The sequence below is a fragment of the Pagrus pagrus genome, assembly GCF_965226575.1.
Source record: "Pagrus pagrus genome assembly, chromosome: 7".
Classification (NCBI taxonomy): Eukaryota; Metazoa; Chordata; class Actinopteri; order Spariformes; family Sparidae; genus Pagrus; species Pagrus pagrus.
In genome coordinates, this window is record NC_140191.1 from 13,067,577 (window position 1) to 13,354,501 (window position 286,925).

At 43.2% G+C, this 286,925-nt stretch overlaps 14 protein-coding genes across 35 annotated transcripts in view; 2 read left to right on the forward strand and 12 right to left on the reverse strand.

Annotated features, from left to right (window-relative positions):
- Positions 1-875: 875 nt before the first annotated feature.
- On the reverse strand, positions 876-25,257 carry cacng8b (calcium channel, voltage-dependent, gamma subunit 8b). Of its 4 annotated transcripts, none has more exons than XM_084356266.1 (6): positions 24,701-25,257; positions 12,987-13,283; positions 12,188-12,412; positions 6,349-6,432; positions 3,770-3,910; positions 876-3,485 (listed from the first exon to the last, which is right to left on the reverse strand). In XM_084356266.1, the coding sequence occupies exons 3-6, from the start codon at positions 12,408-12,410 to the stop codon at positions 2,689-2,691; spliced, it is 1,245 nt and encodes a 414-aa protein (XP_084212392.1). In that variant the 5' UTR covers positions 12,411-12,412; positions 12,987-13,283; positions 24,701-25,257; the 3' UTR covers positions 876-2,688. The 4 variants fall into 4 exon arrangements, with proteins under 4 accessions (XP_084212392.1, XP_084212391.1, XP_084212394.1 ...); XM_084356265.1 differs by having other exon boundaries at positions 12,188-12,415; XM_084356268.1 differs by lacking the exon at positions 24,701-25,257 and adding an exon at positions 23,897-24,004 and having other exon boundaries at positions 12,188-12,415.
- Positions 25,258-27,313: 2,056 nt separating this feature from the next.
- cacng7b (calcium channel, voltage-dependent, gamma subunit 7b) lies at positions 27,314-43,347 on the reverse strand. Its single transcript, XM_084357679.1, has 6 exons — positions 43,071-43,347; positions 37,855-38,050; positions 37,374-37,460; positions 35,120-35,260; positions 31,860-32,005; positions 27,314-31,118 (listed from the first exon to the last, which is right to left on the reverse strand). Exons 2-6 carry the CDS (start codon positions 38,048-38,050, stop codon positions 30,681-30,683), a joined length of 1,008 nt encoding a protein of 335 aa, XP_084213805.1. The 5' UTR covers positions 43,071-43,347; the 3' UTR covers positions 27,314-30,680.
- A 3,211-nt stretch (positions 43,348-46,558) lies between these two features.
- Positions 46,559-82,430, reverse strand: prkcg (protein kinase C, gamma). Of its 2 annotated transcripts, none has more exons than XM_084357677.1 (18): positions 82,350-82,430; positions 65,566-65,655; positions 64,290-64,536; positions 60,641-60,672; positions 60,443-60,525; positions 59,437-59,548; positions 57,822-57,950; positions 57,554-57,710; positions 57,069-57,270; positions 56,452-56,649; positions 54,043-54,216; positions 53,658-53,749; positions 53,136-53,198; positions 52,829-52,967; positions 50,781-50,861; positions 50,480-50,587; positions 49,785-49,925; positions 46,559-48,917 (listed from the first exon to the last, which is right to left on the reverse strand). In XM_084357677.1, the coding sequence occupies exons 3-18, from the start codon at positions 64,529-64,531 to the stop codon at positions 48,756-48,758; spliced, it is 2,115 nt and encodes a 704-aa protein (XP_084213803.1). In that variant the 5' UTR covers positions 64,532-64,536; positions 65,566-65,655; positions 82,350-82,430; the 3' UTR covers positions 46,559-48,755. The 2 variants fall into 2 exon arrangements, with proteins under 2 accessions (XP_084213803.1, XP_084213804.1); XM_084357678.1 differs by lacking the exon at positions 82,350-82,430 and adding an exon at positions 66,137-67,348.
- grin2db (glutamate receptor, ionotropic, N-methyl D-aspartate 2D, b) lies at positions 76,256-129,530 on the reverse strand. Of its 2 annotated transcripts, none has more exons than XM_084357671.1 (16): positions 129,420-129,530; positions 112,841-113,085; positions 112,344-112,550; positions 111,032-111,298; positions 107,504-107,832; positions 106,221-106,335; positions 98,908-99,113; positions 98,142-98,310; positions 96,652-96,805; positions 95,397-95,522; positions 94,308-94,537; positions 93,791-93,951; positions 91,429-91,498; positions 91,205-91,322; positions 86,904-87,139; positions 76,256-85,983 (listed from the first exon to the last, which is right to left on the reverse strand). In XM_084357671.1, the coding sequence occupies exons 2-16, from the start codon at positions 113,009-113,011 to the stop codon at positions 82,786-82,788; spliced, it is 5,757 nt and encodes a 1,918-aa protein (XP_084213797.1). In that variant the 5' UTR covers positions 113,012-113,085; positions 129,420-129,530; the 3' UTR covers positions 76,256-82,785. The 2 variants fall into 2 exon arrangements, with proteins under 2 accessions (XP_084213797.1, XP_084213796.1); XM_084357670.1 differs by having other exon boundaries at positions 112,841-113,180.
- On the forward strand, positions 106,286-161,932 carry pitpnc1b (phosphatidylinositol transfer protein cytoplasmic 1b). 5 transcript variants are annotated; one of them, XM_084357681.1, is made up of 15 exons: positions 106,286-106,375; positions 111,883-112,044; positions 114,248-114,389; positions 114,875-114,960; positions 139,168-139,307; positions 139,429-139,586; positions 148,177-148,325; positions 152,136-152,224; positions 152,893-152,900; positions 153,054-153,125; positions 155,171-155,263; positions 156,823-156,978; positions 158,500-158,563; positions 159,040-159,126; positions 160,703-161,932. In XM_084357681.1, the coding sequence occupies exons 7-15, from the start codon at positions 148,198-148,200 to the stop codon at positions 160,858-160,860; spliced, it is 855 nt and encodes a 284-aa protein (XP_084213807.1). In that variant the 5' UTR covers positions 106,286-106,375; positions 111,883-112,044; positions 114,248-114,389; positions 114,875-114,960; positions 139,168-139,307; positions 139,429-139,586; positions 148,177-148,197; the 3' UTR covers positions 160,861-161,932. The 5 variants fall into 5 exon arrangements, with proteins under 5 accessions (XP_084213807.1, XP_084213808.1, XP_084213809.1 ...); XM_084357682.1 differs by lacking the exon at positions 114,875-114,960 and having other exon boundaries at positions 114,279-114,389; XM_084357683.1 differs by lacking the exons at positions 114,248-114,389; positions 114,875-114,960.
- Positions 161,933-184,651: 22,719 nt separating this feature from the next.
- LOC311260642 (uncharacterized protein) lies at positions 184,652-199,366 on the reverse strand. 4 transcript variants are annotated; one of them, XM_084358721.1, is made up of 16 exons: positions 199,042-199,366; positions 197,950-198,102; positions 194,829-194,882; positions 193,564-193,619; positions 193,031-193,097; positions 192,179-192,304; positions 191,215-191,411; positions 190,922-191,062; positions 190,181-190,346; positions 189,884-190,064; positions 189,657-189,801; positions 188,941-189,546; positions 188,747-188,845; positions 188,464-188,601; positions 187,871-187,925; positions 184,652-187,777 (listed from the first exon to the last, which is right to left on the reverse strand). In XM_084358721.1, the coding sequence occupies exons 2-16, from the start codon at positions 198,002-198,004 to the stop codon at positions 187,338-187,340; spliced, it is 2,526 nt and encodes an 841-aa protein (XP_084214847.1). In that variant the 5' UTR covers positions 198,005-198,102; positions 199,042-199,366; the 3' UTR covers positions 184,652-187,337. The 4 variants fall into 4 exon arrangements, with proteins under 4 accessions (XP_084214847.1, XP_084214848.1, XP_084214845.1 ...); XM_084358722.1 differs by having other exon boundaries at positions 188,762-188,845; positions 197,950-198,130; XM_084358719.1 differs by having other exon boundaries at positions 197,950-198,130.
- Positions 199,367-205,470: 6,104 nt separating this feature from the next.
- On the reverse strand, positions 205,471-211,554 carry LOC311259878 (uncharacterized protein). Its single transcript, XM_084357257.1, has 3 exons — positions 211,436-211,554; positions 208,079-210,457; positions 205,471-206,536 (listed from the first exon to the last, which is right to left on the reverse strand). Exons 2-3 carry the CDS (start codon positions 210,431-210,433, stop codon positions 206,180-206,182), a joined length of 2,712 nt encoding a protein of 903 aa, XP_084213383.1. The 5' UTR covers positions 210,434-210,457; positions 211,436-211,554; the 3' UTR covers positions 205,471-206,179.
- Positions 211,538-221,679, reverse strand: ntd5 (ntl-dependent gene 5). The gene is made up of 8 exons (XM_084357258.1): positions 221,586-221,679; positions 219,787-219,921; positions 219,237-219,428; positions 214,597-214,720; positions 214,029-214,105; positions 213,347-213,529; positions 212,358-212,555; positions 211,538-212,250 (listed from the first exon to the last, which is right to left on the reverse strand). Exons 1-8 carry the CDS (start codon positions 221,650-221,652, stop codon positions 212,168-212,170), a joined length of 1,059 nt encoding a protein of 352 aa, XP_084213384.1. The 5' UTR covers positions 221,653-221,679; the 3' UTR covers positions 211,538-212,167.
- Positions 221,680-222,495: 816 nt separating this feature from the next.
- Positions 222,496-232,503, reverse strand: dbpb (D site albumin promoter binding protein b). The gene is made up of 5 exons (XM_084358699.1): positions 231,815-232,503; positions 231,351-231,632; positions 230,216-230,659; positions 225,796-226,052; positions 222,496-224,922 (listed from the first exon to the last, which is right to left on the reverse strand). The coding sequence occupies exons 2-5, from the start codon at positions 231,538-231,540 to the stop codon at positions 224,707-224,709; spliced, it is 1,107 nt and encodes a 368-aa protein (XP_084214825.1). The 5' UTR covers positions 231,541-231,632; positions 231,815-232,503; the 3' UTR covers positions 222,496-224,706.
- A 1,775-nt stretch (positions 232,504-234,278) lies between these two features.
- Positions 234,279-244,156, reverse strand: LOC311259938 (uncharacterized protein). Of its 5 annotated transcripts, none has more exons than XM_084357373.1 (4): positions 243,748-244,156; positions 243,225-243,337; positions 238,218-240,699; positions 234,279-237,926 (listed from the first exon to the last, which is right to left on the reverse strand). In XM_084357373.1, exons 3-4 carry the CDS (start codon positions 240,244-240,246, stop codon positions 235,552-235,554), a joined length of 4,404 nt encoding a protein of 1,467 aa, XP_084213499.1. In that variant the 5' UTR covers positions 240,247-240,699; positions 243,225-243,337; positions 243,748-244,156; the 3' UTR covers positions 234,279-235,551. The 5 variants fall into 5 exon arrangements, with proteins under 5 accessions (XP_084213499.1, XP_084213500.1, XP_084213498.1 ...); XM_084357374.1 differs by having other exon boundaries at positions 240,030-240,699; positions 243,748-244,152; XM_084357372.1 differs by having other exon boundaries at positions 234,279-240,699; positions 243,907-244,156.
- Positions 244,157-251,889: 7,733 nt separating this feature from the next.
- On the reverse strand, positions 251,890-261,379 carry shisa7a (shisa family member 7a). 3 transcript variants are annotated; one of them, XM_084357871.1, is made up of 6 exons: positions 261,185-261,379; positions 255,267-257,563; positions 254,388-254,542; positions 253,865-253,930; positions 253,396-253,581; positions 251,890-253,186 (listed from the first exon to the last, which is right to left on the reverse strand). In XM_084357871.1, the coding sequence occupies exons 2-6, from the start codon at positions 256,031-256,033 to the stop codon at positions 252,273-252,275; spliced, it is 2,088 nt and encodes a 695-aa protein (XP_084213997.1). In that variant the 5' UTR covers positions 256,034-257,563; positions 261,185-261,379; the 3' UTR covers positions 251,890-252,272. The 3 variants fall into 3 exon arrangements, with proteins under 3 accessions (XP_084213997.1, XP_084213995.1, XP_084213996.1); XM_084357869.1 differs by lacking the exon at positions 261,185-261,379 and adding an exon at positions 259,590-260,264; XM_084357870.1 differs by lacking the exon at positions 261,185-261,379 and adding an exon at positions 258,785-259,243.
- Positions 261,380-262,286: 907 nt separating this feature from the next.
- ube2s (ubiquitin-conjugating enzyme E2S) lies at positions 262,287-266,209 on the reverse strand. Its single transcript, XM_084357872.1, has 4 exons — positions 266,006-266,209; positions 264,890-265,037; positions 263,263-263,453; positions 262,287-263,175 (listed from the first exon to the last, which is right to left on the reverse strand). Exons 1-4 carry the CDS (start codon positions 266,006-266,008, stop codon positions 262,816-262,818), a joined length of 702 nt encoding a protein of 233 aa, XP_084213998.1. The 5' UTR covers positions 266,009-266,209; the 3' UTR covers positions 262,287-262,815.
- A 2,222-nt stretch (positions 266,210-268,431) lies between these two features.
- josd2 (Josephin domain containing 2) lies at positions 268,432-273,925 on the forward strand. Of its 2 annotated transcripts, none has more exons than XM_084358610.1 (5): positions 268,432-268,689; positions 268,980-269,108; positions 270,905-271,030; positions 271,604-271,798; positions 272,124-273,925. In XM_084358610.1, the coding sequence occupies exons 2-5, from the start codon at positions 268,987-268,989 to the stop codon at positions 272,233-272,235; spliced, it is 555 nt and encodes a 184-aa protein (XP_084214736.1). In that variant the 5' UTR covers positions 268,432-268,689; positions 268,980-268,986; the 3' UTR covers positions 272,236-273,925. The 2 variants fall into 2 exon arrangements, with proteins under 2 accessions (XP_084214736.1, XP_084214737.1); XM_084358611.1 differs by lacking the exon at positions 268,432-268,689 and adding an exon at positions 268,708-268,801.
- A 60-nt stretch (positions 273,926-273,985) lies between these two features.
- ttyh1 (tweety family member 1) overlaps positions 273,986-286,925 on the reverse strand; it is a 24,973-nt gene continuing 12,033 nt past the window's right edge. Inside the window, exons 6-15 of one of the 3 annotated variants that reach the window (XM_084358602.1) lie at positions 282,214-282,309; positions 282,018-282,090; positions 280,394-280,469; positions 280,136-280,191; positions 279,784-279,876; positions 279,605-279,697; positions 279,376-279,515; positions 277,648-277,815; positions 276,069-276,147; positions 273,986-275,078 (exon numbers count right to left, since the gene is read on the reverse strand). In XM_084358602.1, the coding sequence (XP_084214728.1) occupies positions 274,995-275,078; positions 276,069-276,147; positions 277,648-277,815; positions 279,376-279,515; positions 279,605-279,697; positions 279,784-279,876; positions 280,136-280,191; positions 280,394-280,469; positions 282,018-282,090; positions 282,214-282,309 (958 nt within the window). In that variant the 3' untranslated portion in view covers positions 273,986-274,994. The remainder of the gene's footprint in view (positions 275,079-276,068; positions 276,148-277,647; positions 277,816-279,375; positions 279,516-279,604; positions 279,698-279,783; positions 279,877-280,135; positions 280,192-280,393; positions 280,470-282,017; positions 282,091-282,213; positions 282,310-286,925) is intronic. The other 2 variants (XM_084358604.1, XM_084358603.1) reach the window with 2 other exon arrangements.

A 286,925-nucleotide genomic window follows, 5' to 3' on the forward strand; every position in this document is an offset into this window, starting at 1 on the left:
TCTGCAGTTTGGTGCTGAGCAGATAGAGTACAGTTGGTTTTTCAGAGCTTCTTCACTGAAGACAGGCACCTGCTGAGGCTGACAGCGTCGCCATGAGTGGGCCGGACAGCTAAACAATAAGCTGAAGGGAGCAGAAGATTCAAGTGATAATGTTCATTTTTATGAGTGCCACCTTCTCACGTTGTCATTAGATATATATAGAAAAACATAGATTATAGCTGCTTAAAGTAAAAGATCTGAATACTTACACACTGTTCTGAAAGGGGAACTCCTGTATTTTTAAACCTGGGCCCTATATTTATATATTTTGGTGTGTAAATGATTCAAACTTACCAAAAATGTTGGAATCGGTCCTGTAGATCGCCTCAGCTGGCGGCTGCAACATGGCTGCAATGTAATCCTTTGGGGCAACTCCAACCGTCAAAGTTACGTCCACTAAAAGTGCTGGTTTTGCTCCTGACAGGCTGAGGTTGTTATTCGAAGTGTCACGATTCCAGTGACTTTGAAGATAAATTCTCGCTGGCAGGTCCTCGAGGTAAACTCCAAACTCCGATCTGACTCACATGTCCACCGTCGTCTCCCTGCAACAACTAACCTTTCACGAGATTTCAGAAGGAGACTTCCTGAGCGAGACTCGACAGTCATAGTTGCCCCAAAGGATTACATTGCAGCTGCCGGCTAAGGCGATCTATAATCTGTAATTATGAATCATTTACAGACCAAACATGTCAATATCGGGCCCAGGTTTAAAACCCCACAGTTTAAAAAAATTTCCTTTTCAGAGATACTCAAACACAGATGCATGCTCACTTCGTGTTTCAGAAGAGACGCCGCTCTCCTCGGCAAAAAAGAAACAAAAGACAGCAGTCTGTGAATATGTTTGTTATTGTTTTTTTTATAAACTTCGTGCAATACAGTGTTTAAGTTTATCACACATTTAGATAAACCATAATCATTTGTCTAGATATATCTATTCTCAACTACATACTATTCATATTGCCCACATAAATGCTATCTGTGTGCAGTTTTTATCACATTATTCTTTTTCTGAAATGAAATCAAAGAAATGAAAAAACGTAGAGAATCTGGAAGCGTCTGGTTGTTTTGTTTTTAGTTTCTTCATTTTATCACGTAGCGGTGTGTCCATGGTCTCGACCCGCATCTGCAGTCACTCGGGACAGTTTTAATAGAGAGGGTGGGATGGGCGGGGCGGGCGGGCTGTTGGGTTTTTACATGTGTTTACATTCTCATCAACATAAACAGGTCAGAGTTCAGGATCCCGAGTCGGCCGGTCACGGGGGAAGCACAGTGAAAGAATCTTTGGGGAGGTTAAGATGTCGTCTCTGTGGTGAAACTGTTACTGGCGTGATAAAATAAGGGGACGCTGATCCTGTGACCAAATGTGGGAGCGGGGGGGACGGGGACGAATTCAGCGGATGAAACTACCCAACAAGAGTCCAGGGAAGAAAACACTTCAGCCAAACCTGCCCAAAATGCATACTCAGTTTGAACAGTGGTCCCGAAAAAACATATCTATAGACTTTACAAAGAGATGTATGCGTAATTACAATGTACACGTATCTTCTCAAAAGATTTTTCTCCGTAGTGTTTTTTAAACCCTCTCAACCCACATATACATATTGTATTTTTTTGCCACTGAAAATGATGAGTTGCATGTCTCACTTTGGGACTCTTCATAGAAAAAAATGATTAGGTTTTTTGTTTTTCTGCTCAGGTAAGTAACCTTTACCTGAATCTGTACAAATGTATTTATTCTATGTCTTCTTTTTTCTGCTTCCTCCGGTCAGAGGTTTCTGTTAATGCCCAAGAACAAACATCTTCAACACGACTATTAGCTACAAGTACTACTGTTAACACTGATTAGAATGGAAATAAGACTAACAGAGGCCCATAGAAAACTCAGACTCATAATAACAATGAAGTTGGACGGTTGTCGCAGTCACTCACATTATTGTTGCATTTCTTTCAGTATCAATATTGGAAGACAATTTACAGTATTCAAATCTGACTTCATGTTATAAATGAAAATTATATAATATGGGGGTTACAAAAATAATACAGGCCCTCACTCTTCCACATATTGTGCACACTCATGCTTGACACTTTGACACAATTACGCACAGCTCACTGACAGTCCCAGCGGCTCTGCATGGAAGAAATTCACAGTAAAAGTCATCGAGATCTAAAATTAGAGTGAAAACAACATTGAAATCAAAACTCTTCATTCCAAAAACGATAGTGTTCTGCAAACGCGGCTAGCCTGTAATAACGCTAAGAATAATCACAACAACAATTTTACATTAATGATGATCTGGTTAAATTAGCAGTAATATTGCACAAAAAAATATGTGAAACATTTTTCATAATAGCCCAAGGTTAATTGCGTTTGATCATTAACAAAATAAATCATTTCTAGCACATTAAAATATCAAAATAGTTTTATTGTGAAAGTTCATTGTTGTTGTTATTATCGCTCTGTTATTACTCTTCTTCTTTTTGCTCTCAGTGAGATTGAGTAGACTAAATAACAGTGAACATGGAGGGAGAGATTTAACATTTCACCTGTCTGTCTTTCTATTGAGCCAAACAAACACAGAGCTCTTCTCTATCTTCCCTCCTTTATCACTACCTATCCTCCCCTCCCTTCCCTCTCGCCTCCCCTCCTCCCTACACAGGCGTTGTCTTCCTATTCAGGGTGTTAGAGTTGCTCTCCCTGTCTCCCTTCAGCCTGTCCAGAGTCCCCATCCCTCGCTCCCTGTCTACTGTGGACGAGGTGAAGGGTGGAGGGCCGGAGCCCACCGAGTTGGGCATCGGCGCGTTGGAGTTGGAAGAATTGGAAGGGTTGTGTGACTTAAGCGAGGGAAGTGTGCCGCTCATCATCACCCCTCCACCTCCCCCTCCATCCTTTGGGAAGCAGTTGTGGAGCTGGTAAAGCGTGGCCCTGTCCACCGTTCCATACATGGGCGGCAAACCCCCCAGTTTGGGGTCACGGGACAACGTGTAGAGGGAGATGTCGCCTCCAGCCAGGGCCGTGTGGGAGCGAGAGTGGGGGTTCGGTAAAGTGGACACCGAGATGGGGCCCTGGGAGAGCAGCGCAGAGGGGGGCAGGCCGAAGTTCTTGCCCCCACCTCCTACAGGTGAGGGGTCTCGGGAGCGCGAGGGGTCGGTGGAGCGCGACGAGGAGCGGGAGCGGCGGCGGAAGCGGTAGCTGGGCAGGCGGAGCATGGCGTGCGTGGTGCTCTTGAAGATGTCGGTGCGCGAGCGGCAGCGCAGCTCCTTGTTCTTCTCGATGTAGATGTTGACAGCCAGCACCCCCACCATCTCGGCCATGATGAAGGACAGGCCTCCGAAGTAAAAGGACCAACCGTAGGAGTACTGCCACTTCTTATCCTCGTCCTTCTTAGGAGAGATGTCCCCCAGTGCAGCCGAGATGTACACGATCACGCCAATGATGTTACTCAGACCTGAGAGAGCACAGAAGTACGGTATTTACAAAAGAGCTAAATAAACCCAGACAGAGCAACTCACAGTACTAATAAACACATTTGTTTGACATGATGATTTGTGACATTCCCAATAAAGACAACTGACAAGACGAAGGTTGGATATAAAGACTTCTATTAAGCTGACAGAGGAGTCTACACACAGCTGCACACTCCCAAACAAAGCATCAAAACTGTTAGAGCAAGTAATATTCTCCAGACTGTCTCTCACACACACACATGCACATACAATAATCTCGGGTTACCTGCAGCCACAAAGAGGATCCCCGCCCCCAGGATGATGTTCCTTTTGCTCTTATAGAAACGACTAGCAGCGATGCAAACCCCTCCCATCAGCAGCAGGATGGCACTGAGGATCGGGAAGATGTTGGAAGCCCTGACTACCCCTGAGCAGAGGAGAGAATAACAGTCAGCGGCAAAAAACGAGAAAACGAGGAGTATAAATACTGAATGTGTGAAATGACGCCGGACTTCTGAGACAGTATCTTCAGACACAAAAGCACTTTTAGCAGCAGAGCAGGCGTTGGCCAACACGCACTTTAAAAGTAGGAAGATAGCAGAACAAAGCAACTATCGCCTGATACGAATACAGCAACACTCTGCACTTTATGACTTTGCATATTATGTACGTATGAATGAATAACTGCATCGTCGCTTTTAGTTCCTATATTTTATCGACTTGTGTTTATGTTCTCGTCTGTTTTTAAGAGCTGCACTGGGGAGCGTTCCTATCAGCTGAGTTGACATGCCGATAAAGAACAGAAACTGAAATTGTCTTAAAGTTACGATCCTTAAGATTTGTATAATATCAAGCCCCGTCTTTGATACTATTAATGTTTTTTGTCTCTTTAGCAACAGCCTTTCAATGTATTTACATTCTGTAATTACTTCTCTAACTCTAATTAACTACCTAAACCTGAGGGATTCACAGGAAATGATGTATGCATGTAATCTAGTGTTACTGTTTCGAATGTTCTCATTGATACTAGTCTCACTGTCCTGCAGTCAGAACTGAGCCATATACAAACAGAAGTTTTCACATTGAAGGATTCAGCTGGTAAAACATGGTCAAACATTACCGCTGCGCAATTAATCGAAATGTTATTGAAATTGCAATATGGCCGAGTGCAACATCACTCAACGCCATGCGATGTTACGCCTTGTGCATTTATCCCTGTATCCAAAAGTTAATAAGGTTTATTCTGGGCAGCAGTTAATGTAAACTGAAGAAGTGAGTGTATGTTACCCTGTCACGCAGTTGTTACTATGGTTACAGCTTTGCCCTGATTACAGACATGTTCAGTGCAGATGACCATGAAAAGGCATTGTTCTAGGCACATAGATGTTAAATTTAAAAATAATAATATACGCCCACATATATTATATATCTATTAGTGCTGTCACGATACTAACATTTCTAACTTTGATATAACAAAATGAAAAATATGGATAATCGATGCTATGTTTTATCAAACACAACTTTGAGGGCGTAACATTTTTTATTTTTATTGGAAGATAAATATGACAAGGCTTGATTACTGTGTGATTAGCACAACAGGATTTAAGATAACTGTATGTGAGGAGGCGAGCCTACAGTATACAGATACTGCAATAGTTCGTCTCACAACTTGCTGTCAGAGAGGAGAGAGCGAGACAGTACAGCTGGTACAACACTAATATCATCTATCTATACGCACAAACTCATACAGAAAAGAAATTACGTCCAGGCAGAGAACTTGAAAACACTGATGTCACCGAACCCAAACCCGGATGTGAATTCTTAATTTCTGTTGGGTTCTGGTCAGGTATCCATGCTCTATCTAAAAAAATCACATCGACATTTTCACATATTTTTTTTTTTTTGTGAAAATGAAATGAAATGAAATCGTGATTCACAACACATAAAAAATAATCGCCCTACTTTTATTTTGAAGAACTCATGAGAATCAAAATATACCGTCTTTTTTGGCAAAAGCTCATTTCGCTGTGCTCTGCCGTTGTGTGAAAAGTGCCACTGCCGTGCACAGCGTGAACCCAGAATGTGTTTTCATTGTGTGGCTCAACGACTGTCAACTTAAGCATTAAAATGTGCTCGTTCACCACAGGCGTCACCAAATCAACCAAGAATGAAATCTTAAAGGTTACAACTTCAAGAAAACTGGTGGTTTACTCCGAGTCAGTATAGACAGCTACTGAATGACTGAACCCAGGTTTGAACAATGCAAGGACGCAGAATAACGTCGACAAAGAAAATAAAGATGTGAAAGCTGCTCCGTTATAAATATGAACATAAGACTTGAGAGTGAGATAATTAATTACTCAGCTCTAGACACACAATCGAATCAAACTTCCCATGTGGCCTTCGGTGCTTTCAGCAGGTCTGCCAACCATGCACACACACACACACACACACACACACACACACACACACAAGCACACACACATTAGCACTCCTCTCTCATCTAGGACAACTAGGCCACGGGAGAGAAAATGCCACCTAAATGCCAGCAAAATGCCTCTGCAACATTGTAAACAGAACACAAGCTTTTCTTTATGTATGCACAGGCACACATGTAGCATATCACAGAGCGGAGAGATATCACTGCAGGGCACTGGGTACGAACTAGGGCGCCCCATCTTCCCTGATTTTCTGCACACGCTGTCACATGTTCATTTCTCGCAGAGAGAATCTTCTGAGGACGAGCAACAAAAACACAGAGCTCAAAAAGTCACGGGGGGTAATTTTACACTTTCTTTCTCTTATTCATAACCAGGCTCCTCTGTCATTCATCACCCATGCCTAGTAATGTTGTTATTGACTTACGTAGGACGTACTCTGCCCCGTCATGGTCAAAGTCTGCATCCTCTGGGAAGTGGTTGATCTGAGAACACACTCCTCTCTTTACTCCTGGGAGATGAGAGAAGAAACGGGGGGTGACCAGACACAACAAAAGACAGCAGCTCATAACTGACGCTGTAAGAAAAAGAGAGCAGCAAATATCCTCCTGAGAGACAAACTGACTGACACTCGAGCACAGTCATACATTTGTAAGAAAATCTCTCTTTTGTATTCGAGCATATGTGCCGGATGTCAGACCTCAACATACTGATAAGAACACCACAGAGGTTAAATGCAAGTTAGTAACATCACACACATACAGTACACACTAGTGTTCATTTTGACGGCTAGTTGTTATGCCCTTGTTAGTTTTTATCATGTTTAGTCAACCTATTCGTTGGGCGATATGTCATTAATATATCGTGATATGAGACTTTATATCGTCTTGGTTTTGAATATCGTTATAAAATGATATGGCGTGTGTTGTGTCTAGTCTAGCCTCATCCAAAAACTGTGCTTAAAGGGGCTCTGCGGAGCTAGCTACTGTTGCTCTCCGTTAGCGGGGGCCGAGGCGAGGAACCTGAGAACGTGCATGAAGTCACATCGGGAAGTCCAACCCGAGTCCTTCACAGTGAAATCCACAGTCCAGCAGCTTTAAACGACTTCGTTCACAAGCTTGTAAAGGCGGCCGAGAAAGTCTCATTTTTCACGTCACGTTACAATCCGCTCACGTGTGGCCACTAAAAAAAGATTAATACATTTGAATGAATACAAATTTTTAAATGGCGCCCCTTTAAGGATGCAGCTTTGCAGAAAGTGCCTCATTTCGTGGTCCGATGGTATCGATGGACCATGTTCTGATTTGCATATTCATTGTGAACCAGTACTAAGGCCCAACGCTCTCTCTCACACTAATATACGACAATATGAGCTGTACAGACAATAAAACAATTTGACCAAAGAACGTGACAAACTAGCGTTTTGAACAATGGAAACAAGACTCCGAGTCCTGATTCTGCTCATTTTGTGCTGATGGTATCGTCCTGATGTGATGCACGCAGCACAGGAAACAGAACCGCTGCGCTGAAAGAAAAAAGCCTCTCTAACGTTTCATCTTCTCTTTTTTTTTTTTGTTTGAGATTTTGGCGGAGTTTTTATCTTTTGAGCTCGGCGGCCTCGTCTTCTTCGTCAACAAAACTGCATGTTGATATAGTCACAGTTAATGTTTGAAGACGTCTGTTCCTTGTCGGCATCGTCTCGTCTTAGTCACGGAAAATGAGTCATAGTTGAGTTTTTTAGTTGTATTTAGTCATAATTTCCATTAACAAAATTAACACTAGTGCACACACACACACACACACACACACACACACACACACACACACACGAAAAATACATACAAGTATGCAGACACACGGGCAGACAGATAACTACCCGCCGGGGTCCTGCATGTAGACAGACAGACGAACGGAGGGATGCACGCACGATGATGACAGCACACCACTGTTGCTGATGGGTGGATTGTGAGAGAGATGGATGGAGGTGATGGAATGAAGAGACACAGACGGAGGGAGACATGGACAGATGTGGGGTGAGCTGGTCTCTTTTCTCACAGCTCTTTTATTTCCACAGGTTGGTCTGAAAAGAAACAGATGGAGGTACAAAGGGACGGGACGTCAGTTGAGCCACACGGATCAGTGCTGTTATCATCCTCAGACACAGACTCAACAGACTGTTTCAGGTGGCGCTCACACTGTCAGAGCTTTTAGACGTTAGTGTAAGTGTTCCCCTCCAGTTTCTGAAATCACATGTTCGCTGGAGGACTGATCGCTGAATGACTTACTGCTAAAACATCAGCAGCTCGACCAGCGTCTCATTACAGGACACACGGATGTACTTGGTGCCCGTAGTATCTGGCTTTTTCTGCGTTATCGTCACAACTTCATTTGCCGTATCAGTGAGGGGGTACTTCTGCAGTTGCCAGGGGGTGTGTGAATGGTTTTGAGAGGCTCAACTAATAAATAAATAAACAAATAAATAACTAAACAAACAGGCCACAGTAAGCTTTAAATCAGACCTACTCAACTAGCGGCCGCTGGGCCCTTTATCAACCTCATTCTGGCCGTTTGTCTGCTTCTAAGCACAAAAATACTCTTATTTTATCAAAACATTTTAGCCAAAGCTGTTAAGCAGAGGTATTTTTTTCCTACCCTGCTCTTTGACTTCAAATCTGGCCCTTCGAAAATAGTAATTGAATAGGCCTGCTTCAAATCATGAACACCACAGCTTGAGGTTGAGAGTGTGAAAAATGGCTAGCAAGCGAGCACAGAAGTAAATAGTTAAATATGTACGAATTTCAGTTCAAAACAACACAACTAAAATCATCAACAGAATGCGAAGAGATACGAGTTTTGATGTCATGATGTCCATGTGTTGTTACAAATGCTAACCAGCTAGCCCCGGCCCCTCAGAGTCTGAAGCTACCGAGCTAGCGGTGTAAAAAATAAACATTCCCCTCCCAGTCCAACCACATTAACTACACGGCTAACATGGCTACTCCGGTGATATGCTGCCTCCACTCGGTTTGGAGTAGGAATTTAATATGCGGCCAATTCTTACATATTGCACCTTTAAAAGCAACAGTTAAAGGGAAAGTTCACCTCCAAATCAACAAATCTTACATGTGGTGCTAAGTTGCTGAGCTCTGGAGATATCGACTGTAGAGATGTCCGCCTTTTCTAAAATATAATGGAACTGTTGGCTCGACTACTCAAGATCATCATTGGACTTTTGTGTCATTATTTCTGTCTACTGAACTACACCCGCCAAAAGTGTCACCACGCAGAAGGAAGCGTGCATCTGCTCATGGATACAAGGCTAGCTAATTAACCGGTGCATGAGCAGATACATGCTTATTCTGCACAGGTGTAGTTTGGCACATAGAAAATAGTTCCTACATGAAACTGCTCACAACAAGGTCTGTTGATTATCTTGAGTAAATGCTCATGATTTCTGGAAAGAAACGTTGCTGTTGAGTTTTTCAAATGTATTTTTTTGGGAGCTTTGAGCACCACAAGCTAAGTGCCATCTGGTTCCTTTATTTTCAAGCGAAGGCAGACATCTCTGCGGCTGATATCTCCAAAACTGGGCAACTCACACCGAAACAATCTGGAGGGAAAATGTGTATTTTTGATTCGGCGATGGAGAGTCCCTTAAAACAATTCAAACAGTTGGAAACTAGTTGAATAAGCGGCTAAAACTAATTGAAAAGAAGCTAAAAGCGACAGATAAATGGGTGAACTTCTCAAACGAACATCAACATTAAGAGATCAGTTGCATGAAAATGTGTCACAGCAATATCCACTTATATATATCAGTTTAGTGGACATATTGATAACATGCTACCTTGTGTTGATGAAGGTAAAAGGTTGGTAACTTCTTGACTACTTGACAGGTAATTCAGTACATCCTCACCTTCAGTAAACCTGCAGACGAGCTTGAGAGGAGGACAGGACACATCTCTATCCACAGCATAATGTGCCACCCACCCACGGGCATAAATCTTTTAGAGCTAGCATGTCCTGCATTTCGGCTCCAGCTACACCTCACTGCATCACTGCACGGCTACAGAGCATCTATCTTGGCTGAATACTCCACAGACATCAAGGATACTTGACCTCTAAGCCATGCCAAGACACTGTCAGCTTTACTGCACCGCAATGTGAGAGGAAAGGACTGAAGGAGAGGAAGCTACGAGGATGTGAAGAAGAGGAGAAACCAGTGAAAGATTCAATGCAATGTTTGGGGGAGTGAGACGGAGGGATAGCAAGTGGAGAAACTGAAAGAGTGAGGCAATGGAGGGAGTGGGTGGGGGTGCACTGCAGCAGTGCTGCAAGGGCTGGAGCTTATCTCTAATTGGCTGCTTTGCTATCAGGAAGCTTAGAGATGAGGACAAATTAGCTTTGTACAATGACCAAGCCCAGGATGGGCCGGGGATGCTTTATAAGGAGAGCCAAGAGGTTTTCCTGGAGACAGAAGTCTGTATGTGAGCAAAGGCACAGATCGCTAACTCACACCACCCCTTTGGCTGTAGCTGCTTCACTGTTAACTCCATCGCAGCCTTTCCTGTTGAGTGTCAGCCAGGCAGTGTAATGTATAATGGATTAGCAGCTTGTGTTGCAGTGACGAACCGATGATCGAGAGATGGCCACTGCCAGATTCTGTAGCTTCAACCACTTGGAGTGAGAAGTCGTCGTGCGTCAGGGTGACCGAGGGCCTTTTGTTTCATCCCTCGAATTAAATTACTGAGTCAAACGCAATGATTAATGGATTATTTTGAGTGAGGGATACGCTTCAGTGTCGTGTAATTATACTGCAATTATGCAAAATTGTTTTTTTGTCACTACAGCACGGTCTAACAAATACAAATGAAACGTGTATATGCTGATGCTAATAATGATCACAGCGATGCAGAAGAGTCCTACAATCAGTCGAAAGTCTGACACTGCCGAACCATAGTAATAAAAAAACACATGGTGACTGACAGACAATAAAAGCTTCCACACAGCCGAGAGAGACGATGTTAATGAGTTCAGTTCAGTTGCAGCTGATAAGTTAAGTTGGATTCATCACTACCTCCAGTGTTCAGAGCCTTTGGTGTGTATTAAACTGTCAAATCACAGCGGAGGCAAAAAGAATTTGTGATTGCGACAGTCGAAACATTAATGTGTGCTCGGTCTGAATTATTCTGCAGGGAAGAAAAGGAAAATATGACCCATTCCCTGTTACATGACAGGGAAATTAAGACGGGAAAGAACACTTGCAGAAATATTTTGACGTTTTGAGAAACATGCTTATTCATTTTCTTGACAGTAAGAAAAGAGGATTGATAGCACTTTTAGTCTAATACTGTAAATATCAAGCTATAGCTAGCAGCCAGTTAGCTTAGCATAGCAGCCCAAAAACTCCTGCAGCAGTTTTTGACCTTTTCATTCTGCGTCCGTGAAGCTTGGCAGTAGTGTTGTCATCTTTTGTCATGTTATAGCCTTGTATCAATATTTTAACACAAATCTATGTCACAAATGTTATGTCAGTTGATTTTACCCCTGTGAGTTCACACATTTTTCATTTTTACACTTCAGCTTTTGTACTGATTAAAACAAGATATAATGAGAAGTGAGCTTTAAGGCCTTGACACAAAAAACTGACATCAAATAACTAGTATGACTGTCGCCTTGCGTTTTCAGCGTCTCGGCCAGAAACCTGCACTTGAACGCACCGCAAAGACTACAGCCGGCGGCCAACAAGAGTGATTTCACTCACCAACAAGCCGCCACCAATTCTATTTCGGCAAAAGATCCTTCAACAACTAACGCCAAGGATGCTCACAGACCGTCCCGACAATGCACAACAACCGACCACCGGGACCTTTAGAGGTGCGAGCAGGACAGAGCCAGGCTAGCTGTTTCTTCCTGTTATGAGTCTTTATGCTAAGCTAAGCTAACTGGCTGCTGGATTTATGTTCATATTCATGGTAACAATGTTCTTCTCTCACCCTCATCTAGAGAAAATAAGCACATTTCCCAAATTATTGAAGTACTCTTTCAGTCTTCAGTTGACTCTGCTTTTATTTTAAATCCTGAAGGCGAGAAGATCTCATCCGATCAGATTTGGATCTACATTAGATGCTAAAGGGCTAGAAAGTAACCTGAGCTGTGTTGCCACATATCATCTTTCCCTGAACCCTCCTCACTAAAATGAAAAGCCTCGACCAAAGCAAACTTTTCCCAGTGATCCAAATCCCTCCCAAAAACTTCTCCTTTACCTTCCAGGCAGCATATCCTCCACAGTCCAGAGTGGGTGAGCGCCCCAGGATCCTTCTTGTCCTTGTTATGGGGATCATCCTGGGTGACGTTGGCTGTGCTGTTGCAGATGAGGGCACGGGAGTACAGCCAGTAGTCCGTCCCTATTGCCACCGTCATCAGGCCGAAGGCAGCGAATGCCCCCACGGTGGTGAGGAGGATCTGGATCCCCTTCTCACACACCATGCCTGCTGAGAAAAAAAGATAGGAGGTCGACGAAGGGAGGCAGAAGAGGAACAGGACGGACATCAGGAGTACAAACGGGAGGGCGAGCAAACAATTATTCAAGAACAAGAAAGAATGATGTGTTTACAATCACGCACAAAGTGCAGTTTATTGAAGAAGACGGCGAACATTCAGGTGAGATGATGAGGGGCAAGAAGAGGTGAGGGGCGGAGGGGGAGGCAATGAGAGAAGACAAGAGCGAGGACGAGGCTGATGTGGGAGGTGCGTAAGTGGCTGTGTGATGTGTCCTTGGAGGAGAGTTGGATGACTCTGCTGACTCTGCTTAACAAGAAAGGAATTGATGTGAAACACAACAGATCACACCCTCCCCAATCTCTCTGTGCTCCATATTCATGACCCTGACACCGTTCTCCAACTCAGAATCAGCAGGGCTGGAGATGAATACACAAACACACACACGAACAAACACACGACACACATCTAGCGGTGGTCTGTAATGAGTTTCCCTTTCGCACTGATAACACTGACACCGACACAAAGTGTAGAAAAGTCAAAAAGTTCTGAAAAAGTTCTTACCTGACGGCGAGTTTCTATCCTTCGACTCAATTTTGAAATCTTTCTTTTCCTCGTCAGTGAGAAACGTGCTGTCCCCTCAATCCGGACAGCATCCATCGACTGTTTTCACCCGCTCCCCTCGCTCCTTCTTACACTCGTCCTCTCTCTGTTGCCTCTTTCTCTTGCGCTCTCTCTCTTTCTGTCTGTCTTTCTCAGTGGACAGCTGCTGCTGCTGGTGGAGGTTGTGGCTCGGACGGTCGTCCCGCTCTCCGTCCGTCCTCTGTTAGCAGAAAACTTGCATCATGGTCCGTGCTGTCGCTGCGTTTGCACATGAAATAAAGAAAAACAAAGGGGAGTTTTATACTTTTTACCTTATTTATTATGGGTTAGGATTAGATTATTAGACAATGAATTTACAGATGAAAACAAACGGGAATAAAAGAAAAGAGTTTAAATAGTATATGACTTAAAGTACAATCATTTGTAACTAATGATTGTATCATTATCGATTCATTTTGATGATTATTTAGTTTTTTCTTGAGTTTTAGAGCTGAATCAATCAATCAATCAATCAATCAATCAATTAGCTGTTGACAGTAGACAAAACGGCAACTACTTGATAATTGATTAACTGTCCGAGTCATTTTTCAAGCAAAAATACCAACATGATCTTCTTCCAACATTTTGTTTCCTTGTGTAAAAAAACAGGCAATTTAAAGACATTGCTTCTCTCTTTAAGAAATTGTAACTGGCGTTTTTCACCACACTGTGGCATTTTATCAACCTAATGATTAATTGATTGAAGCAATTGTGAGCTGCAGCCCCAGTTAGTCTTGTTTGTTTGCATGTCGGGTTTTTGCATTTGCTTGTTTTGTCTTCTCTACGCAAAAGAAACTGTTCTCATTGGACCACTAGGGACAAAAAGGGCGGGAAATAGTGAATACTGCCACCTTCCACTGCCTTGATGGCCAAGATATTAAAATGTCTTGTTTCACCCAATCTGCAGTCAAAAACCTCAAGATGTTCAATTGAGGAATCAAAACTGGTGGAGTTTTATCTAAAGCAGCAGGCTCATTATCAATTACATTGTCACTTACAATTAAAATTACAATGTTAGCATTGTAATTGTGAGCACGTTAGCATGCTGATGCTAGCATTTAACTCAAAGTGCATCTGTATCTACCAACAGTGTAACAGAGCTGCTTGCATGATCGCTCTGTCTTGTTGGTAGAAAAACAACTTAAAGGATAAGTTCACCCGAAAATGAAAATTCAGTGTTTTCTTCTTTCCCCAATGCAGATGAAAGTCAGGTCAAGTTTCGTAGTTGACAAAACATTTCTGTTGCTTCACAGCAAAACAAGGCTACAGCCATCTCCTAAACAACTAAAGTAGATGATGACTGTTGTAACATTTTAAAATGTAAAAAAAACAACTGAAAGAAAATATAAAATTGCTCCATACAACTCATCCAAGTCTCTGTGAGCCGCACATCGATTTGAAAAGATGTTTGCTGTAGCTGCTAAGCTAATAGCGTTAACTCTCACGCTGTCTGAAGCAGCTGCACGAGCCTTAACCTCGTCTTTTCGTATCAATTAGGGATCTTGGGGCATTCAGCATTTTCCGTTTCCTGTTTTCTACATTTTAAAACAAGTCCCCATCTTCTTCTATAGCTGATGAGGAGAAGGCTGCAGCCTCGTTCTGCTGCGTGCAGAAATGTTTAGTTGACTACGAAACTTCAACCCGACTTTCCGTTGGCACGAGGGTGATTAGACGATGACTGACTTTTCCATTTTTAGATGAACTTTACCTTTAAATTACTGATTCATGCTCGAAAGCACCTGCAGATTAATTTTAGCGTCACTTACAATGAACGAAATAACATTTAAATCCTCCTACGGATGCCGTATTTAAATGTCGCGGCTCTGCACCGATGTTAAAACAGATCAGGAGTAATTATAGAAGTGACAGCGTTACAGGCTAAAAGACTGAATGACTCCAGAGCGGGTTGTGCTGCATCTAGCCTGAATAAGAGGAGCAAGAGGGGGAGGCAGCGAGGACCAACCCGACATTGTTACCATAGCAACATTGAATTCCAAAGTCTGGATCAGCATAGAGCGAGGAGGAGGAGGAGGGGGGCAAGAGATAGAGGGAGGAAGAGGCAGAGAGAGCGAAGCAGAGAGAGGACAGAGATGGGAAAGAAAGAGGCAGAAACGAGGGGGAATATTTCAAATCACTAGCAGGAGTGTTTAGTCTGAAACCAGACACACAGACAGACAGACACACAGACCAGTGCGCTAATGCTCTATCAATAGATTTATGTGTCCACGGCACAGATGCCCCCAGACACACACACACACACACATGCACGTGCGCCTCACAAACACACACACGAGTAAAGACAACAAGGCCATCAGTTACTGAGGAGAGAACGACACAGAGTAAAACCCTCCGTCAGTGTCTTTTGTTGCTGAATTAAGGCAAAAAAAAAAAAAAGAAACGCGAGGATACGATGAAGCAGCACACGTTATTCAACAAACATTATTTAGCAGACATAATGCAGTGCAGTCAAGTCTGTTAATATTTGATGATGCAATATGGCACCGTGATCAAAATAGGTTACATCCTGTTTGCATTGTGAGACCCAAAACAGAGCTGCCTCAGAGACAGAAGGAGAGATGGAAGGAGACGGTGTGTTGTGTTGTGTGTGTGTGCGTGTGTGTGTGTTTTATGTGTGTGCGTGCACGTTTCCTCTCCAGTGCATCTGAGGATGGGTCTAGTCCAATCTTATTGAATCCCAGTAATGTTCCCCTCAGCTCCCCTCAGTTAGACAGTTAGCTTCGTATCTCTGCGTTCAGGCTCCTTATTATGTAAACTGTCAAATGACACCACCACTGTGTGGTTTATTTATACATTGTGGGTTCATATGTGCAAGCAAACAAGTGAATGTGTGTAAGTGTGTGTGTGTGTGTGTGTGTGTGTGTGTGTGTGTGTGTGTGTGTGTGACTGTGTGTGTGTGTGTGTGTGTGTGTATCTGTGTGTACGATGACCTTCCAACCCTATCAACATACTGCCTTTCCCTGAGGAAAATACATGTCCAGAAGGGATTACACTATCTCCAAGGCCTAAAAAACGCAGTATCTAATGCGTGCGTAGATGTGTGTGTACGTGTGTGTGTGTGTGCGGTCTTTGACTCCAGTATTTAATGAATGACCTTAACAATAACCTACTAAGTTATTCCCCGCAGCAAAAACTCCCCTGTGTAGGAGATCATAATTGTCATTTAATTATCTGTAATTTCTATTCTCCGCCAATAATTAAGAAAGAGGGGAACGAGGGGAGTGAGAGCAGGAGAGCGTGAACGAACAAGAGGGCAAGAAAAATGAACAAAAGTGTGTGAGTTTAACTAAATGGGTTAGACTGTAAAGGGACTGTTCATTACTATTATTAATTATTTCTGCCTCCCTTTGCAACATAGTTCATGGTTACATCAAAGAGCCATAATTTGAAAGTAGCTCCAAAAACATAGGGGGCAGCATACCTCTGTATCGCTGTAGCTAGCGTTTTTACATTACATTACCATTAGCGAGTCACTACGTGTGACACCAGACTGGGACTGAGCACAGCCTCCTGAACTGCCAGAGGTCAATTTCAAAACAGGGGATACAGTATGGAGGTGATTTACAGCGGCACTGACCAAAACTAAGGACTTAAAGCAGCGACGATTCAGATGGCGGGCTGAGTGATCCTACCTCGACACTCGACAAGTAACTTAACGTTGTGCTCAAAGTCACAAAATTCAAGCTGTTGCTAATATGGAATAACGTCATCCTCCAATAGGGGTTATAAATGCAGCATGGCTAGTGTTAGCGATCGGAGCAGAGAGGAACGTTTAGCAGAGAAGTTGTCCAGTGGCAGTAAATGTACAGTACAGGTCACAGCTTGACCATGAAAAAGGAAGAAGAACTTCTGTTGGAGTGACAGCTCATACTCGTGCTATTCATATCCCGGCTAATATCAATGCTTTAGCTACTGTTATCCATGCCAGTGATGTTGATCTTGCCAGAAAGGCAGTCTGGTTGCGATGGTAATAGCTACGTATGACTACCAACCGCGCCCCCGTTCTCTGTTTGACCGTTTGACAGGAAGAGATGTTGACTGGAGGGGGGCTTAGTAAGGAGGGTTTTCGTGACATTTTGTAAGTTTATTTTCTTCCCACAAAAAGCTAAGAGAGCTTGTAAAATGTATCGAACATGCCACTCGCAAATAACTCCCAGCTGAAAATACAGAGGCTATCAGCTGGTAAGTATATAGTCAGCATTGGCTGGGACTGAATACAAAAAACTAAATAATCTGGGGGTGTCTAGTTTAAGTTACCAGACCTTTGGAGCCCGCTCCTCATCTCTGCTTGATGCTACATTAGCCGCTACAAGCACAACACCAGTTATTTGGTTCCAGTAGAACTGAATCCACGATGTCAAGAATCGAGTAATATTACTTCTGCTGATCAGCTCATGAATGTGTTGCTTTTTTAGTTGCAAACAAAGGCTACATACCGCCGAGGATGTGGCTCTCTGCCAGCACCCGTCTACGTCAGGCATCAACATAACACCGTGTCAGTACGTCTAGATACGAGCATGCGTCGCAAACATGTCAACACAGTGTGAGAGACGGACTGCCATAAACGCTCAGAAGCGTGGTCGCAAGACAACGTCAAGGCAAAATGCAACGCATGTGGGAAGTTAAATAGCTGTACGTCAGGTTGCACATCAAACATTTAAGGTAGCATGGCGTCAATCCAAACCAATGTTCAGCATTTGATGTGCGGTGGTCTCCTGACCCGAGAGTGTCAACAACTTTTAAACAAGTTCGAAAGCATTTTTTTTGAAAACGTAACGGTCGATTTGGAAACTGTGCTGACTTTAAGAAGGATGATATCTGTGGTTCTGCTGCATTAATACTTTACATCGATTTCTGAATATAACTGTATTTGAATGTTATGAGTGCGATGCTAAATCAGTGCAGTGGGCCTTTCTTTTTTCACAAACAACAGAAGGTTCAGTCCCTCAATAATTTTCATACGGTCCCTAATGGCAACAGATTTGGCAGGAGTGGTGATAACTGTTTGCTTTACATTAGGGTGAATTTTAAAGTAAATGTTTCCTTTTCCCCTGTTCGGAGCTTCCTCCCCCCCTTTACAGTGGTGCTTTAATAGTTTGTTTGCAACACTCGGGACTCTGGGCCGGCCAGAGGCCAATTAGCCGCAGCAGGATGTGCTGCAGCAACAAAGGCCGAGAGCTTAGCTTTGGGAGCTAGCTGCCACAGGGACCATTACGGGACCAGGCCCTCACTTGTCAGAAAACTTCAGATGTAATCAGATCTACCTGCGTGACTCATTCCCAGCATGACAAAACGCCTCGTATAAAATGTAATGAATAAATACAGTGAGCTGTGGCTCCAATAATGCAGCCATAAATCACACGGGAGATTTGAATTCAGTAGCAGCTGCTCCATTAGCTATTCATTGCATAAATCAACTACCAAACTGCTTGTTGAATAAATGATGACATCTGTAATAAGTTTTTCCACACATGTGAAAGGCAGTGGTCCTGTGTGGGCATGTGGGAATATCTTCAGTGTGGATGCAGCGAGTCGCTCCACATGGACTGTTGCATGTCCGGGAGAGGAAATGCAGTTAGTGAGAATGACATAAGCTAATGCTGATTGCTTGACCAGAAGAAGAAGGAAAAAAAAATGCACTAGGCCTACTTATGATGACAGCTCTAAAAATACAAGCAGCGTATTCTATTCTGAGTGCTTGATGGCAGCAGCGAACAGCAAGAAAACATGCCTAAATACTGAGAGCAGTCACTCTGAGCCGAGATGATTTCTCTCCTTAATCGTGAGAAAAAAAATACACACCTGAGCTTATTTCTGAGATCACACAGCTGGCACACACACACACACACGCGCAGGTGCACAGAAAAAAGAGCAACACGCAAACAAACCCTTGGCATGGAAGCACATATGCAGCCTCAAACCCCTCACAACTGTCAAAATGATGACAGTAAAATCATAAAATAGGTCATCTTTAAAAGGCACTTCAAAGCGTAGCTGAATTGCCATTAAGCTCATGTGAGGAGTCCACCAAGATCCTCAGTCTGCATGTGACCAAGACTCTGCCTGTGTGAGCAGAACAGCCTGAGGAGGCAGTGACAGTAACACCTTGGTCTAAGAGGCTCCCAAAATAAAGTGTCTCTGGATGACCTGACGCTCATGAACCCATGAACATATGCTTAAACACATGCGCACGTGCAACCATGCACATGCATAAAGACAACACGATTCACTGAGTAAAGTAATCCCTCTCTCTCTCTCTGGAAGCAGATTTAACCCACGGAGGCCCCTTAAATTTACGCTTTTTCATACAGGAAGAAGTGTCTCATTAGTTTATTATCCTGCCATGAAAGTGCAGCACAGGATAGAGAAATGAACTGGGGAAAGAAGTTATATTTGTAGATATCAAAGCTACTCAGAAAAAGACAGTATCCCTTCATATATAAGAGGTCTTAAATAATAATAAAAAATAAAACCTACATATATTCAATTTACAATGAAACAACAGCAGAAGCTGTAACTGAGAAGCTGGAAGCAACACATGTTTAGCAGCTTTGCTTGACAAATTAATAATACAAACAAATGATTTGTTTTGTGAATTTAATAAATGAATAATATGAATATTTTGACATTTTGGCTCATGCTTGTTGAGAAAACATTAGAATTTCACTGTCACTCTCAGTCTCTCAGTTTCAGCCCGCCAAGCTAAGCTAGCTGCCATCTGGCTCCAGTTTCATATTTCTTGGCCGGACGCGGTGACTTCCTGGAGTCTTGTCTCGTCAAAAAAATATTCCCAGCGTACAGCTCCTTTTAAAAAACGACAATTTGTGGTTCTAACATTTCAGTTCTTGTGTTTTGACCGGTACAGTTCCAGGCAAATGGATTTTATTACCTTCAGGCGATGCTTTAAGCAGTCTTTAAGCTAGGCTAAGCTAATTGTCTCCAGGATTTAGCTCAATGTTTAGCATACTAACACACAACACTAACACGGTGTTGATGATCTCATCTAAAGCTCAGCAAGAAAGCTTGTTTTCAATTTTAGTGTCACGATTTGATTCTTGATTTTTGATGCTGCTGTCAAACCGAGACCAATGTTTTTTTGTTTGTTTTGGTAAAGATCAACAGATCATTGTTTTTATGCCGTGACAACTGTCTTTTCCATTTTCACACTCCTCTTTAAAAAGACAGGCTACACAGCATCAAGTGTGATGCAACCACCATGTTGTTTTGGGACTATACCACGACCATATGGCCAATTTAAATAATTTATTTTAAACTTAACGACAATATTTCACCAGTCAATTGGGAACAAATTGTTGAACACAACAACAAAAATAAGAGTCACTAGATGGCAGACGGATACTTTACAACAGCTTGAGTTTCCTCGCCTGCACTGTGTGTGTGTGTGTGTGTGTGTGTGTGTGTGTGTGTGTGTGTGGCAGCACACAAGTTGCTGCTAGTGTTTTTGTTTTTCCTCGGACACGTGCGAGTATGTGTGCAAGTAGGTGAGGTTGGAGAGAAAAATAATACTGAGAGAATCCCTCTTATGATTTCAATAACTGAAACCAGGTTTTGGATGCAGGATTTAAACGTGACACCGTCTCGTGGTCTCATTTAGTTAACAGGTGAGTCGTTCATGCTGTCCACCAACAGGTCATGTCTTCACCTGAGTCTGATTGTTGGTTGGTTTGTCAGCAGTATTACACAAAAACTATCGAACAGATTTCCGTGAATCTTTCAGGAATCTTTCTTCACCATTGCATCTCGACATTTTCATACATTTTTCCAGGAGTGATGCATTAATCTTGACGAGAAAAATCAGCCGTATTTAAGTGGCTGGTGCCGATTTGATGCTGAGCCACATAAATACAATTCAGATGTAGCTGATTTAAATATGTTCTATGTGATACTATACTCGACTTTTCCTTAGTTTCCAGTCTTTATGCTAGGCTAAGCTACTCGTCTCCAGGCTTTAGCTTGATATTTAGCATACTAACATGAGAGTGGTGTTGGTGTTCTCCTCTAAAGCTCAGCAGGAAAGCTTATTTCCTAAAATGATCAACTATTTCTTAAACTCAAGGTCCACTTAAGAGCTTTTTCTCTGGCTTTCGACTCGAGGTGTCACGATTCTCCAAATCCACGATTCAATTTTTCAACATTTCTATAAATTTTTCCTATTATTAATTTGTTTCCTTATATTTAGGTGGCTGGTATCTATGAGTGAGTGTGATCTGATGCAGATACAAATAAAAAATGCAGATGTAGCAGATTTAAATATGACCTATTTGATACTGGATTTGGCTTGATTGAATTAAAGGGGACTGTTGGGCCTAGGCGGAGGTATGCGCTCTACTGAGAGCCATTCTAGTTAATTTATTTGGCTGATGAACTACATTTTTTTGACACGACTGAGACTCACACACACCTACAGACTGTATGGATGATGTAATGAGAGGTTAGGTCACAGGTCCCATATTGTGTACCTCCAGTCCATTGAGCACGCTCGCCTGTCAGACATGCTAACGCTGTGTCTGCTGTATGTTTACGCTGCGTGCCTCTGCACAGACGGGTCGCCTACAATATATCACTGACACGATATGGTTCAATCACCGGCTCTTACAGACCGCGCTCTCGGCTGCGCTTGCTTGAGCGAAAGCACTTAAAAACACCAAAGCTGGAGGTTAATTGATGCATGGGTCACAGCCATTGAGACAGGAGTCAATTAGAAAAGCTTTGGATAAAAGCTACGCTCACTGGGATTATAAGCAACGTTGTGTACTGAATCAGCAAATACAGGAAGTCTGCGTTTGATTTTCTCTCCTTTAGATGCGATTATAGGTTCAGATTGACTTCACCGACGATAAATACGCAGGAGTCGTTGGAGCACAGATCAGAAGTTACACAGCTATGAGACTGAATGATGGTGTCTTGATAATTAGTCCAGTTATGGGACCTTGATATCATATTTAAATTAAGACATCTGTGCCTGTTCCTCTCACAGAATGGTGTGTTTCCTCCCGAGGCCCCGTCTGAAGAGAGGAGGGAACACTGTGAAGCCTTGCTGGAGACCATCAGCAAAATTGCAGCAAAGGCATTGATCCTCTGAACAATAGCTACATGACAGATGTGATGATCATTGCAGAACTGCTTCTCCTCGGAGAGAGGAGCACAGAGCGAGAGGCAGATGAATGGACCTGACCAGCCTACCAGCCATGAAACAAGAGTGAAACAGCGAAGCGAAACGAGCAGAAACGCTCAGAAGTTACAGACTTTCTTTCCGATTGCTCTCGACTGCCAGCGTATTAGACGATTATGATTTGGCCGGCATTAAAAACACAACCCCTGCCTGTGTGGGCTACGCACCAGTATTGACTGCAATGAGTCACCTTACAGCGTAAACAGCAGATCTCAGAGCCAGCTGAGGAGTTTTGAAAGTAATCCAATATCCACAGAGACGACCATCAAGGCCACGCACACATCACACACACAGTGCAAACGGCGTTCGGCACGTGGGAGGCGGAGGGGCTGAGTGGGCGTGACCAACAGACGGCGGGGTCAGCCACACCTCGCTGACAGATTCGCTGATCGCTGATGGAGAGTTGAGCTTTATGATGCAAAGACGAGGCGCTTTCTCGCCACAGGTTTGACACAACGCTGCACATTTCTCAGCTGTCCGTGTCCTTTAAAGGGAAAGTTCACCATAAGTGAAAATTCAGTCGTTATCTACTCACCCTCACGCCGAATGGAAAGTGCGGTGAAGTTTCGTACTAACTGAAGCTACTGGAGAAAAAACATAAAATGGCTCCTTGTATGGTGTAATCCAAGTCTCCGGAAGCTGCAGGACGGTGTCCGCGCTAACGCTTTTAGCTTAGCAGCTACAATGAAGGTTTCGGCTCAATCAATTTCAGATCTCGGGGCGTCCTGAGATTTGGATCACGACGGACGAGCTGTACGGAGCCATTTTATGTGTCTTTTGAGGTCGTTTCTCCTCGTCCCCGTCTACTACAGTTGTTTAGGAGAATGCTGCGACGCTGTTTTGCTGTGAAGCTCCAGAAATGTTTTGCGGGCTACGAAAACTTCACCTGCCTTCCCATCGATGTGGTGAGCAGGTAATGAGTGAAGTTTCATTTTTGGGTGAACGTATCCTTTAAGGTGCAACAATGTGTAAGCTTTAAACATAAACTAGCCATGATCCTGCAGTTACATTGCAAACTGACTCACGTGGACTCAACATGTTGTTGGATGCGTCTCTGGCAGGTCACTCATCAACAAACAGGCCGATCTGCTCACTAATCACCTTTAATTCTAACGAGATAAACGAAAAAACACTGTTTAACACCCCATAAACAACCAAATGTAAACGAAGTTCAACTTCAGAAGCAAGTCCCCGTGAAACTGCCGACATCAAGCGAGAGCAAAACATTTTGGATCTGCATCAGAGGAGCAGGTGCTGATGGACACTTCCTCCTCCTGAGGAGACGCAGCACCTTGAATCAAAAGCTCAGCTCAGAGGGGAAAAGCTTGTGCTTCAAAGTCATCAGCAGCAAGTGACCACACTTGGTTATTCTACATCAGACGATGATCATCTCTCACAGTTGCACCTGTCACGGGCTGCAGCCCCAGGAGAGACAGGTATAACTCACTACCTTGCTCTCTGGCAGCGCAGGGTAACTCCTGAATGCTGCAGTGCACGCTCGTCTCCAATTCAAGACGTCTCCCCTCCACCTTTCAGCCCAGATGTGATCCGAGCTGTGATGAAGAAGAAAAAAAAAAAAATGAATGATTGATGGGCTGCCAGATGTTTGGTGCCCTTTTACCTTTCGGGATGTGTCAGAAGGAGCACACGGAGCACACGGAGCACAGGTCGGCCACTGAGACAGTGTGCATAAGAAAACGAATCTCACGAGGCGTCAGATAACATGATGTGGCCCGGGTCCAGCGTGAAGACGTTGGCCCTGCACCGCGAGGAGTCCAGCTGCAGGAGCTCACCGAGAGCGTGCACAGCTCAAGTATAGTGATGCGGACTGCGGTGCATTCATTAATAGAGTAAGCTACACACATCACCCCGCTGCCTGCATAGGCTGCACGGTGGAAAATGGACGCCTAGCGAGCATCAAGCGGCCGGTGGAGAGAAAACTCAGTGGACTGGGACACAAATCACACGCTAATTCACAGAAATCACCCCCGATTGTGGGATCAGCGGCCGATCAGTCGTGCACATACGACAGATATTTTAGTCCCAACACCTGCGGTGCGGACGCAGGGAGAGCTTCAAACGGGCTATTATAAGGCTTTCATTTGCATAATAGACGTTGCAGTCGCTAATTATAGGCCCGCGGAAATAGGTGGGAAAAATGATCATTCAAGCATTTAATCGCAGAAGGAGGCAGAGGTGTGAGGATTATTATCGTCATTATTTTGTGTAAATCCCGCGGTCTGCACTGTCAGGAGTGGGCTAAGTTGCAGGCAACGTGAAACAAATCAATGTGGCGGGTAAATGACACCGGATGAGCGCTGATCCATCTGGAAACAAACAGTGACACAGTGTGATTACAATGATTTCTGTTTTCTTTTTTTCTTTTTTTCTTTTTTAGAGAAAGAAAGGCTCGGAGAGGTCTTACCTGCAGGCTTTCTGATTTCAGAGAATCGCAGCGCGTCGCACTCCCAGAGAGGAGGAGATGGAGGGGGGAGAAAAAAAAAAAGAGGAAGACAGGGGGGTGGACGGTGGATGGGCTGAATAACGGGTCGACCGAGGCGCAAAATAAATAAATAGACAGAAAAAAGGAGGATGATTAGAGTTGATGATGAAGAAGAAGAAGGAGGAGGAGGAGATGATGAAGAAGAAGAGCGAGGCTTAAATCCTGGTTATTTAAAAAAAAAAAATGAAATCAGCCAGTGATGGGAGCATGCATAGAAAGAAAAGGCTAATACAAAACACGTCACTGAACACGGATTTGTCTACAGAGGATGTGGCCGCTGCTTGTGTGTACTCGGGGAGAATGCGTCTCCCCCTCCCCTCCGGTTTGGACGAGCGCTCCTGCCCGCCTGCCTGCTCGCCTGCCTGCTCGCCTGCCTGCCTGCCTGTCTGCTCCGCCTGCTCCGCCTGCTCCTCTATCCTCCTCTATTTCTCCCACACTGAGCCAGACGCAAGCAACTTGTCGCATCCCACCAAAAAAAAAAAACTCCTCAATGATGGGAATGACGACGGATAATGTCAGAATCGACACCAGATGAGATCTACCACAGCTCCGACTTCATCCCCCCTCCTCTTCCTCCCTCCCTCCCTCCCTCTCTTTCATATTGAGGGAATTGGTCTGGATGTGCTTATTGGAGCGTGTGCTGCGCGCGGGGATGTGCGTTTGTAAGTAGCTTATTAGCCATGACCAGGTTATGTATATATATGTGTGTGTGTGTGTGTGTGTGTGAGAGAGAGAGAGAGATAAGTGTGTTACTGATGTCGATATATACATTTTTTTTTTTTTTTTTTTGCGAGTGACTCGATGGAGCGCCAGCGGGACACTTTTCCTCTGTGGTGGTGATGATGATGATGATGATGATGAGGGCCGCGCTGGTAGTTCTGGGAAATGCAGCCCTGCAGAGAGAGAGAGAGAGAGAGAGAGTCAAATATCTACAGGTCAATATTTATGTGTTCATATAGACAGAAACCCAGCACAGGCTGTGTAATAACTGTGATAATTGACCATCATTGCCATAATTATTTAGTCCAATGACTGAATGAGATGAGGGATGGCTGCTGGTTGTGATATAGACTAAATTATGTCACACGGATCTATAAAAATGGAGCCAATGGCCGAGCGGCTGGTCGCTGGATGCACAAAACTGAGCGGACAATGACCTTCAATAGCTTTAAAATGGCCTTGCTGCCCAGTTCACCCCTTTCTCTCTCTCTCTTTCCCTCCCTCTCTCTCTCTCTCTCTCTCTCTCTCTCTCTCTGTCACACAGGCATGCAAACACACACACACACACACACACACACACACACACACACACACACACACACACAGAAAGGGGTGAGGGAGAGCCGGAGAGAGCTAATACAGAGTGACAGGTCTTTCATGCAGTAATGGTGATGGTGAAAAGAGAGATCCACTCAACCCCACGCACGCACACACACAGACACACACAAACAAAACAAAGGGAACAGACAGCAGCGAACACACGCACGCACGCACATGCACGCACACACACACACACACACACACATACACAGTGAAAAGCACATTATTGCAGGAAAAAGTGGCCGCACAACAAGCACAAGTCACAATTTAATCTCGATTGTTTACACCAGCAGTCGGGCTTCATTCATCAGGAGGGATGCTCACTCACACACCTACACACACACACACACAAAATTCATTCCTGGAAGTCAGACAGCAGAGTGCTCACGCTTTTTCGTTTTATTGACCTGTGGATGTTTGATGTTTGACTGTCTAATGTAACACCTCTCACTCCACCTCCCCCCACACACACACACACAAGCACACACACACACACACACACACACACACACACACACACAACTATGAATTTACTATTTGCAGCTTTGGCATCAAAATCCATTTAGTTCTGGATTCAAAAATAAAACACATAAAAGACAGGAATCATAGTTTTGTGAGAAGTGTTTGTGTGTGTTTTTTTTCCCCTCGTCGCTCCAAATGTTTTCTCAGTTCACCCACATTCACTGTACTTTCTTTCTGACCTTGACTAAAAACAGCCTCTTCTGTCAAACCAACACCTGAAGATATTTATGTAACACAGACCGGATTTTAAAGAGTTTAATTTATGCGTGATTTTACAAATTTAACGCAGTTCATCACTAAGGCTGGTTATGATAAACAATCACTAACCTTCACACAGATGCAAACACATACGCCAGCACAGGCAGTCACGCAGCAACGCATACACATATACAACACTCTGATCAATTGTTGCCCTCAGGCTGTGGTGGCTTGCCGTGACTGAGGAGGGAGCCTGGTTAACACCCAGTGGTTCACCGCAGTGCAGTGTGCATTCACTTACAACTGTTCTCTCCATCACAGACGCCAGCCAGAACAACTCTCGTCATGGATCGTGTTATTAAAAGTGCAAATTAATGTCAAAATGGAGGCTTGTTTTTCACTTCTAACCTTAAAATGCAGACTCCTTTCTAGCAGAAATAGGAAAAAAAGATCAACATACAACATAAATCCAGATGACAAGAGAGGTCAAACAGGTTGAAATTAAACCACGTTGAAAGTTTTATTCATGTTTTAAGAGGAGAGTGAGTGACACACGTCAAACACTCTCAAGAACAGTGATCTTATCACGACTGCTATTGAATTATATAACTCAAGATTATACAGCATCAGTTCCGTTGAAGCGTTTAAAAGCGTTTGTTTTTGTTTTTTTTACCCATTTTGTCTTTTACAAAGATGGTCATGTGCAAGAAGTCTAGGCTTTATGCAGAAGCGAGCGCAGCTACACCCTTTTTATGTAATCATGTAGAGGCAAAGAAAAGAAGAAGCTGGGGGTAGAGAGGGAAAAACAAAGAGGTACGGAGATGAAAAAGGGGAAAGCAATTCTGCCGCAGTTTAAGAGGCAACGGATGATCATCGAACGGTCCTACAGATGAGGGATGGAAACATAATTGTTGGTCGGGAAATGAAGGGGGAAAAACTTTGATCTTCTTCGACAGCTACTGCTGAGGTGCCCTTGAGCAAGGCACTTACACTGGGCTTCACCTCAATATGAACAACTGCATAAACACAAAGCGGGGCGGTGTCGACAACAAAACCCCGCATGAAGGCGAAAGTATACGATGATATCACCCTCTCTCTATATATTCTATATGTTTTCACCATCCAACACATCTCCTGCAGGACGTCAGTGTGTTTCCCTCTCTCCAGCATCACAGTGATAATGAAAACCAGCCATTATTACACAATGACACGGTGGTTTGATTCTCATTACAGAGAGATATCGTACTGACATATATCTCTGCATGACGTGCCTTCAAACAAACAAACAGAAGTAACTATTCTAGATTAAATACGACTGTTTCTGATGTGCAGGTCCTGCTCGTCTCCAGAAGAATTCAAAATCAGGATTATTATTATGTATCTTGGAGACACTGTCCAGTGTTTCTGGAGCATCTGACAATAAATACTACAAAAAAACCACAATATAACCTTTTTGGGTGAAAAGTGCATGGCAAAGTGTAGGTTAAACACCCTAAATGTGCTACAATGTTAGAGGAAGTGCTACTCTGACCCGTCTGATATCTGCTGTAACATGCAACATTTTTATCATTAGGACTAACTTTGTGTCCTTGACACACTTTACAGTATCCGACATGTGTTTAAACAATGTTAACCCGTACAGGATAGAGCTGCAATGATTAGGTCCTTCAACAAAACATTATTTTGAGTATAGATTCATCGTTTTAGTCATTTTCCAAGCAATTTGCTAAACGCGTGCAGGTTCCAGCTTCTCGACCCGTTACCATTCCTGGAAATGTATGTACAGTTATCTTTAAACGACTATCTACAGTAAGTCTTGCCCAAAGTAAAGTCAATTCAAATTCAATTCTGTTGTCGCACCATTTGAAGGACAGACATGGTTGAAAGGTTAAGCGCTTTTTTTTTCTTCCAGCTGTCAGAAGCTCTGTGAGCCTGCAGATGACCTGTAACTGCCCCTATTGGCTGGAAAACACAAAGGGTCCACATCATATGGTCCTACATGGTCCATTTTAAATTAGATAACAATATCACTGAAAAGGAGCACTTACCACATGTTTTTCTAAGGAAATATTGAGGCGCCTGGCAAAAAAAAAATGCCACTTTGTGACCTCAAAATACCTCTGTTAGAGAGTAACAGGGGCAGAAACTCAATATAGTCCCTTATTTCTTTATTAACACTAACTTAATGCATATAAAATAGTCAAAAACAAGTGCTTAGGTGGAACTGAATCACAAGAATGACTTAAATTTGCTTAGCTGTGTTTGTACTGTACTTTTGAGCTTGTTTTTTTAATATATATCTTTGAGTTTTGAATTGTCGGTAGACCAAAACAAGCAGTTTGAATACATCACCTTCAGCTGCGGGACATTTAGCAGTATTTTGTGACATTTCAACGATAAATCGATAAATCAGCTGTAGCCCTAAACACAAGAAAGATATTTCTTCAGATGCTGGGATTAAAGCTGCGCTCTCTACTTTGTCTGTGTATCGTCAAAAACAGAGGACCTGCATCTCACAAACAGTTGTATTGTCCCTTGAGCAGTACGTGAAAATGTAATCAATACTTTCATCATGTGATTTTTTTTTCCAGATATATAAACAGCATTGAGGCTTAAAAATACTTATAACCAGTCTTTAAAGCATTTAAGCATTAACTCGATGCATGAAAAGTCCTAAATGTCTCCTGACATTCATCCTGACTCCACCTCTGGACTGACAACAGCTCCACCTCATCTGTGCTGCACCGTCGACTGACACACAGTGAGGAGAGAAGGAAGAGCGCATGAAGAAGGAGTGAACTGAGCCCAGGTGGCTGGTCGGGGGTCAGTGCTGAACGGTGGCCAGTAGAGGGCATCAGACCGCCGTATCAGCCTCGGCTGGTTCCTCCTTCACGCCAGCGCGCGCTGCATCCAGAGGGTGTGTTGTCAGTTGTAGTACGCCTGTTGCAGGATCTTCATCCAAAGCAGAATGAGTCAGACATTTTCTTGATGTGACTTGTGCCAAAGCTTCATTCATAATTTACAACAGCTATAGAGAAGTCCTCGTGTGCAGTTTTATGTACAAGAAGTTAAAAATCTGTATCTTAAACAAATATGTAAAACATAAAGTTGATTTCTCCTCATGATATTTCAGCACATCATCCAATTCTGTCTGAATTTTTTTTTTTTTTACAACATTCACATAGTGTTCTCATTTCAGAATAGCTATTGTTAACTAATAATCTTTAATTAATAATATTAATAACACTCCTTTGACATTGTGAGTTATGAAACTGGGTTGATGATGTAAGAAATTCAGAGAAGACCAGAATATATTTTACTACATTTACCTTTTGGTAAAAAGGGACATAGTCCATGTGTAGGCATGAATTATGCATGTATAAAACTATGTGCATCCTCAGTCTCTGTGATCAGTGTTTTGCATTGTACATTTCCAAGTGCATACAAATTTCCTGCAGCACTGCAGTATCTTCGTATTATACCGCAGCCCCTCGCTCCTCCTGCCTCACTCTCCCTCCCCTATATCTGCTCTGCCACTCAACCTAACCTCTAAAGTCTTTCTAGGAAACACTTTTTCCCTCTTTTCATCATAACAAACTGAATTCCTTCTTCTCATTTTCCATTCTTCTCCTGTCTATATTTTTCAGTTTCTGCAAAATCTTCACAACCCTGTCTCCAAAACCTTCTTTGTCCTTGGTCCATATTGTTCCAAACGCTACATTTTTTTATGTTTGATCACCTCTCCCTCACACGATCTGTGCTCTACGCTCGGCATTCACTCTCATCCGTCATCTAAATGTCCTGTATTCATGATTATGAGGAGTCACAGTGTCTCTCCTTCCCTCCCGGATGCTCCCTCTTCCTAACAGGGGGAGGCGCTCATGTGCATGTGTGTGTGATAGTGAGGTGGAGGTACTGGTGATGGAGGCATGGCCATGGGAAGAGCCTGCCCTTGGGGATGTGAGGACCTGGTCAGGGTGTGTGTGGGGTATCCAGCAGACTGCGGGGGCATCTGGTAGCTCCCTGCGGACGATGACCCAGAAGGCGGGCTGCCCACTTGGAGCTTGCTCTTGGGTGGAGCCGGGGGCGCCTGGTTGAGCTGGATGGAGATGTCGCTGGAGGCTTCGGAGGTGCTGCGGCCTCTCTTTGGCGGGGGCCAGGAGGATTCTGGGTGGAGGAACTGGCCGCTGTAGTCGCTGCTCTCGGACAGGCGGGGGCGGTAGAGCGCCGGGTGGGGGCGGTACATCTCTTCCTCGGCGTAGCGCTTCATAAACAGATAGACTGACATCACCCCGGCCCCCTGAGAGCAGTGAGTGAGAGGAGATGAGGGGGAGATAAGATGCGACAGGGAGAGAGGGATTTGGTTACATAAATAAATGGAGTTGAGAGACAAATACATTTTCAAAGAGAGAGTAACAAGTGATGGTTGGGGGAATGAGATTAAAAGTGACTGATAGGCAAGAAGTGTTTAAAGGAATGTACAAAGTGAAGAGGTGTAAGTAGGTGCTTTTGATTGGGAGGGATTCAGAAAGACGAGGGTGTCCTTTAAGTTCCTTTAATCTCGTATGAAACAGATTGAAAGGGAAACAGAGAAGGAGACGAGAGCGCGGAGAGAAGATGAGGAGAAGGAGGAGGAGGAGGGGAGGAGGAGGAGGAGGAGGTTAGTTCACGCTGAAGTGTCCACTGCAGCACATTAAGAGCAGTGCTGCTGATGATGGGAAGAAGAGGCAGAAGGAGCAGAGGGGGGAGGGGAGGTGGGAAGATGAGCGGAGGACTCACATGGAATTGCACCACGCATGGCTGCACGCATGAACACACGCACACACACACACACACACACACACACACACACCCTGCATTCCTGCGTCATACCCATTGATGCCTCAAACAGAATACTCATCATCTTACCTGCTCGCACACAATGCAACAGACACACATGCACTCACTCCCTGTCTCTCTCATCCATATTTATTTCATCTCTAACACACACACACACACACACACACACACACACACACACACACACACAGCTCATACTGACCTCTTTGAGTAAGAAGGAAGAGGCAGCGAAGGCGAAGGACCAGCCGTAGTGGTAGTTGAAGAACTGCTCGGGCTCCCTCGGTCGGTTCATCACCTCGTCATTAATACTGGAGATGTAGAGCACCAGGCCCACCACCAGACTGAGGCCTGCACACGGCACATTAACAATGACAGTGAGTCAGAGAGAGGAGGAAAGTTCGATACGGAGGTCATTATATAGCGATCCAGACGGCTGCAGCAGTGTGTGGAGGCTTTCAGAGCCAGAGAGAGAGAGAGCGACGGGATGTGGAGTGACCACGCAGGGCAATTAGCCTTAAAAATGCTAACATTATTAAAGAGATGGGAGACCAGAGAGTGTGTATGTATCATAGTGACAGATAAAGATTGATAAACTCCAGACTGGTAACACTACATTACCCACAATGCAACTTAGCCACTGAATGACATCACTGGGGGCAATTAATCCGACTCCATGTGGCTTCCTCTTGTCGAGATGACCTGCTGATTGTCATGCTCGGCTGCCTCTTGTATCCCTCTATGTCCTTTCTGTATGTGTGTTTATCAGGAAGGACTTTGTATAAGTGTCTTTGCTTCTTCTCTGTATATTAATTCATTTTGCTGAAATACATTTGAAAGGAAACACCTGCTCTGCTTAGATTATGTTCAGCTGCAATTTTTTCAAGTGGTGCTTTTTTTTTATACAGCACGCAAACCATAAAGAGGTGTAGGTGACATTTGTGTTGAAAAGGGCTCAGATAAAACATTTATTCCTTTATATTCTTTTTTTGGTTTTTCTTTGTTGTTTGTTCACTTTTTCTACCCTGTTTTGGGGAGAGGGGTGGGAACAAAGGGATGACATTTCTGTTTAGTAATTGTCTAAATGTTTTGTCTTTTTCTACACCTGGAAAATAAATAAATAAAATGTTTAAAAAAGAAAAGAAAAGGGCTTTCACATTTCTTAACTGGTCTTCAACATGCGATTTAAGGTAATGTAATCGGTGATCGTATGAGGTCATTTGCATAACATTCCTCAAATTCTGTCTGACTTTATGAATATCTAACCAGGACCACCATCTTTCCCTAAACTGAAGTACGTAAACATAACCATAAAAAGTTAAACAAGGCTTCAGCTGCCTCGTGCGGATGTCCTAACGCAGGATACTGCAGAGGAAACCAAATTAGATTTGGACTCTTCTGTAGAATCTGGCAGAATCGTTCTGAGCGAACATTTTGTGACTTGGCCGGTTCGTTCTGAACACTGACTCCAAACCACAAATCCATTAATTTAAGCAGAAATCATTTCGGTCCCAGTCACATCCTCAACCGGTCGAAACACATTCAGTGAAACATTTTCTCATTATGGTGATTAGCTGTTTCACATTAGCAGTATAAAAATGTAGTTTCTAGGAGACAGGACTGCCCGCAGATATTCATTTCATCTAAACTAATCTTTACTTTTCCCGAGAGAAAAGTGCCCTTAATTTAATTGTCTTATTGTAAAGTCATATTTTGATTACTTGACTGAGCACGCACGTTCATAAAAGACGTGGTAAGATTGAAAGGAAGTACAATGTGAAGGTTTTTAAGACTATCTAGGAAGAGCTCTAGCTGCAGCATGCCTGTCAACATCAGCGTGTTAAAGTCACAATATAATTATTACATGAAGAAGCAGAACTGAAGTACTGAAAGAATAACCTCTTTCACCCCGAGGCAACACCCACCTCTCCTCCAAGAACACTGACATGCTCTCCGCCCTGCCTTCTACATGTTAAATGCATGAGATGCAACATATGGCCGACATCGAAGAATCAATATTCAGAGAAAGCTGCATGCTGTAAGCAGCAAGAAAATGAGTATTTTTAGCTTTCACTGCAACATTCAGATGTACCACTGGGTTGTGAAGTGGTCACGTCCTTTACATAAATGCCAGCTAAGAGGTTGTGTGTTGTCGATTTAAAATTGAAAAGCGTGGAAAATGCAGAAACCATGCTGCTGTCAGTCATGCAGCAGAGGTACATCTTCGTCTGAATAAGTAACAGCAGGAAAGGGAGGGAAACACGCATGCATGTGCTCGCTGAGAGCAGATGGAGGAGAAGAAAGTGAGTCGAAAGGAGGAAGAAATGGAGGTGCCTTCAAGTACACGTGTATATTGAAGATAGATAAAAGAGAGAGAAAAAAGTCTAACAGAAAGAGACAGAGAGGGTAAAACATCGACCTCTGACTGTGCTCCAGCAGCTGTGGCTCCATGCTGTGTTTCTTGCTGCTGCTGCTGTACTGAATTCTGCCACATTAACCAGAACATGACCGACCCAAACTGCAATATTCACCAGGCCTTCGAGTCAGTGGTGCCAGCAGAATGGGCTCATATCAAACACCACCACATCTACAGTGAACACTGAGGGAATACACTCTCAACGAAGCAGGAAATGAGAGGAAGGAGAGCGACTGAGAGGGGGGAGAAATGAAAAAAATCAAAGAGAACTGAGGAGCTGAGGGTGAGGAGGAGGGAGGAGGGGAGGGCAGGAGGAAGGCAGCGTTTAAAGAGAGAGAGAGAGGCTTAGTGCAGCAGAATATCTAACCGCTGCAAAGCAATTTGATACACTTGCCCCTTGTTATCACCCTATTATCAAAATACCTCATAAAGGAAAACACTGCGACACTTCCAACGCAGCCTATAAACATTATATAACCCCCCTGTTATATAACACTTATTATCCCGCAACCCCGTTTATCAGCGAGTCCCTGCCACTGCAAGTCGGGGCTGTCGCCGCAGCCTCGGCTTGATGCTCCTCTGAGCCCTGCGCTGCTGCTTCCTCCTCAAACACGTCAAGTGAAACAGCCTGCAGAGAACATGAGCTCCAATTTGGCTCCTGACAGTCTTTACTATTAACACACTGAGGGCGAGAAACGGGAGCGTTACAGCCACCTGCTGTTCAAGAAGGTTAACTACACTGATGCAGCTGCAAGGGCTGCTCGTGATGCTGTGGGAATGTTGCAGTGTATTTTCACAGTTTTTGCAATCCCAAGTTCATCATTTCAGCTCTGTGCGTCACGCGGATGCAAAGAAACACTCGCATGAAGCTAAATAATTGCAAGACAGGCAACTCTCACTAATCGAGTCACCTTTCCTGATGCCACACCTGCATCATACACTAAAAATAGAGCCGTGATGGAGCGTCTTCATGTGTGACACATAGGACACGCCAGTGCTGCCGTCATCAATCACACACATGACAGCGGGACATGAGTAATGGGTCCCACCTGAGAGGATGAAGAAGATGCCGGACACAAAGGCCAGGATGGTGCGCTGAGGCCGGATGTGTCCGATGTTACTGATGACGAAGGCCGTGAAGACGAAGAGCAGCGACACCATCGGGAAGGGCGTGGCTGTCCGCACCATCTCTGTAGGGAGGAGAGGTCACGGTGTTATACTGAGCTGATGGGATGTGTCCTAAAACTGCTTGGAGGGGTGAATGACATCATCTCTGCACCCTAAATAGTGTAAGTTAAAGAAATCAGAGGCAGTAAAATGTGAATCTATTTTGTTTTTGTGGTGGTTTAAGTGTTTTAAAGGCTGCATTCGCTGAACTTACCGGACTCTTCTACATGTTCTAATACTTATCTTCACCGGCTTAGTCCTTACATCGACATTACTGATGATTATTTATCAAAAATGTATTGTGTTAAGGGAGATCTATCATGCTTTTTCATGTTATTCCTTTACCTTCAGTGTGTTGCATAGATTATTGTGCATGTTAAAGGTCTTAAAGTTAAAAAGGCCAAAGTCTGCACCAACAGAAGCTCCTCTCTCCCACAGAAAACACTGCTCCTGAAATGCCCTGTCAGTAGTCCCGCCTCTACTTCTGTGACTTTGTGACATCACATACATCACCATGTCACACATTTGCATAATGTATGCCTATAGTGGCTAATTTGGCGCATAAGACTTGCTTTAGCACAGCTGCTGTTGTTGTTAGTGGTCCTGGCTCAGGCGTGTGTGAGCTGACCAAACAGAGGAGACTGGGGATTCAGGAGGGAGGGGCCTTAAAGAGACAGGAGCTAAAACAGAGCATTTCAGACAGTATGAGAAAACTGATGTGCTTTTTGTGCATTAAAGCATGTAAACCTGTTCTAGTAGTAACCCAAAAATAAAATTGGGAACCTGAAAATGAGCAGATTATGTCTCCTTTAATGTTTTTTCAAAGTAGTAGTCATGCCTAATATTGTCCTGACACTGATATTGAGGTATTTGGTGAAAAATATATTTGATTCTGTCGCCCAGTTGTAGCATTTATTAAGTGCTTTGGAGGAGATTTCAAAATATTAAGCTACATATCGTTTATTGTGATAAAGCCTAAAAGTATTGCAACATCACTTTAAGTCCATATCGGCCAGCCCTAACTTAGGGTACGCTAGGTTATGTGGAGATTGGCCTGTGATGGGGAAACAGTAAACAGTATTACAACAGTAGTAACTGTATAAGTTATGGACAGATTTCAACAAGATTTATTGTATATGCTGAAGCATCTACTTGCTTTATAACAATAAGAAACAGAGTGATGAGAGAGCACAGCTACCTGTGAGATTACAGAGAAACATCAGTGAGTTTCGTAGTCTTATATTGTATGTAGAGTCACGCTTATTCAAAAAAGCAATAATAAAATGATTGTGAATGATAAACTAATGACAACTCCTCATGTGAGTTTGAATTTTAACTTTTTTGATATTTTTAAATGGAATTAAATCCATGACAGATCCTTTAGAAAATGATTCTCCGGATTGAAGAACACATTTTCAATTTACGGTTGCTTTTGCCTCGTAAACCTCTCCAACAAACACATCTCTGTTTACGAGGATGATGTCCTCATATCTCTAATTTGCTCTGCTTTTACTGCTACCCATGTCTTTGTCCTGCTTTTACTGTCATTGACGTGCCTTACATGATGATTGTGGCTTTAAACTTGTCACTTGTTTCTTGATATTAGGTTGCTAACTTTACACCAGACCAGGAACGACAGATGAAAACTAGCCTCTTGGCTAATTCTGCCATATTTACAGTAATGTCGATTAATATGCACTGTCCCCGAGAAATAAAGAATTCAATAAATAAGTTACTTCAATGCAGTTTATCTGATTAGTGTAATGTTAGACAGCAAGTTATTTGTTTTCCTTGATAATAGTGTAGTCTATAAAACATCAGAAATCAGTGTTATTTTTGTGAACTAAAAAGCCTCTTTAGGATCCACGGTTCTGAGCAGAGTGACACTTTGTGGTGAGTCGGTAAGGAAACATTGGAGCGTAGCACCATTTTGCATCTTAACAATACAACACAAAAGGTGTTTACTTTTGGCCCAACTGTAAGTTTTAGCTCTCACCACCCTCCTGATTTTCCTTGAGTTGCCTGGCACTTGCAGCCCTGATGCTACGTTCATATTTCAGTACCCACAACCAACCAGCAGGGGAAGTCTGCAGCCTCTCACACAGAAGATAATGTGCTGTCACATGTTTTACTCACTGAGGATGTTTGCAGTGTTTTCAGTGGTGATCTCTACTTCGGGCTCACTGAAGTACTCCGACGCAACACATCTCCCGTTTTCTGATCCTGACAGGAAACACACACACACACACACACAGGAGAGAAATGAAGGAAAATGTTGGGGTTCGCTTTCAGGATCACAGTCAGTGATGCGTTAAGAAACAAAACAAAACCAACAAAAAGAAAGAAAAACAGCATGTGTGGCTTCTGTAGTCCCACTCACAGGTAACACTCATGTTTTGTGACAGCTATGATTCTAGAGGCCAGGAGCTCGCTTTCTCTCTTTTCTCCCCTCGCTGCTCTCTCACTCGGCTGCTTTTGTGTGCTTGTCGCTGTGATGTTGTGGACATATGCACACACACGCAGGAGCATTGTTTGTATGTGTGTGTGTTTGTGCACGTGTCTTCTACAGTCATCCTTTCATTTTTGAGTGAGAATATTTAAACATGTATCGTCCTACCAGCCACGAAGCAAACTCTCCACAGGCCTGAATGCAGCGCCATCTTCACCTCCATGCTCTGGTTCTGCTGCAGGATGATGCCCTCCACCATGATCAGCCAGTAGTCTGTGGACACGGCCACCCCCACCAGCAGCAGCCCGCAGGCTCCAAACACTGTGGACAGGATGGTCAACGCACGGCTGCTGCATGAACTCATCTGGAGGGCAGAACGAAGGGAGGGAAGGGTGTGAGAAGAGAAGAGGAGTTGCACGTCAAAGCAGCAGAGACAAAAATGAAGGTAAATTTGGAAGGGGGTCACGTAGAGGGAGGTCGTTAGGAACGGTGGGGGAAATAACTGAGACAGACATGTGATGTGCACACATGCAAACAGCTGAAGGCCATCTTCCTGTCTCGCCTCGTTATTGGTAAAGATGCGTTTGTGACACATCCGGTGGCGACCAATCATGGGAAAGGTCAGAGAGGAGCAACAGATGATGCTAACCGCTGAAGTTAGGCAAGGACTTAAAAAACTGAGAGATAGATAACAGAAACACACACACACACACACACACACACACACACAGATCAAGATCGGGAGGAGGGGTCCTGTGTGACTCACACATGGTCTTTCTGTGACTTAGTTCTGGTTGACTGGGAAAAACTTCAGTGCAAATCCTTTGAGCATGCTGTCTGTATGCATTTGTGAGCTTCTCTTTGTGTGTGTGTGTGTGTGTGTGTGTGTGTGTGTGTGTGTGTGTGTGTGTGCGTGTGCGTGTGCGTGTGCGTGCGCGTGTGCGTGTGTTGTTCAACCACTAGCATCTGCTCATTTGGACCCTTGGTATCATCAGCTCGACCGATACTTGATTTTTGGGCCCAATGCCGATACTGATATTAGGGAGTAAAATAATATCAATATTTCGGCCGATACACATTTTTTTAACTTGATTTTAACAAAGATTTGTAACAGATGCAGGATATTTTACAGTTTAACGATAAAATGTGCTCACTGGGAATTTAATAACTCTAAATCACCCCAAGAATCTTTTTTCTGCATTATTATCACTAAAAACCAAAAGTTACATATTGGTGCATATTGGATAATACAGATATATCTGTGATAGGCCGCTTTCTAGTTTATGAACCACATATATGAATGTAAAACACAGAGTGGGGTCAGTGTTTACAGTAATCAGCCTCAGTGAGTTGAGTTATGCAGCGTTTTAACACGTTACACTGGGAGGATCATTGCTGTCATGCAGCTGACCTGTTATTTGACCTCATATCTTCCTTTGTAGTTTCACTTTTGCGTTGATTATTTTCAGCTGTTATGTTTTGTGCTAATTTGGCTAGTTAGATGCTGGCTAACTAGCTGATTGAGGGGCAGGTGCTCACAGACGACAGACAGGCAGGCAGACATGTTTTCAAAGGAAGCCTTCCTTCAAAGGTCTTATGGATAACATTTTTATGGAGACAAATCATTGTTAAGGTTAGGGTTAGTGAATTTATCAATAAAGTTTTATTTAAATCTATAACTTTACATTCCTTATTATTTGTTGATTATATTTTGTATTATTAAACAAAACTAAGTAACCAGTAAAAGAAGTTGTTCAATAAAATACATGTGGTTTGTACGTTGCAATACTTGCCTTAGAAATGGAATAAAGTAGCTAACCATGAATATACTGTAGCAGAAAATGGAAATACTCAAGTTAAGTATAATGTACCTCAAAATTATCCTCAGAAGAAAGTAATTGATTGTTGAGTCGGTATTTGACCATCTGGGAATGAGACTCAACAATCGATCATCTTTCTTCATACAGTTACATTCTGGCTCTTTAATTAAGAAAAGTACTTGAGAAAACTGTATTTTTGCAATATGTTCTAATTTGAACCGCTGAATACCCAAATGTATCAAGAGTCACGTGGTAATTAACTTCCCGAGGTCTCATACACATCTTTTCTTGACAATGTGACAATGACTGAAAACAAGTGAACAGCTGAACGGTTCAAACTGAGGTTTTTAATGAGCTATTTACAGCTTATCCACCTCATTTAATTAGACACTACCAGCTCGAACAATAGGATCACCTTTAAGTCTGTCGGCGGGATCTGGCCCATGATGACGGCATCTCTCAGCGGCCTGCTGTGAATAGCACCTCACAGACTGTGCAGGCCATTTAAGTACACTACAGTCACTTTAAATGAAATGTGACACTGTAATAACTGACTGGAAGAGCCCAATTATGCCCATGAAGGAACGCGCTCGCTCTGGAACAAGGTGTAAATACACAATGACATTCGAGCCTCAGACATTCAAATCGAGAACAGCAGCCCGGCGAGTCCTGAGAAAGGTTTTTCACTCTCATCACGCTGAACTGTGGACAGGACGGAGCTTTTACACCAAAGTCTGACCCCTGCTGTCACGTTATAATTGATATTTGTCGTAGCAGGAAATGTTTTTTCACTCCTCACTTGTCCAGTTTGAGCGATCAATCATCCAACTACTCAAGCTTCACCGTCTTGTTCCTGCAGCAGCTGACAGGAGTGAAATCAGGCATGTTCTTCTGCTGATGTAACGCAGCTGCTTCAAGGTCTGAGAAGACGCATGTTTGAGCTTTTCCTCTGCAGATCACCATTGTGCTGAGCTGTTATTTGCATACTTGTGGCCGGGCCTGTTTGACCGCCATTAATGAAATGTTTGCAGTGCTGCAGTGCTAAGCTCCGTCTTTGTGGGTTCTCGTATGTTTTTCTGTAAATCACATTCAAAACCACATTATTGACACGTCCCATCGCTGCAGAAGTGAACTTCTGGACCTCGTCACTGTCTTGTGGAGGGAGCTGTTTGCATAAAAACGTAGTAAAAATACAGCATGCTTATGCTCCCAAATAACGAAACATTGACTATTTATCAGGCACACTGACAACAGAAGATAGACACCGAATTAAAGGTGCACTACGTAGTTTTGGGGAAGACATTTTAATCAGAAAGATCTTCATCGACTGATTTTTGCCTAAACAAACTAAATAAACAAACTCTTTGTTTTCATGTCTGACCTTAAAGGACAACACAATTTCACACTGTTTTACTTTGTTTACGTTTGGCGGACCCTGCCACCTTTCTAGCTTCTAACAGTGTTCTGGGGACCGTATGTTCCTCTGAGAACAGCTTGTTTATTCACTTATGGAGAAACAAAATATGTCTGAGTTTGTATTATTACCTACAATTCTGAATTTGAATTTATTCTCCAACACGACATAGTGTCCCTTTAATGTCCAAATCACGAGAAGCACTTCACTCTTCTTCAGGTTTTTCTTTGAGCAGAGTTTCTTTTGAACAGTCATAATCTTCATTCTGGTGAAGAAGTATTTAGGATTAAGCTCGGCCTCGTCTTATCTGGACAGTCACCGTGTGAGACGTGACCACCACAGAAGTTGCCTCACTTTCTGTGCTCCTCTCGTGAGCGAGGCACGACTGCATCACAGAAATCCTTTGAGAAATGACAAGTTTGGGCTTGTTGAAGCACAGAGAGAGGCAGACAGATGTGAGAGAAGGAATACGACTGACAACAATCAAAAGACAGAGCTACAAGATTCACAAGTGGCAGGTTACAAACCGTCACCCCCATCTGAGACACAACTGAAGATTTGTATGAATTCCTGAGTTTCGGACCAGGTCGTCGCTGCCCTGTTGTCAATTTCCCTTCTTTTCTCTTCTCTAATCAAAAGCTGTCGCCCAAAAGTGGCTGCTGCTGACACTTGGGACCAGACAAGAGTCTGAGCCGGTGTGATTGAGAGAGTTTGAAGTAGTCTCCGTGAAATCAAAAACAACTCTCTGACTGAAGCGACTGAAAGCACGGAGGGATGAGGGGTACGAGGAAGACCAGGGGTGTAGAGAGGGCTGGTGAATGAACAATCACACCTTCCAGCAGCTGGAGGACGAGCCAGAGTGGAAGGAGAGGGAGTGCGAAGAAATGAGTGGATGTGGCCGAGTGGCTCGTCCAAAGCACAATCCTGCTGGTTTTTTAACCGATTTGGAGGCGTGTTCGGTGGAGACACATCCATTGTAGACTTTAGATTGAGATTGAGCGAAAAAAATCAGTTTGCCCGTTAAAGATTTGTGATAACAATCCCATTTTAGCGCTCGGAGACAGGCCCCTCAGCTCCCTCACCCAGAAAGTAATGAGCCAATTGAATTGGTTAGATAGGAGCCACAAGGGGGACAAAAGGTTTAATTCGCTCTAATCTGTCACAATCTACAGACTGACATCAGCTCTCAGCCTCACAGGGAAGACAGGCACCAGAGGAAAGAGGGTGCTGAGAGAGAGAGGGAGGGAGAGGGAGAGGTATATGCAGGAGATATAGGTTAACACAGGGAAAGACCTTGGCCCAAAAAATGGAAGGAGTACCCAACGTGGACGCGCACGGCGGGGACGCGCCTACACCTGTGCTAAAACTCCCCCAACCTTGACTGCGCGTGAAAACGAGCCGGTGAGAGGCAATAAATGACTTCATATGAACGTAGATATCGTGACTCAATGGGTGGGTTTGATTTGTCAGAGCATTTCAGCTGCGCAGCCACACTCCGGCACAACTCGCACCATTTTTTTTTCTCTCTCTCTCTCTCTCTTCTCCTTTCTCACGGAGAAAGCCGAGCAGCCGGACAGTTCAGCATCCACAGCGCACTCCCTGCAAACTGCGTGCATGTACAAGAAACCTCCCCAAAACCAGCATCTGTGTGTAACAGTACATGTGTGAGTGAGGGAGGTGATGTGCGCATAGGATTGTCCAGAAACCCTCCTCCTCCTCCTCCTCCTCTTCCTCTCCGCTGTCACACACACTCACACGCGGAGTTTTGGAGATGATAAACAGAGCAGAGAAACATGTGAGCGGCGAAACGGTGGCAATAATAATACTAATGATAATTTTTAAAAAAAGCAAACGAAGAGCAGCTGGCAGGTAACATGTGAGTGAGCTCGTCCCGTGCGCCTTCCTCACATGGAGACGAGCGTCTGTCTTTTACGCTGAACACGACTTGAGGACGCGTTATGAATGCTGCTCTTTTCGCAGCTGTCATCACACACACTCTTGTCTCTCTCTCTCTCACACACACACACACACACACACGCACACACACATTTTTAAACGACTGAGTCAGGTCGGAAAAGGCGTCATCGCCACAATTACTGCCAAGATAAACACACAACTGTAGTTATCCGAGAGGAGAAAAAGATACTCACCCTGCCACGAGAGTCGTGCGCACACGTCAGTAGCCAAGAAACCTCACAGCGGGGAGGCTTGGTGGATTTTTTGGTCTCCCTCCCTCTCTCGCCCTCTCTCACCCTCTCTCTCTCTCTCTCTCTCTCTGCCTCTCTCTCTCTATATATACTGTGTGTTTTCCCTTAAGCCCCCTTACCCATCCTCTAAATCCCTCACTCTCTCTTTCACTCAATCTGTCCCAGGCACTGCGGTGGATTGGTTCAGCGAGCTACTTTGGCTACAAGAGAGACATAGAGGGAGAGAGAGGGAGAGAGGGAGGGAGAGAGAGAGGGAGAGAGAGAGAGAGGGAGAGAGAGAGTCAGAGAGAGGGAGGGAGAGAGAGAGTCAGAGGGAGGGAGGGAGGGAGGGGGCATATTAAACGACTACTTCTCCTCTTATCGTATATATCCTTTTTTTAAAAATGATGTTTTCCACATTTGTCTCTGGTCACAGTGATACTGTGCAGTGTCGCAGTGGTGTACTGTGGTGCGGTGCGTGTTTCAGAGCACACACAGTGTTGTTCAGTGTGGAGACAGTAGTGCAGCAGTGTGCAAACATGTTTCAAACCCATTTTCTATCGTTTTAATCGTTATGCTGTCATCGTATTCATCATTCCTCACGTCTGTGAGTGTCAGGTTTACTCACATTTACATTATTACTATCTTATCAACAGTTTATCAGTCATCTGTTAAACACCCACTAGCAGGAAATGTGCTGTAAGTGAACATCTGACTGACTGAAAGCATTACTTTTTTATCTACGTTACCTTTTTTATTCATTTTATTTTACATTTCTCATAAGAGTCTCAAATTGTTTCACATTTACGTTTGTGTGCCTCATTATCAGTGTGCCGATCATCTGTAAAACACAAAATTGCCATAACTAATGGGAAATGTGATGTAAAGTCGACGTTTGGCTGATGAAACCATCACTTGTCAGTTTTCTAGGTTTTTTTGTACTTTTTCATAAAGTCTCCATGACAGATAATCAATAATCTGTTAAACACAAAGCTGCAAAAACTTGTAGGAAATGTGCTTTAAAGTGAACATTTGACTGATTAAAACTGTTACTTGTCTCTTCTTCATATTCAAGCCCATTTTTTAAATCAATTTCATCCTACATTTTCATCGGTTCTCATGTCCACGTCTCTCAAATTATTCCACATTTACATTTTCACTGTCTTATCAGCTTGTCGATCATCTGTAAAACACAAAACTGCACAAACTTACAGTAACTGTGATATAAAGGGGATGTTTGGCTGATTGAAACCTTTACTTGTCTGTTTTCTTACATCTTTAAAGCCCTTTTATTCATAATTTTCATAATATTTCATGTCCAACAGTCTCAAATTCTTTGACAGTTACTCTTTTACTGTCTCACTATCAGCTTGTCAATTATCTGTAAAACACAAAAAATGCAAAAACGTGTAGGAAATGTAATATTAAGTGGATGTTTGACCGATTGAAACAATTACTCATCTGTTTGCTTAGATTTTTTTCTGCACTTTCATCATTTCCCGTGTGCTTGAGTCGCACATTATTCCACATTTACTCACGTACTCTCTTATAATCAGCTTGTCGATCATCTGTAAAACACAAAATAGCACAAACTTATAGGAAATGTGCTTCCAAGTCAACGCCTGAACATTTCCTGTCTGTTTTCTTACATTTTTTGATAATTTTACTCATATCCCAGAGCTTATAGACTTACAAAATGCTTGGCCGATACTAATAATCATGCCAGTGAAGCAAAACTCAGTTTGAAACAATCAAGAGAATAGAGAAAAAAGGGATGAAGGTAACAAACTTACAGATTTACAGTATCAAGTATCAAATATGAAGCATAAAACACAGCTGATCCACTGTCATCTCCCTCATTCAACACTTTCATGTAACCCCACATTATGAGTGCAGATGCACTAAGAGTAAAAAATGGCACAGCTGGTAACCTCCTTCTCTTTCTTCCTTCCTCTCTTCATCCCTCTCCTCCTCTTCCTCTTGCCCCCCTCCTCCTTTTGTCTCCTGTGGTCCATGTCCCTTGGTCTATTTTTAGCCAGCTGGTGGAGGAATCCTATATTTTTAGTAACGATATCAATAGTCTACAGCACACTCTGACCTCAGGGCATGAGCGAGAGGGAGAGGGAGGAGAGGGACGAGGGAGGGGGTGAGGAAGAGAGATTTAAGCGAGATAGAGAGAGAGGAGCGAGGGAGGTAGAGGAAGAGGAGGCAGCGGTGATGAAGAGGGATGATATCATGTCACAGTGACAGTGAGTGATGGACTGCACACACAACTCCGACCGGAGAGCGCTGGAGGTTGGGTTACACGAAGACAGGCGGATGAAGGTTGGAGTAAAGGTTGTGGTGAGGAGTTTAACACCAGGCAGTCGACATCAGGTGGACATCATGACGAAAAAAACAAACCGAGTGGGATTTATGTGCTCAGAAAAGTGGCTTTATTGTCTTAAAGATATCATTCAGGTGTTGGATTCATCTGATTGCTGCTGTATCACGGATTAGAAACACATTAGACTATTAAAAAGGTGTCGTCGGCCATAATATAGTTAATTTTATCATCACAGGGATCTATATGAATCATAAAAAAACCATTTCTTGACATGATTTGTTTGATTTTGTGGCGTTAAAGCAACACAGAGAACATCAGGCCATGTTCTACCTTCAAAATAAAAGTCTATGGCATCTGAAATCTGTAAAATTTAAATTTAAACTTAAAATTTAAACTACAATCTGAACTCTGTCTGCCCGAACACCATCAGAAGAGAATAAACTGGGTGTAAAACAGCTCATGGTATTGATGCAGAGGCCAGGACGAGACAAAAAAACATGGTACTCGTATCAAGAGACAACAGCCGGAGTGTATATCAGAGAGATAAAGGCAACAACAGTAAATTCTGACAGTGATTTATAGAGAATGACATAAAACAACGCAGTAAAGCATTTACAGAGCAGCGCTGAGAGAAAACAGAAGGAGAGAGACAAAGAGGAAGACAGGGAGGCAGAGAGGGAGATGGGAAGTTGATGAGATTTTAATGTGAAGGTCAACTTGTTATAACTGAGATCTCTATGGGGATATTAGTCCCATCATGATGCTGGAGGGGGGCTGGGTGAAGGAGGAGAGAGTGTGAGGCCGCTTCAGGAGAGGAGGAGGAGGAGGGAGTGAAAGTGAGATGCCTGAGAGGTGGTTTTGCTGGTTCGACAACTACAGTACCACAGTAAATAAGAGGGGTCAGCATCTTCTCTGTGTGTGTGTGTGTGTAACAGTGTATGCGTGTGTGCACATGCTTGAGATTGCACTTTTGAGCGTGAGTATGTGTGAAAGTGAGGGAGAGGGAGCGAGCGTGACAGAGAGAGAGGGAGAGACAGAGGCGTGTGGAGAAGACAAAGCGGGAGGCTGTGCGTGTTTGTTTCTCGCCGGCTTCGCACCAAATCAACAGAATGAAACACTTCACTGCTCTCGTTTCATCATTTTTACACTAAGTTTATTTCCATGTTCGTCTTTTTTTTTCTTTTCCAGCACATGAAAACAGAAGACAACTCAACTAACAGATACAGAAGTGCATAAATCATCTATTGTATTATCTATTATTGATTGTATTCTCTATTGTGCTGAAGTGTTGTGTGTTGTGACGTTTGACCTCCACACAAACTGAGCTGTAATCTGATTAATGGCTCTGAACTTTTACCGCACAGATAAGCACTTAAAGGGTTAGTCCGCCAATTTTACATATTGAAGTGTGTTTACAGGTCTTGTGGAGTACGTCTGCATATGTGAAAAAGTAAAATAAAGCCTTTTGAAGCTTGAGACGAAGCTGCGTTTAATCTGATAAACTGTCTCCAGTGATGTCACTCAGTGGCAAAGTTGCATTGTGGGTAATGTAGGCGCCAGGTTTTAAAAAGGGAGAGGAATACGTGGAATAAAAGAGGTGAAATACATCTGGCTCTGCTGGATTGATTTTGATCATTTGTGTTTAAACTGTCTGTAATGAGTCCAACAGGGTTTTAGACCAGTGGACTACATTACCCACAATGCAACATAGCTACAGAGTGACATCACTGGTGATGATGTCACTCAGTGGCTACATTGCATTGTGGGTATTAATCAGATTAAATGCAGTTTCCTCTGGAGCCACAGAAAGCTTTATACTACTTTTAAAGAAAAAAAGAAATACAAAAAAAACAAAACAAATGCAGTAATACTCCCCAAGACCTGTAAACACACTTTAATGTGTTACCCTAAAGGCTTTTTCTCCTCTGGATCAGTCATCATTATAAAGAAAAATCATCTTTCCCTTCAATCATGAAGACGCTTGAAAGGAAATCACACAGACTTCTATGTGACATGAGCAGCTGGTTTGTGAGATAAGAGCGCTAAAAAAAAGGGGGACTATTAAACCGTACGTCTGCAGCCACCTGCCCTGCTCAGATAATGTTTAATGACAGTGCTGCTAATATTTTTCCACGTATTGAACAGTCCCATTGAGCCTCACTTTTAATTATGCCTAATCAATGCCGTGAGTACGTCATTACACAGCAAAAAGCTTTATGGAATACACCACAAAAGTCATAAAGCACCTGTGCAAGCTTCTAGTTTCGGCTGGAGAAAACATTATTAAGAGGCATATTTTCTAGACTGCAAACACATATTTCAGTGCAGTGGTCGGACGTCGTAAAGGAGCACAGATGCTGTATTTTACGATGTGGTGAGGCCCAATTCCACAGCTCGCTCAAGAATAACAGAGAAAGAAACTCACATGTGAATAAAAGGACTGTGTCGACTCTCTCTGTGATAACAGAGTGAGGCAGCACTATAGCCTACATTAACAGTCACATAAACTGTCCCCGCTGCGTTGTTTCAGCATCACATTGGGTCGTCTGGGGTCACTGGTGTGACGTTAAACTGGTAGGTCGGGCCAGGCCAGAGGATCCTGTCTGAGCTCTTCTGAGGGAGGCCAGTTTAAAAGGCTATGGCTCAGTTTACGTCATGGTAAAACACTCACACACACACAAATCGAGTGAGATAGATGCTTAGAAAGACACGTTATAGTGCTTCTGATGCTGAATTACTGTACTGTGTGTAAACACACTGCAAAGAAACATTTTTATTTCTGTGTATGAACTGCAAAATTATTAAAAAGTGACTTGTTTTGCTTACTATGTGGCCTGGATAGCTGTATGAGAAAAACTCGGGAATGTAATCGTATTCTTCTCACAACACAAGATGACTCTAATCAGAAGTTTAAAATGGTCGGTTGCAAAGTTATACAGGTATATTTTCTTGGGTAATCTATGCTATAAAACTAGTGAGTCACACAATCCATTTCTAAAAACATTGCATGCAAAAGAGAGTCATTTATCAGGTTCATACTACAGTACTCTTATATCAAGTTAAGGGATTCTTACAAAAAACTCTAAGATGGAAATCTACTGGCTTTGTTTGCATCGCTGCAACATATTCTGTGACTATCAAGATATAACACATCAAAGAGAGTGCGTGAATATAAAGGTGTCTTGGCATTTCCATGTAAACGTCAGAATTCGGTTATGAGAGGTGTCTTTAATGCTGCTAGTTCTCATGTTCAAATCCTGTTATAAAACTGCTATTAGTGGGGTAACAGGGGAGTTTGGGGACACATGTTGTTGGAGCCGTTTTCAAACAGCGGTGAGAGGCGATGGGGCAAAGTCTGGGTTTAGGAAGGAGAAGCCCTCGAAGTCCTCCTGGTTCATAGCCGCTAGTATATCCGGGTCAGAGGGCGTGAGCGCTGACGGAGCCGCCGTGAAGAACTTGTCGAAATTCTCACCTTTTTTCCCACCCTGATGGAGAAGAAGAGCAGATTAAACGTGCATGATCACATATTTGTGGCTCAGGCTGATTGAATCATTCTCCTGAAAAAAGAAACAACACAAGAAAAGTCAGATTATAAAAAGACACCACCTCCGTTTTCTCTCTTTTTCTCGCCCACACCCTCCTTTTCTCTCTGAGGAGCTCTCCACCACACCTACTGTTGGAGGAAATCTGCTCACGTCTTCTATTCCAGCTCCTTAACAGCATACGACGGCCTTACTGCTGGATGATATGAATCTCATTTGGCTAATGGGCCTGGCCTCTAACCCCTGAGCACACTCAGCTCACTCAAGGCACACCTCACCATTGGCCATCAGGGCCGCAAACTGGAGTGTGGCAGGCTAATGATGACATACATTTGCATATGGGCGGAGTAGGCAGGACCCCAAGGTCAGAGGGTCCCGTCTATTATGACTGGACTGTCTGTTCGTGAGCGCTCAGAGCCCATCTCTGGGAACCAGTGGAGGTGATGAAAGAGAGAAAAGAGAGAAAAGAGAGGGGAACGGGGGAGAGTGATGGAGGGAAGAAGAGGGGATGAAATGTCCAACACAATATGGACAGCTTAGACAGGAGGCATGCAGGGAAATGAGGGAGAGAGCGTGGGAGTTTAAGAGAGAGGAGACAGATGGAAGAAAGTGACAGCTTCAATTCCCTAAAAGTGTCCTCCGAGAGACAGAGACGAAAAGACAGGGAAGAGAGGGGGAGGAGGGACGAGACTGGCAAGGAAGGACAGAAAGGAAGACAGAAAGAAAGAAAGAAAGAAAGAAAGAAAGAAAGAAAGAAAGAAAGAAAGAAAATAAAGTTTATAGAGTGTGTAGTCCATCTGTTCAACTGACAGTTCTGGGTTTGAAGGGCGGCTGGATCTCCAGTCTCTCCAGACGGTCCCAGTCAATCCAGCGGAAGAACGGATGTTCCCTGATATCCCTCTCTGCCTCTTCTCCGGCGCCTAGGCGCTTGGCCGGGTGCTTTGTCAGGAGCTGGTTAAGAGTGAAGAGAAGAAGTAGAAAATACGATGGTTACCATGGGATACAGGTGAATGTTTTTCTGTTTGTTTTGCTTTTGTTGCAGTTGTCAAAAACGTACGTGGTAAACTTTGCTATATTTGAAAAATAGTATTCCAAAGTAATTTTATTGACTGCGTGTTCATTTGGAAGAAACAGGTTGATTTTCTTGGAAATACACTTCTTCACTTTCTCGCTGAGAGTTAAATGAGAAGCTAGATACAACTGTCATGTCTGTGTGAAAATCTATGTCAGAGTGAGCAATACAAACAAAGGTAAGTGTGTTTAGCTAGCTATGACATGATGTAAACACAACTTAACAAAATATATAACATAGGTCTAGTAGTTTTTAGACTTTTAATAATGCAGAAATGTTACGTAATATGCTCTCAAGTTTTGCTAACCTTTTTTTTTATATATTTCAGAAATGTAATATGATGTAATTTCCTTTAATGTTTCGGATTTGCATTTATCTTAATTTTCTGTGTGTAAAAGTTTTATGAGTAAGAACGAAATGAAGGGCGACTTACTCCCTTGCAGATAGCGACAGCTTCACGGGTGAGACTCTTCGGGTAGACGATACTCTGCTCCATGATGGACTGAAACAGCTCCTCCTCGTCAATACCATCGAATGGCGGCTGCAAGGAAAAGATAGAAAGAGAGAGAGAAGAAGAAACAAAGAAGTCATGAGGCCCTGCGAGCAAAGTGAAAGAAAATACATTGAAATTAACGTTCTTTTGAAAGTCTTTTGAAGTGATTACAAAGGACAAGTACTGGAGGCTTAAGTGTGTGTGCACACAGGTCTATTGTTGGGATTAAGCTGAGTGTTACCTGTCCTGCCAGCATTTCATACATCAGTACTCCATAGGACCACCAGTCTACCGCTTTATCATAAGGCTGATATGCCACAATCTGAAAAGGATGGAGAGAACAGGAGAGGAGATAAAGAGGAAGAATGGCAGCGTGGAGATTAGGAAGTAGAAAGAAGACAGGAAGCGCGAGAGAAAGCGCAGTTGTAGCAGTCGGCTGCTCGGATGATACGCAGCTATCGGAGACAAAAAAGCAGAGGTGGGGGGGAAAGGGAAAGCATGGCATTAGGGAGGGTAAATGTATGAATGGGCTCAGTAATAATCAGCACATGACTTTGGCTTTGTGTGTTTGTTTGTTTCCCCGGTGTGTGTATGTGTGTTTGTGTGTGTGTTTGTGTGTGTGTGCAGGGCAGAGAGAGGGATGGAGGGAGGGAGAGTGCACAAGGGAACAATTCCCAGCCCCTGGGGAAATATATTGTATCTCTTCCAAAATGGCAGATGCAGGAGAATCAATGGGTGTTTACATAAGAGAGTCAATACCCAGGGGTTCCATAGCAAGGTTTACAATATCAAAGACATGCACAACAGTCACATCTTCTCTTTCTCTTTCTCTCTCTGTCTGTTTACTACAAGTCCACCAACCAAACAGGCAGGATGTCGCCTTCACTCTTTCTCGGAATTTAATTCGTTTAGGATGACTTGAGAGAAAAACTGCGTACACATACATTTTTCAAACAATTTGTAAGGTAAATATATACAGCTTACAGTTTTTGCATTTCAAAAGAGTGCCAACCAAAACCACCTCCATCGTTTTCCGGCTGAAATGTGCATCGTCACAATATCCTATTATTCTTCAGTTAGTTTTCAGTGGTTTGTGCGACTCTCGGGGGAGTTAATAACCTTGAAGAGCCGCTACACAAATTTTACACATTAAAGTGTGTTTACAGGTCTCATGGAGTGCAACTGCATTGTGGAAAAAAGTAGTATAAAGCCTTTTGTGGCTCCAGAGGAAGCTGCGTGTAATCTGGTGAATTGTCTCGAATGATGTCACTCAGTGGCTTCGTTGCATTGTGGGTAATGCAGGTGACGGGTTTTTAAAAAACAGTTCACGGGTCTTACACTGTTGGACTTCTTATGGACCGTTTAAAAACAAGTGATCAACATCGATACAGCAGAACCAGAGATATCGCATGTTTTATAACACACATTATTTTTTTATCTAGCGCCTACATTACCCACAATGCAACTCAGCCTAGTGCATTTAGGTCTTTGAGAAAAAGTAGTTTGTAGCCTTTTGTGGCTCAAGCATGGATGTATTATAGATCCATGGGCTCAAGACGAAGCTGCATGTAATGTGACAAAATTGCCTCTAGTGATGTCACTTTGTGGCTAAGTTGCATTGTGGGTAATGTAGGCACCAGGTTTTGAAAAGGAAGAAGAATGTGCAGAATAAAAAAGGTGGTATCTCTTGTATCGCTGTATCGGTTTTGATTTGTTTTTAAACTGTTCAGAATGAGTCCAACAGCATTTTGGACCAGTGGACTACATAACCCACAATACAACATCGCCACTGAGCGACATCACTGGAGGAAAGTTGACAGCCCACATGCAGCTTTCCTCTGGAGCCACAAAGGGCTTTATGGCACTTTTTTCACATATGCAGTAGTACTAAGCAAAACCTGTAAAGACCCTTTAACGTATAAAATTGGTGGAGTGACCCTTTAAACGTCAATCGCAGTAGGAGAAAGGCAATACTGGTAATACAAGGTCTCTGAAGGGCAATAGCGATTTCTGTGCAACGTTCTTATAGCACAAGCACACAGCACCGCTAATTGAATCATGTGGAGTTAATTATTCAAAAATGCTGACAAGGTCAGAGAGGACGGGGGAGATGTGGGGAGCTGCAGTGAAGCAAGTCGCCGTCTCACAGCGCTGCAAAACAGGTCAAGAAAACGAAGAGGGGAAGACAGGGGTGAAGAGAGGGGTGAGACGAGGGGGAAATGAGGGAACTGAGGAACAAATGAGGGAAGTTCAGGCGTTAGTCTGGACCGTGACGTTGGCGTACAGTACCTCAGGGGCGATGTAGTCAGGGGTGCCGCAGAAGGTGCGCGTGGTGTCGCCCTCGAACATGCCCTCCCTGCACATCCCGAAGTCAGCTATCTTTATGTGGCCCTCGCTGTCAAGCAGCACATTATCCAGCTTTAGATCCCTGAGAACGGAGGAGATTGATCACAGGGGCATGAATCATTTTGATAGATAACATCTTTATAACAGTCATTAGCTACAAAAGACATGATAAATCTGTGTCACGTCTGCGTGCTGCACTGCAGAGCAGCGACAAACCAGGCCGTGTCAGACGAGCAGCCCACTTCTCTACCTGTAGATGATGCCTTTGCTGTGGAGGAAGAAGAGGCCGACCGCGATCTCTGCTGCATAAAACCTGGAGGAAGAGAGAAGGAGGGTTGGTAGGGGCTGGGACTCACTACTGGTCGCTTTATCTTTCAGAAAATTGGTGAAGGTTTTCAGCGAGGAATGGAGCTCAAGAGGGTGATGAAAGGGAGGGTAACCAAATAGATGAAAGGCTGGAAGAGGAAGCTGGAAATGAGCAACAGGGTAAAAATTTGTTTTAGATGATTGATCAAAGATTATTGATTAAACGAACGGCCGGGGGGAGGGAAATGTAGATGAAAAGATGAGATTAGTGGGAGGAGAAAGTCGGAGGGAAGAGAAGAGGGCCGGTACTTGAGTTGATGACTTTTTATGAGTCACCAGGTGTAATGAACAAATCTAAGAGATGAGTGTGTATGTAAAGGAACAGAGAATAAAGGGAAGGCAGGAAATGAGATGATGTAGATGAGGATTGTGATTAAAGGAAGAAAGGAGCTTTTTGACTACATACGCTGCGTGAGGCTCTTTGAACTTGCCGACAATCTGAATGTGAAACATCAGGTCTCCTCCGTTGACGTATTCCATCACATAATACAGACGGTCCTGCAGAAACACACACATTTACACACACTCTCCATGCATAATCACCTCTTGTTCAAATTAAAAAGCAATCTGTTAAAACCTCTCCTCCAGGACCAGGGACCTTGTTAAAGAAAGCAAGCTAATTATTTAATATATTAATCGTAATTCTCAGCCAACCTGGACTGAAACAACTCCTCGGAGGACCACGCAGCCAAAATGTCAGGCAGCTTTATGGACAATTTAATGAAAGTTATGTGGTTCATTTAGGATCCAGCGCACCTTCTATACACACACAGACCTACACGCACACACACCTCAGTCTGGAAGGCGCAGTAGAGCGATGTGAGGAAGTGAGGGCGAGAGGAAAGTGCCAGAACTCTCCTCTCCACCAGTGCGCTCTCCGTGTCCTCGTCCTGGAAGAGAACGTCTTTCTTCAACACTTTGACTGCGAACAGACGCTCGCTGCCTCGCTCCTCTGCCAGCAGCACCTGAACAGGCACACAGAGAGAGGAGGGAAAGTTACTGTAACTGTGAAAATCCCAACACTTTTAAGGGAGCTACTGCACGCTGAAGCCCATAAATAAACACAATGTTTATTCAAAGACAACACTGCACCAACTGACTGGTATGAAGGGAAGAAGAGGATGACGAGTACAACTGTGTAAAAAAAAAGAAGCATTTTTTTAAATTACAAAATTGACTTTTTTATAGCTTTTTCATTGCTTTGTGTTCTCTCACTCAAGCTTATTTTCCAACTCTCAACAGGATTATGCGTGTACAGTACTGTCACGCTGCCTGTACTGAACGTTTTTTAGGTCATTGTGTTATGAGTGACAAGGTGCTCCAGTTGAGAGGAAACTAGTTCTGCTGTTTTAACAAAATGATGTGCTTTTGAGGCATGTTTGTAATATTTTGGTGATTATGTGCAACGCATGTGTCGTACGCAAGTGCCCCAGCATCGAAAGCTGCACATAGAGAATAGAGTTATGCCAGACAAGCTGTACAGAGCCATTAATACCATTTTTACACCAAAATTAGCACGTATAAGCGTTTTTTTTAAACATAAGTGAAACCACTAAAAAAGGTGTTTGACTCCTTTAACACTGCATGAAGAGAAATTTCTTCTTTCTGTTTTTCCGTGTGTGTCACATGTCTGCTCATCACAAACTCACTCGATAAACAGGGAACAGCAGAAAGTAGTGGATCATATACGTCATCAGACTACATCCAGAAGACGGTAAAGAGTGAAAGAGAGACGGATGGAAAGATAGTAACAAGTCAGTGTCCTCAACTTCAACACACGTCATGGCATCACACCTGAAAAGGGCCGATCAGAGCTGGAGCTGATGAGCATCGTTTGACGTGGAAGGAAGTAAAAGCTAAAGTAAAAGTGTAATAAATTGCATGTAACAGACATCCATCCATCCATGGCGGGGTACACCTTGGACAAGTCGCCAGTTCATCACAGGGCTGACATATAGAGACAAACAACCAATCACATTCACACCTACTCGCAATTTAGAGTCCAGGTTAATGTCGCAAATGCAAAGGGGAAGCGGCTCTGTTGTTTCTATCAGACATTAAAAATACATTTTGCACCCCTGTGAAAACGGCTGCTAGCTGGTCGCTCTAATGATGCATCATTTTCTTCAATGAGGACCGCGTGACCCGAGGTTTACTGCGGTCCACGGCAAAGATACGGTCAAGAGCGGCAGGAAAGTGCTGACAACAACAGAGCAATTTTCAAATTGTGCGGCCAACCTGCAGCGCTGCGCTGTAATGGTCACTGAAGGATCTCATTTTACTTTCAAATAGTGGTGAATGGTACAGAAAATTACACGGTTTCATTTTTTCAGGAATCAATATGTGACTGCACAAAGGTGCTTGAGAAGAGGGTTGTGTATGTGTGAGTGTGTGTGTGTGGTATTGATGAACTGCCAGTCACTGAGAGAAATCCTGCCGTCCTCTGTGATCGTGTCTCCTGCTCTCTCAAACTAACACATAAAAATGGGACTCTTCAGAATATTAAAAATCTACACGTAGTTTTCCCTCTTTTTCCGCTCTTGTTATCCCATTTCCTCTTAGTCATTTTGTCACTTCTTGCAGCGCACTAAGCCTTCCTTCCTTCCCTCTATCTGTCTGTCTCTTTCTCACTTCCCCTCACTCAGCAGCCCCAGGGTCTGTCTCTCCTTTCTTGGGTCGTGTTTTTTTTCCTTCTCACTTCTTACGTAAGTCGAGTCTATTTCTCCTGCCCTCTGTAGACTCTCCTCTGACAGTTATGAAACAACGCAGGGGGATTTCAGAGGAGGAAGAAGGACTCAAAACTCTCTTCTCTTCATTATGCCTCATCTACTGGGGAATTAAAGAGAAAATGGAGAGCAGAGGCTCCCTTGAAACGAACACCTCCAGGAGGATTGTCTGCCTGCCTGTGTGGCATGTAGGAAGCCAGCCAGCCTGAGCTCACGACTGCTGACGACACTAAAGAAGAAGCTAAGGGTTAAATGAATCATTTGGCGGCGGCAGGAGAGGCGATGAGCATGTTAGTAAGAAAGAGGAGCTGCTGAATGAAATGCCACTTGAAGGTCAAGTCCACCAGTAGTAGAAATCATTTAAAGCCAAGCGTATTCTCTGTTGCTTTAAGCATGAAGGACCTCTTTGATATCACTAACAGATGATTGTGTGTAAAAGAGATGGCATTTGGTCTCAGTGGCGGCTGTGTTTACCTTGCCAAAGCTGCCTTTGCCCAGCACCATGAGGAAGTTGAAGTCGTGGATGCTCACTCTGACTTTGGCAGGACCCGGGGCGTGGACAGGAGGACATGATGGTACAGGGGTAGGGGACAGGGCCACGGGGAACGCCTCGGAGAGCGGGACAGGTGTTGCTGGAGGCAGAGAGGGCGTTGTGACGTCTGGCTGAGGCTCCTGGAGAGTCGTAGTGGGAGGATGGAGAGATGAATGGCTGGATGCAGTCCAGCACACACACAGAAAACCTGAACAAACCTTCCCACCCCTGGTTTTGGATTAGTCAGGCAGAACAATCCTGCACCCTGGTGGAGACGGAGTGTAACAGGGAAGGGAGGGGACTCGGTGTAATTTATTATGTAATTATTTAGCTACAACACCAGGCATAAATCTTACTCTCTTTTTCCTCAGACAGAACTGTAAGTCGAGGGACAGTTCAAGATCCTGACCCAGTGTGAGCGGTGGCAGCTGTTGTTTATTAGATGAAGGTAATCATAAACTGTTAAAGGGTATGCCAAGGCCTCAGGATAAATGGTATCGCTTGGTGTATATATCTCCACTGTTGCTTTTTGTTCACCTTGACGAGCAGCGTATCCTACCTGCAGGTCTGGGTCTGGCACGGGGATGTTGTAGTACTCCCCCTCGTCCTGGGCGAGCAGTTTGAACCAGCCGCTGATCGGGCGCCTGAAGATCTCGCTCACTCCGAAAGACAGCGCTCCCATGAAGTCGTTCCTGGACGTGCGGTCCCAGTCCCACACCTCCACAGACAGCCGTCTGTCCCACTGGTGACCGCGCACTGAGCTGGAGAGACAAACACAAAAACTCAAAGTCACTGGGGAGAGTTAGCTCGCTGTGTAGGCAGCACAACAATGCTCAAAGACGTAGAAATTAATTATTGTTTTTCTTGGGGGTTTTTTTCAGCTTCATGACATTTTCTGAGGCATTGCTTCTGAGGCATTTTCCTTATATCTCAAGTCTACTGAATGTCATAGATAGTCATTCTGCCCTTAATTATTTTGTAGTTCAGGCTCCTTTTTATGGCTCATCTTGTCCCAGTACAAATTTTAAGTTCACAAGGACTCACAAGGTGAAACTCTCATTCCAGACGGGATTGAGTGTCGAGCGGATGGTCTTGGTCTTCTGTTTGCTGTGGCTCTTGGGGTCTGGAATCAATTTCAGTTTAACATACGGGTCCGACAGGCCGTTTGGATCCATGGGCATCAGGTTACGAGCCTCCCGCACTGCAGAGAAAGAAGAATAATAGAAAGTTCAGAGGCAGAAATCCTTCATTACCCGTGTAATCCTACTTCTCGTTAAAACAACACTTCCCATCGTCCAGCGGGGACTCGCACCTGTGACAAAGACATCCTCCGACTCTCCTCTGATGGTCAGGTGGATCCTCCCTCTCTTCTCTGTATGGTCCTGGCCACAGAGACTGGGAACACTGGTCTCACACCGTCGATGGACGTTCATGTCACAACCTCACAGCAGTGAGATACACATAAACATAAACGTGCACTGTTCAAGACGTTGTAAAAACTCAGACACCCAGGTCAACAGGGTAAAATCACCATGAAACATCCCCAGTTGATTGCTCCAATTATTTTTGAAATGTTACGTTTAAATATGCAAATGAGCTATTTTCTAATTAAATATGCTCTCATTTGCATACACTCCCAGAACAGAAGTCTGAACTTTGGATAAAGCCGGTTCAACATTGTTGCTCCGTTTTGTAGACACATTAGAGTCAAAGGTTTTTACAGAGGGAATTCTGGATATCTCGTTTCATCAGAAAATACTCTCAGCAGCCATAATAAAAACATTTTTGCAGTGTTTTTCAGAATATAATTATATATAAATCATGGCTATGAATGATATATGAGCAAAACTGTGCCAGAGTATGAGAAAAACAAAATCGTTTGGAAGAAACCACCTTTAAAGATATGTATCGTTTAAATCATTTTATCTTTTTGATCTTTTTTATTTTAATGAAGGTTACTTTATTTTTTGAGTTGAAATATGAAAGGCGGTCTAATTAAATGCTAACATACATTTCCAAAACAAAAACCTGAACTAAAATAAAATAAAAAGTTATGTGAGCAAAACAGCCCAAAATCTCAAAACTGACAATCAAAAAACTATTATTTCATCTGTAGTGTCGCTCTTTAAAGGAACCCTGTGGAGTTTTTGACCACTAGTAGCGCTCTAGGGCAATGTCTTTACAACTGGGCCGGCGCCGGCGGCATGACCACAGTTGGTCTGATGCTGTTCCACTGATCAACAATCAGTTGCAGTAACGTGTAAAAACTGAGCAAGGAGCCAACAAGGGAAGCGAAAAAGACTACAAGCAAGCAACCGTGGATGTAAACAACAGACTATTGATTTTCAGGTGTTTTATGATGCAGGAAATGCACTCAACATATTTGTATGACCCCAGGGGTTCACACAATGCGTTTTGTTGAGTAGACACAACTTTTGTGCGTTTACAAAAAAACTCCACAGGGCACCTTGAAAGGAACAGCTTGACATTTTGGGAAATACAGGAAGATGCATCTGTCATGTCTCACCTTTAATTACACTGTAAGTCCACAGAGATCAGCCAGTTAGCTTAGCTTAGCATGAAAACTGAAAACCTGTGGAAACAGCGAGCCTGCCTTTGTTGTCTGAAGACAACAAAATTCACCTATCAGCGACTCTAAGGCTTACTAATTAACACATCATATCTCTTCTTTAGTTGTTAAAAAAAGGGTAAAAACGATTTGTTTCTTCGTCAGGCACATTAGTAACTTCCTGGAGCGTATTTCCCAAAATACCCTAATATAACTGTAACCGCTTCATTTTCAGCTAATTTTTGGAGGCTAATTTTGTCTGGGAGCCGAGTTACAATGTGCCTGTGAGGACTGATTTTTATCCCCACAACATGATTAATACAAGAACACCGATTTATAACAAAGCGGTGCAACTCACTGGAACATTTCATGCCCTGGTGTATGAGGCCGTACAGCAACGAGCCACAGTGGTCGCAGAAGGTCGGACTGGAGTAAGTCTGGACCTTAAACATGTGTCGACTCTTCAGGTCCTGAAATCCAACAGAAGCAATCTGCATTGAGTATTCACACATATACACGCACACGTGGTGTGACCAATGTATAAACTGTGAACACACACACACACATTTACACACACATATATGCAGAGTATGATTAGTGGCAAGATGTTGAGTGGGGTATTCATGGACAAGCCAATTAGATTTCTCCACTGGGAGAGGACATATAAATGAGAGTGCATCTAGGCAAGGCTGTGTGTGAGAGCGTGTGTGTGCGTGTGTGTAGTGAGCAGAGAGGGATGAATCATTTTTATCTCTCTTCTGCTCATCAGACCCCACCACCACCACCGCCGCCGCTCTCCACATACCACATTCTCCCAAACTGTTTTCCTTCCCTCGTCCCTCTGAGTCTCTATTTAAAAACACCTCTTCTCTCCCTCTGCGTGTGCGTTCGCTCACTCTCTCATCCATTTTCACTCAAACACACACCGACACACGCACCAATACACGCATGTTCCCCTTGACCTCATTTCTGAAGCAGTTTATTTGGCTGGAAGAAGGAAAATGAAGACAAATCTCCCTGAAATCCTCAAAATGCCACAGAGAGGAAGACGGAGCAGTCTGTTGCTCTCTCGCCGCCACTAATTCTCCCTCTTATCAGTCCCTCCCACCCTCCACCTGTGTCTCCCCCACTCTCTATCTCCAACTCCCCTGCATCTCCGAGGCCTTGTAGGATGACATGACATGAGTGCAGACGTCACAGATAGGAAGAGGCTGCGAAAGGATGTATGGATTGACAGATGAGTCATGCACACATGTTACCGGCAACAAGCAGGATGGCTAAATATGATGACGACGGGAAACATAACATAAGAGGGAAGTAAATGTGACAGAGCTGTCGTGGAAGCACAGACGCATTCTACTCACATCTGGTTTGGGGCCCGCCACAGAGCCGGGACAAGTGAAGGTCACAAACTCGTGACATCTTTTGTGGACCACAAAACTGCAAACTGGAGGAAACACAGAGCAAAAGTATCCTCAAAAAATGAATCAGTCACGCTGAGAAAATCATCTGAGAAGATTAAATACTGCGGAAAAAGGCAATAACACCGGGTTTATCTTTACCTTGACATTGGAATCCCTGCTTGCCGATGCCCCTGAGTGAAAAAGGCACATGGATTAAGAGACAAATACAATCTCCTCGACTCCTCTTTAAGGTGAAATACTGTATTTATTGAGACTGTTTCTCAGACAGAAGAGTAAAGATAATGCTGCCAAGACGGAGAAAGGACTGTTTCATTATTCCATCCTGTATTAAAGGTGCAATATGTAAAAACTGGCCACCTTGAATCCATCCCAAAAAATAGGAGCAGCTGTCACCAGACTACCTGCTAACTGCTGCTAACTGTATTATTTTTTTAGTGTCCATAACTTTAGCTACCGTTAGCTTGTTAGATCAGTTAGCTGTGCATCTAGCCAGACTACCAGGAGAGTGTTGGTGTTTACACTGCTTGGATAAGAGCTTTGGACTGCTAGGAGAAAGAGGCTTTTAGGCACGGGTATGGCTGGTTAGCATGCTAACTTCAGTACATAGGCGTCTTTGACACGACATGTGTTGTTTCTTCACATTTTAGTGAATATTGGAATGTTTTAAAATAAAATTCATACTAATTTCACCTTTAAGACCAACCCACAAGCAGGAGTTGAGAACAAACTCCGTCTCATCAGCTGTGCAAGGGGCTACCAACCTGACAAACAAAGGGATTACGTGTGAAGTTTCCTTTCTAAGCCACGCTGCTGACCAGGTCAAGCGCAGCACTGTCCATTATTGTCACACACACACACACACATAAACACAATCCTCCTGTTTCCAGAACTGCGGTGTTGGCGAGTTTCCAGCATCTCCTCAGAGCTTTAATTGAATAATTAAAGCCATTGATTGACTAAAGAGTCCACTCAGCGGCCTGCCTGCTGTGAATCAAGTTTTGATTAGGAGGTTTAGAAAGGCGGAGACGAACCAGACACCGCCGAGAGCCTCCTTCACAATCATACTGGAGAGGCCCAGGGGTTCATAGGAAACTGACCATAATCACTGATCTAAAATCAGTTCACCATCTGGCTGAGTAATAATTAAAGATGGGGTTGGGGAGGGTAATCTGATCCTTGATCAGCATTCAACATTAGCCTCTGTCTGCAGCACTGAGCGAGTGAGGCCAGTTCTGCTTTTTGACCAGTAGAGAGCAATAGAGAACCAGGTATGTATTCAGAGAGAAGCAACAGTGTTGCTTGCTGGCTGGATATCACAGGGAATTCACTGCATTTTAAATTTAATGATGCGTTCAAACGCTTCTCCAACACATGCTAATGAGTCAAAAGGGGCGCATCAAAAAAAACAGCATAAAACTGACCAGAATACTCAGAAACAGTCCGGACCGTATTGATTACAAATTAACTGGTATTAAGATGAATGGTGGCTAAATTCCATTTCGCTGCATCAATTTCAGGGTCCTGGTGCTGCGCATGCACGCTCACTGTCACACTGTCACAGCTTACTAGGACACTTGCACAGGAAAGAGCGATCACTAATGTTATTTGTAACACTATGACAAGTCGAAATGTCTGCTGTGAAAAAGGCCTGTTGGAGCTGTCCTTGGATCTGTTTGAGTTAAACCGCTGTGCAGTCTTATTCAGTGAGCAGGTTACTGACTCCAGCCACACATGAGACAAAGCTGTGACACCAATGTCACTCTGTCCTTTAAGGACAATGTCACTTGCTTGATAATCAAAGGAGCCTAATTTACAACCCATTGCCTTTAAGAGGCTGACTTAATAAACAAGATATTTACATTTCAAAATTAGGCCTATCTTTTCTTAGTCTTTAATTAACAGACCAATTCCCCCTGGGGGCTTCAACACCCAGGTTGACATCCTGCGTGAAGGAAAAGAGTTTTCACCCTGAGCTAAGTGCTGCCACAGCGGCCAAGACAGCAGCCAGTTGGAGAAATGTCCTGAAAGCTACCCAGAGGCTGCTGGCACATGCACCGCCCTGCATCCGACATACACCCGCGCCATATGTCCAAACACACAACCGCACAGTCGCACAACCACTTACACGCACACGCTGCCACGGCTTCAGCGAGCGGAACGAGCTCACTGCATGGTTGTTTTTACATGAATGTCCATGCGTTATACATTAACAAAATACAGGGTAACTCTACCAATTATCACATTAAAGTGTGTTTACAGGTCTTGGGGAGTATTACTGCATATGTGAAAAAAGCAGTATAAAGTCTTTTGTGTCTCCAGTGGGAAGTACATGTAATTTGATTAACTGCCTCTAGGGATGTCAGTTGCATTGTGGGTAATGTAGATGCCAGGTTTTGAAAAGCAGTCCACTAGTCTAGTATTGCACTCCTATTACACTGCTTGACTCAAGATGGACTGTTTAAAAAACAAATGATCAAAATCACCTTTTTTATCCCATTCATTCTTCCTCCTTTTCAAAACCTGTTGCCTACATTACCCACAATGCAACGTAGCCACTGAGTTACCCTTCTTTAAGTCCTGTACTGTACCTGTCAACATTTTGCAGATTATTTTTTTTGCAGAAAACAGATTATCCCTGTCCTGTGAAAATTATGTATCTCCAAAACATCAACTTTTTCATGAGCAAGACAAACAGCTTTGTGACGATGCACTTTTACAACTACTTGTTTTCCATCTGTCTTATGATTTATTACATTATTATCAAAGGGAGAAAGTAGGAGAATTTTCTAAACCCATAAAGGAACAATACATCCTTTAGTTGAAAAATTCAAACCCTCAGATTTGGGGATATGTGGTTTTCAGGGGACAGCAATGAGTGTAAACTCTGGCACCACCTGGAGCAACCACAACAATTAAATAAGGTACAAGTTGCACAATGTGTTTAACATTATAAATCTAACAGCACAAATCAGATTACTTTTAGAATTAGCAGTTTAAGAGCCCACGTTCATTTCACTGCTTATACTTGAAGTTAAATCTGCACTTTGAAACGTTTTTGAATGCAGGACTTTCTAATGAAGCCTTTTCTGTGTTTCTGGTTTTATGCATGAAGTGAAGTTTCATAAAACCAGTTCCATGTGTTTTTCTGGCTTTTCTAAAGTCTGAAAAATAACCCCCTGATGGTGAGATAGTGGGACCTAATTAAAGTCGCTACTGAGTTGCATTATGGGAATTGCAGGAAACAGCATTTTTGGAGATTAGCCCACACCATAGTCAAAAATATGGGATATCTCAGCCAATTTTGACCATTGTCATTTTAATCTGTCCTCTGTGATTCCCTCAGCCTTCTGGAAGTGAAATGCTGAATGGATAGAGTTTCCCTTTAAAATCTTAAAAATTCCTCCTACACTGCTGCCTGTGTGTGTTTGTGCATGTTTGCATGTATTCTAACTTTGTGGGCAGGCTAAAAAAAAACTCTGTCCTAATTGTGCGTATACTGTATGTGTGTGAAGTTCCTAAAGTAACTGCAGCATTGTGTGGGCTGCATTGTGGAGGTGAGGTTATGTGATCACATAAGGTCAGTGTGGTGGCTGCACAGTGTAGGCTGTTCCTCCAGCAGGCAGCTGGATCGGGTGTAAGACAGAAAAAGTGCAAAGAAAGTCAGAATCAGATGGAGTAGTGGGCTGCCTGAGGAGGCGGCTTATGAACTGCCAGGTTGGTGTCTGTGTGAATGTGCAGCTGTGTGTATGTGTGTGTGTGTGTGTGTTCATGTATGTATGTGTGTTACCAGATGAAGTCGGTGCAGTGGCTGCAGAAGGTGGGCTGCTTGAAGAAGCGGGCTGTGAACTGATGGTCTTTCACCTCAACGATCCTCTTGTGTTTGAGCGCGCCCTTCCTCTGGAAGACGGGAACCCTGGGTGGAGGGGCGAGGGGCGAGGGCAGAGGGGAAGCACCGGGGGAGGCTGCCGATGTCGGGGAGGCCAATGTCAACGGGGAGAGTGAGGGGGAAGGGGAGACTGGGGTGGACATGATGCCTGGAGGATACAGAGGGAAGAGCAGAGAGGGAGGGGATGGATGATGAGTGTCAGCGAGGAGGGTATAGAGTTGTGCAGGCGAAAGACCTTGAACATGCGAGAGGGAGGAGGGGAGGAGGCAAGGACATGGAGGAGGAGGAAGAGGAGGGGGAGGAGGAGGAGGAGGAGGGATGGAAAGTGTAATGGGTCATGGTTGAGACAGGAGTTGTATTAATGGCACATGGGATGTAGGGTAGGGAGCGGTGAAGGAGTGACGTGGTGGAGAGAAAGATCGAGAAAGGATGAATGGACCGGAAGTGCAGAGGAAGACGGAGGGGGCACAGGGGGAGCGACAGGTATGAGAGTGAAAAAGAAAAGAGAGGTGTAATGAGGGCGACAGGGAGGTTAATTCACATACGGAGACAGAACTCTCTTAAGAGACTCTGAGACGCTAAACGATTAGCGCAGCTCACTGTGTGTCCCACATACTGCCCGTCCATTCTACCTACATCTCCCTCTCTCTGTACCCCTTATGTCTCCATCTCCCCACCCCCTGGTCGTCATGTCAACTGTACCTCCTGTTGCCATGTCAACAACACCCCCACCACCTGCTCCAATATTAGAGCCTGTATCCTCTCTTGACTTCCTGCCTGCCCTTATTAGCAATTAGTCCCATTTCTGAAGTAAAGTTTGGACCAGAATAATATGTGTACGTCTACAGGGAATGAGATGTGCTGGAAAAAGTGCAAAACGGCAAATATTAGCTGGAGAGATTGTGGTGCAAGAGTTGCACGCTGCTAAATGATAAATGAAACACCAACAGAGATTTAATGAATAAATAAATAAGCCCATAGCGAAAACCGATGTTGAGGAAAAAACCGTGATGAAATGATGGTGTCTCAGCAAAGAAGCAGGAGCAAATCAATCAAAAGGGCGAAAGGGGATGGTGGGAAAAATGGCAGGGTGCTCCGAAATTAGTAAAGTAAGAAGAAAAATGTTTTCTAAAAATGTGTGCAGATGAATACCCTGAAGATAAGACGGAAACAATACCTGAATTCGTGGTGATTTTTGTGGAAAGGCTCAGCTATAGGACGGCTTTCTTCTCTTCCTCTCCCCCTTTTCTTGTCTTCGTGTGGCTCACTTTAAAAGAAAGGCTAAGGTGTCACACCTGTAGCTGGTCACTTCAAAAAGAAAAGAAAAGACAGAAAACAGGAAGGGAAGCAGTGCTGTGGCTGTGGAAGAACAGGATCAACCCGGGAAAAAAAAAAGGAAAAAAAAAGGAGAAAAACCTATTACAACAAAAAGAGAAAGCAACAAGCGTTTTGAGAGACTCGAGCTTTCTAGGAACCAAAGATAGAAGAGTGAAGTGGTATGTATCCGTTAACCCAGAGGCAGGGTGAGGAGGAGGACGAGATAGAGAGGTGGTATTCTCTTTCCAAGATTGATTCTCTTTTTACTAAGAAGAGGACGAGAGATGGAGAGAGAGAAAGAGAGAGAGAGGAAGAGGTAGAGAGGTAGAGAGAGAGAGAGAGAGAGAGAGAGAGAGAGAGAGAGAGAGAAGAGAGAGAGAGGAGAGAGATTGAGGGGGATAGGCAGAGATTCATTTCGAAATCTGGGTTACTTCTCTCAGGAGAGGGTGAGGGAGGTAGAGGAAGGAGGACGGCTGAGACAGAAGCTGCCATTTTGCCACCACCAGCATAGTATGGACATGCAAACACCAACTGTCCCTCACTTCCTCTCGTGCCAGATGGAGAGGAGGAAAGGGAGAGGAGAGAGAGAGTATCCAGTCTGGAAGAAAAGAGCAGAGAGCTTCAGACAAAAGGCTAGTTAAACCGAGCTAAAACTGGGAATAAACTGTTGGAAAGTCTTGCAGCACATCCAGATGACTGAGGGATCAACAGGCCTGTGAAATAAACAACAGTGTTAATCTTTTCTGCAACAGTGCAGTTAACAGCGTGTTCACTTCATTTGCAGTTTGTTTCCGAGATCAGAGCAAGTGGTGGCATGATAACACTGCTCCACTGTGCACGGAAACCAGGTCAGCTGAGCCTGATGGGAAGAGTAGTTTTAAAGAGCGAGAGGGGCTGTTTGTCCATCGATTGCCTGCATAGCTTCAAGGGCACACGCACACACACGCACAAACTTGTTTTCTCAGGAGGACAATGTATTGACTTACATGCAGTCAGGAGACACAAACCAAGTCTTAAAGGAATAGTTCGACATGTATTACACTTATTTGCCTTGCCTTTGCAGAGAGTCGGGTAAGGAAATTGGTAGTCTCACGTCTGTAGCTGGTATATGCGGTTGCAGCGCTATTATGGATCCCACCGCTTGGAAGACCAGCCTCTGATCGGTTGCCTTCATTGGTTGAGCATGAGTTAAAAGTTTGAGTCAAGCATAGAGGCTCTGGTAAACACACCAACATCTTCAATAGTCGCATCCCTCCTGCAGGCCCGCTGCTGCTCCTCTTAGGGTCACTCCTCCTCTCTTCACTGCCGGAGTGTCTCTGGGCCAGGAGAGTGGGCAGGCTAGCTGTTGGCCCCCTGTAACGTTAGTCCTGGTTGCATCGTTTTTCCAAACTCGGTGTGTGTGAGGGCAGCCAACCTGTCTGCCATTTCTAGCCCAAAGACACAGCTGCAACAGCTGAAGAGGTCAGTCTTTTTACCTGGGAAACTACAGCTCAGAGGCAGATGAGCTGAAGGGTGGGTCTTAGCAGAAAAGCAGTGGGATCCATAATATAGCATAGCAGGAGCTGGTTAGCTTAGCTTAGCATAAAAGCTGGAAACAGATGGGAACAGCTAACATGGCTCTGTCCAAAGATAACAAAAAATGCCTACCAGCACCTCTTCATTTGTTTAGTCACTACAAAAATCAAAGTGTAAAAACAACACTTTTCTGTTTTTTGGGGGGGGATATGTGCCAGACTTTTTGGCCAGGACCAGTTGCCAGGCAACCAGCAGAAATTTGGGCTTTTATATTTAAGTGTTAATTAGTGGACTTTGGGGGCTGCCAGTAGGCAGAATTTCTTACTTTACATGCAGAAAGAGGGAGACAAACAGGGGAAAAACAGCAGCAGTCTTTATGCTACGCTAAGCTAACCTGCTGCTCCAGCCTCATATTTACTGTAGAGATCAGAGGATGAATCGGTCTTCCAATCTTTCTCTCTGCAAAAAAGCAAGTAAGCGTATTTCACAAAATGTCAAACTGTCCTTTTAACCCAAAACTCACTGGTGTCCCTCGGGGGAACCAGCTTTTTGTCCCCAAATGGGAGTTGAGTTGGCAAAAAGTGACTGTGAACAAATGCTAGTCCCCGCAAGGTGAGTAATACAAGCACACACACACACACACACACACACACACACATACACACACACAATTAATCACACTCCATGTGTGCACATGGTCTATGGACAATCATGGGAGAGAGGAGCAGCAGGCGGGAGCAGGGATGCAGGCAGGCAGGGGACGAAGGGGTGGATTGGAGTGGGACGGAGAGACTGAGAGAGGGAGCGAAGGGTTGAAGGTCTAATTAATGGAAATGTAGGTTATTAGTCTCCTGATGAGGACACTGGCAGAGAATTAATTAACAATTATAATTAGCAAGATTGTTAGAGAGCAAAATGGTGTCAGCCGGCAAGATAAGAGTGAGCTAGCGTGTACAATTGTGTGTGTGTGTGTTGGAGGCTGTCATTATTATGCGGGTGTGCTTTAAAAAAAAAAACATCTGTGCGAACATGCCCTATCTGACAATGATATATGTCGTTTCAGCATTAGTCATGCAGAACTACCAGCTGATTGGAAATGATAGCGGGCTTCTCCTTCACACGAGCCGCCACCAGACCTTTCTCTATAGAACTGCCATTACTGTCTTCATTTTCTGGCCCATAAGACGCACGCTCTTCATCAGTCTTATCTTGGATGAGTCATGTTCTTGTCCTATTGTCACAAATAAATGAGGAAGATGTCCACAAAAATATGAGCTGTAGACCATGCACTCCTCGGTAATCAGGACATTGAAAAACAAAGCACATAAACGCCTCACAATGCCTGCCCTCCATGCGGCGTGATGAGTAAGCACTTGTGGCTCTAAAGTGTCTGTATCAGTGTGCGTTTGCATGCCTATCTGAGCATGCTTTACAGCGTTTGATCCTGGGCCATAAAAGCCAGTTGGTGTGCAGCCAGTGATACATTAAGGCTGTAAACCTAGAAGACGCACACACACACACGGCAGGATGGAAAACACATAGATTCAGCCCGCGTGATTAAAAGCAGAGGGGAAATTATATAAACACAGCTGAAAGTGAGGAAATATATGGATGACATTTGATAAAAAAAAGGAAAGAAAAATGAGAATGGATGAATAATGAAGAAGACAACCCTCAAAAACTACAATCCGTCTCTTAGTTATTACCATCATTGTAATAATCACTATTATATGAGAGTACTGGAAGTCACTGCTACCATTTCTGATGATGAGCACTTTCCATACCCCCCTCCCCCCCTTCTCCTCTCTCAGTCTACAGATGGCTATCTTATTATTTCTGACCATGGCTTAATGAAACAGAAAATTCTCCTCCGATGGAATCTTTTTTGGGGGAGCAATCAGCACTTCACCAATTACACGCATCCATTATCATCTAACGAGCGCTCACTCGCATCAAGCACCGGCTTCAACCTGGCTGGCTGGCTGGCTGGCTGGCTTTCTCCTCCAATGAAATTAAGGTAAATTGACTTGCCTAACTGTTGTTTGTGGAATCGGGGGAGAAGTGGTGTCGGAGGTAATCATATCTGCCTGTTAAATCTGTCTCTTCAGAACCAATTGGCTCTGTTTGCTTGTATTGGTTTTCTGTTGGGGTGTGCTTCTATTTGCTTTTTTAAATGAAGAGTGGTCCGCTGTGTTTTTGGAAGAGAGCAGCAAACCTCTACACCAGTCAGATGAGACATTTGGCAGGCGACTAGGGCCCATCAACATGGCCTACAAACTCTCAGTGCTGAAGCAAATAAGCCTGCTCTCCATATTTATTTTACTGCTGACCTGCCTCTCATTGCAGCAACAAATACTGCGAAAATGAAAAAGCATACAGACAAATGAGCAACTGTCTCTCAAATCTTATCTATCATGATGATGGATTATGATTTGTGGATTGCTCGGGGGGGACAACAGAACTTCTAAGGGAGTGATCTGAGGAAGATGTGTCAGATATTAATCTAATCTTTCTTTTGTACTAGGTATGGGAATTGAGAACTGGTTCTAGTTGAGAATTGTTCCCAAATCGTCTGATCTATCGTAATCTTTCGCCTCAGAGCTTATCAATTCCGTTAACTGCTGGCATGTTTATCTTAAAGTTGTGCATTGCAAAGCAATGATGTCAAACTGACACAAGGAGTCAAGGCTGAGAGGAAGAAACAGTCTAAAGCTTCATTGCATAAGATGACAATGAAACACCAGCAAAAAGCTGAAACAGCTTTCAACGCAACATGGGCTTAAATTCAGGAAATGTGATTTAATTGAGTGCCACTGCTTCCCAACCAAGCAAGACAACAATTATAATATATAATAATTATAATTTTGTTATGAGCGAGGATGGGAAAAGACAACCAGTTCCAAGTTAAAGAGCAGTTCAACAGTCCACCTTTTGCACACCTGAGTCACATGCGTGCCTTTTAGTCACCTCCTCACCTTTGTTTGTGGGTCGGATGCTTTGTCAGCAGGATTAAAAAAAAAACTGCTGAATGGATTTCCATTAAACTTGGATGGAGGTCTCAGCTCAGAATAGACCCCATTAACTTTTGGTGCAGATCCGGATAAAGGGAGAGGACCAGATTTTTCAGGGAATAATGCCTTGATGTTGGTGAAGAAAATCTGTTGTATTTAGGAGGCCGGTATCAATGAGTGAGTATAATTTGATGCAGAGCCAAATAAAAATCCGGATCTAGACGATTTCAATATGTTTTATATGATATTGGATTAGGCTTGATTGAATTAAGGGTGAATGTGGGGGTATGCAATCTACTGAGTGCCATTGTAGTCTACTCTGTTTCTACACTGTGTCCATGGTCAGAGATAATAAAACTTGTGTAGACCTACTTCTATTTATACAGAAAATTGATTGGGAAGAATCAGACCGATGAGCACAATCGAAAATGGCATTGGTATGAATAAAATTATTATCTTCTACTCGGTTGCTCTGGCAGACTGCCTGCCTCTCACTGTAGTTTCAAATGTTTTTGGTCAGTTTCAAGGGGACATTTTTAAACTTTTCAGCAGCTTTCATGCAGCGGTCACATCCAACAGTAACAGAGGAACGTAATCTCAATGCCCCGATGGGCAATTTCAGCATCCCAATGTGCAACAGTGTTTTTGGTTCTTATTTATATTGTTCACATTGTTTTTACAGCTTTTTCTCTTATTATTACTGGTTTAATTGATGATGATGATCTCCATTTTTGCTATCCCCTTTGCTACTGTAATAGTGTAAATTTCCCATAAGACTATTATCTTCACGTAGAGTCGTGTTCCTGTCCATCTGATGAATGTTAGTGTGATATTCACTTCACTTTGAACTGGTTTCGCTTTCACTAACCTCTGGTGGAAAATTTGGCTCTCTAGTTGCCAAATGCTCGACGGGGTTCACCAGCTAGTTGCTAACTATGTCCGCCTGAGCAGGTAGCTTACAGTGTATAGGTTAGGCTCTTTTTAACTGAAACAAAAGCTACAGGGCAATGAGCCAAAAAGAAAATGCTCCATTGAGCTGAGGGGACCTGCAGAATCAATCCTTCTCTGTGGGTCATCTCTACCAGTGACCTGTTCACATACAAGCAGTCATGTGATCCATTAGTAATATTAAAATATTGATTGTTGCTGCTTTAAGCAACACAAGTACTTTATTAATATTCGATTATGTTTTTAGTATATCTTTATCTATTTAAATAACAGCGGCATTTGGTGTCTGTCCATTTTTTTTTTTTTTATTAGTGTTTTATAGTGTTTCCACTTTCTACTGACGTTGAGTCTTACGGAGGAGTATACCAACATGATCATATACCAACATGAGGAAAACTGCGTCCGCTGAAACATATTACTATTCACGGTATGTGCAATAAAACTAACAAGAACTCAAAACCTCAACTGCAGGCTGCAAAAAGCTTTCTCACTGCTGCAGGGAGGAAGAGACGGTTGTGAACAAAATGTGCTCAAGGGGAAGGATGAAAGCAGGAGGGCAAGGGATTCAGGGTAAGAGGGGCTATTGGATAATGAGGTGAGGGGAGAGCAAGGTAAAGTCTGAGGATATCTTAATCTCATCCCAGTTTTCTAGGATGAATTCCCTTTGGGCAGGTGGCATTAGACACACACACACACATGCGCTCACATGCACGCATACACAGAGGCAAACAAGGAAGTATTATGAATAATTATTGTGTCCTAGATGTGGTGCTAATGTTGCTTCAGACAAATTGGCCACAGCATACAACAAGCTCCCGTTCCCACTGATGTTAACGCTCTGTCTTCAGGACTGTTTGCACACAAAGCTTCTCGTTCTTTTCACTTTAAATCATGACAATGGGACAATAGAGACAAACAAATCCTTATGAATCACAACTACAAACAAATCAAGAACACACCAGATACCAACATAAGAGCTGATTAGTCCATTCATTGTTCAGTTAATTTGCGGAAAAATAATCAGCAACATGTGATAAAAGATCATTTAATTAATTTTTCAAGCAAAACAACAATTATTTTCTGGCTCCAGCTACTTAAATGTGTTTTGCTTGCTACTTCTGTTTTATATCTGGGAGATTTGGACCGTCAGTCGGACTATCAAAGCGCTTTTAAGACGTAACCTGAGGCTCTGACGAAGCTTTTTTATTTTTTCACCATTTTCTATTTATACACTGTAAAAAACAAAATCATAATCAGGAGGTGCCAAAAATACTTTAAAATAACCATGTTGTAAAAACACAGTCATTTTCTGTCATGACAACTTTTTTAGCTTTAACTTTACATGGGGTCTTGTTTATTTTTTGGCCTTTTAATGTTTAAAAGATATTTACACATACAAAAACAATGAAATTACCTTTAAATATGGTCGAACACTGTTATCATACAAATAATCAGGCTTTAAATTGCAGAAAAGTGCTGTTTTTTAGATGGATTTTATCATGTAATTTCATTTGAAAAAGCTAATTGACATGGAATATAACAAAATTACATATCTGGTCATCTTAACCCACTCAACTACTTTCAGCTTACCATCAATACGTCATTATCTTCATCTGTTACCCGGCAGAACGCACAACTGTTGTATGTAGCATCAAGTGCCTCTAGAGTACATACTGGTGTTACCAAAAATCAGATTTACAGCTGGAGTAAAGAAATGTGACATCAATATAAGTCACAATATAAGCCACGATGTTCTGAGAAACACTAACAAAAACTTGTGTGTGCATTTTGTAACACAAAAAAGCAGACTTAACAAACGGTTCAGCACAATGCATGATGGGAAAAGTGGGCTAACTAGTTTGTGAAAAACATTGCAAGAAAGTTGTTAAAAACACATTTATTCAAAGTTTGGTTGTGAAAACTTCCACAATTATACAAGATATCTGTCAACTAATAAACAAATCAATGTAACTGCAAAATAAATGTAAATGCAACTACAGAACCAAAACTCCTTTTGCTGTTAATTGTCACCAATTGTATCTAATTTTATAAATGTAATTACAGTAATAACCTTGAACATAACATTCAATTAAAAAATCTTTGCAAAACTATTTTTATGGAAAAAATACATTTTCTGTGAGAAAATGGAAATTCTACGCTTCTTCACAGTTATAGATCTTTTTTGTTATTTTACATTAGACATGTACATTTACAGTTTATATTTGTAATTTTATTTATATTTTGTTTATCTCAAAAATACAGGAAAAATATGTAAAATAAACAGAAAAAAAATCATAAAATGACATTTGTTTTTACAGTGTACATGAAAGACGTGAATGAAATTAATTGATAATGTCAATAATTGTTTCTCAACGTCTTTTTTAGATAAACTACAAAGTATCAGATGACATGCACTCCTTTGCCGGCTGATGTGTAACGGACCAGTTTACAGAAGATACAAGCCGCTGCTACAGTGTGTTTGACAGCTTAAACATCCACAGAGATCCTGGCGAACTAAATGAAGGGAAGGAATTTGCATTAAAAGTGGTGTCTGCATTAATGTGTAAATATACTCCGTGTTCATCACCATTACAATTAATCAAAAAGCCACTGATTAACACTGGTGCGGCTTGGAATGATTAAAAAAACATGCAATCGTGCTAATACAAACAGAGAGAAAAGACACACATTCTGTACGCACACAGTGTGGGATAAACTGTGGGTCAGTTAGCTCATTTGTCCCTGGTCGTGGCCCATTGATGCTCATGTGAAAATGGAGGATGCGAGAGATTGGCTGTGTATCTGGGAAAAAAGAGCATGAGATGAAAGGGTACTTGGCTGTTTTTTCAACTTCAGAGATCAAGCCGATGAGTTGTAGAACCCTGCGGCGCTGCACACATGATGAAAGAGAAACAGCGCTCTCCTTCCACATGTACTGTGCGTGTGAGTACAGTGTGTGTAGATGCACATGGATACAAAAAAATTAGCTGCTCAGTACATATCGATATATAGATATTTCTATAAACATGTTGGAAAGACAACAGCATCTGCAAAAGAGTAGTGACAGAAACAATAGAGAAATTATCAATAAAAATGCAGTAGAAAGGGAAATCCACAGGGAGAGCTGAGTGATTTTAAGGACGGGATAACCAGAGATAGAGCAGAGCAGAGTAAATGAAATGACAGAATCAGTCAGAGGAAACCGAATTGAAAGAAAATCAAAACAGAAAGACGAAGGGAACCCGTTATTGGCAGAATACTGAGAGAGATGGAGGGCGAGCGGTGCGGGAGCGTGAGGGCCACTGCACTGCATAGCAAAAGACGACGCTCGTGTTGCTGGACAGAGACAGAATGAGAGAGAGAGAGCCAAAGACAGAGAGAGAGCGAGAGAAAGTGTTAAGCCCTGCACCGCAGACATGCGTTACAAATCCCCAGGGACCCGGTGGCAGATCAGTACAGGATCAATCTGCTGCACCTCAGCAGGGACGCAGCACACTCCTTCCATTCCCGCACACCGCTCATGAGTGTGTGCGTGTCACTGTAGTGTATATGTGTGTGTGTGTGTGTGTGACCGTGGAGTTGGAAGAGAAGTGAGTGAGGGCTGGGAGGTGCTGCAGCAGCAGAGGAGAGGGGAGATGGAGGGGGAAAGAATGAAGCAGGTGGAAGAAGAGGTACACAGATAAATAGCTGTGTTGAGGGCAGACATTCATCAAGTGACCAATCCAGACCATGCATATTTTACGACTTCAAGATAAAAGCATCGTTGATCAACATTCATTCAATATGATGTATTTTTAATCAAATAAAAACTGTATTCCTGTATTTGCTATCCGTAAAGATGAACTACATCACTGCTGGCATCGGCTCTGACATAAATGACCGAACACAAAGTGAGTGATCGAAATCCCACGTGGGAGATCAAGGATCGGTTTATAGCCTCCACTCTCCCATCATAGCCATTAGAGAGAAAAGCATAACACTGACCTCAGATCAGTGTTTGGGGACACCATGATCCAACTGCCTGTAACTCAATCTTATTAGAGCGTTAAGTCATTACCGCATGTACACACAGAGGCCTCACAATGCAATTAGCCATTAGCCCATCACACTGACAAAGCATGGCTAATTAGCAGATCGCAGGCGCACGGGGAGCAGAACAAAACATATTTAATATCCCCATCAACACTCTTGCAGAATATCATGTGTCAGGTACTGTTTAGATGTTTTGTCATGCTTGGCTGAGCAGCGTTTGAAAGAAACAAGTTTGGGAATAAATCTCACCTCGAGGACCAGATGAGAGAGTTTCCACAAAGGAGGATGAAAGTTAAAACTATCTCAAACTCACTTTCATACACCTCTCTGTGTTTGCAACCCTCTTACGTATTCTGGATATAATTAATTCTGTTCAAGGAGGTTGGGGAAAGAAAAAAACACAAACCAAGCACAACAAAACAAAACAAAAACAAAAAACGAAGGCTATCAGTGCAAATATCAGTTTACGGATGACTTCCCAGAGAGCTGCATGAGGGTCAGGTCTGTTTAAAATTCTGATCTGATCAGCAGAACACAGCTGTTTGTTGTAGTGGAAACAGAGCCGGTCAGGTGGCTCCGACTTGGCCGCTGTTGGCCGAGGTTGAGAGTTGAGGCGGAGTGTTAGGTGTGTTGCTCTCTTTGAGGGCGAAGGAAGTGGATTATGTTAGGTCAGCTCTGGCCAGATCAAAGCAAAAAGTCTGACAAGAGCCGAGAAACCTCTGAGAAATATATGCAAGCAAGCATGCGCGCGCACACACAGGGAAACGCACAAAAAATACGCACGCACACACTTTGGCAGAGGACTGCCTGTCAGAATGCCAAAGAAACTACTCTTTGAGCTCTCCATAAATTTACTTTGAAGGAGTTCTGACTGGGTAATGGCTTGTATGAAAAATACTGTCACAAGATAAGATACACACTCACACACACACACACACACACACACACAGGTGCACACACACTGCACAAACACAATCTCAAAGCCTCTTATTTATAATAGCATTCGTGACAAAAGAATTGGAAGGAAACACAGCACCACTGGCGTTAATTAAAGAGAATCATATTTTATGAAGCAATTCTCAGGAAGTAAGTGCAGCACTGACCCTCCAGCCCCACCCCAGACAGACAATGTCAAATAAACTAACACATTTAAATTAGGGCATAGACCAGACCAGTCTGGGCTAGGAGCAACATCACCCTACTAGCAACCCGCTTTAGCAACCCGTAAGTAGGCCTATAGTGTTGGCGAGGTTACTAGAGCAGAGCTGGGCCTTGTACAATGCTGAAAACACACACACACACACACACACACACTGGTTTCTGTGGGTATATGCGCCCTGTCACTGTGGTCGGATAAGCTTTTCGTGGTGCAACATGCAGACCTGAGACCTGGTTAGTACAACGTGTGGCACTCCTGTTTTTCCTTGATATAATTCATGGCCGATTCAGCCAATGAAGACCCTGTTTGTATTCTGGAGCACCACACGTATTGCTTCCCAGGTAACGGGCCGGTAGAGAGAGGAGAGGGTGCGCCAGGGTCTCTTACAAACTCAGGCACTAGACTAGCCTGGAGGGCGCTGCACTAGGCTGGACTGGAGCGTTCAATGCATACAATTTGACCAGACAGTAAAACGGATAAATCAAAGTGGATTAGAACAACAAGGTAAATCAAAGGAGGAGCAAGTCAGCAAAGTAAAACAAATTGAACCCGACGACTCTGAACAAGAATTGATGGATCAGAACAGGCAGGGCAATGCAAGGCGGAGTGCAGGACTATACAGCAAACTCAAGAGACGGATAGCTCAAAACAATCAGAGCCGTCATTGTGAATGTACTTAACTTCCTCTGCTAAACTAAATTTTACACAAAAGATTCTGCATTTCCCAGAAATTAGAGTAGCCGGAGTGTGTGTCTGGCGTGCACTGTGTGTGAGTGTTTGTGAGGCCACACATGTGCCTGTGTGGGATGATAAGAGTACTTGAGGCGATGCTTAAGATTGCAGCTTAGTGAGGGCTAGAGGAAGATGAGGATCATTGGCTGAGTGATGTACGCATTGTATGTTAAATATGCATGCACAGCAAAGTGTGTGTGTGTGTATGTGATTTTCAGAAATAGCGAGAGAGTTAAAACAGAGGGAGAGCAAAGGAGAGCACTACAGAATCATGCTGCAGTGAGCCTTTACACATGATTAGTGCACATGCAACAGTCAGGCATGGCATGTACCCTCTCAACATAAAACACACACATTCGATACAAGAAATACACGAGCAGAGACACAGAAATACACTTATCTCCTGACTGGTTTGAGGCTATCTGTGATACGAAGCTTTTGGGAAAACATGCAGCAAAAACCGATGATTTAAAGATTAGGTGATCGACCGGATATCAACACATTACCATAGCCACTTCAAGCCAAACCAGACCAGTCTAGATCAGCATAGACAGCGGACATGTCACCACCATGTTCCCCCTCAGCACTCTCCCAAAGTGAGCTTTTAAAGCAACATTATGTTAATATTTTACCTTTAAAAGCTTCAAAAACTTTTTGTTTATATACCAACTTGTGAGAAGGAGAATGGGGCCTCTCTCGTTTGTGCCCTAAACGGCTGTTCTGGGTGAGTGGCTATGATCTCCCATGAGAAGTGTGTAAGGCTTTACAGCTACTTCACAAACCACCACCAACGTCGGTGTAACAGAAATTGTTGAAAATGTTTTTTGGTTTCTCTCCGATCTCCTCCAGCTGCTCTGCTTCAACTCTGATTCACGATGGACAAAAAACTTTACTTAGCCGCTAACTGCTGCTAGCTGTAGCTGCTGTTAGCTAGTTAGGTCAATTAGCTCTGCAGCTGACTGACTGTTCTCGGACCAGACTGAGAGTTTGGAGCACCTCCTGGGAAGTGCTGGAGTTTACACCACTAGCACAGGAGCTTTGGACTGCTGGGAGGAGGAGGTTCCAGGCTCAGAGCAGGGAATGTCAGAAGCAGCACCAGAATGGGCGACTGAAGTGGAGCCAGGCAAGCAGGTGATGGAACCAGGCTCAACTGGCTCTACGGACATTAAAAACCGAAAAAGACATCAACAGACGAAGCTTAGAGGAGAGTGACCAAGCAAGAGGCCAGAGAAGAGAAAATCTCAAACTGGCTTTTAGTCGTTGGCGAGAGCTTCACGAAATTAAAGGCTGCACAGACAGACGCCAAGGTGGCCTTCTTACTGACATAAGTGAGTGATATTTGCTGGATTACTCTGTCATGTGTTGGTAAATTTGCTGGATGTTCGGCTTTGATAGCAAAGTTCTCATAATATGCACAGCAATCACAAAATGTTGCATATTTAGAACAGTGATGTCTCAGTGAAACGGAAACTCAAACTGTCGGGGTGCCAAATCAAAGTCTTACTTAATGTTGCTTTAAATATTTCACCTCCCACTGATCAAGTTCAGGACCGAGCAGAGGGGAGCATAGCAGATCTTGGACCATTTTTGGGGGGGAAAGTGAAGGACATTAAACTACATTACCCAGCAGGCACCAGGTGGTGGCGGTGCAGAGGACACCATGGCAACGCCATGAAAATGCCATGGCAACACCATAGCAACTGTGGCCTCATTTGCTCGCTGGTGGTGTGGTACAGCCCAGACTTGCTACAGTGGCATGGTCGTCAGATACACACTTCAGTCACATCAGTAATAGTAACATTGTTCATTAATTATTTCATCAATCAATTAATTGATCATCATCATCAACAATCAGTCAAAAGGAGCAAGAACACAGTATCTACTGGTCTCTGTTTTTTGCTAAGTGAGAGACAGACAGAGGAATGAGCTGATTTAAAGAGGAGGTGATCAAAGGAACAAAGCAAAGGTCAATGGATGGGTTAATTAACAAAGAGATGTGATCACCATATGATCAAATTTTAAAAAGAGGAGAGGCGGAGAATGTTTGTAGCTCGTTAATGAAAACCAGGAGAAGGAACTGCAGAGCTGAGCAGGAGAAAGCAAAAGAGACAGCAGACTGTGTGAGAGAAACATACTAATGTGTGAAAGCAGCGAGTTTCAAAAAGTAATGTTAGGTAGTACGAGAGGAGTGACAGACTGATAGCTATTGTAGATACAGATGAATAGAGAGTTTAGACTTTTACTTGTCTTTTTTGTCACAGGCACTAATGTCTTCACAGTCATATAGGAGGAATCGAAATTCAAAAATGATTTCAGTGTCTAGAATCGCTACAAAGCTAAAACATTTAAAACTATTTCATCTAACACTTCCTCCAAATATACCAAACTTAACTAATATATATATATACCTGTATGTATATATATGTATATATTTATTTGTACATATATATTTCTTTATAGATAAATGATAGAATTCAAATGATAATTGAATACAATAAAATATCTCAGTTAAATCACAGTATAACATGGTACATTCTCAAAAACATAGTATATTTTAATATATTCTTTTTTCTCAGCATAAAATAAAATAAATAAAACAAAATAAGCCAGAGGGTTTTTAAGAGTCACTTCTGTTCATGCAGTCACAGACTTAAGTATTAGCGCCTCAAGAAATCAATAATGCTCAATGACATACCAGGTTTAAGCCCTGTTGATTGGTTGAAAATGACTGTGTTCAACTACACAGGAAGCCGTGGTTTCCACTGTCGGGGTGCAGAGTCAACGAGCTTACTACCTCACTGAAAGGTGGCTGCCCTGGGTCCTAAGCATTTGCTAAAATTGAACTACACAACCACTCCCACCACAAATCTTTGAGATTTCATTCAGCTAAACATGCAATGATTCTGGGGCTTTCCAAAAGGATGGGAAAAGGCAAAAGCATTTCTCTAAAAACAAAGACAGATTGTTTTAAAAATTGCCCCACGCAGACCTAGAAAAAAAGCCATCCATGTGCAGATAAAAGGTACAGTCTGCCCTCATTGAAAGGCAAAAAAGTTAAAAGGGGAATTGAGAAGGTCGACTAACCCTTCGATCTGTGACGACATGCACAAACACAACGCACAGTCCCTTACATAGCAGGTCAACCCCCTCCCCCTCCTTCTATCCATTATCAACAGCATCCAAAAAGCTACAAAGTCTAAAAGTAGGTGTTCTTTTGCTACATCATGTCAAAGCTACATTCAACTACAATAGAAGAAGAGCTGGGCTGTGGCTGGTCTTAGTGTGAGAAATGAGGTGGATGTGTTGACCTTATGAAAATGGAGCGTATGCATTGCAATGTTGGCAACATTGGCACAGTTTACACAGTAGATGGCTTTTGGCACAGCTCACAGAGGGTACAATGCTGGAGTTCACTACTCGCTCTTGAACACATAGCATTTCATATTCATATTGGTCAGCCAGAGCCAGGTGCTGTGGACTTTAACTAATTTATTACAATCGCAATCTGACCAAATTAGATGAAACCTATCCCACCGAAGAGAAAATCATTTGAAGATGTGGAACACCTGACTCTGGCTGAAACAAATGATCTCATTTTAAACTAGAGGAAAAACAATTACAATGTCTTGGATGCAAACAGATGTACCTTTGCATCCCTGTCACATTGAAGGTGGGAATATTGCTCAAAGTCAAACAGTCATCTGATAATCTTGATAACAGGAGTTATTACTGACTGCATTAAGTGAAGTCTCAGCTATCATATATGCACCTTAAATTTGGAACTCAAAGCATTCACAGTATATTGTTCAGTCTTATTTGCCGAAAGGAAATAGTCAAAGTAAAAGACCATTTCCTTAGCACAAGTATCTGTGATACTTTGTTATTTGAACCTTGGTTACAGTGAGTTTTATTGTCCATAATAGCAACATGAGTCAACATCAAGTGATTAGCTTTCCACATACCAGCAAAATATGTTAACCTGTAGATTGTGCAGTTGCAGCTATGGCACACATGTCCGAAAAAATACAATGAAGAATTGTGCTTCATATAATCCATCATCTACAAACTCTACCAAGGTACAGTGTGGTGGTGAAATACAATAATATCCTAAGAGAAGTTTTATAATACACTGCACTTGGTTTTAATCCCCCTTACTTCCTCTGAATAAATCCTGACTGGCCACTTTCATAAAAATAATAAAGTTCATAGCAGCATGCTCATTGCTCTGCATCATGTAGCTACAATTATTAAACTCACCAGACGCTTTTGCTCAATCGTCTCCAAAGCTTATTTGAATATTATGCAGCCATCTAGTGCCAATTACAGATATTGCACCAATCATCCCCTTGATCCACTTACATGATGGTGAATTATGTGTTGTTCACATGTGGAAAGAAAAGAAAGGGCTTTATCTATGAAAACAAATTACTTGAAAACCAATCTTGCTTAAAAGCTCTTGAGTGGAAATTTGGCACTGCTATTGAATCATTCCCACTTCCAATACTAGCCACATCCAGCCTCCTCTTTATTAAAACACTAACACAGTGAGAGAAATATATTGATAGAATAAAAAAGAGGGCATGGGGAGAAAAAGTCTGAGTAAGAAAGAAAAGAAAAGACAGACGTAAAAGAAAATCTGCTACATGTCTTTTTTGTTCTTATTGTTATTTCTCTTTTAAAGTTCAGTTTGTTGTTCAAATACTTTGATACTCAACTGTGTTCGAGCTCTGGTTGGACCAGAGGTGACATGACAAGCTCCAACAGGGAGGAGGAGAAGTGGTTCCTGTTCTGATTGGTTAAAAGGGTTTCTAGTAAAACATGACATCACGTAGATGGTCCTGGGGTAGAGCTAGATGGGTCTGATGGTGTCATGAGGTCACTGTGGGCAAATAAACAGCACTGTCCTCACTGTCCAGTGAAAGGTGATCAGGCAGACAGAGTGCATGAGAGAGCTGACTGCATTGCTTTTCATATCAACTGATTTACAAAAGGGAGGAGGGGGCAGTCTCTCCAACACCAAGAAGCAGTCCACCAATCCAGTTCAAAAGCCAACAGCCAATGAGGACAGGGAGCCAGAGTCTATTGACCATCACTGGTCTCTTTTGGGAGAGGGTGGGTCTCTCCACATCCCACCGAGGTGTGTTCTCAAAGCCAGAGGGAGGGAGACGTTTTGAGCATATATCTGTGCGTGTGTGTGTGCCCGTGCATGTGTGTGTTTGTGTGTACAAATATGACATCATTACTCACAGGTTGGAGACTACTCTTATCCATAGTTGTGACTCGGGGAGGGGAGGAGAACCGAAGATGACATCACAAAGCTCAATTCTGAGCGGAGAAGAAGTTCAGGAGCTGCAGTCCCCGGTGATGCAGTCTCGCCTTCACTCACGTTGTCATAGGAACCATCCAAACGGATGTAGCTCACCCTGGTGTGGCGTCTCACTGTCGCCTTCACTAGAACGCGTACAATGGAGCGGGTGGCGGTGGTGTTGCTCTCACACAGAGTAGTGTTGGCAGTAGAACTACTGTCCATATTAGTTCCCGCAGTGATGTTTGCTAATTGATTACCTATGGCCACCGAGGCAGCCATATCTCTGGTGTCATCCCTGGCCCCAGCTGCCATGGCACCACGGTTCTCAATAGCAGTGGTGCTCGCTCCCACGTCTCCCTCTCTCCTCTCCCCCTGTCATACCTCGCTCTCCAGGCTGGAGAAGTGGGCTGACCCTCGGCGTGAGCACAGGCTCTTGGCTTTGAGTGGCAGATGGGGGGAGTAGAACCTCCGTGGCTGTGGCACCGAGCGCAGTCTCTGATACTGGAGTTTGGCGCTGGCCGAAGCCTGTGCCTGGCCCTGGCCTGCCATCCCTACCCCTGCTGGTGGTGAGACGGAGGATGAAGAGGGCGGAGGCGGGATGGGCATCGGGAGAGAGGTGGGAGACATGGACGGCTGCTGGGGTGGCGACGGTGAGGGCTGCGTTGGATGGTCTGTGGGCTGTGTGCTGAGGCTGAGGTTAGATTGGCTGCCTGATTTGGCCTGACTGTCTGGTTTGGGGGGCAGAGGCTTGGGGCGAGAACCCCCGCTGAAGCTGTGGCAGTGGGGGAGAAGCTCTTCCTGGCTATGGGAAAGCGCCGTGGCTCCTCTCTTGGAGTGGGAGGTGTGCGAGCGGCTGTGGGGATGTGGGTAAGGATGGGGTTGGGGATAAAGGCTACAGGAGCACATGGTGGCACGTCCTGCTTCTTCCCCTCTGTCCCTAGCTCGCCCCTTGCTCTTCCCTCCTCCACTCTTCCATTTTTTCTCTCCCTTCACAGGAATCTTGTCCATTGACCAGTATCTTCTAGGAGGAGGGAAGGCTGCAGGGGGTGGTGGCCACTGTGAGCCGAGCCCTCCGCTCCCTCCACCTGAACCCCAACCTACTCCTGGCCCTGAACCCCAGAAATCAGCACCAATCCAACCCTCTGCCCGAGTTCCTAGTAGGGAATCATCCCGACTGTTGATACTGCCCCCTTTCTCTCTGGAGGGGTAGGTGCCAAAGAACCACCCTCCTCCGCCTATGCCCCCTATTCCAGCGCTGCTTCCCCCTGCACCTCCCTCCCAGTATCTCTCAAAACGGCCAAACTCCCCTGATGAGCCCTCATCTGAATAACTGTCCTCTGCCCTGGCCCTGTCCCTCTCTGACTCAGACACTGCCCCCCTACCTGCTCTCCTTCCCCTCTCCTCCACCCGCTCCCTCACTCTATCTCTGTCTTCCTCTTCGTCATCATCATCATCCTCGTCATCCTCAGAGTCCCACTCATGGAAGGACAGCCCTTCTCTTGTCTGTGCTTTCTCTTTTTCATAATGCATTAACAAAGGACGCCGCTCTCCGAGTCTACCACTGTCATCCCTGTCCATTCCTCCACTTCTTCTCCTCTTGGAGGATGGAAGGAGTGGGTGCAGGGATGTTGGAGGAGTATTAGAATCATCTCCTCTTCCATTCACCCAAAATTTGACTGATGCAGGGAGTTTGTTGAGGTTAGGGTAGCGCTTACTGGGGGTATGATGTCTGGAATGAGGGCGTGAGGATTTGGGACGCCTCTCCCTGATCCTGCTGCTGTCTTCCTGTTCCCTATCATTTCCCTCGTCTCCTACTTCTCTCCTAGCCCTCTCCCGCTCTCCGTCCCATGAATCCCGCCCCTTGTCCCCAAATGTGCCCCGGTACTGGGCAGAGAAGGATGAGTAGTCTTGTATTCCTCCTTCCCTCTCTCCTTCTGCCTCCCCTTCCCTCTCTGGCTCTACATCACCCTCCTCTGGCTCAGAGCGTCTCCCGCCAATTGATTTCTTCCTTTTCTTTGTCTTAAGTGCCTTCTTCTTCTTCTTTTTCACCTTTCTCCGCTTCCTCTCTCTCTCTCGCTCTCTTTCTCTTTCTTCCCTCTTTTTCCTCTTTTTGTTCTTTTTCTTTTTCTTCTTCTCTTTCTCCTTCTCTTTTCTCCTCTTCTTTTCCCTTTTTTGCCTCTCAGCATCTCCTCCACTCCTCTCTCTCTCACTCCAGCTTGCCCACCACTCTTGGAGCTGAGACAATTGGCTTCCTCCTCTCTCCCTCTCTCGTTCCCTTTCTCTGTCACCCCAGGATGTGCGTGGTTTCCTGGGGGGTATGGGTGGTGGCAGGCGCCCGTGGCTGAGGGAACGAGGCCGGATGATTGAGCGTTCCCTTTCCCTCCCCCTGCCAAGAAGGAGGCTAGACTCTTCCGTCAGCTCCTCATCGTCATCATCATCCTCTCCATCTATTCCTCCAGTTCTGTCTCGTGTGCTCCTGGAGGAGCTGTAAGAGTAGGTGGGAGAGGTGGAGCGAGACGATGAGGCAGATGAGGACGTGGATGTAGATGAGGTTGTCGACGACGAGGACGAGGACGTATAGTGCAAGGACGCAGAGGGTGAAGGAGGGGTGTAAGAGGGGCTGAGGGGTACTGGCACAGGAAGTGAGAGCGGGGGAGAGAGGGGGCGTGCCCTCCTCCCTCCGCCCTCCCTCACTCCATCTCGTGCTCCTCCCCTCCGCCCCAGGGGCAGAATGTTCTCGTATAGTGGCCCTCCAGGCTCTTTGGGCTTCTTGGGCCTGCGCTTCCTCCAGAAGGATGAGGGGAGAGGGGGAGAGGGGTGTGGCAGCGGGGGTGTAGGAGGCAGAGGGGCCTGACTCTTAGGAGGCAGTCTGGGAGTTCCCAGAGGTTTAACGGCCCCTTTCCCCTGACCTCCGCTGCCACTTCCCACCACCCTCTTCCCCACCCCGTGGTCCATGCCCTTCTCTGAGTAGAAGGCCACACTGGCTGGAGGGGGCTGGGGGTGGCCCCTGGGCATAGTCTTGGGGGTCTGGGACCCTGCCTGCTGCTCCATGCAGGGCCCCAGTCCCTCAGGGTCAATGGGACCATAGTATCTCTTATAACCATCAAGTCCCCCACCCCCTCCAGCAGTAGAAACCCAGTTTGGTGGGACTTTCTGAGCAAAGGGTCCCATGTCAGTGATGGCCCCCCTTACAGCCATTGGGTTGGTGGCTGTAGCAGATTTGGGCAGCCTCCAGCGATCCACCACAGCCAGTCTGCGGTCTGGCCGGGGCAGGAAGGTGGAGCAAGGGAGGGGTGCACCAGCAATGGGGGTGGTGGAGGGACCCAGTGCTGTCCCAGAAAGCACCACGGTGGGAGGAGAGCCCGGTAGAGGTGTTTTGTAGACGGGCTGCGGTTGCTGCTGTTGCGGTGGCTGCTGCTGTTGCGCCATAGCAATAGCTGGATTCGTCATAGACGTTGAGACAACATGTGGCTGGGATGGGACTGTAACCATTGCAGTATGATGATGAGTAGGCAAAGATTTAGCTCCACCTGGTGCTGTTTCATCCTCAAAGCTACAGCAGCTATACATGCCCTGAGGAAAAGAGAGCATAAATCAGAAACACAGAGTTTATTCACAGCATCCTATGAAATGAAATTGAATAAACAGTATTTCCTGAAATGAAAAATGAAATCAATAGATGTTGCTTTAGAGATAAAGGTGCAGAAATATATTGGCAAAAAATGTAACAACATAGATGTGCACAGATGCAGCATACTGCAGCTGTCATGCAGAAACATGCACAAAACACATTGTATTACTGTATGTTCATGAGAGACTGAAAGAGGGACAGAGAGAGAGGAGTGGACGAGAATGGGAATCATGAAATAGCAATCTAAATAAGTTGCAGTTTCCAAAAGAAATGCAAGATTGCTATTTTTCAGATAAACATCTATTTCTATTTATAGTACAGTTGTGTTTTGTTTGGTTAATGAAATCGCATACATAAATGCATAAATTACAACTGCACTGGCAAGAAGGATAAATTATTATCAGTGAGGCCACAATAATCCCATGCATATGGTGTGGGCCCGCTCTGTCAAGGTCACTGTCAAAGGAACAGGATATCCAGGGTGTGAGCAGAATTGAATTTCAATTAATCTCCCGAATTGACTGAGTGGAATTGAATTGACCCCGGACCTCACACTTTCTAACGATCACACTCGGTAACAGATACAGGCACACAAAGGCAGGAGCACACATGTTTACACATGTATGAAGATATGGCTACATGCACAGCATTTTGGTTCCAATTGTGTTGCCCTGTTATAGTGTAGCCTAGTTTTAGTGCACTAAATTGAAGGTAAGAGAAATGTGGATGGAAAATGTTGAGGCGCCAAAATACATTTACATGTACATACATTGTATTTACAATACAATTTCTGCAATACAGTAAGACATTTAGTTTGCTAGTGCAAAAAAAGCCAAGCAAAAAAACACACAAAAACACTTACCCTGCTGATTGCAAGGAGAAAGTCCAATTTTCCCGAGCTGGTGGCCATGCAGTGGCGCAGCTTCCAGTAGACCAAGTGCTCCCAGGCAAACACCAGCAGACTGAGGCCCATGGCCACCAGCAGCATGTAGAAGACCCCAGCCATGTTGTCAATATCCAGTTTACTGCTCATCACCTCAATTTTGTCATTATGACAGATACCGGACAGCCAAAGGCGCTCCAGCATCTCAATCTCATCTGGAAAGGGGATGGATGAGGGGGGGCAAGGATGAGTAAGAGAAGCAGGAGAGAGAAAATGGATAAAGGTTAAAAGGGGGTAAAAGTAGAGAGGAGGAGAGAAACGAGGAGGATGGATGGATGGATGGATGGATGGATGGATGGATAGATAGATAGATAGATAGATAGATAGATAGATAGATAGATAGATAGATAGATAGATAGATAGATACAAGAAGGACAATAGATTGTGACAAGGGACACAGGGAGACAGAAAGGCTAATAAGCACTAAAGTACAGGTCTACAGTATTGCTTGCTGTTTGCCCATTATCCAAGGTGACTTGTCAAGGTCAAAGGTCAGTAATACAAAAAGCAGCACAGTGTCTGAAGTAACAAAGAAAAAGGAGACTGAGACAGAGAGAGAGTCCAAAACAATGAAGTAGCCCGGAGAAGTAAAATGGCACCGACAACCTAATCTCAACATTGTAACCCAGAGTAAATGAGGAGAAGAGGAGAAAGGGAGACCAGGAGCCACAGTGAGATAGTTGGATAGGTTGAACAAGCATGGAAGAGAGACGGAGAGAGGTAATGAGAGAGTTGGGAAGAATATTTTTGCAAAGAGAGAGAGTGAGCGGCATTCTTTCTCCGTCCACGAACGCGTCAGGGGAAATGAGACCGACACGGAGACAGAGAGAGTTAGAGGGAGCTGGAACAAGGGGAGCAGAGATGGAGGACGAGAGGCTGAGATTGTGTCATTATGACAAACAGCGGGAACACTCCTCAGCTTGAAGAGGATGAGAGGAGAGAAAAAAGAAGGAAAAAATGTGATGAGAGAGAGAACCGATAGGAAGGGACAGAGACAGAGGCAGAAGGAGAAGATCATAATCATTTAATTGTGCTGGAGGGATGGTCAGAATCTCCATCAAGGTGGGAAGCTCTGGGGGATTCATGATTCCCATCTGTTAGGAATGCCAGAAACCAGGCAAGGCCAGTTCACCCACTAACTATTCTGCCTGCTCATTGATGATCTCACTGGCCTAATGAATCTGGGCTGCCCTGCTAAACCTGTGATTGGCTGCGGGGGTTGCTGGTGTAACCATAGTGATGGACAGCCAGAAGATGCAGGGTATGATTCATGATGGAATTAAAGAGGTGTACTCTCCAACAGGACTGACTTGTAAAGAGAGCTTTCTGTCACACTAATAGCAATGGCAGGGTGGGCAGCACTGCAGTGAGCAGGTCTGAAGGTTGCATTTTTACTGCATGTTACAGTCTCTGGCAAGTCACACATCCACCCGCAAAACTACACACTGCTCTCCAAAAACTCAAGCTTTTCATTTGTGCCTTCATTAGCTGTGCTTGCATAGCTTAGATGAAGCCGACTCAGTCATCTGTGTGATCTGGCTAATGTGTCTCCTGTAGAACATCATTAGCCAATCAGCCGTGGCCTCCAGCTACAGCAACAGATGGACATAGCGCTACTGCAGCCCACTGGCAGACTCAGGTAACAACTCCCTGTCTCGGATTCACTCATACACACATACTGTACATATAAAGACACAAAGGTCTGTGTTTTAACCCCATTCAAGAGGATTTATCGGTGTCATTGACCCTCAGCAGCAGCTGTGTGTCCAAAGAGGTGCCTGATGTGAAAACAGCGAGTGTCTCAGTGAGAGGTGCAGATAAACAGGTAGTCTCATGTCTGTCCTCCACTTCACAAGCCCCACTCGAATCCTTTTTCTAAGCTCTAAGTCTCATCTCCTGGCTTTCCTGCCATTTGACTTCCAGTGATTCATCTTGTGCTTCATCGTCTCCCTCTCTCACAATCCGACTCTTTCTCACAGCGCCTGCTTCTTCCCTCCCTCAGACCTTTGTGATGGCAGTTGTCTCTGCCTCTCAGTCGCAGCCAGCTCAGGCCTGCCAAATCTGACAGGTGTGTCAAATCCACACTCCACCTCTGTCGTTGCTGGCAGGTCAGGTCAGGTAGAGCTGGCACAGTGCGAACACAGTGCTGGCACGGACCACAAAGACGTTATTTAATAAAGGAAACTGTGTGTCTTCATGTGTGCGCATATATGTAAATGTGTCTGCGTGCATGTTTTGGATTCTGCAGTATGCCAGATGTGGCATGATGCCAGACATGTCCAGAGACGCTGAGCTCCACAGTTGTTGAGCAGTAAACCGTGACCCGTACCATCCTGTGCTTTTATCACAACATGACAAACCTCTCGGCATTCATTGCAAGATTTCTGAGAAAAAAACACCCGGCCAGCCAAGAGCTTCAAACCCAGCTCCTCACATTTTTTTAATATCTGCTCACTGAATAATATATTCTTGGAATCAAAATCCTGATACTATGCAAAAAATAGAAGTGGATCTGATAAGAGGGGAGAAGGAAATCTTGCTACTCAGCACTTTTGCCTTTATCAGAAAACAAGTTGTAGTGAGATCAATGGAGCATCTCTTAGAGCTGTGGTATGAATCACCAGAGGCAGCAACAACGAGAAAAATACACTCACAGGGTTGACAAAGCCATGGCGGACTTCTCTAGTACCCTAGTATATCCTCTAATGCAGTTGTAAAATGATATGACTCAACACGGCAGGGTACAATAATGATGTAACACTGTGACATGATTTAGCCCAGCTGAAGGTGTGTTGCTGAGTCCTTGAGCCGCAGGGCGATTGTTGAGATGTAGCCTTTGAGGGCATGCTGAATGTGAGCCCCCCCACCTCCTCCTCCCACCACATCCAAACAAACTAATCCTCTTCCTTAGTAATCCACTCCAATAATGCCTGCCTACAACTAGAACCCTCAGCATTCAACACCACCCTGTAACTACATCCATCCCGCATACACAGCTGATGTTAAGGGCTTTTGCTACACAAGCAAGGACAAGGTCACATACCAAGAATTAAACGAAATAACAGACAAGGCTGTCTGGGCTCTCTGTTTTTCATGCACACACACGCACGCACAGTGCACACACACACGCGCACACACACACACACACACACACACACACTCACACACATTCTTTCCCAGGTCCGACTATTCAGCTCCAGACGCCAGTCTTATTTAATAGATCTTGGCACCAAATTGGCATTATCAGTGTGTAAGCAGCTAAACTGTCTGCGTGCCAAAAACAGCTAAAGGGCTTTGTCCGCCACGCCATAAGCAAAGCTGATTTAAAACATGAGGAAAAGCCAAACAAGCAGCATCCGATTGAGACAATAAATGCGTGTGGTGGACTGTGTAAAATGACAATCAAGCATTAGTGTACTGACAACTATTGCTAAAAACAGATTCTCTCGGACAAACAAGAAACATCCTCTCATGGATTAAGCCTAGACAAGTGTTCAGCAGACAGACAGCATACTAATAATGCCCCCATAGCTATCAATTATTCAATTATCTGATCCGTTTTCTTTTTCTCTTTTTTGCTTCACCCTCTCCACGTCTCCAGTTCAGGGTATTTTCAGGTGTTTCTCTTTGGGTTTCTTTTCCTCACACTTCCTCACTCTCTGTGTCAGTCTCAGCTAATCTGTAATGAGTGTAAATCTGTCACCGCACAAGTTGTGATGATCCTTTTTTACAACACTGACTCACACAAGTAAATCCTTTTTTTCTTTTTTACCCACCCAAGCAGGAAAAAGGGAAGAAGAGCGAAGATTGAGAGGAGCGAAGACAGGGGGAGGGGCATGAGCACTTTCACCAACAGAATCAAGTCTCCGATTCTTGAAACGGACAAATCATACTCCTCTTGCTCCCACCTCCTCTCTTGTTGCCAATAAAGAGACGTACAAACCTCTTTACCATCGCCATCAGCCCTCTCCTACACACCATTATTCCCTCTGTCACAATCAAAACACCTCACAGCCATTGCTCTCTCTCACTTTATATCCCTCCCCATCCACTACTCAACATCCTCTCATTCATCTACCCCCTGTGTCCTCCATCCACCCCCCACTTGTGCTACTCTGTCGCTCATTCCTCCATCCTGTCATTTTACCCCTAACCTTCTCTTTGCCCCTCCATTGTCCTAATTATTTTCCTCTCCACCCTCCCCTCCCCACGGTTCTTACCATCTCCCACCAGCTGCAGCAGGGCCAGGTCAAGAGGACGTTTCCAGCGTGAGTTTTTGTGCAGGGCGATACCGTAGCCTGTGGTGGCAAAAACCTTCCCCGAGCCTATGGTCATCACCTTGGAAAGAGGACAATGTCCAGATATTAGAAAAAAAACTCATCAGGAGGCAAACTCATATTGAATCTTTGTGTGAGCAAAAGTGCCCGTGTGAGTTCGTCCTCACCTTACAACCTTCGTCCTTCCTGGCCATATAGTTCAATACTGCAGCATCATAAATAAAAGCATCCAGTTTCCTGTAAAGGGATCAAGGGAGAATTCATTCATCATTGAATGAGAGAGAGGGAACAGAGGGATGGAGAGACAGGCTGAGGAAGGGGAGGGGTGGAGGCATGAAGGTGGATCTCTGCAATGTACCTGGGAAGAGAGTTGTGGTGCAAAAATATACGGCAGACAGGCGCAGAATGATGGAGAGGGCATGAAAAGTTAAATCATAACAAGAAAAGGGAGGAAGGGTGGAATAGTAAAGCAGGCTTGGCGGAAAGAGTGAAAACACAAGGAGAATAAAATAAGGCGGAGATCAGGGAAAGATGTGTGAGTAAGAGGAAGCGGGAAGGTGGTGGAGGAGGAGGGGAGGAGGGGGATGGGGATTTATACGGTGCGAAGAGCGCAGTGACAGGGAGTGAGAGAGAGGGGGGAAAGATTTACACACTTCAGGGGGAAAAGACATGGGATAGAGCCAGAGAGTGATGAGGATTATAAAGTTTAAATACAGACACACCGAGAAGGCACACTGGGAAGGGGTGAAAGAATGGACTGAAAAAGAGAAGGAGAAAATAAGAGAAATGGTTCAGATAAGAGGGCAGATGAGGAGGGACAGGAAGGAAAAGATAAGCAGCACTGAGCGACAAAAAAAAAAAAGGCAGCAGGAGAAAAGCAGAAGTTTCTCATTTTTGCGCATGTTAAATTATAATTGTGGTGTCAAGGCAATGGGGAGGGAGAAGCGATGACAGAGGCTTAGGATAAAGTAAACTGGGATTATCCAACACATGACGGGTGATAGAGATTCTACTAGAGAGTGAAGAGGGAAATGCTGCTTGCACTGTGTGGGTGGGTGGAGATAGCAGCGAAGGTGGAGAGAGAGTAAAGGTGAGAGAATCTGTGCAGGAAAGCAGGAAGTGTGATAAAAGATGTGAAATGTTAGTCGGAGTTGAAAAGAGTGTCACCATGCATGATGGACAGCGGGCGCAAGCGTGAGAATATTCAACAAAAGCACGGCAGCAGGTTTGACTCCACCAAAAAACAAAATAATATAATAACCAGACATATCAAGTGAACTATCATTAGATGGGTTGATGGAAATACAGTAAACAGGTGTCGTATAGCAGACCTCCAGATGACATTGTATTGCTGTTTCCAAGTTTAAGAAAGAACATTCAATCTCAACTTTTAACTAAACCTATTGTAGACAAGAAATCCTTGGATTGTTAAGAGGCAATCTGAACATCTCAAACTCGATGACAACCTGGCAACATTATCTTCTTGAGGGAGATTGTGTGATACAGTCGCTCCAAAACAGCTGCCCAATGGGCTTTTGGTGAGACTGTATTGCCAACCAGTGTGGAGATCTGATTGTAAATGGGCCAGCAGTAGAGTTTTTAGTGTCAATAGAGGACAACAGCAAAAATTCTGCTGTTGACCATTTAGTGGCACCACATTTACTTGCACCTCATCTGAATGGCAGTAAATGGGGATTTTCTAGGAGAAATCAATCAAAATTCATCAATTAATCAAAACTGATTGAAAGAAAATTAGTTGTCAACTATTTTGATAAGAGTCTTTGGAGTTTGTACTGTTGGTTGGCTCTGGGAAATAGTGAGGAGCATTTTTCACAATGTTTTTGGCATTTTATAGACTAAATCGTTAAGTCTAATCATGACAAGCCTATATGATTATTTATCTAACAAATGTAATTTCATGACCAATTTTAATCACCTTGTTCAATAACCTAAGGAGTAAAAAAATTATAATTTAGAGAATCCTGATTTGTTGTTAAAAGGCAATACATTGAGTTGACTTAATCTAAAGCAGATTTTTGTTTGCATGGTCATTAAGACTCTTACATCCTTCACAGTAGAGCAACTCTGTCATGTAAATTGGTTCTTTTGAAATGTTTTCTTCTTAAACTTCTGTACTTAATCATTTGCCACATAAGCATCTAGGTTGTTCGTGTAAGCCTACATAGGCAAAAATATTTTATGTCTCGAGCAAACAACGACTAGTTTTAGATTTAGCCTTGACAGAGAAGTTTGAACAACTTTAACAACTTCTTTAATACATGATCATTTTTAGGGCCGCCCCAGTAGCTCAGGTGGTAGAGCATGTGCTCCATGGACAGAGGCTGTGTCCTCGCTGCAGCGGCCCAGGGTAGGAAACCGACCTGTGGCCCTTTGCTGCATGTCATCCGCTCTCTCTCTCACCCAATTTCCTATGAATCTTCAGCTATACTATACATAAAGCTTGAAAATAACATGCAAGATGTGTAGAAAGACAAAGACGTGGCAGACTCATAGTAGTAGTAGACATACCCGGTCTTGAGGTTCAGAATGGCGTCCTCCACTCCTCTCTGGTTGTATTTGCCCATGTACTGGTGCATGTCTGGGTAGTTGGAGCGGATGTTCTTTTCTGTGCTCCCATTGGGCACCGTGCCAAACTTCAGAGGTGGGTACTGCTCCTCGGGATGCTGAAACTAGCGGAGCAAAGGGAGGCAAGGGAGGGAGACGGAGGGGGCATGAGACACACCAGGCTGTGCACCAATCTGTCTGACCTATTTCTGTCCACTTCCCAGACTAACTTACAACACTCTGTGCACAAATCAAATGTTTGAAAAGAGAGCAGGGAGTGGACTTAAAGTAGTATTTAGAAGTGTCTTTTTAAGTATTCGAGAACTGTGGTAATTGAGTTAGGTTAAATGAGATTTTATTCATTTCTAAATTCCTGTGCTTTAATCAATTTAACATTCAAATGCATGGGATTTGGCTCACTCTAAGACTTTAATTCTCCTTCTGCTTTCCCTACTTAATCAGTATTCAAGCAGCGAGGTACCTTCTTGTCCGAGAGGCCTGACACTGTGTCAATGTACTCCTCCTGGATCATGAAGGCAGCCAGGTTAGCAGTGTAGGAGGCAAGAAAGATGACAGCAAAGAAGGCCCAGATCAGCACCATGATCTTGCTGGTGGTTCCTCTGGGGTTCTCTACTGGCACAGAGTTGTTGAAGACAATGGCCCACAAAAGCCATACAGACTTTCCTATAGTGAAAGTAGAACCTCCAGCCTCTGGCCAAAACGATGACGAGGTATAAAGAGGGAGAGAAAAAGAGAAGGATTTATGAGAGTGGTTGTAACTTTTCTAGACAGTAATCCAGCCAGTGCACGACAGACACAATGGTGAATTCAGCAGCGTCTGACTGCGAATGAAGCAGCCGATTCTAAATTAAAGTTCCCTAAATGATCTGTAAAATGAGTTTACTATATATGAAAATACCTGGCAGGCTTTTTGACACCGAAGCTCACAAGGCAGCACCTATACGTTTTCGAGGATGGCAGCTTTCAATTCGGCTGCTACGTGATCTTACAAATAATTAAACCGCATGGTGCAAATCACCATTCAAAAGGGCTCAAACACTCCTGCCTTTATACGATAGGAGTAAAGGAGGAAGGATGGAGAGAGATGGGAGTGAAAGAGAGGGATATATGGGAGGATGACAGAAAGGTAAAATTATGTAGAGCACAGCAATCATGCAGTAAAAGAGGCGAGTCGGGTTGGGTATTGGACCGAGGCATCAGGCATACTGAATATCACAGGGGTACAAACTATGCTGTTGAATAATAAATGGCTGCTTCAATATCGAGAATACTTGGATGCAGTTCAACCTACTGTAGGTATAATTTCCTCTTCACCACACTCACAGTTAAGGATTCAGGGCAGCACATTTAAAATATCCAACAGTACATTTTTAATGTGACAGAATAGAAATAAAAAAGTTCATTATCATACTAAAAAATAAATCATTTGGACTTGGAATTTTTTAAATTACATTCCAGGAGTCTGTTCAATGTTTGTCCATTTGACCCGTGCTGCAACAGCTCTGTCTATCAGACTGGGAAAGACAGACACCTTAGACCAGTCACTTACTCTTGCCAGTCTGGAGACTTCGGTTGTAGCCCACAGGGCTGAAGAACTCAAAAATGAAGACAGTCACAGCTACCACGGTCAGGCACATGACGAACATCATCACCCACACCGCTGGACTGTAGGGCTCTACGCAGGAAAACAGAAGAAGATTTAAAACATTATGTAACCTTTTAATCTTAAAATAACTGCACCATCAACATCATTTTGATGGTGCAGTGTCTTGTAATAGGGTGAATGGTGTCTCTATCTCAGCCACTCCGCCCCCCCATCACTTGTTTCTGCACTATGTAACTTCAGTGAGAGGGTAGGATCACAGCGTTACATACATGTTTACTTCAAGATACAAGTTTTCAACACATACCATTGTGACCTACATTACATCAGACAAATTGTTACAGACCTGGGATTTGTATGTACGGCATTGGTGTTGCACTCAGAAACTGTGGGGGTTGCCAAATCGCACAAAATGTCCATTTATTCCAGAATACATGATTACTCAAAAATTTCCATTTGACAGGTTTGACTGCTGGACACAAGATGTCTCCTTCTCGTCTTTCCACGTCACACTTGTATCCTGAATGTTGGACTCGGATTGGCTTCCAAACTATTTGTGATGTCACAATTCATGATCTTAGGCGTGCCTCTTAAAATCTGATTTTCATTGAGACCAGAGAAAATTTCCACTTTCAGCAAAGAATGTGAAAACAGCCTTTTAGTATCAAACTCTACGCATACATCATTCTACACACTGAAGCTTAAATATTCAACTGTAGGGACAAGAAGAATACAACTTTGAATAAACAAGCAAACCATTTTGTACTGCATTGTCAAATAATTATTTTTGGTTGTAATATTATTATCATCAATAGAAAGGACGAGAGAGTTTAATACAACTGGCACATTCTGTACTACATATATCTAGAGATGAGCCTTGCATGCAGTGAAAATAGAAACCACTGGAGCATATTCTCCCCAAGTCCATAAACACTGTTTCTCTCTCTTTTTTTTTTTTTTTACAATCATCTCAATGCAGTCTAAAGGCCAATAACACTGTTTTCCCGCTGGAGCCCCAACACTGCTGACAGAGTGAAACTATAAGTTTGGAAGACAAGAGCAGCTAAGAAAAAGTAACGGCTAATCTAGACGTTAAGGACCGGCAGCCAAAGACTGAGGCTTTTTATGCAAACTCAACACTTTACAATTAGATTAGATTCTGTACATCTGCTCCCCGCCGCACATAAACACAGCCTCTTACCTAAGAAAGCGGATGGTGAGACAGTTCCGTTGCTACGGGAGACCATTACACTGATTCCTGTCTCCACAAAAGGGACAGAGAAATCCACGACCTCTGACCTCTCCTCATTGATAGTCAGCGAGCCAATGGCCATGTCCGCTCGCTTGTACACCACCTGAAGGGGACAAGAATCCGTGGTAAGAGAGAAGTCTAATTAATAATTACTGTAGCAGATGTAGTTAGACAAAGCCAATCTTTAACAGTCCGCAAAGGTTCCTTTCCAGGTGAGATAGTGACATTTCTTCACCCTGACCCTCTCAAATGTGCCTGCATGGGAAAGGCCAAGAATTCAATTTGCTACAAATACTGAACACGTGTCTCCGGTGCATCTCTTTAGCATATAAAATGAGCTGAGGCCTGTCTCCTCCCTGCCACCATCTAGAAAAACCTGAAAACCGCTGTGTCTGCTGATTGTACAAGTGAAATGTTAATCTACATTAGACATGGCACATCCGCTCTTCAGAGCAAATCAGCAGAAAAATGAAGCGAAGCGGAAAGCAAAGCACCCTCCCCTCAACTCTGCCAAGTCTCTGGATTACCTGATCAAAGAATGGCAGGCTTTGGAACATCTGATCAAAAGACAGACATTAGTTTGAGAAAACAAAAATTGCTTGGCCTTTTGCATGTGAAAATAGATTCGACAGACAGCTCTGGCCCGGGCTCAAGTTATAAATGATAGAGCAGGGGAGCGCGGTGGAACTGTCTCGGAGCGTGTGACAACTGGCGTTTGGCAAGTTCCCTCTGGGACAAAGATAGAAACAGCGGGATGCTTCAATGAAACAGCAGCATCCGTATCGATCTCAGTATGAGTGTGAGAGCATGTGTGCATGCTTGTCTGTTTGTGTGTGCCTTTTTTTTTTTTTTTTTTGCCAGCATCTTTGTGTCCTTCTTGATGGGGGATCATGAACCTCAGAGAGTAGTGCCCAGAAAACATCAAGGACTAATCGCAACTAGCCATGGGGAGTCTGACAATGCGCGTGTTAGTGCTTCTATGGGAAAGTATTTGCTGGAAAGTGTGTTCACCGCATATTTTGTCCAGCCTATTTGTGTAAGTGTGCATTTTTTGTCCTCTATTGCAGTGCATTTCTCTGCACACTTATGTGTGTGTGTGTGTGTGTGTGTGTGTGTGTATAATAAATGACAGCTGTCTGATTGTTCGTGGTGGTTAAGTGGCCCTAACTCTCACAGCGATTGATGTGTCACATAGCGTTTAACTGGTCACCCAGGAAACAGGAGCACAGGCGGAGGCATGCTACTATGCGGCTTGTCGACTGAAAATGCAACAGAAAATATGCAGAGCCATAAATATACACTCACACACACACACACACACCTTTCACACATGCGCAAGTGACACAGCACCGACAATGAGAACACATTGCTCACAAAGGCAGACAAGCAGAACCACAGGCACCCCCACCACACACACACACACATAAACAAAGACTTGCCTCTCCAATCATGCCGTTCCAAACCCCATCAATTTTCTTTCCATGTTTCCCATTGGTCACTAAGTAAAGGTCATAGGTGAAGCCGACAATCTTGGCCAGTCTCTTGAGGATGTCAATGCAGAAGCCCTTGCAGCACTGTTTCATGGGGGCCACACCCTCGTGGATGGCACTGTGAAAACGTTACAGAGAAGATAAAATAAGTAAGAAATAACAGTAAAAGCGTCAAATAAAAAGCCTTAGTAAATGCATTGTGGTTGGTATGTAATGGTGCGTTTGATTGGATGATTTACGAGAGGAAAGTTAGAAAGGAAAGGAAAGGAAAGGAAAGGAAAATGGTCACAGAGAAGGAATACTGTGGCCAAGTCTTTGGTGACAGGTTTGATCGACCAGTGTAGGATAGGTGCTGTCATCCCTTCAGAAGCTGATGAACCATAAAGCCCCACTGTGGTCATATCTGATTCCAGACTCCTGAGTCATTCCACTGATCCTCTGGAGAGCAGTCTGTTATTGATTATGGTCAGGCAGTGAGGAGACCACAGTTTTGATAGGTGATTGATGTCTCCTCTATTGGATGGCCTCATGAGAGCTTAGGAACTCCATTCATAGCAGAGAGAGAGCTACGATTTTTTTACCAATCGATTTTTCTGATTATCATTTCCTTTCATCGCCACTTGTGTTTTGGGTGAAACATTATCATATGGAATAAGTCGATAACATCAAATCCCACACACAACAATGTGTTGTCTTAAATCCAAAGGATTCGAACCTGGCATTGAGGGGTCGTCTGCAGGGCACTGAGTCACGGATGCAGGTCCCGGATGCGGGATCTGCCAGCTCCACGATGACAAATGGCCTTTCCTCCAGTGTGACAACACGCAGGTGCTGGGCATCATCAGGTGGTTTAAGGAATGGCCCGTAGCGGGACCAGGCTGGGTATCGAAGCCTTAGTACGCCATTCTCCCACCAGCCTACCTGAGGGAACAGATACGAGAAACGTTAGAGAGAGGTGCAGTACACAGACACACCCTTTTCCACCACAATCAATATTTCTTTTCTTTTAATGGATACCATGTAAAAAAAACAAAACTGATGATGGCAACAACCCTACTGCTCAAAGCAAGAATCAAGAAGACACTTGACATCCCACGTTGGCCTTGTCTCAAGATATTTCAGTGAAAATAATTTATTAATGATGAGTAATACTTGAAATAATTATATCTGCATGTCCTAACTTCCCCTTATGTCTGTAATGCAGCAGAGGGATGAAACCCCTTTTATCTAACATGATTTGACAGTCAGGACCACTATGAAAATAAGCTACTGTGATCTTCTAGTGTTTTTATCCTGTCATGCTTCAAAGTTTGTTTACATGCTGTAGTTTTTGTCAGATTACATCGAGGTGTCCAAGATTTTCCCATGTGCACATCTCAAGATGTTGGTTGAGTTATTCAAATGTAGCCTCTAACAGACATCAATCAAAACTAAGCATGTCACATGTTTGGAAATGGGGTAAATGTGCCATCATCAAAGCTGTTTGTTATATTTGAGGGAAGAGACAAAGTCCATCTAACATGACCAAGTCTCTGTGGTTAAGTATATTTCTATTCGGTTTTAGACCGTAACATTAAAACTGCTGTGAGCATTGTCATCATTTTAGCTAACTTCCTGTCCATTTTGCAGTTAGAAATCTCCGCCCCCATGCTGCGTGTTCGCCAGACAGAGAGCTGAAGTCACGCCTCTTCCTGTTTAAACATTGTAGAGCTGGTCCTGTATGTTAACAGCTCACAAAACTGGCGAACTACCCTTTCACATAACTGCAGATCTCAATATGACCAGATTTACTGTGATTCACCTTTTCTGTACCAAGTTAGCCGCCATGTTGGTGTTGGTAACGTGTGTTGAGCCAGACGATGTGGTACGACAAACTGAGACTTCTTTCTTGACTTGGAAAATTATCTTTTAAATTGACAAACATCATATGTGTGATTCATGCCATGATTCATAGGATCAAAATATTATTTGTCTCTCGCCATTCACTACCATACAAAGTTTTTCTAAAATAAGGTCCCATGGGGTCCACCAGAAGGGGACAACACAAGAGTGGAAGGAGACAAACAGTTGGTGAGATAAAGTTTTTTGATGGGGGCAGAAATGTGAGAAGAGTCAGTAGGACCGACAGGATGACAGACAGGATGACGGAGGCTTTTCCACTTGACTGCGGTATTGTTTTCCTCATGTAAGTTGCCAAACACACTACCAGTTACCACATTACTGTTGTTTGGTCCTGTAATTTCTCTTTTATTTGATGAGTGAAGGATCTGTTTAGTTGTCAGACTGTGAACACCATCAGACTGACACACCCCTGATCTGCGCCTCCAGTTTATCCATTCACTCAAAGAGTTTAACCTGGATTTTGCCATGTCGCAGTAGATACTGATATTGCAGTGTGCAAAATAAGAGCGTCTGGTGACTAAACGTTATTAATTCATAAAGCTCACTCAGTCCTTTTTTCCCATAAATGTTCGCTGTCTTACAATAAAGTTAGAAGAAAGCGAAGAACAGCCAGTAGAAAGATATGTCCAAAATACTCTATGTTAGCTTGGTAAAGCAGAAGAAGGTGTGAAGAGGAAATGTAAGATTTAAAAGTCGAAAAGTTATGTCATACCTGTCTTCCAGCACTATGTTGTATGCTAGCTAAACTGGCTAACTAATTGTTTCCACCTGCGCAACGACCTTGCACTAGCGCACGTTTCAGCGAACAAACAGAGCGGATGTGAAGGGGCACAGTCCCGGGATATACTGGACCCAAGCAAAATAATCCATCAGAGAGAAATTGCCAGTCAAATATCACTAGGATTAATTTAAAGTGGCTGATAACAGGTAAGGACATTCTGCTTTGACTGCCCCTCTACGGTTTAAGTAGTGACCGTTGTGTGACCGAATCACGGACCAACGTAGTACGAAGTGCTAGCAAGGGGCTAGGACGCGGCTAACGTTAGCCCCTATAAGAAGAGGAGAAACTTTGACTCGATAATTAAAATGTATGTCATTTACTTCTGTCATTAACTAGTCCGGGTCACCTTGTTTTGTTCGAGCTGGAGGGTGAATCCTGAAGCTTTACTTGAGCCGAGCACGGGACTCCCGGGAGTGCTGTGTGTAGTGACACCGGAGCTAAAGTTAAGCTAGCTGCAGATGGTACGTGAAATAAATGTGTTCTGCATCCAGAAGGCACAGATACAGATGGTATTAATAAAAAGAGCTGAAACTGAAGAACAGAAAAATTACATGTTTTACAGACAGGCTTTAATTGGAATTGGTTCGATATTATGGCAAATTAATTTATTTTTGATAATTAGTATAATTTCCCCTAACCACTTTAATTTTGCATGCTCAAACACTGTATCAATCACATATTTTGGAATGAAAAAGATGCAGACTAAGCCATGATATCAGCCATAAAAATCTGTGTTTCACTCTTAAGGAGCCGCTTTTAATTTTTCATTAATTAAACTAAAAAAACTACTTTGTGTTAGAATGATAACAATATCAGAACTTTAAACATTTAGTTTGCCACATACACAGAGGGTAACGCACCAACATCAAGACCTATACAAGATAATACAGTCATGATAAATTGTACAATGCTGTATCACAAACTAGGGCCACAGAGTGACTACACAGATGAATGAACTTCTCCCTTACAGTCTCAATAAAAGCTAAGTATAATAAGCAGCGTAAAGGTTGTATTTATTGCAGGGATATGGTGCCGTTTTGCATTTTAGTGTCCAGGTATTATAAAGGTTATCATGCCCACTCGCTCTTTTTAGAACACCAGGCCTTGAATATTCATTGTTATGTGGGTTGGGAGCAATTACCTGACACACTTGCGTGTATACAAAGGCCACACTGATTGACGGGGTTACAGCTGTTATTTAGATGTATTTGTGCTAGTCATTTGCTCTAGTGTCAAGGCAGTTATTAAACAAAATACTAATAATTTGGATATAATGGCTTTGAGTAGGGTGGCAGCAAGTGACAGACAGATTCATGCTCACACAATGAGCTTCACTAAGGGAACTGTGGTCACAGAAGTGTTTCTTTGGCAAGCAGAAATCCACAATTGTAAACTTTAGACTATTGAATAGTTTTAATTTGTTAGTGTAATTTGACTTGGTTTGATTGAAGATTTTTTTTGATGTGACAAGCTCAGCTGGAAACGCATGTTTAGAGGCGTTTACAGTGAAAAATCACACGTGCCGCAGGCAGACACATGGTTACAGATGCCATTTCAGTATGATTTTTAAAATCTGTTTGCGAATGATGCTGCGAGACCACATTGTTCTGTGTCCACTGCTGACCTGAAAATGTCTGTCAAGCATCCCGTTGGCTGTGTCATTGATCCCCCCCTTCTCTTTGCATTTGTTTTTATGCACTCTGGATGTTTTGGACGCTGGTGCCTGGCACATTCAGACTTTTAAAAGCAGCACAAGACCGAACCACACCCTAGAAGCTTCAGTGCAGAGTCTTTTTTTGTGTGTGAACCTTCCTCTTGCAGCATCACTTGACACATCTTGGCATGATCACCTGATAAAAGTCTCATCTCAGCGTCGTGACAAGTAACTGAGGCGACATGCACGAAAAAGTGTGCGTACATACTGTACACTCGGGCACACACACAGAGAAATACATGAAGACATACAGTCAACACACACATACACATAAGAATGTGGGTGCTTAAGCAGGCCAGTAGAGTGAAGTAAAGTTTGGCAGCTTTGTGCAGCCTGCCTGTCTGTGTAATGCAAGCTCTGGCAGAGAGAAGAGGAGGAGGTGGCAACGATGACAGTATTTTGCCTGCACTTCGACCGCAGCTCCGCAAAAGACATTCAATCAAAACACACTCAGGGAACACAGACTGGATACAGATAGAGCTTATAGGTGAACACACTACTCTCTATCAGACAAATACCCAGAAAAACCCACTCAAAGACTTCAGAAAAAGAACAGCGATGACAGATATTTCAGGCAGAAAAAATATTCTGGTTTGGAAGCGAAAGTTTGAAGACTGGGAGCCACTTTAATCTAAAACGTCCGTTAGCATCTGAGTTAATAAATGTTCATTAAATTCTGGTAATATCCTGGAACCTCTAGCTCTGTGTGCTGTATCCGTATCTGAAACAAGCCATGCTAATACTGGACAACCTTCAGTACTAGTCTGCAGTGTTTCAGTAAGCTAAGCTGGGTGCTCCCGGGCTCTAGGTAATGGTGCAGTCATTGTAAAGAGAACATTAAATATTCAGGGAGAGCCAACAGCGTGGATGTGCATAATAGGCAGATACAGGCGTCTTATCCTCATTGTGGGTGTGTGTATGCAAGAGGGTTTATGCAAGAAGAGTGTAAGCATATGTGTGTAAGCATACAGTATGTGCTCTCATTTGTGTGCACACGCATGTGGATGTCTGTGTTTAAGTTCTAAGCATGTGTGTGTGTGTGTGTGTGTGTGTGTGTGTGTGTGTGTGTGTGTGTGTGTGTGTGTGTGTGTGTGTGTGTGTGTGTGTGTGTGTGTACGTGGGCTGGTTTCGTACCCCGGGTTTGAGGCGAAGGACCAGCGCAGGAGCTTCTAATTGAAAGGGATTTGAGGGATATGGCAGGAGTCAGCATGTTACGACACGCTGAGACTGGACTCTGGTGGGCTGTTAAAACCAGCAGGAGGCTGAGAACCACCAATGTGTGTATATGTGCATGTGTGTGTGCGTAACTTGTGTGGGTACATCGGTATTTGTATTTGTGCGGTGTTTGTGATTATGTTCGGTCGCAGAGTGTACGTTCTGAGAGTGCTGGGTGTCTTTATGCATGTGCAGTGAGGTGCTGGTGTGCGGTTGAGAAAATGAGCACAGCTCTCTCTCTTCTGACGCTGACAAGGGTAAAATCCCGGCGCATTAAAGGGAAAACATCTCCAACAGGTGACAAGGCTTCGCATTAAGGATTTCTGAACAAACCACAGCTTTATAGAATATGCATGACATGCCAGGGGTACTGGTGCTTGGGAGACGTGCATGCAGTTATGTAGACAAGACACTCAAACACAGAAAACAATGGGGAGTCTACAACCAGATGGTAATGACGCCCAGAAATCTTCAGCACTATTTAAATCTGCATTTCATTTCACAGTAAAAGACGGAAAACACAGGCAGCGAGTAAGAACAAATCAGCAATTATTGATCGGAGCCACATCAGAACACTGCTTTCAGCAAAATGACAAAGACTGAAATATATGAGTAAATGTGTTTGACTGCAGGGCTGCTGCAGCTATTGATTATTTTCATTATCGACTCAAGAATAGCCTCACATTTTTAAGTCTGTCTAAATGCGATTCTGGCTGACCCATTTGTACATTTTAGAAACAAAAGAATTCCTCCTTTCTGTACTGACTGTGATGTATCTCTTCCAAGTGCCAAGAAATCCAGTGATGTAAGACATGGAGGACAAAATCAACAGTCCTCATTGTGTATAAAATGCATCCCAAAATTCAGCCAAAGCTACAGTATGTGAAGCTCCAACGGCCTCATTTAGTTTAACCAGTTGGGCGTCTTCCAAAGTTACAGTCTCATTGTTCAAAGTTCCCTTGTTGTGTTACCATCGCTCTGCTGCATCTGAACAACTAAACACTGCTCAGGGAGTCACAGAGAGGGAATTTGGTGCTAAAGAGATTGTAACTGTTAAGGAAAACCTTTTAATTTGGGCAACTCAAGACAGCTGAAGCTTCAGATTAGCCTCACCTTTTAAAATGCATTTTTGCACAAAACCAGGACTGTTGATTTTGTCAAGCAAATCCTAAGGTTTAAGAAGCAAGAACTTTGAAAATGACTATAATTATCATCAGAATAGTTCACAATTCATTTTCTTTTGATCAACTAATGCAGCTCCAGGCTATTGCTTCACAACCAGTAAGAAAAAGAGGGAAAGTGACAGAACCCAATTTGTCTTAAAGACACATATGGGCATGCATATATACTTTAAGACAGACTTGAAAACATGTGACTATATCCTTTAATTTTTTTTAATGATTAATTGATCCATCACAATTTCAAAGAGCTGATGTCATTGTCCTCATATTGCTTGTTTTTAGACCAATAGTCCAAAACCCCAACATATTGAATTTAGATTGATGTAAAATCCAAAAAAGCAAATTTTCACATTTTTGAAGCTTGAAACTTGCTTAACAAGCGACTAATCGATTGATAAAGTAGCAAAATGTTGATGATTATATTTCTGTCAATCAGCCAGGGATGTGTAATTTTCCTGACGTTTAAATGAGAGTTTAAATTTAGGACTAGTCAAGTTGTCTAAAAGTAAGAAAACACTGACAAAACAGTAAAAATTAAGCAAAATGTAATCTATAATGTCAAACATTGTCTGAAAAACTGTCAATTATTATATCACATTTTACAAACAGTTAACTGATGTTAGAAACAGATTGACTAGGAAGACATGACAAATGGCAACATCCCTTCAATTGACTATCATATTGTGTGTGTGTGTGTGTGTGTGTGTGTGTGTGTGTGTGTGTGTGTGTGTGTGTGTGTGTGTGTGTTAACCAGAAAATGGAGCGACAGCAGAAACTGAACAGTTGGAGGACATAAAGCATGGTCAAATGTTCAGCAGCCAGCTTCTGTCCTCTGCCTCAGGCGCTTATAGCCGTTGTGAACTTAACATGAAAATTAACCCATGTGACCCAACTATTCTCACTGTCAGGTTTATATTCTTATTTCAGATGCCAACGCAGCACAGATCTGCTCCTCTAACTCATACTGAGAGATTAAGACTCAAGAACGTTGCTCCAATCAGCACAAAAACCTGCTCTGGGTTCAATTTCTTGACACTTCTGTCCTTGTGGTTCTTTAGAGAGGCCAAAATCACAGTTTCTCAACAATCCCAAGATTCAAGCAGTTTTTGGAGACAACAAAATGATATACAATCAACTGTATCCTGTGATTCAACAGAAAGCATGCCCTTTTCTCTTTTTAGAGTGACACTCAGAGCACATGATTGGACATAAAAGAACTGATGTCATGTCCTTACATCTTCCCATCCACGTCCAGGTGTCCAGGAAATTACATCCAGGAAGGGGTTGGACAGGTAACCATCACTATTGAAGGAGTAGTCTCGACCACCAAGCGTGATGTTGCTGAAATACCTGCATGGTGATGGATACATACACAAGGAGAAGGCAGGTGGTAAGTAAACGACAGAAGAAAGCCTATTATTAGTAAATTAACTAATTGTTTTCATGGAGGAGATGAGGAGAAAATAGAAATCACAAGACTGCTTTTGATGCAACAGTGAGCCTGCCCTATTCTCTTCCTGTTTGAAACTAAGTCAAAGCACCTCTGTGGTGACACAAGAGGGCTTGTCTGTTAATCAAATCTACAGACAAATGATCAGAGGCACAGAATTGTCAGGACCTTTGAAGTCAAACAACTGCTGCTCTCTGCATCGGCTGCAAGCTCTATATTTGTCTGATAATCACACAGGACGGTGCCCTAATTGTCTCCTCATGTCATCTTGCTGCCTTCAAAACAGAAAAACCTGAAAGCTTTTTTTTCCCCATGACAGAAACTCTCATGGAACAACAGCTTGCAGTTACAGACAGTGAACAGCAGGTAGCACTGCAAAAATATGAAAATGAAAACATCTTCCTACTCTGTTTTTGGACATAGTTTATAAACCAAGAAGGAGGAATCTATTAATCATCCCCCCTTTAATTGCCAAACTGTTTGTGCTGTGATTCATTTACGAAATTGACTGCAAATAAACTAATTCATTACATGTTTGGCTCATCTTCAGACTGAACAAACTTCTCTATTCAGTATCGTGTGTATGGTCTATATGTGGCTCGAGAACGACGGGCATTAAAAATGAAACAAGATGATAACCAGAACCACTTGGGCTACCTGTTAGAGTGTGCCGCTGCCTGTTTGCACAGCCTACGAGGAATATATTAAAGCCGGCTCATTAATATACATGAGACATGGTCCGCTTGCTACAGATGCTGGGGTAATTTTGCCAACTCACAACTACACGCACCAACAACATCTATTTTGCATGGATGATAGCCAGCTCCAAATTCAGATATCCCCTCTGTGCCTGCTCTCTGACACTATCTACCAACTCCACCCATATACCTTCCAGCCCATTCTGGCACAGAATCAACTCATTTCAGTGTAATACACCTTATTGTGTCTCCAATTCGATTTCTTCATTCTTCACATTTTTTTTCTGGAGAACTGCCTTACACTTACCCCCAACAACATTTATCCTCTCTTCCATCCCCCTTCACATTCCCTCCTCTCATTCTCTCTCACCTCATCCTGCCCCGCAGTCTCTGGGTTTGATTGGCATCCGTCATGCAGTTGGTGACAAAGTTCGGCCCGCCTGTGGTCCCGTAATCCTTGCGTGTCGCCACTGCCCCGTGAGTCAGCACTGACACACCCCGAGCAATCCTCCGGCGAGGCTCGTCCCTCCAGCCCTGGGGCCGCACGGCAAACAGAGCCCGTGGCAGGTTCTCCATGCCCAAACCTGAGAGAGCTGGGCCCACAGCGAACCACATGTGTGAGGCTCCGGCCTGACCAGCGGCCCAGGCGGCTCGGAAAACCAGCTCAGCCTCCTCCTGGGAGCAGTACAGCAAACGTACCTGGAGGACAGCAGGAAGTGCAGGGAGGGAACAGGGACGAGGGGAGACACACACACACATACACGCTAGTGAGATAAGGAGGGGACAGGGGCAGACGTGGAGAGAGACAGAGGGTGGGAGAAGTAAGGGGGGAAAGATAGAGCTGGAGCAGAGGTGCACCTGAACGGCAGGGGAGGAGGTTGGATAGAAAAGGCCATATTAAGAAAAGACAAGGATGCTAGGGGAGTTAAGAGGAGAGATAGCTGCAAGCTGATGTGATAAGGTTCATGGGAGTCGACGTATGATTCAGAAGAAGAAGCAGAAGAAGAAAAAAAAAGAGGGAAGACTGCACGGCTGAATGTGATGTGTGCTAACCAGGAGGTGCAGGAGGCAATGGGGGTCAGTGCTTAATGAGCTGGGGCCTGATGAAACAAGTTACAGTTATGAATAATGAAAACAGGAGTAAAACAAGAAGGAGAACATGAAATAACTGTAAGCGGTTGAGTCGAGAAATAGAGAGGTGGAGGCGGGGAGGAAGCAGGAAGGGGAGGGCAGTTGAAGACCAAACACACCTGAGGGAAAACGAGGGGGAAGAGGTTAAACTCTGACATATGTTATTAAAAGCAGGGCGAAGAGAAGACCCGGAGACAACAGGAGATGGAGGTGGGCAAAATGAGCGGATGGAGGGAAGTAATCAGAGGTTTGAAAACAGAAAAGTCACTCCTTGGAGAATGGAAAACGAGGAGCGGGGATGGTGGAGAAAAGCAAAGGATGACATATTTTGGTGAAATCAGGGCCTGGAGAGATAAGAGATATTTGCGAAAGAAGGGGTGGGATGATGGAGCGTGGCTGGGGAGAAGGAGAGAAGAAAACATTAAAGAGAGAGAAATTCAACATAGAAAGACAGAGCAGTGACACTGGATGAGCTCTCTGCTGCAAGTGCTGAGGTAAGGAGGAGGAGGGCGATAGGGGTAGAAATTGACCAAAGAGGGTTTTATGGGGTTAGAGGGGAAATGGAGAGAGAAGGAGTGGATCGACAAGAGGAAGATAGAGCTGAGCTGAGCTGAGCTGAGCGGAAAGGGGTGGGTGGGGGTTAAATGCTGACAAATACATAAGAAGAAAGAGAGAGTAAGAGCAAATTAAAGAAGTACATAATAAACCACAGAGTGAAGAAAATAGACAAAGGGGAATCGAAGGACAAAAAAAAAAGGGAGACAACTCTTTCGTGGAGGGGCGGGGGGAGTCAGGGAAACAGACTGAAAGCACATTTTGAGAATTGCGCCTTCATTGAATTTTGAACTGTAATGGCTTGGCAAAACAATCCTGCCTGTATGCCAATAAACCTCCAGTGAATTAGGCAGGGAATGAGAGTGACAGAGGGGGGGGAGGACGGAGGGAGAAAGAGGGCGACGGACAGAGAGGGAGACTGAATTAAGGAGGGAAGGAGAGAATCAGAGTTATAAACAGACACACACGATATCTAAAGACGGGAAATGGAGAAAGAGAGGAACATACAACAGAGAGAAAGAGAGCAGAAGAAATACTGACAAGGCAGAAGCTGGAAGAGGAATGGAACAAAAGATAGACAGTGAGAGATTTGAGTAGAAATTGACCCAGAGACCTGCATGAGGCCATCTATAATGTAGAGGACATTACTAGAAATGTGGCAGAGAGGGAGAAAAAAGAGAGAGAGCATGTAATGCAAAGATACACAGCATCACTAAGCGATCACAAGCATTTATTAGCCCTGCAGTAGAGAAAAGCTAAAAAAGGGGGGGTGGGGGGTGGTTGTGAAAAGCAAGAGGGTTAAAAAGCAAGCACTGCGTATAGGCAACCCGTTGCTGGCAGTATGTTATATTAACAATGACAGAAGCAGAGTGGAGTCTAAGGAATCCACTACACAAGCACACACACACACAGACCCAAACACACACACAGTCACGCACACACACACACACACGCAGAGCTGCAGTGACCATGCTGGGACATTAGCGATGACATTGAGACCCAGACTAAACCGAGCCAACGGAGAGCAGAGCCCGTGGCCGGGGAAGACATGCAGCAAAAGGGGATGGACGGGTGGACTGAGGGAGTCAAAGATAGCCATACAGAGATGGAGGTGAGCAGGAAGGCAGCAGAGGAGAGTGAGCTTGTCTCCAGGCAAAGAAAACGCAGGAGGGGAGGCAGAGGGGGAAGGAGGGAGCGGAGGAAGCATGAGAACACGGAGATGAAAAATTTAACAGGTGGATCATGGGGTCAAAGAGGTGGTTTAAGGAGATACAAAATGATAAAGGAAGTGTTGAGGGAAAGAAAACAAGTTAAGAGGAGCAAGGGAAGTGAGACTGGAAGTTTGAAGGAAGTAAGGAAAGGAAGGGAAGATCGAGCAAGGCAGTGTGATAGGAGAGGGAGCAGGCATACAATATGAAGGGATAAAACACACCAGAGGTACAAGCCAAAACCACAAGTCATTCTGCTCAATAATGAATCAATGTGAATTTTAAATGTAGGGCGAGTTTTGTCAAAATATCAGGTAACAACTCTATAAAGATATATAGAGAGACGGTAACTAGAGTGAAGTTAAAACAAGGTAGAGAGTGAAGAAAAACTACTGACATTAGGATATGTCTGGATCAAAAGGGAATCATGAATTAGAGAAGGTGATATTCACGTTGACAGTCTCTCATTGCTGACTCACGTTGTGCAGCCAAACATAGTTCAAACTCACCGACCTATTACTTTAAATCTAGTGGACATCACAGAGTTTCCAAAGAACTAAGTTTAGTTACATTTTGGGGAAATGTGTGTAAAAGCCATGAATATTTGACTCAGTGATCATTTACATTATCTTCAGTGAAGAACTGGAACAAGCTGATATACGTGATACTGTTGGACAGTGTGGAAGGGGAAAACTGTAAGGTTGTTAACTTCTTTTTTCATTTTGCACATTATCTTCGACGACAACCCGCCGGCAAATCAGATTGACTCGTGTTTTTTTGTTGTACCGTTGAACTCTTTATGCCTTTGCAGATGGGAGGGGGGAGAGAAGAACAGAGGGATAGAGGAGAGAGGGGAGAGAGAGATGTGGAGGGACAGAGGGAGAGACGAAGAAGGAAGGAAAAAGCTGGGAAGCCACCTGTCAGAAAGGGGGCCCCCCAATGATACTCGCAGCACTTCCTCCCCTTTCCTCCCCCCTTTCCCCCCTCCCTCCCCCCTGTCTCACCTGCGCCTCGTTCTCCTTCAGCAGCCTGCGCGTGCGTGCCCCCCCAGGGTCGTCGGTCACGTTCAGGATCACCACGCTCTTCTTCTCCCAGCCGATGAACGAACCGTCCGTCAGGCCCTCCACCACAGACAGGAAGTCCTGGTAGCCATGGTGACGCGTGGACACCACGGAAAAGGCTGTCCAGTCATACTCCTCGAGCACCTCAAAGATGACCTCTAATTGGAGGGCAGTAGAGGAGCTGAACTGGAGAAAGATGGAACCTGATTCCTGATTTGGGAAAAAGAGCAGCCGATTTGGTTTAAAATCTCACTGTAAAAGTACATCCTCTGTAGTTGTACTGTGTCTAAAATGCAGCAACAATACAGTGAGAAAGTAACAGACAGCATTTTGACTACAAAGAACTACAACTCTCCAGACTGCTCCATCTTTATGCACAACAACATCGTGGCATCACGGGGCTTGAAGTTTTTATGGAGCAACACCACTCGTGCAGCCGCAGGGCTGAAACAACTAGGATTGTTGCATGAATTCTCCTATGACGTCCAGAAGGGAGTGTTTCTAAAAAGTCTGTTCAGGGGATGGGAGGGGGTGAGGACTAGGCGAGGGTACATCTTCAAAGGAAGTTCATCAAAGTGCTACAATTTAATTCCTCAAGTGTAAATGGTTAAAACAAGTTATTTGTAAGCTCAAACGCAATGTTTTTTGATTCTTTTCTCCCCCTCTTTGGTGGTGAAAAGCATGTGACACTAGTTTCTCTGGTGCATACACACTTGCACACAAATGTACAGTACACAAACACTCTCTTATTCATTCATGCACACACACACGTCTGCTCATTGCCTCCCTTCCAGGAACATCAGAGGCAGAGCGACAGCCCCAGTTGGTGCCATTTACAGATCAAACACTGCAGAGTTTCAGCAGATCAGCGACCCTGACCTTCAGCTTCCCCTCCGTCCCACCGGCACTTCCCCAAACCTTTTCTTCACAGAGAGGATGCGCAACATTGTGACATTGTAAGTTGTTATGGCAATCTAAGCAGCTCTCCCTTTATACTTCATTCATAGTGCTGTCAATCCATACTGCTTCAGTATACAGCACACACCTAATTATATGTATCATACATCTGGGACATCTGCCCCCTTGTATTTCTCTGATTCTCTCCTCTCTCTGTCTTACACACATTCACACACACCATCTCACACACACCCTCACACACTCTCTCATACACCCTCTCACACACCCACTCACACACACAAGCTGCAATCACTTCCCCCTCACTCTCCCACCCCAACCCCAACCCCCCTCCTCCTACCTGTGGCATCCTCCCCAGCCCCGCTCCCCCTCCTACAGCCACTATGGGCAGTCCTGTTTGCGCAGAGACAAACTCCAGCATGGGGGCCAAAGGACCCCAGGCCGTGCGAGGTGGCCTCTCCTCTTCATAAACCAGACCCTGCAGGGGCCGCGCCGCCAGCAGCTCACACAGCTGGGACAGCACCGTCTTAGGACTACTGTCATTCACCTGGGAAATAAAGATAGACAGGGATAAATACAGAGGGAATTGACCAACTAGTGGAGTGTGTCTTGGCTTAGTGTTATTGATATGGAAAATGTCTGTAGTATGCATGAGATGTCTGGCTAACACTACAAGCTGCCAGACGCCCGCTCATTCAGCAGGGCCCACACAACAGCAGCAGTTGCTGCCCATTCAGCTCAAATATTGGAAGTGAGTATGAATAATGGATGGTCATTGTTATTCCCTTCCTTCAAGTAAGGCTGAATGAGCAGTAGGTAGAGGAGACAGTGTCCAACCTGTAGCCAGATGACGTTAGCAGAGCCCCACTGGGTGACTACGCTCTCCCCCAGGGAGCCGTATACCCGGCCAAAGCCGGGGTAGAGCACCCTTCCCCCAGGCCCCGCCACCGCCGCCTCTGCCTGCACAGTAGCACCGGCGTGGATCACGGCGATGTTGAAGTTCATCATGGCCCCTGCATCACGCTCCCGCGGGCTGGGCCGGAGCAGGAGGTGGGGGGAGGCGTCCACCAGACCTGCCCACTCTGCCAGGACCAATAGGAGAGAGAGAGTAGGTATGGCGACCATGGCAACCTGCCGAGGGGGGGAGGCAGATATATATCGCACTAAGAGAGGGTGCCTGAAAGAAAGAGAGAGAGGAGTAGAAGAAGAAGAAGAAGGTGAAGAAGAAGAAGAAGAAGAAGAAGCAAGAGAAGAGAGAAGCGATTAAGTTAGACTCAGGTGTTTTATTTTTTCAGTCATGTCCAGTACAGAGGACATCAAATCAAGAGAGAAGAGGACAGAAGACGGAGGTGTAGACAGAGAGAGTGTGAAGGAGAGAGAGAGAGAAAGACAGAAACTGATCAGAGATTGCATACAGGCTAGACGGGGTAATGAATTCTGAATCCAATCATTGGGTAATAAAAGTTAGCTTTGGCTGGAGAAAAATACTGGACAAGGAGTACGGAATGCAGAGGGAAAACAATAGAGGGAAGAAAAGCAAGACACAGAGAAGATGAAATGGGCGCTATTTAGGCTGCAGGCTGAGAAGGAACAATATGAGGAAAAATAGAAACTGGCCGTTGGAGGGAAGCAGGTTGAGAGGGAGAGAGAGTTAATAGCAGACTGAGACAAAGATGGGGGCGGAGGTGGTTATTGTGCTGCATGAATGATAACAACAATTAAGATCACTGTAAACACACTCGGCCTCACACAGCTGCATCCAAGCACAGACACATGCATCCAGTGTTTGAATGCGCACACACACTCGCAAGATAAATGCATTGCTACACTATGCCCGTAGAGCAGCTTAATGATAGAGAGATATGAGGGTTAATGCAGCACGCACAAACATACACACACACTCACACAAACAACCATACGGAGAGATAATGACTACCTGGGAGATAGCAGGGTTAATATGTGAGCCGCACAGACACACAAAAACACAGCACATCATTTTCAATTTACTTCTGGTGCCAACTGCCCTCCCTCCCTTTCTCCATTTCCGTCTCACTTTCTCCCCGCTCCGTCTCGTGCTCTGTCTTTTCATATTCCCCATCTCTTCTCCCAATTTTCATGGCTTCAGGAACCAAACACAATTGCATTGATTAACAGAGGCCTGTTGACATAATATTCCCTCTAAAGTCACTCTCCCCTTCTGCGCCTCTATTTCCCCCTTTCCTCCTCTCTATGTTTCTCGCTCAGTCTTCATCCGACTCTCCTCTCTTTGTCACAGTCTGCCGATTCTTTGACCCTGATCAGTCTTTTGGATGGAAAAAGAAAGTGGCAGAGAAAAGAAGAGAGAGGGTGAAGAAAGAAAGCTGTGTGAGATGAATAGAAAAGAAAGGTACTGTAAATACAGGGCATGTGACTTATGGTCGACTGGTGGATTGAAGGACGGATGCCGGGTGGAAAAGTAGGAGACAAGGAGAAAGGGAGAGGACGAAGCAGGGTGGGATGGTGGGAGGTGGCGTAAAATATGTGACAAGAGTAGCAGGAAAGGAAATATTGATTACTGGGATGTGTATACGTGTTCGGCCTAAACAAATACACTGCCAAACCTCCTGTTTTGAGTGACAGGGCTGTGGACATGCGTGTGTATGTGTGGTGCGGAGCTACAGAAAAAGAAAAGCAGAGAAAGACGGTGGAATGAGATGGAATGAGAGGGCGAATGAGGGAGGTAGATAGATAGGGGTTAGAAAAAGAGATGGGGGTATGGAGAGATAGGGAGAGACAGACCTGTTAGTAGGAGAGAGGGAAAAGGAGAATGTAATAATGAATGGGGAGAGGGAGAAAAACCAGGCTTTGTTGTTGTTTTTTGTTTTCTTCAAGGCGAGGAAGATGTGGCAGGAAAGAATGGGAAGGACACGGCGACAGAGAGAAAATGAGAGAGTCTGAGACGAAGCTGCAGGAATACGGTACATCATATCATTTGGTGGAGCTGTATTCTACGGTGCTGAGCCATTAACTGTTAGGCCTGTCACTGTACTGCACTGCTCAACCAGCGTGTGCCATTCCATCACATTGAGCCTCGTTGGGAGTGCGAACACGGTGTATTACTATATACAGTAGCCACTTTCCCTGCAGAGTGAATCGAACGTGCGTCCGCAACATCTCGCCGAGGCGCGCGACAATAACGCAAATTATAATCAATTCCTCATCTAAATATATCTTACTATATAGTTCATTATGTGCTCCAGTTCTGCAAACTGAATCATGAAAAGCGAGCAGTAAGGGGGCTCGCAGCGAGCAAACACACACTGAAACACACACACATGCACAGAGAAGAGAAAGGAGAGCGAGAAAGAGATGAAGATTATCGTTTCATTTGATTTGCTACCGTAAATGAATCTTTTGTTAAATGCAAATGTTCTCCTTTTAGTATATTTTCCTCCCCTTCTACCTTTTAAAACGACCTCTTTCCGGTCTTCAGAGCTGCTTCTAATTCAGTAGAGTGTATAATGCATGTATATTTGGAAAGGCGCTGCCTACAACACAGGAAATGTTACAATTGGGACCATTTAGTCAAAAAAGCGTAACAAGGTTACCAATCACCTTCTTACTGAGATGTGATCAGTCATTTATTATACTTGTGCTTTATTAGACAACGCTGGCGAGACAGCCTACCTATGAACAGTTTCTTATGTTTTATTCCTCTTTCTTTTCATTGCTACGGACCCCCTTGTGAGTCTGAAATTAAGTTTGAATTAAAAGATAGGAGCCTTGCCAGGATCTGACCATTGCATGATACTGTATCATTTGAAAGACAATATGTAAATTTGTTTGTTATTTGGGACGTATCAGGATTGTGTTCCTCACCAGGATGATAAATATTATAATATATTCTTTTCTTGAATGTGACTGCACTGACTACAAAAGAAAGAAGGATGGAATTGAAAACCTTTCAAATTTCATAAGACTACTTTCTTTGATGATTCTTTTAGACTTTAAAACTTTGAATTCGCCTAAGTACACGCACCTTCAATCATCATTTACCGGCTAAATCATTATATTATATCAGCGCTTGCACTGAAGTATTTGTATTGTATATTGTTGATCTCTCAATTTGTCAATCACTGTAATAAGCAGCTTACTGTATCTACAGTATAATTATTCTTTCCCGCTGAGCCAGTTTAGTTTGTCTTTCTAAACAAAGAAAGTGACATTTACAGCACCACAGAAGCTGGCGTACATGCCTGCGACTGTTAGAGGCAAACTAAAAACACCTTCAGGAATATTTACAGGGTACTTAAGAGCAGGAATATTCTCAGGCTGACAGAGACAGCTAATCAAGATGATGAGAGAGAAAACATTCACACGGCCAAGCCAGTCTCCTCTTTCTCTTCCAAAATTGCCAGTACTCTGCAATCAAAATACATCTCATCATATCTCTGCTTAAACATTTCTTCTACACAGCATCATGTGCCCACTCCAATTGATTTCCTATAGGAATTGATGGTGACTCGGGTGCAGCTTTTTTTTTTTTGCAACAACTTCTTCAAAAATATCAAAACAGGTTTGCAGTTTTGTGTCGCTGAAGGCAAATCAACTACTTTGACGGTATATCCTTCTATAGAGGATTAAAGTGAAGCCTGTGTTATTCCCCGCAAACACCAAAGAGACAAAAAACTTGTATAGCCTCTAAACACAAAATGAAAAATTGATTCTCGGTGTCAGTGTGATGGTAGGAAAACAATCACAATGTTTTCAAGTATCAGATCCCCTCCTTCTCCTTAACTGTGCATTCTACAGCTGCAGCGAGCGCCCGCGGTGAGTCTGGAAGAGCGAGTCGCAAGAGAGGAGGGGAGGGAGCCGCTCGGGGTGGAAGTCGGCTTCTGGCGTGCATGCCTCCCTGAGCCCCTCTCCCACTGAACTCCAGTGGAGGCAGCGTGCCAGGCCTGGTGCTGCATCCGATCTGCTGGGGAAATGTGAATGGGGAAGGAGTCTTTGGAGTCTGGAGTGTGTGGAGTTGTGGAAGTGCAGTGTTCAGCGTTGTGTTTTGCCCACATCGGGGCTCTGCTGCTTCATTCCAGTCTGTCATGCAGAGTAATGGACCTGCTCCCTGCTGCCTATGGCACAGGCTGCACTGAATCAGCTCAGGCAGTTCTCCACAGCCAATAACAAAACATCTGAAATATGCAGGCTAATATATAATCTACTGTACACCATTAGAAGAAATTGCAGCATCTCTGTGAGTCACTGTAAGTGCCTAGAATAAAAAAAAAACCCTCCCCTGAAGATGAAGACTCCATTTTTCCTTCTTTCTTTTTTTTTCCACTTGTCCACATTTAAGACTGCAGTGGGCTCAAGAACACTGCTGCATGTAGTCTCTATAATTTCCTCGGGTCCATAGCTGTACTATAGTAAAAGATAAGATAAAGTGCCAACACAGTGTGATGCCCACAGTGTGCATATATGTGAGTGTATCAATGTCTCTCTGTGTGTGAGTGTGTCGTGTGGGGGAGCGGAGGAATGAAGAGAAGAGTGCAGCTGGAGCTCAATGCTCCTCGTGTTAATTGGCCCATACTTCAATCACAGCCACTGGAGTGTGTCCTCTCTGACGGAACATATCCTCTCTCCCTCTCTTTTTGCCTCCCCCAATTTCTCTCTCTCTCTCTCTCTCTGTCCTGCTGCACTTGGTCACCCACTCATCCACTCGCTCACACACTCTGACTTGACACACTCCCTCACTCAGTCTGTCTCCCTCACTCAGTCACTCGATTTGGTCACTCGTTCATTCACGCTTTCATTCATTGAGTCACTCCGTTGCCTCACTTTCACCAACTCCTCGTCAACTCCTCGCCTGTTTCTCCCTCCTCAGCCCTCTCCCTATTCTTTCCTTCCACACACGTCTTTGTCCTGTACTTCTTTCACTCTCTACTTCCTCCCCTCCCTCACTTCCTCTCTCCTCTCATCTCTCTTTCTCTCTCTTTGATCCCTGTCGAGCAGAAGAGCCACCAGGCAGGCGAGCGGCTCTTGTTCCCATTGTGCATAGTGTGCAGAGTGATCGGCGAGCAGCGCAGCGTGCAGCAGCAGGGCGTATAGTACTGTGTGTTTTTACTGCATGGCCGTAAACAGCAGTAGTAAAGCCTGCTGCTGCTGCTGCCTCCCTTGGACTTGATAGCCGTGGCTATCATAAGCCATTCTGGTGACAGAGTCGGAGCCATCTATCAAACCATCGTGACACCAGAGCCTCAGAGGGAAAAGCAACACACAGTATTTGTAAATTACACATGCCACAGGCCGATAACCAGATCAGAGCTGGTTGCTTTCAACCATTTTTTAAAGCGGAACAGTTAAAGTCGAGGGGCTAGCTGATACGGAATATGAAAAATGAATTGTGGCAAACCGAAGACATGCAGAGCGCACAACTATCCAAAGGCTCTTCTTTCTGTTAACAAATAAATAACCTGCAAATGCAAAAAAAACTATTCCATATGAACTGTACTGTTACAGGAGAGAGGATGTGAAATCTACACCGGCTCTGCATGACACTCGCTTATAGCTGATAGTCTCCATTTGTCCTTTCTGTATTTTGTAACCTTTTACAAGAGCTAAATGAAACAGTCACCTTGACATCTCGCTTTGATGTTTCTCCACAGCAGAAAGGCATTTCATTTCTGACATTTCAAGTCCCCATAATTTCCATGTGGTCGTACAAAACGCGCCTGACTGGGGTTCAGAGTATCCTGCCTTTAATTCAAATATTTCTTCACGGGCTCGGATTAAACGCTTCTGCCAAGAGACAGTGTCAATTAATTGGACTTCACTTCCGTACATTCAGGAGATAAATTTCATTACTTGAATGGGAGGACACTCCTTGTTTCTCTTCCCTCTATGGATTGATGGAAATGAGATGAAGCTGACCCCGGACCCCGCCACAGTGTAGCACTGACAATTCTCTGACCTCATTTTTTAACAAAAAAGAAAATGTCTTATTGCCACTTCCCGCTGTGGTTTCTGGCACAACAGACATGAAAAGCAGTGACTGGAAATCACATCCATTACAGATGATTATGATGAAATATTTGACATTACCACATCCCATTTGTCTAACTCATAACATTCAGCTCTGGGTATATAATTACCTGGAATTACCTAGTAGAGAATGTGTTTAATTTTGCTTTAATAAAACCTTACACATGTCTAGTAATTGCACGAATATAAACTCCAGAAACCTGAGAGAAAAATCAGCTGATAGAAATAAAGGCCTGTCAGTTGTTTCGTTTTGTTTTGTAACGCAGCCTGGGCATCTTGAATTATTCACTTTGTGTGTGTGTGTGTGTGTGTGTGTGTTATCTTCCAAGCCCCTGTCATTCATTTAATCCTCAGGACATTGCAAGCTCACACACTCGCACTTTATTTTTATAGAGTTATACAGTCTGCATAAACAACATCAATTTGTGAATGAACGATGCACGGAAATATTTCAATGGTGTCTCTATTTTATCCTCTCGCTCCTGTACACACACACACACACACACACACACACACACACACACACACACACACACACACACACACATCCATTCAGAGAACATCAGCTACAAATGGTTTACTACCCTCATGAGTGTTCAGACATAAATATCAGCGAGGTCAGATGCTTTCACGTGGAAAGACCAGTGTCTGGGGATCTTGCATCAGGAATTCACATGACAGAGTGTCGGGTATTATTTCAATAAGCCTAACTGGCATATCCTAAGTCGGCTTGAATGAATGAAAATGGTTTTGTAAGGAAACTTCATAGTTTGTGTGCCCACTGCCAATGCTTGTATAACATAAGTGCTTGCTTTAAGGCTGGCCAAGGAGCAAGAATATTTCATTTTCCCACCTCTACACCTGACATCTAATAGAGTGAGGAGCAGAGGTCTGCGGCGCTACTCTCTGGCCACCCCCCTCTTCTCCCGGGTTGACTATAATACCACATAATTTACTGGGTTTAATGTACATATAAATTGTTTTCTGTAGTTGCTTTTCTTCTCAAATCCTCTGTCAAGATGTCCTTACGACGCACGACCTGGGGGGATTATCTTATTATGTTTGTTTTAAAGGGAATCATTTCTCTCTGCTCAACCTTTTTGCGGGAATCCAGACACTCTGAGGGCTTTGTGTTTGGGGAAAATAGCTTCAGTATCACAGCGCTATCAAATGCAATCCAATCATCTAAGAATAAACATGCATTCATGCTGTGCATTTACATAATGCACTGTACATTCATGAATGAAATACTTGCCTGATTGGTGTTTTTTTTTCTTTAAAGGAGCATTGAGATTGAAATCAGGAACAAATTGGATGACAGATTTTCAGAAGATGTGATGAGACAGGCAAAATAAGTCTGAGAGTATTCAGAATTTAGGGGGATCATGTTACCGCACAGGAAAAATACTGCGTTTTTTTAACAATAATATAAATTAATTATTTTTCTCATTCCAATCTGGAGCCAGTTGTCGCAAAACGGCACAGCGTTGCTCCACTCTGCTTGCACCAGCGCTTCCATTAATTCCCTCATTGATTGGCCAGACACTGGGATCACCTAGCCAGATCTAAATCAGTCACTAATTAAAAGAGCAAGATGAAAAGCAGCCGACACTGCAGCCCTTCAGGACCTGTAAGGTGAAACATTCAGTAACAACTATAAACTAGGAAGCTGCTCAAGACTCTCAGCAGAAACAAGCACCTAGCTCTGCATAGTAACGATACACAATCTTATTCTGAAGATAAACGGATTAAACTGGTGTGGGAAACCTTCGCTGATAATGTCTTTGTGCAAGGTCACGCACAAGCAGATGTGTATGTACAGACTTTACATGTATGGATGAATGTGTACAGACACTCACACACGTCACATCTACAGATACACACAAACCTTTAACACCCGTCTGAATAAGAGAAACAGTTAGCTAGTCTCTTACGCGCCACATGTTGCTAAAGTCAAGCTGGATTTCGTCTGCTTAAAATCTAACGCTGCAATGTCAAAATGTTGTGTACAGGTTTGAGCTGCGTTCACAGCACATCTGGCTCTGCCCCCGCTCATAAGCAAAGGTGTTAGAAACACTTCTGTCAGCCTATCCTATAAACGTTGGTGGATCAGTTCAGCTCAGGAAATGCACTCCCATGCAGACAGAAGCCCAACAGGGGAGAGGAATTGGAGGATTGAGACCAGGGAGGGTTTTTTTATTTTTTTTTATGAAGCCTCAGATGATTCTCAGGAGTAAAAGGTGGTGAGAGGTTAGTGAAGGAAATGTCAGAACCCCACAGTGTTGTCTTCACACAGACACATCCAGCTGCCCAGTAATGCTGTGATGTTTGCTTCGCAGCAACAAATATAAAATATCTGTCTTCTCCTGTTTTTTTATTATTTTCTCAAAGTCTCGACACATGAAGCCCCAGTATCTCATCAAAGAGGTGTTCACTAGTCTGAGATGGCCCCAGCTCTTTATGGCGGTTTCGCATCATATTGTACGGAACGTAATTATGAGTAGCCGGGAGGGAAAAGCTGCTCATGTCATGAGATATCAGAACATTTTTTGACAGCCATGATTTTATACTTGAAGAAAAGACTACACAAGTGTAAAAAATAAAAAACAATGGCTGCAAAGCCAAAATCACTGGCAGTTACATCTGAATAAAATACTGTTGATTCTGCCAAGTAGAAATAAGCTATGCTAGAGCCCCACCGATACTGGATTTTTGGGGCTGATTCTGATACCAATATTAGGGAGTAAAAAATTCCCAATATCAATATATCGACCAATATCCTTACACACACAGAAGATATACATGAACACACATTTTTTGCATTGATTCCTCAAATGTGGTTATCAAACCCTTGTGACAAAAGTATACATACATCAGCGTACTCAAACATTAAACTTCACCGGGAATTTGGTAATTATAAATTACTCCAAGCATCTTTTTCTGCATCACGTTCTGTACACGTTTTTATATTGCATATATATTTGACAATATATTTGCGGATAGCCTGAGAAATCTGTGAATGGCCAATATCTGCCGATGAGCTACGGTGGTGTTGATGTTGTTCCTAGAACGACATAATGAATGTTGCTCCAGGACCGTCATTTAAACTTACAAATCAGTGAGGAAAACCACATCTGGAGCCAGCTGTTGTGGTTGAGTGGGTTCAGCATAGGTCTCACTTAGAGAAGTGGGGGTCACATCCTGCCTGAAGCATATTTTTATATTGTAAATGTATTATTTTTACACTCAGTTATGTTATTTTCCATTTATTTCCATCTTTCTGTCGCTCTTTGGTCAGATTTAGGGAACTAAAATACGTAATGTTACGGTAATAAAAATATTTGAGTTACCATACAGCCTTTCACAATATGAACCACATAGGTGTCATCTACACTGAGGGCATGCCTCCTTTACTTTTTGTAATGAGCAGTTTTGTCCTCACCACTTTTTAAAAGCTTAATTAGTACAAATCCTACTTAAAATAACTTGCACCAAGAAATGTTGAATAGCAAATGAGATTTGATACATTTTGATGTGTCATCTACTGTGACCTCATACAGACCTCATTACATTTCCTAAAATTATAGAAGACATAAAATATGTAGAAGACTGTTATGAAGGGTTTTTTTTGTTTTCCTCCGAGCCCTATACGTCCATCACACTGCTTCTCAACACAAATGTACATGTTTGGAAGAATAACTTCTCCTATGTGTGTATTTTTCAGTCTTTTCCCCCCCGAGTCACAAAAACATAATTGGTCAGTTGTAATGAACATTAATTACGATGTTCCAGACACAACACCAACATGGCAGTATCAGATTGTGCATACACTGATTGTTTGCCTCTGGTTTACTTGTCATTGTACTACTAGATACATGTAGCACAAAAAATATAACTACCTTAGGCTTTATTTAATTTATTTAGTGTTGCTAGCCGTCTTGGAATAAAGTGTGAATGCTTCAAAGTTGGAATGGCGCAAGGTTTTCCCGTTCCTCCCACTCCCACTCCGTGACTTACAGACTATTGTATGACAGGAACTGTAATCAGCAGTCTTAATATTTGGGTATAGATCTCACAGAGCATCCAGTGCCAACAATTGATCTTCGTGCTATTTCCCCTCACTGCTTAGTCCAAAACGTGTGAATGAGTGCCTCTATTTCCCAAAAGCCGAAGCCTTTGATAGAGAATATGCCACAGTTAACACAGAGCAGAACACATAACAATCAACTCGATGAGCCTGATCAGCACCAGACCAAGGCCAGGGTCATTTATTGCCTCATTGGAAAAAATCAGATTGAAATTGCTATTATATAATTGAAAAGAGAGCATTCACTCCTAATCACCTTTCAGGAGGTAGACTAAAGAAGGCTTCGATGTGAAAAAATGTGCAATTTGAATAATGAAACCGCACAACCTGAATTGAGAACAAATTAATCCGCACCCTGAGTCTTAATACCTGCATACCAAGCGTATTGTACATTTCATTCTTCTCAGTGTCAAAAACCAGGAGAGGTGTCAAATCACAAGGCCGGTTTTAGAAGCTGGAGCTATTTACATGCAGAGATGAGAGCACATTAAAACAAGCCCAGGAACATCAAACTATCTTCATCAGAGGCTTTCTTCCATCTCTGCGCTGACGCTCCCTCTTCCATCCTTGTCTTCCCCACCTTGTTGTACTGTAGATAACGTGCTGTGCAAATTCCATTCAGGTGCAAACGCGCATATTTGCATTTGTAACAGCTGTATAGTCGGCACCTGTTTATGAAGGAATTCCACATTCAAACTTGAAAGAATATAGAGCAAAGCTATTTTTATATAAAGTGATAAGGCAATAAAACAGGTTCAACTTTGCACCTGGTACCCGCACCTAGTAAATCCGGCACAGTCACTCCAGTACAAAGCCTGCTATAAATGCCAGCTGCTGGGCTCTTTGAGAGGAGAATGACAAAGGGTTTTAACAAAGCTGGCCCTACGTGCAGCGCTGGGAAGTCTCACAGATCAGGAGGCATGACACAGCAGCCCAGGGTGACATGCGACATGGGCCGCAGACACAGGCTAACATAGTTTTTATAAATGCCCCCATTTCCTCTTTTTAATAACCACTTAATGCTGTCATTTCCTGCCCCATCCATCACGATGAAGGACCGCACCGCACTGCTGCAAAACGCTGCGCGCCGCAAAACACTCCTGCACATCTCTCCATCGTCTTTCGTTATTTCCCTTCATCCTCCTTTCCTCTGCCGTGTGCGCGCTCTCAAATGTATATATACAGTACGGTGTCTGTAAGTGTGTGGATCCCATGGGCAAGGTCCCAAGGTCCTCTCTCATCCAAAACTGAGACTGGTGTGTGTGTGTGTTTGTGTGCAGTATGCTACTCATTGTGTGTGTATTTTTGGGTATGCTCTCGGTGCGCGTGTGTGTGTCTGACTGCATACCCATGGGTATCTGCCTGAATGTACTTTTTGAGAGTGTGTGTGACTGTGTATTGCATGCAGCCATGTGAAGCTGTGTGCCTGCTAGCTGCCTCCAGACTTGTATTCCCAAAACAAGCCGCAGGGCTTTGGCTCAGGTTTGTTTGTGTGTGCGTGCGTGTGCGCACCTGTTTGATAGTGGCTGTGTGCAAGGAGTGCACAATAAATTCTCCCTCACTGTTGTGTGCGTTCAAACCTGTCTGTGTGATTTTGTTTATGAATGTGTCTGTCTGCCAGCCTGTCCATCTGTCTGTCTGTTCCATCTCCACCTGTTTGTCGAAGGACTTCCTGTCATTCCATCTACACTGTGTGTTTGACTGTCTCTGCCAGTCCCAGTCCAGAGTCGGGCTGTAACTGGGCCGGGGGCGGCACCTCAAGGGTGCCAAACCATAGCAGCTGCCACCTTACTGAAAAGAAACTCTCAGACAGGGAGTTCAGATGGTAGTTAATTAATTTCTAAGTTTCTACAGCATAATGATTTTGTTTTGATATTGATTATTGTCATACTCTACCAAACATCGTTCTGAATAAGTGCATTTTCATCACACCCCAAGCAGCACTTGTACCTCCCCCAGAAACTGTTTACTTCTGTAATTAACTCTGCCAATGAGGTTATGTTTTCACCCGTCTCCGATTGTTTGTATGTTGGGTGGTTTATCAGCAGGATTACACAAAAACTACTGAACTGATTTCCATGAAACTTGGATGGAGGTTGGGTCTCGGCCCAGAATAGACCCCATTTACGTTTAGTGCGGATCTGGATAAAAGGATGGATCCAGGATTTTTTTTCTCACTTTCTTTGACATTGCAAGAACGGCTGTTTTTCGACATTTTCTTTAGTTTCTCAGGGAATAAGTCGTGGACCTTGATGAAAAAAAACATGCATATTTAGGTGGCTGGTGTTGATGAATGTGGGCAGTTTGATTTGGATCCTATATCTGGTGAGCTTAAGTTACGGTAAAGCAGTTATGGTAGGGATACAGTGCTATCGAGGCTTGAGTGAATTAAAGGGGACTGTTGGGCCATGGCGGAGGTATGCGCTCTGCTGAGTGCTGTTCTAGTTCAGTATGTTGTATGTGAAGCAGCGCCTCTGTCTCTCTGAGTTACACGTGACTCTCTGAAAACTTGCACAAATGATGCCCAGTTCTCATTATGGAAGCAGACAATTTTTTTCTGTTACTGCAACTTGTCATAATCAAATACATCATAATGTCACTATTACATCTAACAAGTGTAGTCTAGGTAGGTTGTCACTGACAGCTTGGCAGCTGTGACAGAGATTTGCTGTACCTTCAGTAATTTTACCTGTTTTTTGCTAGTTTTAGTGTGGAGGATACAGTTCGATGCAAGTAAACTATTACATAGAAATACGTTCAGCATTTTTTTTTCAATTTTATTATGATTTAAACTTTAAATTTATACACATGCAGTAAATAAAGGAGTTCACAAGTCATCTCTACTAACTCTTATGTATCTACTGCTGTAAATATGGCTGCAACTGACATTTTTTTTTATCTGCACGAAATGTCAAAAAATAGTCAAAACATGCCATCACAGCTCCACAGAGTCCAAGGTGATGTCTTCAAATGTCATGTTTTGTCCGACCAACAGTCCAAAGGCCAAAGATATTTAGTTTACTATTACATCAAACAAAGAAAGGCAGGAAATTCTCACATTGGAGAACCCTTCACCGAAAAGTATTTGGCATTTCTTCACTTTGGTGTTTTTGTTTGAAATATGACTGAAAAGATAAATCGAATATCAGAATCATTGGCAATTATTTTTCTGTCGATCAACCAATCAATAAATCAACTAATGAACCACTGATAGGTCAAATTCACTTGACACACATCAGTAAACAAATGATGCTGGACTTGTCACTCAAACAACCTTTACCCTTGTGAATATTTACACTTTTAGTTGATAATTGACTGTTGATAGCATCACAACCGTGCAGGATGCAGTCACGTAACTTGAGATCAAAATGAAGGCTGAACTCAAAGATGGATCTAGTTCGATCCATGTGTTCTGAGTACTAATGTAGTAACGTAACAGAGTACTTATGGGTCGGAACATGATGACAGGCAGATTATACTGTTAACTGTTCATTTTAAACAATCTTTTCAGTTGTTATGTGTTATACCACCTTGTATGTACTGATAAAAGTTTAGTTTCGAGGGCATCACTGAGCTGCAGGTTTTGCTTCTCATGATGGTTAGACGTGCTTCACTCCCAAACAAAGTCAGTTCATACATTAAATAAGACTATCCTGCACAATTTAGACTCAATTTGAGAGAAGAGTCGATCTGATAAATTGCCTCCCCTGCTGATGTCGACGAAGGGATGCTTTTCTGAAATTATATGTATTTATTTAATGAGCACTTGTCAGAGCTGTTATGGTAGAAAATACAGATTTGTAGTTAATGTGAATTCTTTACATAACCTCAAACACTCAAATAATTGATCAAAACAGTGCGCATCACATGACAGCCCCCTGCCAACACGAGCATACAGTCCTCAGCTCACCAACTGCTCCAGGCCAAAGTGAATATGCAACACATACATCAATACAACCCTGAGCAGAGTCCAGAGAAGAACAGTGGGAGAGGGGAGCACTGTAATCGCTCCAAAACACCAGCCTCTGATCTCGTTAAAGACTAATTGATGTTCTATGTTAACGAGCTTTACCTTAATTAGTGGTATTAAAAAGAACACTGGGTGCAACGTGTGCGGAGAGGGTGGGAGAGGGGTTTGGGGTGGGCGGCGGGGTTGAGGAAACTATCCACTAATGTTGCATCAAACAACTGATGAAAGGGGAGGCGGGAGAAAGAGAGGGAAGAGGAAACTGTGCAGAGGAAGTCACAGGTTGCAGGGGTGAGAGAAGAGACGGAAAGGATTGAGGCGAGAAGGAACAGGGGGATTGGCAGAAGAAAAGAGAAGACGGGCGAGGAGCGGGGGGGGGATTGAGCTAAGCTTGAAGGTTTTCTGCGCAAAAGTCGATGAATCAATAGGGTGAAATTGATGAAGAGCAGGGGGCTGGAGAAAACAAGCGCACAAATGTTGACTCTATTCCTCTCATCTCTTCTCCCTCGCCTTCCACCCATGTCCCCCTCTGATATTCAATTCAATCCTCCGCTCTTCCCCATCTCTCTGCCGCCTTTCCAATCTCTCACCCCGGCTTCTCCCCTCATGCCTTTTCCCTCCACCTCCTCCTCTTCCTCCTCGCACCTTCCCTCATCTCTCGCTCCCTCCACACCTTCTGTCTCTCTCATCAGTGCTCCTCTTCCTCCCCCCTCCCTCACCCTCCCCTCCTGTCTACCCCTACTCACAGCTGGTACAGTACAGATCTCTCAGGGCAACTGTACGACAGATCGGCAGAGAAAGGGGGGCTCTGTCGCTGACACTGAAGGCAACACTTTACGGGCAGCGGCGGTGGATGCAGTGCGCTGCTGCAGTACGCCTGTGTGTAAATTTCAGCGGGCTTGCGAGAGGAGGGGGGGACGATCAGCTGAGCAGAGCACATCACCTGTGGGTGAAAAGAGCTGATTGAAATGGATATCAGCTGGAGAACTCAGCTGAGGGAGGAGAAGAGACCAAACAGCCCACAGAAATGGGAAAACAAACAAACACATTAATTCCAATTTCCATCCGGATAAATGAATTCAGTGGTTTCCCAACGCAGGCCAATAAATTTGATCTCGCACTCCCAATCACTGCAGCAAATCTGCGAGAGAAGCAACACTGTGGCTCTCTGTTTTACAGGTCAACAGCACGAGCTCCTTCTGTGATGCTCTCTGTGGTCCAAGGCCTCGCTGTTGTTTTCCTCTTATTGTTATTCAGCGCTGGTGGTGCTGTGTGTTATTCACTTCTCTCCCTACATCGAGCACTGCGAGGCAAAAACAAAACTTATTTGGGCACCCGAAGGGGGGGGTTGGTTGCAAATTTAGCAAATCTACCTACAAAGTGAAATCTCTCACACACTCCCTTCACCCAGCTGGGGGGGGGGAAAAATAAAGAGGAAAAACCCGCCTGCTCCAGCTGTCTGAGAGTGTTTGAGGCAAGTCAGCCCGTTGGGGAAGATTCCTCGGTGGCAACAGAGGGATAACTGTGTGCTGCCATACGCCCAAATATTCAGCGTATCGGGATATAAATAGATCAAGAGGGAAAAACTGATCGGCAATCTTGCGGGCTTAGCTTTAGCTATAGAAGACGAGGAAGCACACACACACACACACACACACACACACACACACACACACACACACACGCACGCACTAACATTGACCACGCAGCCTGAGAAAATGAGCATCAACAGATATGATCACCTCAATTAATACATCCGCAGCAGAGTGAGGGGGAAACTGCAGCCAGCGCCGGTGTTTAAAGACTTAAACGGAACCAAAACTCTGTCTTTATCAATAATGCATAGAAAATTCCTGGCAGACAAAATCATAGCCTAAAGGTTTAGTCTATATGATTAATTGAACTGCCGGTGCTGTCTCTGTCTCTGTGTATGTGTGTGTGTGTGTGTATCATTGGACTATCTATGCCGGCTGCTGTGAGGAACCTATGCGTTAAGACGCTTGTGAGTTTTCAGGCGCAGCAATGACAGAGGGGTCAAAGCCCCGGTGCGCCGGCCGCGTCCACCTCTCCATCCCCGGCCATCCGTCTCTCCATCACGAGCGGCCGTCCAGATGCCGACACCCGAGCCCCCTTATGCCTGTCTCAATGACGCGTAGCACCCTCTCACTGCCCGAGCCGCAATTAATCTAAGCGGCACAGAGTCTCTGTCTGTGTGCGTGCGTGCGTGTGTGTGCGTGTTTGTGCGCGGAGAGAAGGAGAGAGAAGAAGAAGAAGAAGAAGAAGAAGAGGAGGAGAAAAAAAAAATGCCTCCGCACCGCAAATATCATTAAAATAAATGTACTTACTGTTTTTCACCAGCCTTTCCCCCCTCTTTTCCTGCGTCCCTCCATCCTTTTTCACATCCTTCCTTTTTGAGGTATCCGTTTTGCGGGTGTCCCCCCCCGCCACCGCTTCTGCCGCCGCCGCCGCCACCACCACCACACACACGCGCACACACAGACCCGCACACACGCCGGGAAAAAATATATATCTAAATATATATATATATGTTCTACATGTATTCAATTTCTCCGATCTCTCTCTTTACCTCTCTCCCTCCCTCTCTCCTCTCCTCTCTCCTCACACTCTCTCTCTCTCTCTCCCTCTCTCTCTCTCCCTCTCCCTCTTTCCCTGTTCTTTTGTTAAAATTCAGTATATGCGCCCCGTCACCTAGCAACCGTCAACCTCTCTCTCTCCCTCCTTCTCTCTCTCTCTCCCTCTCCCTCTCTCTCTCTCGTTTCCTCCCCCCCTCCCTCCCTCTCTCCATCACTGGCGACACGTGTTGAATGCTAAACTTAGCGGTCCGGAATAAAATTAATAAAGGGATGGACGCGCTATATCTCCCCTTTTCTCTGACTTTCCCCCCTCTCTCTCTCTCCCTCTCTTTCACTCTCGCGGTATCATACTGCAATATAAATATTTACTAGAACCACTCAGCCCTCTCATTGCCCCCCCCACACCCACCACCTCCTCCTCCCTTGCCTCCCTCTGCATTTCCCCCTCCCTCCCCCCTTCTTCCTCCCCTCCATCCATCCATCCATCCATCCATCCCTGGCTCCCTCCCTGCATCCCTCCCTCGCCGTCCTGCCTTTTTTCTCCTGCCTCCTATCGCCTCTTTCTGCTTCTCCAAGCAAAACGGAGGCGCCACACCAGCGTCTGTGGATCCACATGTGAGTGTCACCCTGCCCGGTGCGTGTATTTTTTTTTTTTTTTTTTCCCTGCATGGAGAGCTGCAGAGAGAGCATTCCTGTGAGTGTGTGTGTGTGTGTGTGTGTGTGTGTGTGTGTGTGCGTGCGTGTGCGTGCGTGCGTATGAGAAATCTATACTACAGTAGCATGTCAGTGACCATGTGTGAGCAGCTTGCAGAGAGTGCAGGAACATGCAGCATCACCACACTGCAGCTCCTCGTGTTATTCGACTGGAAGATGAAATATTTATATTGAAGTTTGTTGAAGAAGAGAGATGCTACAGTTGCGTGTGCTAGATTATACTTTGTTTACAGCTGTCTCTGGGGGGGACGCAGAGGGTGTGAGGTACATTAAATTTGAGATGTGTTGTTATCTTCTCCTCAGTCTCCTCCACTGCAGGATCAGAGCTAATCAATGAAGCAATAGTTAGCCGCAGATCATCAGCAGAACGTGCGCCCGGCTGCTCAGTCGATGATCTTATGATTGGGGTTTAACCTTTTCATCAGACCTTGGGATGTCTTCCACGATCACATGCACAAATGCACACATGCATGCACAGTGTGAGCTCACACAGGAGAAAGACCGAGTGCTTAAATGTAACGACAAGCAGGCCAAAGGTCTCGGCGTATTGACAGAAATGTGCCTTGCCCCTGGAGGTCTGGTAAATGATGGACGCACACCTCAGTCACATCTAATTGAACAATCATCAATACGAGGCTGACCCCACGAATGCGGAAGTGGCCACACACAAGTAGCGTGTGTGTACTGTATATGTGTGTGTCTAGATCCCTACAGGTCACCGCACAAGACTTTTTCTAGTCATATGGATCGTTTGGTTTTGTCTGCCCTGGTTTTGAGACACAGTCTCATCAACCTCGTCTGCCTCCGTCCTACAGTAGAGCTGAATGGAGTTACATTTCTGGTGCTTTGAACACTGAAAAATTAGACTTCAGAAATTTAACAGCAACATCTATTTCCAAAATCAGTGTCCTCATTACTTCGAATAATCCACAGAACAGGCTGTCAACAGTTGTGACAGTTTTCATATTTCCTCGGTAGAATTTAGTTCCAGTAAAAATGCTCTTGACAGTGGCAGAAAGCTAAGGGATGGATATCTTAAAACCTGGGCAAATAAAACTAAAACTACCTCCACGACTAAATATCAGCAGAGTAAAAGTAGTAGTTTCAGTGAGAAATCTTTGGTGAACTGACCGTTTAATCTACTACACAGTGGGATTCTGCACCAACAACGGCAAACATGTCGGCTTCACAGCAGCAGAGACTGGGCCAGCGACAACCCAGGCAACAGAATTAAATATTAGTATTGTTCGTTACTGCAAACCATGAATGAGCGACTGTATATTTTTTATGAGATGCTGGGGCGTTTTCCAGTCGTGTTAGTGGCAAAACACCAGATATTTTATTGGATTTGCAGCCCTGTTTGTGGTGACAGAACCAGGTACAACATAATCTTAAACAAACCCTAAACAATTGTTTCTTGCGCCTAAACCTAACCAGACCATAATCGCAACATTGCCAATTAATTGTGATTATAGTGAATATTGTTCATCACAGTTTCCTAAATCCCAAGAAGACAAGAAGTACTTTTACTAGTTTTGTCTGACAAAAGTTAAAAACCCAAAGATTACCACTCTAATGTGCAATGATTAAAAGTTGCAAAAGTCCCCACATTCTTTATTCTAGTAGAAATGCAGATGCAGATAAAAAAAAAAAAAGTGTAAAGGTACTGATTCAACTTCTTGGCTCTGAAATGTACTACTTTATCCCTTTGACGGACATTTTTACTGGTAATTTCTGTGCAAAGCTGACCCTCCCGTCATATTATTATAATTCAAAGACTATTAAACTTAAAGGTAGAATCAGTAGGATTTGTCCGAGCTGTTGGTAAAACGCATCATAAAGATATTTGATTGTTGAGTCTCATTCCAAAGACTTGGTAAAGTGTCCCAAGCACAGCAACAAAATTGAGAAAATAAGAAAATCCAGGCAGAGGGCTGCAGGGTCTCTGCAGATACGAGACACTAACACTCCTTTTCTCCCCTTTCGAGTCTCCCTCTCTATCTGTTTCCATCTTACTGCGTCTGCCGCGTGTGATTTGCACTGATGCACTGAGGACGCACTGGTTTGCACTGGTTGAAATCAGTCTTGTGATGTTGGGAAGGCGGCAAAATAGGAATAGTCGATAATTCAAAACTAAACTAACGACCCTCGTTTGAAAATGTAAGGAGTAGAAAGTACAGATGTTTGTGTTAAAGTGTAGGTAGAAGGTAAAAAGTTGGCAGTAGTAAGTATAAATACCTGCAAAAACCTGAAAAAATTACACTGGCCAAATATTTGTACTTTGTTACTTCCCAGTGACAATGATGTTAAACAGAAAAGCAACAAATCCTTGGATTTGAAAAGCTAGAATGCCATACCATTGTTCACCACACACACCAGTTTCCACCTGCTTCTTTCCACCTGGCATGATTTGTGATGAAATGACGCTGCATTAACAAACAATTAAGAACACAAACGGCTGCTAGTTGCTCTACATTTACACTGATCTATGGTCAGTTTTAGGACTCGGACCATATGGCAATAAAGGTTAGGATGTAGGGCGATTAAGCTGATCGGTGCGTCCCGGCCCAGTGATTAGACTCCAGATGGTATAGAAAGAGCGGCGGCGGCTGATTCTGAGCCATACGATTTGTGATAAGGGATCCATATCTGGTTCAGTGGTGCGTTCACTGTCGCTGCTGTGGTATTAATAGGCCAGATACACATCAGCTATTCATATTTTCTGCTACGCGGAAAAGGTGAACCAGCCTCTGTACTCTTCATATTCCTCTTGTTATCTGTATTTGCCACGTGCATTCATCTTCATTTGCATTCATCAATCAATTCATCATCACAGCTCGCCCATGTGCGCCCCTCTCTCTCTCTCTTGCACTTCCTTCCTGTCTCTATGGCGGTCTCTCTGTCTTGCCTGAGGCCTGTGGAGATATTGGAGAGGTAACATTAGGGTTTATGAGGCATGTGATGGTATGCGTCACCACTGTATTTACTCCACAGTATGTGTCGGTATGCTTCTGTAGCGCACAAAGACCTACAGTGTCTGCGCACATTTACATGATAGTTACAGTGCAGGAGTGTGTTTTCCTGTTGTTGTTAATAAAGGTTGGCCGTATGATGGAGGCACATTGCTCTGCTGGTGTCTGTTTGTTTTCCCAGTTCCACTTACTGTCTGTGAGAGCATGTGTGTGTTTGTGTGTGGGAGAGTGAGAGAGACAGTTTGAATTTTGTTGTTTGGTCTAATCTGATGTGACTGGGCTCCCCTATCTCTATTTACGCATCTGTTTAGCTCTGAGCTAACAATCAAACAATAAGGCTCTCTCTCTCTCTCTGTCTGTCTCTCTCGCTCTCTCTCTCTCTCACAAATACACATATACTGTGTACACGGATGCACAGAAAAACAAGAGTGCACTTTTGTTGGAATTCTGGATCCTGTGACAACATTTATACACAGAAATGATTGTCTTTTTTATGTTTTGTTGATTTCTTTTTTGTGAGTAGGAAACAAAATCCGTGAGATTATAAATGTACAATTATCCCACATGTGGTGGCAAGTAAGCCTTTACTCAAGTGCTAGTACCACACAACCTACTCCATTATAAGTAAAAGTCCTGCGTTGAATGTAAATAAGTATCATCTACTTGATGCAGAGAAATATTTAAAATAAAGTCCCAATAAATATAAAATAAATTAATCACAAGGAAAAGCACCAAATCCCACATTTGAGAAGCTTATTGATGAATAAAAGTTGTCCTTTCAGATCTCTGTTTTGATGAATTAATAAACACCCTCTGGACACTCTGCTCTCTTTTTGTATTTTATTAAGAATGTATCTGATAACAGAGCCCATGGAGTTCGCTTAATAAAAAATCTTTCCATCAGATTTATACAGAAGAAAACAAAGTCACAAAGAGCGTGCATGTTTACTCTACACTGTTCTGTCTTCTGTTCTCAATACTAAAATCCCGCCAATGAATGAACCAGTTAACCAAAACAAGAATATCTTAAGAAGTTGAGACTCCCCAGGTTCATATAGGCCGAATCCAACTTTCCACCCTCTGGACTTCTGGACTGAGCCTCTGCAGGCTTCAGTCGTACATACCTTGACGTGTTCACTGTCATTAAATCAGTGAAGTCTGGTGAAGTCTGCAGCCCAATGCGACTCCCTGGAAGTCTGCAGAAAGTCTGCTTGAGGGCCCTTGTGGACTGGATGAAGTGAGTTTGGACAGCCCTCGAGACTCGCAGACTTCCCACGATCACACCCACGAAGTCTGCAAGTCTTTGTATGCTCCCATAATCGCTCTATCTGGACACCACTCTGTCAAAGAGTAAATAAAACTTGCAGTAACCCTTTAGTTCCTCAACATTCACTTACATATGCATCATTTTCTTCAACAATTATAAAACCATTTTAAAATAGTTGCCTTTTATTTTTCAGTTTATTGGTTCAGTTGTAATTGTATAAACTGTTTAATCCATAACAAAGTATCGCTCACCATTCTATCAGCACTTCATGTTTTGTATGTTAAAATCTTAATTTTAAATACTCAAGTAAAGTGCTAGTACCTCAACTGTGTACTTAAATACAGCACTTGAGTAAATGTATTTTACTTTGATGATATATTCCACCACTGACTACAACCATGTTCCAGATGATTGGATGATTGATGTTGTAACTGTATTTCTGTGGAAAAGCTTCTCTTACAGTGTTTAAAACAAATTATCCTGGTGTTGCAACGAACGATTCTTTTCATTAGCAATTAATCTGTCAATTATGTTCTCAATTACTCTTTAGTCCTTCTTACTATCTGTCTTACTGATACTATGAAACAGTCCTCTGCATCAGTGGTGGCATGTAACTAAGTACATTTACTCAAGTACTGTACAAAGGTCAGCTGCTTGTACTTTACTTGAGTATTTCCATTTTCTGCTACATGATACTTCATCTCAACTACATTTCATAGCAAATATTGTATTTTTTACTTCTCTACATTTATTTAATAACTGTAGTTACTAGTTGCTTTGTAATTTGCATGCATAGCCAAAGTAGCTTTTAAATTAAGGTTTTTTTTAATGCTGTATATCTGATCCAATACTCGGTAGTGCCGATACTCGGTGGACCCATAGTACACAGTAAATACATACATATAAATATATGTATAATTTACTTTCACTTATACTTTCGATGCTTAAATATATTTATTGTCAGAATATTACTTTTACTTGCATTGGTGCTAGATAATATTTTAACACGATATCTTTACTTGTATGACTTTTAGGTACTTTTCACGACACCACTTCTACTCTCCATTACAACTTAAAGGGAAATTCTGTACTTTTTACTTTGAATGCATTTATATGAAAGCTATTTGGTTAGCTAGTAACTGGCTACTCATAAGTACATTCGGATGAGCTTATAACATATGATGCATGACTACAGATTAACTAACCAACAGCATATACAATAGTTAATATTAGCTCCACCTTGAACTGCAACAAGAAAATGCCGCTTACACTCTCAGAAGCCGCATTTCCTGCATTGAGTTTTACTTTTGACACTTTGGGTACATTTTGCGAAAAATACATACTTAAATTTTAACTGGCAATAGAAAAGTTTTGTGCTTCAGCGTGTCATTATGAAGTGAATGTTGATTGCACAATGTAATGGATATAGAATAATGAAACCGTCTGCTGTTACTTTGGTTCCCCATAAACCTTGCTAACGCTATACAATTCACCGGAATGAACTCAGGTTTTGTCCTGTGTTATTGTTATTTCCATTTAAAAAGATCTGAATATTTTCACCCCTGCCATTCATGTGCTATGTAGACGATCCACCATCTGGAACTTGCAAGTTGGCTGCTTAATAGCTTTGTTTTCACTTTTCGGTATTTCATTGAAAATCCAAGCCAAAAGACAAATAGTATACAAATGATTGGCCCTGCAGCTCATACAGCTGAAGCAATAAACTAAACAAATCCTACAAAAGACTCTAACTACCAAAGAACATCAGTGAAAATGGTGAATGTTGATACAGGAGTTGTTTTTACTTTGTCGTGACATGAAATGGGACTTTTGTGGTTTGAATTTGATTTTCTAAAGAAACGACAACAAGCGGAAGCAGGAGAAACAAGCAAACATTTCACTGCACTTGGTGTCCCAGGTGGTGAATGTTTGCAACATTACAACGCCTTATTTTACTGTGTAAATTGATATTTACAGTGTAGACAGTGGCGGTCCTAGCTTGCATGACGCCCTAGGCGAACCTCACCTTCAGTATTCAATATTTGAAAGCCACAGTAAACAGTATTAAGGATTATTTAAGTTATATAACAACATTCATCAACCAATACCATCATTAAATCTTAATTACCTCCCTAATTCCCCCCCCCCCCACACACACACACACACCAGGCAGATGCTGCACGCTCGCAATTCAAATTGATTTGATTACGATTCAAAGTGCAGTTAATGCGTTTGATTAAGAAAGAAAGGATCCTTTATGATTTTAGATTCCTGTCGTCTCTGCAAGACTTTTGTCAGGTCCCACTGAAACACACAGAGAGAGGTTGAAATTAGTTGACCGAAAGGAGTGAGAGATTGCGGGGTTGTGAAAAGTCCTCTAGTGTCTCTGAGGAGCGGTGTCAGACTGGCAGGATATTGAATTTGGCATGTTCCCACAGGCCAAATGGTGGTTTCGAGTGCCACATTTGACTTTAATCGCTGCAGCGTGTGAGGCTTGCTCCGCTGAACTTGTTGAAATATATCCCATGGCCTCGTCCGTTGATACACATCAGGTGATGTTTTTATTTTAAATTTCCGGTTCCGTTGTTTCCTCTCACTGTGACTGGCAAGTTTCTCCATCTGGCGTGGACGTTGTTAAACAAACAGACCTCGAGCCGCAGGGAGTATGCTGAGATTTCCACACGGTGCTGCATTAAACAGTCGCTTGTGAACTCGCTGAGTGTTATTTTCTTTTGGAAAATCGTACCGGGCTTAAAGCTACTGGGATGACGTTCTGAGCCTGAATGGACTGTGTGGTATTAACATTAAAGACATGGAGCTTTGACATAGAGAAAGACGGTGTGGTGCGGAGCTGGTTAGATGAGATGGAGACAGAGAGGGGAAGGGGTTCGGTAAAGAAGAGTGAAGGGGCCACAGAGCGCTGCCATGTTTTTAAAATAGCTAGATAGCTTTTTTTAACTAAATTCCCCCACCTTGCATGCAACAATGTGTGCTTTTACTTGGTATTCAGTCACTGAGTCTATCTCTCTTTTCCTTTTCCTCCCGCTCTTGCACACCGGGCAGAAAGTGAGGGAAAGTGGCAATTGAATTTCCTTTCAGTGGCGGTGTGTGGAATAGGAAAAAGTTCAGGGCCACAGTGCTAGCCTCTATCTCACGCAGACACTGAACGCAGCCTTAATCCATTCCCCTGCCCTTCCCCTTCCACACATACTTGTCTCCAAATCCCCTCCACTCCATTCCTGGAATAAATTATTTCGTTTCTTTTCGGTCCGCAGCATTTTTATTCGTCTCTGTGGTGCGCCTCAACTTCTGTCCCTGTGGAGAGCCCTGATGAATGTGTTGGGCTCACACCCTCTGATCATCCCTGCTCTGAACGCCTTTAGATACACACTGGCTTCTGGCTGCCTCCAATGCACATAAGGACTCTCTCTCCTTCCCTCTCCCTCCTTCTCTCTCTCTCTCTCTCTCTCTCTCTCTCTCTCTCTCTCTCTCTGTGTCTCAGACTCACATACACACAAAGGAATAATGCAAGCTATAGAATAGATCTGGATCCTTTATCTTTTTCTTCGCACACGCAAACTCTGCAGAGACAAAGACACATTTTCGCTCTCCTCTAAGGATCTGAGCCGGCGCTGTTGTTCCTTGTTCAGATTAATGATGACATTTAAGAACACTGAACAATTTCAAGCAACATCAATAATTCATCTGGGAACATACGTTCAACAATGTATGGAATGCAGTCCATATTGCTGAGCTCATGAATATGGAGAAAAGCTGCAAATGAATTATTCTTTTTTATAATTGGAGTCTCAGGACTTGATTACCAGAGCAAGAAGCCCGTATGTAATGGCGTGTGTTAATGTGTGCACATGCAGGGGGCACACAGCGCGTGTGTGTTCGGAGGAATTAATGAAGGCAGTCGCACTTTCTCTTGCGCCAAGTTGCCATGTTGGGGTGCTGCGCTGATTGGCGTGGCCTGGACCGCTGTCTGGAGGCCCTAACGATGTCAGATAAAGCCTCATCTTCCTCACTGGCGTGTGCGTGCATTTTCCCAGCGGGACAAAGCTTGACAACACGAGATTGGGATTCGATAAGGATAAGTGAGCGCTCTGTTTCATCCAGGTCTCCGGGGGATTCACTTCTAACTTCTAACACGCCAAAAAGCACACATACACACTTGGAGAAACAGATTCCCCCCTGGCGGCCGAGCCTCCAGTGGTATCAATTAAGGAGCCGGTCCAATCAATGTCTTACCAGCAGCCTGATACTCAACTACAAGGAGATTAAGACTAAGCTTACATCTTAACACAGAGGAGCCAGCCACACAAACATACAAAGACCCCCTACTCACTTAAAACACACATTGCACATCACAAAACACAGCGATGTTAGCACAACAACCAGCCTCCTTTTTGTCTGCTGTGTCAGTTGCATCTGGCGGCGTTTGTGCTTTGAGACTCTCTATGAAAAGAGGACAATAATGGAATGTGTACTTTCTCTTTCTCTCACTGTTATTTTTCTCTCCTCTTGTCTCTCCCTTTGCTAGGCTAAAGTCTGACCTAAATACTTCAGGTTTTTGATGATTGGACCAAAACAGAGATCAGAGGCGTCCGGCGGGCCTGTCGTGATAGTGGAGGGAAAGGGGAGGGAGGCTGAGGATCTGGACACCCTCGCACAGAGATGCCGGTACTTACCACACTTCATAACTGTACAACACGGAGCTCATAAACCAGTCAGACCTTATCCTCACAGACTGCTGAATTCATCATCTTAAATCTTACTCAAAGCCTTACCTTTCACCCTGCAGTGAGATGAAAAAGCTGCAGCGTATCAGCTCCCTGCCCTCCAACCAAGCCACCGCTAATCCAGGCCTGGGCGGGAGGGGTCCATCATTCACACGCTTGGAGGGGACACCGGAGAACCTTTGACCTTGGCTTGTGACCACACCTTGAGATTGAAGAGCCGGTAATGCAGCGATGGCAGTTGGCCCACCAGTTAATGATCTGCTGCTTCCTTTTTCCAGCTTAATACAGATCCATACTGCTTACCACCATCGCAACACACACACACACACACACACACACACACATTGTCATCCTACCAAACACAGTCGGGGCAGGAAACATAGAGGTCAAAGAACGCCTCACCAGTTTCCTAAGTGCACCCATTCATTTTTCATTTAATGATGTGAGAGGATGTGATAGGTGTAAGCACCGTGATGAAGTCCCCTCTGATTCCATCACCGGCTGCTCCTCCGTCCTGCAGGACACAAAATAAGGAAGGGCAGCTCTGACCAGGAGTAGAGTTTCAAAATGTTGAACTGCTTACTCAGCTGAATATTAGTCCCGAGTGTCAAAAGACTCATTTTGTGGTTCCTCATTAAAGTAATACATTTAGCTGAGATTATATTGTATGCATCAATCAAAGTATTCCTACATTTTCCCCAAGCTTTGCAATAATATGTTTTATGATAAATTGTAAGAAATTGTGAATTGTCAAATTAAGTGTAGTGCATAGGAACATTTAAATCACACAGAATAAAGTGCATCATTTCTAAGACCCAATCCTCCTCCAGCAAAGGTCTCTGACCAAAACATTGAAAATCCTAAGAGACATTTTTCGGTGCCCGGGGATTAAAAAGTGCAAAAAGCGATTCTGGAGAAAGATACTTGACTGATCAGTCTCATTCCCAGGTCCTCAAACACTGATGCTTTGCATTGGCAGGTCGGGCCTCCACAATGCAGGTCAGCTGCCAGTTTCCTACTCGGAAGTAACCGCTACTGTTAGCGCGTTATCACAGTGATTTGATATATAGCGTGCTAAACAAGAACTGCTACGTGCCCAAATTGAGTCCAGCTGGAAACCTTTTACCACATTCACACCTATGGCAAGCCTGTGTTAATGTATGGTGTCAATTCATGATGAGTGCATTGTGATCTGATTGTTATCGAATTTGAAGGTGGAGGTGATGATGGGATCTCAGCTGGGTGTAAATGTAAATCCATACAATGTGTCCACATGCTTAAAGGTTCAGTGTGTCTGATTTCTGGGGACTAATGGACAGAAGTGGGATATAACATTTATAATTATGTTTTTATCAGAGTGTAATCACTTGAAACGTATCGTTGTGTATTTGTGAGACTTTTATATCTACAGAGGGAGCAGGTCATCTTCTATGGAGTCGCCATGTTGCACCGGTGTGTTTCTACAGTAGCCCAGAACGGACAAAAAGAGGGTCTTTCTCATTTTCACATTTTTAGCATCAACCATAGGGGAGGGTGAGAGGAAGGATATTCAGTGGCTAATCTGCAACCTCACTTCAATGCCACTAAATCCTGGGCAACACTTAATAAAAAACATCATAGATTAATTAAATTTTAGTTATTTTTCTGTTAATAAAGAATGAAACACTTTATAAACCAACTTTATAAAGATCAATCAAATAATGTTTATAGATGAACGACACAGAAATTTTCAAAACATTTACAAAGTATTATAAACATCAATGACAGCTTTACAATAAACAACTGCTTAAGAAATGCAAAAGGCATGTCGTTGTTTATTAACAGTGAAACAGCTATTAACTAAAGTTTAATTAACTGTAAATGTTCCATTTATCATTGATGATTATTATATAGTATTTGAAATCCTACACACTGGACCTTTAAGGAATAAAAATCAACCACCAAGTTTAGCATTTACCAAACTCTGCCTCTTCAATATCTTGCAAGTCTTACCTCTGAAAAAAAACAATGACTGAATGCCTCTCCCTGACCTGGGATGCACCATGTGCTTTTCAACAAGTACACCTGCTCCACTGAACTAATTTGCATGATCTACAACTACACGCTACATCACAGTGCTGGCATTATCAGGAAAATGAGAACACTAATACCAGATCCCATTGATCAGTTATTATGATCCAGATGATACTGTATATCCAGACACAGATCCTAGACATGTCTTTCCCCATCTCTCTCCCCTAATTTCCTGTCATCTCTTTACTTCCAAATCAATTTTTTAATTAAACTGTTTTTTTTTAAAAGAAGGCACAGTGTAAACCTTGAACTGCAGTAGACATCAGTTTCATTCATCAATCAATCAAGAACCCAATCATTTGATCAGCTCCAAAATTTGCAGGATCAGTCATCCATGGGTGCCATGGTTACCATTAATCCAGTTCCCAACCCTCAAATCACAATTACATAATCAATCAGAGTGATCAATGACTCGGTCAGCTGCTGAATACACAGCCAAGCCACAGCCAATCAAACTTTAAACTGTGTGCTGTCAGAGCTCTCTGCGAGCGTTTAGTCCGGGGGGAGAACCGAGACGAGCGGAGCACACCTCGGCTCTCTGAAGTGGCTTTCCCTTCTCTGAACACTGATCTGATAAGATAGGAGCAAACCCCACCAGATATTTGTTTTCTCGCTCTGTCACTGCAGAGAGGAGAGCTTCTTTGGAAGTGGATTCCACTGGGGAGGAGGAATCCAGGGCCGGTTATTGGCTTTGGCCCCCCCGTCAGACTGACCCGGAGAAGCCAAACATCTGCTTCTCTTATGTGATGGGGAGGCAACAGTATGCGGCGTCAGCTTCTCGCTCACACAAAAGGAGAGTAGTCCCATGACTCAAGGACGGACACGGGCGAGAAATTATGAATGCTTCGATCCCACTACTCATTGACTAAACATGGATTCAATTAAAGCCGGCTGAAGGTCATGAGGTAATACAATGTAAGGGAGTCTGGCGCGTTGCTTAATGGAAGTCCTCATGGCTCTGGTAATATTTAATCCGACAGCCCACCCTGACTACCCCAGAGTGCTGTCATTACCTGAGTGTTGTGAAGGAGGCAAACGTGCTTCAAATTCACAGACTGATGTCAACAGACTGTGTTACCTAATGTTTCCAGATATAGAAAGATGATAGAGCGCTGTGCTGAAAACAGGGCCGGCGACAGAGACAGAGAAAAAAAGAACAGATAAAGATCAAAGGGAGTGGGGGGGGGGGGGGGTGACACAGGTGAGGAGGTAGTAAAGTACAGTGGGCGGGGAGTGGATACTATGGGAGGGAGAGGAGGAGGAGGGAGAGAAAAGGGAGATAAGGAGAGAGCAGGCGAAGGAATTTGTGAGGAACTGAAAGCAGCAGAAGGCAGTTGAGGGGAAAAGGGAGGAGCGCCGAGCAGACAGCAAGGTTGCACATGAGAGGTCTGAGGAAGAATTAAACAAAGCACAGAGAGGCAGAGAAGGGGACAGGAACAGGTAGAGTTGGGAAGGCTTCAATCTTACCTCACAGCTAATTACTACTTTCTCACAGTGGTGAAAGAAAGCAAACAGAAACCAAGAGCAAAACAGCAAACAGAAAGGGCAGCTGAAGGCGGGAGAGAAGAAAGCAGAAGTAAGACGAAACGGAGCAGTTAAAAAGTCTGGTCCCGTAGATTAATTGAGCAAGAAAAACAAAACAGAAGACAGACGAGACTGTGAGGAGAAAGCAGGAGGGGAAGGAAAGTAAGAAAACACGCAGATATTCATTGACAGAGAGGTCTGGACTTAACTCTATGGATTACTGACATCAGCAAAACAAAGGAAGAAGAGCGTCAGAAAAGAGGTCACTGCAGTCCAGCAGCAGTGTGACTCGCCTGAGCCTGTCTACTATGCAACCGAGACAGCTGAGATAGACAGACACACTTCTTAAAGACAATCCTCTCTGTAACAGCACCATGTTGATGAAAGAGTACCGCATATGTATGCCACTGACTGTGGATGAGGTAAGTGTGTTTGTCTTTCCCACGCTCGCACACAGAAACACAAAACACACACACACACTACCCTCGCTACACATTTAAATTCACAGACAAAAGAGAGGGGCTTTATTTCAAAATGTGAATGTGTTGTTTCCACTTGTAATCTTGAAAGCGTTAATGCGCTGATAAGAAAAGTGCCAAAAGAGCACACAGACCTCCTGCGGCGGCCGCTCCGTGGGAGCTTTGGCAATTCGGGTCTGCGAGGTATGTTCAGCACCGACAGGCCCGGCCAGTCTGATGGAGCCAACGCACAACACCTGGCCGGCAGCATCATGGCACTGCTGTTGTGTCTAAATTAAGTCCCCTTCTGTCCGCCTCTCAGCTTAGCTCGCTTGCTCTAGCACTCCTCAAACTAGTCGGACTGGTTACGGTTTTGCTCGGGCTACACTCAAACAAAGGCCTGCAGGGTTGTAAACAAACGACATCCCGCTAGACAGAGAAGAGGTGGCTCGGAGGGACGAGCGAGTTATGCGCCAAAGTGTCCTTCAAAAGGAACGTCCTCATCACCTCCTCCACCTACCCTCCCTCCCCCTTCAGTTCTACCTGTTACTACAACAATGACAGTGACAAATAGCAGTCCAAAATAGGATTTACAGTATCAGTACAGGGCGCACAGTAACTTGAGCTTGCAGCAAATCCTCTTTCGCCTGAATGTAATATAAGTTTAAGTGCAGCTTATTTGGAACAGTATCAAATCGTGACAGTTACCTCAGTCCAAGCCATTTACAACGTCCCAACACATTACTTCATTTTTTTAAGGGGACAGTGTTGAATTTCAGGCGTGAAGTTTTCAGTAGTGCTTCTGTAACACAATACAGCTTGGCCGTGTTAAGGCATGTCCACTATTGTGTTCTGCCGTGGGAAAATTTGATCGGTGGAGTTTGATCGCCAGCTCCTTGAATGTACATGCTGAGTGTGTCCTTGAGCAAAACACAGGACAACAAATTCCTCCATGTTTGTGTGTAGAGTGCATCCAACCTGTAACGTGGAAGTTTCAATGTTTTATGAAAGTTTTAGCTCAAAACATTTCTGGAGCTTCACAGCAAAACAGTGTTGCAGAATTCTCCTAAACAACTAAAGTAGATGAAGAATTGTTTAAAAACATGAAAACAAACTTTTATTTGAAAATTTGACAGCAACTCCATTGCCAAGCTTGTGCACCCACTTCAGACGGGGTGCATGCTAACACTTCTAGCTTAGCGGATAAAGTGAAGATTTTGGCTTTAGAAAGTGTGTAAATAATGTCTTTTCCAATCCGTTCGGGATCTTGGGGCTTCCAGAGAGGGAATACGCCAGTATGAAGCCATTTTCTGTGTTTTCTCCAGTTGTTTTTATACGTTTGGAAACAAGCCTCCCGTCTTCTTCAGCTGTGTAGGAGAGTGCTGCAATACAAAAAAGGGAACCGTGATGACTAAAAAGCACAAGTCATGGGATGGATGAAAGGAAACTTCCAGTTCCACTGATAAATCACTTATTAGGAAATGGAAAGAGTGTGGCCCAGCTGTAAATAAGCCTAGACCAGGCCGGTCTGAAAAACTGAGCTGTCTTTTTTTGTTGTCAAAAAAGCCACATTAAGTCCACTTTAATGTTGTAATAACATAAAACATGCAAACAACAAACTTCCAAGGTGGGTGAATACTTTGTCTAGCTGTTGTACATCCCCACTAGACAGAAATGCTTCATCCATGATAATTATTGTTTAGGGATGAGAGTAAATGTTACGCTTCAGAGCAACTGCAAATATTTTGTTAAGGTTTTTGTATGCGTTTCACAAAAACAGTCTCATTCTCATTGTCAGTGGACAGATCCTGGGCTGCATAACAAATCCAAGTCTTTGCTCTGAGCATTTTATCACTTCTTTAAAAAAGTTGCTTTGAGCGGTACCTTCTTTGAATTGTAAATTCTCTCTTTTCTGTTGCCGTCACAGTGACACTATCTGCAGAGTCTCCACCCCACCATGATGAGCTATATTTACACCTCTCAGGAATTTATGACAAACTGACTGCTTGTAAACCTATCATCAGTTTGTTTTTTTTTCTTTTGAAATGACACTCGGAGAAAAATACATGCCAAATTCCTCCAATGAATGAGTTTCTCAAAACATCGCTCATCACAGTCATTCAGCGTGCATAAAAGTGATTTAAAGACGGATAAGTCTTTTTAACTTCCTGCTCAGATTACATTTCTAGAAAGTGAAAAAGATTCACAACCTGTGTGTGGGAGGAGCTCGCTGCTCTGCAGTCTGTTAAACACCCATCGCTTTGATTAATTAAGTCTCATGAATACCCAATAAGTAAATATTGAATGTTGACTTTCTACAGTAATTGGAACAAGAAGGAGGAGTGTCACACTGATGTCAGCAGGGTACAGTGAAGGATGGCGAACTGAAATCTGCCCTCCTCTTTCTCTAGTCCTGCTCATCTTTCTCTGTTTCTGCTTTTAATTAAAACAACGCTTTAGTGGCACACAGATATAGGGCAACAAAATGAATTACGTTATGTGGCCACAGCAGCACCGTTTATTTGTTTACAGTACAATTTTATTGCCTTTTTATAACTTTAAAAAGCTCACAGAGTGATTTGCAATTAAGCAATATACTGTACATAGAGATAATGTTGAGGAGGACAAGGTGTTATTGTGTGATTTGTGTAACACTGATTCTGTCAGGCTCAGCTCACGGAGGAGGTCCCCCTGGTGCTCAAAGGCCTCGTCCTCTTTAGAATACATATCAGCATTAAGCACAAACTGGAGCTGCAGCAGAGAAGTCCCATCCTCCCACTGATTTAGACACCATGAGTTCCCCTCAGTGGCCACATTAAGTTTTGATATGGTCACTTGAGGGAAATCTTTATACACAGCGAGTGACTATTTAAAAAAATAAAGAGCAAACACAAAGCTTGCGCCTAAGCAGCACTGAGTAAGTGCCTGTCGAGACAAAATCGGACTCAGCAACTATGGCTGAACCTGCTGCCAAAAGAGTTTTCTGTCCTCTCACCAGCTACTTCCTCTTAGTGGCCGATGGTTTTTATGATTTCCTCAATGCAGTTTATTGTTTGTTACTGAAGTCCTCAAAATCCCTTATTGTCTTGTGGCCCTTGATGTGATAAATGTTGGTATATTTCGATTTGAACCCATTCTTAAAGGTGCACTCTGTAGTTTGGGGGAGATATTTTAATCGGAGGAGAAAGATCTTTATCGACTGATTTTTTCACACCTGAACAAACTAGCTAAACAAACTCTCTTTGTTTTCATGACTGAATAAACTGAATAAATTCTACATAATGTTGCTTTAAAAGGTAGCACACACACACACACAGATCTTCAGGTCAAAGTTGGGCCAAAACGTTGATCTCTGATATCTTTAAAGGACACAATGCTGGACTTGTTGTTTGCTGTTTGTAAACACACCAGGTGCAGTAAGTGATTCTGGAGAAAGATAACTAATTGTAGCAACGTGGAAATGAAATCTAACCATCTTTCTCTGGAATCGCAGATGCCGAAAAATTTCCAAACGCGGCAGAATTCTCAGTAAATACGTGACGCAGAGAGAGATTGTTTTTGTATGACTGAAACCTTTAAAACAGTGCTACTGTATGTAACATTTGAAATAACTCACATTTTTCCTCCTTCAAATAAACAAATTCAATAACAATACAAGGCTTCGTTGCCAGATTCATTTCTCAAAGAGGTTAGCAGGAGCTAATGGAGGCAAATTTTATGTAGCCATTGTGGTTCAGTGACGTTATAGCATGACTCTTTTTTACTTGTTTTATTGCCACATAATTTTTTAGCATTCAGCATTATCCCACAATTACTCAACTATTCAACATTGGAATTACATGACTTTGGTTTAGCATCACAAACAGATGTTACACTTTGTTCAGCATAACCTTATTACCCTTGACTCTGTTCGGATTACTTCTAAAACTTTTATCAGAGTGAATAAGGAAGAAAACCTTAGGAAGAGGAACAGGATAAACAGACAGGCAATAGATGTTGTATGTATAGTATAGTGAGAAATAAAGAGGAAAATAAAGTTGCGTCAAACCTATAAACCTTATCGTCTCACCCTCGTGTTGATGGTAAATCAGGTGAAGTTTCATTTTTTAGCCTCCATTAGCTACTGCTCATTCCAAACCAACAAATGCTGAAACTGCAAAACCTCTTTGAGAAATTAATCTGGCAACGAAGCCTTGTATTGTTATTGAATTTGTTTATTTGAAGAAGGAAAAATGTGAGTTATTTCAAATGTTACGTACAGTAGTACTGTTTTAAAGGTTTACTATGCAACAGTGTAAGAAGAAACAAAAATAGTCGTACAAAAATAATCTCTGCGTTACGTATTTACCTAGAATACTGCCGTGTTTGGGAGTTCTTGGGCGTCCGTGATACTAGAGAAAGATAGTTAGGTTTCGTTCCCACGTCGTCAAATGAGGCTCAACAATCAATTATCTTTCTCCAGAATCACTTACTGCACCTGGTGTGTTTACAAACAGCAAACAACAAATCCAGCAATGTTTCCTTTCAAGATATCAGAGATCAACGTGTGGGCCTATCTGCTTAGTTTAAATTTCCCCTGACGCACAAATACAATCACAATTTATGAATGAAAATAACGCTGCACTCATAATTTGTCACTTTGGATTAGGAAGATGATTTTGCTTCACCTTTTCTCAACATTTTTTTCTCTCTCTCTTTTTTCTGCTCACCCTCACTACCATAAACCTCATCCTATACCTTCTCCTCGGTCTGCAGTACAGGATCGGGCAGCTGTACATGATCAGTAAGCACAGCTGTGAGCAGAGTGGTGGAGGAGAAGGGGTGGAGGTGGTGCGGAATGAGTCAGATATTCACCCCCAGCACGGGCCAGGACAGCTGACTGAGAAACGAATCTACCTCAGCAGGTAGAGTGCATCTCAATTGTATTGCTGTACTAATGATGTACTTATACTAATAATTCTGGCTATTTGCAACCTGAGCCTTATCCTCCAGTTGACAGCTCTGTCGTTACTATAACTGATGGAGTTCGATCTTTGATCTCTTACTCCACTAAAAAGCTTTATGTCCTGTAGATCCATGTTGCAGGTATCACTTCTGACAAGCAATAAAACATAATTTTCGATACTCGCTGTAGTGTTACCCGCCTCCATCCAAAGTCCAAGTAGCCACTGTTTAAAACATGTCGAGGCCCGCACTGCAGGGTGACTGTGAAGTGTTAGGCGTGCCCTGAACTCATCATCAAGTAAATGCTCCTGGTGAATCTGATTGTGTTACTAGCTGAGAAAAAACACATTTACGTCATCATGATGGCAGTCATTAAAGGATATGTGATGATGATATTTCACTCTGTTGGCAGTGTAAGGCATCAGAGAGTAGTCACACTATAACCATGTGTGCTTCCAAAAGGTGTTAATTAAAGGAGTAGTTAAACATTTCTTTTTTTCTTTAATGGTCTTCAACATATTAGGAAAAAAAACATGAGAAACTACTTAAGCAAGCTACACTGCAACCTACGTACCATAAAATCCAGCAAATAACTAATGCTCAGAATGACCTTCTCTGGTATTTCACGTATCCGTGATGTGGACTTTATCGCCATCTACTGGCCCGGCATGCCTGTTTCAGTGTTTGAATCGTTTTGCGCTTTTGCGTTTATATTCATATTTTTAAAATGGAGGACGTGTGTACATTTTTTTTAAGGGAAAAATATCCCCTTAGAAAAATATCCATATTAGTGTTGACAGGCCCTTAATATGTCCGCATAGCTTAAGTTGTTCTAGTTAGCTCAATAGCTAATTGGGCCATCCAATGAGTTACATTGTGATTTTACAGTGTATGCTGATCACATCTAATATCTAATGATCATAAACAGTTTTCCTGCACATGTAGCCTTAGTTTAAGTGTACTCTGTGTCCATATTAGGGTTCAAAGCCTGCAAGCATTCCCCTTAGTTATCATTTCTTGGCACTAGCTATTTTTCTGATTTTTATTTAAAAACAAATTATGCTCTTAAAAAGTGATGGGAACAAAACAGGCGTTTTCAAAAAGTGGCGGGGTGTGTCCCCAGTGTCCCCAGTTTGAAGATGCTGTAAGTGATATTTTAGCATATAGCAGAAGCCAATGGTTGGTTAGCTTAGCTCAGCATAAGGAAAGGAAACAGGAGAAAACAGATAGCTTGGCTCTGTCTAAAGGTGCTGTTAACATCTTATCTCGTTTAATCCATAAAATAACTGTTTATAGATTTATCTGGGGTGATTTGCCGGACTATTTGTTGGGAGCTGTTGCCGGGCAATCAGCAAAGACTCAAGGAAGATAGTGCTTCAACCTTTGACATAATCCAGTACATAACCCCTCCATAAAACACCAAACCGTAGGTGGATTTTTCACCTTTGGCCTGAGTCAGCCTAGCTGTTTCCCTCTGTGTGTCTGTTGGCTAAGCTAAACTAACCAGTTGTCTCTAGCGTCATTTTTAGCCTACAGACATGAGAGAGTTGATGACTCATCTAACAGAAAGAGAGTGAAAGTGTCTTTCCTTTACCGTCAAACTGTGACTCCTCTTCTGATTCGTTAACTAGGTGTGTCCTGAAATTATATTAATTGATGACTGATTTATTCCTTTACACTGTAAGTACTTAATTACTCTCCATGAAAACTGAAAATACTGTCATAAAGGTCATGACAGTGGCTGAAAGCCAAACAAGAAATCCAGTAAAGGGATTACCTTGAATAAAGTTTTTTCTTTTGTTAGATCTCCAAAGGTCCAGAGTGAATGCCTGCCTGTGAATACATCAACACTTACAAATGTCCTTACAGTTACATTGTGATTTTACAGTGTATGATGATCACATCTAATATCTAATGATCATAAACAGTTTTCCTGCACATGTAGCCTTAGTTTAAGTGTACTCTGTGTCCATATTAGGGTTCAAAGCCTGCAAGCATTCCCCTTAGTTATCATTTCTTGGCACTAGCTATTTTTCTGATTTTTATTTAAAAACAAATTATGCTCTTAAAAAGTGATGGGAACAAAACAGGCGTTTTCAAAAAGTGGCGGGGTGTGTCCCCAGTGTCCCCAGTTTGAAGATGCTGTAAGTGATATTTTAGCATATAGCAGAAGCCAATGGTTGGTTAGCTTAGCTCAGCATAAGGAAAGGAAACAGGAGAAAACAGATAGCTTTGCTCTGTCTAAAGGTGCTGTTAACATCTTATCTCGTTTAATCCATAGAATAACTGTTTATAGATTTATCTGGGGTGATTTGCCGGACTATTTGTTGGGAGCTGTTGCCGGGCAATCAGCAAAGACTCAAGGAAGATAGTGCTTCAACCTTTGACATAATCTAGTACATAACCCCTCCATAAAACACCAAACCGTAGGTGGATTTTTCACCTTTGGCCTGAGTCAGCCTAGCTGTTTCCCTCTGTGTCTGTTGGCTAAGCTAAACTAACCAGTTGTCTCTAGCGTCATTTTTAGCCTACAGACATGAGAGAGTTGATGACTCATCTAACAGAAAGAGAGTGAAAGTGTCTTTCCTTTACCGTCAAACTGTGACTCCTCTTCTGATTCGTTAACTAGGTGTGTACTGAAATTATATTAATTGATGACGGATTTATTCCTTTACACTGTAAGTACTTAATAACCCTCCATGAAAACTGAAAATACTGTCATAAAGGTCATGACAGTGGCTGAAAGCCAAACAAGAAATCCAGTAAGGGGATTACCTTGAGTAACGTTTTTTCTTTTGTTAGATCTCCAAAGGTCCAGAGTGAATGCCTGCCTGTGAATACATCAACACTTACAAATGTCCTTATATTTAATTACAACTATGTTATAGTGCATATTAAATAAAACATTTAGTACGTCTTTATATTCTGCTTTTAAACCCTCAATAGTGCATGTTAAAATAAAGTTTACTGAAATTATTTTTTAATTTGCCTCAAGTTTAAGCAGGAGAGATTATGTTTTTCCAAAATGATTTTAACACTGTCAGGGATGTACAATCCTCAGAGTAAACGAAGTGTGTGAGAAATGTTGGGACCGTGATTTTGTAGCGACGGTTAAACCACAGGAATTTGAAGATATGCGCGACTGCAACGACATGTCATAGTACTGAAAGGATGTTTATTTGCTTTGTGCTCAGGGTGACAGCCCATTAATCAATGGAATGCGAATCATGGTGAAGGTCCAATCCAGAAGACAACTCGCTTTTAATTCATTTCCTAACCCTAAGCTAACCTCACTCATTACCCCAATGTAACCTCGACTCTAATTCTAAGCACCACTATAAACCCAAGGCCTAATCCTAAAATAAACTCTTAAAGAAGTAAAGAAATGTTCTCACTGTGGAGGATTTTCCTAATCTTTCTGTGCTTGTGGGACATTTGGTCCTCATTAGTACGGATAGGCGGAACACACACTTACACGTACACATACCACACACACATATAAGAGCAGTGAGTGCAAAATGAATTCCACCTCAATCATGTTCTGACATGTGACCTAGAAGCTGCAGTAACAATTCATCACCACAGGTGTAATTGGGAATGAGTCATACAAATGAACGCTGTGGCGAGAGTAGCCTACAGGTAATCTGGCTATATATGGCACAAAAACCACTTAGGATCTCTCTGTCTTCCTCTATAATCTCCCTCTCCTACTCTCTCACTCTCACTGATTCTTCTTTCTTCCTGCTTTTTTTTTTTTTTCCGCTTTGCAGTAAACTGCCGTCCTGGGCGAAAGCGTTTGTCCCACGATTCTTTTACGTGACAGAAAAGGCCTGGAACTTCTACCCATACACCATCACAGGTGGGTGTTTGCAGAGGTGGGAAGTTATGACGTACAAATACTGTGCCAGGTATCTGTACTTTGCTTGGGTATTTATTTTTTTTACTTTTAGTGTCTCGAAGCTGCTGACCCTGCAGCCCTCTGTCTGTATTTTCTTATCTTCTCAATTTTTTGCTGTGCTTGAGACACTTTACCAACCCAAAATGTCAGTATTTGATGTCCTGGTTATAACTCTATAATAAAATATCTTTGTGGTGCGTTTAGAAACAGCTCAGACAAATCCTCCTTCAGAGGGATACTCTTTACTTTTATGCTTCGAGTACATTTCAGAGCCTGTACGTTCTTACTTTTACTTGAGTAAGGAAGTTAAATCAGTACTTCTACTATTAAAGTCTTTTTTCCGACACAAGTATCTGTACTTGTAAAAATGTGTGTTCTTTTGCCCCCTCTGTGTGTCGGAGCGCCTTTGTTTGTGTTAAACATCAGGCTCCTTTCACCTCAATGCATTATAGAAAACATATTTACTTTTAACAGCTGGTTTTCCAAGTGCCATCAAATATTCATCGCTATGTATGCATGTATTACCATGTGGTAACATTTGTATGTGTGAGAGCAATTGCGTGCTCATGCATGTATGAGTAACCAATTCTGTTTCTCCCTATCTGTACTGAACGTCCCTGGTGCTGCAGAGTACTCAGTAAGTATTCTCACACATCATTTACTGTACATGAATGCAACAGAGCTCATCTCTTTCCAGTATCAGTGGATCTAATCTGCAGCCTGCTTCCACTCTCCCTATCTCTGCCCTCAACCCTTTTTTCCTCCATTTTTACCTCTTGTCACCCCGTAGGTATCATTCCTCCCCAAGTTCAGCATCCGCATTGAGACGAGATTTGAGAACAACAAGGGCGATAACGACAATGTGAGTATGACGGAGAGGGAGCGAGGGGTGAGAGAGATGGACTGATTAGGGGAGAGGGGGAGGAGAAGGACAAGGGGAAAGAGAGAAATAGCAATTTTCTCTGCAGCACGAAGAAAATGTTCATCAAATTGATGTGCCCATTACAAGGGAAACAAGCAAATCACAAACTGCAGTACTGGCAGATCTATTAACCTGACATGCAACGGATGTGAGCACGGCTGCCATGCTGCATTTTGTCCGAAGCGAACATGCATAAACACACACACACACACACATACACACAGAGTAATTGACAAACGATTGCAACTATGTCTGGCCAGTGTGTCTGTGCTTTGTTTTCGAGGAATCAGGCCAGTAACAAGTAACAACATGCAACACGTCTCAATAGAGAAAGAAATGTGGTGAATCTTGTTCCTTGTCAGTTTATGCAAGACAAACAAATATTCACCAGAGATCTGCACAATATGTACACATATAACCTGTAACCTTTAGCTGCGGTTACAGCTGAGGTTAATAGTTACACATGTTTTACATACAACACATATGCAAAGCTTACAAAATGTAATGCTTTGTTTTACATTCAGTGTTGGGGAAGCTGCTTTGAAAGGACACCCAAATACTTAACACTGGAAAAACATTTATTTCCTTTTATGGACAGAATCTTTTGTAGTTTCAGAAGTTAACTGCACAAAAAAAAAGGCAAAAAGTAATTTAACTACTTGAATCACTATGCAAACATGAATATATTCCACCTACCCGCAAGCTATTGCAAAAAGTAGTTTAACTACTATTTTGATTACATGTAGTTTACTGCTCCCCATCACTGTTCATGCTAAACTACCCAAAAGTAATGCATATTTAAACAAACGTCAGTAGCGTAGGATCATGGGAGTTGTTGTCCGCATTGTTAAACGCCCACCATTGCTGATGAAAATCAATCTAGAAATGTTCACGGATGAGGTCATGTTTTAAAGTTTTTATTCAAGTTGTGTGAGTCACGTTCGCTTCCTGAAGTTTTACAAACCAAACAATCAGTCATTGATTGATTCATTGACAAAGTAGTAGTATAAGTATTAATAATTAAGGAAACTAATCATTTGTTGCTGCCCTATTAAAAACAGTTTTAAAAAAGTAGCTACACCACAGTCAAATAAAACATTAATATGCTGCTTACACATCAAAGCAAGAGTAATAATAGTAGTAGTAATAATATAAAATAGCAAAACAGTCACAAGGTCCATTTTCTGCATATTTTGTATTTATACTTTGATATTTTTACCACGTTTACCTTCACATTTCCAGCGCGGGACATTCAGTAGTAATATTACACATACATACTCTTACAGTGTGATATAAGTACTTAAGTAATGGTTTTGAGTATCACCATTGTCAAGGCTCTCTGTGCCCCTGTATGAATATTTACACAACACAAAAAACGCAGGGAGACAATAACCATGAAAGCATGAGCGCGTCAGGCCCTGAGCATTTTGCAAACAGCGACACAATACATCTAGCTAATGCAACACATTCCATAAGAGGGAGCAAGACCTTGAGTAGACACAGACCAAAAACAGCACCACAGGAGCGTGGCGGGCTCTTATCTAACGCCAGGTTTTTCTTATTTGTTAGTTTTCAGCTGTGAAATGAACAACTTCAGCGGGGCATTAGAACAAATTTGAAACAAGGTCAGATAAAAGTGCACTCTCTCAAGCTTCCCTCCATTCTCTCTCAAGGAAAAGTGTATTCCACTCTCATAACTCTTCTTTTTCCCCTTCTCTTTTAATATCCCCCATACGTCCTTGTTTTTATCCACCTACCCCTCCTCTGCTCCCTCTGTCTGTTCTCTCCTCTCTCTTTGCTCCTGTGTGATTTGCTCCAAGGGCCTCAGGGTGGGATATAGTGAGGGGTGTTATGGTGTGTGACCTCAGTTTTCTACACAGTTACTCATCTACTCTCATCCTGCTCTCCACTGAGTGAGTGACTGTATGATGTGAGAGAATGTGCGTCTGCTTTCATTATGACCTCCCCCATCTGTTTGGCTGTAGGTGTTTGGGGACACGCCGACCCCAGCGGAGAATGTCGCTTTCCTGGATATCCTGAGTGACCCCATCCCTGAAAAGAACTACAAAGAGACGGAGGTACGTATTGCACTGTGACGAGCACACAAACATGTGCACGTGCAGCCACACAACAGCCAAAAACAAATAATTGTGTGTGGAAACACCTATCGAGCCTATTGATGATTTGCAAAGACAAAAGCTGTATGATAACATTATAGGAATAGCCTGGCATTTTGGGCAAATACTCTGGATTAAGTGAGAAGATTGATACCGCTCTCATGTCGTTTTTAAGTATTGAGCTAGAATTACAAATCCAGTATGAATTTTTCATCCATGGGGGTAAATATAAAATCTATGGACCGAGTGGGAAAACAGGATCAACACTACTGTGCATATTCAGTGGGCCAACAAAAACACATGCCAATATTCAGGATTCAAACCCAATGCTAATATTGAACCCGATAATGTTAATGAGGGAAAAGGAGTTAGTTACCTCGCTGAGAAGTTGGAGGTGTGCAGCCTGTCTCCTGCAGCTCTTCATCTAACAAGCTCCTTCTTGTTCCATTACTCCCTCAGACTGAATAAAACTACTCCCTGACATTTCTCAAACCGATCCGCTGTCAACAAATACAGAAAATGACCGTTGTTTGGGGTGCCCTTTGACTGTTTTTCTTGTAAAAAGCCCAGTGTAATGGCGACACTGGTGTTTTCTCGAGCTTATTAGTTGGTGGGAAAGTTTCGTTTCAACCCTACAACTAGTGCTTTCAAAGCTCTCTAGTTAGAACATTGTACCCTGTTAGTTTAATTCAAAAACAGAAATTTTAAAACGACAAGTTGTTGTTACAGAGAGTTACATGCTCAAAGTTCTTAATCAATCAAGATACGAATTGAGTTACTGAGCTGTTGTTTGCCCCTTTTTTTTATTTATATGAGTGAGCCAGGATAGCTGTTTAAACCTTGTTTCAAGTCTTTTTGCTAAGTGAAGCTTATCAACTTATGGCCCTAACTCCATATCTAATGCACAGATATGAGTGGTATGAATCTTCTCATTTGTATGCAGACCTTCTCTTGGAAAATAAATGGTTTATAATGCACATATTTGGATGACACACACACACAAACGCTATAACGCCCACACCTTTTTCCTTGTTTACTTTGCTTTACTGGCTTGTGTTTTGGCTCTGAAAAGAGCATAAATCAGTAATACGCCCACACAACTCCCACAAAGGTTTAACACTTCTTTTCTGCCTTCAAGTCTGTAGAGACCAAGGTCAATTCACAGGTCTGGGCACACGGCAACATGCAGACAATTACCCATAAACACAGATGTTTGGAATACATAAACAAAAAGCCACAAACACGCTGATCTCACAGATGAAGTGACACAGTGAGAACGTAAAATCACACTTTGCAATCATCCTTTGCTCACAGATGCATAATGTGTGTTATCACACTTTCCTCTTATGGGCCGTGCTGGGCAACAATCTGCTTGCACCTCCACACATATCGTCACACACATACTCGCCGTCCCCACACACACACATCCAAAGTTTCCCTCTGAAGACACTTCACAGGGCCAAATTCCTGCAGACTCAGCAAGTACAGTAAGGTACAGACCCTCTGTTTGCTCTTTGCAGGACCTGAGTCACTGGCAGTCGAGTAAAACTGGTCGGGGGCCTCTGGAGGAAGGCTGGAAAGATGACCACAAGCCCATTATGTGCTCCTATAAGAGGGTGCAGTGCAGCTTCGAGGTGTACGGCTTCCAGACCAGGACCGAGGAGTTCATACACAGAGTGAGACAGCTTGATTTCCCATCATGCCTCTTCCCTTTGCTGATGTAAAGAGAGTTTAATCAAGATGTGATCTGCAGTTAATGTCACAAGCAATTATAGATGCAATACAAGGTGGAAAAATATAAATATACAGCTAATTGGATCTAATAAAGTGCTCTGCCTGAGTCAAGCATTGATTTCTGTTTGGAGTCTTAAACTTTACATCTACAGCAAAATAACGATCCACAATAATCCTGACTAGTTATTTGTTATTTTAATCTGTCGTGTGTTGAATTTTGACACGCATAAATCATTACCACTTTAATTTCCAGACATTAGTATAATTACTAAAACCATTGCCAAGAAGGCTGTTATCCTCAAATGACCCCTGCACTGAGTTGTGTGTAATCCATCATCAGATCAGATTTATGAGGAAATTCGCTGCATTGTTTTACACCACAAAACAGTAAGTGAGCCTCTGTTTCTCTGGCACAAACAAAGAGAGGTTTTCAGAGTTTCTTACAATGGAGGTTGATGAAGCAAATTAAAGAGCTGATGAAAAGATCACTTTCATTTATCCTTCACACTTAAGCAAAGCAATTACGCTTGAAGAGAAACCAAAAGGCAGTAAAAGCAAAACTAGCGACACCCTTTTTAATAATTGTTACTGTAAAAAAAAAAGAGCGTTTACAGGAATGTGGCTTTAGTTATGACAAGGGAGAGTGCAAATAATACAGCTGAGATAAGTTTTCGACTTATCTCAACCATGATCCTGTTTGTTTAATATAATTACACAAAGGTACCACCATATTTTGGCAATGACCGGTTCACACACAGCTTGTTCCCATCTACAAAAATGGTGCGGACCTAATTGCATACACGGAGGTAGGCAAGAGGACGTAACAAAAGATTTAAAGGTGTGGTTTGTAAGAATGGGCCACCTGTTGAAATCAAAACAAATAGGCAGCGTAGCACCAGAGTAACCACTAACTGCTGCCAACTATAGTCAGTAGGTTCAGTTAATTGTGCAGCTGTAGCAGTCATATTAGCTGACTCTGCAAAGACTGGCACCTCAGAGCACAAGGATATTTAAGGTGTTTACTATCAGATGGTCACCTATTGAGGTAGAATGTGAAAAGGGGCTAACTTCAGTACATATCACTTTAACATAATTTTTTAAATACCTTTAAGGAGGCTGATATACAAAGTCCAAAATCCAAATTGCAAACAACAAAAGGCAGGCAAAGGAAAGTCCAAGATACAGACACAGGAGACATGAACAAAAGTGAGGGTAAAACACAGGCTTAAATACACAGCAGTGATTAACTAATGAAACACAGGCATACACGGAAAAAGGACAGGAAAAAATTAAAGGCAGGAATTGGAAAGTAAAACATGACACACAAGGATATAATCGACAAAATAAAACAGGAAACAACTGACCCAAAACCCAAATAATGACACACCTGCAACGCTACACCAAGTAGCGTTTTTATTTACATTTTCTTCCTCTCTGCCGTGTTTTCATTTTCATTATTTCAGAACATCCGGGACATTCTTCTGGTGGGTCACAGGCAGGCAGTAGCGTGGATAGACGAATGGCACGGTGGGTCATTATACTCTATTGCAACCGTTATTATTTTATACTATGCACTGAACAGAAGGGAGGGAGGGAGGGTGGTTGTCTTGTCCTGTGTCTCTTTGTGTGTGTGTGTGTGTGTGTGTGTGTGTTATATATATATATATATATATATATATATATATATATATATATATATATATATATATGTATATATATATATATAAATGTTGGATACTGATTTTTGTATTCACCTGCTTGCTTTTTCTCATATGAAATTGTAAACTGCATTCTCATTTACTACATCATGAAACTTTGTTTTGAAGAAAACATACCTGACACGAAAAGAAATACATGACGCAAAATGTTATACTTAACAGATACGAGATAAAAACATTTAGAACAATTATAAAAATATGACTTTACCTTCAGTATACACCCTTGAAATTGAATGCATACTCTACTCTGATGCTGTGTATGTGTGTGTTTTGCTTTCCCCGCAGGACTGAGTTTGGAGGAGGTGAGAGAGTACGAGCAGACGATGCAAGAGAAGACCAACAGCAAAGTCAAATCCAGCCAGAACAACACAGGTGAGGTTGCAGCTCCTGACCTGCACTGTACTGAAATACCACAGAGGATGGGAGGGGGAGACGGATGGAGGGGGGGCGGGGGGATACAGCTGGATGTGAGAGCGCTGAGACGGAGGTGAAAACAGGGAGAGCAGATGAAAAGAGCAGTAAGTTTGAAATGTATATTTGTGCACGGCGGTAATTATTCTTGCATGTAATTTCAGCATAATAAGCAGACGCAAAGCAGGGAAAAACACACTGATTCCACATTTTTAGATCATTAGGAATTTTCCATGAATCTGAGCAGGTACTTTGTATTTATTTAGCCTGCCATGTTATCCGTTGCTGTCAGCACACTGCAAAATAGTATGAATGAATAACTCTGTAACACTAACAGGCTTGAGCAGAAGCTGCTTGCACCACTAGTGCCTTAGCTGTGCCCTACAAGTACCCAGATGGCTGGTGTACATCTGTGGGAGAAAAATGGGAGAGGGAAGAGCAGTCAGGAGGCATTTCACAACACAAGGAGCGGCGAGGAGGGAGAGACAGAGGGTGTGTGCCCAGAGAAGGACGACAGAAAGACAGATGTAAGGGGGGAGGTGGAGAGGAGAGTAGGATGGCTCATGAAGTGATAATGCCACTGCTTCGGTCTGATAAACAGTATAACGCAGCCACCTGCTGAACTCTCCCCATCACCAGCCTTCTCAACATAAATAACCAGCCATTGCAGCACTTAGCTGCAAATGTCAACCCTGGTGGGGGTCTGTGTCTGGGCATATGTGTTGTGTGAGTGCATGTGTGGTTTTTTGTGTACGTGTGTGTGTGTGTGTGTGGTCACCCTGCCCCCTGCTGGTTAGTCTGGTGAACCTCAGCTGGATGTGAGAGATATCAAAGGTAGAATTCCCAATATGGCCTGTAGCTTCTAGCTGCCTGTGCTCTCCCTCTCTCTCTCCCTCTCTCTCTCCCTCTCTCTCTCTCTCTCTCCCTCTGTGTGTGATCATGAGAGACATCAAGCTGCAACAAATCTGCAGTCATTGCTCAACCTGCTGCAGCTCGCTGCACCGCCGTGACCCCCTACAGGATAAATGCCGCTACTGCGCTCATCTCTGCACACACCGAGTAACAGTTTTCATTTCATTCATCTGCTGTAATAAAAGTAAATGGGTGTCATTTGCTCAAGAGGGTCTAATAAAACATCGGGTGTGTGAGTTGAATACCAATAAGAGATTTAACTGATGTGAATCTTAAGCGTACGACGCAGATCTTAAGTATACTTAAATAAATTGACAACTCAAACACAGCTCTGTTTCTCTTCTTCTCTGTGCCTCTTTTGCTTTCCTCCGTCTTTTATCTCTGTCTTGTTGCTTCTTTCATGTCATGCGTATCTCATTGTTCCTCCATCTCTCAGTCTTTCAACTTCAGTTTCAATTTGCTTTATTGGTGGGACATGTGAAAGAAATGCATATGTGTTGTCAAAGCGAATAGAGGAGAATCGTGGATAAAGGAAAAAGGAACAATTACAGAAATCTCCCTGTCTCATCTATCTATCTATCTATCTATCTATCTATCTATCTATCTATCTGTCTATCTATCTCAGGCCCACCGGCTGCCTCTCGTCCCATGCTCTCTCGCTCCATCTCGGTGACGGACGAGCGTTCCCTGAAGAAGATGGGATTGACGACTGCGGCCATGTCTGACCCCTCTGCCTCCTCTGTGCCGCAAAGTCCCCTTCGCCTCAACTCCACCCCTGAATGATGCCTCAAGCACAGACACACACACACACACACACACACACACACACACACACACACACACACACACAAACACACACAGAAACCAATGTCAAACAGTGACATCAAAATCATCCTCAATGGAAGAGTCCGACATTTTGGGGGGAACAGTCTCTTCACTTAATGGCGACGAGTCAGACGAGAAGATCAATACTTTCATATTTGTATGTTAAAGGTGTAATATGTAAGAATTTTGGTTTGAAACAACTAGTCTCTTAGATTCCAGTTAGCTAAGCTAACTGGCCGCTGGCTCAGTAATGACAGATATTAGATCTGTATCGATCTTCTAATTTAGCTATCCAGCAAAGAGCAAAGCATTATATTTATTTGATCTTATGCACATGTAGTTGTTCTCTTCACAGACAAATGCTGCACAAACGCACACAAAAAAACACACAACCATTCCGCGCCTACTCAAGGACAGTTTCTACTGTTGCCTCTGACAATCCTTCCAGTGTATTCAGCAGCCTGTAAACGCGGTGCATTTCAGGGCTTTCTCTCAGGTCCTCAGCCATACTGGAGCTCACCGACCACCAGCAGGGCTCTCTCGATTGTTTCCCACCCCCCGGCCGTGGCCTACAGACAGATGCATAAGGAGTTTAATAGAGTGGATCTAATGAGAGAGCAGAGGAGAACTGGAGAGGCTGTCAATGCAATGGATCTGCTCCCCTCTCCACCTCAGCCAATAGGTCAGATCAGGTGTATTGACAGAGGGCAGTGAGGCGTTGTATTGGTTCCTTGATCGCTTAGCTGAGAGCTGCAAATGGGTCAAGTCAGGGCTAAACATCAATTATGAGTCAATAATGTTAGCATTTATAAGACTATTAGCTTGTTTTTTTTTTTATGAACATTTACAGGAGAATGGGTTCTCATCTTCAGGGATCAATTATGAAAAAATACAGTTTGCTGTAGCCTCATTTGTAAAAAAATATTCTGTTTGAAATAAGTCTGAAAAAATCAAGTAGAGAATGTATGTGGAAATTACACTGTACAGTCTTTTGTAATGGATTTGTATCAATAAATGCAATTTCTCTCCAGTGAGAAGATTCACTCCTGATATGTGCCTAGATAAGCATAAAAATGGACTCACTGCACACATTATCAGCACTGTTTGATCAGTATTGACCTGTAAAGACGGACCAGCTGCTGGCACATCGCAGCACTCACATGTAATCTACTCACCAATTTCACACTTGTGTGCCATGTGGAACCAGCAGCAGAGGACATGAAAAGAGGCAGTCCACTCGGCCCAGCCTGGTTTGGCTCTGTATAGCTCGTGGCTGTTTTCTCTCCCTCTGGAAGAGAGCGGAGGAGAATAATGAATGTTTAACAGATGCGGGGTTGTGAGTTGGGCGTGTGTGCATGCCTGTCATCGCTGTATCACTTCATTGTTCCAGACTTCAGGACAAAAGCCCGGGCTTGTCACGGAGAGACGTGGAAGTTCCTGTGACTGACAGACATGGCAGCTTCCTTCAAATGATGCGCTAAATAGCTCGCATTATGGGACTCATTATGGCTTCTTTTATCCATACAAATCAAGAGCCAGCATGACAATTTGTTATTAGCCTCCCGACAAAGGGCTTGCAGACGTGCATTCACATACACGTGGCAACACATAAACACATGCACGCAAAGCTCTTTCTCTCAATGTCTCTTTTTACAGTAGCAGCAGGAGGCTGACATAAAAGAACAAGTGCTCAACGCAGCCAGGAGTGTTCACAAGTGCTGCAGAGGGAGCACAAACTGCCGGCTGCACTGCGTTACCTCTTTCTCTATACTTCTTTGTCTCTCCATTACATTTTTTTCTCTCATTATATGCCGTCTCCACCATTCTTCTCCGCTCCTCCTCTCCTCTCTCCATCCACCTCCTTTATTCTCCCTCTCTTCATTCTTGAAATCTCCCTTGATCTCCCTTTTCTTTCACTCCTCTTTATCTCTGTGTCCTCATCGTCGTTCCTCAAGAGGGCCTCTAAAGAAGATGTACTGTGTTCATTATATGGAAATGTTCCCCATGGTACATTATCATAGATCCTGACCCTGTAGCGCTGAATCATCCTGCTATTCCCAGTGCGCCCGTCAGACCCCACAAATAGCATGGTGGAAGAAAGACGGGACGCTCTCCAGAGCTGCGACCAGCCAGCTGCACCGCCGTCGCCTGCACTATACTCTGTGTTCAGTCGCTTTCATGTAGAACCTTGAGCTGGACACACAAGAGAAGGAGAGGACGCTGGGATGACAATCGGGGGGAAAAGGAATAGAAGATCAAGGACAGCAAAATAAGCAATAAACACTAAAAGTTTAAGATAGCAAGACAGGAAGTTGAGCCAGAGTCAGTTGATTGTGGGGAAGAGAAGAACAAAAAGTGTGTGTGTGTGTGTGTGTGTGTGTGTGTGTGTGTGTGTGTGTGTGTGTGTGTGTGTGTGTGTGTGTGTACATAATTCCCTCCTCCACCTTAATGGCATTTTGCCTAACCACACTGATGTACGAGCCTCTCCCCCGGATCAATAGGCGCTCTCCATTCACCAACCAGACAGTAATGAAACCGCCCCATTTGTTTTGACGATGAGTGCACGTGTGTGTTCCTCTGTGTGTGTGTGTGTGTGTGTGTGTGTGTGTGTGTTTATGTGTGTCCATGTCTTTCAAACTGGTGCCCATTGCCTCGCTGTGCAGCATCTTTAACTCAGCCGTTAAAGGAGAGTGACCATTAAGCCACATAGTTTAGCATGTCACTAATTTAATCGCTTAGTCCGCATGCCAACATTGATTTAATAATGGTTCAGTGTGTGTGTGTGTGTGTGAGTGAGTGAGAGCAATACACAACCCTTACAGAACGAGTGTTAAGCATATTAAAGGGGACCTAATGTTTAAAACTGTGATAATATTGTGAGAATATTTACCTCCCATTGTGTAGTTATCTGTGTCTGATATGGCATTTTTGTGTGTGTCAGTGTGTGTGTGTGTGTGTGTGTGTGTGTGAATTCCCACGAGTGTAAGTCTTGCATAAGACTAAACGGTGAGGCCAAGATGCTTGTGTTCCCTCATTACGGTGTCAGCAATACAGTTTTTAGCCCACTCAACCACATAAATGACTTCAAATCCGCTGTGTATTAAGCCTCACCACTGGGAACCCAATTTGTAACCTCTGCCCAGTAATACGTTAACTGGACTTTATCTGGGGACAGGCAGAGTGTAAAATTCATACAGTATCTGAGAGAACTAATTGAACCAATTAAGAAAGTGAATATGGATTACTGTGGGACTGTGAACACGCACGTCCCCTCTGGAATAGAGTCGGAGACCACTGCTTTCACGCGATAATGATTGTCATTGCAAATGGATGGGCGGCGCGGCGTCTCAATGTGCCGCCGCGCAACAACTCTCCCAGAGTCGGCCGGCTTTGCATTTACACTGATGTGTTTTCATTTCCTGAGCAGCTGATCCCAGGGCTGCTATTCTGGGCTGTAATTAATTGCATGCGGGTAAAGGAAAAGTCAAGGATAAGTGTGAAAACTGTTCCTCGCCTCGTACACACTCACACATCACACGGCAACACAAAGGCAGCGCTCGTTTTTCACACTAACACACATTTGCTAGAGGAAACAAAAAGCAAATGAGTATAAACAAGAGGACGCGCAGAAACTTGCAAAAAAAAATAAGAGCCTTGGGTACTTCATGCCTTAAATATCTTAATCAGCAAGCCCATAAAGCCTCCAAATTTTAATTGCCCCACCATGACTATTAATTACATAACAGCCATTGCAGGCAGCATGCCCATATGTTTGCTAATAGGAGAGGATGGATTAGAATAGTGAGTGGAATACATTAGAAAACAATGGCTTTTATTGATCTACAAAGGTAGAATTACATTCCCCCTCCAGGATGTACATACAAACAACAGCACTTTCCCGTGAGCTCCAAAGAATAACATAAAACAAATGGCAGGAGACGCTTCATGAGCGGAAAAAGAACAATGTACCGCATTATTGTGAAGAAGCTTCATAGGGCAAGATTACTCTGAAACAGCTGCAAGAAAAAAGTACCACATCACTGCGAAACAAAGGATGTTTCATAGGCCGGAGGAACAATGCAGCGTATTGTTCTCAAACTGAAACACCGATTCTGAAGGGACAGCGTATACAGTGGGGATAACACAACAATGATTGGCAGCCAGTTTTAACTCACACATGGGCTGGGAAAACCTCCGTGAAATACTTGCAGTACTTAGATTATGTCAACTAACTGAGTTTATCAGCTTAGGTAAATTAGCTCAGCTAGATTCTCACTACTTTAACGTGCCAAACTCTCTCCAGATAAGGATTGATTGTTTTCATTTCAGAAACTAACATGATAACGTTTGTTCCGACATAACATGTGGTGTGCTACATTTATGTACTCATTGTACTCCATCTCTCTTTGTTTTGTGATTCCAGCAGGAGGAATGTTTTAGGTTTATTTAATCATTGAGTGTATAAAATATAGACAGAGTGGTTTAAGGATAGAGACATAACAGTGCGTATGTTCCACAGATTGTGTGATTATGGATGAATATACCTGCCCAACTCTGCCCCTGATTGGCCTACTGTCATATTCTTACAACAGCCAAATTTAGATGAAATCACAATGAATTTAAAGTTACTGTTTAACAGCAACTGAAGGACTATGAGCTTACAGTTTGAGTCAAGCAAAGAGGCTATTCTCTGGTTGGGTCTACGGTTTCCTTTGGGTCGGCTTGTAAGAGAAGCTGATACAGTGGATTGTGAACTCCAGTTTTCCTGGTAAACATACCGACCTATTTAGCTGTTGCAGCTGTGTCGCTTGGCTAGGGAAAGCAGACAGGGCGTCCACAGGTCAGGCAGCTCCTCCCCACACACCAATCTTGGATAAACAATAGACGCAACGACTGATGTTACTTGGTTTTGGCAAGAGGGGCAGGGTGCTGCCAGCCTGCTCTGTGGACACCCAGGCTGTCTGCTCTCCTTAGCCCAAAGATACTCCTGCAGCAGAGAACGTCTTTGGAGGAGGAGAGACCCCAAGAGGAGCAGCAGCAGGCTTGCGGTTGGGATGCGACACTCCAAGAGGTCAGTGTGCTACAATTCGCTGTATGACAGCAATGCTGCTGGCTGTTTGTTGTACAGACCAACTGCAAGATAAACAAACACAAGTTAATTTTATGGCCTCTGTGCGTGACTCAAACTTAATGCATAATCATGCTCAACCAACAAAGGCAACCAGTTAGAGGCAGATAAGGGTGAGTCATGCACAAAAAGCAGTAGAATCCATAATTCACTCACTCTCTTGTCCAAATATGGTCACTACCAGCTCCAAAACTACAAAGGTGGCGACAGCCATGATGCCAAACTCATGGCTAATAAAAAAGGATGCACACACAAATCAAATCTGAGCTGGATTCAAACTGGTGGCTTTGCTATTGCAAGGTTCAGTAGACCATTGGAACAAAAAATGACAATAAATATGACCAAGTATACTTTCTTTAGCATGCCATGTACAGTATTTGAGATAGTAATGATTTTATGCACTCTCCCATACGCCACCGTTCAAGACAAAATATCCATTCAACTGTGACTGGTTGCGGTGTGTCTGTGTACAGTTGTGTGTCTGACTTACAGGCTGACAGGTCGCTGCTGACCGACTGTAAAGTGGGATACGTGCAGATACATGTCAACAGGTGATTGGTTCTTCGCTGACAGTTCAGGATGACAGTGAGGTGTCAGTCGACTTGCACATTGTAGAAGTATCCTTTCATCATTTCTCCCAGCTCACCTGTCACTTTTGTCCCTGCTGCAGTTTGCACTTTCGTAGGCTCCCTGTCTTTATTTTTTGCTTTTAAACACACTATAGGCTGCTGCCATGGATGCAGAAAGTAGGGGTGCTGGTGGGGCTGCAGCACCCCCTTAAATGAGGCATTATAGAAAAAGTATCCATTGATAATGAAGTGCGATGAAGAAGAACTTAATGCATAACATATGCCGAATTTACAAGAAGGCCTAAATAATTAATAATTTGTCACAGACAGCGCTTCACAAACTTTATTAAGCTTCTCCGAACTCAACAACTCACAAAATGGAGCGATTTTATAAGGGAGTCTAGGGAATTTCTCTCCCTCTTCATCTCCGTGCTGTTGTTGGCTGTAGTTGCTGGGGCTGCTTTGACCCATTATGTTGGTGTTCAAGTTTGCAAGGTACAAGGTAAATTTATTTATCATTCAACACCTGGGTTGCAAATCAAAACTGAAGTTTGAGTCCCTCTATGCTACATCCCAGAAAAACAACACAACAAAACAGAACAAGGCGAAAAACTTTTAACTTCTGTCGCTTCTTCCCGGAATAATGTCCAGAAGGATCGGAAAATGTCAGAGCTGATTACTACGGCGGTATTTAAGTCAATTTTTCACAAGAATTGTGAAATTATACTCTATTATGTCCTTGAACTTGTGCTGCATATTAGCTAAATTTTGTAAAGTGTAACAGTTGTATTTGTCTGTTTGTATTTATTGTATTTATTGTTTTAAAGATTTTTATGGTGCCTTTGTTGCCAGGTGAAAGAGGTTTTACTTTGGCCAGTTGGTCTACAGTTTAAGGGTTGACTGATGTGCTGTTTTCACTTTACAAGAAGGTACTAAGGAGCTATTAGGGAATTAATCAGGAACAACTTGGTAGTTAATAAATCGTTAATGAGTAATTGCTGATTAACTGTAATTCAAGCACTATATTGTAGATAATGATGAGTTACTAAGCAACAGACTGGGATATACTATATTAAATAATCATCTGGTAATGATTAGTTCGTAAATAAATCTGTGAATCTACATCCTAACTACTTCCTGCATGAGTTATTCCTGTTTAACTATGAACCACTGAGCGGCACAAACTTGTAATGACTCATTAATTACTGATTACTTACTCTTTATATTAACCTTCACGTAAAGTGAAACACTGAGTAGTTTCAAGAAGACGCATTAAATACTAATTACTTAATCATTTGTTACTCAACATAGTTACTACTTGGTAACTACTCAGTTTTATGTTTCACTTTATTTGGAGGTAAATATAAAGATTAACGAATGATTCCGTAATTAGTAATAAACAAGTCATCACTTGTTCGTAGCGGCCGGTTTGGAAACAACTCATGAAGAAAGGTTGGTATGTCGATTCACAATATTTTGATCTAACCCTTACTTAAAGATTCATTAATGTATTGTCTCGTGGTCTGTTTTCCTGGAGCTCATCATTATCTGTGACACAGGCCTCGAACCACAGTCATTCATTAACGATCGAGTCGTCCCTGATTCATTTCTTCCTAAAGTGTTTTCGTTTCCTCTAGTCTAGCTGGCTTCTTCCCTCTGAGACTGTTTGGCTAGAATGTTTGTTTATTTTTCTCTAATATAATTTTATGATTTTCTCCCCCTTATTGTTTTCTACATGAAAGTCTGATAAGGTGAGGTCCAATCAAGAGTTGGGAGTCAGTGGTTTTATAAATTTGAATTTAAATTAAGAATACGAATCCTTTCTGTGCTTTACCTGCTGTTGTCAGGGAAGGTTAGCATTTCTCTCAGCCTGCTCGATAAGGGGTCAACATTGCTTATTTAAATGTCTCTAACTGTATTTCTATGTGTATTATTTGTGGATGTAATTTGAGAAAAACTAATGCAGTCCTCTGAAAAACTGGAAAGTCTTAGACAATATGGTAATGACTGCCCAAGCCTTAATTCCATATAAACGCCCACATGCTTTTTATTCTCCAGCTGCTCACATAACATCTATTACAACTTTCCATAGCTCTAGGCCAAGCTTTCCTCTCGTCTCTTTTTCTCCTCACCCTCTGTCTTCCCCTCCCTCTCTTCCGCGCTCATTTCCAACTTTGCCACTGCACTCGGTTTTATTTCCAAATCAAAGTAATGAAATGGATCTTCACTGAGGTGATTTCATTGCAAGCGAAGAGGGGGCCGTCATTACCGCATCATGCGGAGGGGACGATGAGTAAAATGAAAAACAGGAGGAGGAAGTGAGCAGAGACACAAATCAAAGACAGCTGGCTGCCTGGCTTACCTTTATTTCAAGTTCCAGCTAGATCTACAGCTACTGCCTTAAGGAAAAATCCACCCTTGAATACTCTTACACTGTTATCAGTCATCAATCTGTGGTGTTCAGTGCATTGCAGGAGTTCGTTTGTCATGGAGTGTTGACATTTTTACTCTACAATGGATTTCTCCCCGTGTGATTGTTGAACAGTGGTGCAAAATCGTACATCTAGAAAGGAGCTGCTGGTCTTTGATTCTGAGGTGCTGTTTCCAAAACCTAACAGTGGTGCTGAGAGAAAATATTTTTCCTCTGCTACTGAACTTGCGAGAAATATTTTGACATGATGTCACATCATCTGTATTTGGACAGTCATTCTTGATAGGGAGACTAACAAGAAACAAGACTCTACAGTCATGCTAGCAGCTCTGTGAGGCTGTACTTAAAAGTACTACTAGGAGTTTTTAACTGGTTATGAAACAGTCTCAGTTTTATACCGATGTCTCTTTATGACCTACCTATGCAAACAAGACCATCAGTGAGAAGATTGGCTATTTCCATTGAGTTAATATAGTTATACTTAATGCCTGTCACAGGGTCGGACGAGTCATGAAATTATATTTATATTTTTTATGGTGGATTGTTGAGGATGAACTGAGGAGTCTCACAGCCTGAGGGGAGAAGCTGCTCTGTAGTCTGGTGGTACGGCACGGAAAAAACTAGTTTCACCATCCTGATATTACAGTTATTAATCTTACATATCCGCAAATAGATACATTACCTTATCACTATGCCTCCTGCAAACAACTGAAAGTAATGCACATGCTGGCCAAAGTACAATCTGTTATGACAGGAGGCGGTGGTGCTCACATTGTTTTGGTCCACAGGGGCCAAACAAAAAAATGTGAGGTCCTTGTAGCTGCTTGAAGCACAGCTTTGCTCTGAGCTGGCATGCTAGCATGTCGAGGCTTAGCCAGTAAAATGTTGCTTGTGTATGGTTTTACATTGCAACACCAACGTTATGTCCATGTCAAATAATTAAACTGAACTAAACTAAACAGAAAGTACAAATAAAGTTGTAATTAGTTAAGCAGGTAGGGGGTACTCATCCAAAATATTAAAGGTGCACTACGTAGTTTTGGGGAAGAAATTTTAATCAGAAGAGAAAGATCTTCAGACTGATTTTTTTATGCCCACACAAACTGAATAAACAAACTGACCTTAAAGAACAACACAATTTCATTTATATTTGGCGGACCCTGCCACTTTTCTAGTTTCAAACAGTGTTCTGGGACCTTATTTTCCTCTGAGAACAGCTTGTTTATTCAGTTATGGAAGATAAATATTTCTGAATTTGTATTATTACCTCATTAATACTGTAAATATTAAAATTCTGAGTTTGAATTTCTTCTCCAAAACTGCACATTGTCCCTTTAAACAACTACACATTTTGAACTGATGCATGAAAAATCCGGGGATCAGTAGATATTGAATTCATCCTGAGGGGAAAATGAGTGTCTGTACCAGATTAACAGCGATGAATGTGACCATGAATGCACAAAATTTCATGGCAATCCATTCAGTAAATATTTCAGTCAATCAACCTGACAGATCGACATTGCTACAGAGCTGTGATGCTGGCAAAGCTAAAACAAATCCTCCACCAAACAACAAAACTGATTAAAAAATGCAGGTTGCCGCTGCAAAAGCTGCCCTGAAGACTTTGTGTCTTACTGTGGATTTCTTTTTTCTTTAAGCCGTATTTTGTTAGAAACAAGTCATTGGAAATAACAAATGGTGCTATTTAATTCATTAAGGGAAATTTCTGTGAATTCCCTGAAGTTATCGGGGTGGAATGGAGCCTAAGCGCGCCTGTGAGCCTCTGTTACTGCGGGCCGCCGCTTTGTGCTGTCGTGTCTACCTGCTTCACAGCCCTATTATAGAGACATCAGGGGAGTAACAGAGGCCGACAGAGACAAACAGGTCACCCTTACCTGGGCTGCAGGATAAACGATTTCCCCTCCACCACTGCTCTACCTCCCTTATTTTCTTTCTTTCTACGCTTCATCCCTCCATTTACTCCTCCATCAGCCCTCCACCCCTCTTTTCTACCTGTCTACCATCTGACTGCTTCTATCCTCTGTCCCCTTTCCTGCCCTCCCTCCACCCCCTTTTCTCCCCATCCCAACCCCATTTCTCCCTCCTCCCATCCCTCCACACCAGAATTAATATTAAAAAGGTGGCTGTGTGTGTGTGTGTGTGTGTGTGTGCGGGTTGCAGGGAGGGGGGTGATGAGAGTAGGACAGCGTGTACAATGACCTTACTCGCAAATCGTTGCCTCGTGTACTGCAAGCATGTCCTTGTTGCAACACCATAACAGCTCCCAGCCCCAGACCACAACGCGGCATAAACAAACATACACCCTCGCGCTCACACAAACATGTCCACGGACTGTTTCCTCTCAGTCTTTCATTTCTGCGGCAGCGTTGTACGCTCATTATCTACACTTAAATATTCACTCAGTTCGCTTGGTTGACACCCAACAGAAAGTACAACCGATATCCCATTCTTGTAGCGTAGCGTCGCAGCCGAGTATAACACAGCTTTTTTGGGTCTGACACCTCAGTCAGGTGGAATAAGGAGGAAGAATGTGCCTGCAGCCTGTTCCTCTTTAACTGTCATAGAAAGGGACAAACGATGTCAGACTCTGTTGCCACTGCCTCAAAGATGCACATGTCCTTTTAAAAAGCCCTGGAGCTCTGGCATTTAACATTAACACAAGACAGGTGCCGTCATGCATTCAGCTCTGTGTCACCGGCGAGTCCTTGTGTATTTATGCATGCAATCTCATCCGCTGATGTACGATCACGTGCATACTGTATGCGTGAATGCATAGTTATGTGTGTGTGTGTGTGTGTGTGTGTGTGTGTGTGTGTGTGTGTGTGTGGGTCTGTGCTGCCATGGCATAAATCACTGGAGCTGAGCAGGGGGCTGGTGCTGCTCCCTCCATCTGTCTCTGTCTGCAGGGGTGAGGTATTTTACACTGATGATAGGGGCGAACGGAGGGAGGCGAGAAAAAGTGAGCCATGCTCGAGTCGTGTGGGATGGACAGAAAAAATAAATGCTGTGGTATCGAAGGGCAGCGGGCAGCATGTGCATCATGCGAGTATGTGGAGAGACCTGGGGGGTGGGGGTGCGTCGAAGCCTTTTAGTTCAAATAATCTGCATCTCTGCAGGGCCTGTTACTCACCACCTAAGATCTGCTTCTGTGAAATAGACTCTGTTATCCAGCGCCGAGAAATAATGCTGCCCATATAATGTCTCCGCGAGCAGTCCTCGCTCTCCTGCTCACTGCCTCCTGGATACATATGAATGAATGCACCTGCAAGCTGGAAACTCAATATCTGTTTGGTTATTTCGAGTCAGTGATACGAACACATTACAGGGACATTTATGAGCTGCGTTTCTTGTTCCATCTACATGCAACATGATTCTTAAGCCTTGGAACTGGCTCCATCTGTGGGAGAGCAACTGGCTGTCCACTGGATTCCTCCCCTCCATCAATCCTGCTCACCTCCTCTTAACAGGATAAACCGAAGCAGAACAGCTCCTGAACAAATGTATCCAGTACTTCCTAATCAGGTTGTCACACTGACGAGGGAAAACACCCTTCAACTCTGAAGCACCGGGATTCTAACCGGGATTGTTCTGCTGAGGTGTCCTTGAGCAATCCAGAGATTTTTTTCCCAGACTGACCCCGCAGAGAGACGGCAATCGTGCAGAGAATCTACATGTGACAAACTCCCTCGCAGCTGGTCTGCACATCATTCAGCTCTGACAGCAGCACCACTGGACACTTTGCCTCGTTGAGCAGCCTGAGCTCCAGATACACCCACAAGAAACTGAGAGAGCTTACTGGAAAAACAATTCAAAAGCTGGAATGGGTTTTGAGCCCCCATTTACGACTCATGTTGCATTCCTCATCCCTCCTATCAATTTGGATTACTGAGTTTCGAGACTGAATGACAAAGACAGACACGAGGAGAGAGCGTTGGCATATACGGGCCTTCCATTGAAGGGGAGGGGGTCATGCTTGGTTGGCTTGGTTGTTAAGGTAGACGGAGCAGAGTCTCTCCTGACAGACAACCAGTAGCTTGCCACAGAGCGAGATTTGGTTCTGGGTTCTGAGATTAGCTCAAGCATGGCAATCTCTCCTTGGAAGCATTCTGGAGGGCTTAAAGAGGCAGCCATGGAGCAGCAGCACGACTGTGGAGCAGACAGAGCCATGCCAGGATTTTTGTTGCACAAACTCAGAATTGGCAAATGAACACGGCATAACACGGTCGCACGGCATGTAGCCTGGTGCTTAAACAAATAGCTCAATGTTTTTGGGAAATAGGATTTTATTTTAGAGTGAGATAAAAGGATCAGTACCACACTCATATCTGTACAGTTAATATGAAATTACAAGCTCGTAGTTCAGCTTAGTATTAAAAAAACTGGAAACAGAGAGAAGCAGCTAATCTGGATCCGTCCATAGTTTAAAAAAATCCACCTACCAGCTAAAGCTCTAAAGAAATGTCTTATTGTTTTAAATGCACAGTATGTAATTTCTGCCACCAATGATCTTGGGATCATGAGAGCTGTTGACTTCCTTCCGCACTTTCTGACTCTCTCCTGGACGTTATACAAGAGGCCGACTGTCCTGGAGAATATGTCTTCAAGAAAAGACTGCAGAGACTGCAGCTTGACGTTCAAACGAGTTTATTTGCAAAGAAACTGAGACAAAGTTGTGCGTGAGTTCCTCTTATACAGAATTAAACAAATGATGATGTGATCATGGACAAACAGCTCACATGTTTTTCATCCCAAAGGCGTCAACTCCCTTCCTGTTATGCAGCCAAGAGGCCCAAATGAAAGGAAATAACAAACCTTCATGTTTTTTTTGCTTCAGCTATTTTCTTACATGATGTAATCCTCCCTTAGAGGGTCACTTGACCCCGAACCACACAGTCAATGCAAGTAAGGGCCACAAACCTAACTATAATATCCTTAGAAATTTACTTACGACCTCCAAAAGCAGTAGTATGGGTGATCACGTTTCTGCTTGCACTGATTAATATGTAGAGTGCAGCTTTTGCACACCTTAAGGTCGACAGGTGCGTAGGAGAGATCGAAGGCCGACAAAATCAGGAAAAAGACTCCCGAGCACTGTCCGCTTCACTTGCAATTAAGTTTATTGACAACAACGTTTCGGTACTTAGACCTTCATCAGGTTATCTTCGAAGAAGCGAGTCTTTTTACTGACTAATGTGTAAAATCTGATATAACTTGTTCGAAACATGCTACAAATGCAAATGAAATGCACCATTACCTTGAATCAAATTATGGATTTCTCTGGGTCTGGCCTTGTAGTTTACGTGCAGACATGTGACTGGTATCTATCTACTCTTTCATGGCTATGTTGTTTAAGAGTAGTGATGTCAGTTTGTAAAATCTCAGTTTGTTCCCTGTTTTATACATTTACGCACTCACATTTACGATGAAGAGTGCGATATACGCGTTTGTGCAGACAGAAACACAGAAATCGACAACGTCAATCTAATCAGAGTGCCCACAGTCATATTCAGAGCAAACGCAATAAGGATGCAGGTGGTAGTTAATCCCTACAGTACCTCTACAGTGAGTCTGACCTTGGAGGGATGGGAACCCTTATCCTCATTAACATGGATGAAGCATGGCCACAGGGTGAACACATCTACCAGCTCACCCTGATTCCCACAACCAACAGAGGAGGTTAACACTTACATACACTTACGTACATGAACGCACATGTATACATGCACACACAGTCAAAGGAGCAGCCAGGCATGCACAAACCCCCAGCATCTATTTTTCATTATTACAATACAGTCAGCTGGAGGCAAGGTTGGGCTGTGTTACACTGCAGCTGTACGCAGGCTGAGTGTGCAAGGTGGGCTGTCACTGACACTCGGCCTCAAACATGAGTCGTAACGAAGAAGTACAGGAAAAACCCAGCGGGGAGCAGAAAGAGAGCAAATGTAGTCTAGTACACATCCCACGCTAGGCCTCAGCTGTGTCCTTGTGGAAACAAATACACTCAGTCAAACACACACAAGACTGCTTGTGGCACAGGCTTTGTTTTATCTGATTTGGCTGTAATCTTGCTTCTATAAGACGACGGCCCAATCAATCCCAATTTCCAATTTTTACCCCAACCGCTCATTTTCAAGCCTGTCAGACACAGACCAGTGGCTGACATCTCGGTTTCCACCTGTAAATCTAAAAATGTCTCAGCAAACTGTTTATAATCATATGGATGCTGTTATAATGTAATAATATAATAATAATGTGATATAATAATCACCCACCATGCATCACATTGTCCCCATCAGTCGATCAGAGGGATGCTGTTCTCCGGGAGGGCGGACCGTCGCGGTGACTTTTCCTCATTAAATATGGTGATTTTTTTCTATTTAAGTTGCCATCAACAGTAACTACAACAACACAACAGTGGAAGGCGACAAAGACATGGTGAGTTCAAGTTTTTTGCTCTAAATTACGTTACATAATCACCGCCATTCACCTGCTGGAGCCACCTGGCTCTCGCTGGCGGGGACAGGCGCTGTTTTTCGGGCTGAAATGTGACAAAGAGTCGGTGGGACAGACAGGATGACATCCACTTTTCCACGTATTTGATGAGTGAAGGATCTGTTTTGCTGTCAAGCTAACTTTTGCTCAGTTACCTGCCTGTTTGTCTTGTGTTTGGGTCCCTTTTAGTTTAAACGTTAACAAGAAGCAAGTAAAGTAAGTAAGGTAGAAGTGACATTCATGTAGGAAACAATAAGTTAATACAGCTGTTAAAAAATGCACTTCTGACTGCTGGAAGATTGTGACGATTGTGACGTTAGACGGGCTGTGGAGTTAATAAAGTAAAGTAAATAATGATGATGAGAACAAAGTGTCATTTCAAAATCTTTCAACTTTGATTGTTGGAAAAAGTGCCAGCCCTAGTCAGCTAACTAGCTATGTAACGAACGAGACATCAGCAAACCCCAATACTTCACCCTATCCCCCTATTCTAACAAGAACGGGTACCCTAGGCAGTACCCTAGGGGTGTATTGGGATCGGGCCAATAACTCTCAAGAAGACGACTCTACACTTCTGGTGCTGGCAGTTTGACGAAGAGACCAGTCTGTCATGATGAGCCAACTTTTAATTAACTGATGCGACATGTCTAGTAATAACCTGCATCTGTTTCCAAAACGGGTGACGGAGTAGAGAGGACAGAACACAAAATTATCGAGCAGAACACAAAATGCAGGAAGATACGTTTTCTGAAACCTAAAACATAAAAAACATCTGCCGCAATTACCATCGTGCATCATTTGTTGTCGCAATTGTCATGAAATATTGGAGCAAGTGCTGGTGATTTAGAGAGTACAGTACATTATTTGTAACGCTAGACCTAATGTGGGTCACTTAGATCTGCACACACACACACACAGACACACACACACACACACCTCCAAGAGAAAATTGGTTCTGAACACTCCCTCATGTGATTTTTGAAGTGACTTTACAGAGACTTCTGATGATTTTTGTTGGATCGCTGCCCTTTATTATAAAGATAAAATAACTGCATTATTAAATTTGGATTTCAATTTGGACTAAATTGACTCTCATGGCCGGGGTTTCTAAAATTAACATCATTGTTATGCAGAGTTAGTTGACAAGAAGAACTTCAGCACTGAAAAGAAGGAAGAATCACCTTTGAGGATACGCAGCACCGCAGTGATAATTTAATGTCATCTTTCTTCCTGTCAGCTCCAAAATAAAAATGTCCCAACCTGTTTGTTTGTTTCTTTGGAAACAAAATTCACCTCCTGTCTGCTCTGGTTTCTAAAACGTGCTTTTTATCTGGCTACTGACGACGGAGGTCATTGACTCCAACACGGCGAAGCTCGGCATCTGTGGAGCTTTCTTTCCTCCCAAGGCTTACATAAATTGTTCAATTCAAAAAATCAAATTACTCATCCTCCTGTCCTTCTGCTCGTTGACCTTTTTCCTCATGGGTTTAAAGAGATTTGGGCCTTTTCACATGATTTGAAAGGCATTTAAATTCTTATCACAAAACAGAGCAACAACAGGTTCACCTTGTTGGATGGCTAGTCATTTGACAAGATCATGTATTGCTTATGTCAGAGTGTATGGTCTGACATCACAGAGACTTGGGACGCAAATGACCATGAATACATTATTCGGTTATGAAGCGATAATGCGGTCGAGCAGATGTGAGCAGCATCCAAATATTAACAGTGATATTCAGATTGAAGGAATCCACCATGTCCAAACGTAACGGTGGGAAGGTACAGCAGCCAAAATTTGGAGGGCGATGTCGTTTGTGGCACATTTCTAAAACCAAAAACACCAGAACAACAGTGCAAGGGATTAAATAAAGGTATAGTCATTAATGCTAATCTAATATGCTGTTTGTCAAATTTGCCGTATATCTCCTTACGGAGAAACCCAGTCTTCATACTCACCCCTGCCTCTGTAAGTGGAAGACAAAACAAAGTGGCTCGGAGCGGGCCACTCCGGTCGTACCAGCCAATCAGCAAAAGGGGGGTTATGTACTCGTGCACAAGACGTGGGGGAGGGGGAAAGCCATAAAGTGAGTAATTGGACTGGCCGCGAGGTACCGCGTGTATGAAGACAGAGAGATGGCCGAAAAAAACGCCAAAGCGGAGAAGGTCAGAAGAACAAAAATTGAAAAAGACGGACTGTAATAAGGCAAGAGCGAAGACGCGTGTCAACATCGGCGGGGCTTGACCGGTGGGTAATTTTTAATGTTGTGATGTTTCACAGAAGCGTCCGTGAATTTGGGTTTCTGAATGAGCACTGATGGGACTGGTGTGTTTGTTTGGCCACAAATTCAAATCAAAGTCTTTCCCAAGAATCAATGACTTATACCTTTAAACTTTGTTATGGTGTGATGTGTAAGCTGCAATCGTGGGCCAACTAGCTATGGTGGTAACTTAGTATTATTCCCCAAAGAAAGAGGGGAATGTCATGAGCTAACTATATTATTATGAAGGGTTACAGGTTAGAAAAACACCTCCTCAAAGCTGAACAATGATTGCTTTATTCCAGCAGCTCTCCGAGGGCCCTGTGGCACTTGTGACTATTAACAAACAAACCCAATACCAGCTCTGTCCTCGTCCTATTCTGTGGAAGACTGGATTTAAACCTGTAGCTACATATGAAGAGTGTTTATATGCCTGGATAATTACAGTAGAAAACAACTGAAAACCTCTGAAGACACACATTTTTATTACATAAGCAGATTCAGATCCAGACAGTAGCTATGTGTAACACCTCCACATCAGTGCACTGAGGCTCACAACCACGCTGTACTATCGGTTTTTAATTGCCTTATTTTACATAATACAGGTCCAGTCACTGGAGCACTGTCCTGAAGAAATTATTTTTTGCAACAATGTCAATTTTATATTTAAATATTCACAGGATCCGCGAAAGCTTCTCAGTCTTTTATATTGTAATGAACCACTATAATGGAAAGTACTGTCTATATTTGTCCCACGCTAAGCCTACAGCATGCTTGTAAGATTTTCAAGATAGAGGTACTTACCAAAAACCCTCTGGGTCTACTTTTTTTGTTGGTGCGAGACAATGTGAGCGCTGCACAGAGGAGTCATTTTGGGGCTGATAACACGAAGCTCTCGAGCAGCAAACAGTGACAATGAGGCACAAAATCTTCGGGTGATCCTAAAACTGATTTTACGTGTCACGTTAGGGAGTAGCCCTCACATACATACTGCATAAACAAGCATTACATGGTGTACTTGTCCAAACTCCACTTTGTGGGTCTGTATGTAGAGCTGTGTAGTCTTCATGAAGTCTTGGGATTACAGCTGGAAGCTTCAAAGATTTTTTTTAAGGTAACACAAAGCCCAGAAAAAAAACCACAGTTCAGACGAGGAGAGTGTAAAGTTGTGTAAGCTTTCATCCCACAGGGTAGTGCGCCTCAACTACTGACTGTCAAGAAGCTCAGTCGGAGTTGTCGAGGCTCCCGCTATTGTGTCAAAGGTCAGTTAAAAGCACCAGTACATCAGAAACATGTCTCCCCGCCCGCTTTGTGCCTGCACAGAGCCCGAGATTGCCACACTGGGTTAGCCTTGAAAATGAGGCTCTTTTCTTCCTGCGTCTTTTTTTCAAACTAAAAAGAGGCAAAACATCTGTGTTACAGAAAGACTGTTCAGTCAAGCCCTGTTTTGGTGCTAATTAGTCCAATTAGCCTGCCCCATCTCACATAGTTTTAAACAAAGACGAGCAGCAGCTCTGCTCAGCTTAACCAGCCCTGCAGTTTGATGTGTGGTACAGCGCTGGAAAGCTGCAGAAGCCTCTAGTTACAGACAGAGACGCAGGCTACTTTAAACAGTTTGAGGGCATCCTTGCTTCACAGGATAAAACTGCACCATCCCATGTCTTTTGAAATATTCTGTGTGTGTCCCATTAGCAAGATTTTAGCACAGAAACATGTTTTTTGTGTGTGTGTGTGTGTGTGCAGAAGGCGTCAGACTGCGGTGTGGAGGTAAAATTCCCACAGCCGTAATTTCATGATTAGCGATGCTGAAGGGCAAGTCCCATATTAGTCGCGTGTGCTGTGTGATTACAGCTTTCACGAGGAGGTGTAAATGAACCAGTTAGATACAGTTGAACAGAAAGTACAAGGAAATTAGTTATTCTGAACATAAGAGGAATAATTAATCATTCCTCAACAACAGCCTCTTCACCGAAGCAGTTTATCATCAGGAATCAAGCCACATTTTCTCTCAATTATTTCTGTTTTTAAATACAAATCGTACAAATTACTGTTTTTAAATTATAACAATTACGTACATTAACAGACGCTGCTGATACGGGACTGCTGTCACGATGTTATTTCTACCTTCTAGAGGCGCAGAGAACAACAAGCGAGAACAACATTTGAATTTTTCAAATATTTTCCTCCTTCAGGCAGAGCAGCAGTAATAATTCACAAGTTTTTGCAGCAGCAGATTTCTGCAGTGGCTTCATTGAATTCCCAAGTTTTAAGGAAATTAAACATTCAAATGTTTTTTTTAATTTTCTTTCTATGGACTTGTAGAAGCAGTCTGAGGCTCCATAAAAAGTACAACACCGTATCTGCAAAGAGAGGTCCACATCAAAATCTAAGACCAAGAAGCTATCCAGCTGTTTCAGTTTCTTTCTTTCTTTCTTTCATTCTTTCGTTCTTTTATTATTGAAAAATTAACTGTTTTAATGTAAATATAGCACATTATTTAGTTTTTGCTGTGTCTTTTTTGATGCTACAACTGGGACATTTTCAAATTTATACACAAATAGTGGTTTTAAATAAATTAAAGGGACTTTTTTTAACAATTTATAGCAGTAAACATAAATTAATCTCATTTGTTGCCATATAAGAGCAGATTGTAATGTATTGTGAAAAAAGAGATCTATAACAGGTCTCTCTCGGTTGTCTATACAAGCTGGTGGACGATTTGTTGAAGTTGTTTAATGCTGCTGGACTGTTTTGAAGGACAGTGTCTCTCTCTCCACTCCGCTAACAGACAACAACAGTCACTAACGTTAGCTTAGAAAACAAACAACCGGCTTCCGACTCAACAGGAACGTTTCACAGAGCACCGTTAATAAATAATAATAATAATAATAAATAGTTCATGGTGTTAGTATGTTATCACTTATACAGTGGGTTTATGTATATTTTGCTTGTGTAGTGCGTAACGGCTGCAATGCTGCGGCAGCGCGGCTCCTGCCCCATCTGCTGACATGGAGTTTGCCTTTGATAATTATCAATAAATATGACGATGTGATGAGAAAGCGGGAGCGGGAAGAGACGGAGGGAGGGAGAGAGAGATAAAAACACCTTTCACCTGTTTTGTGTATTCTCTTCATGCCTGTGACATTTTTTACAGATACAGACGTTAAAACTGTGGTGAACTGGCATGAGGTACATTTTTGCCAAGAAAAACGCTTGTCGCATTAAAAACAGGTGAGACTGGGGCGCTCCAGTAGCTCGGTTGGTGGAGCATGCGTCCCGTATACAGAGGCCTCCTCCTCCAGGGTTCAAGCCCGACCTGCGGCCCTTTGCTGCTGGTCATTCCCCTTCTCTCTCATCCCGTTTCCTGTCATCTCCAGAAGCTGTCCTACCAGTAAAGCCATAAAAAGGCCAAAAAAAAAACAAGAATAGTTGACAGACTGAATCTAGATGAAGCACCACGTGTTGACACACTCCAGCAGTGTCGCCGCTCTGACCTGTTAACACGCCGAAATGAAAACGATGTTAAGCCACACACATGTGCTCCTCACGCAGCCAGTGTGGCCAGCCTGTAAGGTACATTTGCGCTTCTCTTTACGCGCTAGAACACAGGTGCACATGTTTTGTTATTTTTCATGATGGGTGACGGAGTTGTGAGGCTGTTTATTGTAACAAAGTCACAACTTTACTGTTTTCGGCTCTCTCTTCGCCTGCAGAAGGCATCTATTATCAACAAGAAAGCTCTAAAAACTCACTTTATGATACCTGCCGAGCACCAAATAGTAGAGGGACAATGTTAGTGATTAGCCAGTGAAGACTGTGCGTCAGCAGCTCAGCTTGCATGTGGATGTTGGACTTGTATTCATTGGTTCGGCAGAAACACGACACGAATGCTAATGTTTTTCTGTATCTGCTGGTGCGTAAACAGCAGGCTGTCCTCACCAAAACTACGGCCAAATACTGTAAGTAATCTGTGCAAGCAGCTTTTTTGACAGGCAACGAAGCCTGCACGACAAGGAGGTTGGGGTGAGTAGATGGGTCAAACACATATCTGTACCAAACCCGCAGGAAGAGTGCCAGGCTTTGAAGCCAGTGTTCATCGTGGCCAAGCTATGTAACTACAACGTCACGTGATGCACCCCGACCCAAAAAGTCCTTTTCCCATAAGCTTACATTGGGAAAGAAGCGTCTGTAAAACAATGGATGTATTTGTATCACAAGCGCCCCCCGCGAAATGACTCGTTTGACTGTCGCTATTAAAATAGGGAAAGTGTCGAAGAGCCACGATTCCATTATTTTATCCGCATTAAAGTTAGCCGGCTCGGTCGTTGGAAGCTCTATGGGCCACACAACATCCGGGTAATATCATGCCCCGGAAAGTCAAGCTTTTTTGGCTTCAAAATGCGTCTGAGCAGCTTTCATGAGAATGAACGGAGCTCTGCCTCCAACGCTGTGTCCAGATTTATTGAAACGTTCTTGATCTTCTTCTCTACCTGTATCCGTACTGGCATTGTTGGGGCCTCAACGGACCTGAGTGGGACTAATCTGACATTAAATTAAAGCCTAAAATTTAAAATGGGTCAAAATCAGAAGTTGGTTGGCTATGATTTCTTAGAAATGTATTGACAGACCAGCCCCAGAATTGAGCCTCAGATAAATGCTTTTTATCACAACTTTTTAATGAACTTGAACAAATAAACTTCAGTCAGCAACAGAATGAGGATTTTCCCCGATAACTCGGATGACACTCGTACTCTAATGTAACTGCGGTGTTAAGAGCTTGTTTTTGCTGCCTCTAAGAGTCCATAAAACCAGTTATTGCAGGTTTAGGTAAGTACTTCATGTTATCTACAGTATGTACAGTGTGGAGCTGAGGATGGGAAGCCAGCAGAAGTTCAGCGCCTCATGCTCGTAAGTCCTCCAGTGAGTCTCTTATAACCATACAGCTCACATCGTAAAGAGATTATTTAATGGATCTTACATCCCATGTATTGGTTGCTGTGGTGCCAAATGCCTTTTTTCTGCCTCGTACTGTAAATGTGATTCATGTACTCTGTTGGCTAACTGACACGCGGGCTACAGTAGCTGCTGAGAAATTAACATCCCTCTGCCTTCTCTCACATGGTTTATAATTGCGGAGCAAACCTCTCAGAGGAACGCCACAGAAATCGAACCATAGCGACCTTCTGCCAGTGATCAAAGCCTACCTCAACCAGCCACCCCCAACACCCCACCCCAACCCCGACCCAAGAGACGAAACGAGAGAGCGAGCAAGAGAGCGGGGAGAGATGCGGGGAGGGAGGGAATGCACACAAACCATCTCACGTCTCAGCAAGAGCTACCTGCTTTACATATGAAACACACCTTTCTCCCTTTAATTCCCATGAAATCGCGCAGGAAGCGGTTATTGCAAAGGGGGGACGAGGAGGAAGTGATGTGGAACGGCTAGAGGGGCCATTACAGAGAATCCCTCATTACACCCTGGTCACAGCTTTGGAGTATTACCCCGGTGAAAACACACTCTTGCCCCTGGGTGGATAAGTCAAAGAGAGTAGATTGTCTCATCTTATTTCTTCCCTTTGTGCCTGGTCTCTAGACAGGTACTGTAGGGTTAAACTTATCAACATATGCAGCTTTAGCTCGCTGTAGAAACGGCAGACAGGCTGGTCTAAATCTCTCCGAGCTGTAAGTGAGTCTGAGGAAATGTCTGCTGTATCTGAAAATTCCCGTCTTTGATAGGAAATGGAGATGGATCCTCTCAACACATCTGGGTCTCTGTGATCAATCAATCAATTAATCAACCAACCTGCTTTTGTAGAGGTAGCTAATTTGCACCAACTGCGTCTTAACAACTGAAGAGGACTATATGAAGTCATCAAGCCCGATGAGAAAAAAGGAGTCTTGAGTTGTCTTCTTGCATTGCAGAGCAACATGAGTTGTTTGTTAAGACATCAGAGAGGAAAAACATCCCGACTCATCCATCAGATACGTGTGGATCCATTAAGCCGAGTTTCTCCGTTCATTAGGAGATGCAGCTCACAGTTCAGGCAGTTAGCAGGAAAACTGACAGCTGCAAAAAAATATAATGGATTATAAAATACAGAATATATCGCCATCACGAAAAACACATTTATTTTATTCAAATTTTTAGTCATGTTAATGTTAATCTCCAGCAGTCCCAGTGGCTTCTGTGGATGGCAGTGTGGGTCTGTCCGATCCACTTCAGTCCAGACACAAAGACCTGAACAACTATTGGATGAATTTCCATTAATTTTGGCGCCCGGAGGATGAATCCTTCAGACTTGTGATTGTGAGTATGTCAGCTAATGTTAGCATTTAGCTCAAAGGACCACTGTGCTTTAGTGAAGTCTAAGATAGCTGCTGGCATGGCTGTACACTCACCTTGTTGCTAAAGTTGACCAAGCTACCATGATGAACCCATGAATATAACATTGAACAAACCGCTTGCTCTCTGCTGCCACCCACAGGGCAGTGGTGTGTAAGTTTAGACGGTGGAAAAATGTGGCCAACAAGTGGACTGTGTATGTACAACTTATTATTATAAAGAGATGGGATAGATTTTTGCGCCACTGGTCGGTAATACGTCTCCTATATCTAACTTTAGAGAACGTAGAACATTTTTTATCGACATTTTTGCTGTAGATTATACGTTCTTCTCACTAACTATATAATACTTACATTACTTATTTAAAAAATATGGATCATAAATCCATTTATTAAAGTCTTATTCAATGAAAGTCTTTGTAATTCTTCTTCTTGTGGGGAGAGCATGGTCGTAAGGGGGAGTCCGGCTTCCAGCACCCTCATTGTGAAGATTAACCATCGAGCCATGTGGATGTTAGTGCTGTTTAATGGATATTTAGGCAGCATAAAGGTACAAATGAGTATTTAATTTACATTGTGATCATCAATATTTGAGAAGACATAATTCTGGACAGTTTCTTGTGAAATATATGTTATCAGTTCAGATCTTCGTGAAACAATCGACATGTTAATCCTTTCAGCGTGCCATATCACAGTACTGCTAACTTAATCTAGATAAAAACAAACAAAACACATAGAAAATCTATTAAGACTTTAATTTTCTCAATCTTTTTAAATACATTTTGGACAGGTTGATATCTTTTGCAGTAATAAGTCACATAATAAATAAAAGCAAACACATTTATAGCAGCAGAAGTGGCCAACAGAGTCTCCGTTACCTCAAACACTCGACTAACCACTAACCATCTACATCAGGTCAGTTTCAAACCCAGTTTACAACAGAAACTCTGCACCAGTGCTCGGAAATTTAATTAAAAAAAGAGGAAAACACTGGTGTTGGCCCTAAAGCACTGGAAGTCACAGGAGGTAGCATCTTACTCTCCTGCCTATCAATTTTCATTTTTTCTTTTTTTTTATTTGTGCAGCAGGCAATGTTTATTGATCGCCATGATTATCAAAGCCATCCATCCACATTTAACTGCACTTTTCATAGTCCGTACAAGAATTGCTTCAACATAAAGCCGTGTTGAAGTTTGCCTATAGACAGATACCTTCTTCCAAAGATTAACCGTCCGTCTCCGGCTAATCATCAGAACAGGACCTGGCCGGAGCAACGCTAAAAAGTGTGCATACAAAAAACATGACATGAACATACTCAGTACTACGACCTCAGATCTGCCAGTTTATGTGCCCTTTACACAGATCATATTGCACTCAGCACTTTTATTAACACAATACTTTGCAGACCGAGGATAAACCTCTTGTTTTTCAAAATAAAGTAGTCTTACGGAAGGACTTCCAGTTAGTTATCAAATTATGAAATGAGCCAATCAGAGCTCTCCAACGTGATTGATGGAACATGCAGCCAATTAAGGGCAGAATCTACGTTCATGTAGATGAGATCTTCTATCTAAATTACGTTTATCTGTCACGGCAGAGGTTAATGGCAGCTAACCCCTGTCAGATTTTTTTCATTAATGTCATTATGTTAAGTGGGGTTGAGAATGGACATAACTCACCGAAAGTCTATTAAGCAAACAAATAATGTACCCATTTCTGCATGAACACTAAATCATGTAGAATATAAAAGCAAGATCACTGTCACCATTAAGAAAATGTGCAGCATTTACTGGATCAGCCTCGGCTGACAAGCTCACCTCTGGTCATGTGACATGTTACATATTCTCCACACATAATACATTATGTTGCATTAATTCTATAGTGCATTTTCTCATAATTAAATTAATAAAATTGTAGTGTACAGCAATGATTTAACAATGTCAAATAAAACATTTGTGGAATTAATTTACACTAAGTGAACAGGTGTGGCCGTCAGGTTCCGGCTATAAATTGTGCTAAATCTAGCTTTCCTGGTAGCAGAGTAAGCACCGTGCTGCGGGCTAGACGCTGTTGGGGGTTAATCAGGGAACAAAATGACCACCTGTTTTTGCAAAGCGATGAGGAAACTCTCACTTGTCTGATTGGTGCATTTGTATGGGGGGCTATTTTTGGGGCGGTTGCCTGATTGCTCTTCCCGGAGAACGGTGACTCGAACAAGGTAATGTGGCTGTTCTGATGATTACACTGGATAACTACACTGGAGTTACTGCCCGCTGGCAGTGAGACTACAATGAAATATCTGGTCTGAGATGTGGACACAGAAATCCACAGCGTCTTGTCCGTGTCGTTCACACATGTCCTCTCACCGATCAATCACACCCCGCACACACGAACACGCACACTTAATTGTAAGCAAATAACCGCAAGTGCATTTGGCATTACCGCTTATAAATATACATGGAAGCATTCGGGTGCTGACAAATGCAAACAAAAGCAGCCTTGTTTGCGCAGTCACACACAGTTACATACTGAACACACGCATACTTAACACACAAACGTACACACAAGCACGCCCTCACACCGCTTGTTTGTAGCTTCTGCCAGCTCTCTCCCTCTGCATGCCGACTGTGTGTCTGGCACCGGGGTGAAGGTCTGGAGCCACACACAAGCTGTGTGCTCTGTCTGGCTTTTACACACTCTAAATGGGTTTTATGAATGGCTAGGACTCAATGACTGAGTCAACACCAGGGGCCACACTCAACCCAATCCGACAACGGGTTTTGGAGATAAGTCAGAAACAACATTCTCCCAGCGCAGCCAGGAAGCATGTTTAAATTAATATGCCACCAGGTTTCCTTTTGTTTTGCACTGCAAACATTGTGCTGTGGAGTGTGTCAGTCCACAGATGTGTTGCTTGTTTGCTGTTCCTGGCTGAGCCCAAGTGCTTTTAAACAGCGCTCTGCAGTGTCTGTGTGTGTTTGTGCTCTTGTTGCCCCCATCAAAGCTCACCATGAATCCAGCTCTCGACATTGCGTGGAGCCAGAGACTCTGACAGCCTTTTAATGATGGGGGCCACATTTCACAATCTTGTGCCCTCAGTGGGATGGATACAGTTTTCCCCATTCATGACCAAAAACAATACAACACTCACCCACTGTACATACAGTTACAGACAGATATGCGCACACTAGTCCTCACCACTGCTCTATCATTAGATCCAACACCCGACTGACATTCAGATCTGAATCCAGACTGAAGTCTGACTCAACAAAAGGAGCTGACGGTGGAGTGAGAGGGCGGAGGCCAGATGTAAGAGTTTCAAGCCAGTCGGCAGCGTCAAACAGTGTCGGAGCCCGTCGTTTCCTTGATTTCCCACTGGACGACAGAGGGGAGGTGCAGATGGAGGGTGGGGGAGGAGCTGGGATCACCTGGCTGGGGTTTATTACAGCAGGAGATGGAGGGAGCTCCAGCAGGAGAGAGGAGCAAAGAGGTGAGGGCAGGAAGTTGTCATCCTTGGGCGGCTGGGAAGCCTGGGACTGATCAGCTTGAGGAGGAGGAGGAGGAGGAGGAGGAGGAGGCGACGGGCCGAGGACTGAGCGCTCAGGGGATTTATGATCAGAGACATTGACAGAGTCTGGAAGAGAGGTATTTAAAAGGATTAGACACAGAAGAAATACGAGCGCCATTTACTGCAAGTTTTATTGTTTATTAATTATGAGCTACTCACCGACACAAGTCATGGGTTCATCCAGAATGTCGTCTATGGACTGCCGAGGGTCCATCTATGGCCAAAAAAACAGAAAAACACTTAAATGCACAGTATGCTCTGCTTAGAAATACAAAACTAAAGACAAACTAATGAAAAAATGAAACACGGGTGCAGAGAAAGAGGCCAGGAAACAGATAAAGACAGGAAGTGGAAGTAAAAGATGACACATAAGGGTATCCTTTCAACATAAAACAGGAAATTGAATTGGACTAAAACCCAGGACCATGACAACTCAGGCAGAAATGTTCCTGGAGGAGGTAATGTATTACAGTTTTATGCTGTGTTGAGTCACGTTAGTCGACTTCTTTCCTCACTCTCTGACCTGTCGTCTGATGTTCTCCTGGAAGTTATATCAACAACGCGCCGTTACCTTGAATTAAACTATGGATTTCTCTTGGTTTGAACATTATTGTAAATATGTGGCATCATGCAAGTGAAAGTCTCATTGTTTTTAGACATTTTATGCAGAAGTGTTACATATTACATCTCTAAATCCTGCTGTAGAAAAAGCACTCTTAGTCATCTCTTTCTGTTCATCCACAGACGCTAACCTGAGCTTTCTGGATCGCCTCCTGTAGTTCTTCCTCCAAGCTGCGAACACCGGGCAAGGTCTGAACAGGACTTGCTGTAATCTGCACTGGCAGCTCAAAATCCTGGCCAATCACATCACACGGTTGGCAGCAAAACACCTGATTAGAAAGCAGGGGTAAACGAGTTGACAGATGGTGATGACAGTATGCTCACATGTCTGACCAGTTAACAGATTGAAGCTTCTGTAGTGTACCCTTAAAAAGTGATTATCCCAGATATGTGTGCATTGATTAGTGTGTTTACCTGTGTAAACAACACCTCTGTCTGTGCGTCCATCTCTGGTTTGCCTCTGGAGCATCCAGGATCCTGTTGCAGGAACGGATGAAGGGATCCTCCACAAGACTAGAGGATTGATTAAAAAAAAAAAAAGTATTAATGGCGTCTGTTAAATGAACTCTTCTCCAACACATCTCAGATCAGAGGCTGTGATTTTTCACCTCATTGCCGGTGTTGGTGGAGCGGTCCCTGGGCCTGCTCCTCAACCTCTCCCTCATCTCAAGCTCCACACTCAGCTCCTGCTGTTGCTGCTGCTGCTGCTGCTGTTCGCTCTCGGTTCTCCACGGAGTCCCACACTGCAGGGGCGAGGAGGACGACATGGGTAGACTGGGACTCGGAGTTCCTGAGGCGGTGCTGGCAGAAGTCAGGAAGACAGCGCTGGTAAGACCGCACTGTTCACCTGCCAAACTGACCGACGCAGCGTTCGAGAGACCATTCGGCACAGCGTTGAGAATCACATTCGGGACTCCATTTGGAGCGTCACCGAGAATCCCATTAGGAATTCCTCTGTCCGGGATGTACATCTGTTGGTTCGGGCTGCTGCTGGGTGAGTCTAGTCCAGAGTTTGAGCTTGAGCCCGGGCTCTGGCTGGGTGGGAGCGGGGGGCAGGGGGTGATTGGCCCCAGGCTGGTACCCAGCTGGCAGAGGGGAGCAGGGATGAGTTGAGATTGGGGAAGCTGAAAGGGACGGAGACGCTGCAACAGAGCGGGCTTCGTGCCGGAGACAGGGAGGCCACGCTTGCGCAGCTGCTGCCGCAACTCTGACACCTGAGGGAAGGGAGGAGGGCACTTAAGAGTTTGTCTTCACCATGAATTGTAAATAATAGTTATCATTTGTCTGCATTTTCTGCCTTTCAGTGTTTTCATGCTTTTCTTACTGTAAGGTCAACAAGATTTGCAGGGAGGGGTTCAGGTTTGGATGCAGGGTTTGTGTCCAGAGGGGTGTGGCTTGTTGTGGCGGGAACAGGTTGGGGATTCAGGGGCATGGCTCCAGAGGACTTCACAAGATCACTGTGATCACCACTGGAGGAATGGCAGAAGGATTTATTCACCTAATCTACCTGAGGACTCTTACTGATAAAATGTTGACACCATATCAACATACCTGGGCACAACCGCGAGCTGTTGCTGTGGTTGTAGCTGTTGCTGTTGCTGTTGTTGTTGTTGTTGCTGCTGGTTCTGGAGGATTTGCAGCTGAAGGAAGACCTGTTGTTGCTTCAGGATTTGGGAATAGGCTGGGTCTAAAGGCTGGGCAGGGGCAGGGCTCTTCTGTTTGGCTCCCCCACCTGAAAATGAACATTTTTTAGGCACATTGGAGCATCTCGACACAAGACCAAGCTATGATAGGCCAAACAAGAGGAATTTTTGATCAATGTAAAAAAATAAAGCATTTTATTAGTACCTCCTGTCCCAGACCCTCCTCTCTGGTCTGGAGGAATGTACTGGTGATACTTGAGTTTCTTCATTTTGGGTTTGGTGTCCCGCGGTTTCCGTGGGCGGGAGAGATGACTGAAGGTGAGGGAGGTGGGCAGGGAGGAGGAGCAGGCGGGACTGGGAGGCCGAGCTGTCTGTAAAGACACATAATGACCACATAGTGAGTAATTTCAACAATAACGCGTAAAATATCACAGAGAAACCGTCAAGTCGTTTCACGTTGTTGGACAGTATTTGCCCCGTGTCAAGGTTAAGTTCTTACATGAAATGTACAAATGCCTCGCAAATCTCCAAACGACAGCGTGTGCTGGTTCTGTCATAGAGCCACGCTGCTTGTGTGTGAATGTGTTAACCTACAGGGCAAATACTGAGCTCCCCCAGAAGTGCAAATTGACAGTAATGAATGCAGAGCAGCTTAGAGCGGAGCATTGTGTTTGACGAAAACAGAGGAGTGACCATCCTGTTAGGTTGAAGACCTCTACAATGCTCTTTTATCGCTTATGCTGTATACCTGTCACTGTAGCAGGCGCGCACACACACATACGCAATCTAAATGATGTTTTACAGGATGAAAATGTCATATTACCACGTGTTTATCTGCTTGCATTCTTTGGTGTTATAATTTTTATATACAAGATAGAAAAGACCCTTATAAAATTTAAATGAGATAAAAAATGCAGGGTTTTAGCATGCACTAACCCCACATTACCTTTGGCAGCAGGGGTGTGGTCTGAGAGGTCAGATACATCCCATTTGGTCTCCCAGTTGTTGCCATGGAGCTTGACTCACCCAGCGTTACACTCATTGGTTGTCTGATGCCCTCGGTTACCGGGAGCAACGCCAAACCAGACTAAAGGCAGAATATTAGATGATAAGAGTTGACATAGGAAGCTATTTAAAAAACACATCAGCCTATGAATATCCACTTTAATGTGTTTATTAGAGGTTACTGGTGGGAAGTGATCACAATACGTAAGTCAAATGTCAGTGTTGTTTCCTCACCTGAGCGTGACTGGGGCTGTGGTTAAGAGGCGGACCCACAGCTGAGAAGTCACTCAGTAATTGGTCGCCTGAGAGTCCTGGCAGCGAAGGAAAGGCCGGTGATTGGTGTACGCCATGTTGCTCAGTGGGCGAGGAGGAGGAGCAGGAGGAGATGTCATCTTCGAAGACATCAGATGAAAGGGGGAAAGCGGCGGGACCTTAGGACATGGGAAGTGAGAAAGAGGAATGTCATGGTTTTGGTTTAAAGTTAATTGTTCCCTGTTTTATTTTGTAGGTTACGTCCTTGTGTGTCACTTCCGACTTTACGCTTCCTGTCTTTGTCTTTTTTCCCTTCTGTTTTCCTGTTCACCTGTGTTTCATTTGCTGATTAGTCTTTGTGTATTTATGCTGCATTCACGTGCTCCTCAGATGGTCCCATTTCCCGAGTTGGGAAGTCATTTTTCCGACTTTGGTGTGTTCATGTGCGTCGTGTTGGAATGTGGGAGCAACATGGACGCTAAAAAGACTTTATTTATTTATTTTATTTACTAAAGATTTTAGTTGAAATCTTTCAAAAATTAACAACAGAATGTGAAGGCATCACAGTTTTGACGCTTTTGACATCTATGTATCGTGTTTTATATCTACGGCAGTCAGTATGCTAACCAGCTTCCCAGTCGTTAGCAATGTAAACACCAACACTCCCCAGGTGCTCCTACACAGCTAACTGAGCTATCTGGCTAACGACAGGTACAGTTGGCAGCAGTTAGTGGTGATATGAGGCCCCATATTTGTTTTAGAAATTCATTTGGCAGGTGGCAGATTCTTACATATGGCACCTTTAAAGCTTTTTTTGTTTCGTCTCTTTTGTGTTCGGTTCCTTTTTTTGCTTTACCACATCAGAGAAGAGGAGATTGCGTGGGAATATTTTTTTTTAAAATGTCTGTCTGTGTGTTCCAGTGCGTGCCGATGCGTGTTGACTCACGGTTCTCCAGGGGCAGTGTGTGTTCGTGCTGTTGCTCCACTGGTCCAGGCGGTCGCTGGATCCTCTCAGTGAGGTCCTGCGCCTGACGAGCCTTCTTCTGCCTGTGGGCCCCACACACAGTCCTCTCTGCGGGGGAGGGAGGAGCGGTGCAGATAAGTGGAGAGAAGGGGACAGATGGGAGAGAGGCGAGGAGATGGGAGAGAGAGAAGCAACAGGATTTCAGAACATATGTGATGTGAGTGTGCACAACAGTGTTGCCACGGGCTAACAGTCCCAATTCAAACCGGCAGAGGCATCAAAAAATAGTAAACACTCATGCCCAAGGGAGATGTATTATTACCCTTGAGATTAACACACAAACACTCACGCACGCAACATTTTTAAAAGGGCACTTTGGGAAATCAGACCGTTCGAATAGCCAGATATTATAATAATAGTCTTTTGAAATTAAAAGGAAGGTCAGAGGGTGAGGAGAGCAGGAGGAGAGATAAAGGTAGATGAGAGAGAGAGATGTCAGTAACGGCAGAAAATGATGATCCCTGGATGGGCGGGTTTATCATGCGCTGTCAATCACTGATATGTTTGCAGGCTGTTTAAAATGCCGAGTTACAGCGTGCAACAAGGTCACATTTCTGTTTAACTGACAGCTGATGAAACACTAAGCCCAACGCCAGAGTCACACGCTTCATTTCCTTGCACAACTACTGTACAACAGGGAGCGGAGAGCAGCACAGATATGATACGACACAGACAGAAAGAGAGAGAGCGGCAGGGAAGCACTGCGCACTTTGCAGGGAGCATACAGGGTGAAACAGGAAGGAGACAGCAACATGACTGTAGGCAGGGCATCACCTTGTGCAGTTTCAGTGTTCAGACCACTTGGGGGCAGCTTCTGAGCGGCACCGTCGTCAGTTAGACGCTGCATCAGGAAACAGCAGGTCAATCCAACAGCCAGGGCCCAGACATTACAATGCAGTTCATTCAGGGGGAAGTTAATTAAAAAGTGTACTTCAATGTCAGTGTAGCCCAAAGAAATAACTAATTTACACCAGAGTTTCCCCCAGAAACTTTGCAAGGTCTTTGAAGGAACACTTGGATCTTGTGCCTCAAAGATTCATCCATAGAAATGTGCTCTTTCTAAGGTGAAGTGACACCACACAGGAGACCACATAACTCTTTCAGTGGTGACCTACAATTATAGATTCTCACAAAGGTCAAGTAAACTGCAGTCTCATTCTGTTCTATCAAATATAGTGTATATAAATGAGAAAGATGTGACATGTGGGGGGGAAGTGTCTTTACATGGAGGCTCAAAATCAGTATTTGATCTATAGTGTGGGATTTTCATGCTGTTGGATATTACTGAAAAACTGGATGCTACTCACCAGAGCTTCACTCTGGTCTTTTTCTGCTTTTGGAGTGGGACAAGTAGATTTCAACCCTGTAGAGACACAAAAAAGGGTTAAATTACATTGCAGTAACATTTTTTTCCTTTTAGATAAGGCTAGCCTTGTAGAGGGGCAACTGAGGTGAACTAGTGCATCAACAAAGCACTTTGAGCCTTCAACTCATCCCTCAGAGTTACAGCACGGAGGATCTCAGGTGCTCTTTTGTGTCGGCAGGCAACAGAGTTGCTACTTGTGCAACCTGCTTCAGCCTCAGACGAGGAGGAGGGGACTGAAGCAAGACGCTCTGCCTGTACACAAAGCACCTGAGGTGGTTTTTTTGTTTGTTTGTTTGCTGCACAGATCTGGATAAATTATCTGTGTTTTGAACAATTTATTAACACCTTTATCTTAGCATGATGCATAGTTTTAAAGGATAAGTTCACCCAAAAATGAACAACCGAAGTAAATGGGGACTGAAAAAAATAATAAAATATGTGATCTCAGGGCTTCCAGAGACTTGTATTACATCAGATGAGCTGCTTGGAGCCTTTTTATGTATTTTATTTATTTATTTATTTTCTTTGTTTGTTTTGTTTCTGTCTCCATCTGCTTCAGTTGTTTAGGAGAATGCTGCAACACTGTTTTGCTGTGAAGCTCCAGAAATGTTTCGTGGACTATGAAACTTCAACTTTCTAATGACTGAATTTTCATTTTTGGGTGAACTTTATTAAAACACTGTTGTTTTTGCACATGCATGTACGGTACCTCTTTGTATTCATGCTTGTGTCCACATTGGCAAAAAACTTTTTTTCTCCAAAAGCTTTATTTTTAAATTTCCGATACCTGATGTATGTGTTGCCTTGTGCAGACTAATTAATGTGAAGATAATGTTCATTTTGCACATCATCCTTATTGTTCATAATGAAAAGTTTACATTAACAATGCCTGGTTAAGGCTGGAATTATTCGGATACACAGATTGACATAACAACCTCTATAGATTTAACTAAAGTGGGCTCTTATAATCTTAATCTTAATCTCAATCGAATGATCAGATTGTTTAAGGCACATAATTAAATACAAACTTTAGACCCCAAAACTAAAATCAAAGGAAAGTAAAAGCTGGTCAATACAGCAAAAGCTACAAAGTCAAATCAATAAGCAATCATCTATCAGTGGAAAGAGGTGACCTGAAGATCATTAATATGAAACCCAACCTGCAGTCAGGATCAATCACAATGTTAATGATACACGTAGACTAACCAGAGTCTGCATTGATTTCACTCTGCCTTCGGTTCTGAATCCTCAACTGCAGAACTGAAAGGAAAGAAGAAGAAAAGAAGTCACACGGATGTAACGGTGAGTTAGTTTGATTTTCTCACTGAAGGACAAAATGATCTAGAGCTGGCGCAGATATGTACAGTAAGAGTTGAGCAACACAACACAGCACGATCTCTGGTAAACGATATAGTCTCCTAACTTACATTACCCCATGACTTTGCAGTGCTTGTACAATATATATCTCCTACACACCACATGCATGAACATTAGCATTCAGCACACACACAAGCAGGTGACGCAGGGCAGGGCTGGGCCCCGTTACACCGAGTGCTCCCCCCCACTGAGTTTTGAGACCTGACGAGGGGAGGGGGGAGAACTGTGCAGGGGGGGTCTGATGGCTATTTATCTCTCAGTGTGTCTATTTCTGTTGGTCCCATCCCCCCTTCAGCTGTCCCGCTCTCTCCACAAACCTCTCATGCATCCCCTCCTCCTCACGTCATCCTCATTCGCACTGCTAACTATACTCTTCCTGCTCTCCCGTCTCTCTGACAACTCAAAACAAAAGTTAAACGTTGTCAAAATGTGGATTTAAAGCAGATTGACACGCTGAGCGCTGTCAACGTGACAATGCAGGGAAGCAGTGCTAATAACACCAGAGACTGCGCTTGATTTCACTGTGTGTGTACCATTAGATTGTTTTGTTTTCAAGCGGAGGCCAAACATAAGTCTTAAACTCCACTTTAAAGGTGCACTATGTAATTTTGGGAATACATTTTAATCAGCAGAGAAAGATCTTCACCGACTGATATTTTTTTTTTATGCCTAAACAAACTAAATAAACAAACTGACCTTAAAGGACAACACAATTTCATACTGTTTTACTTTTATTGTTTATATGTGGCGGACCCTGCCACCTTTCTAGCCTCAAACAGTGTTCTGGGGACCTTATTTTCCTCAAATTAAACAATGTTAGAAGGATATTTTGAGGGGTGTTGGAAACCATTATTCAAACATAAGGATTCACACCTTTTTCTTAACATTGACCTTAACTTCAATTTATGTCAAAGGTCAACAAAAACTGATAAAATCAGCTTGTTAGCAATAAAACAATGACTAACAATTCAAACAAACAAAAACATGATTGTAAACATCAGCTGACAGCAGCTCATGTTTATTTCACATCAGTGTGGTGTGCTGTCAGACGTATATATTCTTCCGGCTCTGCTATGTACATACATGATTTCAAGCAGAGCAGCTGCCCGAAAGAATCACGTTTTCCAGCAGGTGTTTGCACACCTAGGGGACTGTCTCCATGTCGTTTCCTCGCCTTTCTATTTTACCAGCCGTTAACGACAGCTGCCTGGGAACACAACAGCAGCCGCTACAACTTGTAGGGAAACTTGCATTATGCATTTATAGGGTGTTGTTAAAGTGCTGTTCGTCACAGAGTGCCGGGTGTCTCCTGAAGGCTGTAATATATTGGATTAGTAAAACTCAGCAACATTATTTAGATTTCATTTCAGCTTTCTTGGACTATTATTTACAGACTGTGGTTCGATGTCATCAGTCTATTCTACTACAGTATTTACATTTTTATATACAATAACTCAGGATCCTTTTTCCAAACTAACTCTGACTGTTGCTTATTCACAGATAAATATTTATTGTTATAAATTGTCATTTTATGCTACTTTATACTTTTACATCTACATTTCGGAGGCACATTTTTTACTTTTTACTCCACTACCTTTATCAGCTGTAATATTGAAGTGATGTACACATTGTTTACAATGATTTAAGTTGCTTAATGCTGCTGGACTGTGGATTTCTGTGTAAATGACTCGGATCAGATTTTCTGCGACAGTCCAATAATGTGACTTTATCTCAGAGAGAGAGCAACAGTAGCTAACGTTAGTTTAGAAATGGAGTCCGCTAACATAAAGTGACAACTGGCTTCCACAACAATAAAGGACTAACACAGAGCTCCTTTACGTACATATTGTTACTAATACGTTTGTACTTTTATCTAAAGCTGCTACAAGGAACTTTCACCTCCGCCTTGCCTCAAAACATCTCGATCTGGCTAGCGCTTGTATCTGTTTTAAAAGCAGGTGAAAGAAGGACACAAGTATTTTAATAGATCTACTATTTTTCTTTTTTTTAAACACTTTTAATCACTTTACAGGATGGATGGCGATGACCGTGCCTCTAGACTACAGAGCAGCTTCTTTCCTCAGGCTGTGCGACTCCTCGATTCATCCTCGGCACTCCGTAAATTAAATTTAATTTAATGACTTAATCGACCCAGACGCGTCGGAATGCGACCCGATGACATTAAGGATTAAGAATAACGTTTACACCTATGAATAGCCAGTCTTCTCGCTGGTGGTCTTGTTTGCTTATTTAGGTCAAATAGATGCATCAGTATTAAACTGTGACTGTGTCATAACCCATTAAAAGTTCTGTGCAGGACGTTTAAAAATGACATTTTTAATAGAGGAGTTGATTATTTTTAGTAAAAGGTTTGGATTTGAAACATCTCAGTCAAGATAATGAAGACATAAGACGGGGTTTGATGATGTCACGAAGCACCGTGGGGTCATGGGAGCTGGTGAAATCCTATCTGATGTGAGTCAGGCTGAAACGTTCACAGACGAGATTATGTGTTAAAGTTTTATGTTATGTTTACGTTAGCCGACTTCCTTAGCCGACACATCTCACGCGTAAATGTTACATATTATATCTTTAAATAAAAAGGAGTCTCCTATTAAAGGCCCTCTGTCTGTTTTAACAGGCATATCGGCATGTTTTGGTTCCAGCGTCACACTGTAACATGCAGAGATTTCCCAGCTGTCCTCACGTCCATTCAACACATCTGTCTGTGGGCAGCGATCACTAAATCCATTCACCATGATCGATACCTTCACTCAATCGATCACATGACTGAAAACGTGAGTGACCGGCCAATAACCTCCAGAGACACTTCACCTCTGCATATCGATGCTAATGTTGCCAATTATGCCTAAGATGTAAAGCCATTGTTGTGGGAAAATAAATCCTCCTCTCCTGTAATTGGCGTGAGTTGAGACTCCGGGATCCTCACCTGAGCGGAACTTGTTCCGGATGAGAAGCGACCTCTCGGAGGCCAGCAGCGTCATGGTGGTGTGGAGGTGAGGGAGGGAGGGAGGGACTCAGGGAGGGTGGCGGAGGAGCCGGGGAGTGGAGCAAAGAGAGAGAGGAAGTTCCTGGTGTCGCTCTACCAGGAGGAATGGCCCCCTCTCCTTCTGTCTCCAGAAAGAGGAAGCAGAGGAGGGAGAGAGACAGATGCTTGTTAATCCACTGATAGACACAAACCGATATTGATAGAGGCACACAAAGCACAGCGGAGATAGATTGAGGGGGAAATAGAGACACGAAGCCTCTCAGACCTACAGGCAGACTGAACGCTGCGGTGAGCTGCTCTGGCAACAGCAGGCCTCCCTATAGACAGCCTGTCATAATCACACAGAGAGTCACAGAGGCCCACCCACGGAGACAGAACTAACGACACAGAGAATTAAACAGACAAGGAGGCTTTTAGAAAGACAGATCGAGGAGGAAGAGGAGGAAGAAGAGGCCCGGCAGATACTCAAGACGTCAGGACTGGGGGACACTGATTGTGGCGGACAAACATGAACTGGCAACACCTCCAGCATGGCTCCAGCACACTTGCACTGTGGCAGCAGGAGCAGCGATGTGTCATGCACTAAAAGAAGAGAAGCTGCCTCTGAAATAGAGAGAGAGAGCTGGGAGATCTACATAAGCTGCATTAGTGCACACACACACAGCCTATTAACAATATTGATTTGAACTGGCCGGCCACAGAACACCCAGAGGAAGCCTGTTTGAAGGGAATGGACAAACACACGCATACACAAGCACCGCACACACACTCTGGAATAGCTGAGGTTATGCATACTAAATCACCACAGCGCTCGTCCGATTCCCAAACCCATAAACGCACAAACACACACACACACACACCTCGCTTATTTACAACAGGAGGAGCCCAAAAGAAGGCCACCCCAACTCATGAATGCAATCAAATAACGAGCAACTGATTGAGATTTCTCGTCTGGCACAGGCATTATTTCACACTGAGGCACGCCGACAACACTGAGAGAACAGCAGCAAGAGAATGAAAGAGAATACTTACAGGAAGAGAGAGAATTGAGTCCCTCGGGGGAAATTGGAGTGGATTTAAGATTAAATTGAGAGAGGTGCGAGACGGAGGAAGAGAGGGGAAAGAGAGAAGTTCGTAGTGCGTTTAATGACGATTTCTTTCTTTCATGTTCTTTTCTTATCCTTTTTTTTTTCTTCTGTCGCCTCCTTTTTCCACACTTCTCACTTTCTCTTTTTTGTGTGTGTGTGTCTTCCCAAAGGTGAAATGCAGAGAGGAGAATATCTGTGGTTCCTTCGTCCCCTTGCGATAGACACTCACCCTCTCTACCTCTGCCTCGCTGTCTCTGCCCCTCTCTCCCCCATCCGCCCCAAAGCATCCTGGATCCTTGGTGCCAACTGTGAGCGACTGTCAAAGTTTACCCCCCCCCCCCCCACGGCCTCCCTCTCTCCCTCCCCCTCCCTTAGCCATTAACTTAACCCCCCTGATATGTGCTGACTGATTGACTGAGGGGTACATTCAAAGACAATAAGCACTTTTTTCTCATTTGTTTGTGCACGTCTCTGACAAGAGTAGAGGACGTTAGTGCAGCTCCTTAATGTTCGGAGCTGTGTTGCCACATAATGTGACGGATCGAAAAGTGAAGGCAGGATAAAGAGACGGTTTATTACAAGGCAGCGAGAAAAGCCCGGGAGTGTTTTGGACTCACATCAAATCATGTACTGCAGCAGGACTGCAGGCTCATATGCACCTGTCAAGATACCTTTGGGTCACCCTCTTAAAGTGATTTAGGTCTGTTTGCGTGCAAGTATACGTGTGTGTGTGTGTGCGAGTGTGTGTGAGCGTATGACACCACAGAGAGTCACAGGTCAGTAAGCCAGTGTCCGTCAGCATATAGTTTACAGTAGGTATCAGCACCTCGAGCCTGCAACGCAACTTGAGTGAATATGTAGGAGTGTTTGATTATATGCGCATGCTCTCTACATGTGTGTGTGTGTGTGTGTGTGTGTGTGTGTGTGTGTGTGTGTGTGTGTGTGTGTGTGTGTGTGTGCCTTCAGGCTGCAGAGAGGGGGGAAAAAGATGGGGGAAGTGAGGTCGTTGCTGGAGCACCTGTTCTGTCGATTTGACAGACAGGCCGGTGTGTGCTGGTTCAGCAGGTCATAGAGAGGGGGGAGACAGAGAGGGGAGGGAGGTAGAAGGGGTGAGGCAGAGGAGACTGCAAAAGTTGGACTCAACACAAGAGGGGGAAGTCTTTAGGAGGAGGACAGGAAGAGAGCTGCGGCCGCGGGGGGAAACAGTAAAAAAAAAAAAAAAAGAAAAAGAAAAGGAGGTTGCTGCCATTTTATCTGATGTGGAAAAGAAAGAGCCCCGACGTCGAGGTCCACTAATCAGAGGAGAGATAGCACCGCATGGGCCAATTACGGTTGCCATGGAACGAGATGGAACAACTAATGGAACGCAAAGTGAATGGGAACCTTAATTTAATACGTGGTTACAGACGGACGGCTCTTTCAGGTGCCATTTGCAGTTTTTTTTTTTTTTTCATTATTATAAAATCTCACCTTTGACAGCTTCTCCTCTTGTGCAGTGTAAATACATTTCACACACATTCGCACACACACACACATATACTGTATAAACACAGACTGCATGACAGCGTGGCACATTATTGAGGGAAAGGTGATGTAATTGGTTCCCCCTCCACAGCTCCTCTACAGCCTGGACTCCCTTTCTGATTAACACCTGTTACCCTCCTTCTCTCACTCCCTCCCTCCCTCCCTCACACACACACACACACACACACACACACACAGACTCACAGTCTTAATCCTGCACTGTGTCTGGTGAGCGAGGCTTGCACGCTGTTAACCTCTCCCTTGTGAAATATCATATTTCCCTGTGTAATTCTGGACACACATGCAGCACACAAGCTGACAAGCACCACATAGCTTTGAATCAAAGTGTGCTAAATGGTCGATTTCATATTTGTGTCAAATCTGCCTCCTTTCCTGCTGAAGCTGCAGAGTTTGAATGTAGATCCAGCTGACTCTCTCTCTCTCTCTCTCTCTCTCTCGCTGGGCTCTCTGTCTTCTGCCTTTCACCCTGGTGTAAGTATCCCTCCACCTCCACCATTTGAGAGAGCTGAGAGACAGCACAGGGAACGAGGCAGCACATCACAAGTGTGAGTGTGCCCTCACATGGCCGAGCTGCGCAATGACAACGCCAAAAACAAAATCCATCCACGCTTAGTTTAGCTTTCCATCATTTTGCCTCTCAGTGGCAATAATGGGACGTCTGTGATGCAACAGAGCGGATATACAACAAACATATCAAAGTGGCGAATGTATCAAAGAGAATAAAAAGCTGAAACATAGCAGTCTAACACACTTCATTACATCTGCTGCCTCTCCCTGCAGCTCGTTCATCACTGCATCTATTCCCGTCCCCTTGCTCCACTCCTCCTCCTCCTCCTCCACCTTTATCACTTCAATCACTTGGCCGTGTGCCTTGTGCCACTCAGAAGCCCTGCTGCCCGTTCCACTTCACGCAACACAAACACAGGCACACACACACACGCAGAGAGACAAGGCTAGATTTCAAACACACACACACACAGACTCCACAGATTTCTGTCCTCTCTGTCTGTCATCCACCTGTCTGTCTGTCTGTCTGTCAGTCACTGCACTTTGAAGCTCAGTGCAATCTGGACAGCTACCAGCTCTGCACACACACATATATATACAGTACGGTACACACACATCTCCAGCTGGACTGCTGATCTCACACACACACACACACACACACACACACACACACACACGCCGGTTGAATATTCATCATCACCAACGTGCACTGAGGACCTTGTAGGCTCAGCGATGCAACGGCCCAGTGGTGTCAATTAAGGGATCAGAATCTGTTTTGTGTCAATTTATTCTCTTTTTTTTTTTACTGACATTTATTTAATGCCTGAACCTTCAGAGTGACCTCAACAATATGTATGAAACATTTCAATGAGCCTCAACAACAGGAAGGTGAGGAGCATTTGTTAGTTCAGGCCCCATCTTTCATGGGACAGATGAGGGAGACGTGGCCTTGTAGGGTGAGTGATGAGTGTAAAATGTTCACGGGCAACATAAATAAAATCTATCGTGGTATGAGTGACATTATAACATGATATCAACATACAGTATACAGTGATGCAGTCAGTTATTGACAAAATAACCAGATGGGAATGTTTGTTTTCTTCGAAGTAACATTTGTGTTCACGTAGAGAAAATCCTTCCTCTGTTAGTAAATAATAGAGGAAACCTACAGAAAGTACTGACGTGTTTATGTCTGCAGATCATAAAAAGTTTATTAAAAGACATTTTTAATACTCTGGTTCATTGACTTACAGGCGGATGTGGACCTTTAATAAAAAGGGATAAAAACAAGTTTGTGTAGAAGTGTTATTTGTTGAGAAAAAGGACCCAAATGCAGCTTTAATGAAACGCTAATATGAAAAAAACAGAAACAGGAAGGCAGCAAAAACTAAGAAAACAGGTAAAACCGAGGAATAAACACAAAAACTGTGCCAGGCATATGCCAGGCACAGTTTCTGTGTTTGTTTCCTTGTTCCCTTTCATCTGCATGAACTATGTCATGCCAAATAAAGCGTGGGAAACACAGGCGGGAACGCAGATGAAACACGAGGCACAAACTCCGAGTCAACACAGATGAACTGACAACAGCAAGAGGGAAAACACATGGGCTAAGTACACAGGAGGCTAAACAAGGACAATCACAAGGGAGGGACACCAAGACAAGACAGGAAGTCACAACATGACACATGAGAATCAACCTTCCAAAATAAAACAGGAAACAATGAAACAGGATCCAAACATCATGACAGTAAGTAGTGAAGCTATGTATTTTTTTTACGACCTTGAATTGTTTGATAGTAATATTTTTTAAGGTGATTATCACTAAATATGTGTATTTATTTATATGTGCCTGTGTCGTTTTTTTTTTTTCATATTCTGGGTTCCTGGCAGCTTTACACTTGGTTAAACTGATGAAATGATAACTCAGACTTAAAACTGAGTTTGTACTGACAACAATGATACCAGTGTGGGTTAGGATAGTTTAAAAAAAGGGGCTGCTCAAACCTTAGGGCAGGTTATAAGGTTCAATTTGGCCCATGAGATGTTCGTGTAAAAATTATTAAATTATAATCTTTCTGCTCTTTTGTGTGTACTTCCTGTGAGGTAAAAACAGGTAGGGTAGGTAAATATGTAGGATTTGTAATAAATATTTATTTTAAATGCACGGCACAGGATCTTGGTCAATTAAAGCAACATTGCTTCAGATCATGATGATGGTACAGTGTTGTGTAATAGGGTGAATGGTTTCTCTGTCTCAGCCACGTTGTCCCCCTATCACTTGTTTCTGCTCTGTGTAACTTCAGTGAGAGGGGAGGATCACAGTGTTACACACATGTTTACTTCAAGATAAAAGTTTTCAACATATAACACTGTTATGACGTGATGAGTTTTGTTTGTAGTCAGCACCTACATGACGTCTGACAAATTGCTACAGACCTGGGATTTGTATTCATGACAGTGGTGTTGCACTCACCCTGACTCGAACTGTTGGGTGCGCTAAATTGCACAAAATGCCAATTTCTACATAACGTTGCTTTCAGGGAACATTTAGGATATTTTCAGTTTCTTTCCTCCAAGGGAAAAAGTTTGGGCACCCCTGGTTTAAAAGGAGCTAAACAAAGAAAAAAATGAATAAGTTTGCAAAAATGAACCTCTACACCTCAAAATCGAGGTATTTCAACACACTGATGCAACAACCCTGTAAGTTCAATCTCGCCATAAAGCAGATCTGCTCTGTTACTGGCAACTTTACCTTCAACGGCCTACAACAATAAAGGATGGGTTCACACTCCTTCAAGTCTATCCAAAGCCCATATGTAGAGAAATGTGTTTGTTGCCTCCAGTGGAAGAGTTCGGGGATAAAACTGCTTTTTGTTCAAAAAGTACTTCTAAACTTCAGCTGGAGCTGATGAAAGGCTTAAACAGACCGACTTAGTCAAATCAAAAGTTATGGTCTTTTTAGTACACAGTGTCTCCTTGTTGAGTTATGGCAGTAAAACAAAGAGGAAATTGTGCGCCAAAAACGACTGTAACTTTGATAGATACCCACTCGTTTTATCACACACACTGCTGAAGATTTATCTCACTTTCCGCTGAAGTTGGGAATGCTTTTTTTGAACTAGATCCATTTTTTTTCTCCCTTTTCGTACTTGAAATCACATTCGGAAGGAATCCTGGTACAGCGAGTACGGACTAAAGAAACAATTCAAACAAATAAAATGTACATATGGGCACGTGAATATTGTTTTAAAACTAACGTAATGTAAACCAATCCATTACATGACGAGCTACTTTGCTTTAAATGGCAAACTCTCTGAAAGTTGAAAATGTTTATTGTATTTAACTTTCATTTGTCCCCAAAAATATTTTTGCAACTAGCATGATTAAGGTAAAATGTGCATTAAAGGGAAACTACGTAGCTTTGTAGAAGAAATTCAAACTCAGAATTGTAATATTTATATATCAATGAGGTAAAAAATACAAACTCAGGTGGCAGGGTCCGCCAAATTGCGTTTGTCCTTTAAGGTTAGTTTGTTTATTCAGTTTGAGTCATGAAAACGATGGAAGAAGAAGAAAACTGTCGATCTTTCTCTTCAGAGTAAAAAATCATCCCCAAAAAGACACTGTTCACCTTTAAACGTCTGCTCTTACTGTTTAACCAGAGAAAATAGTCCACTATGTCCCTGAGCAGGCCGTCTCTCAGCACCACATGCTTCATTCTCACACAGACTTGCTCGGTTAATCTTTGATCTGCACCTCCTTCCTTCCACCGGCCCAAACTCAGCTACAATGGAGCTCAGTGCAGGCCCTTTCAGCATGCTAAAGCTTCTCTACACACACACAATGGCCAGCGCAGAAATAAGGAATTGGACGGCCATGAGGACCCAGTCAGGTCATTTGAGCGATACAGTATTTAATAACTTATCTGGAGCTTAGCTCTGTTAGGCTCCGTGGCTTAAATGGAGCAGAAAATTGAGAGAGTGCAAAAAACAGAGGACTGTCTTACAAACTCAATTACTCCCTGGAGGCAGTCCAGCAGATATATATCAAGTATCTCCTCTTTTTTTCTTCTTTCACAAATATCCGTGTAAAGTCTGGTCTCGTCTTTGGTGATTAATGTAGAAAAGAGAATCAACCGTGAGGATCAGCTTAAATTAAAGGACAGATATGGACCCTGGCCCTCGCATTCATTACCAAAGAGTTATATGAGATTAAAACCTTTTCATCAAAAGCCAATTTAAATATAATTCGGTTCTTTTAACATCGGCATACAAAAAGACACCAAAGAGAAAGGACACTGAAGAAGAAGATGGGACAAAGATTCAGTTATAGTTGACAGAATTTAATCCAAATAAGTTAACATAATTCACATTAAACAAAAAAACTCTGAATATAGTGTTTGTTAGAATAAATCAATCTCTTACATGATATGAATCAAATACATAAAATCGACAGCGGCAACGGAAGAAGAAGTAAGCAGTTTCCTTCACAATATAAAAAAGTGAACATTGAGTTCAAATATAACAAGTGCAAATGACTCACAGTGTCTCTCACGGTACGAAAGATAGATCACATCTTTCACATAATATAGTGCAGAAGTGCAGCTCTTACAAATAGTTCTCTTCATATTTACACAGCTAGCGCAGAGAATATTTTAGAGTTAATAATTTATCCTTCTTTTTCTGAGCACTTGAGGGTTTTTATCGTGAATTTTATGGGAATGCAACTTCGTGTCGGCGCGTTTAATTCTCATTTTGAACTCTTGACTTCAAACATGAGCTTTCCCCTTCAGCTTTTTTCTCACGGGAAAGCTCGAAATCATGTATGACTTTTTGAAGGCTGTATTTTTGGACCACCAAAATGGAATGGGAATAATATACATTCTTATAAATAAATTAAAATTATAATAAATATTGCAAGTGCTCCCTTCTTTGAATGTTAATAAACGAGGACAGTTTAGGGTCCAACCAGAGTTACATATGATCGCCCCGCTAATCTCCTCCTTCCCTTCACTATGTGCAGACAACTCTTTAAGTTTCCACCTCAGAGTCTGAGTTATCCAGATTAGACACAGTAGAGCTGTACCATTCAGCGCTCTCCTCTTCCTCCTGCACCCCCGACCCGCCGCCGCCCCCGCCGTCTCCTCGAGCACCTCCTCTTCTCTCGTTTAGCATTTCCATGGCTACTTGGTGGTAAGGGTGTTTGCGTTTGGTGTGTCGGCGTAGCGTGTTGCGCTCGGCAAAGCGCGTGTGGCAAAGTTGGCACTGGTAGGGTTTCTCTCCGGTGTGGACCCTTTGGTGGCGTTGGAGCTCACCGGCCTCCCTGAAGCGTTTGGCGCAGATGGGGCACACGAAGTTCCTCTGGCCTGTGTGGATGTGCTTGTGTCTCTGTTGAGGAAAAAGAGTAAACATTTCACTAAAGGATCTGTGAAAATATCACTCAACGTTTTTGTTTATTTATACGGTACCAAAAAAAAAACGGCGACCACAAAAACTGTTCAAATCACGATGTTGTGGTTTGTACCAAACAAACATGTTTTCTTGTTCATCTGAAGAACGAGATTTTAAGGCAACAACATCTCTGCAGTATTCAGGTCTTCATTTTAACGCTGACATTTTCCCCTAGCTGCGCCTACCAATTATTTTCAATTAATCTTTTAGTCTACAAAATGTCAAGAAATTGTGAGAAATGCTCATCACTATTTTATAGAGCCCAAAGTGACGTCTCCAACTTGCTCCTTACAGTCCAAAGACTCTTCATTAATTCTAATAAATTGCAAAAGACAATTAGCAAAACAATCTTGAATCAAACGTTTGCGATTGTTGTTTGAAAAGTACGTGAAACTCATCCAGATAGCTGGGGATTCATTTTCTTACAGCACCGAGCATGCACACAGCGGGCAGCTATTTTCAGCTAAAAAGCTCTAAAAACCCAACTGTTCCCCTCCTAGTGAGTGTTTAGTTGCAGACAGACACAGTTAGCAATTAGCTGGGGAACATTGTGGAGTATTTCCCAGCTGGAGAGCCAAATATTTCCCTTAAGAGTTCGTGGAAAAAACAAATCCAGAGATAAAAGGAGAGCAAACTTATTTATCAGATGGCCACAAACTTTTTTTTTTTGTTTTTCGAATGCATGAGTTGAAATGGGTACATCCCAGTACATCTACAGAAACTGAAGACATTTACATGTTAGGGAAAAAAATACAGAGAGACTAAACCAAAAAATAACATAAAACAAACATGATCCCAAATTAGGGATGCATGTGATCTGCATCAACTGATAAAGGCTTTAAAGTGAAATGTCAACATCGGCCCAAAGTGAACGTTTCTGCTGATACGACAGGCCGAGTGTCATGATGACGTCCTCGAACGTCCATCACAGTTCACTGTCATAGAGGAGTAAAGAAAACTGAATTTTGACTCAACCCAATTCATCTATTATCAAAATAGTTGGCAACTAATTTAATAGTGGAGTATTTTTTGCAGCTCGAGTGCTTTCGTTGACAAAGTAGTTCTGTTATTTTGCCCAGTAAATGTGCACGTTTGAAAAGCAGAAAAGTGGGGCGGTCATAATAACATCTTACTTCCACTACAGGAAAGACTTGATGATCTCTGCGATCAGGTGAAAGAAACAGGTGCGTGTATCAGTATCGGCATCAGTAGTCAGCCAAAGTTAGTTGGAAAATATTGGCAGTAGTCCAACATTGTGCATCTCTACTTTAAATAACTGCTCGTGTTGCTCCGTGTCTGCTCGGTGCGTAAATAAGCAGCTGTTTGCCAACATATCAGCTCAAAAGGTGATGAAATGTCAGAATTGTGTTCACAGCTTGAACAGTCACTGCACTAATCATTCGTAACATCTGCTCAGGTGATTTGTGTTATTATTTAATACTGCTGATGAAATGATGGTTGTAATTAGCTCGCACCGACCTGCAGATGGCTGGAGCGCTTGAAGGCTTTGCCGCACTGCTGGCAAACGTGCGGCTTCTTCTGCGAGTGAGTGATGGCGTGGCGCTCCAGGTCGGAGAGGTAAAAGAAGACCCGCGGGCACAGCTGGCAGTACAGCACCCTGCGAGGGCCCATGGCGTTGGCCGACTCCTCCGGAGAGAGGGGATCCAGCGGGTCGAGGGGGTCCAGTTTGCCGGAGGAGAGATCGGGTCCGATGGGAGGCGAGGGAGGAGCAGCGGCGTTGGAGAAGTAAAGGTGGTCATCCAGAGGTAAATGTTGTGAGTGCAGGTCAGACGGGTCGAACTGGGGCTCGGAGGCTGGTGACTGGGCCTCTGAGCTGGGCTGAGCTGAGGGGTCGTAGGTCGAGCTCGCGGACTGCGGGCGCGGAGAGGATGCTGTAAAAGTTGATGGCTTGTTGTTTTCGTTTGAGACTTCTTCAGCAGATATGGCTTCGCTTCCAGAGTTTGAATCGGAAGAACTCATTTGAGGATGAAGGAGAGGAGTCGTGCTGTTGTTGTCGTTCTGGGACGTGGCGAGAACTGAGTTTACATTATTCACTCCCGACAGGATGACGGGGGGGTTGTTGGGGCTCAGTCTGATGACGGGGTGGGAGAGAGGCGATCCTAGCGTGCCGACCTGACCGGAGGGCAAAGGGAGGGAGACCGGGGCTGAGGCCGCTGTGATCTGGGACAACTGACCAGTGGAGGGGTCGAGGACAGCAATAGGGGTGGAGGTAGTGGCAGCGTCACCGGAGGAAGAGGGCACAGATGAGAGGAGGAGGAACATGGGGGTGGAAGCACCAGGTGAGGTAACTGAAAGGGGAAGCGTGAGACCCATCGGAGCCGACGAAAGCTGGGGGGAGGAAACGGAGGACGACAGGAGGAGAATGGAAGCGTTAGTCGAGGGGTTAGTGAGGATCTGAATGGGCTGCGTGGGGACTGATACCCCAGAGGAAGAGGACAGAACAGCATTAGCCTGAACAGATTTAACGCTTGGCTCTGAGGCCTTAGAGGGATCTGAGTTTGGAGTCAAACTCGTGTTGACTTCTGGAGTCTTTGTCTGATCGACGACTAGTGATGGAGAGTCATTCGCAGGGGCGGGTGAGGGGGAAACATCACCAGAAGGTGCTTTTAGTGCATTATCTAAACTTTGGCTGAGGCTAGGATCTCGTGGTGACCCCCTCCCCTCTACCTCCGCTGCTGAATTAGCCTGATCCGACTGAGGATCCTCCGACGTGCCAGCATCGACTTGCGGCACTTTGAGTCCGTCTGGACTGAGAGTGTACGGGATCCCCTGGTCGTCTATGAGAAGAAGGGTTTCAGTGTCGCCGTCTAGCGAGGAGAGGGAGTTGAAGACAGAGGAAGAAAAGAAAGAGGGAGACAGGAGAGAGTCTTCGAGGGTATCTGTGCCACCACCCTCATCGTCCTCTTCTACTATGTCTCGGTCTCCTTCGCCCTCGTACTCATCAACCTCCATGATCAGCGAGCTCTCGCAGCCAGAATCGTCCAGAAAGCGTCCACACCTCCTCTCTCGACTTTCGCTTTTCTTGGGCAGACTCAGGTCCAGTGGCTCTGTCTGTTCCTCATCAACACTTTTACAAAACTTCAAATCCGTTTCTTGCAAAATCAGGGGGATGCTGTCCTCAATTTCTCTCTCTGTCGTTTCCTCTTTAATGGCTCGCTTGCTCAGTATCTTAATTGAATGTGTTTCTGAGAGACCAGTGTGGATTTTAGCACCCGAATCATCTCTCTTCCTGCACATTTTCTCCTCTGTCTCGTGGAATGATTCTGGTTTACTGTCCTCAGTCTTTTCAGGAGCCACTTCTTTGAGACCTCCTTCACCCTTCACAGCAGATATTTGGATTTTACTTCTGTGTTTGTCTGTGCTCACCGCTCCAGATGAGACCGAAACAGGTCTTCTGACATGTGAGCGAGCAAAGTCTTTGGTCAGGCTGATGGCAGAGTTTGTGATTGGCCTCTTGCACCGTGGGGGGACGACAATTTTGAGTCTGATTGGTCGGCTGCGCGACACAGGCACTCCAGTCTTGACTGTAATTGGCTGTCTCAACCCACCAATCTTGCTTGTTTCCTGAGAGGCTGGCTTAGAAGTCCCACCCACCTCTGGCTTTTTCCCATTGATTGATAGAGCATCTTGCCTGATGGTCACTGCTGCTTTGACAGGGCAGGGCTGGAGGTTACCTGGTACAGTACTGGGTGAGGCTTTTTCCTTTGCCTCCAAAAAACCCTCTGTCACTGGCCCTGATCCCTCTGTGCACTGGCTGCCATTTTGGACATCCAGGCTGCCACTGGTCAGGACTGAAGCCAACTGAGAATCCATTTTGGGGCATACCCATTTATATTTCTATAAAAAAAAAAAAGGAATAACATGATGAATTAGAAAAATCAGCATTGAAATAAGCACATTTAATGGAAGCAAAAAGGGGATTTGAATAAATATCCTGGGATGGGAGGATAAGCTCAGTTTGAGTTGTGATTATTGGGGTCAAGTTTAGTGCAAAAGCCTTTTTTTCTCCCCTGATTTGTCACATTACTAACAGCCTGTAGATGAGGCAGACTGTGCCCCCTTAACTCCTCACTCCGACATGATGATCGACTCATTTGACCCTCCTCCTCCTCCTCCTCTTCCTCCTCTTCCTCCTTCACACACCGTCCTGTTAATTGTTACCTTGCGTGATCTTTAAATTCTAGCTCAGCGGATTTCTTCTTCTTCTTCTTCGAGCCGAGCCGTCGATCACTGAGAGAAACCGGGTCCGAAAAAAACAACATTTCCTGTCTCACATGCAGCTTTGAGATATTATCACGGTGTCACATTTCAAATTGAAACATCAATACCGGTCCGATTTGCAAAAAAATAAATAAATAAACACACATGCCTGCTCTGGATAATATTTGAGAGAAGGAGCGAGCAGCTCCGTCCGCGGAGGACGCCATTACGCACAGTCCCCGGTCCGAAAACGCCAATATTATTACGGTGCGTGTGCGCCGTGACAGCCCTCGGACCTGGGACAACGCCACCGCTAAACGCGCACGGGAGCAGAGAAGCGTGTATATTTACAGACGGTCGCGGTGTGGAGCGGATCCGTCCCTTCGCTCCGGAGCTTCCTCGGACCTACAGCCAGCCATTTTAGAGCCGAGGGTCCGAGACAGCGAGAGCGCAGCCCGCCGGCTTTAGGACAAACTTTCCCGGCGCGCTGTCATTCCCCGCAGCCCTGCTGTCAGAGCCGGCGGAGGACGCGCCGGACGCCCTGTCGATACATTTAAAAAACTGTATTTTAAACTATACTCCACCCATACACTCGCTGCATAGGGACTGGCTTACCCGTGCTGAGGATATTTCCGGAGGACCAAATATGACTGTGCAGTGTAAAGGGTGATGCTGCGAATGCCGAGGGAGGGAGGGGTCAAGGGGAGTTGCTATGGTGTCGCAGCCTACCGGGTCCGACCAGCAGCCATGTTCAGCCTATGAGTACGGTTGAACCTGCAGCCTGCAATGAAAGGCTCTCTGTGCGCCTGAGAGTCAGAGAGAAGGGAGGCAAAACACCCCGGGCACAAAGAGGATGGAGAGCAGTGAACTTGAACTCACACAGCCTGCATGTTTTTTTTTTTTACTTTACTTTATTCCAAATGAACACTTACAAGCCTCGAGACTTGGTGCGTCACGTTCAAACAGAGATCACACAGTGAGACATCACAGAGTCATTACAGGGAGGTATCATCACATAGCATGTGTTAATGCATCAAATGTACATCGTGGACTGCATCTACAGCGTGCTCGAGCAAGGAGGAGGATCGGAGTAATACTTGAGAGGTTTTGCAGATTATAATTACGCCCCGCAGTTTGGAGAGAGTGACAGTGCGGGCCACGAGCACAGGATAGACAGCTCAGCCTGCTGATCCACGAGAACGTGTCAGCGTCGTAATCGTTGCATAGATAGCGGGAGCGGAAGCTGCAGAGTGGAGAAGGACGCCGCTGCGGGCGGTGGGTGCTGCTGGTGTGAGTCAGGAACGGTTTAATGGGTGTCGGACGGGTCGAGGTCACGCGTCCAGGTCATCACTCCACATCACCAGGCTCACATGCTTCAATCTCTGAGACCAGCCGGTGAGGGAAGAGTTTATACTGCAACCACGTGGGCTCTGAAAAACAAAGAAAAGGTGCATCAATATTGCAAAAATCTCCACCCGTCAGTCGTGTTCTGAGACAGGAAAATGATGGCCTGTGTGTCTTTGTGGTCCAGGTTTACCAAGGTAGCAGGCTGCTGGCTGCAGATCCCCGTCAAAGCAGGTCTGGTTTGCAGTGAAGCTGCACTGCTTGCGAGGGTGTTTGCAGAAGAACATCACATTTTCCCCGTGAGGAACCACGGCGTCTGTCACGTCGAACGGCCAGCGCTTCACTCCACCAATCACCACACGGCTTCGCACAGCGGGGATGAGACAGCGAGCTGTGCAAATGATCAACAGGGTATGAAAGTAGGATGTAAGCATCACACGCAAAATGATTTGTGTGTAAGTATCTAGGAGCAATGTTTTTAGGGCTTACACACATCCGCGATTGAACATTGTGATAAAGACAACCCTATTCACACGGCGGCCATTTTCCTCTGACGTCACATTCAGGCTGAGAACATGTTATGTTGCTGTGTTCCAGGTTGCAAGTTGTAAAAATGTAGGGATTCTGACAAATATTTATCATTTCAGCACTTCCCGATTGATCACCAACTAAGAAACATGATGGAGAGCCAAAATCTGGAGGACATCGGGCCATATTTCAAAGTAAAACGACACATTTGATAACCCCCACTTCCTAGCTGATTTGATTACATCCAGTTCGTTTCGCTTCCGGGCTGAATTAAATGTGTCCAAGATGTTTGTTGATAGTTTAAGATGTATTTATGCCTGCCTATCTTATCATGTTATGCAATCAACAAGAGGTTGAATGCTAACAGAAGCTAACGGGCTATTGAAAATGTTGTTTTACCTTGAAATAGCCAATGGCCGCCATGTGAATATGGTCCATGGAGGCAGGATATTTCACAGTTTAACAACTTAACTGAAAACAGTTCCCACCCCAAGCATCTTTTCAACTTTATATTCCTTATAATAATTATTATTATCATCGGCACATACTGGACAACATTTACACCGATACTAATCTGTGATGAGCCAGTATCGGCCGATAATATCTGTCCACCGGGCTCTAATTTCTGGAGCGTCCTTTTGAAGCATGCCTCACCTCTGCAGTGTGGAGGCGACGCACTCCAGTCGCCATTCGACAGGCAGGTGACCTTCTGCGGTCCGTCCAGCAGGAAGTTCTTCTTGCAGAGGTAGTGGATGTCAAAGCCAACTTCATATTCTGTCTTCTGGACGGCCACCACGTAGCCCTGCTCCACCTCTGGAGGAGGCTGGCAGTACACTTCTGAGAGAGTGAGAGAAGCAGATCATTCAGGAGATCCTCACAGAAGAGTGGAGCTACTTCTAAAAGGCACAGAAAGCTTGAAACTGCGACGATGCCTCTGTCCTTCTTTTGTTATATTATCTCTATTTTGTTGCAACAAAAGCCAGGGTCACTCATTATGGTGTGGTCTGTGGAGGAGGCCATGCAATCCCACATGTGGCCACAAGATGGCAGAAAAGCACCATGAAACAGAGCAGTAGATCTCGAAAAGACTACAGTATTCTTGAAGAGGTTTGTGTGTTTCTGTCTGTCTCCTTCTTTGATTCACTCTTTTTTAACATATCAGCACACACACACGAACACATGCACACAATGAATGCATGTCATCCCTTCACAATAAACACACGCAGGTCTCTCAGTCCAACCAGCGACCACTCCATCTTCTCCTGCTAACCTTGAAAGACGCATGAGGTCGAAGCAACACACACGGCCGGTGCAAAACACACAGCTGCACACTTACTTTTACAGATGGGGTGAGGATACTGCCAGGTCTGATTATCCTGGCAGAAATTTTCACTGCTCCCCACGATATCCGCCCTGCAGGAGAGAAGGGAGAGAGTGATGGAGACAGATGGCCGTGTGACATGTACAGTATTGACAGCTAAGGAGCTCCGTCTAAATAAAAGTGATGAAAAAGGTGTAAATGATTCCCTTTTCCACTCTGTCTCTCTTTCACAGTGTCTAAATGTTGTGTGCACAGTTCTGGCTGACACATCCACTCAGGCTCATCTTATCCTGCGGATGAGTCAGTGTGTAAAGGGGAGTCAATACAAGATTAGACTGTAATGACCTAGTTAGCTCAATGGAGGGATCGTCAGCTGGGAGATCAAAATGAATTCCCTGCCATTCATCGCCCATCATCCGTCGTTCCCCAACACCTCTCCTGTAATCAAGCCCTCCCTCTTCTTCACACTCCATCCCCGTCTTCTCACTTCCTCCATTTCTACCTTCGCATCATTTCAGGTTTTCATAGCCTCTGCCTACACACTCCCAACTCTAACCTCCCATCTCCCCCCTCCCTCGCTCACCCAGACAGGCAGCTGTAGCGGATGGATGTTCCGACGGTAGCGTCGCCCTGGATGCTGAAGGTGTCGGTGACTTCCTCAGGCAGAGGGCAGGCTCGGGCAGCGGCAGGTTTGGATGACTCAGCCTCTGAAGGTCCAAGCAGAACAGAAGGTTCAAAGATCTTTTTATTTAAGTAAAAGTAGCAACACCACACTGCAGAAATACTCCAACGCAAGTCCTGCATTGAAGAAAAAATACCCGAGCCAACAGAAAAACAGTCAGACCAACCTTTTGTTTGTTACTTTTATGCCAATTCTTCAACAAAAAAAATTGCATCCCCACATAGCAATGGTACATTTACTCCAGTACTGTACTCAAGTACAATTTTGAAGTGCTTGCACTTAATACTTCGCCTCACTTCTCCTTAACTTCAGATGCAAATATTGTACTTTTTACTCCACATAATTACTAGCAGGGTTGCAGCAATATACTGCATTCAAGGTTAGGAAAATATTAGATAGGTTAACATGCTTTAATGCTAAAAAATTTAAAATCAGTTTTCTCATACTGTCCAGTGTTGCAGCACCGTACTCCCCCTCTGTCTGAAACACTCTGTCTCTTTAAGGCCCCTCCTCCTGCTCTGATTGCTCAGCTCACACATGCCTGACCCTGCGTTGCTAACAACAACAGAGCAGTTGTGCTAAATTAATTCTTATGTACCAGACTAGCTGCTACGCATAAATTATGCGAATGTGTGACATGGTGACAAAGTTGTGGAATTAAAGGAAGGACGACTGACGAGGCGTTTCATGAGTGGTGTTTTCTGTGGGAGAGAGGAGCTTCTGTTGGTGCGAACTTTGACCTTTTTCAAGACCTTTTACATGCAAAAGAGCGTAAATAACACACTGAGGGAAAGGGAAAAAAGAAAAAGCATAATAGAACCCCTTTAAGTGAATACACAGGAAACCTATGAACTTATGAAATACTTATAGATTAATACCCAACAGGACAGTATAACAGCTGTTCACACACTAATGCACTGTACTTGAATGTTTTATAAACATGGTATTAAATGGTTATACTGCTCATAAGTGTTGCCAAAACATATATATAAAACTATAACACTGGCCCATTCTGTGGTTAATACTTCTCTACTTCTACCTTAGGAGAATCTTTTTAGTAAGTAAAGGATCTGAAAACTTCTTCCATCACTTCCCTCTCATGACAGTAATGTGTGTAAAGCTCCCCAGATTGAAATGCAGCAACACTCAGTGTGCAGAAGAAGTAAACACATCCCAATATATTCGCACAATTACCCACACAAACACAGAAAACACATTAGAATCGGTGTGTAACTGATGGATGATGACGTGATTTTACAGGCAACATCCATTAGCAAGAAAAGAAGGAAAGAAGAATGAAAGAAAATGTGACAGAACATGAAAGAAGGGAAGAAAAACGGATGGATTGAGGAAAAATGTCCGTCTTGCTACCTCATTTGACTTGTATTAACCAAGGTTTGTATTTAGTTTGTGACCCACAGAGGCGTTTCACCCAATGTCTTGTTCTATTTAAGTTAAAACAACTCTTCTTAGGTAATAAATCAAAGTTCGATGAGCAGGTAAATCGCCGCCCCACACCTCTCTCCGATCTCACAGCTATATCTGTGATTGTATAACACCTGGCACTGTTCTTTCCTGGATGTTTGAGTACCTCACGCTCGTGGAAATATAAATATCAAGAGTGGTGCTTGGAGAGAGGCTGGAGTGACCCGGGCTCCATCAAGCGCGGGGTTTCGGAGCTGAACGCAGCTTTGAAAGGCAGAGACAGCTCTCGCCTGAGGGCTGTCTTAGGTATCTGAAACCGAGAAACGTTAATATAAGAATGCAAAGGGACCTAAGGGAGAGGGAGAGTTACGAGTCTGTTTGGCTGTGGATGAGAGCCCGAAGCCGAGTTCTGTTTTCACATATCGCCCCTTCTTCTGCCTCGTACTGCTGCCACCCACACAGGCTGCAGCACCACACTGCTATGAAGCAGGTACATCAAATTCATCTTTTATTTCAAAAATTACCACACAGTCATTTTGAGTGAGCCACCATGTTGAATATGCAGCAATCCGATCGAGACGAAGATGTAAAGGTTGTGATTTTTACTCTGTTTTCCTCCCAAAAACATGCACACAGACGCATGCACACGGCACAAACTTAATAGCCCGGAGCTGCATGCATGTCCTTGGCTCCCATTGTAGAGAGAGACCTTATCAGAGGCCTCAGATGGAAGAGGATGAGAGGAGAAGGAGATGAGAGGAAAAGAGGATGAGAGAAGAGAGCAGAGGAGAGGAGAACAGGGAACAGAAAGGCCTGGAGCAGCATGAGCAAGAGAGCTCTCTGACTCTCCTGACTGTGATGTCGCCCACACACACACACACACTCACAAACACACACACACACACACACACACACACACACACACAGAAACTCTGTAACACATGTGCAATCCGCCCCCTACACATACACATCTAATGTATACAGAAAAAAATCTACCTCTCTACCTCTCTCCCATAGACACACGTTCTCTCGCACTCGCTCACACTCACACTGTGTGCATGCAGCTCGGTGCCACTTTGACAGTGATCTGCCGCCCACTGCCTCTCAACAGGCATGAAGGAGCTCGACTCACACATGCAAAGGACACACAATACAAACGCTCTCACACGTTCAAAGCCCACCTACCTTCTGCCCGTCTCTCAGCAGGAGGATACACTACGAGAGAGCTGATAATCGTATCCTTATTTCACATCTTTGTAAAGATACAAAAATCTCGAGGGTGACACAGGGACCCAGCTGGGTGGAGGATTCCTAAGAAAGCATGTTTACTGTAGCTCCAGGTGTCTTTTAAAGTTGAAATTGTATTGTCTTGTTGTTGTTTTTTTACCCCAGCTGTTAAGTGATAAGCAAAAACCATATTTCCAGGTGCTGTATGATGATGAGATGTGTCGAGATACAAGGAGGAATTGATGGCATTACTTCATGTGCTGCTGTGCAGCCTTACAGCACAGCGGTAGAAGTAATAAGGCTGCACAGCAGGAAAGCACATTTTGTCTTTTGAGAGCTACATATTCAGATTTATCATTTTCTATATTTAGAGCGACAGAAAGAACAAATGTTTAAGACTGTCTGGGGGCACAGTGGTACTTTGTAACTTGTAATCACTGTAAAGCCCTCTGTAGTTTCATGAAGAATTGACTTCAGCTGCTCGTGCATTTGTTTAAATGTGATTACAGATCTGTTCTGGCCACTGCAGCCTGTGTGAAGTAGGTGCATTTTTAAAGCAGCCCTGGTGGTCAGATGTCAGTTTAAGGTCAATAAAGAGATTGCAGAGGAGCTCTGACACAACACAAGATTAGACACAACATGAGTGAAGCCCATAATGATCGTATAAACTGTGTTCAAGAGGCTGTAATTTGGGTTTTTGTTGTGTTGTATTGCTTTATGCAGTACTGTTTAGTATATTTAGGATAGTTTCCTTATGGGGGCAACTTTTAAAGTTACTTAAATTAAAATTATCACTAGAAAGAGAAAGAGAAGAAATAGCAGTTTTGATGTTATGATATCTATGTATTGTGCTGCGAAGATATCAAGTTAGCATGCTAGCTAGCTTGCCCAGGCCCCCGAGCTCCCAACACGAACTGCTAGCTGCACGGCTAACTGAGCTACCTAGCTAACGGCATCCACAGTTACAGTTAGCGGTCACTATGGTGATTGACCTCTATTTGTTTTAAGTATGATTTTGACAGGTGGCTAATTCTTACATATTGCATCTTTAAACAACAAAACAATATTACTTTCCATATCAGATGCAATATTACCTTTTATTACTCCTCAGTATCATTGTATATACTACCCTCTCTCTTTAGTTTTTATAGTGTACTTATTTTTGTGTATTTTGTTTTATTTGTATTGTTATTCTATTAGGCATTGACGTCAGCATGTACTCTTTTTACACTTTTTTATTATAAGTCAGTTGTGTTTTATTCTGATTCTGTTTCAAAACACATTACAATTTAATGTTGTCTTAGAGTAGACTACATAATGCAAGCTATTGTAATAGCACCGCAAACTATGAAAAAAAAAACACATATCATTTCCGTGCCGTGGCGCACATACAAAAAGCACACATAAATGCATGTTCATCCATGTGATTTTCATGAACACACACGTATGTGTATGCTTAGTTTCCCCCTATTTAAACTTATCAGCAGTTCACCAGTGAAATCTGCAGACAGCCAATATGAACAACTGAAGCTCTGGTTGCTATGGCAATGAGAATAGGCCCCAGTTGTGCAATGTCTCAGTCGGCACAATCACAATATCTCCCTGTCTCTATCTCTATCTGTCTGTCTATCTGTCTGTCTCTCGGTCTGTCTGAGTGACTTGCATAAACCCAATAAATGTTCAATTCTGGATAACTTCATTGACGCAAACACACAAACTGTGCACACTCACATGCAGTGACCTGCTGATGCTTCTGTTGAATAAGAGAGGGAATATTTAACACAGCAACCTTCCTCCAGATGTTCATTACCTGTGGTGTGAATTCCCTGTTATAAAAGAACAAGAACACGAAGCGAGAAAGAACATTTTTCTGCTCAACTCAAACCCACCTGTGCAGATGGGCTCATCCCCACTCCACTGTCGGTCACCTTGACAACGGCGAATAGTGACATCCAAGCCGCTGGGCAACGTGAATCCGGGCTCGCAGCGCACTTCAAGCAGGGCAGAAAAGGACTGAGTGGGAGAGAGGAGACGAACCACTGAGTTTTCACTGGGGGGTAAAGGCCAGGGACAAGTTCGACCTGAGGAGAGAACCGAACAATCCTCAGATTGTGCTGGATTGTTCCTTGTATAATACAAATTAAACACTTAGCACTAAAACCACTAATGAGGTTGTATAACCAGACTGGATCCATGCACACTGCCCCCTCTTACAGTGCACAAGCATAATGACAAGCTTCGGTTCAGCCCTCACATTTTGAGCCCAGATTTTGTGCATGAGCAAGGCTTTTATTTCATCCTCCAGGAAAAACACACACAGATGTATGTTGGCACAGCTGTGTATAAACACACACACAAACACATTTTATGGCTGACTCCACAATGGTGCTCACAGTGACTACTGAGGGCACACACACACACATGCACACAAATAGTTACCTGGAGCCACACAGCTGAGACCACACTGGCCGTCACACAGACACTGCCGTTTGTTGCCGCAGTCTTTGTCAGCTTTGCAGGGCCGAGGGCACGTCCTCCTCCTCTCCTCTCCCAGGAGTCTCTCCGGACACGACCCTGTTGTGACACCACACACACTATCACACCTTCAAAGTAATTGTCCCTTTGTTTGCTTCTACTCCATTCATGGCCCCTTGTAAAAAAAAACGACACGTAAATGCTGAGGGCCGTAATAGAGATTTTGTTTGCCAGTTCTGCCTTGTTTTTGTGTTAGGAGGAGAGTAAATTCAACGTGGGTGGCCGGGCAAACATTTGCCACCTAGGTTGCCAGATAAGTAAGTATTTAGATGGCAGGCTTTATCACTCTTTGCTATTCAGCTATCAATCTTGTTTTTATAGAAAAGTGACTGTTCTGTGAGCAGTTTCTTTGAGGGGGGTTTCTCACTGGAGTTACTTTGTCTTGAAATGCAATTCACATTCGAGCAGTATTCTTCCATAGGCGTTGTATAGTGTATTGTAACAACACCTCCCCATTTCCCTCACTTCTCCATATGTATCCCATCACACATCATTAACTTATATTACATTGGACGCCAACATCGACACGCCCTCAACGTCCAGAACATTTGAGGGGGGAGGAAAAGGGGGCGTTCGACAGGGTTCCCCAGTTTTCATCTCTCAGAATGAAAACATGTGTGTTACTGTATTCACTCTGCCCACAGCACATGTCAACGCACATGCGCAGCACTCCTGGAGACATGGTGTACAGTACATACATGGCATATAAATAAGGACTGCATGGAGGACCCAGAATCACCTATGAAGGTGTGAGAAAGGCCGGAGATGATCCTGCAGAGGTATCTGCATTAAAACGTTTACCACAATGCAAAGACTCAAAATCCTACCAAGGATTTTTGTCTAATTTCAAGTAAAAAATATCTCATTACACCTAATGTAAGACACACTCACCTAAAAAGACACATTTCATGGAGATAAATGGGACTTGTGTTCAGAGGTGGCAAGAAACTAAGTGCAAATAATTCTTTACTGTACTGAAGTAGATTTTTCAGGTATCTGTACTTTACTTGAGTATTTATTTTTCGGACAACTTTCTACTTTTACTCCCTACATTTTAACACAAATATCTGTACGTTCTACTTCTTATTTCTTCAAAACAGGCTCTTTACTTTTGTTTTAAAGCAATTGAGGGGAATTATTTACGGCACTTTAGTGACCCAAAATGTCTGTATTTGACGTCCTTGGAAGAAGACTCAACAATCAGCTATCTTTCTGGTGCGTTCATGAACAGCTTGGACAAATCCTACTGATTCCACCTTTAAGATTAATAGTCTTTGAATGACATTAATATGACGTGAGGTTCAGTTAGCTTTGCACAGAAATGACCAGTAGAAAGGTCCTTCAGAGGGATACTTTTTACTTTGAGACTTTGAGTGCATTTCACACTCATACTTTCTTACTTCTTTATAAATATCAGCCATCCAAAATGCACACATATATTGCACAGTCCTAGCGTAAGTCATGCACTTGCATTTTAAAGTCCTAATGGTAATGAGTGCAGCTGCATAACAAATTAATTGCACAGTTGCATGATCATCTTTATATTAGAATACAATCTACAGAGCAACTAAGCATGCAGAGGAAAGTGTTCAATAATTTGCACTGCATGAGGACGCTCACTTAGCGCTGTGTTTATTGTATATGCAGCGTTCAGTGACCTGTATCTATCAGGTGTGAGTGATGAACGCAGTCAGAGGGCTTACCTGAAGCCTGCGGGGACACGGTTCCAGTCAGAGCCCACAGGGACAGCAGCAGCAGTGCACAGTCCATCCTTGAAGCCAGGCCTCAGACGATATGAGGGAGGGACGCACAGACACAGCAATTTAAGGAAGGGGGAACAACGGGTGGGAGGGGGTGAGAGCTAGAGGGTGGGGGGGTGTGGGTGATGGTGGGGGAGCTTGGGGGAGAGAAGTGGATGGGGGCAGAGCCCAGGAGCACACATCTGGTTTGCGTTGGGGAGGAGAGATTTGGGGAAAATTCCACTCTGAAGGACCTTTCACCCATTTCTGTTGAGACAGCAGATAAAGGGGATGACATGTGCACACGCACACCAAACAAACAGGAAATGCTAACAACCGGAGGAAATTGATGGACTTTACCTGAAGTCATGAGTGCTCCTCCTATACATCCAATCATGCCCCGACCTCTGACTTCCTGTATATCTTTCACTGTTACTGATTTACAGGCCAGTCCATGCTTTTATTATGTAATCAAACCTGCTTCTCTTAGAGATTTCATCCTAAGCGTGAGGACTTTATTCAGGGTGCGTTTAATTTAGAAATGTGTAAAATACTCCTTAAATATCCAGGGGGAGCAGCATTGCCTTTTGGTGGGCAAGACTGCATATTTGGAGCGCTTCGTCCATTAAAGGAATGCACACAATGTGAACAAACAAGGAGGATTATCAAAACAACTGGTCTCATGACATTTCACTGCATATTCTAGTCTTGTTATCAGGCTTAAGTAAATAAATAAAGAAGTATTCCTCTGGAAATCTGACCTCTGTTGCCCATTCTCTGTCGAAACACTGGCACACAAATCTGAAGAGAAGCATGCAGAACCACTAACAAAACAACAAACATGCGATGAAAACACCTGAGAAAGGCAAAGCAGTAGTGAATGAGAACAATCTTTTATTGGTGTATTTGGAAAAATCTCGACTACATCCAAATAACCAGCACCGAGTGGGGCTGGGCACCACGGACACCACTGATGCAGCAGGGCAGTTGTAGTTCAATTAGAGTCACTAAAAGATTTATCAACCACATCTGTGAGGATATTAGAGACTAAATCCTGTTGGGAGAGCAAACAATCACTGATTGAGGTGATCAAGGCGGAAATAAACCAACAAAGAGCATATTGATGGTGTGCATAGTCCGTACACCGCTGGAGGAACAGAGGAGGTCATCATGAAAGGTAAAGGTAAGTCTGCGTGAACATCATGTTCAAGTTACTGAGCCACGCTCATGAGGTCCATGTTCAGAGAAGGTGGAAGTAGTGTCCGAGTAATGTCTGGAGGTCTGAGACGGGATGCAGATAGCGGACAGTGAGGGTTTGTTTTCTTTTTGAATAGTCTTTCTGAGGAATACTGGAGATCAAAGATGTTTCAAGGTGCAACAGATAATGTTCATCCAAAGAAAGAAAATCATTCGATAATATAGAACAGCAACAACAAGAGGGATAATCATCATAACCATAACAATAATAATAGCAGAAATGGTAACTATTCATCATGGTCGTTAAGGGGATTAAAATCACACTCTATTACTAGTCATCCCTTCCCCCAGAAACATAACATAGTGTACCATGCCCCTGTGTAGGTGTTGTGGGTACACAGAGAAATTTATAGATACAGTTAAAAGTAATAACAGGAGTAAACAGTAAGGAAAAAAAGCACTAAATAGCAACAAGCTTTGTGGATCAACATAGGAAAATTTTGGCTTTTATTTCTCCCAGAAATCTGAGAAATTAACACCATTCCACTCAACGGGGGTATTAAAACCCATTTCCTGGAATACATCAAATACACAAAATAGTATAGGCCTATCCAATATACACAACATTCCTCCCCCACCCATAATAATGCTAATTAAAGTGTGTTCATGAAAGTACAGTAAAGTAACAATGTGCGTTTTACTGGGAAGATTGGTTACTTTTTCAGAATACGTCTACAACACTGAGATTTTGAAGTACTCTGCACCGTCGAGGTACAAGAGAGACACGGGGACAAAATGTTGTGGGAAGAGTTTGCACATAGCTGCGAGGGGATTGGCTGTAAGTGAGAGCGGACAGAAATAGAGCGGTTGGATTATAGAAACAGAGGAAAAAGAGAGAGAGAAATGTCCCAACAATTCAAAGAGAAGGATCAAGAGGAGCAGAGTCACCCGGGGCATCACAACAGCAGGCTTTCACCAGCTTAGGTAAGATACGAAAAACACCAGAGCAGATTAAAAGCACTCAACTGGGATAGAGAAAAAGAGATAGAGTCAAAGATACAAGTATGGACTAGAGGAAGATGTACCAATCGCATAAAGTTAAGCTCAAAGTACAAAGAACTAAAAATTGTCTGGGATTTTAGTTAGAAAGGATGAAGTTGTTCTATTAAAAAAAAAAAAAATGCACGAGACGAGTGCTGAAGATAGTGCTGGACTGTTTACATGGTGTCTCCCCTTGTCTCTCTCTAGCATGCCCCATTCCCAGTGACAGAAACATAAACAGGAAAAAAAAATTAAGTGCTTGAGTAAAATCCACAAAAATGTTGAACTATACGATTATAAGATCATTTTTGCTCTCTATATTACAATTGTTACATGCGTCCTCGCCCCCACTGCTGCATCCTGACTACGATAATCAAGTCGAAAAATACCCATCGATGGCTGACCACCTGTTAAAACATCTCCGGACTCATCTATAATAAAAAGATATTCACCATAGCTTTGCCCCCATCTCTATGTCATGTAGAAAATATACAAAATTATTCTCCAAATTTGCTCTCCCTCTAATTTTTCTTTAAGTATTATAAAAATATACAATTCTCCAATAACAAAACTCTTAAAAGTCACATCTGTTCATCTGTTAAATTATTCTCTCTGTCTTTCACTTTTAAGAGCCGACACCTCAACGAAACAAGACACCTGAGCTTCATTACACAAACTTTCCTCCTTGTCTTATACATTCATCATCATAATCATCAGCTTCGTCATCATCATCATCTCCATTTTCTTCACCCCATTCTGTCCATCGTGCCACCCTGCGAAATAGTCAGAGTCTTAAATTTAATCCAGCTTTTGCTCCTCCTCCTCCTGATTTCGCTCCACGCCGTCATCACTGGTCAGCAAGACGGTTCTCGTATTTACTAAGGATGTTGCGACAGCGGCCAAGTTCCTTCCGTATCTCGGCCACTTCCTGTCGGAGGGCGGCGTTCTCTCGCTCCAGGTAGGCGGCGCGCACGGATATCTGGTTTTCCTTGAGACGGCGAGCATCTCGGGAACGCTTTGCTGCCTCGTTGTTTTTATATCTCCTGGTCCAGTATTTCTCATCCTGAGAGAGGACACACAGAAATACCACACACTGATTAGCTCGGTTGATCAGGATATTAAAGCAGTTTTGTTAGAAAGTACTTCAATAAAATAATCAATGAATGGTCAGGCTTCTTTCTGAAGAAGTGTGTAGTACTCCTGTACAGCTTAACTTTTATCCTGTTCTTGGTATTGTGGGTGTTTTGGCCGTGAATGAGCGTGGGACATGTTCCTTTCAGGTTCTTCAGTTTGGTCTGTACTGAGTTAGTGTCTGAGAGCAAATAAAGTATGCAAACAAACTACAATCGACTACTGGAAGAACACCTTAAAAAGACTGAGTGTATTTAGTGCTTTTCCACCATTTGTCAAGGTGTCTTGTGTTTTTGTTTTCTGTTTGTTACTATCCTGCTTTGTCGATATTTAATGTTTTTATTCTGGATCAGTTTGTAATTTTTATTTCGAAAAGGGTTATATAAAAGTTATAATATAAGTTAGTCTTTACTTCCTTACTTACAGCTTTTTGTCAGTGCCTATATTGATAAAAAGGTTCCTCAAGTTTGTTATTTCTGCTCTTGTATTGCCAATTTTTGTTAGATATGCACGCTTCCTTTAATTAGGTCATGTGTACCTTAGAATTGGAGCTATAACAATTAATCAATTGAAAGAAACTCAATGTGCATCGCTTTTCATTATCTGTTTAAATTAATTATCAAGAAAAATAATAAACATTCTCTGGTTTCAGTTTCTCAAATGTGATTGTTGGCTGCTTTGTTCTTTTTGACGTCATTCTAAATTAATCATATTTGAGTTTTGAACAGCTGGTTGGACAAAATAAGCACTTTAAGACAGAACTCATTAATTTATGATGCCCTCAATAATCGCAGTGAAGACTCACCTTCAAGCTGTCAGGCACCAGGATCTTGCGGGCCTTCTTGATCATCGGCTGTGGCTTGAGCTCCTCTTCGCTGAAGGAGTGCCTAATGCCGTCAAAGTTCTGCTGGCCAGAGGAGTTGGACATGGTGTCCGAAGTATCCATGTCAAACAGGCCAACAACATCGGGCCCGCTACCGGTGGGCGTCAGCAGAGGTGGACAAGAGGACCCGGAGGAGGAGCAGGGTGACTCACAGGAGTCGTTCATACTCGTCTGACTCCCTGAAATTAAAAGAAAGAAGAACAACATGTATTACATGCTTTTCACTGCACTGTGTTGAATAACACTGTCAGACTTGGATGGGGCAGCTGCTCAATGAGACAGCAATATAAACACATGCAGTATTACATGATGACGGCCACCAGATGGAAGCAGAGAGCTACTTTCTTAGTGTTATAAACAAGCAACAACATTCCTTTGCCCTTCACTGCCTCCAAAGACCTGAGGATGTGTTTGTATCTGCTATCAAAGACAGGACAGTTTTTGGGGAAAACATAACTTCTAAAGAATATTTTGTCAGTACACCCTGCAAATACATATATTACATTACATCTACATTACATTTTACCATACAGGTCAGCAGATAAAATAGAGTTACAGGTTGCTGTGGTAAGAAGCTTTTAATATACTTTTCTAACAGATCCCCTCTACCTCTTCATATTGAGAAGCATTGATATACATAATCTATTACACACCTGCAAGCAGTAGTAAAAACCATAATCAGAATGGTTAATGTATATCTCTTATTGTGTGTGCTACTGTTAAAGAAACATAACTACAGTCCTGAAGTTCCCGTAGAATCTCCTGTGTGCATTAACAAATCAAAACCACATGAATGCAATCGGTGCATGATATTGGCCATTATCAATAATCAAAACCACAAATTCTGGCAGACCACAGCCAACATCCTGTGCTAAACAGGATAGAGAAATCTAAAAGTGGAAATGTTATGCAACTATCTACCCCTCCCCTTTCAAACCAGTTTCTTTAAGTGGGGCCACTATAGGGCTATACCTCACCCCACCCCCTTTAAGGCCCAATGCACCTCACTGAACTGACTTTCCTTCCCTGTGAGAGCACAAATCTCCACCCCTCCCTGTTTCTTATCACAGCTCAATCAGCACTCTTGTCAGAAAAATGATCAAATTACAGGCTAATGCTAGTCAGGACAGGTGTTAACCTAAAATGTATCTGATAAATTCAACTTATAGCCATTTAACACACTTAGAAATGACCACAGGATTGCATCAGCACAGCCTTAACTAAACCTGTAAGTTCCAGAAAGCTGGTGATTAATGCAGACTATGAGGAAACACTAATTAAGAACAATATAAAAGCACACAATGTGATGTAATGTGCAAAAAAAACGCAATGCTAAGCACTGTTGGTTGGAGAAAAGCACCAGCATGTCCTCTCTATGTGATATGTGTTGCCGGATGTGTAATATACGAGCAGCTATCACATGAGTGGTGATTGCGTAACGGCCAGGTAATAGAGGGACACCCAGCAGCCAAGTGTTTCATTGTGACATTAACATGTTCACAATGACAATGCCTCCATAACACAGCAAAACAAATGAAAAAGTGCTTTCAGACCCCAAGATGTAGTCAAGCAAGTCCCCTAATAAATAATCAGCGGGTCTAAATATGAAAGACTCTTGGTGGGGATACTGTAGGCAACCAAGTACCACCAACGATAGAAAATATGCATATTTTCCTTTGTATGTATGACAAAACCAGAAGATTTCAATCATTTCTGCTGCTTAAATCCCACAGCAGGAGCTCAGTGATGTGTTTTTGTTGAAATGAAAACCTGAAGTCTTCAGCCCACCTGTGGTAGGAGGTTGCCTCTACCTGCTTTTTGGGAACACAGACGTACTGAGTTGATTTGGCTCATTTCTGTCCACGTGTTTCAGCCTTCAGAGAACAGGAGGCTTTTACTTTTGGAGAACTGGCCAATACGTGACTACACACATTTCAGGACTCGTACAACAACATTCCTGACGATGTTGTGATGGCCAGAGGTAGCCCTGCTCCTTCTACGATACCTAATATGACCATATGTTGTTAGGTGTTGCCTCATTCATCACTGACGAAGCAGCTGTGGGTTGGGCACCTTAATGACACTACAGATTAGAGTACAAAGTTGATGAGTTATTCACTCCTCAGCAAAGTCATATCATGCCCTTAAACTTGCATTCTTTCCAATGGCCAGCAGGGGGAGACCTCACTGGTTTCAAAAAGAAGTATGAGTGTATGTAAGCTTATGAGAAAATGACCCAACTTCTCAGTACACATCTTCCTGTTGAGTTTTTGGCCTGAATCACTAGTTTCGAGTCTACTTCAACACAACATAATTTTTTTAAATCATGGTCCCATTTAGAGTAAAATAGATGATAAGGACAGGTTGTGAATCCGATCCAATCAATATCGTCCCCACCTCCAGCCTCTCATCCAAATATGGTCGCTTCTGCCTCCAACAAACAAGATTGCGATGGCTGTAATGTCAGGGCTTCAAAAAATGCCCTTCTGGCAGTGAGAGCGTTTTAACAATCACTGTCAACTGTCGACATTCTTCACTGAAGAAGACTTGAAACTAGCACTTGAGACCAAAAACTCATTAGGAAGCTGTTTACTGAGGTACTAACTCAAGTGAAAGTAGGGTCATTTTTTCATAGGCTTACATACAGCTGGGCCTCTTTGCCTCCAGATAATCACTTTCTATTTTTGACTGTAATCCTGTTCTATAGCTGCTTCCCCTTTCAGCTCTGTCAAACCAATCCTTGCTGGATGACGTAAAAAAAGGTTGCTACCAATGCACCAGCGTGGGAAAGTTGTCATGTATATTTTTATATCTTGATATGGCATAAGTGTTTTGTTTTTTTGTTGGTTTTAAAGGCTGCATTACAGTAAATTAATAAAATTTTCTGAACTTATCAGACTCTTCTCCTTTTTCTAATAGTTGCCTTTACCACCTTCATTCTTCAACTTCAAAACAGTCATTATATCCACATTTTTTAATGTTTTTTTTATCAAAAATCTTGTTGTGTTAATATTTTGTGAAAGAACCAATAGTCATCCCTACAATACTGTCGCAATATTGAGTTGTTAGCAGGTGCAAAAATATATTTTGATGTTTAATGTTTTTGCTTACTCCTAGCATTTATGAAGTGCTATTGAAGATATTTCAAAACATTGAGATATATATTTCTTATTGCTAATGGCCTAAAAATATCACATTATTATTCTTAAGCCTTATCAATTTTGTAATTATAATCTCAAATTTTAAAGTAAGTCAAGTATTTTATATAGAGAGGTTGTAAATTGAATGTATGTGACAATATAAATGCGATGTCAGAGTTAATAAACATGCACTTTGACACTGAAAGACCGAAGGAAAGATCCTGTTTAAACATCCCACACAGTATAAAATTATCTTGTGGATATCAGTGTACTTAATGTCATTCATTGTTGATCAAATGTTCTGTTTGAAGTCCAGCAGCAGCAGCAGCAGCACAGGGAAACTCTTCCTGTTGCTCCGCCTGTCCCTCCCCCTGTGGGCTCCTCCTCCCCGTCCACTGGCCCTGCCTCTAGTTCTCTCACTCCAGTACTCTCATCAGCCTCGGCACGTGTACTGACGCGTACACATGGCTGTGGCGTGTGAAGTGGGGAGAGATTTAAAGACACGCAACCGCACACACTCACACACATCTCTCCCTCTCTCTCTCTCTCCCTCTCTCTTAGTACTGTTTTGACCCTGCCGTACATAAATAATTGGCTGGGGCTGAATGCTGATTCTGTTGTACACTCCAGCACACAGATCACATGCCAAACTGAACCAAACCACTTTGTCATTACTATGACGTTGACTCATCAAATAGCTCAAGACTTCTTTCTTCGCTGCACATGTTTCTGTCAAATCCTCTGCCTCATCCAACTTTTCAACTACAAAATGAAAAACTACATCTCAAGTCATTGCTCAGCAGCCATTTCAAAACTCTGTGTTTTCTCTGTCAAGTTGACTTTGCGTTGCGCGCCATGTGATTGTACCTCCTGCCTTCGGTTTGTCCCCACAGGACAGAGAAATGCTTGGTCACCATGGTGTTTGTGTGAGTTAAAATGCTGACTCACACTAACCCATGGGAACATTGTAAGCACACCACCCTGTAACCTTGATTACATCTCACCCATTATTGAATTGTAGGGTCTACTAGTCTCATATCAGGGGACAATTTGTCTCTTTCAGCTTGTCAACTCTGCAACGTTTGCACAAGCCTCTTCCATGATATTGCTGCTTTGAGCTGATATGGATAAAAAAAAACCTTGAAGAGTAAACTGTCCTTGTTCATATTTCACTGAAAATGGTTCCATGCAAGTGAACTCACCATGCAGACAGTCGCTCCCTCCCGAGAGGCTCTGCGGCTGGGCCACCTCCAAGCCAATGAGTGATGGAGAGGAAGAGGAAGAAGGTGATGAGGATGTAGAGCCTTGTGGGGATGAGGGCGGTAGGCACTGGGAACTCTGGTTGGGGACAGCTGACTGGGAGCTCTGTGAGGGGATCTGGGCTGAGCTGGAGCTGTTGTTGTTATGCATGCTGCCCATTCCATTTTCTGTCAGAAACTCCTCCAAGTCCATGTACTGTAGCTGGAAGAGGCCCCCATCGGCAGGCAGGGTGCGATCCCACAAGAGGGGCCCCAAGAACTGGTTGAAATTTCCTGTGCCATTTCCACCACCTCCACAGCCATTACTGCTATTGGTGCCTGTTCCACTGCCATTCCTCATGGGGCACACTCCCAATGAGTCCTCATCAAGGTCCAGCCTCTCTTTTTCTGCCAGGGATAGAAGAGAAGGATTAGTATTAGTACAGAGTGAAGATGATGAAGAATAACTTTGGTGTGACATCAACTCTCCATATTGGTGGCAGGTGTATCCATAAGAGACGCTTGTGCAAAATCTCCCTGCCATTCTAAGTCTCACACTCACACAACCACACACAAAAACACACTCACAGATGGACCAGATGGTAGCTGAATTGCGGCATTAAGCAAGAGCCGAAACCAATTTGTTGTCATAACATATACATAAGCTCCTGAGCAAATCTCGCAATAGTTGAAGGTACGTTTTGGCACAGCCAGCAACCACAACGCATGCCTTCACAGCATTACAGCTAAACCAAAACATGTTATCACTCAGCGTAGTCTGGATCCCAATTTGGAGTCGCAGCAGGGATTATAATCCAGGTGACTACTCATCAGGGTCAGGGAGGAGGCAACATGAGTGTATGATTGTGCGTCAGACTTTTGTGTGGAGTTCTGTTCAGCAAAATATGACAAATGTAGTGTTTGTTATATAATTATGTTACATATTTGTATTGCAATAAGAGCAGCAGTGGGTGGAACAGCCCCAGTATGATTTCTTCATGCTCTGTCATTGCACACATTGAAGAAAGGTGCTGCTGCTGCTGCACATAAACAACACTGTGAGATAGTATTAAGTCATCAAATAAGAAGATTTCCTCACCTTTTGCATCACACAGGGTTTTTAAGCGTTGGTCTCCCTTCATGGGGTGCTGCAGGAGGGATTTGAGACCTGTCATGGAGTTGAGATGCCCTCCTGTGAGGGAGCCTGCAGGCTGAGTACAACTTCCAAACTGGGGGCTTGCGCCTGCTGGGAGGTCGGGGGTCGGAAGCTGGGTGAGCTGCCTAGACATCCTGGACCAGTCGGGGTCGCAGAGAGACACCTGGGGCACTTGAAGGGGTGTGGCGAACTGACCGGAGTACCTACCAATAGTGTGCTGGATGACTGTGCGTGAGTGTGCAGGAGGGGTGGGGGTGGAGGGTGGAAAGAGAGAGAGAGAGAGATAGTTTTGAGAAGTGCCCGTGCAGAATAAAGCAACCATTGTAACGTATTAAGCATTGAAATAATGACGCAGTTTGATTACACTTTGACAAGTTCAGTTGAAAAGAATCGCATGCAACTTTTACCTTTCACTCGCAGTTGTGGAGAGTTGCTTATTTCCTCGTAGAAATATTTTCATCGAAATATTCCATTGCTGTTGAAGCTGCTCAGTGGATCAGGCTGTTATTCTCAGTGGACCAGTGTGGGAGGGACACTCAGACCATCTGAGTAAGAATACTGTCCATAATAAAATATAATAAAAAAGGCAAAAAGAAAATGCCAATAAAATCCGCACACTGCACGGACGAGAAAATATTACAACTTAAGGAGTAATATCCCGCGATATCGTCCGGTGATCAATAAGAAGAAGAGCCCCAAATAGTTGCAGACCAAGTCTCCGATAAAACAAAACAACCGAAGCGAAATAGTGTGTATAGAAAAAAAAACACACACACACTCAGCGACGAGGGCAGTGGCTGTGTTGGTCAGATGACAAGTTGTATTGGTGTTTCTCTCCTCTGCTGTCGCGCTCTGCTGTCCGTCGCAGGGGGAGGAGGGATCGTTTCCTCTTTCTCTGTCTGTACTTTTTTTTGTATCCGGTGGATCCAGTCACGGGCGCACGAGCCTCGGTCTGTGTTTGGGCCGTGCGACGTCCACGTCCGACCGTCCTCTCTCTCTCTCTCTCAGCTGGAACGGACACGGGCAGTTCACGTGACGTCACACCTCGCGGAACAAACGAGCGAGGCGCGAAGGGGGCGGGGCCGGGCTTTAACAGACCCCGCTTATTATTTATGAGACACACCTACCCTCGTGCCACACTTCGAGGAGAACAGCGTGTTTGTTTTGTCTGACAGGTACCAACACTGTGACTGATCATAGTTTGTGCATGCTGCGGTGATAAAGACAAAAACACATGTCAGCCCTGATGTGATCAGAGACAATCTTTACACCAGGAGGCCATCATAAATAACTCTTGTGTTTCTGCTCAGTAATAATAACTCTTAATAATAACTCTTGTGATTCTGCTCAATATTACTGCTTCAAAACTTTGCCCATCTCCATTAGGGCAGAGTTTTGGCTCTCTGTAATAATCAGGTAGTGCAGCATGGCTTTTCCAGTTTCCTTGTAATCCACAGAAAACGTGAGTGTGCCGTTTTTTCAGGCGAGAGGAACGCTTCAGCACGTTGCCTCCCGGCGTACAATAGCTGTTCCAGCTCACGTGTATCCAGCACGCGGAGACCAGGCCTGTCCGCTCGCGGCGCCGCCTCCGATTGGCTCTGGGAGCTCGTCGCTCCGCCCACGACGAGCGCCTATTGGATAGAAATAGGTCGAAAAAAACCCCGCCCGCTCGGATTCTCCCCCCCCGTGCATGCCACTGCCGCGTGAGACCAGTTCGAAACACAAAGAGCGCGAGGGCTGTCTCGTCTACTGTACACATGAAAAACATAGCGCAGGAATCCACCCCGTTGTTTTTTTCACAGAGAAGGACTTTGCAAAGTTGATGTTTGAGTAGTTGACAGACTGCAACTCAAAGCTCCAGTGAATAATGGAGAGAAATGACACAAATAATGTAACAGTGCTGTCAAATTCAGTTAACTGTCCGGAGAACCCTTGTTTTTCTTTCAAATCAAACTACCCATGTGGAAGTCCACCTGTCTCCCCACCTCAAACAGCAGTCAGTGTGAATAATCAGGCCTAACAGATGGTTTTTATCACCAGTCTGAATGCCTAATGCACAACCTTGTGACTTTAAAATTACTTTAGCATGTGATACCAACACCATCCCTCACAGGATATTGTGGTTGGTGACAGTCACATAAATATCAAATTATCTAGTCAAGCAACTTTTTCCACCGTATCATTCATTTGTAATCACAGAAATGGGTTGTCTTTAACAAATTATCTGGTTTTCTAATGTCCCGAATACCCGGTGGGAAAAACGCAAAATTATATGCACTGAATTTCACTCTTAAACCACATTTCTGAACATTTGGTGGGATTACTGAGTGGTACTCAAGCATTTTGTTTACTTTGAGGCATTAATCTTGTAGTAAACAGCAGACAGGCGTATAATTCAGTCACACAACACTCAGCCTCTCCAGTCCACCCCCTATCAGTGCAAAATCCATGTGACTGCCACACTCATCCACACCAGGCCAAGAGTACAGTATAAATAAATGAGTTGCTTACTGCCATCTTGTGGAGCTAGGAGTGAGAGGTTCTACCCAGCCATTTATTTCAAGCATGGTGATAATATGCTGCAATTTTTAACTATCGGAAACAATTATAACCTTTGAGTAATCTGGCCAATAATATTGGAAATCCTAAGAACTTCAATGAAATTTATTGGTATATCAACTACATCCTGAAATCCATGTAATCCACAGAGTGATATGTAATTCACACAGGACATAAAGCTAAATCTAATTGTAAAACTTCACTACTGACTTTGGTTACAGTTACAACTTACTCGTATTCAATTACTAGCACTTTGTACCATCTTCTGGATGTTGCAGTAAGTAACTTTGAATGAGAAATGAAAGGAAAACAAATGATTACACTTAAGTTTTATTCATTGCTGAAATATAATCAACTACTGACTTCTCAGTAAATAAAGTGATAGAAATCTACTAAAACTATCATTTTTCTTTAGAAGAAAAAAAAAACAAGGCTTGACAGGGGTATGAACATTTCAGATGTGAATAAAGTGACATGATGTACTTAAAACTTATTTTTCTTTAGAAGAAAAAAAAAACAAGGCTTGACAGTAAGAATATGATTGCAACTCAGCAAAAAGTAAAAGGTAGAAGGGGTTAAGTATAAGATTGGCATGAAGACTGATTGGGTTACACACATAAATACATGGAATATTACATTTGTTTCTATTATGATAGGTCCTTGTCTTTAACACACCGTGAAGTACTGTAGAAATAATCACTGCTAAAAAGAGCATACAAATAACATGAGATAAACATGTGTTACAGTCCACTTGTTTAACCTGTTTTCAATCTCTTGGTATAAAAGCTAGTAATATCTCAAATAAATGAAGTAAAGTGAACATACTAAGCAAGGCTTTTTGTAAGTTTCTTCATTTTGGCAGGAGAGGGATCCTTGTAATGCTAATTACCAGCAACTTTGACATTTTATCTATATTTGATTCAATCACTAGGGAATATAGAGCAACCTTCAAATCAAGTTTAACACTACAAACTTCTGGGGATATACTGAATAAACCATCACATACTGTAGGAGTGATTTCACAACCTCAGCAAAAAACTTGACCAGAGAACAAACATGCACTGACAAACTATCAACAAAGGTCTTTGTCCCCCTGTCCCTACTCCTAATAAATGCACTTTACATTTTTAAAAAATCCTCAGAGCCTTTAAGTGAACAACAACAAGACAAAGTACACGGCAGAGACGTTTATCATACAGCAAGAGGTGTAGCAGGGATTCTAGTTATGGGGAAGAGAGATACATTAGCAGGTCATTTCACCTAAACTTGTCTATTAACTGCACAGTGTCAGCCAAGCATAGTGTCAATGCACTTAAGGGGTTAATGAACCTATGGAAACAGTCACGTCTTTGAAAACACCTTCCAATATAATCTGGAAGAATTTCTGGTGATATTTTATAGGATGCTCTACAGTAGTTGTTAACACACTCATTCTAATAGTCAGCAGAGTAGATGTCAACAGAGACATGAGGCAAATTCTCCTAAAGGCAGCATGTGCCTTTTCAAGTCCCTTTTTTTCACACCTTCCCATTTAAGAAATGAAATATCCCTCTTGTATGCCACTCTGTTTTCGATACCAGGATGCTCAATATCTGTATGGTCCCTGTAGGTATGGCATCTCCTCCTGACCCTCCTGGGTCTGTCTCTCTCCTGGCCTCTTTGAAAGCTTCAGCCTCTTAGCATCTCCTCGCTGCAGTCCTTTAGCCTTGCGGCGGCAGGATACCTTGTGCCTGTGGAGAAGTGTTGCATTCCAGAAGCGAGTGGAGCAGCGTCGGCAGGAGAAAGTCCCCTTGGCACGATGGGAAGCCCGATGGATGAAGGCTGCCAAAGGCCTGTGGGACTGCTTCCCACATACGCTGCACCTTAGTCGCTCCTGAGTGGTCGAGGCTTTTTGTGGGTGTTTTACTGCCATGTGGACTAGCAGTCCCGCTTTACGGGAAAACACAGAATTGGGGCACATAGGACAGCCAAAGCGTTTCACAGGGACTTTGAGAGACGACAGGATCTGCACCTTCATCCCCCCAGTGTTGACAAGCTTATACCCACCACCACCTGATCCTCCTCCTCGCCTAATTGTCAAACGAAGAGAGCCTTGTTTTTTATTCGACTGCCCTCTTATTGTACAACTTATCTTTCTCTTCTTTCTGCTTCCATCGAATCTGACTAAATCTTGGGATTGCCATTTATTTTCCCTCCAATCTTTCCTGTTGGACTTTTTTTTTTTCTTCTTGTGTCGTCTCATGTCATCCTGTGATAACTGGATGCTGCTGCAGTCAAGGTGTTGGTGGGGCTGGGTACCTGGCTGATGATGAGAATGATGGTGGGAGTGATGAAGATGATGATGCAGATGATGATGTTCAGTGGAGGGCAGTTCCGTGAGGGGCTGGAACGGGGCTGTGGTGTGAAGCGTACGGCTACGGGATCCAGCTGGATATATGTGCTCTCCTTTCACCCCGGCTGGGGAATGAGGGTGCTGGGGGGCCATGATTGTTGAGTTTGGAGGCAGAGGCTGCGAATAAGATGGAGCACCAGAGGCTGAAGAGTGGGCTGCATCATAAAAGAGAGGAGAGTAACCAGCTGGTGGTTGTGGGGGTGGCTGTTGGTGGCCATGAGTGACAACACTAAGACCCTGCCCTCCATGGGCTTCTGCAGAAGGAGCCATCTGTAGCAGGGCATTGGTGGCAGCCTCACTCTCTGATGCTGACTGATTAACATCACTCCCACCTCTGTTGTCTCCAGACCCACTGCTGCCTTCTTGAGGGTTAGACGGTTCAGTGCGGGTCATCCCATGCTGCGACTGCCTATGTCGAGTGAGGCTATTAGAGTAAGCAAATGCTTTCCCACACACCTCGCAGCAGAAGAGCTTTTCACCTCCATTTTCATGAACCGTCTGGTGATGGGCAGTCAGATGGAAGTGATGGCGGAACGACTTCCAACATATAGCACAAGTGTAGAGTCGAGGAGGAGTTGGGGGCTGTGGTTGGGGTGGGGGTGGAGGTGGCTGTGGCTGGGGGTTGGTGTCTTGAGGCTTGACGTCTTGAGAGTAGTAATAGGAGGAGGTGCTTGGTGCTTGGTTTTGGCTCCTGTCTTGGGCCACGCTACATTGAGGGTTTGGGTTAAAGCTGTTAAGGTTCTCCGCAGCTGGTGTTGTGGGCACCTCTTCCATCTCCCCTTTCTGGTGGAGTTTGCTGTGCCTCCTGAGGCTCTGGGAGTAACCAAACTCTTTCCCACAGATGCTGCATTTGTAATTCTTTGCCCCAGAGTGGACTGTTTGATGCTTGCTGAGGTGGAAAGCCTCTCTAAAATACTTTCCACAAACAGTGCAGTGATGGGGCTTTTCTCCAGTATGGATGCGGTCGTGCCTGCGTAGGGTCTCACGACGTGCAAATCCCTTACCACAGACACTGCAGAGGTGAGTGCGTGGGAGCCCACTGGGACCCATTCTGGGGGTGTATTGCCTACGTTTGGGGGCCTGGGGTCCACCAGGTGCAGGATCTTTCTTAGCTCTTGGTTTGCGGGGACGTTTTGGTTTAGCAGTAGGATTCTGTGGGTTGCTGCTCATAGCCTCCTGGCTCCCCACACCTCTGAAATTCTTATCCATACCAGATGTTGATGATGGTGAGCCCAGAGGACCTAAACCAAGACCACCTAGAAGACCTCCTATGATGTCTCCCCTATCATCCCCTCTATTTCCACTGTTACTAGCCGCTGTTATAGCAGAGATTGCATTATTGACAGAGCTAGTGACATCATCCTCTGAGTCATCCAGTAGAGAAGAAAGGGGCAGGTGTGGCTGTTGCTGCGGATGGTGGTGCTGGCTGTGGCTCTGTGAGTGTGGATGCAGTGTTGGGGCCAGGGGTGCCTTTCTCAGAGCTGGGCCCGCCATCCCACTTCCACAGGGGGAGGCACCAGAGTAGCATGGAGATGGATTACCTTGAGAACGGTGGTCATCATGGTAGCCTGTGTAACGATTCCGAGAGTAGTCAGTGGGGTATTTACCATCTGTTCTGTCCCTGTCATTTGAATTCCCTCCCCTTCCAGACTGAAACAGACCATCACATCCTAAACCTGATTTTGGTTCTCCTTCCCCCACAATGATTACACCATCTTCTTCCTCAGTTTTCCCATAAATAACCCCTCTATTGCTCTGATAAGTTCCCCCTCCTCCGTTACCTCCTCCTCCACCCCCTCCCCCGACTCTGTCCTCACCATCAGTTCCTGTCTTGCTGCCCCTTTGTTTGGGTCCCCTACCTGGCTTGCCGCAGGTGCCTGAGGCAGCATGGTTGAGTAGAGAGGTGCTCTCACGGAAGGCACGACCACAGGCAGGACATCGGAATGGCTTTTCCTCATGTATCTTCTCATGGCGTGTCAGTGACTCTCTACGATTAAAAGCCCGAGAGCAGGTGGAGCAGCCATATGGGCGGGCTGAAGAGTGTATAACACCATGTTGCAGGAGATGCCCTTTTTTCTTAAAGCCTTTGCCACAATCAGGGCAATGAAATATTTTGTCTGGGCTAGGACATGAATTGGGTGGGGGTTGGGTTTCTTGGGTCGAATGGGGAAGGCTTGGGTCAGGCTGTGATTTAATATGAACAGGGTTTGGGCCAGTAGCGCTAGTATTGCTAGTACCTGCTGTGGTTGGCTCATGCATGCGCATATGCCTGCGAAGGCTTGAAAGGTGAGGGAAGCTTTTGCCACAATCTCCACAGCTATAAACGGGCTCTGAATCAGAGTCTGTGGGGTTGGGCTGCATTGAGCTCTGGTTATCAGATTTAGAAAGGTGAGAATCATTAGTAACTAGTACTGAGGCAGCAGTGGAAGAGGGAGCAGAGGAGGAGGAGGAAGAAACTACAGATGATGATGAAGATGATGAGGCAAGAAGGGATGACGGGTCACCACCCATATTTGACATACCAACCCCACTCCCAATTAAAGCTGGGGGCTGACCATGACTAAGCCCTCCACCATTACTAGTAGTGCTGGGATTACCACTATGGCTGTTGTGGCCATGGTTGCTGGCACTATTGCTAGCGCTTTCAGATTTTCTCTGTGGCAAATAGCCGGCCATAGCTTTCTTCCTTCTACTGCTACTGCTACCGCTACTACTACTTCCACCTCCACTGCTTTCCCCTTTGCCATCATCCTTAGATAAAGATAAATGGAGTGGCAAGGGCAGGGGCAAACCTGCTTCCTGTTGCATCAGAGAAGCTATTTGATTTGATGAGAGTACAGGGATGCCCTGGAAGTCAAAGCCACTCAGTGATGAGGGCTGGGAGCCTGGATGGAGCGGGTGGTGGTGAGAATGAGTGTGAGGATGAGAAAGGGCGTGAGGTGGAAGCTGTTGCTGCTGGGGAGGCTGCTGTGGGCCCTGCTGTGGCTGGGGAGTGGAGTGGCCATGTGAGTGAGAAGAATGCAAAGCAGGAGGTGAAGAAAGACTAGTACTAGGCTCCCCACCTGTCTGACTTAAACCAATCCCTAAGTGGTTATGTGTTCCCTGTTGAACAAGAAACTGCTCTAAACTAGCATTAGCAGGCACCCCAGAAAGGAAATACTGATTTGCAGCTAACATGCAACTAAATTGTTGGTGAAGACTCCGTGCATCAGACTGGGCCCCAACCAACTGGTGTCCCAATGAGCTGACTGCACTGCTGCTAGGAGGATTATTAGAGGTGGCCACAGAGGTTGAAGGGGAAGGAGAGGAAGAGGAGGGACCAGATGATGCTTGGGGGACAGAGAGGCCGGGATGCAGAGGAGGAGGGGGTGGAGGTGCTGATGTTACTAATCCTCCTAATCCCCCAGCGCTTCCACTACTGCTACCTCCCCCAGCAAAGTGCTCAAAGCGGCCTACACCTGGGTGTAACTGCTCCTGTGCTAGTGCTGCCTCAGACGGGTGGAAAGAGCGCAGGAACTGTGGGTAGCCTGAAGAATGGCTTGAGCTGCTGCTGCTCATCTTGCTTGACTTTGAACGAGAGCTCTGAGATGAGGAAGGCTGTTGTTGTAAAGGTGGGGGAGGAGGGGCACTCATCTTGGCAAAAATGGAGGCAGAATCAGAAAAGGCGTTACCTCTAGACCCCTGCAGGGGGCCCAAGCCAAGTCCAGACAGAAGAGCTCCAGAAGACTCAGCCTGCTGCTGCTGCTGCTGCTGGAGTTGATGCTGGTGAAGTTGCACTTGCTGTTGATGTTGTAGTTGTCGATCTAAACCAAGGCCTTTGAATTGGTGGGCCTGGTGCCCACTTAACATCTCTATAATGTCCAGATTGTATTTTCCAAATTGGAACATTTCCCACTCACTGGCACATGGGGGTGCGGGGGCCAAACCTCCAGCGCTAGGAGCAGAAACAATGATCCGACCGCTGACTGGTGACAGTCAAACTTTACCCAAAGGGTGAGGTTATGATACTATATTTTCCAAAACTACTTGAGCGTCTTAAAACTTAAGTTCGTCTCTCCAGATAGTTTACTTCTGGTGCTGCTACTCCCTGTTGATCATCCACTGCCCACACTCTACTTCCAAAATGAGTGGGGTAGCCAGGAAGATGAGTTTATGATCAAAGGGTAAAAGTGTCTTTTTAACAGGTAGATGAGTTCCACCTTTTCAAAATTGCTTAGAATAGTTTTAATTGAGAAGCAGTTCAAATGACTTCTTCTTGTTTCCTTTGAGAGTTACTGCGTTGACATTTTCATTCATCTAAGCAAGAATCCTCATCCGTGTTCAGCCAAGAAGTTCCTACAGCTGGAAAAAACAAAATTCAAAAAGGGATGATAGTCATAGAGGGGAACAGGACCATAATTCTGAATAAAATCTTAACCTACTGCCCATTAATAATTTAACTTATAACAAGTGTCCCATCCATTAAAGTGAATCTATATGGACAGAAACCCAAGTCTGTGTTGTAACATTACAAAACATAGAGATTTTTGTCAATGGCCCACATTAGGGGATATGACGTCACAATACTTATGCTACTTGATATATTAAGTGTTAGTTATCACTTGTTTCTTGTTCATGCTGTAATATTCCTACCAAATCTTTTTTTTTCGTGAGCCAATTAGCCCCTAAATTTAAGTGAGAAATGTGACCAATATGCAATTCAATTACTAGTCACACTGAAAACATTTTCCATTTATCTAAGCTGAAGAAATCTCTTGCCAGATCATTTTACTTTTACAGCCACTTAAACAGGCTAATAAACATATGCAATCTCTTATATTTTGTAATAACTTACCATGATGTGGTTCTGCTGGAAGGAGGCAAATTGTCAACATTCTTACTGTCTACACAGTGAGAATGCTGTTCATAATAGGCCTCAGTCATAAAGTTGAGTTAGTGGTGAAAGGATGCATTGACCTAATTTCCACCAATGTTACATACCGGCTTACCTAACCCTTTAACCCCTTATAACCTGCAGAAATTCTTCAATGTACAGTATCTCACACTGTATTTTTGTCCTCTCAGATGACATGTACAGTATAAATACAGTGTATATGTGGCTATTTCTGCAAGTACCAAATGTTTATTGAGGAAGAGCTTAAGACAGAACACAGAAGGGTGTGGCAGCACTGCATGAAAAACCACATTAGACAGCAGATGCCTCGCTTTTGGTTAAATGCAAGTGTGGGTATATAACTGATTATTTGGGTTCTATCCCATAATACTTACACAGGTGGCATCAATGCTTCATTTCACCACTTGTGCTGTTAGGAATTAGGGGTGGACCGATGTGTATATATGGGACCGATATACATTTGCAGTAAAAATGAAACTTTCATACAATCAGTGATCAAATAAACCTAAGTACAGTTTCCTCAAGAACTGATCTTCAGTACAATTTTCAGGTACTTTGAGTATTTCCATTTTCTGCTACTTTGTACTTCCTCTCCACTATAATTTATTTGATAAATTTAGATACTAGTTACTTTGCAGATTCAGATTATTCAGTGTTTATAGGCTATTAATTGTGATGTGTTACCAATCAGATAGTGTTGTGGGCGGGACATTGTGTGAGAGGATGCTGTATCAGAGCCAAAGTAGCACATTTTCAATTGGTTCATTCAATTGACAATCTGATACTGATACTCGGAAAATTGTTGATAATCGGTCTACCCCTATTAGGAATTATTAACTAGTAATTAACACCACAAGGAGTCTGAAGAGTTTTACTGGTCTGCATTCTGGGTTAACAGAAGATCCACTAACACATACAAAAAAACTACACAATGCATTTCACAACTTACCTGCAGTCATTAAAATGGATTGATTATAAAAATTCATCAAATATAATTTAATTTCCATTCAGTTTAAGATATTACTCAGCCCTATGAATCTTTTTAAGTCCTATTTCTGCATACCTTAAATTGTGGGAAACCTTTTTTCCTTTCCAATATGAAACTATTCATTGGTCATTACTGTGGGACTGCAAATCAGAGAGCATAACTAAATGTTTTGAAACGCAGGTCAACCTGTCCTGCCAAAAAAAGTTAATTACTTACATTCCGTCCTTGTTTATAACTGAGGTGAGCACATTTTCCTGGCCTAACGTTCACCATACTTGCACTGTTGACCTTTCTCATTTAATTTTTTAGGTTGTTTGTTATCAGATAGTGTCAAAGGTATAGAAGTAATTAGGTCATTAAACAACTATAAGTTAAATTCTCAGCCCAAAATCGATCGGCATATAATTAAAATTACAGTATATTATGGGATTGTCTTTTCTTTCATAAATGTGCTCAGAGGAACGCTAGTAGTGGGCAATCACCTGGGCGTGATTACACATTATCAGTTGTGATTAAACAGATGACCGACCTGTAGATAACAAGTTACATCCATTCATACTGCACATATTGCTTATTGTTTGTGATTCACTATGTACATTAAATCATGTTTATTTATATGTATAGCACTTTGTTAGTGTTTGCACCATCTGGTCAGATACAAAACTGTTTTTGTACTTTCACCCACCATGTGCAGCAACAATGAAGTTGAATCATATCCAATCTTACTCCGACTACCATTAACAATAAGCTAAATCTGCAATTTAAGTACATAAATACAGTTAAATACACTTCTCACAGCTGGAAAAGGCAGACTAGAAATTTTAACTTTCGCCTTATGCATGATTCTGTAACTGCACGACGAAAGGCAAATTGTTAAAGTTGAAATCACCCATTATTCTTCTCGTGAAAAGGCTGAAAGTGGATTGACTAGGGCAGGATCACTCACTGTGAATCTCATTTTGCTCACCTCTCTTCAAATCTTACCTTTTCCTCTAATCGATGCGATGAACGTAGCGGGGAGTGAGCTCCCCTGGCAGATGAGGGAGATAATCTATCGCATATTTGGCTGCCTCTCATTTTAATGTAAATCACCAACCCTGTGAAGAAAGGCAAGGGGAAATAAAAAATGCTCACGTTAACACCAGTATCACCCTCGCTGCACAATGTAAACATGAGCAGAAAGCTTACAGGCGCAAGTAATAACGGATGCACTTGAGGTAGCATCCTGAAATAGTATTGGCTAGCATTAGGAAGAGGAAAAAAAGGAAAACATTGGACGCGCTTGCATGAAAAACTTCACGGTTCTCCTTAGCATCATATTTTACACTGGCTCGGCGTGTTCAGCTACTCGGTGCCTCACGCAATCTAGAAAAAACCACATAACCGCCGTTGCTAACGTTAGCCATCCGTCCAAACCACAATATTATAAGCACGCCGACTACCGTTAACATTACGATGCTAGCGTTAGCATATACATCTGCGTAACCTATATTCGGCAAATGTTTACCTACGCATCCAGTTGCAGAGCACAGTTGCAGATGGATGAGGCCTGTCACGCCTTCTTCTAACCGCCTAGCTAGCTATCGTCCGCTTCCATTTCTGCGTGCTGTTTTCCAGTCGTTAGCCAGAGCCATTTTCACTGATGCTGAGCTGGGTGAAAGCTTACACCGTTCCCCGCAGAAACCAACGCCGACGGATAGCGCAGCCGCCTCCTTCCACATTTGATTACGACAATTTGTGCAGACAGAGAGCTTTAGCTAAAGCTTTCGACGGCCGAGAAAAATTTGGGTGGTCGGTGATAATATTTTTGGGTAAAAGTGAGTGACGTGTGCTCTCTTAACATTGGTCCTTTCCGGCCCTTGTAATATTTCCGGGTAGCACTAGCGGGGCTCACGGGCGGTTGTGTCGGGCTCACAGCGGATTCAGTTTGGTTAAAGGGGGGATCCTCTAATCCTCCTCCACAAAGGTCACACATTCACACAATAAGTGCCCATGTCACTTCCTCAACCCTCTGTCCGATTATATGTAAAGATACCCGGGCTTAGTGGGAGGTTGATCACTTTTCCCCAGGCTACACATAATGGCTGATGCCTACAGGCCTATTGTACCATATGAATATGATATCTTCAGGGTATGTTCGTGAAAATACACAACATTAAGTGAAAAAGTGCAGCATAAAGTGTGTTGTTAAGGCATTTTCACTGTTGTTGTTTTTGTCCAACGACATTTAAGTACCTTGAGTCTCTTATATTTTAGTTTAGAAAGGAAATGTTTACTAATTATTCAATATCTTATTAAAAAGGGTTATTAACAGACTATATCCTCCTATGAATATTATATATTCAGGCTATAGTCTGCAAAAAACAGTCTGAAAAAGTGCATTATAGATGATTTTCATTGTGTTGTTGTTTTTGTCCAACGACAATAAAGTACCTTGAGTCTCATATTTTAGTTTAGAGATAAAATGCTTACTAATTGTTCAATATCTTATTAGAAAGGGTTAATCACAGAATATATCTTACTTTGAATTAGGCCATCGTGTATTTGTTTCTATCACTAATGTACTTGTACCCAATTTTGCTATTATCATTAGGCCTGCTAGTTTGTTTTTACCTATTTATAAAGGAACTGTGTTACTCTGTCCTTTTTTTCATTGTTTTAATTGTATTTCTTGTTCGTAGCAATGTTTTGAAAGCTATATTAAGTTGAATTATGAATTATATGAGTGCTCATTTGAATATACCATCATTATAATAACCTCTACATCAGATATAATCTCTAATATGTGTGTTTAGAGGTTTAGATAACAGGTTTTCAGGGTTATGAACCCAAGTTGGTTTGCATATAATCAGAATTAGTGGTGTCACGATATACACTTCTCAAAATTACTTAGGGATATTGGGATATGGGTGCATATATGCATGTGCATGGAAATGCAATAAAAGTCACAAAACACGATAACCATGATATTAAAAAACAACATACTTATATCATGTTAATAATACACATATAATAATATCCTGTAAATAATCCAATGCAGATGTTTGGCTGTGTTGGTCTTTTGTTTATCAGGTCATCTGGTTCCCTTTTCGCTATTTATTAAAGACTCCAGCTCCACCTCCCTTCACTCGTATTCCTCCCTCAACACAGTAAACAAAGTTAAACATAATAGCATTATTCTTTGCAGATTTTCCAGAAATATCACAATGATGTTGTAAACATGAATTTATTTTACCACGATAACCGTGTTGTGAAAGTCTGATCAGAATGATAAATGTTCCACATACATGTATATGTGTTACAAGATATGCATGGTGTATGCATGAATAAGATAGATGATTGAACATTAGTAGGTTTATTGTAATAAATAAAGCAGATCATATTTAAAAGGACATGTATCTCCTTGGACAGTCTACCTAGTCTTGTTCATTGTTTCTCAACCTGGGGTTGTGAAATCATTTCCAGGGGTCAGCAGATGGTTGTGGAGATTAAAGTAATATTTTGACAGGGGAATAGTTTTTTACATAACATTTCCTGTATCAGTGATATGATTTGCCTTGAATTTGTGGAGTGTGCATGCACATGAGTTCTGACTGGAGAAACAAACCTCTTTTTTCCTTTCGGCCCTTTCAGGATGTTGTGAGTTCACAGAGTACAGCTTTTGCACACCTGAGGATCAACAGGTGTGTAGGAGAAGTCCTAGTGCTGGGGTCACCATTTTTTTCTCAAAAAGGTTGAGAACCACTAGTCTAGTTTGTCTGGATATCGTATAATCTGTAACATAAAATGGTATTCACAAAGAACTGTTTCATGAAACCGGGACCTTGTAATTTCATTTATCTCTGGTCTCTTAGTCACAAAAACATCCATAATTCTTGGCTGTAAAAACAATTATAGTAAAGCTTGTAACTGGTGTACGAAATGCATTTATGAACACAAGACACACTCATTTCTCAAGGCCTACGATTACTCTCGTCTATCCCAACAACAGATCTATACAACTGAGCCGGTCTAAAAGTGATCAGCCCTAAGTCAAGAAACTCCATTTCCAGATCAATGAGATGATTAAGAAATATAGATATGAGATATGATTTGTGTTCTTCCTTTGATAAACGTCATGGATGACTCGAGAACTTACCCTCAGGCTACATCGTCATTTTATCATCAAATACTTCTTTCATTCAGTCATTTTAATCACAGATGTGAATAATTTCAGCTCTGATTTTTAAGGATGGTAATCATGCCCGGGTTAGGATGCTAATCGTGTGCGCAGAGCTCTTAGGACACAGAATCTTTTACCAGAAAGCCTTGACGCACACACTCTCATTTGCAATTTGAATAGTAATTCGTCTTTTCTGGTAATTTTGCAGTCTTTCTCAGCTGTAGTCAGTGTCATGACCTGAGCGAAATATGCGAAAAATAGGTTTTTGCTTGACTTAGATGATATATGATGCATGTATATGAATGGTGGCAGGTGTTGAGCAGTTTAGGCAGCTTATTCATCCATGATAATATCAGAGAATAGTCAGATGCTATTGCTCTGCTGTTTTCATGAGGGCTGAATTATGAAATGTTGAGTGAAGGCTTAATGCAGGTTTTGCCTCAGAGCTGAGCAGCCACTGAACCTCCTGGTGGTGAAATGTGCAAATTACAATGATTGTAATGCATCAGTGGCAGCCACTGTCTAAGTCAAACATAATAATTTTTTGTTCTCTTTGTGTTCCTCCTGTAAAAATTATATCTGTATCAGTACAATGCCACAGTCTGCTCTTTCATTTAAGCCCTCATACGTCTCAATGCAATAAATGTATTCACAGGAGGTTTTAAATATGAGCTCCATAGCCCTCACCTCCCTCTTAGGATCCAGCAGGTACAGTATGATATAACTCTGCACTAGAGCTGTGAATTATATGAAGACAATTTCACCTTTTCATTTCATTTAAAAGCACTGTTGTCCACTCCCACTGGCACCGTAAAGCCTTACTGTGGCTTATACAATATCTCACATCCTGGTGTGGTGGGATTTTATCACAGACCTGCTCTGTGTGCTCACTAACCTACTGAAAACTAAAAGGCTTTTTGTTATTATAGAGCTGTTCCGGTTTGACCCCTCACAATTAATTTGTCTTGTGGTTATTTTTAGAATCTCAGTTTCATAACATATTGCTTCTGACCAAGCCAGTGGTCTCAAAACTGTGTGTGGCTGGTTGCACAAACATATGTTTAGCATATGTCGGAAGTCAGTTAGAGATTTTGCACAAATATTCCCCACACCTCAGCCTGTGTATGAACTATAAATATATATATATATAAATAATAATCAGTGAGCAATGAGAGGGGAAATATTTTTTGATCAGTTTCCATATTCATTTCTGAATTTTTGTCATAAGATGTTGGAGTAACCAGGCTGTAAGTGCAATTTTGATACTTATTATACTTTGATACTTCATACTTCTACTACAATCACACCTCCTCACAATTCAGAGCAGAATATTGCACATTTACATTTATTAGACCAATATAGCCCTAGTTACTTCATAGATTCTGACTTTTCTCACAAAAATATGACAAATAAGATGCCTTTTTTTGATTAAGATGCTCATCAGTTAAAAGTAGTTACAGATGAATGCATCAGTAATAATAATCCAATTTTATAGTATATAACACATAATATATGGATATAATAGACCATAACATTTAGAGGGCTAATTTTACTTTTGACACTTACATACTTTGACTTAAGTGACATTTTTTCTGCAGGACTTTTACCTGTAAGTGAGTACATGTATTTACAGAAGACACAGATTTTCTGCTTAAACAGGTAATTAAATTCATTGGTTTCCATGTGTTTTAGTTTAAAGAGTGTCAATTAACTAGATTTGATAGAAAATTAGTCCTACCGAATATAGTCCAGAATTATCAGTGTGCAAACCATGAATATAGAAGTCTTAGATAGATCAATTTGAGCCTCCAGGCTCCACTGGAGAGTGTTTGTGGGTATTGCACCCTGCAAATTGCAGAGAAACAATTTTCCCTCAGAAAGTCTAATCAAAACATAATTGTAAGGGGTATGCAGTTTACATTGTCTCATCATTGTTTTCTTTTGATTTAATTACTTTTATACATCAGTCTGTCCTGTTGCTAAACCAAATTCATTGTGCTGCTAAATAGATCTGGATCTGGGGATATGTTACATGCTTATAACTGCTCAGTGTGCTTATATGAATATGTGCCATATGTGTAACTGTGTGTTTAATTTGTGTGTAAACATCGTGAGCGGAGTTGCCTGAGGATGCAAAATTAATTTCAGTGTATAATGACAATAAAGTTGTATCGTAGCGCATCGTATCGTATCATTGATAATAATGGTAATAAATATTTTCATGGTAAGTCATTATTATGACATTTAAAGTTGAAGATGACTTTTTATCTCAACTTATCTTGACTTTTTGTCTCACAATTTCAACTCTTATTTCTTTTATCTCATTATTTAGGCTTTTTATTACTTTTTACGCCTAATTTCTACTTTCTATCTCATAATTGTGACTTATCATGGAAATATATATGGATTTTTTTTTATCAAGGCTTCAAGTTTTCAAAAAAAAGTTCTCTAACGGGCGGAAATGGGCTTACATAGCATCCATCGGTCCTGGGTAGAAGAACTACAGTGATAGCAACTAAGGTAAAACATAATAATTAAAGAAACCTCACACTCTATAATGAAACACAAAACATTTTTTTTCCACCAACTTTATTATACAAATTCTTTGTAAGTCACTGTCGTATCCAAGGGGATCAATGCATTGAACAATAACAAAAGGGTTGTTTTTGAAATTTATAGGCATGAAAATAAATCCATGAATTTGATTATTGGACACGGTTCCTGTCCTTACAATTTACTGTTAGTGATGCTTCACATTTCAGGTGGCCATTAACCATCCTCTCTCTAAATGAATTCATAATGGTAAAAACACACACCATATTCATTCATTTCTTTCTGATAACAAGCTTGTTTGTTTTTTTTGCTTACTTGTCTATGTATTAGATCTCAGTTGTGAAAAAGAAATAACCCCTGTAGTTTTGTAGGAGGCTATGACAATAGAAAGACAACAAAATGTTATGAGTTTGGCACTGTACAATTCATTAAATACTAACACATAATTTGTTGAATCCTCAAATTAATGCCGAAGAGATCACTCAAAATATTCTGATTGTACTAGCTATACAAAATACAATACTTGCACAAATTAGATTAACCATTTATAAAAGTGTGATGATGAGTTTCGATGGATATGGCTTGTGAGATATTACAGACTTTGCTACAGACCTTTTGTGGCTCTATTAAAAAAATCTAATACTACTGTATGTCGTCTGTCCTATTTCCCTGAAAAAGACACTGCACTCGAAGCATTCAGGTTTCCATTAGACCTCCATCTCTCTCCAACCTGTGTAATAAACATTCATCCGAACACACATACATTATGGCATCGTGGGTTTAGAGTGTACAACCCATTATAAGGTATTGGGTCAGGCTGCTGCAGTGGAGACCGTCTCCAGTCTTAATAACTTCTGGCCCGTCCCGAAACACATCTATCCCTCACCACTGTCGTCTACACATACGTTTAGAAGGCTGCAGATTTTTTCAATAGATGTTTTTTGTACCCGAGTGGAAACCTAAGTAATCACTTGAGATCAAGAATAAGGCCGATGTCTAGGCACAGTACATACAGCTGGAAAGTTGGCCATATAAGCGTCGATGACCCTGTAATCCAGGCATACTGTAAATGCCTCTCAATGAAATGGAGCTGGCATGCATCAAGAGTCAGAATGTTTTTAAAAACTTGAATTTATGACCAGATGTATGAAAAACCAACTAGTCATGAGAATGCTAGTTATCTAAAAACAATAAACACTTAAATCCCACCAAGTAAAAGAACATCACATCATAAGATAATTGTTAATAATAACCATAACAGTTATAATAATTATTAATAATAACACTCCATCATATTCATAACAACTACATGTAGCACTGTGTATAGGAAGATTGTCCGAATGAAATCTGTGTTTCTGTTTATCACTGCTTCATCTCTGTATCCTTTCACGACTGAACAAAAACCGAGCGGTAACAAGCTCCCTCTTTGATCTTCACAATTATCTCCGATTTCTCCTGATTCAAAAAATAAATAAATGAAACAACCCCCACGCTCGATACAATACCTTCCGTTGATCAGTCACACTTTCAGCCGTGCTCGTACAGAATGTAAACCTCGAGGATGTGATACAAAGTAAGTCTGTATCTGGTGCAAATATCAGGGGGGTAGATTTGTGCAAAGTTTTTTGTCTCTGTGTTTCTCTTTGAACTGTGCTTAAATTGCTCTTGTTTTTTGTACACATTAATACTTAATACATCATGACAATATCAACACAAAATCAAGAGAAAGAGATAGCATTTTATATGGACCACAGATATCACATACTACAGTATATAGGATAGGATAGCCCTTAGTATTGATAAGCGTTGTTATTGATGATGATTTTTTTTTCTCTTTTCTGTTTTTTTTTTTTTTTAACTCATACTGGCTGAAGTGCGATATGATACAGCAAGGTCTTCGTCTTGAGGATGGGCAGGGCTTCCTAACCCTCGGAGTCTCTTACGGCATTCGGAGCCATGCAGGAGGGGGCCTCGGGTGGCCCTCTTCTCCTGACTCAGAGGTTTTTCGGCTTTCTCCGAAGCCAATCCTTTGACAGAACAAAATATCACTGACTTGTATAATTTGTCACCTGGTGAGAATAAGAAAACGGTGATTGTCAGACCAGCTTCCTCTGTGGTATTTTCTTTGTATCTCCATAAATGGCTTTGAAGGACAGTTGTGTAAGTGCAACCTCTGCGTCACGATCTATTCATTTGTGCTCTGTAGAAAAACCTTTGCTCTTTCGTGCACAACCTACATTAAAGCAAGTTGCCTTCTTATTGGTAAACCGAACACATACGTCTGTTCTGTTACCTCTTGACTAGTTTTTGTCAAGATGTTTTCGTAATAACGTGACAGATGGCTCTAGATTATTTGGTAGCCCGTTGTTTTTACAGATAGGTCCTGATCTATAAATGGAAACATTAGGGAAAACTAACCCATAATCTAACATTGGTGTACACTCGTGTGGTGTAACAGTGATCAGAGTCTGAGTTCCTCTGGGGATTTGATCTAAGGTCACATGGAAATCTAGGCAACCCAGGCGTCAGATTTGTAATGTGGGTACGTCCGTTGTTTAAATCGGGCGCGGAGTCCTGCCAACAGTGTCAGGCTGCTGTGTCCCAGTCAGAAACAGCCCCCACCGCGGCGTCCGCTCATTTACATACCGTAGGAAGCGACGAAAATCAGTTCTGTCTCCCTGTGTGAGGATGAGGTTGTGTTCAGCCGAGCGTCACATCTCCAAAAAACCCTCACCAGGCACACAGACTCATCTGGTCCTTTCACCCATGAGATCCAGTTTAATAAATCATTGTCGGTGAGGGCTGACGGTCCAGCAGGTGGTTGGCTCAGTTCTCTATTAAATTCTGTGATACAATATTCCACATGGTCCCCCGTTTGATTTTCTTTCTTTTTTTTTAGTATCGTCTCGTTCCCTATCTAATATGGCTCCTGAGTACTTTTTGAAAAACATATATAAAAACAAAATTATGAACAACACTTCTGTTGGTTTTGTTTCACCCTCCCAGTCAGTCTTTCTACAAGTAATGGCACCGCTGTATATGGCAATATGGCAACTTTTCTTACAAAATATGGCTGATGTAGGCTATCACATAATTGGAACAGATACTCCCCACTTAGATTTTTAATTAAGTAATCATATTTAAGCTATTTAATTACAAGATAACACTAATTTGAATAGCCTAAACAAGTTATACTGTTACTATACTTAATACTTCTAGTTTTATGTCTTAGTTTATCTAATAGTTAAATGCAGAAGGGTGATCTATTCCCAAACCTTGGATGAGGGGTAAACTCTACATTAGGCACAGACCTCACCTCACACCGTCACCTCATTTTTACTCCCCGTCCTGATCCCCTGACTCCCTCCTCCACTTCCTGCTGACCCCCCACCTCCCCCTCCTGGTATGAAATGTAGCTGCTCAATGGTGTTCTGCCTTTTCTGCGCAAAAGCCATCCTCCTGGCGCTGTGGCCCCCTAGTGTTCCCGTTCCCATGACAACTCCCGCCCCAGGCATCTCCCCTGCCCAGCCCATGCCCCCGCTCATGTGGCCCGTCATGGCCGTGCTCCTCTCCTGCTCCCGTCCGGACGTGGGGTGAGAGTTCATCTTGATCATGTGGTGGCGGTCGAGGGAGGGCGTGGCGCAGACGTTCTGCTGGGACTGGGCCTTTTGCTGGCGGGGCAGCGTGGGGACGATCCCTCCTGGTGTGTGGGCGTATGGATCTACGACCCCCATCCTCTCCTCCAGATGGTCTGGGGACATGAGGAGCCGTTCCTGCTGCCTCTCCTCTCGCCTGTCTTGGGTCTTCCTGGTGAGGGTCTGCGTGTTGGAGTTCTTATTGGAGGCAGCCATGGCTTTGTAGTACTGGTGTTGCTGGTTCTTGGACAGCCTGGACAGGGTCCCCGTGTTGCCAGGGACGTCACCCATATTGAGCAGCTGGTCGGTGGACTTGACTTTCCTCGCAGGCTTGGAGAGAGTGTCGTAATTGGGGTTGTACTGCGGCTCAGGGGGGTCCAGAGGGTAAGGATTTGGGGTGGGTGAAGCAGGCATGCCAGAAGGTGGCGGTGGGATCCAGGGACGGGCTGCGTGCCTCGGGAGGGTTCCTCTTCCACTGAGGGTGTAGTCTCCACCCCAGTGGAGGTGATGCTGAGAGGACTGGAGGGCCGGCTGGGCTGTGTGAGGCCGGCGCTTGGTGGTGCAGTAACCAGACGAGTACTCATCAAGACCTTTTTCTGGAAGCCAAACAGAATTTCTCTGAATTGTTTATCACCACAGTAAATAGCCTCAGCACATTATGACGCATCCTGCACTTTATGCCATAGTGTCAAGAGTGTCACCATGCATCAGCACTGAAAAATGAAATGAGGCAGCTGCAGAAACAGAGCCGTAAGAGGAGCGAGGGGCAGACAGACTGTCCTCATTTCGAAATGAAGGTACTCACCGAGGCGTTTGAGCGAGGAGTATCTGTTGAGCTCCGGCTTGGTGGCGCTCTCATAGGAGGGCGGCAGCTGAGCCAGGTTGTGCAGGGAGTGGTGGAAGGAAGGCTGGGATTTGGTGTTGTTGTGTTTACTGGAGAGCAGGGTGCCTCCAGCTGCCAGCTGAGCATTGTTCATCCGAGGGGTGCGCTCTACAGAGACCACAGGGAGAAAACGACTGTGTGTTAAATGAGATTTGCTCCTCTGGATATTGCGCGCCGCATGTAGCGGTGTGTGAATCTGCCAGCATTCACTGGAACACACAGACTTTAACTTCCTTTCAACACCAACACAAGCGACCGCAGCTCTGATAATCATCATTATTGTTGGGATGAATGAGACTACTTTTGAGCTTAAAACTGAACGAAGTAAATGAAGCATTGTGGTGATTACATGTAATTTACATAGGAGGCCGGCTCTCACCAGCTGCCTTACCGATAGTTGCAGTGTGTTTGGGGCTGGTGCCCGACGAGTGGATGAAATTGTGTTGCAGATTGCCCACTGCAAGTCAAAAGAAGACAAGGTAATCAGCTCAAAATGGATGTCAGACAGCAGTGCCTGCATAAAAAGATCATGGTAGCAACAGACATTTATGTATCTGCATCACATCAGTTCAAATGCACAGAGCTTCTCAGCATCATCATGTAAAACACACATATTTTAAAAGCACTAAACTCCAGATTCCTGTACATTTAACTACTTGAATCTCGAAGTCTGACTGTGTATTATCACACAAAATTAAAGATTTAAGATTGTGCACACCACCATTGAGGAGTCTTGTTTCCATAATGATTACAAAGATATCTCGGTGGTGAGACAAAAGAAATAAAAACCTGCATTCACATCAAGACGTGACTAACACAACGCGCCTCAGCTTACAGAGGACGCAATTACAAAAGCTCTGATTGTGCCTCTGATTGTGCTATTCATCGGTGCAGTAAAAGCCCTACACCCTCACATCTGTTGTCCTTGCTGGGCAGTCCTGGGGCATAAAGATTTTTTGGAGGTCTCCCCAGTGTCCCCGTTCCGTCCCCTACAGTCAGAGCCACGCTGTTGTTTCTCTCGTCCTGCTGGACTGGGCTCGACTGGTGCCGCAACATGTCAACCAGGGCTCTAATGATATAATGAACAGGAGCAAAAAGAAAAAAAACACCAAATAAAATTGAAAATCATATTAATGAAACATGAGGTAATGCTTATTGGTCTATGTTTTTAGGTCTGGCACTAAGGTCTGTTTATATTTGGCATAAATATTGTGATTTTGTTATATCACTGTATTTGATTTGTAACAGATCAACCATATTCAGTGAGGAAGAAAGATTGATGTGATGCAATTTATCAAGCATCCATCTTATATTTTGACAGAAATATACTATATTCAAATTGTGTAGGAATCAGCCAAAGCCTTTTTCCCAACCACTTGCCAATTGTTTGCATATAAATTTGTGAATAATAATGAAAAACAATACATTATCAATCATTAGCATTCTTTAAGGGATCAACCAACGCTCAGCGACGGTCTACAAACATCATCCTCCACGACTGGAGCACAAGATAGTAAAAATGTGACCTGTACAAAAATCAAAATGTAAATCTTTACTGCCAGGATTACGGGCCATATATGAGCTAAAGAGCCCAGGGGAATCCAAACAACCGTGAATTCTGCAGCAGCCACTTGATGAAGATCAAATATGTTTCAGCTGATGACTAACAACAGTATTCTGAGCCCAGAATGATAAATCTGGGCCATTTATGGAGTCCTGAAAACCTAATTTCATACATACAGTGAACAATCCAGCTGTGAGGAAAGAAAAGAAAAGAAAATCCAAAGTCTTACCTGGGCATGTTGAGGTCCCTTTGGTTGGCTTCCTGTTGCACCTTGTTGAAGACCACCTTGATGCCCACAGCGACAGCCACCATGAACACAATCACACCTCCGATGACGAAGCCGGTGTTGTGGCTCTGCTGCTTCAGTGGATCGAAGTCTGGGTCAGGACCTAATTCCTCTGGTAACAATATGGAGTCTGTCTGTGGTTTGGCCCAGTCTGGAGAGTCATAGTTTTTACAGCTTTCTTGCTCCAGTTGCCGGCTTCGCTCAGGGCAGCAGAAGCGGTAGTGGCACGTTCCACAGCAAAAGACGAAGGTGTCCTTGGAGCAGTTGAAAGCGCTGTCAAAGTGTCCCATTACGTCATAATAACCCCGACATACATCCATCCATATATCCATCATGCGGGGTCGAATGGGCGCCACCTGGGCAGCGCCTAAGGGAGGTGCGAGGGCCTCGGATGAGGTCACATTCTTGGGGAACATGACCTGGGGAAGGGGTCTTGGAGGCGTCTCTAGAACTCCCTCTGAGGTTTCTGGAAGTTTTTCAGGGGTTTTGGTCCTGCTTTGGAGAGCAGCTGGCCTGATATTGGCCTGCATGGCGAGGAGCAGGAGAGAGGTGCCAGGGGCAGTCTTGGGCTCCTCGGTGATCGGTCTCCCTGAGCGGTCTAAGTGCTGAGGAGGGGGCGATGGAGAGGTCTCCACGACAGTGGTAAGTGGGGCAGTAAGGAGGGAGAGCAGGGAGACAGCGAGGACTCGGAGATTGGTGGTGGGCGTCATTTTTACATGACTAAGAGATCTATTTTCTGTTGTTGAGTCAATGCAGTTGCACTATGTATCCGCTTTTGCAGTTTAACCCACTAAAACGGCATGTGAAATATTCAAGTAGCATGTACAACCTACTGGATATTGATGATGTATCAGTAGTTTCATTCAGTAATGCAGGATGATGAAATCTGAAGCCTGTTTTTGTGTCTTGTAATAATAGAAAAGGTCAGGAACAATAACTATGAAAAGGACTAACGCTATCAAGATCACTTGGTAGGTTTCAATAATTGCTGATAATGTTGTTCAAATGGTTTTAATTTGCTGCTAGAAAGGAACTCTGCATTCGTAATGACTTCATCTTTTGCCCTCCGAAAACACCTCTCCAGTCTGGAACACTAAAATGGATGCATCTTTGTAAAAAGGACAAACTGAGAACGACAATCTTCATGCTTTTATTCCTCAGTGCCTTGTTCTACATGTCCCACTGAACAAAAGAACAAATCTGACGTGCTGCTGGGGGGAATAATTTTCTCTAACCACTCATAAAATTAGTAGCAAGTACGTTTTAATAAAATATGGCAGTACTGTACATTCCTGTGCTGATCATGGCACTTGGACAGTAGTGTATGGCCTGTGTTTTGTCAAATGTAAACACTTTTGTCTGTTTTGTTCACTCCCGGCACTACATACATTCAGAATTGGCACTTATTTAAGCTGCAAGCGATTCTTTTCTGGAAAAATGTATGAAATCTATAATTCATTTCTTGTATTTGGCGTTTTCTGGCAATGTAAACAATCACGGATGAACACCGTCTGTTAATGATGCCTAGTCTCTATGGAGCATCTCTCCATGTTAACGTGTTCTAGGCTCATCTATAGATACACCACGCACTTTGTCTCAATCTCCGCTATGGTTGGATTAATGTGCATCAGTACTCGCCTGGCACGGACTGTTACTGTGATTGGGCCGGGGGGTGATAATGAGGGAGGCTCGGCTTAGGTGCTAGAAGACTGTAACAGCTGAATATTAGGAGTAAGCATAAAGCGAGGAAGCGGCTCCCAGCCTGTAAAACACATCTCAAAACGACGCAAACGTCACCGATTTTAAAAGCTTTTGCATTCAGGCCGTGTCATTCAACTGTATCACTAATTAGACGTGAACTGAATGGCGCGCTGCCTCTCCATGTGACATGTCTCTCTCTCGAAGTGAAATTATTCCTGATCTGTCTCCGAGGTTCAAAGAATATCACTTTTGTGGAGAAATATGTAAATGTGTGAAGTTATTGTGTTGGAGGTGTTGGCAATAATAGACAGAAGCAGATCTGTCTCCCACAGAAATTATAATTATATGTAATTATCAAAACGTCCCTATCTGTGGCGGAGAATGTAGGCACAGATGGGGGAGACAGAATGCTGAAATCACCGAGGGCTCCACTTGTTTCAGTTACATGCTCCTCTGACCTTCTGACCTCCGCTTGATTTTCAGAATTGTCTTCAGGTTTACGCGCCGGCAAACCTCGGGACAGGTCGGCCGAGCGTCCGCTGCAACACAGACGAGAGGCATGGTTAGAAGAGAAGCTCTCCTCCTCACTTATTGACACACATTCTGCCTGCACGCAACACTGTCGCTTTCATTAATTGCACTGCGAGTGTGTGTGTGTGTGTGTGTGTGTGTGTGTGTGTGTGTGTGTGTGTGTTAGTGTGCCTGTTTGGTTGCAGGAGGAACGCGCTCCTGAAAAGCCAGAGAAAGAGAGAAAGGGATAAATGCAGGGTAGGGATTTAAATGAGCAAAGAGATTGTGGCGAGCGGGAAGAGCCAGAGGTATAGATGCAGAGACGACCATGAGTGGGAGGGCGGTGTGTGGGTGGCACAGAATCAAGTACATTTCTCCCAGCACTTACCAATACAACACAGCACATCACACAAACAGATCTGCAAATACAGTCAATGCCACACACACAAGAGGAGTGCTGATCAAGACTGGAGATCAGCTGCTGTTAGGAGAGTTAAAGGTGGAGGATTTTGGAGCTGTGAAGAGGCTTTGTGCATGTGAGGGCAAATTCTGTCAACCTCCTCATAGTCTTCCTCTCCTTTATTCCCTTTTGCTCCCCTCCTTCTCCTCTTTCTCCCTCGTTCTGCCTTTCTCTCTTTCTCAGATTCTGTGCGTGGGTTGAGGCAGCTAACTCTCTCAGAATAGCACTGCAGCTCTGTCTGTGTGTGAGTGAAAGAGGCAGTGAAAGAGAAGGGAGGCAGAATCCAATCTACACCCATTAGCCAGACCAGATTTCAAAGTCACATCTGCCCCGTCTCTTGCTCGACAAGATGACACCGATGCCTTCCATTACCATATTTTCTGCTCCGGCTCCATTCACTTCATGACTCAGGGGGCTCTCTCTGGCCAAAATATCCAAACCACTCCCAGATAAAGCTGCAAATGCAGCTTGAAAAATTTCAAATGAGTCTCCTAAAAGCATGAAGTCTCATATGACATCTTTCCAGAGGCAACTGTTTTCCTGAAGGCATCTCTACATGGTGCTGCTGAAGCAATGCAGTAGAGAAGGGAGAGAGAGAGAGAGAGAGAGAGCGAGGAGGAGGAGGAGGATGGGAACCAAAGGGTGAAGGGCACACATTCAGAGCTGTGGAGATGCATCCCTGAGGTCCACGGCCACTGGAGGGAGAACAAAAACCGTTTGCACGCATCCCCGGCTATCGCAAGCAACTGTGCCAAAGCAAAAAGAAAAATGAACCAAACGTCGCCCTTACTTTCATCGCAGGATGCCACTGACCAGCTGTGCAGACGGCTGGGCATGCAACAATCTCAACAGGTGTTTGTTGGAAATGAAACAAAATGGCTTCTTTCTTTCTTTCTCTCTTTTTTTTTTTTTTTTTTTTGTTCTGGAGAGAAAAAAAAAAGCTGGTGCAGAAAAAGCGCGCTGCGATGTGAATCAATGAGGGAGGGAAGAAAAATCCTTAACAGAAGTCATGTTGATGCAAAAGACGCTTAATTAAAAGCGGCGGAGCAGCTTCTCGGTCTCATCTGTCAAATAGTTGCTGCGCAATGACTCCGCATCAGCCGAGCGACGTGGACACCGACTGTCCACACGCACACATCCATCCTTCATTAGGTTAATAAGTTGCAACTTGCAATGAACAGGCATGCGGGTTATGGACATGACTTGCATGTATCAGTAGGCTTAAAAAGTGCGTGGGTGTATCCGTGCCGGTGCGTGCGTGCAGTCCGACTGGATGTGTGTCTTAATCCCAACATGTTCTTAATGTCGCAGTGTGCTGCCAGTTATCCATAAAGTGTTTAAGTGATTAAAAACAACATGTCTGCCCAGCGTGAAGCCTCTGTATGTGCGTGTGTGTGCGTTTTCTGTTGCGCAGCTTTCATCCAAATGTTTTGTTTGACAGCCTCCCGCACAGCTGATGCATCTAAACTCGTTTTTTGTTTTTTTTCCCCCGCACACACACACACACGAACACAAACACACGCAATGAAGATATGAAACCTGTAATTGAGTGAGCGGTGTGGCGGCGGTGAAAGGTGCATAATGTCGTGTCTTACCTGTGCGTTGCTCTGGGGTTTGATGCTGGAGAGCAGCGCTTGGAGAGCCTGCGCACTGTTATCTCCGCGTCTCTCAGATGGCAGCCTGTTATTGTAGCGAGAGGCTGATCAGGACACGGTGAACTGTTGCCGCACTTTTTTTTTTGTTTTTTAAATGTTTTTCTCTACGAGCGCCGCAGATCTCGCTCGGTCTCCGTGCGTCTCCATCGGGCTGCTGTTAATCCATTCTCACGGCGAGCAGAAAAAAAAAGGAAAGAGAGAAAAAAAAAACGCGAGCGGGAAAGTGTGAGAGAGGAGAGAGTCGGTGCCAGACGAGATGTTCTGAGATTTTTTTTCCCTGATACATGTGACAAGGCGATTCACCTATAGTACACTACACTGGAAAATTCCGTTTGTTGTGCAGCGCAAGTTACAGCGCAACTATCCAAGAGATGCGAGAAAGGGAAAAAAAAAAATCAACCCCCCCCCCCCTATCTAACTTTTCTCCATCTAGAGCTGACTGAGGCTGGCTCCCTTCATAATTTCCAAGAGAGATAGGTTACACCGCCTAACTGCGACTGGCCTCACGGAGGTCCGCCGGTGGGGGAGCGCTGTGATTGGTCGCTCAGACTGGTGCTGATGAGACTCTCAACTCCGCGCTGCTCGGGCGCTGACGGTCATTAGGCCCATTCAACTGGTGGCGTTCATCTTTATTCCCCTCCATTTCATCCCCCCTCTCTAATTCAATGACCCTGCTGGCCTACATTTGACTGGTTCTGACGGAAACAATGATCTCATTCAGGGGTTCCTCCTTCAAGAAAGTCAAAAACAAGGCAAGAGAGGATGGGGGGGGGGTCAAAACGTAGAGAAAATACAAATTTAAGCTCATTTAAATTCAGCGGAAGACCTCCGAGATCCAAAGTGTGTGTGTGTTTGCGTGTGTGCGTGTGCGTGCGTGTTTTCCTTTCTTTCTTTGTGTGTGTGTATGTGTGTGTGAGAGAGAGAGAAAAAGAGAGACACGGTTGCCACAGCAACTGTGTCATTATGTTGGTGGCAATTATGAAAGCGATGAAAACGGGGAAGGGGAGAGGATTGGCGCAAAAGCTTTAACACTGGAGCGTGAACGAAACTGTCAATTAGACCCAGATCTGCATTGGCAATTCAGACGTGTCTTTAAGTTGAGGACGAGCAGGGACAGTCAGACATGCGGGAAACGTAAAGTGAGACCAAGTCACACACAGTTAACTGCAGCACATGAATGAAGCCGGATTTAGGTTTTTTTTTTTTTTTTTTCTCTCAGTCGGTTTCAACAGAGGACTGTGCTGCATGAATCGGAGTGAGTGATCACACGTTGGAGCTCGGGGATGAATCATGAGTGAACACTGTATGTGGCACAGGAAAACAAGCGTGCTCTCCCTTTTTACACCTGACCCACATCAGACCAGATCCACATGAATCAACACAGGAAGTGTCAGAGTGTTTGCTGGAACAAACTGAGGAGGATGCATGGAGGTGAAAAGCAGCTGGAAGGAGCTAAGCGCCTCCAAAACGCGGCTTGGGGAAGGTGTGAAGGTTTATGCGGAGCCCCAGGTGTCTGAGACGGGCCTGATAATTACCTGCATGGCAGGCTGCTATTTCTACACAGGTGGGTGGGCTGCTGCATGTCTGCAGCAGAGGCTGGTGGAGCCCTTCATTAGATGGTCCAGTGACGCTCTACCGGGTGCACTTTCCCTCACTGGTTTGCTGGGGTGGATGCAATTACCGATTTCCTCATAATGGTTATTCCATCACTGCAGAACAGGAGACCACTATAAACAAAATGAAGTGCTATTATACGCCACTGAACAGTAAAAGCTTCACCTTAGTATCGCAGCAGCTAAACTGGTACACACACCTACATTTTTACCTCAATAAACAATTATGCATGCAAAAAAAAAGACAAGCGTGACTCATTTTTATTTCACTTCTCGTATTTCAATGTTTTATTAATTTAAATAATTTAAAATGGACACAAAATGTCCAGCCAACAGTCTGCACAATGACAGGAGTTTCAGAGGCACCTTTTCCATCCAATTTAACACAGTGCATCAGATGTGTTTCCTTGGGAAATGTAGGCCCCGCATGCATTTAGTACAGAGAGAAAACCTGCCCAGGAAACCTCCCCAGTGCAACGGGTCGGGAGACGAGTTCTATCAAACGTGGAAGTTTTTCCTGCAGACGTCTTCTCAGGTACCCACATGGCTGGTCGGACAGCTGGGTATGTGAGAGCACACGCTGCTTTGCATGGGAGCAGGGGTAGTTTCAACGAGTCACACCACTGTATGCTTAATACAGAGAATAAATTATTCATTTTTTATAGTCTGGCAGCCTACCCTGTTCCCTTAAAGCCACTGATCTAGGTCTTCACACACAACCACAAGACAGCTGAATATGAACATGTCGATTATAAACAACTTTTGAAAATACTGGACAGTGAAACTATTTTAGAAAAACTTAAAAACGAGTTGAGATTCCATGAAGAACATAACAGACCTACCTCTTATACTCCACTGCTAACTCTTTCCATACCTTTACTTCATTCAGGTCACAATATGAAAAATACAATTTTAAAAGATGTTACTATTTTGCGCGACACTGACAACATTTCTCTCCCAATAGTGAACCCACCGATGTCTTGCATAATCTTTTTAGAAACTTCTACCATTATTTCCTTCGAGCTCAATTTTGAAAATTTCATTTTAATTAAATCAGCATCCTGGTTTACACTCATGAGTGAGCCTGGCTGAGCAGTACACAGTACCATCACAGCAGCATTTACCAAGAAACACTTTAAAAAGAGCTGAGACTGTAGCAGTGAAGTCTCGGTGATGGACAGACATTAGAGGCCATGTTTTGCACAGTGAAATCCATTCCCTGTATCATTCATTCACGCTAGGCTGAGGGCAAAATACAACAGATGGCATGATTTCCGCAGTGACGGTATCCTCTTTCCTTTAAAATCGGAACAGATATTTCTCATTGTGTCTTTAGGTATGGAAATAATTAACAAAACCTGTAATGCCAACAGGACAAAGTGGTGGCAAGACAGAAGGTAAAGTATGAATACCAAGTGGACAGTCTGGATAGGTGGTAGAAAGAGTCAGAAAAAAAGGAAAAAAAAAACATCGTCAGCACACTTCAATATTTATATATACACACTCTCGCGCTCACACACGTACGCACACACACTGAGAATGTTGCTGAGGTATTAAAGTCGCCTCAATGCACGCTTTTTATCTGCTTTCTTTTTCCCTGCTACATTATTAGAGCTACTACTACTGTTGCTATTGCTGCTGGTGGTACTGGCTCCATTAGCTCCATTACCCAGAGCTGCTGGCACAGCTGCTGCACTGGGTCCCGCTCTCTTCGTGGGGTCACCTGCGTGCTTCTTCGGCTGTGGGCCGTCATTAGGGTCCTGAGGTGCCCCAGAGGTCCCGCCCATGGCGTGGATCTCTGTGAGCAGACGAGCTCGGGACTCATATTCTGCATAGTCCTCTAACAGCAACCGGCCAGCTTCTTCGTTCAGTGCCGACTCTGGATTCGGATGGATGAGAAGACACTTGATCGTCTGCGGGGAAATAAAGGAGATATGTAAAAACAGCGGAGGCAACACAGGCTGACACTCAGAGCATCAAAGACTGATGGTCCCTCTTACAAGTAAGACGTGTCGGAGGCCGAGTTCTGCCTTCCAGTCCCTCTTCAACACGTTGACACAGATCTCTCCCTTGTGGCCCACATTGGGGTGAAATATCTTGGTCAGGAAATACCCCTTGGGTGGAACCGCAGGGAAGTCCTTCCCGAGGACCAGACGCATTCGGAAAACGCCACCAGCAAACGGAGTTCCCTCTGTCAAAGCATAAAGAATTCATTTCATCAACTCTGCCAAACTTGCTCCATGAAAAGAAAGAGGGTCATAGAGCGGCAACTGAGTCAACTTACAAAAACAGAAAATGTTACATCCAAGTCAGCCATGGATCAGTGAGTTCAAACTTCTGCCTTTGTCAGAATCCATATGGGTTTATGAAGAAAACTGTCACATACAGTCTAATGTATATATTAACTTAAATTTACTGTATTGCAACATGAAATATGTTAATTTTGGATGCAGTTTGTTTGCAAATAAAGCACGCTACCAATACTAGTGTCCGACCTAATAAATCAAAGTGATGCACAGAAGTTGGTCTGTGGAGGAGTTAATGAAATGTGGAGAAGTGTCTGGCTCTTCAAGGCCTACTTAACCATAACAAGGCCTGAAGCAATGAGCTCACAGTGACAGGATATCATGGACATTGTTTGCTGTGTGGTTTAAGTGGGTTATGTGTCTCGCATGTAATCAGCAACATGTACAAAATCCAGGAATAGAGCCTATATGTATTGATATGTTAATTTTCAAGGAGCCATGGAAAGAACTGTTTCTATGCATTATTGGAAGTCTTAAGGAGTTTATAATGAGTAAATGATGTAATGATGGTAGTTTCATCAAGCTGGTGGCAGAACTTAACATTTAAGCACCAGCTACCTAAACACAGTGGAACAGACAAGCCATCATAGGCAGGCGAGGTAAACAGGCGAGGGCTGTTATTACCGAAGGATAATGTTAAAAGGTTTGTCATTGAGTGAAATCGCTCTTCGCCGCCGAATAGTTATCAACCTATTAAAGCCTTTATACTGAATGTGTAGTGGCGGTATGACACAGGCACAACATTAAATCAGTTACAAGTAGGAGTACACAAGAAACCATAAGATCAACGTGAGCAATTAATCCACAGTTGGCATTATAAAAGGCAAGAAGTGCATAGGATATTATTTTCTCAAGAGTGGATGTGATACAATTATGGAGCATGCCAACTTATCTTTATTTATCTAATTTTTTAAAGTTGACCTTTGATGCCATGGGAGTGTATGGTCTACTCATAGATCATGTGTTTTTTTCCCCTAATGGTTTGCATGCCCAATCAATAAAATGTCAAAATACATGATCTGTACTGACCTTTCAGTAATTCCACTTAACCTAGGTTTCAGACGTTTTAATGGACAAGTGAGACAATATAATAAGAAAACTGTCTCGTGGACGGACAGAAACAGTGAAAGACACGTCTGTGTAAGATTCTAAAAAAGGTTACATTTTAAGTGTCTGAGTTATCATGCGGCCATTTCTTACTTCACACACAGCGAGGTGCAGACCAGTGTGAGCTTCAATGCAAAATACAAACATTAGTAGCATGATATGTTTTCATTTTAAAATGTCTTATCATTGGATGACACCACATTGCTATCCTTACCAGGTCCTTCGATGGCTGTATGCAGTTCTGTTATGTCTTCCTCACTGGGGTAAATCTTGATACCCTCAGGCGGGTCCGCTGCTAAAGCTGAAACCTCTTTGTAGACCAAGCGAAGAACATGAGGAGGTAAATTCTCCACATTGGAGTTCTGTGAAAGAGACAAAGATGATTTAGCCAACTGTGGTGTGCAAACATAATCCTACAAAAAGGGAAGATCTCAAAGTCGGGTATTTTGACAAATACTGAGAAATGGTCTCATTGAAAACTGTATGTAGTATATATTGATAATGGCCCACAACTACTTACAAAAAAATAAAACTTTTTTGGTTGTGATTTTCATACACCATAATATCTCATGCGACTGCCAAAAATAAATACCATACTGGCAAGTGTTATGGTCTTATTTCCTTGTAATACGCAAACTCTTTTGCAACTTAATTTTGAATTTGGCTACACAAATGCCAATTAAAGTTTTGAAATGTACTTGTATCAGCTACTTTAAGCCATATTGGGGCATTTAGTCACGGCACACCTTATTTTAATGCCTTAAACGCTTAAGTTATTATAAATAAAATACAATGCGGACACACACATAGCTCAATTTCTTACATAAATACAGGCATAAGGTAAATCCAGCTCCAACATTAATTTAGACTCTTCATCTTTTCTTGTTTCAAACAAGTTTCAACTCAATTGTTTATGTAACTGCTAAGTTTATCCAGCATCAACACAATCACGAAAGCCAGGTAATATTAACCTTAACATTATCATAATGGTACTGCCATTGTGATCGGTTATCAGCCGATCAATCGATAGAGAACTTTAGCGTTACGTTAGCACTCATTACTATTGAGGTTAGCTACTAGCCTAGCCTCAATTTGATATCGTTTATGTAAAAGCTGCTTGGTGGTCTCATAATGTGTGATACAGTACCTACTTATGACCAGTTCATTGATTAAATTACGCAAATGTAAATGAGGGTTTTTAATTGACCTCAGAGACAATTAGACACACAAAACGGATTAAAAGCTCGACCGCTGGCGACGGCTAAACATCGAATCAAGCTAGCAGCTACCTCTGTTAGCCGTTAGCAATAAGCTCGGTCATCCGACTTACCATCTTCAAAAAGAGTTCTGCTGAGGCGGCGTGTGTCCGGCTGGCGTCAGATATAAAGAGACTGTTTGGTTATGATTGGAAAAAAAACAATCTTTGATGAAAACTTAGCCGGGTCTCACTGGTTACTGTTCTTTTCTTCTTTTCGTTGACACAGGAACAAAAATACGATCCTCAGTTTAACCTATTACCACAGACCAATGGGCATCTTAGTGACATGATACGTCAGAAACAGTGAGCCAATCACGGCGCAGTGTTATCGTTTCGTCACAGTCGGCAGTCCAATCAGCCACACAGAATCGAAAATATGACTGATGCGAGTCAGCTATTGGTCCGTTTAAAAAACTCACATCCCCCTCTGAACAATACTGTGAAGACACAGCTGTTAAAGGCAATAAAACTCTTGGTAACTAGAAACATTCAGCTTATATCACGATGGTGTTCTTGTTTTAAAATGCCAAAATGTTTTAAACCTCCACAGACTGTTGTTGAACGTCATATACCATAAAAACCTAGGCTCCTTAAAGCAGTACCATATCTTTGTTTCAAAAAAATGTTTATACTTATGGTAATAGCTGGCCTCTTTCACAACCTACTCTCCAATTTAGTTTAGTTTAGTTTAGTTAAGTTGGCATTACAAGAATAAGTTGATATAATCATCACACACAACAAAAAAGTCAAGTATACAACAATAATGTCTTAAAAATGATTTCCATTGTAGACTGTACCTATAACCCGGTTAAAAACAACATATCTCTGTTTAAAGGTGCACTATGTAGTTTTGGGGGATACATTTTTAATCATCATCAATAATCATTGACTGATTTTTCAAAGCCTAAACAAACTAGATAATCAAACTCTTCGTTACAAACACAACTTTTTAGCTTCAAACAGTGTTCTGGGGACCTTATTTTTCTCTGAGAACAGCTAGTTTATTAACTTATGGGAAAAAAATATATATTTCTGAGTTTGTATAATTATCTCATTGATATTTAAAATGATAAATTGTGTTTGAATTTCTTCTCCAAAACTACAAAGTGCCCCTTTAACTCTCTGATTTGTTCTCACAGCAGCAGGAATACACAACCATGAATCAGTGAGATTTTTAAAGAATATCCAGTTTTGATTGAACATGATTTAAGATACTAGCTTATATAACTCACAAGCAAGGTAATTAACCAAAGTGAGCTAAAACAACTATGGGGGTAATTATTATATGCAATTGTCCTCCTTGGTCATATCTGTGAGCAAAAGGTAAATAGTGTATAGTGTATATAGTCTTATCATTTTGTATTATCATTATTATTATTATTACTTTTTTCACTTTATCTTTATATCATGCTTGTTCTGTTCTATATTTTTATCTATAACACTTTAATTTCCCTGCTGAGGGATTAATAAAGTCTTATCTTGCATTTTGTTGAACAACCCTGTTTTGTTAAATGACAATTAAATTAACCTTTGTATATACATATAATAATAAGTGGTACACTGGCATGAACATAAATATTTATACTGTGATGGATAAACATCTTAAAAACCAGTTAATGAAATAAATATAATTACTGTGATATGAACAGGTAGGTATGAACAGGTAGTAATAAATATATATACTGAAATGTAAACAGTTTGTAAACAGAAGGCTTTGTATCCTGGTAAGCAGGTGGAGCCAGAGTATTAGTTTGTGCTGGGGATAGACCGATTATCAGCCCTGGACAATTATCGGGCCGAAAGTCAGCAGTTTTCTGATAATCGGTATCAGTGATTTTTCTGTCAGATTGCTGATAAAATAAACTAATTCAAAAATGTGCTACTTTGGCTCTGATGTACGATCCTCTTACACAATGTCCCGCCCACAACAACATCTGATTGGTGACACGTCGCAATTAATAGCCCATAACTAATGCTAAATTTATTAAATAAATGTAGTGAAGGAAAGAAGTATAAAATAGCAGAAAGAGGAAATACTCAAGTAAAGTACCTCAAAATGGCACATAGGTAAATTGTATTTCGGTTAATTCCATCACAGATTGATCTGGGGCACGTATTGGTTCCAAATATCGGTTATTTGTCTCTTTGATTTCTGATAATCGGTATCAGCCCTGAAAAAGCTATATCGGTCGACCCCTAGTTTGCACAGTACCATGAAGTAAAGTAGGCCTGTAAGTATTGTTTGTATCAATAATGTGAATCTGGGGTATGTGTCCCTCTGAAATGTAGAGGAGTAGAAGTGTAAACTTGATTGAGTCCTTCAGTAATTGTACTTAGTTACATTCCAGCACTGATGATTGTTGCAGCAACTCTTATCATCCATATTTTTAACAGCAAAATCCAGAAATCACCACCTCCTCCATTATAAGCACCAATAAGCAGGCTGAACACTAGAGGGCGCTGCAACATAACATCCACAGTAGACATGAGACCCGACAGCCTGCTGAAATAAGGACGTCTGTGTGCGTATCAAGGCAGATACGTTCATTTATTGCATTTTAATTTGAACACATAAAACAGATTCACGGCCGACGATTAAAAGCGACGTTTTTTCCAGTGCTGCTGTAAATACCGTAAATGGGCGTGCCATCCGCACAACAAAAACATCACAACAAAAACAACGGATCTGCTTCCGGTTTCTGGATGTAGCTGTCAGACTCCAGCATCTGTTTAACTGGGAATCGCTTCATCAGCAGGTCAGTAGCTTCATTTAGCTATTGTTGATTAATAGTAGTGCACTTTGCCGTTTGCTTTGCCACCAAACTAGAGTGCAATCACCAAAGCTGCCACACTTTAGCATCCGTTACGGTAAGCTAACGACTTTTAAGTTAGGGTTAGCCTGAATGGACTGCAAACTGTGCTAGCTAACACACACACACACACACACACACACACACACACACACACACACTCATGTGCTACATGCTAGGCTAGCTAATGTTTACTTTGTTAACGGTGCTTCTCCTGTGTCTCTGTGTGTGGTAAGCATTAGTATGAGCGAAGGAGAAGTGTTTCATGAGAAGCAACGACTGGAGCTGTGCGCGATTCATGCACTCAACAACGTGCTCCAGGAGCGGGTGTTCACCAAGGAGACGGCCGATGACATCTGCAAACGGTAGGGTAACATTTTGATCATGTGTCGGTGAGAAAAACACGTTTAACTGTCCTTGAATTAACAGATGGGCTAATTAATGAGGAGCATTAGTCAAAACAATATGTCCCCTCACATGATATTGGCCCATAGCCCTGTTCATGACCTCAGCATGGCATGCATGAATCCATAATTTAGTCACACAGTGTTCCCCATCAATATGTTATTTGTTACCTGTTAGGCAGCAGCTGGTTGTATCTTCAGTTCCTTTTTAAAACCCCACAGATGTCCACTCTCTCTCCAGGCTGATATAATGTTTCCCAGAGGTGAAACCAACACTAAAATCCAGTATCTGCCCCCACTGTGCCGGACACTGTCAGCCTGCCATAGTTAACGCGGCAGAGAGGATTGGTACAGTCTTGGTTTGGCCCCCGGCATACACCTCATAATGCCAGGCAGGGTGCTAGACATCTGTGGGTTTATAGAAATACCTTTTGAACATCTACCCTGCTGCTTGATAACAAGTGAAAAAGAAATACAGTGTGATTTTCTCCAAAGTTTTGCCCAGGGAACGCTTTGTAACTGAATTATGGAGCAGCGTATGGATGTTCAGGTTGTTTTCCACACCCTGACCTAGTTTCACATGCTGTTAAACAGTGTGTGGGATGAAAAACTCTTCCAGAGACTAGTGTTGAATCCAGGAATGTTATTGCCTCTGCCAGTAAAGTCAATTTCACATTGCAAAAGCCATTGTACTTAGTGTGGCTATTGTACAAGGCGCCATTTACTAACCTAATAGACCATGAGATGAGGTAAGTCATGATCTGGGTAGCTCATGACCTTGGCTAAAGAATTGCCTGCTGGAAACCCTGTGACTTCACTGCCTCACAGAAACTATGTCGTGGTTGTTATAAACAAACATGCTTTATTCAAATGAAGAGCAATTCTGCAGCTGTATCTCAGTTAAAGAGTAACTCACCAAAGTTACACATTAAAGTGTGTTTACAGGTCTCAGGGAAGACTACTGCATATGTGAAACAAGTGGTATAAAGCTCAAGAGGAAGCTGCATTTAATCTGATAGATTGCCTCCATAGAAGTCACTCAGTGGCCCAGTTGCATTATGGGTAATTTAGGCACCAGGTTTTGAAAAGCAGTCCGCTGGTCTAACATTGCACTCCTACAAATGATCAAAATTGATACAGCAGAACCAGAGATATCACCTTTTTTATTCCACACATTCTTCTTCCTTCTCAAATCCCCTCACCTACAATCACCCACAATGCAACTTAGCCACTCTTAGCCATATGCAGTCTGACTCCCCAAGACATGTAAACACACCTGAATGCGTAGAATTGGTGGAGTTACCCTTTAAATCACCATGGACAGCCCAGAATGTGGAGACATTCATACAAAAAAAGAGACAAACAAAACCTCAGAGCGATCCTGGTTAGTGTTGTCACAATACTGGGAAGTCTAACGTTTTGGACGTGAAACATTGAGTACATGACATTTTAGATTTTTACTAAAAGATACAACTTTTCTTGGCTGGTAGCAAAGAACAGCAGACAGACTGTAGTGAACATTCAATATCACACTTTCTCTGTGTGTGTGTGTGTGTGTGTGTGTGTGTGTGTGTGTGTGTGTGTGTGTGTCAAAGGGAAGAGAAAGTGAGAGGTGGAGCTGGTACTGCTATATTAGTACTGTAGAAAATGTGTATTTAGTATTGATACTGTATATATAGCCACATTTAAAACTCAGCTGTACCAAATACGAGGTGGACTTTCCCTTTAAAACGTACTCTGCGGCTCCTTCTCTGCAGGCTGGCTCCACAGTGTGTGGTGAATCCTCATCGCTCAGTGTTAGGCACGGGAAATTATGATGTCAACGTCATCATGGCGGCACTACAGAGCAGGGAGCTGGCTGCGGTGTGGTGGGACAAACGCAGGTGAGTGAGACGCTCCGCAGCTTCAAGCCTTACTGCACTTACATGTTTGTGGTTAAAGGACAAATCCATCCAAAAATATACATTGCTTTGCATTTCTGGGCATGGCTTTCTTAGTTCAAGGTGCAACTTTTATCTTTTGGCAAAATATAAAGAAGTTTGTTTGTAGTTTGATGATTAGGAAGCTATTAAGAATATCTCAAATAATGTCTTTGCGTGTGTGAACAAATGCATCTTTTTAGACTCACAGATAAACAGAGATATCCATTTCTGCACAAGTAGTAGACCATAATACTGGACCATCATGTAGTGCAACCTCAAGGCATGTTGCACAGTAATTAAAGGGGCTCCATGTAACAATTTGTAGTAATTTACACTTATTTATCGCTTCTTTACTGGCCCTAATGCGATTGGATTGTAGCGTGACTTGACCTTTCCTGTCTCTCAGTTGCCTTTGCAAGCCTGCGGGCGATTTGTTTAAGTTGTTTAATGCTGCTGGATTGTGGATTTAGTTTCGTCTCAGTGCCTCTCTCTGCTCCACTAGCTAATATCCATCTCTCGCTATCTCTCCTGCAGGACGGTTCAGAGCCTCTGCATGTCAAAGGTGCAGGGTTTTATTCTCAACGTCCCATCGCGAGTATCTCTGGGGATCGTTTCCCTCCCGCTCCGACGACGGCACTGGCTCGCAGTTCGGCAAGTAAACGGACAGTACTACAACCTCGACTCCAAACTGAAGAGTCCTGTCTGTATCGGGGGAGAAGCAGAACTACGGTAAGAATGTGCATTTAACATCCAGCCAGACATGTAGTCTGTGTGTGTGTCTGTGTGTGTGTGTGTGTGTGTGTGTGTGTGTGTGTGTGTGTGTGTGTGTGTGTGTGTGTGTGTGTGTGGCTCTGCTCTGAATTACATCAAAACTTGGCTGTTGTCTGCTGCTTGAACTGTGTCTCAACGAGTGAGTCATCCCATATGAGTGATCACATGGGGCTTACCTCACTGTTTGTTTGTGTTAGAACGCTGCACTCTACTAATCTGCCCTGTGTGTGAGTCCAGAGTTTATCTAACCCTTTCTCTTCTGTCGCCCATGTGTCTCTTTCAGCACATTTCTCAGCGAACAGCTTTCTCAGGACGTGGCAGAGATGCTCCTGGTCGTGCGGCGGGAGGTGGAGGAGGACGGTTCATGGCTGAACCCTGACAACCCCAAGAAGTGATGCCATGGGACAGGACGTACCTTCACATAGCATTGGAAAAAAAACTTCTCTAGGAAAATGACAGACATTTCTTTTGATAAACAAACACCTCATTACAGAAAACTCTTCAGGGAATGCACTAAAATACGTTTAATATCTACACACAGAGGAAATTCCAAAGAGAAGCAGAGACGGGCGTTTTACTCCTGAAACAAACTGTTTTGATTGTAAAAGCTGTTGCTCCGATATGACCCACGTATCTGCGTCGTCCTGCTCTTGGTACCTTTGTTTTAACACTGGGAAGGTGCATCCATGCTAACAAAGTTGAGGGCAAATCGATATGATACTTGAGTTGTGACATATGACTGAACTTTCATTGTTTTGTGGTAGGGAAATTGCAGTGTTTGTGCATGAAAAAAAACATCCACAATAATAAGGATAACTGGACTACTTTGTTTACTAAAACAATGTGAAAACGGTTGAACTGAATTTGCCACTTGAGATATAATCGATCAAGTTACCATAATTAGAGCAGTGTATACTGTAAGTACAAGACGGTCGTGTCAAAATCCATCAGTTATCGAGCAGCAGCTGAGTGCACCATCTCTTCCCAAGACCTTTTGTTGTAAACCTTCTATGCACTGCGGAGTTAGACGTGTTAGCACTGTTCGTCTTTGTGTGTTCATACAGGCACAGGTACTGTGGAGGCATCACCCGGTGAGGCATTGAAGGACCGCCAGTGTCTTTGCACGTTGACGTCCATTTACTACGACGTGTGCCACATTTTTACATTTCTTAGTGTGTTTTTGTTCTCCTCCATGCAGCCTGTTTTCTTTTCCTTCAGCTTCGGTTTAAACTCGCAGGGTGAACGTTGTGAACCTCCGTTTGTTTTTGCCAGTTAAGTTATTGATGTGCGATAATGCAGCTGAATCCACACAGTAACATGACAAAACAAATAATTCAGAGGTTTTAATGGAAGTCAAGGAACCTAATAAAGCAGGAAGGGTTATTACGTCACCACCTTTGATGCCAGAGTGTGGTTTCAGCTGTAATGAAGTCTGTAACACACTTCAGAGAGTAGGTTAACGACCAATGATTGACGGGGCTGATAAATACTTGACCAGATGGGGACGGTCTGATCTAATATCGCTGATGAGACTGCCATTACACTGCGAACAGGAGCTTTTCCCAAATGAAATCAAGGGAGGAACAACGTGTTGATAGAGAAAATCCATCGTTAAGCTACTCTCTGAAGTGTGTTCTTTAATTTCCTGGAGACGTTTCTTCATCAGAAGTTCAGGACGTGGATATGTTGGGTTTTAGTGTGTTTCTCCATGCATCTCCCATAGACTTCAATACAGCTGACAGCACAGTCGGGTCCAAAGCAGACCCTCCCTTCCTTTTTAGGTTCCTTGATGGAAATTAGGGAGATCGCTTTATTTTAAATCCAAAAGGAAAGTTTGCAGGAATATAAATACTACTTTTGATGAGTTGTAAATGAGTCAAACATGCAAAAACACTGGTGCCGTGACTGTATGTAACCGTTCATGTTTGTATTTTGTCTCTCCTATTGATCTATGCATATCCAAACGAATAGGAAGACTGTCTCTGGTACACACTAGTGACTAAGTTACACTTAAAGCTGAGCTCAGAGGTTCATAATATTGAAGCTTATTTATATTAAAGTTTGACCTCCTGTTTTAAGTATGAATCTGCTGTAAAGCATGCCGTGTGTGTCTCTTATTGACTTGCAGACACGATGAAGACGAGGTGAAGGTTATTGAAGTTATTTTTATTTATATTAGACTCTTGAGTGTAAAAGGATGCCATTCAAAAGGAGCATTGATAACCATACAAACTCAATTCAAGGGTTAACAAGGTCAGTTGGCAAGGACGGGGGATTCAATGAAATCTCCAACATACCATACCATATATACACAAAACATCTTGGAGAGATCTCAGAAACCCGATGCTATACATAGTTATTATTGCTAGTTACGGTAGGGCTACTGCAGCACCAGTAGCAAGAATCATATTGCTATGTACCTGCTGTCATTTGCATGGGATTTGTAGTTCTCCACTCTCAAGACTTGAGTGGCAGTTGTAGTTCTCCGTTCAATCATTAAAACAGGGTCTTGGTAGCCCTCGAGTTTTTTTTTCTTTCTTTAAGAGCAAAGGTTGATGATTATTCAGATATTATAGACAGTGAGATATACAGAATACCATAAGGTAATACAAGGAAAATACAGAATTGCCACCTATAAAAAGTAATAATAAAAAAAAATGATACCAAGTGAAGGAACTGCATAACCATTCACAGAAAAAAATGTGTCGTGTTGCTACGTGCCAGTGCTTTTCTACAACAATATTTATATAAAAACTTAAAAATAAATCGGTGGTACTGATACATTTAAGAATATAAAACTACAACGTAGTAACGTCAATACCATTCTGACTTGCCTCACCACTGTTCACAGTTTACACAGAGTTTGGACAGACAAGGGGAAAGAATTTAGACCAAGTGGACTTGGTTCATAGCATTGCACAACCATCTTACCAGCATTATCACTGCCGTGTATATCAACAGTCCATGTAGACCTGTATCTTTTAAGTGCTTCTAATAATAATAATATCAGTGGTACTGACGTTACGCACTTTGAATTCACACCTAGCATTCATTGTATTTAGATTAGTTTTTCTTTTTCATTTCAGTAAAGTGTCCATTCATATGAAAACTAAACATTTTTTTTTCTATACATTTCCTAACAAAAAAATAATAATCAACGTGAATACAGGTTCCGCGAATGGGCAGGATTGGGGTGTGATTGACTTCCCCCGTAACCAGTCAGCATGCTGGGAGAGTACTGCGCGTCCAGAACAGACGGTTCAACAGAGGAGAGGTTGAGATGGTCCAAAGGTGTTTGAGAGAGATAGAAAGAGAAGAGAAGAACATTTATTATTCATGTCCAGTTCAACTGATCAGGAGCAGCTGAGAGCTCGTTTTCCCACCATCTGACCGACGGGCTTCAATGCATTTCTGCAGAATTTTTGATTTTTCTAATGAAACTCAAAAGGAGAGGTAAAGGTACTGCGCTGTGTACTCCTTCCTCAAAAGTAATTGGTTAGAGCCAGTTAAGAAGACTGTAATGCAAATAAAACAACTCAAGGTCCACTTACTAGCTGGGGGGGATCGCAACTCCAGAGGAAGACCATGATATGCAACTGAAAGCTGCAAAAAAATCTAGTGAGGGGACCTTTTCTTCTTTTCTCCTTTTGTCAAACTACTGTTTCTGTGTTCAAGAGTGAACTAGGAACAATAAGTAACGGTCCTGAATTTTATTTGTAAAGACCTCTTACTAGCTTTTTCTTAAGCTTGCAGCTGGATCTTATGGTCTTCCTCAGTGGATGGAGTTTGATAAGTTAGGTCAGAACTTTGTACATCACATCGCATGGTCATCCACAGAAGAAGACCATGAGATATGAATGAAAGCCTTGGAAAACAGCTAGTAAGGGGACCTTGAGTTGTGATTTTTTCTTTCTTCTCTTATCAAACTAGTGTTTCTAAGGCCAAGAATGAATGAAAATGGTCAGATAGTGAGGGAAAAACAGGAAGAGCTCTCAGATTGAAGTTAGTAACCAAGAGTTATGAACAAGTTCATTAGTAACAGAGAAAATGATCTTTCATATTTTTGCACGTGTTGAACAAAAAGGCCAGCCTACAGGGGTCCTGCGAGGTCGAAGCCTCGCCACCATGTTAGTCCGTTTGCTACTGATTATTGAAGCGAGCGTGTGCACTAGGAGCAGCGATAAAATGGCACAGATTGCGATGGCGTCACAAGTACAGAGGAACTCACAGAGGGGGGTGGGGACTGCCTGTCAGTCAAGGGGAGGCTCTCATAGCCAGGGTTGCCATTGGAGGAAACGTTTGGAGTCCTGTATAGAGATAGAAAGAGACAACAAGGACAGAAGAGAGAGGGAAGAGGAGGAATGGAAGGATGAAGAAGAGAGGGAAACAGGGGTGAGACACGTTGAGAAAGACAGAGGGGACGGGGGGGGCCGCGGGGTGACGGGACCCAAGGACAAGGTAACAGGAAAGAAGGAGAAAGAGCGGTTAGAAATATAGTGCGGAAAAACACAGCACTCAGTATAACTATGAGGTATTAGTACTGCTGGCACCCAGCATCAGGCATACAGACCACTCCTGACTGATGATGCACTGCAGGATTTATACAATAATCTGCAATTACATGCATTTAGAGCTGGGGTGTGACTCACCAGTCCCATTTCAGCTGTAATGTTGTTTTCCTAATGAATCTGTTTATCTGCACGATAAACCCCAGAAAGCTTTTAAAGCAATCCCGAGCAGATTCCATTTAAGAGGAGTGGACTGTATTTTTAGCGCTAGCTGAGTTCCTGAGCCTTGACAGTTCAGTTTGGTTTAGACAGCATCCTCATCCGTATTTTTGTGTTAATATTAGATATGGGAGCAGTCAAGATGATCAGCTGGCGTTAGAATAGGAAGTCAAATAGTCCACGATTAGGCTTCTTAGAGCGCTAACTAAAGCTTAGAAACACCAGTGAGGGAGAAAGGGAAGAAACATAAAAAAGATGAGAAAACTGAGAGCGAGAGCCAGAGAGGAAGCAGGAGGTGTGATGAAGACAGAAGCAGCAGGGACAGATCCAGAGATTTGGACACCACAGTGAGGAGACAGATGAGAGTGATGCAGCAGGGTGTTTGGGCGGGGGTGGGGTTGGGGTCTGGGGGTTACCTATAGTGAACCTGAGCCTCACATCGGACCGGAGTTTTTACGAGCGCTGCCTCGTCAATGACATCCTCCCCCCAACACAGCAGTAGTCTTACTGCTGTTTAGGAGACAGGACGCCATTTGAGACAAGATCTGTGAAATGAGCGAGCGGCCTACGTCGTCTGTCCGGAAACACTCGACAGACGGATAGACAGACACACAGACAGACAGACAGACCTCTGGAGTTGTGTCTGTTTCTCTGCCTACACTGTAGTCCATATTGACCTGTCTGTGTGTCTGTCTGCAATGCATGTGCTGAACCTGACAGCTCTGTGGAGTTGGACTAATCCTAGAGAAGAAGTGTGTGAACCTAGCTGACTACGCTGCACTTCCACTACTCTTTTGTGACATCTGTGTGTGTGTGACTGTATCTTCATGTCTTCACCAGAGAGACTATGTGTCTGCAAACAATGTCTCAGTCAGTCTCTATGTGTTGTTTGCTGGGTGCATCCTGGACTTTTTACAATCCCTGACCTGTATAAAAGTTGCCCAGAGATACAGACCTCGACACAGAAACACAAGCCGGGTGCCAAAACTGTATCTAAGAGCAACCTCCTCCTCCTTATGTAACATCTGGGGCGTTCTGTCTGTCTGTCTGTCTTTGTGTCTGTGTGTCTGTGTTACTCACGGGAGGGGCGGCGCGCTAGAAAAGGGGGGTGTCCACCCGGCCCCCGGGTAATTATAGAAGGGGGCCATGGCCCCTCGCTGAGACCCCGAGGCCGTCTGTCTACGTGCCTGATGGGAGGTGAAGGGGTCCTCACTCTCGCTGTCCGAGTCTTCGTACTCCTCTGATTCACTGTTGTCGTCCATGAAAGAGAGACAGAGGGACACGTGTGAGCAGAGACGATGACCACCACTGTGTCTTTATTAAACCGTTTGTTATAGTTCCACCATCAGTTTACATCAATATTTGTTTTTATTGAAAGACTTCTTACAAGACAGATCCAGTTGATCTCTTGGTTATGATTAAGTAAGAGTAATATTTAAAGAAAGAAAGGTATTAGATGGTATAAATGACTTAATTATTCACACAACTCCTAAACTAACAGCACCAATCACACGCTTCATAATCCTGCTGTCGTGAGACTCAAAGAGGCTTCTTTGTCACAGACTTCAGCAAATCTGGAACAAATCTCTCTCAGCAGATCCGACAAACTCCTGAAGACCAAACTCAGTTAAAACCAGTTCACAAACAATAAATTTAATTCACTTTGAAGTGGACTGGGGAGAGCCAAACCTCCAGCTATTATTGGTCATTTTTTAATGTGATGCTGTTTGGCTAAATTTGAACCAACTCCCTCAAATGCACTCCAATATTTTTCCACGTTGCATGCCAGGCAGCATCATATGGCATGCAGAACCTCCAACATTTTGCAATCATTATCTGATTGAGGACCGTTTGCACATATTTTTTCATGACTGAAGGAGCAGAGGAGTACATCTCCTCCCCGGTGCTGTGGGACAAGATGGATTTAGTTCTTTTCTTTTCAATTTAGGTTGGCTCCCACCATCACGCTCTTTTGCTGCTTTTGGCAGTGGTTATGCAAAAAACTCACAGAGTATGAAGCGGTGCAAGTTCATGAAAATAACAATGACCTGCATGTCCTTAATTCTATTAGAAATAGACAGAAACAACTGCAGAGTGTACAGTATTCCTGTGCACACTGGTGTCAAAAGTACAGATACTTTTGAAAAAAAGGTCAACTGATTCAACTTTTATTAAAGTAAAAGTAATGAAATTTACTTAAAAATGAACTTGTTTTTATACTTATTATTATTATTATTATTATTATTATTTTTCTGCAGATTTCTGGACTTTGAATGGGAGCAGCTGTAATGCAAGCAATTTCCCCTCGGGGATCAATAAAGTATTTCTGATTCTGATTCTGATTAAAGTATAAAAGAAAACAGTTTCCCTCTGAGGGACATTTCTAAGAGCTATTTCTGTGCAAAGCTAACCAAACTTCAAGTCATATTAATATAATTCAAAGACTCAAAGGTAGAATCAGGATTTGTCCGAGCTGTTTCCTAAACGCACTCATTCCCAGGACTTCAAATACCGACATTTTGGGAGAATAAAATACAGACAGAGGTTGAAATCAGTCTTGTGATGTTACAATAATCAATAATTCACCACAAATGCATTAAAACTAAAAGTAACAAGCCTGTCTTGAAAATGTAGGGAGTAGAAAGTACAGATATATGTGTTCAAATATAGGGAGTAAAAGTAAAACTTTGTCAGAAAAATAGATACTCAAGTAAAGCGCAGATACCTGATAAATCTACTTAAGTACAGTAACACAGTATTTGTACTTCCTTCCGTCTATGCACGACACATTTACTCCCCCTCTCTCACCTGGGGAAGCTCCTCCAGGCACCAGGCAGAGAGCAGAGGATGGCAGTGAAGGCCAGCGCAGAGAGGAATGAGTAAAGGGAGAGGTAGAGCAGTCCCTCCATCCCGTCATAGCAAAGGCCTTTCAAAGAGTCAATGTAGTCCTGGAAGAAAATAATGATAAATACATCAATGAAAACGAAGAAGCTCTCGAGTACAGCTCCCGTCTTCGTTGCACTGCACCTTCAGTTACCTTATTCAGGCCTCGGCAGTTCAGCAGTGCCACCAGCTGATGAAAGTTGCCCTCTGTGGAGTTGAGTATCTGCTGAACCTCCCTGAGTGATTTCTGCGATGAAGAAAAGCTGCGTCAACTTAGAGAAATTGCTGTAAAGGTGACGGAAAATGTGTTTTTCTTAAGCTGCGAGAACATACCTCAGCTTTGGGGAACTGTGTGAGGGCATTTCTTTCCAGGCTGGAGAGGTGTGTGTGAATGTTGGACAGTGCCCTCTGTGACTGGGTCAGCAGCTGAAGCCAACATATCAAGTGTGTTAAGAGCTTTTATGTGCATTATGCTCAAATATACCATTAACATGCTGAGAGTGTAGCTTTTTATCCGCAGAGCATATCATTTCAGGACAGGACGTGCAGCAACAGCTGTGCATCCCGTCCTCTAAATATTTGTCCTTAACCAGCCTGGAACAAGTCAGGCATACAATCTGCTCACATACCTAAACGCCTGCAATGTTATACACATAAGACATGTGACTGAAAGAGGTCACATTACCTGCTGGAACGGACTGTTCATGCGCCTGCTGCAGGTCAGGTAATAATCCAACACATCTGAATGGCCGACAAAACACCAGCGCACAGCAGATCAGTGCACAATAGAAAAGATGTGGGAACATTTAACTGTCATTATATGAGATTGTGCTGACACAGCTGGGAGGTAAATCAACGCAGAAATGGAAAAAACAACCAGTACTTTCAGAAGTGTTGCTTGCACAGAGGTGGGGGTGGGGGGGGGGGCAGGTTGGTACTGTACCTGAGCTGGTGCCGGTGTTGAAGTGGGTGGAGTTGAGGACAAACGTGTTTGGATCTGAGCAGAAGTCACTGAGGGCCTGGCGACGCAGCGAGAGTGACAGGGAGAGTGAGAAAGGATGACAGCAGGAGAGGAGAGGAGAGGAGGCGAAAGGGGGAGGGCAAGAGAAAGCGATCACAAGGGAAAAGTTAGTAGACACACTGACCGACTGACATACTTTACCTCCTCAGATATCTGACAGCTGCTCACAAAACAGCCGCAAATATCGATCTGCCGGCATCACACGCTGACCTGGATACCCCTGACACCGGGTTTTCTTTCCATGAGCTCATCACTCACATCCTCCCCCTGTGTTAACCTCTCTCTCCATATCACCTCTATGCATTACCTTACACATCCTGGCCTATTTCTGAGTCAGTACACCCACAGACACACTCAGCATGAGATCGCCCCGCCAGAAGAGGGAGTGAGAGCCACACAGAGAGCCCCAGCGCCTGACGGGGGGAAAAAAGCGGCGACCCGGGACAGAATAAAGTGGGCATGTCCACAGCTGGCCCTTTGTTTCCCTGTCAGTGACCAGGGACAGAGCGGCTCTGTGTGGACCCGCAGGCTTTGGGACATCTCCCGCCAGCTCCACATGACACTGGAGCTCTTAAAGCACGCAGCAGTGCAGAAAAACAGCCACTATTTACCCTCTTCACACACCCCCGGGCCAGACCGAAACAGTCTCCCCTTCAGAGAGCGGACTGAGAACGGGCAGTCCCTCTGTTTGAGACGTTAAAACTTTCCCCTTTTGATTTGTTCTTCATAAATGTCACTGCCTCCGACAGACACAGCACACTGGTGTTGTTGTCGTGTTTAGCACAGCCGAGCGTTGTCCAGCAGCATGTTGGTGAATTTGACTTTCACAGGACTTCGCTCACACTTCCACCTCCTCGCCCGCTCAGACTGAAGCCTCGAGGGGCCGAGGTACAGTAACAGCCTCGAGCCTCGCGCTGCTTACCTCCCTCTCTCCCTCTCTCCCTCTCCCTCTCCCTCTCTCCCCCTCCCTCTCTCTCTCCCTCTCTCCCCCTCCCTCTCTCTCTCTCCATCACTCACTCCAGCTCGCTCGCTCTCTTAAACTGATCTGGAGATGCACTCTCCCCGCTCCTCCTCTCCCCTCCTCGCTCTCGCTGAAAGCACTTCTCTTCATCTCCCGTCTTTACTTCTCCGAGCCAAACGCCCACACACTCGCAAACACACTTACACGAAAAAAAAAAACACGCACTTTGATGCACAAACACACTTTGTTCACAAATGCGCTTGTGCACACGCATTGAATCTTTAATCTCTGCCCCATTTTTCTGTTTCGTTTTGGTCCCCTGCCATGACTGCAGCGTTCCCTAGGAGGCAGGTCTTTTCACGGTTTAGCACAATGGGCACAGAAATCACACGCACACACACACACACACACACACACACACACACACACACACACACACACATGCACAGCTTTAGCCTGCCATCAGGGCACGGCCTCCTATAGCTCTCTTCCCTCAGCTGTGGCCAGCCAATCCCTCCATGACAGTCCCATTCACTTCCTATCCCTCCCCCCCTCCCTCCAGAGCAGTTTTCTGGGTCTACTCACCACTACAGTGGCCGTCTCCAGGCCCAGGGAGCCCCAGCTCAGGAAGAGAGCCAGCCAGGCCAGCACGGTCATCCTGTGGGGGAACAGCACAAACTCAGCCAAGAGGACACCCTGACCATCAATACGGCGTTGTATGGTTTCTGTCTAAAGATACAAGTGTGTGTGTGTGTGTGTGTGTGTGTGTGTGTGTGCTCACAGGATGAGCAGCCAGCGGGCTTGCTTGGCCAGGCCCAGCAGGATGAACAGACACACTATGAGGTCGAGCAGCAGCAACAACACGTATGATAACCACCTGTGAAAGAGAAAAACACACAGAGATAAACAGTTAGACACAACAAAAACGTTACTCAAGGTCCGCTTAGAAGTCATGATAGCCTTTTACATTACAGCTTGATGATAACATGGTAATAGTTTGATAATAAGGAGGTTATAATTAGGTAAGAGCATTTAATTACCAAAGTAATAACCAGGTAATAGCTTGGTATCAACAACAAGTATATCTGGGTAATATTATTATATTTTATTAATTGATGATCAAACTATTTATTACCATCTTCTATTTATTATAGATTAATTTATTCCACTGAACTCAATTTAGCACATTTCATTTTATTCTATTTTATTCTTATTAAATTATTACTACTATTCTTGTGTCTACATGTTACTGTATGTTTTAGTACGTGTGCAAGGCAAGCTGTTCAAACAAAGTGCCTCTGGTGGGATTAATAAAGTTGTCTGAATCTGAATCTGGATCAGAAATGGATTTTTTTCAGGTGATACCAATAACTTATAATTCCCTGCCTGAAAAGGCCAATACCAATAATTTCACGCGTATTTTAAAAAGAAGTTCCTGACCTGTAGTTTACGACACCTGGGGCTAAGCTGTAGTGAGCAAAGATGGATGATTTAATATTGCATAGCTCTAATAAGATGTTATTGTGTTAAAACTCAGAAGTTTTGCCTCTTCTTGGAACATGTATTGCAAATTACAGTCATCTTTCTCTAGAACTGCTAAAACAAAAAAACAACACACCCACACCAGTGACGACATGTTTGACTTTAATGTGCAGCTCTCCCCAAGGGCATCATGAGTGTGAGAGCAGGGTTGTTGTCCTTCTCAACAACTTTAAAAGTGCCTAACTATCTATCTATCTATCTATCTATCTATCTATCTATCTATCTATGTATATCTACACATATACCCGCTGTCATTACCAAGCTATTACGTGGTTATTACACCATTAGTGAGGGATATTGGATATATGGTTGGATATATTCACAAAACACGAAATAAAAATTCAGATATGTCACAGAATGAACAATCAAATCAAACACTAAAATGTCTCTAGCTAATGATGAGGTTGTACTTTGTTATGAATAACTTCTTTTTTAACTTTATAATCAAAATAACATACCACTAACATCATGTTATTCCTGAGCTGTGATGTGAAGTGTTACCCAACTTTTTCCACAGCTTTCAACTACACTCCACAGTTTACATTTATTTTTGATCATATTATGATATAAGTGGGTACAACACTTTCACTACTGTTGTTTGTTCTACATAAAGAGGAGCAGCTGAGTACAACACATGGGGCTGTTTGTCGTTATCATAGTCCAACAGCTACTTCGAGCTCTACTTTCTAGTTTCTACTTTGATTTTTCACCATATCTATTGTGTTTTGAAGAGGTTGGAAATCTACAGCGTTTCTTTCATCACACTCAGACTTTTCCACCTGACCTGGGATTAAAACTTGCTATTTTTTTTCTCTCCACTGTTCCCAGAATTAAAACTGCTGAGGAAAGTAATAAGATTCTGGTAAGACGGCTGATCTGGGATATCGCTTTCGAACCGGGAAAAGATGACACGTGTGTCATCTTTCTCTGAAACTTTATCAACAAAAAAACAAAAAAACACACCCACACCAGTGACGACATGTTTGACTTTAATGCGCGGCTCTCCCCAAGTGCAGCAGCATGTCGTCATGAGTGTGAGAGCAGGGTTCAACAACCCTTCTTCTTCTCCTCTGTTTTTATTGGTGGATCGCAAAACAACTTTAAGTGCCAACCACCATCTACTGTATCAAAGTGTGTAGACACTAAACTAGTTTAGATTTGTATCATCGGCTCCAATTTCATCATTGACCAATAACCAATAACATTAATGACCAATTTCTATATATACATAAATTGTGCATCCGTAGTAATAAAGGGGCAAAAACAAAGGCTAATAATGAGAGAAGACATTTAAAGATAGCAACGAGTCTAATATTACCCAGATATACCCACTGTCATTACCAAGCTATTATGTGGTTATTACACTATTAGTGAGGGATATTGGATATATGGTTGCATATATGTATGTGCATGTACATAAAAAGGAGCAGCTGAGTACAAGACATTGGGCTGTTTATCGTTATCATAGTCCAACAGCTACTTCGAGCTCTACTTTCTAGTTTCTACTCTGATTTTTCACCATATCTCTTGTGTTTCTGAAGATCTACAGCGTTTCTTTCATCACACTCAGACTTTTCCACCTGACCTGGGATTAAAACTTGCTATTTTTTTTTTCTCCACTGTTCCCAGAATTAAAACTGCTGAGGAGAGTAATAAGATTCTGGTAAGACGGCTGATCTGGGATATCGCTTTCAAACCGGGAAAAGATAAGACATGTGTCTGTGAATGTACAAGACAAAGCAGAGACAAGACTCCACTGTTGTGAAGTTAGGATGAACCTTACCTAACCTCCAACTGTTTAAGGCCGGAGATAAATCACATCTGTTGTGTCTGCTGCGTGCGGTTTGTTAATGGGAGAAAGCACTTGCGTATTGCTTTTACGATGGGAATTATTTATCAGCACTTTAATATAGCTATGTACTTTTATTAATCAATTAAATTGTGTTCATTGTGGAATACTGGATATAAAAGCATCCTATCGACCCATTATGCTTAAGAACATTTCTCCGTTGTATTACCTCAACAAACGCAGCCATCTTAATAAACATTCAACATTTATGAAGTGCTGGTGAGGAGAGTTTCTTCAGCCTCTTGTAACACTGGCAGCAGAGGACATAAACGGATAAATCCTACTGGATCCAGGCTCCAACGCACACAAAATGGTAGCTGTAAAGTGGTTACCTGGCTGTATTTGTATCGTATATTTGTATATGTGTGTTTTGTCTATAACTCTGTTGTCCTTGGAGAAGCGTCGATGTGAACTGCCATTTTTAGCACGGTTTCCTTCTGTTTTTGTTTAGCTAAGGGAGTTCGGTTTAGTGAAAGTCTTTTTGTTTCTTTATTTTTCTGTTTAGGGCTGAGGTGGTTTTAAATCGGGGAGATTTTGTTTGTTATGTTGGCCTTTGTTCACCGTAAAGTCAAGCTGCACTTGTAAATAGCTCGCTCACTGTATAAAGTAATAAACTGTTCACACTCCCGTCCTTATGTTGCTTTACTTCTCGCTCTAATTCCCATAAACAACTACTCCAGGACAGATTGTGTTAATTAACACCTGATGCTTCTGCTGAACAGGATGTAAATTGTGAATATGTTTCTGGCCACGATGTTAAACCCATTAGGAAACTGACAGATCGGTATTAGCAACAATGAGTTTTGTAAATGGGAGGAACAAGAATTCAGGTTGTTTTACGGGCAGAAAAGATAAGAATGAAGTTTGCACCATCTATTTAATGGGAAATTGCTAGAGCAGGATTATGAACAGATTTACTGTTGCTTCCCAGAAAGCTGACTTTCACTGCCAATGTTTACTGCAGTTGGTGAGGCAAGAGATATAACTTTATCTGTGATTCTGAGAGGAAATGTGGATGTTTCTGTTTGAATGTAGTTACTCCAAACTAATTTTCATTCATAGGAAAAGGTATAAATATCTATTCTTGTCAGATCTAAGATGAATTCATATAATATCACAGTAAACTTTATTTTATATGTCCATAGTTATGTCGGTTGGGACTAATTATGGGTACATCGCCTCACATATATGCCAGATCTGGATCGCCATACCCTTCGGGCCCCCACGTGTCATTGCTCACTTCTGTTTTAAAACCTTCTGATATCTGTGCTTTTTTAAATCAAAATATGTGGACACATATTTTTTGCTAATTATCTAGTGTGGCATGTCCTCTCCACGTCACCATGGTGGAGAGGAGGTCGTGTGGCGTAGCCTCGGACTGCTCTGTCTGTTTTATATAATCTACTATTGAGATCTGTCTACTGAGAGGGATCCTTCCATGTTTTTCCCTGCTACAAGGTTGTTGTTTCTTTAATTTTTGGAAAAGGAAGTTTTCCTCACTCAAATCAAGGGTCTAAGGGCAGAGGGTGCTGTTCACTGTACAGATTATGAAGCCAGATTATGCTTTTGGGCTATAGAAATATCATTTCTATCAGTTTGAAAGAACTGCTCCACTTAAACCCAAGAAAATATTGCATTAATAATGCATTATTAATTAATGACTCTATGAATTTTAGAGATGTTGAAAGTTTAAAACGCATGTTCAGAAGAAAAATGAAGCACCGTCTCTATTTTGTTCTCAACAGGGAAATACTTGAAAACTTACAACTTCCACCAGGGAGGTTATGTTTTCGCCCCTGTCTGTTTGTCAGCAGGATTACACAAAAACTACTGAACGGATTTCCACAAAACTTGGATGGAGGATGAGTCACGGCCCAGAATAGATCCAATTATATTTTGGCGAGGATCCGAATAAAGGGACGGATCAAGGATTTTTTTCCTAACTTCCTCTCACATTGCGGGATAGGGCGAAACAAATGACACTGAATCAGCATGTGTATTGGATTCTGGGACCATATATACATGATACACACCCCTAAAATGCCTGTGTGAACAGATACAGGCAACGCTTACTGTCATCTACTAAAAATCATCCAAAACAT

Excerpts from the sequence above, each read along its gene's own strand:
- cacng7b (XM_084357679.1), bottom strand. The coding sequence starts at position 38,050 with ATGAGTTCATGCAGCAGCCGTGCGTTGACCATCCTGTCCACAGTGTTT. Across the intron at positions 35,261-37,373 it reads AAACACTGCAAACATCCTCA|AGATGGTGCGGACAGCCACG; the intron begins GTGAGTAAAACA and ends TCCTCCCTACAG. Across the intron at positions 31,119-31,859 it reads CTTCCTTCTTACTCAAAGAG|GGGGCCGGGGTGATGTCAGT; the intron begins GTCAGTATGAGC and ends CACTGCTCTCAG.
- josd2 (XM_084358610.1), top strand. The coding sequence starts at position 268,987 with ATGAGCGAAGGAGAAGTGTTTCATGAGAAGCAACGACTGGAGCTGTGC. Across the intron at positions 269,109-270,904 it reads GCCGATGACATCTGCAAACG|GCTGGCTCCACAGTGTGTGG; the intron begins GTAGGGTAACAT and ends CCTTCTCTGCAG. Across the intron at positions 271,799-272,123 it reads GGGGGAGAAGCAGAACTACG|CACATTTCTCAGCGAACAGC; the intron begins GTAAGAATGTGC and ends TGTCTCTTTCAG.
- LOC311259878 (XM_084357257.1), bottom strand. The coding sequence starts at position 210,433 with ATGGATTCTCAGTTGGCTTCAGTCCTGACCAGTGGCAGCCTGGATGTC. Across the intron at positions 206,537-208,078 it reads AGCGCTCCAGCCATCTGCAG|AGACACAAGCACATCCACAC; the intron begins GTCGGTGCGAGC and ends TTTCCTCAACAG.
- shisa7a (XM_084357871.1), bottom strand. The coding sequence starts at position 256,033 with ATGACGCCCACCACCAATCTCCGAGTCCTCGCTGTCTCCCTGCTCTCC. Across the intron at positions 253,931-254,387 it reads GCCCAGCAAGGACAACAGAT|TGGGCAATCTGCAACACAAT; the intron begins GTGAGGGTGTAG and ends TTTGACTTGCAG. Across the intron at positions 253,582-253,864 it reads CAAACACACTGCAACTATCG|AGCGCACCCCTCGGATGAAC; the intron begins GTAAGGCAGCTG and ends TGGTCTCTGTAG.
- ube2s (XM_084357872.1), bottom strand. Across the intron at positions 263,454-264,889 it reads TACAGCCATCGAAGGACCTG|AGGGAACTCCGTTTGCTGGT; the intron begins GTAAGGATAGCA and ends ATGCTTTGACAG. Across the intron at positions 263,176-263,262 it reads GCCTCCGACACGTCTTACTT|ACGATCAAGTGTCTTCTCAT; the intron begins GTAAGAGGGACC and ends ATTTCCCCGCAG.
- prkcg (XM_084357677.1), bottom strand. The coding sequence starts at position 64,531 with ATGTCCACCCCAGTCTCCCCTTCCCCCTCACTCTCCCCGTTGACATTG. Across the intron at positions 59,549-60,442 it reads TGGCGGGCCCCAAACCAGAT|GACCTGAAGAGTCGACACAT; the intron begins GTGAGTAGAATG and ends GTTGGATTTCAG. Across the intron at positions 53,199-53,657 it reads TTCAAAGAGCCTCACGCAGC|GTTTTATGCAGCAGAGATCG; the intron begins GTATGTAGTCAA and ends CTCTTCCTCCAG.
- cacng8b (XM_084356266.1), bottom strand. The coding sequence starts at position 12,410 with ATGGTGTGTGAGAAGGGGATCCAGATCCTCCTCACCACCGTGGGGGCA. Across the intron at positions 3,911-6,348 it reads CGGGGCAGAGTACGTCCTAC|GGGTAGTCAGGGCTTCCAAC; the intron begins GTAAGTCAATAA and ends TCCTCTGCTCAG. Across the intron at positions 3,486-3,769 it reads GATCCTCTTTGTGGCTGCAG|GTCTGAGTAACATCATTGGC; the intron begins GTAACCCGAGAT and ends GTGCTCTCTCAG.
- dbpb (XM_084358699.1), bottom strand. The coding sequence starts at position 231,540 with ATGTCTAGGCAGCTCACCCAGCTTCCGACCCCCGACCTCCCAGCAGGC. Across the intron at positions 230,660-231,350 it reads AACCCTGTGTGATGCAAAAG|AAAAAGAGAGGCTGGACCTT; the intron begins GTGAGGAAATCT and ends TATCCCTGGCAG. Across the intron at positions 224,923-225,795 it reads TGGTGCCTGACAGCTTGAAG|GATGAGAAATACTGGACCAG; the intron begins GTGAGTCTTCAC and ends GTCCTCTCTCAG.
- LOC311259938 (XM_084357372.1), bottom strand. The coding sequence starts at position 240,246 with ATGTTCCAATTTGGAAAATACAATCTGGACATTATAGAGATGTTAAGT.
- ntd5 (XM_084357258.1), bottom strand. The coding sequence starts at position 221,652 with ATGGACTGTGCACTGCTGCTGCTGTCCCTGTGGGCTCTGACTGGAACC. Across the intron at positions 219,429-219,786 it reads TCTCAGCTGTGTGGCTCCAG|GTCGAACTTGTCCCTGGCCT; the intron begins GTAACTATTTGT and ends TTCTCTCCTCAG. Across the intron at positions 214,721-219,236 it reads GGATGAGCCCATCTGCACAG|AGGCTGAGTCATCCAAACCT; the intron begins GTGGGTTTGAGT and ends TTGGACCTTCAG.
- LOC311260642 (XM_084358721.1), bottom strand. The coding sequence starts at position 198,004 with ATGACGCTGCTGGCCTCCGAGAGGTCGCTTCTCATCCGGAACAAGTTC. Across the intron at positions 191,063-191,214 it reads ACAGCCCCAGTCACGCTCAG|TCTGGTTTGGCGTTGCTCCC; the intron begins GTGAGGAAACAA and ends TTCTGCCTTTAG. Across the intron at positions 188,602-188,746 it reads CAGAGGTGTTGTTTACACAG|GTGTTTTGCTGCCAACCGTG; the intron begins GTAAACACACTA and ends CTTTCTAATCAG.
- grin2db (XM_084357670.1), bottom strand. The coding sequence starts at position 113,128 with ATGGTCGCCATACCTACTCTCTCTCTCCTATTGGTCCTGGCAGAGTGG. Across the intron at positions 107,833-111,031 it reads TGAAGGAGAACGAGGCGCAG|GTACGTTTGCTGTACTGCTC; the intron begins GTGAGACAGGGG and ends GCTGTCCTCCAG. Across the intron at positions 87,140-91,204 it reads GCTGCAGCTGGTGGGAGATG|ATGAGATTGAGATGCTGGAG; the intron begins GTAAGAACCGTG and ends TCCCCTTTCCAG.
- pitpnc1b (XM_084357680.1), top strand. The coding sequence starts at position 143,338 with ATGTTGATGAAAGAGTACCGCATATGTATGCCACTGACTGTGGATGAG. Across the intron at positions 155,264-156,822 it reads AGAACTACAAAGAGACGGAG|GACCTGAGTCACTGGCAGTC; the intron begins GTACGTATTGCA and ends TGCTCTTTGCAG. Across the intron at positions 158,564-159,039 it reads GTGGATAGACGAATGGCACG|GACTGAGTTTGGAGGAGGTG; the intron begins GTGGGTCATTAT and ends CTTTCCCCGCAG.